Raw genomic sequence first — 262,140 nt, 5'->3', positions numbered from 1 at the left:
TTACACTAAGCTTTTATTAGGGGGGGGGGGGGTGTTAAGTCAAAGGCATATTTTCAATGCAAAATATAAACATTTTATGCTAAAGGGGCCAAGATTTAACAAAAAAACAATACAAAAACAAAACATTTTATACAATATACCCAATCAGTCTAACTATTTTCATTTTAAAATGCCATGTTTACTAGACTTTGGCCTATGTGCACACAAGGCACTATTCGGCATGTGGAACTAGAAAAAAATATTGTAATAAAATTAAGGTAAGGACACAATTAGCATTCACTAACATCTCTCAGACATTATCTGCACTGCCTTTCAACAGTACCTGCATGTTTCATTCATTTAGCCTGCACTAATTAAAAAAAATGTAGAAAACAAGATATCTATCTATCTACACAATATATTACCAAAAGTATTGGGACGCCTGCCTTTACACGCACGTGAACTTTATTGGCATCCCAGTCTTATTCCGTAGGGTTCAATATTGAGCTGGCCCACCCTTTGTAGCTATAACAGCTTCAACTCTTCTGGGAAGGCGGTTCACAAGGTTTAGGAGTGTATCTATGGGAATGTTTGATCATTCTTCTAGAAGCACATTTGTGAGGTCAGGCATTGATGTGAATAAGAAGGCCTGGCTCGTGGTCTCCACTCTAATTCATCCCAAAGGTGTTCTGTCGGGTTGAGATCAGGACTCTGTGCAGTCCAGTCAAGTTCCTCCACCACAAATTCGCTCATCATTATCTTTATGGACCTTGCTTTGTGCACAGGTGCGCAGTCATGTTGGAACAGGGAGGGTTGTTTCCCGCATGAAATTGTCCAAAATGTCTTGGTATGCTGATGCCTTAAGTGTTTTCTTCACTGTAACTAAGGGGCCAAGCACAACCCCTAAAAAACAACCCCACACCATAATCCCCCCTCCACCAAATGATTTGGACCAGTGCACCATGTGGTCAGGTCAGTAAAAGTGGGCCTGGATGCAAACCTATTCTGTTTGCTCTGATGGACCTGAATGAACTTGGATGTGAGCAGATTTAGGCAGACACATTTCTACTTATATCCAGGCACCCATAGGCATACATTGCAGTCAGTTTTGATCCATGTATTCCTGGGTCAAAATGGACTGCTGGGACACTGGTGTAAAAGGGGTCTTAAGCCCCGTACACACGCATCGAAAATTTGCAGGGAATTTTCGTCCAACGTCCGATCTGACGATTTTCGGCTTGTTAGTATGATGCTTCTGACAACCGACTCCGACTTTTCAGCCGAAAAAAATCTGGTGTGCAGACTATAAAATTTTTGTTGGCCGTCAAAACACAGCCGATTTTCGTGCAGTCAGTACTGATTTTGACAGGGAAAAATCTTATGAGCAAGACTGGGCATGCTCAGATAAGAAAGAACACAAAGAAAGCAAACCAACACATGACATCACTTCAGAAGCAGATTTTTGTTGGGCGAGAAAATTTGTGTGCAGTCTAGGCACATTCCAACCAACAAAACACAACTCTGGACAAAAGACGGACGATCGGTCGGCCGATAATCGTTGCGTGTGTTCGGGGCTTTAGACTTATAACTTGACTTTAAATATGAATTATACAGTTTGCTTTTACTGTAGGCCGCTGAAAAAAAAATACGAATATGATATGTTACCATTACTGAGAAAAAGTCCTGCTTCCTACAAGATGGCCTGGGTCTTAACCACTGCTGGATGCTGCTTTAAGCTGTGAAAGCTGCTGTTTTCGATGTAGATATTTGGCAGCACACCACAGATCTATAAGTTGAGTCCAAATGTTTTTTTTATTGAAGTATGGTCACATCACAAACAAGAGAGTGCAACGTTTCAAAATCACACAGGACCCTTTCATCAGGCATGTAATACACATGCCTGATGAAGGGGTCCTGCTTGACTCCGAAACGTTGCACTCTTGTTTGTGATGTGATCATACTTTATTAAAAAACTGTTTGGAGTCAACTTGAAGATTCGTGGTGTGCTGGCAAATATCTACATTGCGTCATGCATGATCCAGTCTCCAGTTGGTGGTTGCTGCAGCATCTGGTATCCTAGAGCCTTTTTCAGGAACGTGTGAGATGGGAAAATGGATGGTTATCTGCTCTGTTTTCAAATAAACATGCACACCGTTTCCCAGACTTGTGACACAAGAGCATTGACAGAACTAGTAGTCTGCAAGCATATGGGCCTTTTCTTGTAAAGGTAGCCCATCATATTTGCATATTGGTTGCAGGGACAGATATAAGTCATAGTAAAAATTCAGTTATACCTTTTAAGAAATGTGCATGAGTGTAAAGATTTTCTAAGATGTTACATAACCTTTTTTGCACTTATGATGTTTAGATACGAAGATTACTGACACAAATGCAGAATGAATTAAATTAGTGGATATTGTAAAAATTAAGACAATGTGAAAATGTATTTAGAATTTGTTTTTAATGTGTTAATGCTTCTTTAGCATGAGACCACCTTTGTTTTCTAAAATCAATCTATCCAGCACTGTAAAAGATTTACTGAACTCTAATGAAAAATGCTATCAAAACATATGTGCAATTGATGCAGGTAGTTTGTCAAAGGCTTCAATGCTACCAGAGCTGTGTTCATGAACGAGGCAGAGTATAAAGTGGTCATGAACCAAGACATCTAAAATATGATACTGGAAGTCTTTTGGGATTCTTTAAAGTAACTTTGTCGCCACAAAGAGCAAAATGTAAAAATTGCTATCGGCAAAAGATGAATAATAACGGCAGGAAGTGAGTTCTCTCTTTGCTCTTTGAAGTACTACCCCAGCAGTGCCCTTCTGTGTGCCAAGGTTCCATGCTACATCACTGCAGGACACATCTTCATTCTTAGATAGGAGTCACTACCCACCAAAGAGATGACATTTATTCAGCTTCTTTTGAAGTTTTTTTTTTACACTTTTCTGTGTGCCAACAATGTTAAAGTGGTTCTAAAGACGGAAGTTTATTTTTTGTTTTGTTTTACCTTAATGCTTTTTTTACATTAAGGTAAAAAGCTGCTGCATGCAGCTCTTCCCCTAGCCCTCCTTATACTTACCTAAGCCCAATCTCGATCCAACACTGTGCATAGAGCAGCAGCTCTCTCTGCCCCTTCTCTACTCAGTGGACAGAGGCAGCGCTGCTGTCAATTGCAGCCAGTGAGGAGAGAGCAGGTCCGAGCTGTGCATATCAATGGACACACAGAGTGTGGCTTTGGATCAAGCATGCACAAGTGCCCCATAGCAAGCAGCATGCTTTAGGGTACACTTTACAGAGGAAGGAGCCAGGAGCGCCAGCAGAGGGACCCAAGAAGAGGAGAATCTGAGCTGGTCTGTGCAAAACCATTGCACAGTGCAGGTAAGTATTGTTTGTTATTTGTCATCAATAGCTGCTTTTGTTTGGAAATGCTAATGGTCTCGTAGCCAAGTAGATCCAATATCTTCAACACCTTCTGATTTATTGACACGTAACAAACATTCCGATTTAGAGTTTTCCCCTCATGTTTTCCTCAGCATAGGTTTTCTTAACAAAAAAAAAAAGTGCTCCCATTTAAAACTTCAAAAAATATATTTTTTCATGAGAACAGAAGCTGCTTTTGTGGTTCAATTGTCATACATAGGTGTGTTTTTCGTCAATGGCAAGCAGGAAATCCATCGCAGAGCACTTTTAAAATCAATGATGTATAAAAATTGGGCATGGCATGCTTAAAAAGTACAATGGTACAATGTTCTGCCATGCACATTTGTTACAAAAGAGATACATTGCTTAACAATCCAGTTTGAAAAGCATTTTCAAATGCAAATAAAACAGATATCTAACAAGATACCGTATAATGTTTCTATCTAGATAAAAGAAAAGCAAAATAAAAAGGTTGTGGGCGGTATTGTACTGCTGTACAGACCTGTTGGTAATCTATACCACGGATATGCAAACTGTAGCCCTCCAGATGTTGCAGAACTACAAGTCCCATAAGTCATAGCAAGACTCTGACAGCCACAAGAATGACACCCAGAGGCAGAGACATGATGGGACTTGTAGTTTTGCAACAGCTGGTGGGCCACAGTTTGCATATCCCTGATCTATACAAAACAGACCCAACAAATTTCCAGCTAGTTTTAAGTGGTTGGGGGGGGGGGGGTAAAAACATTTTTAATACATCTCTACAATATCGCATATTTCCCAATAATGTTGTGTCTTTAACCACTTGCCGACCGCCACAAGTACATATACTGCGCCGGTCAGCCCCGGCCAGGCAAAGTGACGTACCGGTACGTCACTAGCCTGTCACTGGCTTGTGAGCCAATAGCGGGCGCGCGCCCGCCCCAGCTTGTTCCCTAAGAAGTCAGTGCGTGTGACCGGCAGACCCGATGTCCGCGGGTCACTCGCGATCGTTCGCCGGGAAGGGAAAAAGGCAGGCGGCTAATGTAAACAAGCCACCTGTCATTCTCCCCTGTGTAAAAATGGAGATCAGACGGTTCTACTATGTAGGACCGTTGATCTCTGTTTTTACACTAGTAGCCATGTCCCATCACAGTTAGAAACACGCCCCTAGGACACACTTAACCCCTCCCTCTCCAATACAGTTAACCCCTTCCCTGCCAGTGTAATTTTTACAGTAACAGTGCATATGTATAGCATGGATTACTGCAGTAATGTCACTGGTAACCCCAAAAGTGTCAAAAATGTCAGTCAAGGGTCCGATCTATCCACCGCAATGTCGCAGTCCCGCAAAAAAAAAAAAAAAATCGCAGATTGCCGCCATTACTCGTTTAAAAAAAAAACACCAAAAATGACAAAAATCTTTCCCTTTGTTAGTAAACGCAATAACTTTTGCGCAAACCAATTAAAATACGCTTTTTGCTATTTTTTTTACCAAACATATGTAGCATAAAACAAATTGGCCGGAAATGTTAAAAAATTTAGATTTTTACATTTTTTTTGGGGAATTTCATATAAAAAAATGTGAAAAATATTGTTATTTTTGCAAAATTGACGCTCTTTTTTTTGTTTATAGCGCATGATCAAAAAAATCGCATAGGTGATCAAATACCACCAAAAGAAAGCTCTGTTTGTGGGAAAAAAAGGACGTCAAATTTGTTTAGGTACAGCGACGCACGACCGCGCAATTGTCCGTTAAAGTCACGCAGTAAAAAAAAAAAAATCGCAAAAAAACCCCCTGGTCAGGAAGGGAGTAAAATCTTCCAGGGCTTAAGTGGTTAAAATGTCTCAAATACTGAAAAAAATACCTGTTGATTCTGCCTGAAATCCAATGAGCTCCTAACTTCCTGTAGTGAACTGACAACTGCACTGAAATCCCAAGTAGTGTTGTCAACTTTGCAAGCTTTCTCCATTACTAAAGTACAAAACACACCCTCATATGTTATAAAGATGAGGAGAGAGTTGTATGCTGTAGTGTATTTTGTCTAGGTATACATTATAAAGTGGAACTTCATTTTTTTTTTTTTTTATTGAAAATTGAAAAGTCCATCACTATTAAAAATAAAAACAGCTTTTGCAGCACTATTCAAGTTTAATCCAGTACTGTCTCCCAAAGTAATATCTTTTTGCCACTAGATGCTGCCAGTCTTCCAGAAATACCTTGGGGTTTATTTACTAAAACTGGACAGTGCAAATCTGGTGCAGGTCTGCACGGAAACCAATTGGCTTCCAGGGTTTGGCTGATTGGCTACCAAGCACAGCTGCACCAGATTTTGCACTCTCCAGTTTTAGTAAATCACCCCAAATGGATCTTTCATTGATTTGAAGGAATTACTATCCTTAACACACTAAAGCCTCGTACAGGTTTCGGCAGACAAAATGTGATGAGCAAGACTGGGCATGCTCAGAGAAGAAAAAACACACGAAAAGTAAACCAGAACATGACATCACTTCTGCAGTTGGCCGACAAAATTAATGTGCAGTCTAGAGCACATTTCAACCAACACAACAACACTGGACAAAAGACGGCCGATCGGTCGGCCAACAATCGGTGCGTGTGTACGAGGCTTAAGTCTAGAAAAAAAAAGTGCCAACTTGGACTGCATATACAGTGGGTACAGAAAGTATTCAGACCCCCTTAAATTTTTCACTCTTTGTTATATTGCAGCCATTTGCTAAAATCATTTAGGTTCATTCTTCTTCCTCATGAATGTACACATAGCACCCCATACTGACAGAAAAACACAGAATTGTTGACATTGTTGCAGATTTATTAAAAAAGAAAAACTGAAATATCACATGGTCCTAAGTATTCAGACCCTTTGCTGTGACACTCATATATTTAACTCAGGTGCTTTCCATTTCTTCTGATCATCCTTGAGATGGTTCTACACCTTCATTTGAGTCCAGCTGTGTTTGATTATACTGATTGGACTTGATTAGGAAAGCCACACACCTGTCTATATAAGACCTTCCAGATCACAATGCATGTCAGAGCAAATGAGAATCATGAGGTCAAAGGAACTGCCTGAAGAGCTCAGAGACAGAATTGTGGCAAGGCACAGATCTGGCCAAGGTTACAAAAAGATTTCTGCTGCACTTAAGGTTCCTAAGAGCACAGTGGCCTCCATAATCCTCAAATGGAAGATGTTTGGGACGACCAGAACCCTTCCTAGAGCTGGCCGTCCGGCCAAACTGAGCTATCGGGGGAGAAGAGCCTTGGTGAGAGAGGTAAAGAAGAACCCAAAGATCACTGTGGCTGAGCTCCAGAGATGCAGTCAGGAGATGGGAGAAAGTTGTAGAAAGTCAACCATCACTGCAGCCCTCCACCAGTCGGGGCTTTATGGCAGAGTGGCCCGACGGAAGCCTCTCCTCAGTGTAAGACACATGAAAGCCCGCATGGAGTTTGCTAAAAAACACCTGAAGGACTCCAAGATGGTGAGAAATAAGATTCTCTGGTCTGATGAGACCAAAATAGAACTTGTTGGCCTTAATTCTAAGCGGTATGTGTGGAGAAAACCAGGCACTGCTCATCACCTGTCCAATACAGTCCCAACAGTGAAGCATGGTGGTGGCAGCATCATGCTGTGGGGGTGTTTTTCAGCTGCAGGGACAGGACGACTGGTTGCAATCGAGGGAAAGATGAATGCGGCCAAGTACAGGGATATCCTGGACAAAAACCTTCTCCAGAGTGCTCTGGACCGAAGGTTTACTTTCCAACAAGACAATGACCCTAAGCACACAGCTAAAATAACGAAAGAGTGGCTTCACAACAACTCCGTGACTGTTCTTGAATGGCCCAGCCAGAGCCCTGACTTAAACCCAATTGAGCATCAATGGAGAGACCTAAAAATGGCTGTCCACCAACGTTTACCATCCAACCTGACAGAACTGGAGAGGATATGCAAGGAGGAATGGCAGAGGATCCCCAAATCCAGGTGTGAAAGACTTGTTGCATCTTTCCCAAAAAGACTCCTGGCTGTATTAGATCAAAAGGGGGCTTCTACTAAATACTGAGCAAAGGGTCTGAATACTTAGGACCATGTGATATTTCAGTTTTTCTTTTTTAATAAATCTGCAACAATGTCAACAATTCTGTGTTTTTCTATCTGTATGGGGTGCTATGTGTACATTCATGAGGAAGAAGAATGAACCTAAATGATTTCAGCAAATGGCTGCAATATAACAAAGAGTGAAAAATTCAAGGGGGTCTGAATACTTTCCGTACCCACTGTACATATGTACTTTACTTGTGAAAATAATTCACAAAGCTACACTCAAATTAATGCAATGGTCCACACAAAATGACTGTCTGCATCCTAGGTCACCCTGAACCATCTGGGGTCCACCAGAGGAAATAAGAGTGAGGGCCACCTCAAAGCCAGTAGTGCTCTAATATGGTTGTAGATTTGTGTGAGAGGGGAAGGGTGGTGGAATTATTGTTGTTTGCCTACACATTATACAATGCTGAAATAGTACACTATATCATGATACTATACCACATGATATCACTATAGCATATGCTATCAAGCTACACCTTTATATTACCCAGCAAGAGTATAGCACATGCATAACCAACCAGTAAGAGGTTAACAGACTGCAACAACACATTATATACAATGCTGCCATGGTTACGTCAAGCAGCACAATTTAAGAAAGAGACACACAAGGTTGCAGGGATAAAATCCAGTGCGCACAGTGGAGAAAAGTGGGCACAGCTGTATTGTGCAGAATATTGGGCATGGGTTGTGGTTATAAAAGGCTGTGGTTATAAAGTGTCTATTCACATTAAAACAGGAGTCTACTCACATAATACAGTTCGTTGGATTTACTAAAACTGGATAGTGCAAAATTTGGTGCAGCTGTGCATGGTAGGCAATTAGCTTTCAAATTTAGGTTGTTCAATTAAGCTTTGACAAAAAAAAAATAAAAACCCGAAAGCGGATTTTGCACTCTCCAGTTTTAGTAAATCAACCCCAGTGTATACATATGCCACAGCCCTTGCCCCAATTCACAAAATACTCCTAAATTACTGCACCATTGCTAGAGTCTAAACAAACACACAACACGAGTTAGCAGTAATCCCCCCATTACTAACATGCCTTCCCCACAAGCTGTATTTTCTACCAAGGTTAAGTTAAACAGCACAGCGATATATGGAATGCAGTGTTCTGTACTAAGAAGAAAGATGTCAGCTCAAGCATGCCTCCTTCAAGCACCCCCACAACTCCCGTGTCACAGCTAGTATCAATGAACAAATTATCTGCTAGCTTTTTAAACTGAGACGGTTCCATGTACCCTCAGAATTGCCATCGGTCCCTTTCCCTTCTTTCAAGGTTCAGAGCTGTAAAATGGAGTGTAGGTGGCACTATTGAAAGGGGACCGAACTAGAGGGTTTGATGTGCTGTGCTAAGGAGGGATCAAAGTCCTCAAATTTTATGAGCATCAAATTACTTTTTCACCAAAGATGCATTTCATGGCACAAACTCATCACTTCCTGAGTTTAATGGAGATACACAGATGTTCTGCACGTTTTGGTTATACAGGCTTCACTGTAGTGTCTCTTCACAGCTCTCTTTGGTCTACCACTGCTCAACTCGCAGTGTCCTTGGCCCTCTTTTCCTTTCAAAGTGTTTGGGAGGTCAGCTATGTTCATAATGCCTCTAGGATGCTGCCTGTATACATGAATTGCATGGAAAAAATGGAAGTGTTTCCCTATGTCAACTGCTCAGTCGCAGTTCCACAGCCACATTATCGATCTATAAGCGCAGCTATTCTCTGGTCCACTAGCTGCCAACAGAGGAGAGGCTTGTGAGAACCCCCCTGTAGGATTCCCTGGTGAAAGTCTGTGCCTGCCTATTTAATAAATGGATTTTTGTAAAATCTTACCGTAAAATCCTTTTCTCTTAGCTCATTGACAGACGTAGTCCTCGGTGATACACCACCTTCGGGTTATGTTGCCTCCACAGGAGCAGGACTAGACAGGAAATTAAAAAGCTCTGGCCACACCCTAGGGGCAGTCCCAGAGGGTATATCCTCTCTCTCTCTGCCTCAGCAAATCAGTTATGTGAAAAAGCAGTCTTTAGAGATTTTAACCCAACCCAACTCAAAAAACAGAGGGGCGGGGACTACGTCTGTCAATGAGCTAAGAGAAAAGGATTTTACGGTAAGATTTTACAAAAATCCATTTTTCTCTAGCGCTCATTGACAGACGTAGTCCTCGGTGATACACCACCTTCGGGACGTCCCAGAGCAGTATCACAAATGAGGGGTGGGAAAATGGAAATCAAATCCCAATCTAGAAGGCCCAACCGGTGCCAACTAGAAGTTTACAATGCTCATCCTTAATGATGAGACTCAACAAAAAAGAGAAATTTTTTTTTTTTTTTTTTTTTCAAACAGAAAAAAACCCTCGAGGTAGACCACCTGTCTCCTCAAATTGCGGCCTGCAAAACCTTGCGGCCAAATGAGGCATCCGCCGATGCCGTCACATCAATTTTATAGAATTTTGTAAAGGTATGTACCGACGACCAGGTGGCCGCCTTACATACCTGGACCACTGACGCCTGATGGCGAAAGGCCCAGGAAGTACTGAGCGCTCGAGTGGAGTGCGCCCTAACAGGGAACGGAGGACTCTGACCCTTAATAGAATAAGCCTGTACCACCGTTTGTCTAATCCATTTGGCAATGGTCTCGGCAGATGCAGGCAAACCCTTTCTGGGGCCATCCGTGATCACAAAAAGTGAATCCGTCTTACGGAATGATTCCGTAGCTTTCAGGTATACCCTGATTGCCCGAACCACATCTAAGGAATGCAACGCATGTTCCCGATGATGCTTGGGCTGAGGACACAAGGAAGGTAGTACAATATCTTCATTCAGATGAAAATCTGAAACCACCTTAGGAAGAAAAGATGGCTTAGGATGAAGTACTACCTTATCCCTATGAATCACTAGGTATGGGGACTGGCATGATAATGCAGCCAGTTCTGACACCCTGCGAGCAGAAGTAATAGCCACCAAGAAGGCCACCTTCTGGGATAAAGTAAGCAAGGGAATCTCCCTGATGTTTTCAAAGGGAGGTTTCTGTAGAACCGACAAAACCAAATTAAGATCCCAGGGCGGTAAGAACGCGCGGACTGGAGGAGCCAGGTGCCGCACCCCCTGGATGAAATTCCGCACCAAGGACTTGGTAGCTAAAGGTTTCTGAAAGAAGATTGCTAATGCTGAAACTTGACCCTTGATGGTGCTCAAGGCTAGCTTCTGCTCAACCCCTTGTTGCAAAAAGGCCAATATTCGAGTCACCGAATAGGTACGTGGAGGAAATCCTAAAGATTCGCACCACGCAATATAAGTCTTCCATGTGTGATAATAGACCTTGCTGGAAGTCGCTTTCCTTGCTTTAATAAGGGTAGGAATGACTGAAGTAGACAAACCTCTGTCCTTCAGTACTTGGGTCTCAATGGCCAGGCCATTAAACCCAGCGACTGTAAAGCATGATGGTAAATTGGTCCTTGAGACCACAGACACTCCCTGAGACGAAGTTCCCACGGAACGTCTGCGACTAGCATGTCCAAGTCGGCCAGGCCGGCTTGAGGAGGCCAGCCTAGAATTTCTAGGACCACTGGCGCTGATAGAATCTGAACCAGGCGTCCCTAGAGGTATCTGGCCCCGACCATCCGAGAAAGTCTGGTCGTTTTCTGTTCCCACACATTTATCAGATACTTGGCCTATCTGGTCAACCAGATCCGATTCCTGTGAGGTATAGGGACTAATCTTAGGAAAAGGTAAAGGAAAAGATCTATTCAGGGAACGGTAACTACCGCTTCCTGTAGTACTTAAATGTTGGAAGGGAAGAATCGCACCGGTAGTAGTGGTTGAAGCTCGATCTAATGTCCTGAATACCGGTGAAAACGTCCCCCCACCCTGAAACCGGGTGGGGGCGCACCTTCAGGCTGTGTACTCCTTTGCTTCGGGTTTGGCTGGGTTGGTCCTCTGCTTGTCCGACCAGCCCTTCTTGAACCCTCCTGGAGGAGTCTTGCCTTTCCCGCTAGTACCAGCCGGGCGCCCTTTATGGGCGGTAAAGAAAGGTCCTCGCTTGTTGCGAGGTCCCTTAGCTTTAGTAGCCTGTGGCAAAAAAGTGCTCTTGCCCCCAGTGGCATCCTTGATGATTTCATCTAGGTTGGCCCCAAATAGACGATTCCCCTGAAAAGGGAGATTTGTCAAGGTCTTTTTGGAACCTAGGTCAGCTGACCAGCATTTTAACCACAGCACACGTCTGAGGATCACCGCTGACATAGATGCATGCCCTAATAAGGGAGTAGTGTCCAAGGCTGCGTCACAGATAAACTGTAGCCCTTGTATAATCTGTTCCATCAAATCAGATGTCTCCTGGGGAATATCTTTTCCCCTAAGGTCTTGGCGTACCATTTTCGCCCATTCCGTAAGTGTCTGGGAAACTAGACCAATAACAATTACTGGTCTAAATGCTGACCCTATCAGAGAGAAGATGGTGCGGGACTCTGCTTCCATCTTTCGATCCACCGGATCCTTAAAGGACGAAGTGTCCTCCACTGGGATAACCGTGGCTTTATTCAGCCTGGAAATAGGTGGATCCACCACTGGTGGTACTGTCCATTTCTTAATGATGGATTCCTCAAACGGATAGCGTCTAGCAATACGCTTGGAAATAGTAAAGGTACGTTTAGAATGCTCCCATTCTCCTTTAATCTGATTACCGAAACATTTGGGTACAGGAAAAACCTTCACCGTTTTGATGGGCTTATTAGTACCAAAAGGAATCTCTGTTTCAGTTGCCTCTGCCGGTAAAGCCTCAAGTTTTAAGGTTTCCTGCACTGCCACAACTAGTGCGTCCACCAATGCTTCTTCCTGAATTATAGCAGGAGAAGAAGCGTCCTCCTCACTGTCTGAGGGGGCTTTACCTGGGATAACAGCCTTTGCAGAGGAACCTGCAACTGCAGTGACCATCTCTGAATCAGAGTCAGAGGTGTCAGATAGTATAGGGGTAGGCGGGGGTCGCTTCCTTGACCCCCGTCCCTGACAGGCCGCCTCCACCCGAGCCACCATAGACTCCAAAATTGCTGTAAATGACTCTACACTCTGTGCACCGGCGGGTCCCGTGGCCCCCTCGAGGGAAACAGGTGGGGGAATATGTGTGGCAGGGTCCATGATAATTCCAGTCACTTCCTGGATAATATAATTCAAAAATAAAAAACTTTTTTTTTTTTTTTTTTCCAGACCCCCAGCGCCACAAAAAGCCCCTTAGTGTTACCTGCTAGGGATCCCTATCGATCGAGAGAGAGAGAGAGAGATAGACCCCCAGGCTCACCACTTGATGCTCAGAGTTTAACTGCAACAGGTTACAGCGCTGTCTTGACAAACAGGAAGTCTTTTGGCTGGCTGCCCAGGAAGAAAGGAGGCGGCTCCGCCCCTCTGCACGCCTTCCGGCGCCTCCCCTAGCTCCACGAGGTGTTTGGATCACCTCAAACATGGCCGCCCCCATGCTGGAGACACGAGGCTACGCCAAAATGGCGGCTCGTGCGATCCAGCAAAAAAATGGCGGCGGCCTGTACTGAATAGCGGTGTGCTGCAGGGCACACAACACTCTCTCTGCATGGGGATTTGGCGTGGTTGGCGGTACCGGCCCTGGCGGACCGCATGGCCATTCGGGAGGCCCGCTAATAGCTGGAGATCTGATTAGGAAGGCAGTCTACATGTCCGTGGCTTCTGACTGGTAGGTAGCTTATTCTTATCACCGTAAGATTCCCAGAATGCCACAGATTATAATCTTTTTAACATGTATACAATTAGATTGTTAGCTCCCAAACCAAGCCTCCTGGCTTTTTGCACATAAAATCACACTCAAAGTAGGAGGATCTGTGTCATTTATAGGATAGAGAGGGACTCTATCTTACCATACAGAGAGGGGCCCGCGTTCACCACAAGACCCGTCAGGGGAAAAGGGGGAACATACTACTCACCATACCGGAACCAGGCGGGCACCAACTCCTGACAGTACCCCTCTCCACCGGGGCGGGAGGGCTGTCGACCGATATGGACGCCGTGACTCATGGTCTTTGGCGTTTCAGCGAGACGTTTAACTCGCGGGGTCAGTCCTTTAATGGGACTTTGTCGCGGCCGACCCAGCGCGGAGCTATGGCCTGCACGCGCTCATAGGCTGAACTGGGGTGACCACCGGATCTCAACATCCAGCCCGTCGCCCAGTTCAGCTTTCTTGCTTGAAGATCTCACAGGAACACTGGAGAAAAAAAGCTGTCTAAAAAATCCTTTAAGAAAAAAATCTTGCCAGGACCTAAGATCCCAGCAAGGTATCTAGGTCCTTACTCCTAACTAGACAGAAAATAACTGATTTGCTGAGGCAGAGAGAGAGAGGATATACCCTCTGGGACTGCCCCTAGGGTGTGGCCAGAGCTTTTTAATTTCCTGTCTAGTCCTGCTCCTGTGGAGGCAACATAACCCGAAGGTGGTGTATCACCGAGGACTACGTCTGTCAATGAGCGCTAGAGAAAGTATTTTTTTTATGTAAACCTAACACTTTATTGACGGACACAGCTTCAGATCTTCATAACCGTTGGGTTATACTGCCCCCCTACAGGAGTAGGACACTAGGCAGAAAAAAAAAGTCTGGCTACTCCCATGGGCAGTCCCAGGGGGTATACTCCCTCGCTCTGCTATAGGCACTAAGGCTGGCCATACACTATACAATTTTCTTATTCAATTTCCTTTAGATTTACCTTAAACTATGTAGTGCAAGGGCCTACCCGACTGCATACAAATTGAAAGTGTTTAGGTTTGACCCTATATTACATGGTTTTGGTAAATCTAAAGGAAAGTTGAACAAGAAAATTGTATAGTGTATGGCCAGCCTAAGTTTGGTTACAAGCAGTTTAAGAAGAATTACAACTCCACAGAGGGGTGGGTGCTGTGTCCGTCAATGAACATCAGAGAAATGGATTTTACGGTAAGTCAAAAATCACATTTTCTCTATTGTTCATTGATGGACACAGCTTCAGTTCTTCATAACCGTTGGGACGTCTTAAAAGCAGTGTTAAACATGAGGGGTGGGAACAGCAAAAAATTCCCAAGGCTAAAAACAGTAGCCAACCAGGCAACTGGAGCTCAACCAAAACAACTGGAGCCCACCTGAAAAAAACAATACACCCTCGAAGAGGAACACGTCCTCTCAAAAGCAGCCTGCAAAACCTTGTGACCAAAAAAAGCATCCTCAAATGCCAACACATCCACTTTATAATACTTTGTGAAAGTGTACACCAACGAACATGTGGCTGCCTTGCAAACCTGCGTCACTGACGCCTGATGACGGAAAGCCCAGGAGGCACTAAGCCCCCGCGTATAGTGCGCCTTATCAGGGAAAGGAGGAACCTCACCCTTGATGGAATAGGCCTGAATCAGTCTCTGTCTGGTCCATCTGGAAATGGTCGCAGAGGAAGCGGACCAACCTTTACGAGGCCCATCCGCGAGCACAAAGAGAGAGTCTGACTTCCTAAAAGACTTTGTAGCTGCCAGGTACACCCTAATGGCCTGGACCACATTTAAGGCAAATTCCTTCGGCTGTTTAGGCCTGGGGCACAGGGAAAGCAACACAATGTCTTCATTCAAATGAAAATCAGAGACAACCTTTGGAAGGAACTACGGACAGGGGCAAAGAGCCACCTTCTCTGTGAATCACCAGGTAGAGTGAACGACAGGATAACGCCACCAGTTCTGACACCCTGCGCACAGAGGCGATAGCCACCAAAAAAGCCACCTTCTTGGACAGCGTAAGCAGGGGAATCTTCCGAAAAATTCTCAAAAGGAGGCTTCTGGAGGACTGAAAGCACCAAATTGAGGTTCCAAGGCGGCAACGGAGCCGGCACTGGAGGAACCAAATGTCGGACACCCTGAAGAAAGGTACGCTCTTGGGAGTGAGTGCCCATAGGTCATTGGAAGAAGACCGCCAAAGCAGACACCTGGCCCTTGATGGTACTCAAGGCCATTTTCTATTCAACCCCCTGTTGAAGGAAGGTCAAGATCTGAGCCACTGAGAAGCAGCGAGGATGAACCCCAAGGGACTCAAACCACGCAATGTACCTCTCTTCCACGTATGATGGTAGATCTTCTTAGAAGTAGATTTCCTAGCTTTTAACAGTGTAGGAATCACTGACTCAGATAAACCTCTATCCTTCAGCATCTGGGATCGACAGCCAAGCCATCGACCGTAAAGCGAAAAAGCGCTAGTGACTGGCACATATTCGAATGTGAAAGTAAGCATCCTTGATGTCGATAGAGGCAAGGAAATCCCAGACGTAGGAATTCCACCACCATGCGGAATGGACTCCATTATGAATTTCTGCACCCGCACAAAGCAGTTCAGCGCCTTGAGGTCAAAGATTGGATGCACTTTGCCTTCCTTCCTCGGAACTGTAAAAAGAATTTAGTAAACACTCTGAAAACGTTCTGAAGTCGGAACCGGGAAAATCACCCCTTGATGTAACAGGTCTTGTACCGCCCCAAACAGACCCTGTAAGGGGTCCAGGGACAGGTGCAAGTTGGAAGGAAAGAACCTTCCTGGGGGACAAGAGTGAAACTCAATCTTGTAGCCGGACCAAATGACTTTGTGGACCCACTTGTTTTGCACTAGGGAAGTCCACCGGTCCGAAAACTATCAAAGACTTCCCCCCCACTCTCGATACGGGTGGGGGCACACCTTCATGCTGAAGGAGTCTTGTCTGCGGGTCTGGAGAAGCCTGCTCTCGGCTTGCCAGACCAGGTTTGATTGGATCGTCCAGAGGAGGCCCTGAAAGGCTTCGACCCTGAGGGATGAAAAACTTCCTATAAGTGGAAAAGGAAGGCCCACGTCTACGACGAGGTTCCAAGGCGCTCCAAACAGGCAATCTCCTTGAAAGGGAAGATCAGTCATGGCCTTTTTAGAAGTTTGGGCCGCAGACCAGCATTTGAGCCAAAAGACCACTGCCGAAACAGAGAGCCGAGCCACGAGGGGAGGCTCATCCAAAGAGGCATTAGAGATAAACTGCAGCCCTGGACCAGATGATCCGCCAGCTCAGCAATGGCAGGGGGGAGCGGTTCTTCCTCCAGGTCATGGCGTAAAAGCTTAGCCTGCTCGATCAGAGTTTGCGAAACAAGGGCAGTGGTGAATACTGGCCTCAGTGCCGAACCACCCAAAGTGTAAATATTGCGGGCCACAGCCTCCGCCTTCCTGTCAGTCGGACCCTTAAAGGCCGGGGACTCCAACTGGAATCATAGTTGCCTTGTTCAATCTGGAAACCGGAGGGTCCACCACCGGTGGCACAGTCCACTTCTTAAGAAGGGTCTCCTCATAGGGGTAAATGCCTAGCAAAGCGCTTAGGGACCCCACAGGGATTCTTTGGTCGTCCCCCACTCTTTAGCGACAATTCCGTCAAAATAGGTGGGGAAAGGAACCACTTTTGCCACTCTGGAAGGCTTGTGAGTGCCAAAGGGAACCTATGCCCCTGTTGCAGCAGCAGCTGCATCCTCCATCTTCAAGGTCTCACGCACAGATACAATCAGTGCTTCCACCAGCCCCTCCAGACATGGAGGAATCATGCTCACTATCTGAGGATTTCAGGCACGTGGTTGCAGATTCAGGATCTAATGAAACAAATGAGGCAGGGGGAGATGGGAGGTGCTTTTTTGCTAGCCCATCGCCTGAAAACCACCTCCACTCTGAAAATAAGGGACTCCTTGACCTACGTCAGTACATCGATGGATGGTTGGGACCCGGAGGGCCACGCAGCCTCAGAGAGGGGTTCAGGTGGGAAGATGTGCGCCAAAGACTCCATGAGTCACCAGGGGGACCCCACAAAAAGTGTAAAACACTGCAAAGGACAACCCCCAGCGTGCTGGCAGCACCACCCTGTCGCCAGGCACAAGCACCAAATAATCCTCAGCAGAGAGGGAGAGAACCCCACCAGACTTACCACCCAGCAGAAACAGGCACCTGCAGCCACCAGGATAATCTGCACTCCACATGCGGTGAACAGGAAGTGAAAGGCTCCATGAGTCAGTACCAGGGGATGAGGCGGGGCTCCCACCGCCAAAATCACTGCCCACAGGGCTCCACTGTCATGGCGGCCTCTATTTTCAATTGGCAAACCACCTCAAAATGGCTGCTGACTACACAAACATGGCTGCCATATATAGAAACACACAGGCTACAACAAAATGGCAGCACCAGGCCTCAAGGACAGACCCAGGCAGGGCGGAGGGCCCTGGCAGGAGCCCCCACCAGGTAACATTCCCCCACACAGTAAATCGTCCAGTCGCTGCCAGGGCACACCCCCCGGCTACATCGCCAGCATAGCACCCTGGATCAGACCACCCAAACAGCCCCAACATATGTGAAGGGGGGTAGGATAGGGGACAGATGACAAGGGGGCGTGACTGATAGGAAAGGAGGGGAACCCGGGGGTCTGACCATCCCAAGGAGGGACCCAGGTCCACCCCAAATCCCTCCAGGGGGAGAGGGAGGACAGCTACTCACCATAGCAGGAACCAGGCAGGCACCACTTCAGACAGAACCCCTCTCCATCGAAATGGGGGGGCTGCTGGCCAGGACGAACGCTGCCGAGACCTGGTCGTATGCGACCTCGTGAGGTGTTTAACTTGCAGGCCAGCCCCCATCCAGTGGGGCTATGTCAGGGCAAACATAGCGCCGAACTTAGATCTGCGTGCGCTCGCAGGCCAGATTGGGGTGACCACTGAATCTAGAATATCCAGCCTGTTTCCCAGTTCAGCAGTTGATTGTAGATCTCACAGGAAAAACCCAGGAGAAAAAAAATTTCTATCTAAAAAGAAAAAATTGCCAGGACCAAAGATCCCAAGCAAGGACTAGGTCTTTACTCCTGACTATGCAGAAAAAAAACTGAGAGCCTATAGCAGAGAGAGGGAGTATACCCCCTGGGACTGCCCATTGGCGTAGCCAGACTTTTTCTGCCTAGTGTCCAACTCCTGTAGAGGGCAGTATAATCCAACAGGTGTGAAGATCTGAAGTTGTGTCCGTCAATAAACGAAAGAGAAACCTATTTTGTTATCTTCTAGTATACATTTCTGACCATCACACTGGTAGCGAAAATCATGTACAGTGTATTGCCAGGTTTTGCTTAACTGTGTTAATACAAGCAACATACGATTACCCAGGCTAAAGCATGCAATTATTTATAGCACTGAAGTCATTAAATTATAACAAACAAAACATTGGTTATCCCATCATTTTATTGACAACCTGCCACAATGGAGTGATTTTCCTACTTATTTATACTTGGGTATAACATGTAAGGAATTTAATGTATTGGACTGCCCAAATAAGGTGATTTAGAAATATGAAATGGACTTAAAGTTCACTAACTCCAATTCCTGTTCTTACTAGCTTATTGTAAACTATCCAGGAAAAGACATATTAAACACTAGCCCAGAGTGTAGTGGATAAAGATACACTGCAAGTTATTTACAAGCTATTGATTGCAATAATCAGGTCACACAGGGATTAACTAGTATCAACAGTATGTTCTATTGCACGTTATCTTTTTCCAGGATATTTGAAATCTGTGCTGCTTAGCAATCATTTCCATGCCCACAGGATAGAAACTGGCTTGTGTCGGTGTGTGCCCTACATGGAGAAGAGGAAAATGGGATCTGAGTGAGGACAGGCCTATTCATTACTTTACCTGTATTTTGGCAGCCTTTTGTTGGGTGCACTGCTATTGTTGCACTGGAATCTTTTAGCTCTGTAGGAGGAATGAACAGATCCAATTTGACCCTGCTTCTAGGGTACCTTGAACCCTATGTGGAAAACAGAGCATGCGGATATCTGCAACTCCAGATGCAGGTCACTTGGACTAGTCCTTTTTACCAACCTTCGCATTATGAGATGAATCATGTTCATTCTGCATAAGCATCTGAAAAGGGACATATGCACTAAACGGACAACCTATAAACACTTCTTTTAGCATGCAATAAATATTTTTACTTTGAGGTTGAAGGCTCAAAGCAGAATACCAGGATCTTTGTTATATGTGCCAAATATATGGAGCAATAATCATCTATGCACAGTTCAACATCCCCCCACCTTCCCTGAAATCCTTGTAATTGTATTAACCCCCTGCTGGTCTATCACTATCATGTTCTGATAGGGAGGCGCCCCCCCCCGCCAGAACACTCTGATCAATGGCTGAGAGCACTGATTGGGAGCTGGTCAGCAGACCCTTTTAGACCATGCCTCTTGGTCAGAAGCTGGCTTCTGTGGGACCAACTTCAGTGCACACAGGCCGAATGTCTCTATTGAACCGTCCGATGCCGCTCGACATTCAGCCTGTGTGCACTAGGCTTTAGTCACCTCTCCATCAGTTATTTGCCAATAAATGGAAAGCAGAGATATGATGATCTCATCCTCTACTCTCCGTAAGATTACTCACAGACAGCTCTGAGCAAAACTGCAAATCTGCAGCTGCGCACAGAAATACAGGCAGTTTGTAGTAATAGGGAATCAGTGACTTCCGCTAGTAGGATATAAAAATGTATTTTATTATCTTTTTATTAAACAACCTGTTCATTATATTTGCCTATATATTTTTTTATACACATTTGCAGTGGTACAGGGCCCAGTTGTATGTACAGGAAAGGGCACACCTGTAGTATTTAAGAGTGGAGCTTTGCATAACATAGGGAATCCCTTGGTAGGCATAAAACTGAAATGCTTCTCTAGTTTAACCAAAACCCATGGTATTATAGTCTACTGATGTAATGTGAAGGGTATTGTGGTATTCACTCCAAAAATGCAAGAGAATACAAATAATAACTTTCCCATTCAGAACACAGTTTTCTTCTAAACTCATAATTCATTACACCAAAGTACTGCCACACTGGCAATTTTCAATTCCCATTTAATGGTAGTTGGTGCCAACACCAAAATTACATTTTAAGCATGGTTCTTGCAGCATCCTAATTATAGTTATATCAAACTTCTGTTTAAAACACGGCTTCACAATAAGATCAAGAGTCTGTCTAGCCAAAGCAGGAATTAACTGTGGCCTAAGCATTCTTTAGCATTTGATTACATCTGAATACTTGTTAATCCAACAGCATGCTTATTGAAAGGAACATGGGTCACCACATAAAAATTGGAAAGCACTCTATAAATGAAGTAATCCTACAACTGTGCCTTTTGTGCCTCATGTCTCAGTGATCACAGATCCCTAACAAATATAAAAGCACTAAGCAATATCGGACCAGCCTATAAAATGGTTGCTACTGTTTCCCCAAGCAAGGGGTAAACATGAAAATGGTATGTATGAAAAACAGGTTGTTAAAAAGGATTGGGGAATTAAAAGGATCAGTGGGCACACAAACACATTATGAGTAAAAAATATGTTAAAGTTAGTTATATTACTCTGAAGGGGGCTAGCGACTAGCATATACATCAGTACATGTTTCTGTATCAGTCAGTATCATATTCCCATGCAAAGAGTTCTACAAATGAAAATGTGTTCAGTGACATGTACAAGGGTATGGAGAAATGAAAAATGTCCAAGATCCCCATTCTACATGTAAAGATTAGGTCTCTCCAGACATGAAGACATTCCATTCCGGTGACTAAGTTTACATTCCTCTTTCTTCACCCTTTGTCCTCCGGGGATTTCTCCAGACACTGGGTTGACAATTGTCTGTCCGCTGTTTTTAACTCGGGCTTGTCTGACTTGCATGTATTTAACAAATGAGTGTTTAAGCTCTGATGTTATGATTGAGAAGTGTGAAAAAACACATTTAACCCCAAAACATAGAAAAAGATCAATTCCACATCACGTAAATTGGAGGCTGAACATTTAAACCTGTCAAATATTTTTTTTGTGACAGTGCAAAATCATTTTTATCACAAAAAGTTATTATCTTCAAAATCTGGTGCAATTTCATACTCTCAAGGACACAGTCTCTATTAATAAATATACAATCTTGACCATTCGTTGAAAAGCACTGGGTGTACCCCTTCATCGAAGAGGTTGACTGAAGATCCCCCTATTCCCTTAACAAATTTCCCCTATCCTACACACCCGCCTCTCAAGAGAAAAATAATCAGTAGTGTTTGTTCCACAGCAAACTTTTCATCTATCTTCTATCTTGTTAGCTGGCCAACAACTTTCAGAAGGGTCTTATTTTCCTGCTTTAGCTGTTTATTTTCATCTTCTAGATCATCCAAATCCTTAAGAAAAAAAGAAATGAAAAACACATCCAATAAAAACACTAGTTCACAGAACCACAGTGCAAAGTACACTGTAAAAAGAAAATGCTATAAACTGCAAGCTTTCAAAATATAAATCTATGTAGGCTTTCAAAACAAGGAAACAAACCTAAAGAGGAGAAGGGTCAGGATGAAATAAAAATCATACATTGCTAAACACAATTTAAATAATCAGTTTTTAACAAAAGCATGATTTGAATTATTTAATGCTTATAGATGTATGCTTATTTTACATTCCTTGCAGCAGTCAGGGAAATCACAGAATGATCCTTGTTTTTCTAGGGCTTACTGCCCGTGATTTGTAAGATGGGGGCTGCTATGTCACTGCTTCCCTAGGCCACTGGTTGTGCAACAGCCCCTGTGCAGCTTTTAGGATATGAGCTGCAGTGGGAGGACCAAGGCTGTTCAAACTCTCAGTCAGTCCTGGTCACTATCACAGTTACTTTGATTAACTGGTAATATATGGGCAGAGACACAGGGCTAAATATGCCTCTGACTGCCCAAAATCCCCCAATGAAGTCCTATTGCATGTGGTTTTGTTTATGCGGTGCCAGGCGTGACATTGGTGCATCACGGAGCCCTCCTCCAATTGCCCCATTATAGTTACAATCTCTTCAAAAAAAGAGGGGATGTTTTTTGCCGAAATAAAGAGGAACTCCGGCTGATCTCCCCATATTTTTTATTTTTGCCTCCCTTACCTGATGATGGTATCTAGACATTTCAGATACTCACCCATCTAGTGAATCCAGTGTTGACCCACTGAGATCATCTCATGCCCAGCCACAGCTCTGTCCCGCGCACCCATGTTTTCTCTGATGTCATCGAGAGGTCTGCCAGGTTCAGCGACAGGCCCCTCAATGATGCACCTATAGACCTGCCCCTTCTCTTGTTTTTTTTGAATAAAAGGTCATGCCCCTGGGTTATGTGACGTACATATCCCGGGAGGCACAGCAAAAGTGTGCGCATCAATCGCCTAAGGCGTGTGAGGCAGACTTTACATTAAATAAATAAAAAAAAAGTAGACAAAAGAAAAAAAAAACTATGCCCTTTTCCAGCAGAGGAAGGGAGGAGGGGTGGAGAGGTGAGATTGTCCTCGGGAGGGTAAAGGTCTGCCTTAAGTTAGAAAAAAAAAAGGACATTTTTGCTGTGCCTAGGAAGAGGAAGTCTCTTCCAAGCCCTACCCACTTTATCCACAAATGGAAAAAAAAAAGTTGTGACTGTTATTATATAGAATTACTGCATATTTGATATTTTGCTGCATGTTATTGTTAACACACAGTTCATTGTAATGGTATGCACTTTGGGTTCAAAAACCAAGACCAAAATGTCATCCCCCTCAAAAATGCTATTGCAGATTCTGGTTTGCTGAAGCATCCACTGGCTGTTTCCTTTGGGATTTTAAGAGAAAAGTGTCTATCCACCTTATAGTGTCACTCATCCTACAATAACAGTTCTTATGTCTTTGTGATTTCTGTGTAATATAAATTAGGTTAAAGAGGAGTTCCGCCCACCATTAAAAAATTAAAAGTTAGCAGCTACAAATACTGTAGCTTCTGACTTTTAAATATTAGATTTACCTGTCCAGGATTCCCGCCATGTCGGCACCCGAAGACGATTTTCGTATCGGCTCTTGGGTGCTGCCGCCGCCAATCAGGGTAAGGGAACCCGGCAATGAAGCCTTTTGGCTTCACAGTTGGTTCCCTATTAGCCCGGTGGTGGGGGAAGAAGGGGGGTCGAACTTCCGAGAGACAGCGCCGCGGTGCTGTCTCCCCGAAGTGGGGAATGGTACCTGTCAAAAACAGGTACCTGTTCCAACCCCCCCCCCTCATGAAAGGTGCCAAATGCGGCACCAGAGGGGAAGGGAAGCAAACAAGCAGAAGTTCCACTTTTGGGTGGAACTTCGCTTTAAGAATTCAACAGGTATAGTGGTATACCTTTTTTAATGGCTGCAGAACTGAAGCCACATTGTTTAGCCGCTTAAAGACCAGCCGCCACAGATATACTGCAGCAGGCTGGCTCTCCTGTGCAAACCACCGTACCAGTACACACACCTGCTCTTTAGCCCTGGAGCTAAGCAACGGGTCCAGCGGCCGCGATGGCCGAAGCTGCAGGGACTGACAGAAGGCAGTGTGCCGTTGTAAACACGGCACACCGCTCATCTGTCACTGCTTGAAACAGGGCTCCTGTGATCTCGGAACACAGGAGCCCTGTTTCCAGCCACCAAGCTTGGCCCCGACACAGTTAGAATGACCCCTAGGTACATATTTAACCCTTTGATCTCCCCTGGTGTTAACCCCTTCCCTGCCAGTGTCATTAATACAGTAACAGTGCATATTTTTATCATCGATTACTGTAGTAATGTCACTGGTCCCCCCAAAAGTGTCAAAAATGTCAGTTAGGGGTTGATCTTTCCGCCGCAATGTCGCAGTCCCGCAAAAAAAATTGCAGATCGCCGCTATTACTAGTAATAAAAATGACATTAATCTTTCCCCTAGTTTGTAGATGCGATAACTTTTGCTCAAACCAATCAAAATACACTTATTGGGATTTTTTTTTTTTTTTTTTTAACAAAAATATGTAGCAGAATACAAATTGGTCAAAAACTATGAAAACATTTGATTTTTATTTTTTTTTTTTATTGGGAATGTTATATAGCAGAAAGTGAAAAATATTGCTTTTTTTAAAAAAAAATTGTCCTTTTTTATAGCGCATAATCAAAAAAATGCAGAGGTTATCAAATACCACTAAAAGAAAGCCCTGTTTGTGGGGAAAAAAGGGACATCAATTTTATTTGGGTACAGCGTTGAACGACCGCGCAGTTGTCAGTTAAATTAAAGCAGTGCCGAATCACAAAAAATGGCCTGGTTATTAGGGGGAAAATCCTTCTGGTCCAGAAGTTGTTAGAAAAAAAAAAACAAAGATGCCATCATATTTTTTCATTGTGCAGTTAGGTTTCTCACAAATATAATGAAAAATATATGGGCTGCTACTACCTTGGAATCCAACCTCAAACCACCTGGGGATATGCTGCTGGAATATGAGGTCTTGACATGTTTCAAACTCAAAATGTTTAATCATAGGGACTAATGATTAAATATTCTTTGTGTAAAAAGCTTTAGGACCTCATGTGATACTTCTTGATTGCAGGATTGCATTGAGGTTCTTGGAACACTACTTTTATGCAAGATTTTCTTCATTTCCCACTTGACCATTTATAGATAATAAATTAAACTATTCTAGGCCCTCTCCTTCAATCTTCTTCTTGTAACTTCTCTCTGTATTTACAATTCCAAAAAAGTTGGGACACTGTGTAAAATCTACATAAAAACAGAATGCAATGATTTGCAAATCTCATAACCTATATTTTATTCACAATCGAAAACATATCAAACATTTCAGCTGAGAAAATTTACCAGTTTAACCACTTCAATACCGGGCACTTTCACCCCCTTCCTGCCCAAGCCATATTTTAGGGCTGTCACACTTGGAAAGACAATCGCGTGGTCATGCAACACTGTACCCATATGAAATTTTTATTTTTTCACACAAATAGAGTTTTCTTTTGGTTGTATTTAATCACCACTGTTTTTTTTTTTTTGCTAAATAAAAAAAAAAGACTTAAAGTAAAATACTTTTTTCTTTTAACTTTTGTGTTATAAAATGTTGCAAATTCATAAATTTAGCACAAATTGTATACTACAACATTTCCTTGGTGAAAATAACCCAAATCAGTGTACATTTTTTAGTCTGTAGGAATGTATAGATTCCAAAAATTATGGTATATATATCTGAAAATCAATCAATCCTGATGTACTGACGTCTTCATTTCTTGAGGCAAAAAAATGCCAGGACAGTACATATATCCCCCAAATTACCCCTTTTTGGAAAGTAGACAGTTCAAGGTATTTAGTAAGAAGCCACAGCATAGTACAGCATTATCATATAACTGGTGTGGTGATAATCAGGGACACTGACTGGTGACCATATGTTAAAAAAAAAAAATCAATAATTAAATTTTTTTATTTTTTAGGACATCTTTTTCTTTTTTTTTTTTTTTTTTTGTTTACATACTGTGACCAGAGCAATACAGTGTCAACATAGTAACAATGTACTACTCTAGGTAGGCGATCAGGATTTTTTTTTTTTTTTTTTTACACACTGCTTATAACGGCAATTTTGCGGTGGTACACTGTGGTGCAAGACATTGGTTGAAGCGCTTTCTTCACGCAGGATTGCATTGAAGTTCTTGGAGCACTACTTTTATTCAAGATTTTCTTCTTCATTTCCCACTATGGCGGATAAGTTCATTACTTATTATTTTATTTGAAACAATTGTACCTGCTAATGCCAGGTCTTTCTGAAGTTCGCCACAAGTGGTCCTTGGCTCTTGGACAACTCCTCTGGTAATGCCTTTCACTCCTCTGTCAGAAATCTTGCGAGGAGCACCTGGTCGCAGCTGGTTTATGGTGAAATGATGCTCTTTCCACTTCTGGATTATGGCTCCAACAGTGCTCACTTGAACATTTAGAAGTTTAGCAATCCTTCTGTAACCAATGCCATCAGTATGTTTTGCGACAATAAGGTTGCAAAGGCCTTGAGAGAGCTCTTTGCTTTTACCTATCATGAGTTGTTTCTTGTGTGACACTGTGCTGTGGTAATGAGACATCTTTTTATAGGCCATCAGTTGAGACTGAACAAGCGTATATTAATTTGCACTGAAAAGGGTTAGGATTGCTTTCTCATTACTGATAGATTTCAGGTGGGGTCTTAGCTTTTCATGCCATTTTGCACCTTCCTTTCCTCATGTGTTTAATACTTTTTCCCTGTGTCCTTTCATTTTATTACAAATAACTTCATTTCTGAATGTATTTGTTTTGGTTTCTTTGTATGTATGGACTGCATGGGTTGTAACTGACATGTGGTGAAAATGTCATGTCAATTGCACCTGTTGAAATATATTCACCTAGATAAATGGTGACGTGTTCAATACTTATTTTACCCTCCGTATATAGGTAATACTAAACAATATGCAAAACAAAGTAAATTGTAGAGTTAAAAACACAGCTTTTTTTTTTTTTTTTTTAATAAAGAGAACAGTATTTTACTCTGACAAAGTTGTCCAAATAAAAGAAGGTGTTTTTTTAACTCTACAATTTACTTTGTTTTGCATATGGTTTAGTATTACCTATAAATTTGTCTGGTATCTGAAAGTCACAATTTTCCCCTCTTTCTTCCCCTTTGTGGGTTTCTGTCTAATGTTAGTGGGATTTGATACCACCTATTTTGGGTAGAGGAACATGGCTTTGTAAATAATATCTGGTCTGCATCACAAACTGAGATGTTTTGGTGGATATCACAAATATATGAACCAGTATCACCAATGAAACAGGGCTAATAAATAAAAGGTATACCCAACAGAAACCTAGGAGCCATGGCTAAATCGAAAATTCTATTCTGCATCAGATCATGCTATAACTCTTGTACTAAACATACACAGTGCTCGTTTTATACTTACTCGGTTTAACAAGTCAATTTCTTCCTTCATTTTCATTAATAATTCTTCTTTGTCTTGCATTACCTTGACTAATCTTACATTTTCGTGCCTTTCTTTCGCTAGCTCCTGTGAAATTCATATAAAAATGGTGTTTATACATTTATAGTTTTGTTCATAATAAAGTACATGCAATTCAATAAAGCGATTACCTTTTCAAGTTCTTCAATCTTTTTCTCCAAGGAATTTCCCTGGGCAGAAATGACAGAATTGGGATCTCTGCTGTAGCGGCCACATGCGGTCCGGTCAGTGCGGGGATAACGATTTAGGGAGTCATCATCTGGGGTACTGTTTGTGCTAAAAAAAAAAAAACAACTTGGTTAAAATTTCTCCTTTAGTATTAGCTTATGGCTGAGAACACAAGCTGTCTGATGGTATTTTTTAAGCCAGGTTCCCTTTCCACGAGGAGCTCTGCCAAGCAAATGTGTGCGAATAGTGTCCCCCCCACATAGTTACAAACATTCGAATAGGTCGCTTAGCCCCAGGAATTGTATAATGATATGTGGCTGGGGAAGGAGCATGTGTCTGATCTCCACTACACAGAAGTGGTGTTACTCTACAAGGCCTCTATTGGCAGAGAGCTGGGAGAACAGAAGCTGGATTAAAAAGTCACTTCTAACAGGCAATAATATCATGTAATAGCTAGTGCGGTTACACTGGTCTCTTTCATGAGCACATATACACCATAGCTTTATAGAAAATGCTGGAATCTCTATTCTAGCATTTCACTTTTTACTTAGCGGAAATAAGACATACAAAACATAAACCCGATATAAAGAACACCTAAAACGTCAAGGGCATCTGTATTGATAAAAAAAAAATGAAAGCATCAATATACAAAATGCTCTCCGAAATGCTAAAGTGGTTATTCTCATCTTTGCTTTACTACCAAGTAAATTACTGACCACGTACCAGGTATCTAAAGCCATAAAGCCAGTCTGCATTCTTGTTCAAATTAAAATAAAAAAACGGAATTTTTGTAAAATCTTACCTGTAAAATTCCTTTCTCTGAGTCCTCCGACAGTCGCCGCCTCTTCATATTCGTCACATATGGGGTATTAGACTTTGCTCCGAAGGAGTAGCTAGGCAACAGAATATGTTAACATTAAAGCTTTTAACATATCCCACCCTCAAGGGGTGGTCCCCTCAGTCAATACCCTCCTACTTCCTGCAACCATATCTCAGTTTTAGTGGAATAGCAGTAGAGTATACAACCAAACCCCAAAAGAGGGGCGGGGGCGGCGACTGTCGGAGGACTCTGAGAAAGGAATTTTACAGGTAAGATTTTACAAAAATTCAGTTTTCTCTTACGTCCTCCGACAGTCGCCGCCTCTTCATATTCGTCACATATGGGGACGTCCCAAAGCAGTGCAAACATGAGGGGTGGGAAACGCATCCGCGCCGAAAAGGCAACGCAGTCTCCGCATCAAAGAAAGGAACCTTACCAAAGGAAGGAAACCAGCTGGGCAACAGGAAAAACAAGTGCTCAACAGGAGCAACAACCCAGGAAAAGACAAATAACCAGGGGATAAAAAACTTATCCCAACAGCCAGTGGTCCCCACAAGGGACCCTAGGGCAACGCCGCACTAAGAACCTTGCGGCCAAAGGAAGCATCCGCAGATGCCTGAACATCTACTTTGTAGAATTTTGTGAAAGTGTGCACGGTCGACCAAGTCGCCGCCTTACACACCTGGGCTACAGAAGCCCCATGACGACAGGCCCAAGACGTACTCAGAGATCTAGTAGAGTGCGCCTTCACAGGCACAGGGGGAACCTTCCCCTGCAAAGCATAGGCCTGTTCAATGGTCTGCCTGATCCATTTTGCGATGGTAGAGGCCGACGCCGCCATGCCCTTCCAAGGACCCCCTGGAAGAACAAACAAGGAATCCGTCTTTCGAAAAGACTCAGTCGATTTAAGGTAAACCCTTATAGCCCGAACAACATCGAGAGAATGTAATCTCACCTCCTTTGGATGTTTAGGCTTCGCGCACAGCGAAGGCAAGACAATATCCTCATTAAGATGGAATCCCGAAACTCGTTTCGGAAGAAAAGAAGGATTAGGTCGCAAGACCACCTTATCCAAATGAACAACCAGATACGGAGACTTGCAGGACAAAGCTGCCAGCTCCGACACTCTGCGAGCCGAAGTGATCGCCACCAAAAAGGCGACCTTTTTGGACAACATAGACAACGAGATCTCCCTGATCTGTTCAAAAGGAGCACGTTGCAACACAGACAGAACGAGATTCAAGTCCCAAGGGGGCAGAGGATCCCTCCTAGGAGGAACCAGATGCCGCACACCCTGAACAAACGTGCCAACCAAGGAGTTGGAAGCCACGGGACGTTGAAACAGAACGGCCAGCGCAGACACCTGACCCTTTATCGTAGCCAGCGCCAAACGCTGATCGACACCCGTTTGAAGGAAGGACAGCACTCGGGAAACCGAGTACGTGCGAGGTGAAAACCCCCTGGACTCACACCAGGCAAAATAGGCCTTCCAAGTACGGTAATAAACCTTCCCTGAGGAAGACTTCCTCGCGTTGATCAAAGTATGAACGACCTCTGGGGAGAGACCCCTCTCCTTCAGGACCTCGGTCTCAACAGCCAGGCCGTCAAAGCCAGAGACTGTAAAGCAGGATGGTATATCGGTCCTTGAGACAGGAGATCGTCTCGAAGAGGCAGACGCCACGGGGCGTCGACCGCCAGATTCACGAGGTCTGCTTACCAGGACCGGCGAGGCCAGTCCGGTGCCACAAGAATCACCGTGCTGCGTTCCGAGCGTAACCTGCGAAGGAACCTGGACAGCAACTGAATCGGTGGAAACGCGTACATCAGCCTGTACTGATGCCACGGGGCCACTAACGCGTCCGACGCGTCTGCCCGAGGGTCGCGCGTCCGTGCCACGAACCTTCTCACCTTGTTGAGACGAGACGCGAACAGGTCCACATCTGGAAGACCCCACTTCGCGCACAACATCTGGAAGACAGTCGGGTGGAGAGACCATTCCCCCTGATCCAGGGTCTGGCGACTCAAATAGTCCGCCTGCCAGTTCTCCACCCCCGGAATGTGAACCGCCGTTATCGCCGGGACATGAGTCTCGGCCCAAGACAGAATGTCGGCCACTTCTCGAGCCGCTCGGGCACTCCTGGTGCCCCCTTGGTGGTTGATGTAGGCCACCGCCGTGGCATTGTCCGTCTGCACCCGAACCGGGCAGCCCTGCAGCCGGTCCGTCCAGCGATGAAGACAGAGATTTATCGCACGCAATTCCAGAATGTTGATCGGAAGGGAAGACTCCCCCTCCGACCAAGTTCCCTGGGCGGACAGAACGCCCAGAACACCACCCCAGCCCGACAGGCTGGCATCCGTGGTGATCACCGTCCATGAGATAGGACGAAACGACTTGCCCCCGGACACCATCGGGGACTGGAGCCACCACAGAAGGTCTCTTCTGGTGCGATGACAACGAGAATTGAAGATCCAGAGATTGAGGTCGCCCGTCCCACCTGGACAGGATCTCCGCTTGGAGACCCCGCGTGTGAAACTGGGCGAAGGGAATCGCCTCGAAGACCGAGACCATCAATCCCAGACATCTCATGCACGTCCGCAGAGACGAGTGCGGAACGTCCCTGAGGGACCTGACTTCCTCCTGAAGAGTTCTGAGTTTGTCTTCCGGCAGGAAGACCTTCGCCTGCACCGAGTCCAGAATCATTCCCAGGTAGGGAAGACGAACTGACGGACTCAGTGTCGACTTTGGAAAATTTATCGTCCAACCAAACTCCTGCAGAGTTTGCATCGTGACAGACAGGTCCTTCTCCAGACCCTGGCTGGTCGCAGACCGAACCAGAATGTCGTCCAGATACCCCAGGACAGAAATGCCCTGGGCCCTCAACAATGCCAGAACCGGTGCAAGCACCTTGGTGAAGACCCGCGGAGCCGAGGCGAGACCAAAAGGCAACGCCACGAACTGGTAATGATCCTCCGCAATGGCAAATCGAAGGAACCTCTGGTGACCCTCGAAAATGGGGATGTGAAGATACGCATCCTTCAAATCGATGGAGGCCATGAATTCCCCCGGAACCAGGGCAGCCACCACCGACCGCAGGGATTCCATGCGGAACTTGCGAACCCGCACAGAGCGGTTCAGAGCCTTCAAGTCCAGAATTGGACGAACCTTGCCCTCCTTTCTGGGCACGGTGAACAGATTGGAATAAAACCCCCGAAATCTGTCCCGATGAGGCACCGGAACTACCACTCCCTGAGCCCTCAGGTCCCGCACCGCCAGGTGCAGGTCCCGTAAACGCTCTGGAGACAGTTGAAGATTTGAGGGAAAAAATCTGCTCTCCGGCCGAGAGAGAAACTCGATCTTGTAACCAGATCGAACGATCTCCTGAACCCATCTGTCCCGCACGCGGGTCAACCAGGGCTGAAGAAAACCGAGCAAGCGTCCCCCCACCCCAAAACTGGGTGAGGGCGCCCCTTCAGGCCGCACTGTTATGGGCTGCGGATCCGGATTGACCGGACTTCTGTTTTCCAGACCAGGGCTTCTTCTGAGAGCCTTGACCTTTGAACGGTTTGCCCTTGTAGTGCGACCGAAAGGCACGAAAGGACCCCTGAGGGGGCCGAAAATTAGCATGCTTCTTCCCAGAAGCCCCCTTAGCCTTGGGGAAATGGGGCAAGAGAGTGCTCTTACCTCCGGTGATCCCCTTAATCAACACATCCAAGGACTCCCCAAAAAGGCGAGACCCATCATAAGGCAGATTGGCTAAGGTCTTACGTGAAGACTGGTCCACCGACCAACATTTCAACCAAACCAGGCGGCGAGACAACACCGCCACGCTGTGCACACGTGCAGCCAACGGGACTAGGTCCAAGTCCGCATCACACAGATACATGACACTCTGGTGGATTTGATCCACCATATCCAGGGTCGCCGGCGAGGCCGAATCGGCCACTAGGACGCGCCTAAGCATCTGCGTCCAACTTGCGACCGCCTGGGCCGCCATGAGAGAGGCAAACAGAGCCTTAAGCATAGAACCCGTAACAGAATAAGTATGACGGGCAAGAGACTCCAATCTCCTATCCGTGGCATCACGGAACACAGGGGAATCCTCTGCAGGAATCGCAGTGGATTTGTTTAAAACCGCAATTGCGTGATCCACTGGGGGTGGTACACACCACCTTTCATCAGTGGAAGGCGAGAAAGGATAACGCAGCTTGAAACTACTTGGTACAGCAAAAGGTTTGCGTAGATTGCGCCATTGTTCCTTAACAGCGCGCTGAAAATCATCATTGCAGGGAAAAACCTGCAGCGTCCTGCGTTTTCTCTGCGTCCCATAAGCCGCCAAGGCAGCGGGGGGACACACTTCATCCTGCAAACGCAGCGTTTGTTTTATGGAAGCAATCAATTCATCCATGATTGCAAGCTCTTCAGGCGAGCCAGGGGGAGAATTATCAACCCCTTCAACTTCAGCCTCCACCTCGGACCCCACTAGATCCAGGGAGGAGCGGGACCCCGATAAGGAGGCCCCCGCCATAACAACCCCATCACCTTCACCCTCAGAATCAGAGGAAAGAGCAACTCTGGGTCTTTTAGTAGATTGAGCAGCCACCAGCATCTGCACCTGAGCAGCAAGGCCAGCCACAATAGTGGCTAAATCCCCCCCCTGGGGGGGAAACAGCGGTCCCCTGGCTTTCCACCAAGGCGGTAGGAAATTTGCCCTCCTGAGAATCCATTGCCCCTATAACAAAAGCCGGATAATAAAGGGTTAACTGCCCCTTTAACACGCGCGGCGAGCGCAGCCCACCGCACCACCACAAGCACAATGAGACCCCCACAGGGACAATAAAACTGACACAGGCAATGGATAGGAAGGATATAACCTGAGGAGACCCTCGCCGCTGCTGCTGCCTCGATCGGTGTTCCTGGAGAAGAGGAAGTGATGCTGCCAGGGCGCTCTATGAAAGCCTATGGGAGGCTACAAGAAAATGGCCGCCATGCATGTAGAACATGCGGCCGGAGCGAGTGTAGGCAAAATGGCGCCGTTTGGCGCCGAAACCGCCGCTCCACAGTACATGCACACATGTCTGTATATAAAAAAACATGTCAGATCGCCGCAGCAATCGTTGTATAATGCCCAAACATGCCACAAAACATGCCCCACAGCACACAGCTTCTCACACTGACAAGGCTGACACACACAGTGTCACACAGATCCCCCCCCCCCCCTTGCAGCCCACAGCATGCAGCCGAGAGATAGGGAGACAAACAGTGTGAATAGAGGCAGGTTACACAGTCCCAGACTGACACCCCCCCAGACAGACAGGTCCCCACATAAATACACTTACCTCACAGTGGCGTGGGGGACCCGCACAGGCAAACAAGCCGCTGCACATGAGGCAGGGAGAGTCGCATACAAGACGCACAGAATGGGGGTTAAGAAACCGCACAGCGTCCAGTGAGGTAGCCACCTCACCAATCATCCCTGCACCGAACAGGGATGGGTCGTTCACTGTGCCAGGAGCGTTACCTGGCTGAACGCTCGATGGCAGGCTGGGAAGCCACTGACCCACGACCTGCGACCAGGGGGATCAGCCCGAGACCCAGCCCGCATGATCCTCTTCATCCGAAGAACTAACTAATGCTGACAAAAAGAACAGCTAAGTAAAGGTAGAGAGAAAACTCAAACAAAAAATCAAAAAAGAAGAAAGAGTCTGGGGCACATGCCCCAGCACAGAGAGAGCCAGCCACTCCTGACAAGCTAGACATTAAAACTGAGATATGGTTGCAGGAAGTAGGAGGGTATTGACTGAGGGGACCACCCCTTGAGGGTGGGATATGTTAAAAGCTTTAATGTTAACATATTCTGTTGCCTAGCTACTCCTTCGGAGCAAAGTCTAATACCCCATATGTGACGAATATGAAGAGGCGGCGACTGTCGGAGGACGTAAGAGAAATTGGATTTTTGACATACCGTAAAATCTATTTCTTGGATAATCATTGACGGACACAGCTTTAGATCTTCATAATCGTCGGGTTATACTGCCCCCTACAGGAGTAGGATACTAGGCAGAAAAAAAAGTGTCTGGCTAAGCCCATTAGCAGTCCCAGGGGGTATACTCCTCTCTGCTACTCCACAGAGGGGTAGGTGCTGTGTCCATCAATGAACATCAGAGAAATGGATTTTATAGTGTCAAAAATCCCATTATCTCTTTCGTTCATTGACTGACACAGCTTCAGATCTTCATAACCATTGGGGCATCCCAAAGCAGTGTTAAACATGAGGGGTGGGAACAGCAAAAAAAATTCCCAAGGCTAAAACAGTAGCCAACCAGGCAACAGGAGCTCAACCAAAACAATTGGAGCCCACCAAAAAAAAACAATACACCCTCAGAGGATCAGGTCCTCTCAACAGCAGCCTGCAAAACCTTGCGGCCAAAAGAAACATCCACAGATGCCAACACATCCACTTTAAAAAACTTTATGGAATTGTGCACCGACGGCCAGGTGGCTGCCTTGGTTGATGACGGAAGGCCCAGGAGACACTAAGCTCCCTAGTAGAGTGTGACTTAACAGGCCCAACGCCTGCCGGCTGAGGAAATCCACCTGCCAGTTTTCCACCCTGGGAATGTGTATGGCAGAGAGGGCTGGAACAAACTGTTCTGCCGGCCTTAGAATGCCGGCTACCTCCAGAGCCGCCAGGACACTTCTTGTGCCCCCTTGGTGATTGACATAGGCCACCACCGTGCGAATAGACTCCATTCTGAACTTCTGCACCCGCGCAAAGTAGTTCAGCCCCTTGAGGGCCAGAATTGTATGCACCTTGGCTTCCTTCCTGGGAACTGTAAACAGGTTTGAGTAAAACCCCTGAAAATGGTCTGAACTGGAACAATAAACCCTTGAACTAACAGGTCTTAAACCGCCCCAAAAAGACCCTGTAAGCGGTCCGTGGACAGACACAAGTTGGAAGGAAAGAACCTTTCCGGAGGGTAAGAACGAACTTTGATCTTGTAGCCAGACCGTATGACTTTGTTGACCCACTTGTCTTGTACCAGGGAAGTCCACGGGTCCGGAAACCAGTGAAGTTGACCCCCCACCCCCGATACGGGTGAGGGCGCACCTTCATGCTGAAGGAGCCTTGTCCGCAGGTCTGGAGAAGCCTGATCACGACTTGCCAGACCAAGTTCGCTTGGATCATCAGAGGAGGCCCTGAAAGGCTTTGATCCTTTGTCAGTCGCCCCTGAGGGACGAAAAAACTTCTTATGAGCCGAGAAAGATGGCCCGCGTCTACAACGAGGGTCCTTGCTCTTACTAGTCTGCAGAACAAAGGTACTCTTCCCCCCTTTGAGACCCTTAATGATGTCATCCAGGGTAGCTCCAAACAGATGATCTCCTTGAAAAGGAAGATCAGTCAAAGCCTTTTCAGAAGTCTGGTCCACAGACCAGCATTTGAGCCAAAAAATATGCCGCAGGACCACTGCCAAAACAGAGAGCATAGCAACTAGGGGAGCTGCATCCAAAGAGGAATCATAGATAAACTGCAGCCCCAGGACCAACTGATCCGCCAGTTCAGCAAAGGCAGAGGGCAGTTGCTCCCCCTCCAGATCACAGCGTAAAATCATAGTCCACTTGGTAAGAGTTTGCGACATCAGGGCAATGGTGAATACAATCTGACAGGTACCCGCTCTCCCCCTCAAAAAGGTGCCAAATGTGGAAGCGGAAGAAGAGCTGGTAACCTAGTCCCATTTGCAAGTACCAGTAATTGGTCAGCCATTACTCTATACCCTCAAAAGGGTTGATAGGATAAGGGCACCTGGGGGTTAAAATGTTAAGAGGGCTTTAAAACCTCTCACCCTCCACGTGCATCACTTCCTGAGCTCTATCCTGAACCCTACAGACTTTACTACACCCCTGACAAGCTTTGAGGAATACTGTGATGGGGTGGGTGTGGTTCCTAGGACCATCTCCACGACTTATAGCTTATTGACCGTACCCCCTGAATTGCCTGATTTGTCCTGGATCAGGAAGTGGGAGACAGAACTGAACCACTCATTCTCATTAGAACAATGTCAAAAGATGATAGGGTTGGCGTTGGGGACTTCGGTTTGTACTAAAACCCAAGAAACCAACTTTAAAATTCTTACAAGATGATATCACACTCCTAGTGCGTTAAATGACATCTTTCCTGACACATCAGACATGTGCTGGAGATGTCAGGGCACCAGAGGCACGATGCTCCATGTATTCTGGTCTTGTCTGATGCACTTCTGGAACGAAGTTAAACAAATTATCTCACTGTTCACGGAGCGGGTGATCCCAGATGACCCGGCCTTCTTTCTATTACACTTCTCGAACATCCCGGTTAGTACTTACAAAAAGTCAATTATTCGCCATATGTTTAACGCAGCTAGGACATGCATACCCCTTTACTGGAAGAAAACCTCCTCCCCAACAGTAGCTCTTTGGCTCCAAAAAATTGAGGAAATAAATAAAATGGAGAATCTTATTGCGACGGCACAGCACAAAAGCAACAAACATGCAGAGAGACTGAGACTTTGGGATTTGTTTATTGCCTCTAGAAAGGGAATCACCCTGCTTGGTACATAGCTCTATGCCCTGGTAGTTGGGGTTCTTTGGATGTGGCAATATTGCCTGTTGGTGAGACTGTAGATGGAGGCCATCGGCTCTGCAGCTCCCTACCCCTTACCCCCTCCTCCCCTTCTCTCCCCCCTTTTTTTCTCTCCTCTCTCTTCTTCTTCTCCCTCTGTCTCTCCGGTACTTCACTTTCTCCATTTCCCTACCTTCACCTTTCGCTTTATACTCATTTTCTTAAAAAACAAGAAAACATTCTAGAATGGGCATTACTTACTTAATACTTAATTACTTACTTAACTTACTGAATATAATTGAGAAGTTATCCTTTTTTTTTTCCTTCTTTTTTACCTAATGGTGTGATAAAGTTGCAGATCTATCTGTGAGTTGGAAGATGTATGAATATTTGCAAAAAAAAGAAAGAAAAAAAAAAAACCTCCCACCATCTAGGTCCTGGGAAATAATAATTTTGGTTTCGCCGTCTACAATGGGCATTTCCCTGCAGGGTTCTTCGGAGACAAGGCTCTGCACCAAGCAGACCATGGTCCTACATCTCTAAAGCACCTTGCAGCTACTCCGCATGTTGCACTAAGTGGTCTATGGGCAGACAGATGTAAACAGATGTGCATTCTCTTACATCTTCTTACCATTGATCCATCACATTTAGGTTTACATCCACCTGCCAGAAGACTAGCATTCAGCTTCTGTTCAGATCCACCAAAAAAACTGGTAGATTGTGGGAAAGCGGTCTATCTCTCTTCAGAACAATAGTAGTAAACACAATTAATGTTTCAAACTATGATTAAATGTATTAAAAACTCTTCTGTACAGTCTGAAGTGTCTAATCATACAGAAATCATGATTGTGAGAATTTAAATAATAAGTCCACCCTTTAACAAAAAATAATAAATGCAAGTTTTTTTGCAGGTAAAAAAAAATGTGCATTTATTATATATTTGTTTCTGGAGCCTCTAAAGCATTGCACTAGCGATCGGCAGATCGCTGATGCCATGCAGGTCTCCTGCAGACCAGTCAGTGTATCTGTGTGCCTGTATATCCTGTACGGGCAAGCAGATACAATCGGACAGGAAGAGAGAATGAACTACCACAGCTCTCCACAGTGCCGTAGTAGTTCATTGAAAATTACTAGCCGACAGCATCAAAGGCTGCCAGACCTTGTAGGCAGGCCACATTTTTTTAAAACTGTGACAGCTAGTGGGGGGGAATGGATCCCTACTAGCTGTCAGATCAGAAATTCGGGGGGGGGGGGGTTGGTTGGTGCAGGGGCCAGTCAGTTTGTAACATGTTACACCCTGAATATAGGTGTAACATGTAACTTGTTACAAAAGGTGAACTTATCTTTTAGCTGCAACTATTCCAACTGGCAAAATAGTGACTTTAACCACTTTACCACTAGAGCATTTTGCTGTCTTACGTCTGGGCCACTTTTTGCAATTCGGCGCTGTGCGAATTTAACTGACAATTGCGCGGTCATGCGACGCCGTACCCAAACGAAATTTACGTCCTTTTTTTCCCACAAACAGAGCTTTCTTTTGGTGGTGTTTGATCACCTGTGCGATTTTTACTTTTTGCGCTATAAATAAAAAAAGAGCGTTTATTTTGAAAAAATAACAATATTTTTCACATTTTTTTTATATGAAATTCCCCCCAAAAAAGATGTAAAAACCAATTTTTTTTTTAATTTTTGGCCAATTTGTTTTCTGCTACCCATGTTTGGTAAAAAAAAAAATCACAATAAGCGTATTTTGATTGGTTTGCGCAAAAGTTATTGCGTTTACTAACTAAGGGAAAGATTTATGTCATTTTTTGTGTTTTTTTTTTAACGCGTAATGGCGGCGATCTGCGATTTTTTTTGCGGGACTGCGACATTGCGGGGGACAGATCGGACCCTTGACTGACATTTTTGACACTTTTGGGGGTACCAGTGACATTACTGCAGTAATCAGTGCTATAAATATGCACTGTTACTGTAAAAATGACACTGGCAGGGAAGGGGTTAATTTTATTGGAGAGGGAGGGGTTAATGTATGCCTGGTGCTTACGAACGTGTGGGGGGGGGGTGACTGAGTGAGCCAGGGACAGATCGGATGTTCAGCTATGCTGAACACTCCGATCTGTCACTCCCTGTCACTTAGGAGATCCGCCCGCTCTGTTTACACAGGTGGGCGGATCTCCAAACTGGATTCCCCGACGATCGGGGCAGAGCAGCGGCGATCGCCGCTGCTCCTCCCCTGGCCCGACTCCCACTGTGAATGAAAACAGCGGGAGCGCGGCTCCGGCGGCACGCGAGCACCGCCTACAGGGGAGGAGTCTAGCGACGTAGGTCTACGTCGCTAGACGATAACGAGCCACTGTGCCGCAGTAGCAGCACAGTGGCTAGTGCTAAAGTGGTTAAGATGGGGTGTACAAAATACCACTGTACAACATTTGAATTTTACAGACCTGAAGAGTTTATATGGGGGGGCTTGGTGCAGGGGCCAGTCCGTTTGTAACATGTTACACCTTGAATATAGGTGTAACGTGTAACTTGTTACAAAAGGTGAACTTATCTTTTAACTGCAAGTATTCCAACTGGCAAAATAGTGACTTGCAGATGGGGTGTACAAAACACCACTGTACAACATTTGAATTTTACAGACCTGAAGAGTTTATATGATTGAGACAGTGTTAATGTTAAGCTTTCACACGGTACAAAATAGGGGACAGCCAAGGGAAACAATTTACATGCTGGTCAACTACTAGTCACTACTGGGGACTGTACATTGTCTAATACCATTATCACTGTAATTGTATGTTTTTAAAAGTTTTATCGCATTGGACAGATTCTGAACTTAAATGTCTGGCAACGAGATAATAAAATAAAGTCAAAGAATATTTTCCCACGTGTAGTTCTTGGCACTCAATATTATGTTGGCCTGTAACATAACTGAGCTAAAAGAGTAAAACATAGATTTCATGTAAAATATGAATTATGTGTATTTCAGAGAAAACCCTTGTTTTGTTAAAAAGCCTCAGAGGCAAATGTTCACAGCAGTGAATATTTACAGGGCACACTTTTATGGCTGTAAGGGAGCCAGACATTTTACTGGCCAAATCTCACAAGATGCCTTCCTGCCTCCTTAAAACAAGTGATGGGGTCATTGTTCACTGTGTTTACACATATGAATTAACCCCATAGAAAGTCTGTAAATCCAATGAACATGATTCCAAGATGAACTTACATATTTAATTTTATTGGTAGCAAATATGGTAATTATATTGAAGGTCTAGACGAGTGATGGAGAACCTTGGCATCCCAGATGTTTTGGAACTACATTTTCTATGATGCTCAACTACACCGCAGAGTGCAATTGCATCATGGGAGATGTAGTTCCAAAACATCTGGGGTGCCAAGGTTCTCCATCACTGGTCTAGGGCATGTGGATTTCAGATACATTAAATGTGAAAATAAACCTCTATGCAGATGCTGAGAAGCTTTGAATATGAACCTCTACCGCATAATAGGTTTTCAATAAGCTAAGCATAGGTTACCCTAGTAATTCCTAAACCAATATTTATAAACTACAGTACTAATGTGTTACAAGTTCCAGATTTCTTTACAGGCAAAATGTTTAGTTTGCAACCCTGTGTCCGATGAACACAACTGTGCAAGTGTTTGGATGTCTTGAAAACATGGCCTGCCAAGCTGGCCACCTCCACACAAAGACATAGGCACTGTAAGACAGTAGCAGAGAAAAAATATCATCTGCAGGGATATCACAAGCATTACCAGCATACCTCCCAACATTTTGAGGTGGTAACAAGGGACACCTATTAGCAAAAGTATGTAGGCATAAGGAATCCCCCCCCCCCCTCCCAGTATGCCCCCTTAAAGGAGAATTATACAAAAAAAATCAGTTAAACCCACAAGTGATTTTTTTAACAATATTATTGCTTTGTATCGCCTTTTGCCATTTACAAATGCAGCAATTTAGAAATTGGATGAAAGCTTTAGCACTGTGAAACACTTTTTATTATATTTTTTATTTATTTTTGAAGATAACATACAAGTAAACAAGGGACAAAAAGCCCCTAATGATTTGAACAATACATATACAACAAAAGAATAAAGCACAAATGAGAAACAAAACATAGTGCAAATAACCGTAGTATCAAGACATGTACATAAATAAAAAGAAAGAAAAGGAAGGGGGGAATGACAAGCAGCAGAGAAGCAAGCAACGTGTAACATTTCCTGTGATAGGTGCAAGGAGCATACCCCTGGAGGGGGAAGAACAATCTAACCAGTAGTACCAGCAAGAAACAGTGCAAAAGCCCTGGGTCAAAGCCAGGCTCAGGTCTCATAACGGAAGTGATAGGTGCGGTAGAGTTTCAGCAAAATGGAGAGGACCGAGAAAAATTAGTCAGTATTAAGGTCAAGAAGGTCCCAACTTTTCCAAATTACATTAAACCGAGGATCATCATCATGAACTGTAGCCATTAAAAATTCCTTCCTCCGGATCTCCGCCACCAGTCAGAGAAGAAGAGATCTATCAGGGGCCTCCATTGACAACCAACAGAGCGGAATGGCTCTCCTGGCGGCCAAGAGACTGTGAAACACTTTTTGAAAGATAGATAAATAGTGCATTTTTTATGCAACTATATTGAGAAGACCAAAATCAGGGACAAACGAGGAGGAAAGAGGGACAGAGGGATATTGCTACAAATCAGGGACAGTCCCTCCAAATCAGGGACAGTTGGGAGCTATGTTACCAGTCCTTTGTCCACTACTTACCTTTTTTGGTACAGCTTAAACAGTTCAGGTCGTCTTTAGGTAAAGCACATTGAATGTTAGCTTTCGCAGTCGTCACATACCTCTTTGCAGATAAGCTGACAATGACTTGTGAGTAACTTTTATCTAGGGGGTCACATTCTATGTCTAGGTAAGCTAACAATCAGAAGTTTACATCACTGTGTTACTCATATATTACTAGAATATCAGAAGGGTAGGTTAAAAAAAAAATGTCAAAGAAACCAGCTGAGGCTGAGCTCATACTTTAGTATGGTGATAAGGACCTTTTCTAGGAATTCATGTTCTGTGTCAGTGACTTAGAACAAATAAAGCTAGTAGGACAGCAGGAATTTAAGACAACTAGCATATTTCGCTCATAACAGATTTTATAGCTTCTTCCTGAAAGGATAGATTTAAAGTGAGCCTGTTAGAGTTAAACTATCTGTAAAAAGCTAGAACTGTATAAGAAGAAGTTAAATCCTTTTCTTGCTGCCTGCACAGTTGATTGCTGCTCCAATCTGTAGAAATGACAACCAAAAGTCTACTGGGAAACCAACATACCAGTAGTTTCAATCTCCTGGTCAGTGGGAAAGATAAGTTTTAACCCTTTTCTGTTACAGGTATGTTTTTTTATGGATCATTTTACTTCTAGGCATATTTCTTTAACATTGTAAGGTTATGGGTGGAGCAGGTTGAAGCCGGTTTACACTGAAGTGTTGGGTTATGCTTAGAAATGTGGACTGGGGTAACACAGTCAGATAGAATTCAAACATAATGAGTCAGGCATAAAACAGAGAAAGTATGTAAAGAATGTACATAAGGTTTGTGAGTAATGCTGGCCATAAATGGATTGAAATTAAGCCTGTTCAACAGGGACTGGGTGAATTTTGATCCATCTATGGCCATTTCAGCTCAACAGAAGTCGATATAATGATCAACTTCTATCAAATGGGGCTGTTCTATTGAATCAGTGGCTACAGCCAATCACCTGCAGCGCTGATCAGTGTATTCAGACAACGCAAGAATCGCTGCTATAAGGATACAATAGCGCAGTAGAAAGCATTCCTCCATCCTCCTTGGTTGTGTGAATGGGGGAATTTTTTTTTTTTTTTTTTTAATATCAGCCCCCTGGGTGCTGGAAAAAAACCAATCATCTATGTCTTAACAATCAATATGAAGACAGGAAAGATTGTAAGTAAGTAATCATATGTTCATGCTGAAATTCTTTTTTGAATTTAGGAAAACATTCTTATTAAAGATTTAATATAAAGACAAAGAACAGTGATCACTCATGGACTAAGGAATACTAGGTAAACTCCTAGGAATAAAAAAGCCCCAAAACTCTGATTGAAGACATGACAGATATTGAAGAAGATGGAAACATTTGGCTTGGGAGGCAAACACAACCAACTTTCCCTTTCATTGTAGGGACAGTTTCCTATCGGCTAAAAAAAAGTGCCCCAAATCATGCTCACTCTTCTATACAAATGGCCAGTCACGCATTGCTATGAGCACAGAGACCCCAGGACTCTGGCTGGGGTGCTCCTGGTCTTTTCGCTTTCTCCTATTTACTCAGACTCTTCCGCAGGGATGATCTCTACTTCTGCATCCCTTTGTTTCTTGTATAGTGAACCTAAGATTTAAGCATCTCATTCACCAGTGCCTAGTACTCTGGTAAAGGCGCACAGATTCTATTTCCTGGTATCCATATTGTTCTTCTGTTACGGCATGATTAATGTGCTCTTTGGCACGCTAAATGTTTTCTTATTCGCCAGAATTTCTCTATTTGATGTACAACTGCTACTGACTTGCATGTCATTGACAACACATTTTTATCTGTATATCTATTTACAGTTACACACAGTTTTCCTTAAAAATGTTCAATAAAAATATATTAAAAGAAAAAAGTGCCCCAAAACAATTTGTGCTGCAGTGGTTGGTCACCATAATGAAAGGTGAGTGTTGTCCAAAAGAAGATGTTTGTGGTTTTTTTGCACTTTGTTAATTGTAAAACACCTTTCATATATATGATAAGGTTCTTCAAAAAATTGTTGGTTTAGACCATTTTATCACTACAAGCCTACATACACATCCTTATTGATTTGGCCCTGATCAGGACTAATATTTCAACAGACTACAGTTTTCTAGTTTTCTGCTACCACTTTCAAATGTTGCAAGAAAAGCCCTAGAATAAAATTCCCTAATGTCAAAAATAAGTGCAAGCTAGATGCCTTATAATCAAAAACAGAGCTTGGCAGACGATTCTGTATATAAATACTATTTCCACTGTGTTAAATATGTGGCTTTCAGACACATTAACATAACAGGAATTTAGGAAACTGAGTTTTACCATATTTAGCATTGGTCCACTCTGGAAAGTTTATAATAATATGTTCAAAGATGCAGTTACTTAAAAGCACAAATATTTGCTAGCAAGTAAAGTTTTTTGTAAGTAAATACAGGTTTTGTTGAAATAAAGATGAAGATGAAGGGAATGAATCTGAGCAAAAAATGAGTACAAAATGCTGCAACCAGCAACATAATTATTTGAAGACGATCTGTTCTCATAGTATGAATTTGACCTAGCATAGGTGACATCCATATAGGTATATACACTATAAAACACAAAAATAGAAACAAAGGAAAAGTTTTCTTGTATCCCATTCCTAAAACTTAGTTTCAAATAGTTAAAGGGTCAATCCATCAAAAATTGATACTGCAGTGAGCGGAGACTTAAAACGACCGCTGTTCTTTGTTTATATCTGGGGGGGGGAGGGGCTATTGGTGAGATCCTTATGTTGACATCCTTTTGTGGCCACTAGGAAGGGGTCCGCAATCCTTATTTTAAATTAAGGAGAATGTGAGAGAGCATGCAAAAGGGGGCAGCAACATCCAAAAAAAAAAAAAAAAAGTGTACCAGAGGCATCCTGCATTTTAGATTTATTCTTTTTAGGAGAAATTTGTAATAGAATTAAAATTCTGAAAAAAAAATTATTTCATAAACTAGTAAACTTGTAAAAAATGAACTACAAAATAAAAATTGCTGAAAAAAACAAATTTTTGTGATGCTTTGGACTTGTAAAAAATACTCTATAATGTAGACTTCTCGTGCAGTTTTTACTGGTCATTATTCTTATTGCAGAAGTACAGCCAAATCACCTTCAAAGCTACCTGTCTAGCATGCCCAACACTGTCCATGGTGCTGATTGTATCCAGCCATCTAATGCATATTTAAATATATTTAAACCATTTCATATAACTTCTAGGGATTAAGTGTTCTAATTGAAATTTTTGAGCTAGACCAGTGTTTCTCAACCTTTTTTCAGTCAGTGCACCCTTTAAAATTCTTCACAATCTCAAGGCACATGGTTTTAAAATGTAAAAAAACGGAACCAACAGTGAAACATCCACACACGTAGGAGACCCAACATTACAGATGATTTATTCTTCCAAAGCAAACATAGCTTTGCACACTAGTACTGACTTTTATTCCAGTTTCTATTGGCGCTTTTCCCCTGCATGGTACGGCTCGGTTTGGCGCTTTTCCACTGCATGGTACCACATGGTACATGTTAGAACGGTTCGGTACGGTTTGGTACAGCGGCGCTTTTCCACGACATGGTACGGCTCGCTTAAACATTACCACCTCAGTTGGGGTTCCAAGCGGGCCGTACCTATACCATGTGCAAAGTGGTAAAATCAGCGCAACTAATAATCTAATAAGTGATGATGCACGGATACAGTGCAAAAGTGACTAGGTGTAAAAATAAGGTGCTATTATTCAATGTAAAGTGGCACAGTGCTAAACACGGTTCACCATCAACCGTAATGTTAAGGTGTGGTGTAAAAGGTGTAAATTAGCAAAAATCAGTGCAACTCATAAATATATGAATAAATATTATACAGCAGCTATACCAAAAAACGTCCTCACTGAAAAGGTGCTATAATATATAAGATGTAAGGGTACAGCGCTATATAAAAGCAATTAATAAAAGATGCCAAATGAACCTTAAAGTGACATGATGCTTATGCAGTATCCATATAGTATACAATAGGTTACATATAGATATCTCACAATATCAAAGGTGCATAAATAAAGAGAGAGGGACAACAATAAAGTGCATAAGAAGTGTTCAAGTCCAATCCAAAAATGTCCCAGTATACTCAAACTCAATATATAAAGTGCTTGGTAGATGTCTCCATCCACAATGTGCTCATAAACACCACCACCACTAGCCATCAGATGGCCTCTCACCTCAAATGTAGGAGAAGCAATAAATCCTTAAGGCCCGTACACACGTACCGATCGTCGGCATACAAACGTAGGCGGACGAAAGATCTGCCGATTGTACGCTTGTTAGTATGGTGCCTCCGACAGCTGTCTGCGCACATTCTGCGGACAAGAGTCTTTCTTGCAAGCATTTAAATTTTTGTATGCCGACACCAGAACGCACGATTGTTCGCCAGTCAGTACAGAATTCTGCCGACAGACCGCAGATTTGCAAGACTGGGCATGCTCAGAAAAGAAAAAACACAGGGAAAGTTAACCATTACATGACATCACTTCTGCAGTCGGCGGACAAAATTCTTGGGCAGTCTTTGCACTTTTCAACAGACACCGACATCCCGGGGAGAAAAGACGAACGTTTGTATGCCGATGATCGGTACGTGTGTACGGGGCTTTAATGAAGGTGGGTCCGGAAAGCTGGATGCCAATCACTGGACTGCTAGTGTCTCGAGCTCAGCACAATCAATTAGCATGCAAAGAAAGGTAGCAAGAGATCTAAGTGCTCTCTGTAAATCAACCCTTTAGGTTACCTGATCGCGGTGTCCTGTGCTCGGATGAAGGCGTGATCTTCCAATGCCGCGCACACACACACACTCACAACAATGGTCTGCCTGTGATTCCGAGCTGTCACTAAGTGCCCGTCCCCCGGTGAGCCGGTCCCGATCGCAGCCCCGTTATCTCTCCGTGCAGATCTCTTCCCTGGAGCACTTGAGCGGATTGTACAGCTTACAGACTAGCCGTGACTCGGCACTGTGCTGATGGCGGGGGGATCTCTGCTGCCAGCCTACACACTAATATCAGCAGAATCCTTCTAGGACGCCCACTGCACCTCCCGACTCTCCCCACCTCATTACCTATACCATATCCCACAATCCTTTGCATGCAGCCTTGATTGTTTGTCACTACTAGCCACTGATTGGTCAGAGAATCGTGTAATACCACCCACTTACTACTTTAGTGGAAAACCCGAGCCGAGTAGAGCCTATACAGTGCTGAAACGTGCCGACTCGTACCACGCAGTGGAAAAGCAAGCTGAGCCGAGCCAAGCAGTGCCGAGTGGAGCCGAGTCGGTACTTGCAGTGGAAAAGTGCCATTAGTTTCTCTCTCTCACTCAGCTAATGTGACCCCAGTGCTGACAGGGAGGGGCAGGGGAGAGGTAAACAAGGCTGATGTGAAGGCGCTCAACATACTTCTTATTAACCAATGACATTATTGGTTGTTAGGATGTCGACGGCTATAAGGTTGTAATGGTGGACAATAAAAAAACCTGTGGCTATGTGAAAATTAAAAGGCAGGCTTGATCCACACGCTGGCTTGTATACAAATTTTGGCCAAGTTTTAGGCATTCTGCCAAGGCACCCCTAAAAAAACCTCAAGGCACCCTGGTTAAAAAAGGCTGAACTAGACGCTTGAAATCTGTATACATTTCCTACATTGGTATAATGGCAGAAATATTTTGAGAAATTAATTTCTCTCCTTATGTCAACTATCCAGGCTACCCCATTAATACACTGTGCTAAATGCTAAATCACTTAAAGCAGAACTTCAGAAAAGGGGGAAGGTACACTCTTCCTCCTCCTCCCTTACATTTGCCACTTTTTTTTGTTGGGGGGGTGGACAGGTGCCTGATTTTGACAGGTACCCGGTCCCCCACTTACGGTCGAACTGTCGCTCCCCCTCCACTACATTACACTGACGGGCAGCAAAACCTTTTAGATATTCCATTGAAAGCTTTGATTGAATTATGAGAGAAAAGCTTTTGTTTTCTGTTTCAAATCTAATCAACTGTGACATGCTATGAGTGAGAAGAAAACACAAACTGGCTCTAAGTTTGTAAAGTATATCTAAAGCCACATTTTTTTGCCTTGGATAAAGCAGAAAATGGTTATAATTCCCATCAGTGCTATTCATTTTTTGCCGTGGAGATACAACTGAAATTGTATCTCTTTCGAAAGGGTTCAATTCCCTTTTTGGGTGATAACCAGAATAAGTGTCCCTGTTGGATAATTTACCCTTCCAGTTCTGGGGACAACTGTTAAAGTTTAATTTCCCCAGTGGTGACACCAAGAGCAATAAAAACAAAGGGTTTAGAACATTTCTCAAGCCATCCAAAAAAAAAAAAAAAAAGGAGGATTTTGGTCATTTTAAGGTTGGAATTTGGTTCATAGCAAAATCTTTTGAATTCACTCAACATTCTGCATAGAACTGGTGATGCCTTTAAAATGCTTGAGCAGTTTTTGAAGAACGTAAGTTGTAGATTAAATTGTATGCATGAACAGCGGGTAAAATAAGTATTGAACACATCACCACTCTTCTAGGTAAATATATTTCTAAAGGTGCTATTGACATGAATTTTTCACCACATGTTGGTAACAACCCATGCAATCCATACATACAAAAACCAAAACAAATAAGTTCAGAAATTAAGTTATGTGTAATAAAATGGAATCACACAGTGAAAAAGTATTGAATACGCTAACTGAAATGTATTTAATACTTTGTACAAAATCTTTTTTTGGTAATGACAGCTTCAAGACAACTCCTGTATGGAGAAACTAGTCCCATGCATTGCTCAGGTGTGATTTTGGCCCATTCTTCCAAAAAAACAGTCCTCAAATCTTGAAGGTTCCGTGGGCCTCTTCTGTGAACTCTGATCTTTAGTTCTTTCCATAGATTTTCTATTGTATTCAAGTCAGTTGATTGGCTGGGCCATTCTAACAGTTTTATTCTTTGTCTTTGAAACCATTGGAGAGTTTCCTTGGCTTTGTGTTTGGGATCATTGTCTTGCTGAAATGTCCACCCTCGTTCATCTTCATTTTCCTAGTAGATGGCAGCAGATTTTTTATCAAGAAAGTCTTGGCACATTTTTCCATTCATTCTTCCTTCAACGGCATGAAGTTTGCCACTACCGTATGTTGAAAAACAGCCCCACACATGTTCCAACCTCCAAATTTCATTATTGGTATGGTGTTTTTGGAGTGATGTGATGTGCCATTTGACCTCCAAACATGGTGTGTATTATGGCATCCAAAGAGTTACGTTTTGGTCTCATCTGAACAGACTATATTCTCGCAGTATCTCAAAGGCTTGTCTAAATGTTATGCAGCAAACCTTAATGAGCTTCAACATGCTTTTTCTTCAGCGATGAAGGCTTGTATGGTGAGCCTGCATACAGGCCATGGCGGTTGAGTGTATTACTTATTGTTTTCTTTGAAACAATTGTACCTGCTAATTCCAGGTTTTTCTGAAGGTGGTCCTCACTTCTCACTTCTGATAATTCTCTTCTTCAGAAATCATGCGAGGAGCACCTGGTCATGGCCGGTTTATGGTGAATTGATGTTCTTTCCACTTCCAGATTATGGCCTCAACAGTGCTTACTGGAACATTCAGAAGTTTAGAAATCCCTCTGTAACCAATGCCATCAATAGGTTTTGCGATCATAAGGTTGCGAAGGTCTTAAGAGAGCTCTTTGCTTTTACCCATCATACGTTTCTTGTGTGACACCTTCTTATAGGTCATCAGTTGAGACTGATCCAGCTGATATTCCTTTGCACAGAAAAGGGGCAGGATTGCTTTCTAATTTATTGATAGATTTCAGCTGATGTATTGGCTTTCCATAGTCTTTTGCACCTCCCTTTTTTCATGTGTTTAATCCTTTTCCCTGTGTCATTCCATTTTATTATACATAACTGCATTTCTGAACCTTTTTGTTTGGGTTGTTACCGACATGTGGTGAACATTTCATGCCCATAGCACCTTTAGAACTATATTTACCATGAAAAATGGTGACGTGTTCAATACTTATTTTACCCGCTGTATATGTACTGAAATTGTCAATGTCTAGCCCAAATTAATGACATTTAGAATATTTAAAGCTTAGCAATTAAAACTTCAACCATTCTATGAAATAATAACATGTGCATTTACCAATCAGAAGTACTTAACATTATGTAATTATAAAAGCAAAGGACTGTAAAGACATGAATCATGGTTTCTGTTATACCATTCTGTAGCAGGTCAGAAAATCTATATTTTTCAGCTCTCAACAAAAGACAAGAAAAAAAAAACAAAAGTGAAAACTCTTCATGAATTAAAAGGCTTACCTTTCAACCTAATTTCACAGTAGCAAGAAGTTCTCTCACAATACAATACATAGACAGTAATGGAAAAATTTCAATCTGTGCTATTACATGCTTCATTTCATAGGGTACACTGCTGCTGGGCTATCCACGACAGGCTCAGAATTAAGTAATACAATCAAATACAATTTGTTCTGTTCCAGCTTACTGAACTATTCACACCTTTCCTTTACAATAGATTTGACAGAACTGATCACATACAAAAATGTATAAGGTCACTTTCACAACCTCTGTATTGACAGCACAATCAAAATTGTGCTTCAGCAAAACTTTTCTATGGCCTAAAACAAATATTCTTCAGGACTCAGTCCTTGCCCAACTACAACCAGTTCCTGAAATTTTATTACAGAAAGTGAACTAGTACAGAAAGTTTGCTGTCTGGAAAGGTTATTTGCCCCAGTGGGGATAAGGAGGTGGTACCTACAAGCCTTGTACGTTGCAACACAAAAGTAATAAAAACAATGACTGGTTATACAAAGGTTTTACATATATTTTGCCCATCAAAAAGTTTCAGCAGTTTCATGGACGCCAAATGAAATAGAGTGGGACGTAGATAAAGTTGGAATCAACGGCATCATCACTGAGAAAGCACCCCCAAGTATCTTAAACCAGTGTTTTTCAACCCTGTTTTCAGTCAAGTCACCCTTTCAAATTATGTACAATTTCAAGGCACCCCACTCTCAAATGTAAAGAACATACCTCATAGTTTTACATATTACGACAACATCCACACACATAGGATGCACACTAGTACTGACTAGTATTCCAATGTTTCTCTTCTTCCTCAGTTTCTCTCCCTCACTCAGCTAATGTGACCTCAGTGTTGATGAAGAAGGGCAGGGGCAAACAAGGATGCGGTGCAGGCACCTGATGTCTTCATGATCAACCAATGACACCATTGTTTTTTTTAGCATGCAGACGACTAGTAGGATTTAATGGTGCACAATGAAAACCCGTGGCTTTGTGTAAAAAAAAAAAAAAAAAAGAAAAGTAGGTCTAAATCTACCTGCTAGGCTTGTATACCTATCATTTTGGGTAATTTTTAGGCATGTTGCCAAGGACGCCTGAAGAAACCTGAAAGTTGAAAAAGGGTGTCCTAGAACAAGAGGCAGATTTGCAAATATGGGGGGACATAAAGCACCTTGGACGTGTGTATATCGCTAGTTAGACAGACTCAGATATTGTGGTAATCCCCAAGAGCATTTGTGGCGGTTAGCTTCAGCTAATTGTAGCGGAGAAATTAGGGGTTTAATAAGACCCCTAATGTCTCGTTCAAGACTTCCATAGTGCTTTTACATAGGGGTTTGTCAGTGTCCTATGTGATAGTAATAAAGTAAAGTAAAGAAAAAAAAAAAGGTTAACAAATAAAAACTTAAATAAAAGCAATAAAAGAACAAACATTTTTTTCTATGCCATATGCGTATAATTAAACATAAATGCACATGTCAGATGCACCTACATTTGAAAATAACGATTGTGTTACTCTATATTAGGTATTTACACACACGTCAGAGTGAATGCAAAAATTCTAAAGCCAGCATTCACAGATAAAGTGAACTAAGGTCTAAAAAAAAAAAAAAACATACCTCCTCCTTCAATGGTCCGAGGCCCCTCTCCAGGACCTTAAAACCGGCTGTTTCTAGATGCTGGGCTGTGGTCTTCCTGATTGGTTAGCGTGGGATTATGGTTATGCGCAGGAGTTTGGTCATCCTGGCACACAGGATCTGTGCCAGAATGTAAACTAAGCTTTCCATGTAGCTCAGTGTACATTCTAAAGAAGACAGCAAGCAGGCAGGTAGGTAGGTAGGTAGGTAGGTTGGTTTATTTTATTGGTGAAGAGACATTGCATGCCTCTTCTGCAATACAGAGCCTGCCTGTTTACAGTTTTTAATTAGAGAATTTAGTTCCCCTTTGACTCTAAACAGATGATCTGTAAAGACCTTTTAATCATCCACTATGGACAATTTTGGGTACTATAGTTTGTTGCTGTTTTTACGGGTGTGTGCAATTTAAGGCTTGACATTCTGTAGTCTATTTACTCAATGTAACTTCATGTTTTATAATTTAACAAAAAAAGGTGCTAATATATGGGCTTGTGTGCACTAAAACGAACTTTACTGTATTTTTCACTGAAAATATTAGCTTAATAAACAGTTGTGCTAATATCGTGAAACATAAAAAATTCCAACTGCTGCCATTTTATTCTTCCGGGTCTTTGTTTTCAGAAAATGTATAATGCTTTTGGGAGTTTTAACTAATCTTCAAAAAATATTTGCACTTTAACGTGTGAAATAAATTGCAAAAATGGCTCTGACATCAAAAGGGTTAAAGTTTAGTCTTACCTCTTATATCTGTTTGGCACGTTCCTTACAGATTCCTAGATAAGACAAAAAAATAAATAAATTGTGAGCAATAAAAATTGCAAAACACTCAGCATATTGTTTACATTTTTGAAAATAGAATGTGATTATTTATAACGGCATATTGCAAAAAGATTTCAATGGCACTGTATTAGGCTTTGTGATTAAATTTATGTGGGTTTAAAGAAGAGCTGAAGAGCCATTTTCTACAGCCAAAACCCCAAGTATGTTGATATCAGCATATACAGAAGAAAATATGAAACCGTTCATCCCATAACCATAATAAAATGAGCACTAAATATATTTGATGTTGAGTGCCTTGCTGAATCATATCCATTTCTCGACCACAATTTAATGCAGCGCATTAGACTTAGCTACATTTAAAAGAAGCATTTTTTTCTACATGTCATGTCACTGACATATGCAAGTCTAAGTCTACTGATTTGTACAAAATCAAAGCATAGGAGGGTGAGGGTCTACAATGTGTGGGATAGCAAGCTGAAAATATGCATTATATACTGTAAAAATACAATGCAATAAAGTGGACCACATAGACAGAACTGTATACCAACGCAAATACCATTTCACTATAAACAGAATAAGGAAAAACGGCATCTGTTTAACCACTTCAGCTCCGAAAGGTTTTATGTCCTTAATGACAAGGCCATTTTTTTTTTGTGAAACGGCACTGTTGCTTTAAATTAAATTGCGCGGTTGTGCGACGCTGTAGCCAATTAAACTTGATATCCTTTTTTCCCCACAAATAGAGCTTTCTTTTAGTGGTACTTGATCACTTCTGCAGTTTTTGTTTTTTGCGCTATAAACAATAAAAAACCACAAGTTTGAAGAAAAAAAAAAAATATTATTTACTTTCTGCTATAAAACATACCCAAGAAAACAAATGTAAAAAATCAATTTTTTCATCAATTTAGGCCAATATGTATTCTGCTACATATTTTTGGTAAAAAAAAAAAAATCCTAATAAGTGTATATTGATTGGTTTGTGTTGTGCAAAAGTTATAGCATCTACAAACTATGGAACAGATTTATGGACTTTTATTTTTTTTATTGTTTTTACTAGTAATGACCATGATCAGAGATTTTTAGCGGGACTGCGACATTGCAGTGGACAAATCTGACACTAAGTGGCACTTTTTGGGGACCAGTGACACCAATACTGCAACACAAGATCTCTCTCTTCCTCTGTGACAGAACAGCGGTGTGCCTTGTTTATATAGGCAGACCGCCATTCTATCATTCTGCCGAATGATCGGCGGGTCCCGACGGCCATCACGGCCATCAGACCCGCTGATTGGCTCCCACTGTGTCCAATCACAGCAGAAGTGGCGCACCCATGTCCCTGACATCTCCTGTGCAAAATCACGTACATGTATGTGATTCTGCGCAGCCGGGCCGCCTTGACGCAGTATGTATGTGGCAGGTGGTCCGGAAGTGGTTAATGTAATCCAAATGACAGCCAGTCAATGATGTGTTGTTCACATGACCTCTCATGACCACCACAAATGACCATGTAGCATTCAATTCCAATTTTCCTGTGGATAGATAGATAATGGACAGTCCACATGCTACATCTGGCATCAGCCCATGAAGGACTCACCCTAATTTCATAAAACTGAACTCCAGGCACTCAAAACTTTAATTTCAATTTTATCCTCAACAATTACAAAGAATAATAATCCACTTTGGGTGCAGCAAATGCCTTTGCAAATCAAGTTAATGTCTTGTAAAATTAGAAATGACATCATCACTGTGATGTAGCATAGCCTTAAGTGCAGAGCTGTTGGGAGGAGCCAAGAAAGCTCCACCCACTGTAGGCAGCCTGCAGAAACCAACAGGAGGGTGGAGAGAAGACCAGTCATCCTGCACTATTTGAGAGAGCAGCACTGACCAGACAAGAAACTCTGGCACAGAGGCAAAGTTTCACACTGAATTACTACTCGTGATTCCAGTAAGAATACACACACCTCTTGTATTTAGACCAGTGTTTCTCAACTCCGGTCCTCAGGGCACACTAACAGGACAGGTTTGCAAAAAAATGAAATACATCACAAGTGATATAATTTGCTGCTCAGTGATTGAAGTGTTCTAGTCTGCATCTCCCCAAAGTAATACTTAAAATCTGGCCTGTTAGTGTGCCCTGAGGGCCGGAGTTGAGAAACACTGATTTAGACAACATTTGCTTATTCTGGAGTTCAGCTTTAATGTTAGTATTCAAACTTGTTGAACATCACAAATCATTCACTTCCTTTTTAATCTTATTGTTCGTATACAGTGGAGAAAACAATCATTTGATCCCCTGCAGATTTTGTAAGTTTGCCCACTTACAAAGAAACGAATGGTCTATAATTTTTTTTATTATAGTTGAGTTTTAAATGATAGATAGAGACCGAATATCATCCAAAAATCCAGAAAAAAAACACATAATACAATTGTTATAAATTGATTTTCAGTTCAGTGAGTAAAATAAGCATTTGAGCCCCAAGCAAAACATGACTTAGTACTGTGGAGAAACACTTATTGGCAAGCACAGATGTTTCTTGTAGTTGGCTACCAGGTTTGCACACATATCAGAAAAAAAAAAAACAAGACTTTACAACCACTTTAAGGTTTCTTGGCTGTCGCTTAGTAACTCAGTTTCAGCTCCCTCCAAAAATTTTCTATAGGATTAACGTCTAGCTAGGCCATTTCATGACCTTAATGCGCTTCTTCTTAAGCAATTCCTTTGTTTCCTTGGTATGTTTTGGGTCATTGTCATTCTGGAAGACTTATCCACGGCCCATCTTCAGTGTTCTGGCTGAGGTAAGAAGGTTGCCATTCAAGATTTTATAATACATGGCTCCGCCCAATGGCCCCTCAATGCGGCAATGTCGGGCTGTACCTTTAGCAGAGAAACAGCCCCAAAGCATGTTTAAACCTCAGTGTTTAACTGTAGGGATGAAGTTCTTAGGGTCAAAGTCAGCATTTTTCTTCCTCCAAACACGGCAAGTCGAGTTATTGCCAAAGAGCTAAATTTTTGTCTCATCTGACCACAACACTTTCTCTGAATCCTTCTCTGAATCATTTAGATGTTCATTGGCAAACTTCAGACGTGTCTGTACATGTGCCTTCTTGAGGAGGGGGACCTTGCGGGTGCTGCAGGATTTCAATCCATGGCGGCGTATTGTGTTACCAATGGCTTGTTTGGGGACTGTGGTTTCAACTGCCTTGAGATCATTTACAAGCTCCTCCTGTGTAGTTCTGGGCTGATCCCTTACTTTTCTCATGATCATCCTTACCCCATGTGGCCAAATTTTGCATGGAGCTCCAGACCAAGGGGATTGATGGTCATTTTGTATTTCTTCCATTTGTAAATAATCGCTCCAACAGTTGTCTCCTTCTCACCGAGCTTCTTAAATTAAAGTCTTGTAGCCCTTTCTAACCTTGTGCAGGTCTACAATCTTGTCCCTGATGTCATTTGACAGCTCTTTGGTCTTGCCCATGATAGTGGGTTTGAATGGAAGAAAGATTCTGTGCTTAGGTGTCTTTTATACACATAAGTTGTGGTTAGGAGCACCTTCTTAAATTGACAGGACTAATCTGTGTACAGCATGAGCATATACTGTAGCCAGTCTGTGGGAGCAAGAATTATTGGTAGTTGGTAGGGGATCAAATACTTCTTTTACTCACTAAACTGCAACTCAATTTATAACATTTGTATCATGTGTTTTTTCTGGATTTTTGATTGATATTCTGTCAATAATTTAAAAAATACACCCATGATATCAATTATAAACCCTTCATTTCTTTGTAAATGGGCAAGCTTACAAAATTTGCAGGGCATCAAAACATTATTTTCCCCACTGTATACCTAGCAATCCAAGGAGGTAAAAAACATCCCATTGTCTTTTCTGAGTGACATTCCAACTACAGTGTCCATAAAGCTATATATTCTAGGGGTGTGCTGTAATATAAAGTAGATTTTGTCAATCCCTCTAATGTAGTCTGCTGTCACTGTTCAGTAACATATAGTAACTCAAGGATATGTTAGCATTTTCTTTAAAGCACTCACGGGCTGAATCCCGCCCACCAGACCATTTTATATGGCCCTCGCACCCAGGGCTTTTTTCAGCCGGAATGTGGTAGAACTGCGTTCTGCCACCACCGACTCTTGCCCTCTGCTCCTTGCGCACCACTGTCACGTGTAAACAAAACAGCCTTCTTTGTTTACAAGGGCAGCTTTCCCCTCAGCAGCTCTCACAGGTCCCTGCTTGCTCACAACAGGGACAAGGGGCATCACGTGGTAAGCTGCACTGTGCCCGGGTACATGCTGACCAATGATCTCACTGCGAGTGAGAGAGAGGTGGAGCCACCTACACTGCCGGGAAGTATTAGAGCTGAGCTGGGTAGGTGAGATGCAAGGAAACCTTTTTTTTTTTTTGGAGGGGGGGTCAAAGCTGAGGAGGGGTAGAAGTGAAATGTGGATAGCCTGTGAGCTGAACCCTGCACTGTGCATAGCACACCCCTAAACACTGCATTCTGTACATAGTGCACCTCATAAGTCTGCGCTCTGTACATAGGGCACATTCCCAAACTCCATACATAACGCACTCGTGGTATTTATTGCCCCTTTAAGATACCTCACTGTGCAATCTGGCCATATCCACCTTTCGATGCGGTTCATTGGGGGCATGGATGTGTTCCTGCACCCATTCTCTGAGTAAATAAATTCATCCAGGGCTTTTTTTTTTTTAGTCTTACAAATACAACCAGCCCTTTGAGGAAAGCCATAATTTCGGGTACGGCCCGCAATGAAATAGAGAGTTTGACACCCCTGCTTTAAACCTATTTACGCAATGAGGTTACATGAATTCATAGTAACCATACTTGTTTTCTGTTTTTACAATTGTAAATGACTGCTGGTTGACACATTAGAAAATCTGATAAAACTTTACATTTAATACTTCTAACAGAATGAAAGAATCTAAGTGCCTGCTGCTGTAACATACACAGTTCTTTTCTTGCTATTATAAGACTAGTATAATGATTCAGGAATCTAGAGATTTTGAAATGCTTTCATGCACATAAAGCATATACGCAATAAGGAGTCTGGTTGGTTATGACCTTTTCCCTATCATTTTTCTAAACACCTATGTAGAAAGAATAAAATATTTCATCCCAAATTACCATTCCTATCTGCAAGCTCTGTTAGAGTCATTCTGTTGGAATCTACTTGTACTGTATACATTTTGGACTGTTCTCTTAGAAGTGTCATTTTGAAGCATGCATTGTATACAGTGTAATGCCACATGAACTCGTGTTCATAATAACAGAAACACATCCTGCCCAAGATATGTTGACATAATGGCTAATATGTTGATTACTGCAGGCTCCAGCGCTTGAATGTATATCTAGACTTTCAGCTTGATGACATTTTCCCTAACACATGTTTCAATAATTTACACAGGAAAAAAAGGGGCTGAGGCAGACAATTTGTGACACAGTTTAATTTGTCTACATTTTTTGCAGAAAGCTAGGAGCCCAAGGCTTTGAGGAGGAAGGCGGCATGTAAGTCTTCTGTTTACTAACCAGAGAGCATGTACAACATCAGATCTCGGCATTCCTGGCATGCCATTCTTTCACAATTAAAAACACATCTTTGAATCTAAATCAGCCTGACTGGGCAATACATTTATCATTTACATAACCTTTAACTATTCTGGCCAAATGTGGAAATTACAGGAGTATAATGCCTAATGGATCACCAACCCTCTCTTAAGAAAAAAAAATGACAAACTTCAGGAATTTAGGGTATGATTGTGAGGTTAGACACACATCTGTTCATACTAGAAATAATAAAATAAGGAATTCATCAATGCACACTGACTTCTGTAATAACTTTAGTTTGCAATTGTTGAAAAAGAAAAATAGGATGGCATGTGATTAGTGATGAGCCGAACATTCCCCAAGTCGGTTCGCACCAGAACATCTTGAATAGGGAAAATGTTCTAGCGAACATGCGAACTCCATTAAAGTCTATGGGACACGAACAAGAAAAATCAAAAGTCCTAATTTTAAAGGCTTAAATGCAAGTTATTGGCCCAAAAAAGTGTATGAGGACCCGGGTACTGCCCTGGGGGACATAAATCAATGCAAACATTTTTTTTTCAAAACAATAGTTTTTACAGGAACAGTGATTTTAATAATGCTTAAAGTGACACACTAAAAATGAAAAATTCCTTTAAATACTGTGCCTGGGGGGCCCCCTTAATGTACCTGTAAAGTGGCGCATTTGTGCAATGTTTGTAGCCTGCTGCAGCAATACTGACATTTCTAAAGGAAAAAATGTAATTTAAACTTGCTCACGGCTGTAATGTATTGTCGGCTCCTGGCAATACAGATAAAAAAAAAAAAAAAAAACATTGAACAAAATTGAAAAAAAAAAAAACCCACCGTGGGGTTCCCCCTAAAATCCATACCAGACCCTTATCAGAGCACACAGCCTGTCTGGCTAGGATAGGGGTGGGGGGCCAGTGAGCACCCCCCCTCCTGAACCATACCAGGGCACATGCCCTCAACATGGGGGGGTGGGTCCTGCCCCCCCACCCCAAAGCACCTTGCCCCCATGTTGATGGGGACAAGGGTCTATCTCCGACAACCATGGGCTGTGGTTGTGGGGGTCTGCGGGGGGAGGGTTATCGGAATCTCCCAGATCCTGGCCCCCCTCCCTATGTGAATGGATATCGGGTACATCGTATCCTTACCCATTCACCAAAAAAAGTGTACAAAAATAATAAAGACAAAAGCCAGTTTTGGAAAAGCCCTTTATTAAAAAATAATAATATAGTGTCCCCCCCGATGATTAGTTACTCAGCCGCCCGCCCGATAAATAGGAAAAAAAGGAAACTCCTGCTTCTCCAGACTTTTCCCGCGCTATGAGCTGTTTTGAGTTTTGACAGCTCTTTTATAGGGATCTGACGTCACGAACCGCATCACAATGCACTGTTCAGGTGCAGTGAATAAATTACATGACATCAGTAATTTATTCACTGTACCTGAGCAGTGCATTATGGGGCGGCTTGTGAAGTCAGATCCCTATAAAAGAGCTGTCAAACTCAAAACAGCTCATACCATGGGAAGCATCCGTAGAAGCAGGAGCTTCTTTTTTTTTTCTATTTTTTGGGGCAACTGATCATCGGGGGACACTATTTTTTTATTTTATAATAAAGGACTTTTCCAAAACTGGGTTTTGTCTTTTTTTTGTACACTTTTACCCGATATCCATTCACATGGGGGGGGTGGGATCTGGGGGCCCCCTTGTTAAAGGGGGCTTCCAGATTCCGATAAGCCTCCCCCCCACAACCACAGCCCACGGTGTCGGGAAGAGATTGCTGTCCCCATCAACATGGGGGCAAGGTGCTTTGGGTGGGAGGGGGCCTTCCCTGCCCCAAAAGCACCCCCCCATGTTGAGGGCAAGTGGCCTGGTATGGCGCAATTGCAAGCCTGGTATTCTGCCAACTATGCCACTGTCAAGCACGTTTAGGCTGAACACACTACCTGCCTAACTAACTTCTATCTCGCCCTACACACAGTGGATGACATAAATGTTAGGGAGAGTGTTTAGTTTAAGCAGACTTAACGGTGGCATAGGTGGCAGGCTTGCAATTAAGATGACTGTGGGTTTGAACCCCCTGGCCAGCAGGTGATTTATTGGACTCAGAAGTCAGAGTCCATGTTAATGCAGGAACTCCAAGTTCCCGCTAAGAAGCCCATTTGTTCGTCATTCGACAACCCCCTCCTCCCACACACGTCAGTAAGCAAGAGGCACACATTTAACCCCTTGATCACCAACAGTGTTAACCCCTTCCCTGCCAGTGTCATTATAACACTAACAGTGCATATTTTTAGCACTGATTACTGTAGTAATGTCACTGGTCCCCCCAAAAGTGTCAAAAATGTCAGTTAGAGGTCCGATCTGTCCGCCGCAATGTCACAGTCCTGCAAAAAAAAAAAAAAACGAAGATCGCCGCCATTACTAGTAAAAAAAAAAAACAATAAAAATGACAAATCTTTCCCGTAGTTAGTAACTTTTGCGCAAACCAATCAAAATACGCTTATTGCAATTTTTTTTTACCAAAAATATGTAGCAGAAAACAAATTGGCCTAAAATGTTAAAACATTTTGATTTGTAAATTTTGGGGGGGGAATGTTATATATCAGAATGTGAAAAATATATATTTTTTTCAAAATTGTCGCTCTTTTTTTCATAAATTAAAAATCGCACAGGTAATCAAATACCACCAAAAAAGCTCTATTTGTGGGGAAAAAAAGGACATTAATTTAATTTGGGTACAGCGTCGCATAACCGCAAAATTGTCCGTTAAAGTAACGCAGTGCCGAATCGCAAAATATGGCGTGGTCAGGAAGGGGGTAAAATCTTCTGGTCTTAAAGTGGTTAAAAATACGCTCATTGAGATTTTTTTTGTCAAAGACATGTAGCTAAATACATTTTGGCCTAAATATATGACAAAAATTGAATATATTGGATATTTTTTAACTGTCAAAGTAGAAAATGTCAATTTTTCGCAAAATTTTCGCTCTTTTTTTATTAATATCGGAAAAAATAAAAAGCGCAGAGGTGATCAAATACCACCAAAAGAAAGCTCTGTTTGTGGGGAAAAAAAAGACATAAATTTAGTTTGGGTACAGCACTGCATGACCGCGCAATTGTCAGTTAAAGTGCCAAGTTGAAAAAAGTGGCCTGGTCATAAATCAGGAAAATCATCCGGTCTTAAAGTGGTTAAACAGCCAGTGTCCTAGAAATCAGAACACACTGAGGTGTTTTAAGTGACTGTGGTGTCAGAAACATAACAGGCACATTCATTTTGCTTTAACACATCTTGAGAAAATGCAAATATTTAATAACTTAAAAAAGTAAAGTAATTTTGTGTCATATTTCTCAAGTCAAAGTCAAGTCTCAAGTCATGAATACCAAGTCAAAGGCAAGTCAAGTCTTTTATTAATTTTAGTCAAGCAAGTCTCAAGTCCTTAAACTGGTGACTTAAGTCTGACTTAAGTCAAGTCATGTGACTCAAGTCCCCCACCTTTGGTATTAGCCAGGTGATGAGCGGTGCCTGGTTTCCTCTAGATATGACACTTGCCATTCAGGCCAAAGAGTTCAATCTTTGTTTTATCAGACCAGAGAATTTTGTTTGTTTCTCATGGTCTGAGAGTCATTCAGTTGCTTTTTGGCAAGCTCCAGATGGGCTGTCATGTGCCTTTTACTGAGAAGTGGCTTCCATCTGCCCACTCTACCATACAGGCCTGATTGGTGGAGCGCTACAGAGATGGTTTTTCTTCTGTAAGGTTCTCTCTCCACAGAGAAACGTTGGAGCTCTCAGAGTGACCATCGGGTTCTTAGGCACCTCCCTGACTAAGGCCTTTTCCCCCGATCACTCAGTTTGGCCGATTACGGCCCGCTCTAGGAAGAGTCCTGGTGGTTCCAAACTTCTTCAATGTACATATGATGGAGGCCACTGTGCTCATTGGGACCTTCAATGCCGCAGAACTTTTTTCTGTACCATTCCTCAAATCTGTGCCTCGATACAATCCTGTCTCGAAGGTCTACAGACAATTCATTGGACTTCATGGCTTGGTTTGTGCTCTGACATGCACTGTTAACTGTGGGACCTTATATAGACAGGTGTGTGCCTTTCCAAATCGTATCCAATCAATTACATTTAACACAAGTGGACTCCAATCAAGTTGTAGAAACATCTAATGGATAATCCGTTGAAACAGAATGCACCTGAGCTCAATTTTGAGTGTCATGGCAAAGGCTGTGAATAATTATGTGCATGTGATTTTTTCATTTTTAATAAATTTGTAAAGATTTCAAACTTCTTTCATGTTGTAATTATGGGGTACGGTTTGTGAAATTCTTAGGAAAATAATGAATATAATCCATTTTGGCATAAGGCTGTAACAAAAAGTACTAGTAATAGGTGGTCAACTCTAGGTTAGTGTGTGCAATCATTTAAAGTAGGCAAAACTTTTACTTTTCATTTTGAAAAGAGCAAGGGAGGATAACTTGTCAGATTTTTCTTCGCCATCAGTGTCCCATTTTGGAGATTCCCCTTCACTTCCTGTCCTGTAGCCAAACAGGAAGTGAATCCCTTGGAGACCCCCAGGTCCCCAGAACTAGTGACAGCATCAGAAGATTCCCCCCTCAATTACTTTTCTGGGGACAACCCAAATTTAGAGATTTTTTTTTACCTTCATTTTCAATGATAATGGTAACTAGGACAAATACAAAGAGTGAATCTCCTTAACGGTGGCACAGACAGCAATAAACACAGAAAGGAGTTCTAAGATTGATATAGCACCAACAGTTTGCGCAGCGCTTTACAACATGGAGGACTGATAGCACAGTTACAATACAACACAGGAGGAATAAGAGGACCCTTTTCATTAAAGCTTGCAATCAAGGAGCATTTTTTATACATTGAGATTTAATCTCTGAAAGTATAAAATTCATCAGTAAAAGTTCTAATATGTTAGTAATAAACTTCTCTAACACTTCACAAAACAGATAAAACTAAGCACTAGAACCTGAACAGATATTTGCAATTTGGGCTCCCGACTGAGAAGAAATTGGATATGGGCAATTGTCTTAACATCAAAGCCAGACACTCTGCATTGGACTCCAATGAAAACAGAGTGTGACCTTCAGAATGCCTTTCTTGTTTTTGTACAAATGAAGCTATTTACTGATGGAATACATTGCACTTTAACAGAGTTTGACTGTGATTCAACACAGCATGCCTGACGGAAAGGAGTGTAAACCTGTACCTTCTGTGGGAGGAATAAGGGACTGAATGCGATATGCAGTCTGTTAACAGCAATGATCAGTTAAAGTACAAAATGATCTGAAATACAATAATCCAAGGCATTTTTTGGAGTAAATTAAAGGTAAATGCTTACTTTGATCCCAGGGATTCATTTACTAAAGGCAAATGGACTGTTCACTTTGAAAGTGCAGTTGCACTCTGCAAAGAAATTTTCCCTAGAGCTTAGTGAATGTAATGAAAACATTTGCAAAGACTACCCAATTACATACAAGGAGAATAAAAAACAGCATTTGGCTTTCAGAATATTGGATGATAGAAGTCAGCAGAGCTTCACCTCGTTCACCAAGTTCTGGGGATGATCCTCAGAAGTTGCCTTTAATAAATCAATCCCATAATCTCTAACAAAACAGTGATAGATACACAGCAGTGCAATTACCACTAGGAACACACTGGAACATTATTAAGTTCACCTAATAAGTCTGCTTAGTGGATCAATGATAAAAAAGCTAAATGTATAGCTGTACAGTTAGGTCCATATATATTTGGACACAGGCACGCTTTTCATACTTTTGGCTCTGTGTGCCATGAGAATAAAATTAAAACAAATTTTAGGAACTGCAACCATTTTTATACACAGTCCCCCCATTTTAAGGGGCTCAAATGTAATTTGACAAATGAATATAATCATAAATAAAATGTTCATTTTTAATATTTTGTTGATAATCCTTTACTGGCAATGATTGCCTGAAGTCTGGAACCCATGGACATTACCAAAGACTGGGTTTCCTCATTTCTGATGCTTTGCCAGGCTCTGACTGCAGCTGTCTTCAGTTGTTCTTTGTTTGTGGGTCTTTCTGCCTTTAGTTTTGCCTTCAGCAAGTGAAATGCATGCTCAACTGGGTTGTGATCAGGTGATTGACTCAGCCATTGCAGAATCTTGCAATTCTTTTCCCTCAAAAGCTCCTGGGTTGCTTTTGCAGTGTGTTTTGGATCATTGTCCATCTGTACTGTGAAGCGCCGTCCAATCAACTTTGCTGCATTTGGCTGACAGTATATCTCTAAACACTGCAGAATTCATCTGGCTGCTTCTGTCACATCATCAATAAACACCAATGACCCAGTGCCACTGGAAGCAAGGTATGCCCATGCCATCACACTGCCTCCACCATGTTTTACAGATGATGTTGTGTGCTTTGGATCATGAGTTGTGCCAAGCCTTCTCCACACTTTTTTCTTCCCGTCATTCTGGTACAGTTTAATCTTAGTTTCATCCATCCAAAGAATGCTTTTCCATAACTGGTCTGGCTTTTTTAGATGTTTTTTGACAAAGACTAATTTGGCTTTTCTATTCTTCAGGCTTATGAATAGTTTGTACCTTGTGGTGAACCCTCTGTATTTGCGCTTGTGAAGTCTTCTCTTGGTTGTAGACTTTAACAATGATACGCCAACCTCCTAGAGAGTGTCCTTCACTTGTCTGAATGTTGTGAATGTGTTTTTCTTTACCATAGAGAGGATCCTGCGATCATCCACCACGGTTGTCTTCCATGGATGTCCAGGCCTTTTTATGTTGCTGAGCTCACCAGTGCATTCTTCTCTCTTCAGAATGTACCAAATTGTTGATTTGGCCACTCCTAATGTTGCTGCTATCCCTCTGATGGATTTGTTTAGTTTTTTGAAGCCTTACAATGGCCTGTTTCACTTGCATGGACAGCTCCATTGAACGCATGATGTAGGTTCACAATAGATTCCAAATGCAAATAACACACTTAGAATCATCTCCAGACCTTTTACCTGCTTAATTGATGAAGAAATAATAAAGGAGTAGCACACACCTTGTCATGAAACAGCTTTTAATTAAATTGTCCAGTTACTTTTGGTCCCTTGAAAAAAAGGGGGGGGGGGTTGTTGGCTATCCTTAAGAGATGTAAATCCCAAACCCTTCCCCTGATTTGGATGTACATTAAACCTGAGAGTTTGCACTTTTAGCCCATATCAATTTATAACTATATCTTGAATATGTTTTGGTAAATACCTGGAAAAAAACTAAAATTGTGCCAGTGTCCAAATATATATGGACCTAACTGTACATTTTACAACTGTATATTGACCTACTTGTATGCATTTTCAACCACACACACATGTTGTGTGTGTATATATATATTTATATATATATCCTGAAAAAAAACTGGGGGTGGGTTCCCATACTGGCCCTAATTAGTTACCATTAAATAGGAATAATATTGTGTGAACAAAAATATCTAGTTGGGTGACCGTTGATCAAAAACGAATATAATGCAAAAAGGATAAGGTGAAAGGCAAAGAGTCTTGCACCTAGAAAGCAATCAACTAGGGCCACCCACAAGGTGATTACAAAATAGTATCATATAAGATACATTTTATTAGGCACTTGTGCCTTGAAAGAACAAAAAATGTACAAGTGACAGGATGTGGCACATACATATAATAAAATCAATTTAAAAGCAACAAGCGCACATGCTGGATCTTTCACCTTTTCATAAAAACAAAATACATATTACATAAATTCCCCCATTACCCCCAGTCATATACATTCCGTGAAGTGAAACTATATATTGCAATCATACTTAATAGTGAAAATGTGAAAAAAGTGAAAAAGTGAAAAAGAAGACAAAAAAAAAAGGTGATATAGGGGAAAGTGCAACCCACCTTTCCCTTGTCATTTAGTCACCGTGTTAACATATCACACTATTTTTTTATCACAAAAAAAAAAAAAAACACATCACATCCAGTGTTTTTCGGAGGGGGTCTAAATGGGGGGGAGGGGGGAGAAATGGATATCATATCAAAAAAAAAAAAAATGCAAAATCTGTCACAAAAATCCCTAGTAAATCAATTAAAATTAAACTACATCATGAAATATGTGCCGTTCTAAAATATAACATGTCATGTTAAGTACACTCCATAGCATCATCGTGAGGGCCGGGGATTATTAGTGGGCAACTGTTAACCAAACTGGGCCCCTCTGTCCCTCTCCAGGATCATTTTCCATGGGGAACACTCACCATCAGAAGACCACTGTCATTCAAAGATAAACTAATTCCCAAGCTCTGTAACATCACCATGTCGTAAATACATTATCACCTTTCCTTTCTATGGTTTTTGCCCCTGATGTAACCTGTTATACCAAACCTTATTTCAAAATAGATTAAATTCATTATTTTCCTCAGAATTCTACAAACAATATCTCATAATGACAACGTGAAAGAAATTTGTTTGAACTCTTCATACAATCTTTGTACATGTACATAAGTATTCACAGCCTTTGCCATGACACTCAAAATTCACCTCAGGCGCATTCTGTTTCAACTGATCATCCTTGAGTTGTTTCTACAACTTGATTGGAGTCCACGTGTGGTAAATTCCATTTGATTGGACATGATTTGGAAAGGCACACAGCTGTCTATATAAAGATACCACAGTTAACAGTGCATGTCAAAGCACAAACCAAGCCATGAAGTCCAAGGAATTGTCTGTAGTCCTCTGAGACAGGATTGTATCAAGGCAAATTTCTGCAGCATTGAAGGTCCCAATGGGTACAGCGGACTCCATCATCTGTAAATGGAAGAAGTTTGGAACCACCAGGACTCTTCCTAGAGTGGAACGCAAAGCCAAACTGAGCGATCGGGAGAGAAGCGACTTTATCAGGGAGTTGACTAAGAACCCAAGGGTCACTTTGACAGAGCTCTAGAGTTTCTCTGTGGAGGGAGGAGAAACTTCCAGAAGAACAACCATCTCTGCAGCACTCCACCAATCAGGTCTGTATGGTAGAATGGCCAGACGGAAGCCACTCCTCTGTAAACGGCACATGATAGCCCGTCTAGAGTTTACCAAAAGGCACCTGAAGGACTCTCAGACCATGAGAAACAAACAAAATTATCTAGTCAGATGAAACAAAGATTGAACCCTTTAGCCTGAATGGCAAGCGTCATGTCTGGAGGAAACCAGGCACCACTCATCACCGGACCAATGCCATCCCTACAGTGAAGCATGGTGGTGGCAGCATCATGCTGTGGGGATGTTTTTTAGTGACAGGGACTGGGAGACTAATCAGGATTGAGGAAAAGATGAATGCATTAATGTACAGAGACATCCATGATAAAAACCTGCTCCAGAGTGCTCTGGACCTCAGATTGGTGGGAAGGTTTGTCTTCCAACAGGACAATGACCCTAAGCAAACAGCCAAGATAATAAGAGTGGCTACGGGACAACTCTGTGAATGTCCTTGAGTGCCCAGCCAGAGCCCAGACTTGAACCCGATTGAGTATCTCTGGACAGATTTGAAAATTGGTATGCATCGGGACTCCCCATCCAACCTGATGGAGCTTGAGAGGTTCTGCAAAGAGCAATGGGAGAAACTGTCCAAAAATAGGTGTGCCAAGCTTGCAGCATCATACTTAAAAAGACTTGAGGCTGCAATTGGTGCCAAGGTTGCTTCAACAAATACTTATGTAAATGTGATTTCTTTTCATTTTTAATAAATTTGCAAAGATTTAAAAAAAAAACTTCTTTCACATTATCATTATAGGGTATTGTTTGTAGAATTTGAGGAAAATAATGAATACACTTTGGAATAAGGCTGTAACAAACAAAATGTGGAAAAAAGTGAAGCTCTGTGAATACTTTTCGGATGCACTGTATGGTAATTACCCTTCTCCACAGTTGTCATAAAAACAGGTGTCTCTGTTGGAAGATTTAGCCTAGCCTCTTCTCTTAATATTTTGGATTTCCCTTTTAATTTTGTCACTAGAAAAATAGAGAGGGAGATCCCCAGCAGGAATTAGAACAATAAAAACTTGACAGGGGGTTGTATCCTTCACTACTCTAGCAAAAGTAAAAAAGTTTTGGCTATTCAGAACAAAATGTGGAAAAAGTGAAGCACTGTGAATACTTTCAGATGCACTGTACGTGATTCTACACTTCCACCTAGGGGCTTATGCATCGCTGGCAGGCCGCTTCTACAGTGATTAATTACAGCAGAAGTCTATCTGCAGGTGCTGGGTACTGGATGTCCACTGGCACCCGCCGAACGTCAGTAAATAACACAGAATAGAGATCTGCCTAAGTAAACAAGGCAGATCTCTGTTCCAATTGGGAGAAAGCAATGGATTTTGTGTCCCTGCAAAGCAGAGAATAAAATACATCTCTTCCCCTAGTAAAAGCAGCACATACAGTAGACAAAAACACTGGCTAGGTATACAGTTAACCATTTTATCTCCCTAGATGGTTAACCCCTTCCCAGCCAGTGTCATTATTATAACGATAGTGCATGTTTTTTTCAAATTGTCAAAAGTGTCAGTGAGAGAATGTTTGGCGCAATAACTCGCTGCAATTACTAGTATAAAAAATAAATAAATATTCCATAAATATATCCCATGGTTTGTAGACGCTAAATGTTCCCGTAAACCAATCAATTTACGCATAATGGCATTTTTTTTTTACCAAAAACATGTACCAGAATACAGATTAGCCAAAATTTGTAAATAAATTTGTTTAAAATTCTTTTTGGATAGGTTTTATAGCAGAAGGTAAAAAGCGTAGTGTTTTTCCCCCAAAATTGTCCGTCTTTTTTTGTTTATAGTGCAAAAAACGAAAAAACGCACTGGTGATCAAATACCACCAAAAGAAAGCTCTATTTGTGGGAAAAAGTTACAAACTTGATTTGGGTACAGCGTTGCATGACCACGCAATTGTCAGTTAAAGTAACGCAGTGCCGTATCTAAAAGAATGGCCTGCTAATGAAGGTGGTGGGGGGAGGGGGTTAAATCTTCCGGAGGTCAAGTGGTTAAAGCAATGAGCCCCCTTATGAAAAAACAAATTCTTACCGTCTGCCATTCAGCTGGGTCTATAGAAAAGGATTCATTCTGTGCTGTGTTTTGTTGGGTAACTGTTTCTTCCCTCTTGAGTTCCTTCTGTCCAGCTTCATCATCAAACTCATCAGGGCTCTGTGTAAAAAAAAAAAAAGAAATACCGTAAGCATCTTAAAGATTGTAAAAGGCTGCACTAGCAAGTTCTTAAACAATATATTTAGAGACAAAAAGTTTTTTTTTTTAGTTTTTTTTTCTACAAATACTGCAAGAGCACAGAGACAGGCACAGTGACATTTAAATGTCAAACATACATATTTGTGAAAAGAAAACAGAACCATTAGCTGCGGGCAAGGGTCAGCACCCCCCCTCTACAACCGTCTGTGCTTCCCTACTGTCCTATAATTATGATGGACAGCCTCAATAGGGAGACATGGAAGACAGGACAGAGTGGCTCAAGTTCTCTGCCACAGGAGCTGGTAAGCATCTGCATAGGAAGAATATCTAAGGTTTAGGGTCTTCCAGGGGGCTGTACAAGATATATAGAGGGACACATCTAGGTCCCTGCTGTCCATTTAGACCAAAGGGTTACTTTAGGTAAACGCAATGGGTTGATTTATTAAAAGTAAAAAAGACTGTTTAAGGGAAGTTGCACTTTGCAAAGGAATTATCCTCAGAACTTAGTGAATGTGATGAAAATTTCACTTTGCAAAGATTACCCAATCACATGCAAAGAAACAACATTTTGCTTGCACATGTTTGGATCATGTAAGGCAGCAGAGCTTCAGCTCATTTACTAAGCTCTGGGGACATTGCAAAGTGTCCATTGGCCTTTAGTAAATTAATCCCAAATGTTTAAAGAGCCACTGTATTCGTTAAATGTATGGAACACTTCAAAAGAACTGCCTTCAGCTAGAGATGCAATGAAATTTCGATGGCCGAAACATATTGGCCGAAAATTGTATTTTCGGCATTTTGGCGGTAGAGAAAAAGGTGCCATTAATGGCGCTGAAAACGCATGCAATTTTACCATGATTTTACTGTGCTAATGGTGCATTTTTCATAGGTCATGTGACTCAAAAACCACATTAAAAACATAACACGGGTGTGTTATTGATGCGTTTTCAATGCATTTCAATGGGGAGGAGCGTTTTTGGTGCTTTTTTTTTTTTTTACTGATCAAAAATGCAGCAAACAAGATTTTTAACAATACATACATACATACATAGAATTTAAAAAGGGATGCATTTTTCTGCAGTTTTTGTGGCGATAATGGCCGGCAATACATTCATATCTATTTAAATTCATGATAATAATTAAAAAGTTGAACATAATAAAATTATATATAAAACATTATAATATATATCTTTTTTTTTTAACTGTTATTTTCAGCCAAGTGCATCCTGAATTTTCACTTTCTGTACCAAAATTTCCATTCGGTGCACCTCTACCCCCCCCCCCCTCTTACATGTCTTCATTTATATTTGTCCCCACATTTATATGTTGAGCAGCAAATGTGACAGTGACAGGATTTGGAACTACTAATATACTGACAGTGGTTCACGTTTTTTAATCTAAATTTATAAAATGGTATTCTTTTATTCACATAAATGTAAAAACTTTTTTCCAAAACAAAAAAAATAAGTACTGCAACTGAAAGTTATGTGTTAGCTAGGATTTTTTTTTTTTTTTTTTAACAGTCCTGAAATAGTTCCTAATCGGTGTAGTGACTTCAGAGGAAGGAAAGGATGGGGCAAAATTTCCATTCAAACTCAGACCAAGCAACTGCAATTTATAGAGCATCCTAATAAAAAAACAAATAAAAAAAAAGAAAAAAAAAAAAAAAGAAAAAGAGGAAGGAGGGGTTTTCTGTATTATAAATCCTACGATTTACAGAGCATGAAAATTGAATATAGATTTTAGGGAGAAAAAGGATGTAATTGTAGTTATTTTTACAGCCAAATCTTTAATGTTTGGGAATGTCCCAAAAAGTGAATACTGCATATATAATTAGAGGAATTATTCAGTTCTATATATAAATAGAAAAGATAATTTCCACTGGAAAAACAACAAATAAGACAAGCCAATGGAAAATATAAAGGATTTTCTCATGCTTTATTAGATTCAGGACTGCTTGTTAACAGGAGACAGAGACCTGAGAAGATGGCAGAGGTCCCCTCCTAATTTTTAATCTGTAAAAAATACTACATTTCAGTAAAGACTTTACCAAAGATACATTTAAAGTGGACCTTCAGTAATTTTTTCATCTTTCCATCAATTAAATCCTCTGCCCCTGTTGTTTTAACTTTGGATAGTAAAAGATTTTTTTTTTCTGCCAGCAAATACCTTATAAAGCCCACTTCCTTTTTCTTGTCTGGTAACTAAAGACATCATGCACAGCCCCCCTAACTATTGTGAGTTTGCAAGCAGGGGGGGGGGGGGGTAATAGAGTTGAGGAGGGATGAGTCAAAGTAGAGCCAAGGAGAGCTGCAGAGCTGGAGGGGCCTGGATAAGGGTGGAGATAACAGGAGACTGCAGAGATCTATGTATATTCATCCAGAGAGGAGAAATGTGCAGGCAAGCAGTGGTGTGAGTGTGTCTGTCTGTATAAAGAGTGTGTGTGTGTGTGCGCATGTGCGTGCGTGCACGCGCGCACCCCCATAGTTAAAATGGCTGCAGCCAGACTTAGTGGAGGGAGATTTCTGCACCATATTTGGCAAGTACAGAATTACAGTATTTATAAAAAAAAATATGCAAAGTGGTTGGAGGGAAGCTTCAGAATGGCAAAGAAGTTTTTTATTATAAACTATGTGAGCAGATTTTAGTTCCTTTTTAAGGAGATCATAATGTAACATTTTTGTACTAAAGCAACACTATACAATATCCTTCTTGTCCAAAAAAATAAAATAATAATAATAATAATAATAATAATTAAAATCTATACACGTCCACTACTTAATGATCCATCCTGTATTTTTTTTTTTTCTTAAAATCATTTTTACAGCTTTGGAAGCGATTGTACAATAATCTAATCGTTAATACACAGCTTTAGTCCAAAATATTCCGAAGGGACAAAAACACGAAAATCTTTCTTCTACTATACCAGATCGTATAATTTGTTTAATCAGTAAAGTTTTTGTCCGAAAATGCAACACGACTAAATTACATCACTTCTGAATTTTTATTCTGTCGTACGAGAATTTTCGTACTTTAGTAACCTATTCGTTTTCGATATGGAGCCTAGCAATTAAAAAAAAAACAAAAAAAAAAACAAAATGGGTGGTCATTCGTCCAATAATCTTATGTGTACTAGGCTTTACTGTGTTCTCTGCCTCGATTTAATGTCCTCCATGAGCTTCTGAACCTCCCCTTTCCATCCCATAGTCCATCTTGGGATGGAGGAAGAGAGGACGGTTAGTTTCCTACATTTGGAGAGACCATGGAGAACAAACACAGCCATACTATAACAGGAAGTCAGATCACAGCTGCACAAAAAAAAAATAAAAGGGGCGTTTTGGAGATTTGCAGGAGGCTGAGAGCAATATAAGATTTTTTAAATTAAGAATACGTATTTTGAAAATAATTTTTTTAAAACCAGACTTTAATGTCACTTTAACCACTTCAAGCCCAGAATTTTCCCTCCCATTTATTCAGAACTATTTAGAGTTTACCATGTAACTATGAAGTATAACCACCGGTGTTAGATAGTGCTACAGGATGGTCCAAGATTTCATGGTAGCATCATTAGTGGGAGTAGCTCTTAGCTGTCCTACCTCAAACCCCTGCGAAACCCATATGTAGATCCCTACTTTCAGAAAAATGGTGGAATGGTTGAGAAATGCTACCACTGTGCTTGGGAGCTATTTTGAGGTGGTTGAAGGAAATCAAAATTTGCAAACCTGACATCGAAGGCTGCATTCACACTTGAGCATAGCATTTTACCGCGTTTTTTACCATGATTTTTACCCGCGATTTTCAGACGTTTTTTTCAAGCGTTTTTGGAGGCAGGCATTGACATCTATCAAAAACGCTGGTAATCAGCCCAAAAAGAAGCTCATGTACTTTTTTCAGCTACAGGCATTTTGCAAAACGCTCAGATGTGAATAGGGGCTATTTAAACGAATGGGGTTGTACTTGTTGGGCGTTTTGGAACGTTTTTTTGAGCGTTTTTGAAACGCCTAGGTGTGAATGGAGCCTTATTCCCAAAGTGGCCATTGTGTTTACTTTGGCTGAAACTGCAATGCACAATGAGCACCAGACAATGCATCAGTCAGATACATAACCTGAACTGAGCTGAAGATATTTTTTAACTGTATCACTTCAGATGCAAATAGCAAGAAACTGTTACAAACTATGGACACTGCAGGATTTGTGATTAATGTAGGGGGTAATCTGCAGGTCACTGTTTTTATGTGAATGTTTTATGGATGGCACCACAGGCATCTGGGATATAGCAGAGGGTTCAGGAATAAAAATCAAATGTTGATGGAGTGTGGCGCATATGTATACTGCTTCCCTTGGTGTATATAGTGTAAAGAATGTAAAGCCGCCCACACAATTGACAATTGGGCTGCATAAGCCTTCTCTTTAGCTTATTCACTGTGATTGCCAAATACGATAGATAAGGATGGCGCAGGCAGCCATCAACTATACATGTAATGTAGACAAGGACTGGTCACCCAGCAGCTGCAATTATGCACTGATGAGACCCTCAATTGACAGCAGCTTCCAGCTCACCAAACAATATTTCAGCAGGTTATTATTATGTTGTGAAGTCAGTTACTGCAAATACTGAACATACACCATTTACATACAAAGACACAAGCCTTCTCTGCATAAAACCTGCATATGTATGAGCACCATCCCAGATTTCTTACAGATATAGTGTTATCCAATAATGCACACTTAGTATGAATAGATTTATCTTTTGAACTTTGAACACTGCATGAATCAGACTTCTATTTCCAATGAAAGAACAGAAAGCTGAAATCCACTTTTATGGGGCGAGTAATGTCTAGTGGCAAGGGTTCCCTACGGCCTATTATAGAAATCCAGCTAAGAACTCGTCTTATCTCACCCTTATACTTTTATACGGTATCACGAGCAATACACTTACGCACTGCAATTTGGTTGTCACATTTCCATGTATTTGCTGGTTTCAAAGGCAATTTACGAATAAAGCTTGCAGGAGTATATGCAATTTAAAATAAGAGTTATCGGGTGCCTTTCTATAATGTAAGAGGTCTAGGAATACTTCAAATAACAGTTTTGTAGCACCCTTTATATGCAGAGTTGCACAATTTAGCGTTACTTACATTCACATAAATATACATAATTCTTTTCAGAAATGCGGGTGTTGTTTTAAAAGTTTTTTCTCAGAGCTATGCAGTTCCTCCTTCAGAAACATATGACATCAGTGTCTCAAAGTAAGGACCTGCACCCCCCCCCCCCTTTAATAGAAAAAACAAAAATCTATAGACTAAAATATTTCAAAGAGATGGGCTGCAAACTGGAACATGCCATCTATGCAGAAACCATTCTGCGATCTAATGCTGGTCATACACTAGCCAAAATATCGGACAAACATTTTCGAAAAATGAAAACTCAGCCGCGAGAGCAGACTATCGTGCCATCATGTAATGACAGAATTTCGAAAGATAAATCATTCAATGGACATAAATTAATTCAGTTTGTCACATATACCTAGTGCAAACAGGTCGGCCGAGAAACACAGCCTTTTAATCTATCGTTAATCTAAGTTTATCGTTCGGCCGGCAGATTTTCAAAACTGTTCCTTCGATTATTCGGCTCTGAAAAGTTGAAAACGATTTTCTATTTGTGCCCATTAACTGGGCGAAAAACTGACGATCGGACCAAATGACAGATTTTTCGGCAGGTGTGTGGCCAGCATTAGGCTTTTTTCTTTTTTACGTACTTTTTCGGGTCTGATTTTCATTTTTTTTTTTTTTACTTATCTATAGGGAGAGGGAACTGTGTGCAATGCATAGTGTTTTAGTATAGAATAGAACTTACCACTTGGTAAAAGTGTACACCTTCTGGTACATGTTACCCAAACTTAGGTCCTGGTGGAACAGTGTGCCTATTGAGCCATTGGCTCTAAGTAGTATATGTAGCTCACATGGACTAACATTTTTATAGGTTGTCATTATTGGCTCTAGAACCAGCGTCTAATATATGGTCATTATTTGCACTTGTGACCATGTGTGGCCACCCCAGGCACTAACCATAGAATAATTGTCATAAAGTAGCACTGAATCCAAAAAGGCAACAATAAGAAACAATAAAATACTTTACACAAATCATGGACTAATTGCTTAGTTAATATTATCCATTTTTGATTTTTCAAAAATATATGAATTGTGTCGTTGCACTATATTGAATTGATATTTGTGTACAGTGTTTTATTGTTTCTTATTATTGCCTTTTCAGATTCAGAGCTGCCTTATGACATTTCTAATGGCACTTTTCCACTGCAAGTACCGGCTCGGCTCTACTCGGCCCTGCTTGGCCCGGTTTGCTTTTCCACTGCTGGTACCGCATGGTAAGGTGTTGGAACGGTTCGGTATGGTTTGCTTTTCCACTAAAGTTAAGTGGGTGGGATAACAACGGGGTGGGTGGGATTCTCTGACCAATCAGTGGCTAGTAGTGACTGCATGCAAAGGATTGTGGGATATGGTACCAGGTATGGTACCTCTTGGAACCACAATCGAGGTGGTACTGTTTTTGAGAGCCGTACCGTTCGGTTCCATGCAGTGGAAAAGCGCTGCCGTACCGTACCATTCCTACACCATACCATGCGGTACCAGCAGTGGAAAAGCACAAAAGCGAGCCGAACCATTCGGTTCCATGCAGTGGAAAAGCGCCTTTATATTGGCTATTGGTATCAACATTGCAAATTAGATGCTTTATCCTGGTGGATGCAAATACCCCAGTGTAGATTTTTATTTAAATTTTTACTCACCAAAGAATAACATTGGCTTATCATATGAGTATTAAGATTGTCCACTGCTCCCTAGTCTTAGTGAGAAGGTAGAATGTTTCAGTTTTTCAAAAGACAGTGACATTTGCTACCAGCGAGAGCTGCAATATTACTCTAAAGAACTAGAACATTATAAATGGGTGCGGTCATGAAAAATGTAAATAACTTTATTGCGGCAATGTGTTTCTGTCCAGTACCATAATTTAATTTTCGAGTTTTATTCAGAGCATGCCGAGAGGCTTCCCCGTCAGCTGCCTACAAAACGTCAAAGTACAGGTGTTCACTGTGACTGTGGAAATCATTGATCCCATGGCATGACTTATTGGCAATGACTTATAGCTCAAAATCTGTCAACACTGAGAAACGTTTCCTTTAATTTGGAAACTACCACATAGAGCTATGGTAATTTATTATGACTGAAATAGCACTGAAAAATGATTTTCTTTAAAGCATGATTATGTTCCACCCTCCATCAAATGACCTCACACCTATACGCTAGGGCTGAGCAAGACAACAATCTAGTCTTATGGTAGGCATAGAGCTGACTATGTATTAAACAGAATACAATATCCTGCTTTCCTTTCCAGTGTGAACCAGAGGATGTTCTGTAAAATAAGTGGTGACCTATAACAGTTGACATGTTAAGTCACACGGGATGTGTACTTTGCTGAGAATCTAACCGCAAGCCCAAGAATTTCTTAATTTTGCCAAAACAAACTTTATCCAGCACATCCTTTCATAAATGCTTCACAATAAAACAAATCACTAATATCAAAATATTAAGGCTTCCTGACTTTTTGCTGTCACTGCCCCTAAGGAGGGGGGGGGGGGTTAGGTCTATTTATATGGCTGCCACAGACATCAATTCCACTGCCAGCAGTGAAGGGGCATTACTGAAATCAGGAAGGGGTTCCTAAGTATATGGATGCCACAGGCATCAGTTCCACTGCCAGCAATGAAGGGGCATTACTGAAACCAGAAAGGGGTTCCTAAGTATATGGCTGCCACAGACATCAATTCCACTGCCAGCAATGATGGGGCATTACTGAAATCAGGAAGGGGTTCCTAAGTATATGGCTGCCATGGGCATCAGCTCCACTGCCAGCAATGAAGGGGCATTACTGAAACCAGGAAGAGGTTCCTAAGTATATGGCTGCCAAAGACCTCAATTCCACTGCCAGCAATGAAGGGGCAATACTGAAACCAAGAAGGGGTCCCAAGTATATGGCTGCCACGGACATCAATTCCAATGCCAGCAGTGAAGGGGCATTAATGAAATCAGGAAGGGGTTCCTAAGTATATGGCTGCCACAGGCATCAGTTCCACTGCCAGCAATTTAGGGGCATTACTGAAACCAGGAAGAGGTTCCTAAGTATATGGCTGCCACAGACATTAATTCCACTGCCAGCAATGATGTGGCATTACTGAAACCAGGAAGGGGTTCCCAAGTATATGGCTGCCACAAGCATCAATTCCACTGCCAGCAATGAAGGGTCATTACTGAAACCAGGAAGGGGTTCCTAAGTATATGGCTGCCAAAGACATCAATTCCACTGCCAGCAATGAAGGGGCATTACTGAAACCAGGAAGGGGTTCCTAAGTATATGGCTGCCACAGAAATCAATTCCACTGCCAGCAATGAAAGGGCATTACTGAAACCAGGAAGGGGTGTCACTGACACCAATGGCAGGTGGTTATTATTGCTGATACTGCCACTGACACCAAGTGGTTATTATTGCTGATACTGCCACTGACACCAATGATGGGAGAGGTTTTAATTGCCGTCACTGGCACCTATCAAAGAGTAATTAGTGCTGGTGCTCTCACCAAAGACAGGTAGTTTTTATTATTGCTGCCTCTGCCCTGAGCTGAATGTCACTTCCCAGAAACCACTATGTGACATCATACTGCTTTCATACAGGCTAGTGTGAGAAAGATGAAGCTTCCTATGAGGGGGTTATTCCTGTTAAGAACAGGTCTTTTCTTGGTTGTATTACATGTTAAATGATATGATAAATCATGTGTCCTTTAGTATTGTGTTTATATGAATTCCATCTATAATACTCAGTATAAACACGGACAAATGAAAAAAGTCCCGTGTTTAATGTTGGTAAAGATTTTAAACCAGGGCCATACTGAAAAGTGAACACATGGATATTCTTGTGAACCACCTGTTTAATATTAAAAAAAATAAAGCAGCAGAAAATCTTCCCATTTTTCTGTAACAAGGGTAATGCTTTTCCTGAGAATTGTTACTTTTTCTGGAGTTGGGCTTTATTCTAACCAGATGAAATACACTCACATAAAAAGCACTTCAAAGCAGTGCAGACTTTCAGCGCATCAAAACCATTGCCTGTAGCCTCAGGGAATCAACGTAGTGACGAGCAGGCTCCTCCCCCGTACACGTTGCGTCAGAGACTTCGTCAGCGGGACGAAGTCTCTGACGCAACGCGTACGGGGGAGGAGCCTGCTCGTCACTACGTTGATTCCCTGAGGCTACAGGCAATGGTTTTGATGCGCTGAAAGTCTGCACTGCTTTGAAGTGCTTTTTATGTGAGTGTATTTCATCTGTTTTTGTGAGAATATATAGCCTATTTGAAACAGAGAGCACTAGATTTTCTTTTCTTTTCACACCGGATCCCTTACATACGTGGAGAGTGTTTGGAAGAGGTGATAGGAAGGGACATCAGGCGGCTGTGATTATCCCAAAGTATGTTTGACTCTCAGGAGTCTGATCTCAAGGTGATCTCAAGGTGAGCTGCTAATCTTACACCAGCCACTAGGAGCACTTTTTGTGTTTGGCACTAATTGTTTGCAGCCTTTATTATATTGTTTTATTATTTTTTGGGTTGCGCTGATTATCATCACTATATTTTTATTCTTACCAGTTTGACAATTTAAACAGGGCTCTTTCACAGGCTCCATGGGTTAGTGCAGTACCAAGCACTACCTTTTACCCATGAAAAGTGAGGCTTAGGTAAAATGCTCCTACCAGAAGTACTGGTATTTCTTCACTCCTGGTGGCAAGAAGTTTAGTAAGGTAGCTAAGGAAAGATATTATATATGCAGGTTGGATGGATAAAGCGTAGCTCAATCTAAGCCATGATCAAGCGAGGACCAGCTCATGGTTCCCTGTCCAAAAAGCAAACATCATGAAAGCCCAAATCTATATGAAGGTTGAAGTAAACCCAAAAAAAAAAAAAAAGTGCCATCAGGTAGTTTATTTCAGTAGTAGAAACTTTATAACCCCTTTACTTTCCCGCTGGCTATGTTTTGTAATCTGTACACTGGCACTGTACAGTCCTGACATCTTACAAATTTTGGAAATTAAGCTGGGTGCCAACATAATGTAACTCCAGACTGCATGCATGGAAGTTACAAAATCCCAAAGGCTGCCCCATGAGGGAAGCAAGAAGATGGCACCAATGGGGGAGGGGGACTGGAGGGTGTGACATCATCGCGTCGAGGACGCAGCGGCCATTCTGTCGGTTAGAAACCAGAACACACAGCAATATACTTACACAGAGGAATCTTTCACCTACTGCTATTGCATCGGTTCTGTTTTGGTTGGACGAAATCATTGTTTGGAGTCTACATCTTCCAGTCAGTATTAACTCCTTATACAGCAGTAACTGGCAAAACCACCTGTATCCCCGCCGTCTGGATCAATATCTATTGAAGAGGTTTTCCCTCGGTTCCACTCATTTGATCCATCCTTCATTGGTGACCACACACCCATCATACTATACAATTATCCTGTCATTTTGAACTTTATGGAGTTCCTATTTAGGAACACGGCTGGAAATATATAAGTAGGTAATTGGATGTGGCCTTTTACTCTATAGTCCACCATCAGAACCTGCACCACCAATTTATTATTTCATCATTCTGGTCTGTTTTGTGATACCATCCACTGTATGTACATGTTTTTATTATTTTAATGTGTATTTTGTCCATGTATGTTCTTTATCTTCTCACCAGGCACAAGTGCTTTAATAAAACCCAGATAATTTTTTCATTGTAACTCAGCTTTCACAGTGTATCTTTTGGAAATATATAAGTAGGTAATTGGATGTGGCCTTTTACTCTATAGTCCACCATCAGAACCTGCACCACCAATTTATTATTTCATCATTCTGGTCTGTTTTGTGATACCATCCACTGTATGTACATGTTTTTATTATTTTAATGTGTATTTTGTCCATGTATGTTCTTTATCTTCTCACCAGGCACAAGTGCTTTAATAAAACCCAGATAATTTTTTCATTGTAACTCAGCTTTCACAGTGTATCTTTTGGAGTCTATATCTGATCAACTTTTTGGTTGGGGTCTGTGAAGTGGTTTCTGAAGCGTCTTGTCTTCACCACATTTACAGATACCTCTCCCCCCCCCCTTTTTTGCTCCCTGTATTCACTTTTGATCAACAGGCACCTTATCAGTCACGTTCTAGCTGAGCGGCCATTTATCCTCTATTTTTCATGATATTTCTAAAGAGGCCTTTATAGGAACCAACCCACCCCTGCTTTTTCACACAGCAATATTGACCCTGCTCTGCAATATTTATTTTGGCGATTTATGTGACCCTCCCTTGGGAGTTTGCCTAAGCCTGGACCAATATTTCTGCCTACTGGGTGCTGTTGGAATCTGTGATGAGCATGTATTTGGATATGGATGCTCTGCTATAACAGCGGGACGGTAAGAGGCAGTGTGGTTGGAGGTGATCTGGTGGTGGGAGCACCTAATTGCCTTTACAGCTGACCCCGGTGGATGGATGGATGGATGGATGGATGGATCAGTTATTAGACTGATATATGCTCACTTCATTCCTAGCGCAGCACCTTCTCTTTTATAATGGGGGAGAAGTGGGTGCTGGGAGCATGGACCTCAAAGTGATGGAGAACACACCTAGAAGTACATTTCTCATAATGTGCAAGTATGCTGTGCACCAGCAAATCTTTGCTTCCACTTTAAGGGACTGATCCTTCTCATTCTTAATTTAAACAGAAGAAGTCCAATTTAATTTTGAGTGACAATTATTAGCGTGGCAAGGTAAAGAAAAAGTTCCTAAAGTTTTTAAAGAAACAATCGCTCACTTCTTATTATCTAAATGCTAGTTGCCCAGTTGTTATGTTGACCCTCAAGTTTCAGTACTTTATATCACTAACCCAGCACAAGTATACAGTTAAGGATTTCTGACTTTCCTAAAATGCCTAATGGATCAGGAACTCGGTCACTGGGACAGCATAAGGACCACCAGACGAACCTCCATCCATTAATCTCAAACGAGACTCCTAACCATCTATGACCAGCATCAGAGCCAAAACTTTGTTTTTCTAACAAAGTCCCAAGTTAAGTTAAACTCCTATCAAATTTGAATTGCCTCTGCGTACCTATAAAGAAAATTCAGCCTGTGTTTAATCAACCATGGTTTCCAGGGAGTGAAAGTGAGAAAAACTTCAAAATTACAGGTTGTTAGAATAAGAACTATCTCCGAGAAGATTTCCCTCACTTTAACGGGGAGGGGGGAGGACAAGATTTCCTCTAGTCTTCTGTTGTGTCTACGGGACAGGAAGAAAAGGGAAATCCCTCACTTCAACAAAAAAATACATCTGACTGGTTTTAACCATTTCCTAAGCTATCCATAAAGAAAAACAATATACATTTAAAGTTTACCATAATCTGTCTGCATGTAGTAACAAAATAGTGTTGAGAGGAGAGAGGGTATATAAAAGTTTAAAAATCTCATACTGATGTCGATATATATTACGATTTCTATTTTTATCCTCTAGTAAATATAATTAGGTGTGTCCTATGCAATACAAACAAAGTACTCCTGGGCCCATGTCCATGGGAGCTTAGCTTTGACATTGACAAATGAAACATTTCCCTAGATTTCTGTCTTGGAAGCATTACCTAGAAGATGGTTGAACACTCACAAATGTGTTATATTGTGAATGGGTTTTTGTGAAAGGTATGTAATAATTAGAAGATGGCATGGGGCTCAGGCACACATTCTCCAATCAGAGCATACCTATAGTGTCTGTCAACATCCCAAAGCAAAAATCCAGAAACATTCACCTACCTTATGACAAGCTTAAGCTAAAATGCTACATCATGCCTCAAATCTCAAGAACTTAGTAAATAATCTACAAACCAGATTCCAAAAACGTTGGGACACTGTACAAATTGTGAGTAAAAAAGGAATGGACTAATTTACAAATCTCATAAAATTATATTTTATTCACAATATAATATAGATAACATATCAAATGTTGAAAGTGAGACATTTTGAAATGTCATGCCAAATATTTGCTCATTTTCAATTTCATGAGAGCTACACATTCCAAAAAAGTTGGGACAGGTATCAATAAGAGCCCGAAAAAGATACATGTACATAAAAGGAACAGCTGGAGGACCAATTTGCAGTTGACCAACTTATTCGGTCAATTGGCAACAAGATTGGGTATAAAAAGAGTCTCTCAGAAGTCAAGATGGGCAGAGGATCAGATGCTGATCTGATCAGATGCTCCGTGCATCCCTATGGGGCAGTGGATGTCAGCGGAGACATCTCCGCTGACACCCACTGCCATCCGATTCCGATCCTGTCCGTGAAATCCGGACTGAAGGAAATCCTATTTTCCATCCGTCTGGCGGATCGGATGGGATGGGTCCTTTCTCATCGGATCTCCCCATAGAGGACAGCGGGGATCTGACAGCTCCGTCTCTGCACACCCCCACTCGGCAGCAGGGACTCCGATGCATGGGTCTGGCGGCTCCGATTGCCATATTTTTAGCACTGATTACTGTAGTAATGTCACTGGTCCCCCCAAAAGTGTCAAAAATGTCATTAAGGGGTCCAATCTGTCCACCGCAATGTCGCAGTCCCGCTAAAAATCGCAGATCGCCGCCATTACTAGTAAAAAAAAATAAAAAAATTAAAATGACATAAATCTTTCCCGTAGTTAGTAGACGCGATAACTTTTGCGCAAACCAATCATACGCTTATTGCAATTTACCAAAAATATGTAGCAGAAAACAAATTGGCCAAAAATGTTACAAAATTTTGATTTTAAATTTTTTTTTGGGGGGGGGGGGGATGTTCTATAGCAGAATGTGAAAATATTGTTTTTTTTTTTCAGAATTGTCGCTCTTTTATTGTTTATAGCGCAAAAAATAAAAATCGCAGAGGTGATCAAATACCACCAAAAGAAAGCTCTATTTGTGGGGAAAAAAGGACTTTAATTATATTTAGGTACAGCGTCACACGACCGCACAATTGTCCGTTAATGTAAAGCAGTGCCGAATCGCAAAAAATTGCCTGGTCATTGAGGGGGCAAATCCTTCCGGTCCAGAAGTAGTTAAAGATACGGGGCTATGCCTACAAGGCTGTATAGTGTGAATTCTGCCTTATTTTATAGCATGTACTGGGATCGTTGAACAACATGTTGAAATTAAAACCATGTACTTGCTTTACGCAGAGGATTTTAGGAAGTGAAAAAGCATTCCTTGAATATTTATTGGAAGAATGTTTCGCAAATCTGTGGCTGAGCAGTTTCCTTATAAGGTTAAAGCTTTGTACTTTTAGGTACCAATGCTTTTCTTATCTGCGTCAAGGGGATACTTTACATATGTTAGTGTTAACAAGACAGTAAATAAAAAGGAAATTAGGAATGCAGCCAATGTAATGTTGCACAAAGCTAGGACTACATTAGTAATAAAAATAAGAATAAACTGTAATCACTGCTAAATAAGTATGCTAAAACGTGATATGTGTGCCATTATTTCAGGATAATACACAAAATCCATGGCTTGCATCCAATATTCAGGTAAATGCAATGCTGTATCTCAAGCCCTCTCAAATTAATATCAAAACAACACATTCTGGACATTTTGATGTTGTACTGGGTATTTAGGATGGTTCCCCAAAGAACTAAAAGGTAGCTTTTGAGTACTCTACAACTATTTTTTTTCTAGAAGACAGGCAAGATAAAGGTAAGATGGCAGATTTATTGTCATTGCAAATAAGATTTACAATGAAATTGAAAAAATGTAGCTCCTCTCAGCCACAGCCGCTGCTTCCTTGGGTGTTGTCATCACATCTGCAAGGACACATCTTCACAAGGATGCATCTTCCTTTAGGCCCCTTTCACACAGGCGGACCGTTCAGATCCGCCTGTCCGTTTTTTTTGGCGGATCTGAACGGTCCCCCCATGCATTCCTATGGGGCATCGGATGGCAGCGGAGACATGTCCGCTGACATCCGACCCGATCGATCCGATCCATCAAATCTAGACGGATCCGACGGTCCGTTCCCATCCGATTTTCCCCATAGAGATGCATGGGGAACTGACAGCTGTGTCTCCACACACAGCGCGGAGACACAGCTGTCCTCCTGCTGCTCAGCGGGGGATCGGCAGCTCGATGCCCGCTGAGAAAAACGGAATCCGTCCGACGGACGGATAGTGTGAAAGGAGCCTAATACAGATACTCCTAGTACTTTTAAACAAATTTACAAAGTTTTTGGGGTTTTTTTATTTTTATTTTTTTATTGCCTTCTGCCATCTCTTCACCAAGACTAAGTGAAATCCTTTATCACTATCAATCCTACCAACCCTGCCTTGCCCATTGGCCTAGTTCAGCTCAAACAGGGCACAAGTTCTGACTTATGTAAAATCCATAAAAAAAAGTCTGGAGACCGAGAAGATCCGTAATTTGGCGCTGTTCATCATATTAATTAATGTAAAACATTATTATCATGTTCCGGACCAACCGCCGCACATTTACTGCAGCAGACTGGCCCTCCTGCGCGAACCGACGTAGCCCTACATTGTCCGCGCACTCAGTGGCGGGGGGTGAGCGCGCGCTCCCATCCCCACTAGGCAGTGGGGATGCCGATGCACCGGGCCGGCGGCCGCGATTGCCTCCAGCCACCTGCAATTGCTCCCCGCTGAGAGAGAAGAACGGTCAGCTGTTGTACACAGCTGATCCTTGTTCTCTCTGGAATTATCACAGAACGCCTGTGATCCTCTTATATAGGATCACAAGTCTCTATGGTCATTTCACAAGCCCCTCCTCTCACACTCCCCTAGGCTCACATTTAACCATTTGATGACCCACTAGGTTAACCCCTTCCCTGACAATGTCATTATTACAGTAACAGTGCATATTTTTAGCACTGATTACTGTAGTAATGTCATTGGTCCCCCCAAAAGTGTCAAAAATGTCAGTTAGGGGTCTGATCTGTCCGCTGCAATGTCGCAGTCCCGCTAAGAATCACAGATCGCTGCCATTACTAGTAAAAAAAAATATAAAATGACAAATCTTTCCCCTAGTTTGTAGACGCAATAAATTTTGCGCAAACCAATCAAAATATGCTTATTGTGATTTTTCTTTATTAAAACGTTTACCAAAATGATGTGGCAGAATACAAATTGGTCTAAAAGGATGAAAATTTTAGATTTTTTTTTTGGGAATGTTATAAAGCAGTATGTGAAAAATATTGGGTTTTTTTTTCTCAGAATTGTCTCTCTTTTTTTGTTATTAACGCAAAAAATAAAAATCGCACAGATGATCAAATACCACCAAAGGAAATCTCTATTTGTGGGAAAAAAGGGACATCAATTTTATTTGGGTACAGTGTCGCACGACCGCGCATTTTACCGTTAAATTAACGCAATGCCGAATCGCAAAAAAATGGCCTGGTCATTAAGGGGGCAAATCCTTCTGGTCCAAAAGTGGTTAAGGACTACTGATAGGAGGAAAAATTTATTCAAATGTTTCTCTTGCAAAACGATGGACTTTTCCATACTGCCTATCACCATCTAGCAATATCCACGGTTTGGAGAGAATAGCAAGAAAAGAGATACTGCAAACAGGGCTGTAAACATAAAAAACGATGTGAAATGGCAGCTTACAGTACAAAAGATCATGGGGGAACAATCGTTCTCTGCGCTGACAGATGAGATGTACACACAGGACTGGAGCAAAACAGACTGAGTAGAAGCACCAGGGAAAAGCACAGCAAAATACACTTTTTGCTGACATTATTTTGGAATGCATTTAATCACAGCCCTGTGTTTACAGCTCATCTGTCAATGCATTGAGGATTACTATTGTTCCTTATGCTGTCCTATTATGCCCTGTGATTCTTGCCCTGATTTTGACAAAACTGTGACAGCACATAGATGACAGGATGGTCTTAAATCAGTATTGCTTGCACTGGCCTAATAGATTGGTGCTTACACTTTTGCAGTTAATAACACTGCTGTTATAAATTAATATGTACACTGTCTTTATTATACATACTGACCAATAGGTATTGTGTCTGACATTTTGGCAGGGTACAAACCACCTTTTATCAGACAGATTGATGAGTAACAAAGCCAATTTAAATCTCAATAATGCCACCCCCTAGTAAAATAGAAGCTTGCACAATAGGAGAACACAGGCCTACTTAAAAGGGATTGTAAAGGCAAAAGGTTTTTTTTTTATTAATCATAATGCATTCTATGCATTAAGATAAAAAGCCTTCTGGGTGTAGCAGTCTCCCTTAGCCCCCCCCCCATACTTACCTGAACCCCATCTCTATCCAGTGATGTCAATGAGCCCCTCGGCAATTTCGGCTTGGGGGTCACAACAAACTGAGGCCTATTGGCATAGAAAATGTGTTTAATTCAGTGTATATAATAAAAATAGAAGTATGGCCGCAGCTTTTTTGGCCATTCTTCTCTTGTGGGTCACAGGAGTACTTTTGTTCTACTGTGACCCAGAGTCAGCTGATAGCGGGCTGTTGACTTTAACCAGCTGATGATGCAGTGCCATGGCAGCCTCTAGAAGGACCCTGAGAATTTTGTGAGCACTTGAATTCAATTAAACGGCTTTGCTTCTGCAGAATGAACACAAGGGATTTGCTTCTACCACACAGCCTTCATTTACAGAAGCGACTCCCTACATCCACTATGCAGAAGGGCAGCTGTTTGGCACAGGACCCAGAAGACCAAAAGCAATCACTGTCATAGCACCAGCTACAACAGTAATTCTTCACTTCCACAGATGTCCCACAGCTTTGGAATATGTATACTTACATTGGCCCAATCCAACTATGAAATAAAAACCATACCGCTTTCTCAGTAGTGCTACAGCATGGGTACAACAACCCTTTGGAGCAGGATCCATTATTTGCACAAACTGAGCATTTCAACCACTTGAAGACCGCCCCACGCAGATATGCTGTGGCAGGGTGGCCCTCCTGCATGAACCGATGTACCTGGACAACGGCTCATGCTCTGGATTTGAGGTGCACGCATGCTCGTTATACTCACTGTGGAACCTGAGGGGTTAATTCTACGCATTGTGTAAAAAGGCGGTTTGATCCTGGCTTCTCTGATCCTCCCCTTCTTCCACTGTCTGCTGATAATTTCCTAATACAACAGAGCCTATGCAGTCAGCCTGCACAAGCTCACTTTGGTGTGTATTGCTAGAAGTGTTTTTTTCTTGGGAGATTTCTTGTGCATGTGATCAGCAGAGGGTCAATCAGCGCTGTATAGACAGAGGGTCAGGGGTCTTGCAGTCTGATAAGACAGTCAGGAAACTCCTTCTACAAGCTTGGCTGGACACTGATAGAAGTCACAAAATTGCTCTAACTGCTGATAAGAAAAGGTATTTAGCAGTTTATATTTACTAAAACCATTGCACTTCCATGTTCTGTGTACTATGGGAGACCAGATATAGTGAACGCAGGATCCTCGGTTTAGTAAAACTTTAACCCTTTGGTTGCCCCTGATGATAACCCCATCCCTGCCAGTGTCATTTATACACTTTTTTTTAGCACTGATCCCTGTATTGGTGTCACTGGTCCCCAAAAAGTGTCACTTAGTGGCAGATTTGTCCGTTACAGTCCCGTTAAATAAATCGCTGATCGCCGCCAATACTAGTAAAAAAAAAAAAAAAATTCTATAAATCTATCAAATAGTTTGTAGACGCTATAACTTTTGCGTAAACCACTTTCACGTATTGGAATTTTTTTTTTTTTTACCAAAAATATGTAGCAGAATACATATTGGTCTAAATCGATGAATAGATTTGATTTTTAACATTTTTTTATTGGGTATGTTTTATAGTAAAAAGTATTTTTTCCCCTCAAAATGGTCTTTTTTTGTTTATAGTGCAAAAAAACAAAAACCGCAGAGGTGATCAAATACCACCATAAGAAAGTGCATCGTGGGACCGAAGAAGACGGAAGAGGATACAGTAGAGGATTGCGCTGGCTTCAAGCTGCCCACACCTGAGATGGCAGCGCTGGACAATACATTTTCAAGGTAAGTATTTCTTCTTGCAGGTAAGTGCAACCCGGGACAGATCAGAGGCTAGCTATTGTGGAATGCACTAGCCCCGACTGTCCCGGGGGTATTTTTATTACTAAAAAATTTCCCAGGGTGGAACTCCGCTTTAACAGGTTCACTTTACTGTGGATACCAAAAAATAATTTCTTTGCCCTCTACCCAATTTCTCTCCAATAAAGTCTGGAAAATGATCCAGTACTAAGGCTGTGGGGAAGCAAGTAACGCCTCCTCTGTAGTGCTTGGTGTCAGAGCAGTCAATCACCAGACCCGAGGGCTGTCACATGGCATTGGGGGAAATTCACACAGACAAATGTTTTGATATATCAAGCAATCTACAGGTTACACAAGAATCCTGAGTAAGGGGATAAGTAGAAGGTAAATCAATTCTTACAAATATTCATAGAGAACCTACTTTGTTCATTGTTTAAAAAAAAAATGCTTAAAAAATAAAATAAAAAATGTATCCACATATAATGGATGTAATCAGCTCAGTGACTGTGAATTTCTATTTATTGCACTAATGCTCTATGCTATCAAAGCTAAACTGGAAGAAAAACAGCTGAATGATAAGAGGCACACTGCAAAATTCTTTATTTATGACCCTCCCTGTCAGACAGAATTTTGGTGTAGCAGAAGCTCTGTAAAACAGGTGTGAATAAAGCATAGACATTTGGGCAATCTCTTTGAAGACAATTCTAATCTGTTTAGTTCTAGGGAAAGAAAGGTGGAGTGAGAATTAGCTATGCCTTTCACAAATAATCTATGTTACTGAACTAAAGAAGAGAGCTGCAAAGCCCAGCGGCTCCCGATGTGCCCTACTTTCCTATGAAAATGTGCTTTTAATTTTTCAGAGACTCTAAAAAGCCATAATGATGGTGCTAGTAATAGAGAAGGCTGAGCGAGCAACTGAGGCTAAGGAGGAATGTTTTCACAAGCACAATCAGAATACCGCCGGCTCCAGTTCACATTCTTCCTTACATGGAGATAAAATTCTCCCGAATGTGAGGAAACAAAGACTCCCAATAGGATAACCTCTGTCCGGCACACACAGAATCAACCAAAAAGTTTACAAAAGCAATTACATTCGTTTACACTTCAATACCAGTAAGTACTAGAATTTTCTTTTTTCAAAAATTGCACAAATGTAAAATTATTTTAAAAATCAAAAAAATTCTGGTACTGCCACTAGAAAAAAAAAAAGGGATTATTTATACAGTATAAAATAGAAACCCAAAAACAGAAATGACTTTAGCGACCAATCTGCTTTCATGAATCTAAACCGACCGGACTGCTATAAATGGCAATAGAACAAGCCATTGTTCTGCCCCATGCCATTAAAAAACCCTCTTAGGGCGTTTTCACACTAGCACTTTTGGTGCGCACCCGGGTTCGATTGACGCCAGAATTTGGTTCTTTTTGATGATGTGAACACTGTCTGAACTCGGGTGCGCACCCGCGAACCGTACCCGAGTCCACTTAAAAAGGGTGGTCTGGGGTACGGTTCATGGGAACTCCAGTACAGTTCGCTTCTGATAAGAACGCAATTGTACCAAAGCAAGCAATTTTATCCATCTTGGCACTTTCTCGTTTACAGTGGTTGCCAAGCAACATGAGTACGCGCCGGCTTAAGCTTGATGACACAAGTGTACCGCAGTTCGGATACAAAAATCAAATGTGAACACAGTCCATGGGGGGCAGGGGGAGCAATCAAACTCAGGTTCGGACCAGGCAATCGCACCAAGTGTGAAAACACCCTTATACTATTTACTTTTCATCTCAGCTGTACTCCAAGAAAGCTGCTGCAATCCATCATGTGATCTGAGGTTCAAGGGCAAAGTTTACATTTTATTATACAGCATAGCATACCTCTTCATAAAAGTTTGAACCAGTCCATGTTGATTAAAACTGTACCCGGACTGAGCCAGCTAACAGATAGTGATCCGTGGATAATGACCAATTCATGAGTTGGACAGTCTAATTGGGCCTTCTCAATTTTAGAAGTTATATGTGAGTAAAGTGTCCTCAAGACATACATGCTGATATCCCCACAGAAAGAGACCAGAGCAAGTGCAGTACAGGTGGTCCCCGGGTTACAAACATATGACTTACAAATGACTCTTACTTACAAAAATGGAGGAAGACAACAGAAAGTGAGAGGAAATCTACCCCTAGGAAGGAAAATTCACTCCTGTAAGAGTTCTCATGGGAAAAAGGTGTCTCCACCGAAGCTTTATCACCAATCCTTGTTTCCACAACACACAATTTTTTAAATCCAGTTGTCATAGGGACAGAAAGTGACACCAAAACAAATGGTACAGGGGTGGTAACCCTTCCCTATGCTATTCAAAAAAACTAAAAATTATTATTTTGGCTGGAGTTACACTAAAAAATGTACATGTTCTGACTTACAAACAAATTCAACTTAAGAACAAACCTACAGACCCTATCTTGTATGTAACCCGGAGACTGCCTGTATTCAGGCACAGTTATTTGTTGCCCTTGGATTTCACCCCTTACCTTTTTTTTGGTGATGGGACATGATATTACACAACAGAGAATGTTATGTGGGCATGCTAATATAATGCCCACAGCATGGGATTGTGGTTGCTGAAGGGTTAAAGTTAATAAAGTACAACCATTCGGTAGTTTAGCTTATTTAACTTAGTTTAAGCGCAGCCGCTTAGTTAACATGGGCTGTTTGAATTCAGGCGGGAATCCTGTCAGGTTATTGAGCGGGAGTTTGGGTTTAGAGCGGGAAAGTCACGTGTAGGTAGGCAGGAGAAACGTGTCTAGCATGAGGTGAGGTGACGTGCATAGGGCTATATATGAAGACGCGTGGAGCGGATTTCTTCAGTCGGTCCTGGATCAGCTCGGCGAGCTCCCCTCCCTCCCTGTCGCGAGCACCATTATGTGGTTTTGTCACCCTTGTATCAAGGGGGGACTTTTAATACAATTTTATTACGCTTGAGTTCTATGACTGAGCGGATGTTTTGAAATTCCTGGTTTAATATTTATATATTTATTGTTATTTATTCTTACATTTATTATTATTTATTTAATGAGTATTTATACCAATAAGAGCCCATTCACACTAGCACGACTTGTGAGGCAACTTGTGTAGCCGCAGGTCGCTTGACATAACAAAAGCAATGTTAATCAATCAGTGCCGTCTTAATTGGCACTACTGAAGTCGCTCCGACTTCAGAAAAGGGTCCTGTACTACTTTGAGGCGACCTGTGATCCGACTCTCCCATATACTTCAATGGGAGTCGCCTCCTTATCTTAATTGAAGCGACTTGTTATCAGACTTTCCAGGAAGAAGAAAGAGATTAGCCAGGCATTCCCCACAGACAAAGTCGCTTGTCTCTTCAAAGTAGTGCACAAGTATCTTCCAAGTCTCTAAACAAGACTCTAAACAAGTCTCTAAACAAGTCTCTTCAAGTCACGGGGCGACTTTCTGGTCGTGGTAGTGTGAACCGGCTCTAAAGGTGCCGCGGCCATTTCAATACCATAAACAATTTGTTGTGTTGTTATTTCATATAAAAACGAATAAATATTGTTTTTGAATGAATGCAACCTACATTCCCATGCGGCTGCATCGTTTCAATAATTTTTCAGCATAAAATAAAGGACCCCTTTATACAAGATTAACAAACTATTCGTCTATTGGAGACCGGCAACTTGCTTATGAACCTACCAACATTTTATACTCCTTTCTGTGCTAATAAAGATATGGGCATGCCCACATGTCCTTTGGCATCAGACCTGTGTTTTATGATCCACTCTGTTATTTTGGACCACTTCCTTAAACTGCTCCAGTTTAGCAGGATGTTTTAACATCCATACGATCTACATAAAAATTCAAACCTTTAAGAAAAATATAGGGGGATGGGCTCCATGTCACTTGGTGAAGATTAATTGGTGGTGATGTGCAATCCTTTGGCTCCATTGGCAAAACACAGCTTTATACCTGTACTACATGGGAGTAACTTGAGCTGGTTGATCAGCAAAATCTTTATATAGTTTTTTTTTTTTTTGTCTCTTGTTATAGGCATCTGTATACCTATACCTTATTGTCCACCAGCTGAAAATCCCCAGTAAATGAACCGCTCATTTATCTGCTTTAAATGGAGTTGTATCCACCTGCTAAACAGATGGTTGAAACAGGGTATACTTGGAACTATAGCTACAGTATACATACATAAACTTTGGAGTTGTCATTGTATGCAGTCTGGGGCCAATTTTGGCTGTGAGCATCAAGTTCTGCTCATGGAGTTTGGGGTCTCTGGATATTTTGATTAGTATGCTGACTATTTCTTGTATACCTACATAGGTAAATTATTTTGATCAAATTGGAGAACCTAGTTTTCAAATATCTTTCCATGTTTACGCACCGCCACTTAATAAAAACCTAGGGACCTTTTTGGCGCATATGTGTATAGTGTTTGTTTTGCAATACATACAATGGTCTAATGCATATATTTTTTGGACCAGAGCCCCTCAGCCCTGTTTACACCTGGCTCCCACACACACTGGTGAGGCTGCCAATAGGCGCTATTTTCTCACAGATATGTTGGGGTGGATTGCAGGGTAAGTATTGTGCCCTTGTGAGTCCTCTGCACAGTGCATGGAGATAAATATTCTGTTTGAGGGGTTGACTACTTGTGTGCACTCTTTATATGCATGTTTATATGTGCCTTTTATTTTTACGTATTTATATATGCATATATGCTTATGAGATGTATATATGAATACTTAATATCCCATTTGTATATTATTATTCATGTTATATCTTCTACAGATTACTCCCGAGGAAGCAATCACCCCACAAACACGTTGAGTAAGGCTGGATAAACATCTACTACAGACCATCTAGGTTTGTGGGGTATTATGTAAAGACGTCCAGTCTTTAAGGGAGTCATTTCCCCTTTAATCTTCTTTTAAACAATTTCTTGTTTTCAGGTTGGATTAATGCATTGATAATTTTTAATAAAGTTTTGTAATAAAATATGATGATTTTAAAGCGGTAGTATACCGCTTTTTTTGACTTTTAACTACAGGTAAGCTTATAATAAGGCTTACCTGTAGGTACAATTAATATCTCCTGAACCTAAACGGTTTAGGAGATATTTGCTTTGCATGCAGCCGCTGACGCGTGTGGCGCATGCGCTCTGAAGGTCCGGCAGACCTTCAGAGTTCCTTGCCGGGAACTGCCGGAAAATGACTCCCGCGCGCATGCCCGGGAGTGACGTCATTGCGGCTCCAGCCAATCACAGCGCCGGAGCCGCCGAACCCGGAAGAGACACAGAGGGATCTGTTCTAAGGTAAGTGTTTCATAATGAGCTAGTAAGCCTTTGTCTTGCAGGGTTTTTTTTTTTTTTCTTTGAGTTTACTACCGCTTTAAATAATAATTAGTAGTGTGAATATAGTAGTACCATGAAAGTCCCTAGTGCCTCCAAAAACTCACATTTCCAGTAACTCTTTAGGAAAGTTATTTCTGTTTCCAGCTGATAATTCATAATATATGAATACCATAGTGAGACTTGCAGTTGCATCAGAAGCGTTAAGTCTGGTTTACAACCTTTTGAACTCTTACTAATTGCTGCAGAGATTTAAAAGTATTTACTTAGTTCAAACAACTAACGAAAGAGTCTTGTGCCCATGTGTGACAAACTTTCAAACAAATCTTCAACAATTAAGCGGACCTAACGCAGAGTGTTCCTAGAAGCCGTTTTCAAATAGTGACTCATACTTCACTGATGTTCTCAGATGGGAAAATGTAATTCAAGGTAATAAGATCTCTTCATGGTCAAAGAGATCCTTTTGAATGGATACAAGAAGGACCTTCTAACCCCCCAACAATGTTGATGCTAGCAGAGCAGTGAACTGGAATAATGGGTTAGTCATTTTGGGCAGGAGGGAGTTTTCATAGTATTGGTGGTATCCACTTTCAGAAGTTAGTCTTCAAGATAACATTTCATTGCAAGCTGGCAGCAAAGGGGAAAGAAGAAGGGTCTGAAACTGAACATTAGTTTTGGCCACTATGTGACACTCCACTTTGTTTACATTGGGTAGCAAGTGTAAGCGTCAGTAAATTTCAGGTCATTAAAATGGCAGTCTGTAGAAGATGCAACTGACGCCGTATTTACAATAAGACTAAGAATATTCAAGCTACAACACTCTTTCACACAAGCAGAACAAAGTTTTATTTTCCCTCTATTTACAAGCCTTTGATCTCCTAGTTCTAACATCTTCTGGCTTTTATACTTCACACGGGGAAAAGAAAAGTAAGAGGAATTAGATTTCATTATGTCTGGTGACATATTCATCTCTAAAAAGCAGATCACAGCATTTCCAAGCATTGCTGACTAAAGAAATAGCTGTGCAAACATGAATAACCAATTAAATAGCTTTCAAAGCTTTAACAAAAATCAATAATTGTATATGTTGTGTATAAAGTATTGAAAGTAGACTTCACAAGGAGAATTTAACAATATTAGTAATATGTGGGACTGCTAAAAAGTTTAGAGATCCAATGCATATGAAAATAAAGAGGTTCAAACTTTGAGCAAGCAACTTTAGAATATTTTGAATATGTTGTGTTCGATATATAAAACACACACAGTATATTTACAGTATATAAAGATTTATAGAAAATTACATATGCCTGGAAAATATTCACACTTTGCTTGCAGATTTTACATTGTAATCATAGTTCCTTTGACCCATAAATTAAAAGGATAGCCTTCTTTGTCCTCTAATCCAGGACTCCAATTCTGACATTAGCAGAGGTGAAATTGTGAGAATGACTCATCAACTAATGAAAAGGCTTATAGCTGGCTTTGTCCATACTGCTGCGGAAAGTACAATTAACATGCCTTGCAGAACTGGAACCTGGAGGGTTTAAATACAGCATTGTTCAAAGAAAAACTGATAAATAATGTTAAGCTATGCATTGTTTAACATACTGATTAGATATAACCTTTTTTCCCCCCTGAAACAAAGAGAAAGAAAATCTGGATTTAGAGCTCACTTTTTTGGCTAGAACATTAAATCAAAAATTCAAAGATAAAAAAACATACTATGGATAAAGTAGGTTGTTATATTTTTTTCTATTGCCAAGTTCCTTTTTTCCTCGTTTTGTAGGTGGTCTTTCTTTAGCTATATTGACAATGTACACAGTGATCACTTACTAAAAAAAAATAAAAAAATTTGGTAAGGCCAAAAGTATGTGGTCACCCTTCCAAATGTTTATATAAATACATTTTCAGCGAAGAGTGCTGGTAATGGTACAGCATAAGAGCCCATTCACACTAGCGCGACCTCTAAGTCGCCTCATAAAGGGGCGACTTCTAGCGCGACTTCAGCACGACTTATGAATTTTTTTACGCAACTTGTATGATAGACGACTTTGAACGACTTTGTATTTGGCCAATCAGAATAAGAAAAAAAGTGTCCCTGGGAAGTTTCATCACTGTAGCATGTCCAGAACCAGAAAAAAAAAAAAGCATTTTTCTTATCATTTTTATTAGAACAGGAATATGGCTCCTTTCCATCTGGCCGTTTTTCTTGCAGGCATTTATCGGGCATTTTTGGAGGCAGGCATGACTTTTTTTGGATTTAGTGTCTGGGGGGTCCAAATAGTGTCCCTGTGAAGTTTTATCTCTGTAGCATGTCCAGAACCAGAAAAAAAAAGCATTTTTCTTATCATTTTTATTAGAACAGGAATATGGCTCCTCTCCACCTGGCCGTTTTTCTTGCAGGCATTTATCGGGCATTTTTGGAGGCAGGCATGACTTTTTGGGGATTTAGTGTCTGGGGGGGTCCAGATAGTGTCCCTGTGAAGTTTCATCTCTGTAGCATGTCCAGAACCAGAAAAAAAAAGCATTTTTCTTATAATTTTTATTAGAACAGGAATATGGCTCCTCTCCACCTAGCCATTTTTCTTGCAGGCATTTAATCGGGCATTTTTGGAGGCAGGCATGACTTTTTTGGATTTAGTGTCTGGGGGGTCCAAAAAGTGTCCATGAGAAGTTTCATCACTGTAGCATGTCCAGAACCAGAGAAAAAAAGCCATTTAGACAATTCCATGCTCTCAACCTTGGGATAACTGTGTAGTCCCTTTTCTGGTTCAGAAGGAAGCCAGGTCCATTAAGTTGTGATTTAAGGAGTGACTGATTTCAGCCTATTAAACATGGGATGAACTGGATTTGAACCCAGTAAAAAATGCTCTTTTTGCATTATGAATGGGTACAAATTCCCAAAAGAATGGAGGCTGGTATAGATATCAAAAGACTGGAAGAGGGGGTGGTGAGGTGTAACTCCCAATTGACCATGGAATCAGATTTCCAAAAATCTTATATAGGTGTGAGAATCAGGCGCCCACACACTTCATACCATAGAATACTGTATACTTGGAGAAAACCAGAGAGTAGCAATGTCTGTTGTTGGGGACATTAATACCTTGCTGAAAATACAAGTTGCTTGGCTCTCTGTCCTCAATACTTCACTAGCCTGTCAAGTTAAACAAGCGTTGCAGGTTAGGCTTTTAAGTATACCTAAAGGCAAAACTTTTTTTTTAGTTTTGGATAGAATGAATAGAGATTAGAATGCTTGTCAAATTTTTTTTGCTGTCTGTGCCCTCATTGAGGAGATTCACTTTCTCTATTTGTCCTATTTACCATTATCATTGAAAGTAAAAGGCATTTCCAAATTTTGGGTTGTCTGCTGAAAAGTAATAGAGGGGAAAATCTTCTGATGGGGACATTAGTTATGGTGATGGGATCCACAAGGAATTTCCTTAATTTCTATAGATGTCCTCTCAGTTCCTGGATGGCTATGGGACAGGAAGTGAATGGAAATCTCCGCAACGGGACGCAGATGGCGGAAAAAAAAAAAAAATTGGAACGCTCCTTTGCCTTATCCAAATTTAAAGCTTTGCCTATAGTTCTACTTTAAAGCGGAGTTCCGGCCACAAAATCGACATAATCGATTTTGTGGCCATCCGCTTGCTTTTCTTTACCTGAAAAGGAAATGGATAGTTAGGATTTTTTTTTTTTTTACTCACCTTGTTATTGTAAAAAGAAATACTGCCCTTTCTTCCACTTCCTCCCTCGGCGGCCGCGGCCCGCGCCGTCACTTCCGGTTTGCAATGATTCCTGGGAGCTGAATGTCATCGCTCCCAGGAATCAATGCGACGGCACCGGCCCCGCTCGTCACTTCCGGTGCGACGCCGCATTCCCTGCTAAACAGCTTCTGAGCATGCCCAGAAGCTGTAGAGGAATGCGGCGCTGCACCGGAAGTGACGAGAGGGCCCGATGCAGGCGCATTCTGGGAGAAGAAGACACGGAAGAGGACGCAGAAGAGGATCGCGCTGGCTTCAGCTGCCCATAACAGAGATGGCAACGCTGGAGAAGAAATTTTAAAAGTGAGTATTTCTTCTTGCAGGTAAGTGCGAACCGGGACAGATCAGAGGCTAGCCATTGTGGAATGTACTAGCCCTGACTGTCCCGGGGGTATGTTCATTGAAATTTTTTTTTGTGGCCCGAACTCCACTTTAAGGTCAGTGAAATAGAAAGACCTAAATCCCTGGATAAACACACACACATATACACTATATATATATATATATATATATATATATATAGTGTATATTACCTTACAAGAAAGGAAAAACATTGATAAATAGTAAAAACACTACTCCTAATCTCCATAATATTGCCAGGTAAGCAATAAAACGTATGGTTTCGTTCACATGATTATACGACCTCATGTAATAAAGAGATATATATAGCACAGGATTATATGAGTTTCATGCACATGATGTCCGTGCCAGTCTTAGCTTTATAGACAAAAGAGATAAGAACAGATGTACTTTTATTATACATGCACATAGCATACTTTCAAATTATGCTAAAATAACCGCTCTCTTTACCCACCCGCCTCTTGTTAAGAGCTATCTCTTCCCACTTCTTTATCGCAATCTTCTCCACTGCTTCTATCGGGTTGACCTTCTCTATGGTCATTAAGAGGCAACTGATGACGCAACGCTTATACATCATCCTGGCACTCAGCTCAATTCTTGGCAGATGCTGCCAATGGGCTAGGAATGTACACTATAAAACACAATGGCTAGGAGCAAAGAAAAGAGGTTTTATTTGGCAGAAAAGACAGGTCTCTTCTGCCAAATAACTACCTGCGTCGTATCTTTTTAAAATAAAAGCTCTACTTTAGAGTGCATTCAAAAATGAACTGCAGCACACCTAAAACCCCATAATAAAAAAAATATGTGGAATATTTATAAAGCAATGGGGTTTAACATTCACACTTACTGCAAGTGAATGGGTTTAAAGTTACAATGATTGATTCAGCTGCAGTGACTATTTGGTGAATGTCACATTCAGGCTACATTCACACCACAGCGTATCATTTTTCAGGCGTTTGGGGCTTTTTTTAGGAGTTTTTTGCAAGTGTTTGGAGGCAGGCATTGACATCTAACAAAAAATCTTGTAATCTGCCAAAAAAGAAGCTTGTGTACTCTTTTGAGCTTCAGGCGTTTTGGTTCAGGCAACAAAATGCTCAGATGAGAACAGGGGCAATTGAAATGGATGGGATTTTGCTTGTTGGGCGTTTTAAGACTTCAGAGATGAGCGTTTTAAAATACGCTGAAATACGCTCGTGGGTGAACAGGGCCTCACTGCTTTATAAATCACGTTTTCAAAATCATAAGTGCAAACAGACCATAACAAATGGCTACAATCCCCCAATGTGTGTTACATAGCCAGCCAAGTTCTTCATATGAAAATCTCGATGCAGTCACATTTTCAGCTACAATTTAAAGGCAGGTATCACCAATAAATTGACTGTCAACAGTGCTGTTTCTGAATTACTCATTAAGGGATGCCACTGGGCTATTCACACGAATAAATCATAAATCATGCCAATTTCAAAAGCCATCAAACCTACAATGTAGAGTAACCAATAAAATATGCACAAAGTTCCAGATGCCTACAAAACTCAATATTGTATTTATTTTTGTTTAAGACCCGGTTCACACTCATGCGAGTGCCGGGTTCGCATGTAATGTCGGAGCGCACTGCTCCGACATTACATGCGATCAGCTGTGCGGTGCGAGTTTAGCCATACAGTTTGTATGGCTAAATTCGCATCGCACCCGGTGCAAACACGCACAGGAGGCATTTTTGCAGCCGCATCAGGATCGGATCGCACAGCGGTTCACACTTGTGCGATCCCATCCTGTGCGAACTGCACGATCGCACTGCGATATGCGATCAAACTGGGGGTGTCGTTAAGATTACATTGACACCCCCAGCGTATCGCATATGGCAGTGTGAACTGCCGGGGGTGCGTGTGCGATGCGGGAAAAGGCTGCGAATTCGCAGCCTTCCCGCATCGCAATAGTGTGACCCGAGCCTAAAGGTTGACACCAACCAAGATATTATTTTTACATCCATTTTGGGAACATTTCAGACTGGAACAAGTATACTCTATTAACCACTTGCCGATTGCTCACTAGAGCTCTACTGCGGCAAAGTAGGTTGTTATCGTCTGGTGACGTAGACCTACGTCGCCAGACACTCCCCTTCCTCGGTGGTGCGCGCGCGCCGCCGGGGGCTCGCTCCCGCTGTATTCAGTCACAGCGGGAGTCGGGCCAGGGGAGGAGCAGCGGCGATCGCCGCTGCTCTTCCCTGATCGTCGGGGAATCGAGTGTGGAGATCCGCCCGCTTGTGTAAACACAAGCGGGCGGATCTCCTAAGTGACAGGCAGGGTCAGATTGCAGGGTTCAGCATAGCTGAACCTGCGATCTGTCCCTGTGTCACTCAGTCACCTCCCCCCCACTCACGTTAGTAAGGCATACATTAACCCCTCCCTCTCCAATAAAATTAACCCCTTCCCTGCCAGTGTCATTTTTACAGTAACAATGCATATATATAGCACTGATTACTGTAGTAATGTCACTGGTACCCCCAAAAGTGTCAAAAATGTCAGTCAAGGGTCCGATCTGTCCTCCGCAATGTCGCAGTCCTGCAAAAAAAAAAAAAAAAAAAAAAAAAAAAAAAAAAAAAAAAATCGCAGATCGCCGCCATTACTCGTTAAAAAAAAAAAAAAACAACAACAAAAATGACAAAAATCTTTCCCTAAGTTAGAAAACGCAATAACTTTTGCGCAAACCAATCAAAATACGCTTATTGTGATTTTTTTTTACCAAACATAGGTAGCAGAAAACAAATTGGTCAAAAATTAAAAAAAATTTTGATTTTTAAATTTTTTTGGGGGGGAATTTCATATAAAAAAATGTTAAAAATATTATTTTTTCAAAATTTACGCTCTTTTTTTGTTTATAGCGCAAAAAGTAAAAATCGCACAGAAAGCTCTGTTTGTGGTGAAAAAAGGACGTAAATTTCGTTAGGGTACGGCGTCGCACGACCGCGCAATTGTCAGTTAAATTCGCACAGTGCCGAATCGCAAAAAGTGGCCCAGACGTAAGACAGCAAAATCCTCCGGTGGTAAAGTGGTTAAAATCAAATTACATGAATCCTTACAATGTACTGTATATCTTTGACTACCAACTGCTAGAATTTAGTATTGTGTAGATCAAAGTTTCTCAACTAGGTTTCCTCCTGAGGTTGCTAGGGGTTCCTTGAGCAATGAGCAATTTCTGCCTCTCAGATATGTTCCCAATGACACCATTGTTGCTTTTAGCTATCTGTAAGGGGGTAATTCTACCCAATGATGACAAGAGTAAGGAGCAATCTTCCCACTGACTGTCACACTAATGTGTCATGAGTTGTAGATGTTTCATTTTTAACATAGTTTCCCTAAGACCAGAAATTTATTTCAAGAGTTCCTCTGTGTTGAAACGGTTGAGAAAGGCTGGTGTAGATAGATAAATGACCAAGGTGATAATGAAAAAAATCAATCATAAAACCTATAGTTAGCGGTCATTAGCAATTTCCACTATGACCTTTACCACTTAAAGGAGGCTCATGCTTTTAATGAAGAGACCAGATGAGCCCAATCCAGCCAGATTTTCTAAGTCTTTTCACAAGAACACATGCCTGGATTGCAGAAGTTACTATATTTACAATCCTATAAAATTAGGAAGTTGACGCACACCTATAGCATACAATAATCACATGAAAAATCCGACAAGCTAGTTGTACCCAAGTTGATCGATCAACTTGGGTAAAATCAGCCTGCTCATACATCATTCAAATCTTGGCCAGACCCTGCTGAACCGGCTGAGATTTAAACTGTCTATGGGCGGCCTAAAGTGATTTTAAAGGATTAATCTTGTTTTTACCTAAAATAGGAAACAGGTTTTAATTACCTGCTCTGTGCAAATCTCCCACATGCTGTCCTGGCTCCTCCCCTTGTCGAGTGTCCCCAATAGCAAGTCTCTTTATGGGGGCACTCAAGCAGGCTCACTCATGAGCCACTCTCCTGTGAATGGACATTGTTCACTGACACACAGGTCACTGCTCGGCTCATTGGCTCACTGACCCCCTCTCTCTTTATTGGCTCACTGGCTGACCCACTGCGTCTCTAATGCACATTGCTGGACAGAGATGGGGCTCAGGTAAGTATAAGAAGAGGTGGGGAGGAGCAGCACCCAGCAGGTTTTTTTTTTAACTTCATGCACAGAATGCATGAAGGTAAAAAAAACTTCAGCCTTTAGAACCACTTTAAGAAAAGAGGAAGAAGTAAAATATATTAAAATGTAAGTCCACAAATAAGGCATTAGTTTTACATATGCATATAAAGTGATTGCAGAGCAGCAGGTGTGGTTTATAGAGGTGGGGGGGGGGGGGGCGTAGAGGTCCGCTTCAATGAGAAATGCACATTGGTTTTTGTTTTTCGTTTTTTTTCCCAAGATGAAAAATGAGATCTTCATTTCAAGCTAGTAATGCTTGTACTAAAATAAGTGATTACATTGTTATGGTCCACAACTGCTACCCCCTGTGAACTGTAATACAGAGGCAAGTAAGAAATGACAAACCCAAAGACAAGCTTTGCATTCTTTGTACATTTATTATTCTACACTTGTACCATGCAAACACAGTGCCAAGATGCAAAACCAAGGGGGATAGAAGAAAGGGGGCTCAGATCTTCACATGGTACAAAGCAGCAGTGTGTTCTCATGGTTCTGAAGTCTGGACTGCTGTGTGTAAAGGATAAAATCAATATGATACCTAAATTAGTGTCTCAATTCACTGAAATATCCATGTACATGATCATTAACTTAAATGTTAGACTGCTGTACATTGAACCTATGTCCCTATACTGCCCAATATATTAGATCTATGGTACTACATTGCAAAGTATGTTTGAATGTAAGTCAATATATTACACGGCATATTGAATCTACGTCACTGTATGTCACTGCACTACACAGTATCTTGAATATACAGTATGTCACTATAATGCACAGTATATTGATTCTATGTCACTATACTACACAGTATATTGAATCCATGTCACTATAATGCACAGTATATTGAATCCATGTCACTATACTACACAGTATATTGAATCTATGTCACTATACTACACAGTATATTGAATCCATGTCACTATAATGCACAGTATATTGAATCCATGTCACTATACTACACAGTATATTGATTCTATGTCACTATAATGCACAGTATATTGAATCCATGTCACTATACTGCACAGTATATTGATTCTATGTCACTATAATGCACAGTATATTGATTCTATGTCACTATAATGCACAGTATATTGATTCTATGTCACTATAATGCACAGTATATTGAATCAATTTTACTATACTGCACAGTATATTGAATCTATGTCACTATACTACACAGTATATTGAATCCATGTCACTATACTGCACAGTATATTGAATCCATGTCACTATACTACACAGTATATTGAATCCATGTCACTATACTGCACAGTATATTGATTCTATGTCCCTATAATGCACAGTATATTGAATCCATGTCACTATACTGCACAGTATATTGAATCCATGTCACTATACTGCACAGTATATTGATTCTATGTCACTATAATGCACAGTATATTGAATCCATATCACTATACTGCACAGTATATTGAATCTATGTCACTATACTACACAGTATATTGATTCTATGTCACTATACTACACAGTATATTGATTCTATGTCACTATAATGCACAGTATATTGAATCCATGTCACTATACTACACAGTATATTGATTCTATGTCACTATAATGCACAGTATATTGAATCCATATCACCATACTACACAGTATATTGAATCCATGTCACTATACTACACAGTATATTGAATCTATGTCACTATACTACACAGTATATTGAATCTATGTCACTATACTACACAGTATATTGATTCTATGTCACTATACTACACAGTATATTGAATCCATGTCACTATAATGCACAGTATATTGATTCTATGTCACTATAATGCACAGTATATTGATTATATGTCCCTATAATGCACAGTATATTGAATCTACGTCACTATAATGCACAGTATATTGAATCCATGTCACTATACTACACATTATATTGATTCTATGTCACTATACTACACAGTATATTGATTCTATGTCACTATAATGCACAGTATATTGAATCCATGTCACTATACTACACAGTATATTGAATCCATGTCACTATACTACACAGTATATTGATTCTATATCACTATACTACACACTGAATCCATGTCACTATACTACACAGTATATTGATTCTATGTCACTATACTACACAGTATATTGAATCCATGTCACTATACTACACAGTATATTGATTCTATATCACTATACTACACACTGAATCCATGTCACTATACTACACAGTATATTGATTCTATGTCACTATACTACACAGTATATTGATTCTATGTCACTATACTACACAGTATATTGAATCCATGTCACTATAATGCACAGTATATTGATTCTATGTTACTATAATGCACAGTATATTGAATATACTGAAAATACCACATTATGGTCACTAGATGGAGCTGACGATCATTGAAGATAATTATATTACAAACAACACAGCACACAATTGTGGTGACCATGCAAATGGTTGAGACCTAGCAAAGTAAATATTTAATATAGAGACTCCAACTGCCTTGCTTATGAAAATCAAAGTACATGCACAACATATACAGTACAATGGATACTTAAGGTGACATTAAACTCTGTTTAAAAAAAAACTTCCTTTAATAGACAAAGTTGTCAAGGTAAAGTGGCAGTTATAGAGTGGCAGTTATTGAGTTCAAACAGGTAATTAAACACTGACAGGGGTACATGCATTGGTCCGTTTTATTCTGTTTATGTAAAACCTTTATCGTAAAAGGAAATAAACTGTTGCTATAACTGCTTAAAGTTGAACTTTAGTCAGAAAATGTAAAACAATAAAAATAAGTGTCTGTACTGTTTAAAACCAAACCCAGTAATACACTGTCTCACCCTGCTCTGCACATGCTTAGACGCTCTCTATTTTGTTCCACTGAGCCGAAAAAGTAGAGGCCAATTTGCTGACAGGCTAAAGATTTATTGCTGCTCAGGGCTCTGGGCTTCATCAAAATGGGAGCCTCCACCAAAAAAAAAAAAAAAAAAAAAAAAAAAAAAAAAAAAAAACAGGAACAGTGCTGGAGGCAATTTGCAGCACACACTCATTTTGGTAGAATAATTAACGCAGAATTTATGTTCCTTGCTAAAGGATAATAATTTGTATAACGTGGTTATGGGTAAACTTCTGCTTTAAAGGATAAGTTCATCTTTTAGCAAAAAAATTATCAATGCACATTTTTTGCAGGTAAAAAATGTGCATTCACAATTTTTTTATTGTTTTGGGAGCCTGTAAAGCATTGCACCAGCGATCAGTAGATCACTGGTACCATGGAGGACTCCTGCAGACTTAGGGGCCTTTCACACGAACGATCCGATCAGATCTGCCTGTCAGTTTTTTAGGTGGCCCTGATCGGATCCTCCATGCATCCCTATGGGGCAGCAGATGTCAGCAGAGACATCTCCGCTGACACCCGCTGCTATCCGATCCTGTCCGTGAAATCCGGACGGATGCAAACCCTATTTTCCATCCGTTTAGCGGATCAGATGAGAACAGACAGGCGGTCCGTTCTCATCCGATTCCCCCATAGAGGACAGCGGGGATCTGACAGCTCCATCTCTGCACACAGAGCGTAGACAGAGCTGCCATCCACCTGCTCAGGGGGGGGGGGGGGGGGGTCGGCGGATCGATCCCCGCTGAGCAGAATGGAGTGCAGACATGCAGACATTGTGAAAGGACCCTTACTAGTGTATCGGTTTGCTTGTACCTCGTATGGGCAAGAAGATACTCACTGACAGGAAGAATTCATGAACTATCAGAGCGCTCAACAGCGCTGTGGTAGTTCATTGAGAATGACAAGCCGACAGCCACTGAGGACTGTGAATGAATAATGTGGCGGGGCGGGCAGAGCCCCGCACAGCCAAGTTATTTTCGAAGAGTGACAGCGGGCACCCAGAGAAGATGCCCACCCGCTGTCACTGGGTAGAAAGGGGAGAGGGGGAATGGCTGCAGTTGTTGGAACATGCTACGTGTTCTACCCTAAATACTGGAGGAACATTTAAGATGTTCTAAAATGTGAACTTCCAGTCCAGTGAGAAGGGAGTGAAAGTGCTGCTATTGGACACAGTGTTGGATTTGGATGAGGTAAGTATTTAGGGGGGGGGCTGAGCTGCACAGTTTTTTTACCTTACTGCCAAGAATACATTAAAGGTAAAAAAAAAAGTTATCCTTTACAACCACTTTAAGTGACCAGCCTCAGGTGATACATAGTGATGACGCAAATCCTCCCACATAAGCTGTACCTATTTATCTGCAGCCTCGCTTCTCTATAGCCTTCTAGAGGACACAAATCAAAGGGTATTTCTGAGCTTCCAGAAGGTAGCGGGCGGGGATCTGACATCACTGCTTAGCACAGAGCTGAGTGTAATCTGACACCTATGTGGAGGGAATAGAAACACCCCCTCTGCACAGTCTCACAAGGAAACATGCACAGCTAAGGCAATCACTTATGTATGCTTAAAGCAGAATTAATCCCAAAACCATAAATTTAATATTTTGCAGATTATCAATCATTAGATGTGGTGGCTGCATTTGTTTTTGTATAGGCTTATGCCCTCTGTTTTCACTGGGTCATCTGGCCAGTAACAGACCTATTGTAATAAGAGTGCCCCCACTCTGGATAAATGAGCACAGGGACATATTTGGACAACAGTATTGTCAGTCTGGGGGGAGGGGAGTATCTGTACTAGCAGATTTAAATATGCAAACAAATTGAAGCCAAACTCCAGCTAATATTTTATAAGCAGTTACAGCAAACAGGTTTTTTCTATTTGGGATAAAGGTTTTACATAAAAAAATAAAAGCTGATAATTGTAAGCACCCCTGCTAGTGTTAAGGCCCCGTTCACATAGGGGCGATCCGACTTCGGGTGGCGACCTCCGAGGTCGCGGTGCGAGCAGCGCGCCGCGACCTCGGAGCGGCCGCCACGGACTTCATAACATTGAAGTCTATGGCGGTCGCCTCCGGGTCGCCCCAAAGAAGCTCCGGCCCCTTTTTCTAAGTCGGAGCGACTTGTGTCGCTCCTATTAGAACGGGTCCGCAGCTTCCCTATGGAAGGCGACCTACGGCGACCTGTGAGGCGACCAGGCCGCCTCACAGGTCGCCTTAGTGTGAACGGGGGCTAAATGGTTTGTCTAGCATCCCTGCAACTTGCTTGTCCTTTGAAAAAATAAAATAAAAAACAGACTTGCTTGATCACTATGAAAAGATGAAAATAGAAGAACAGAAGCATAAAAAAGAAAACAAATACAGCTATCACATTCAAGAACTGTCGACTTGTCAGGCAACTTGTCAGCCTGACAAGTCACGCTCCCTCGCGGTCTATTGACTGCTACAGGACCCGTTCTAATAGGAGCGACACAAGTCGCTCCGACTTAGAAAAAGGGTCCTGTACTACTTCGGGGCAACCTCGGAGCGACTTGCATAGACTTCCATTATGTGAAGTCCATGCATGTCGCTCCGAAGTCGTGGTGCATGGGAATGCACAAGTCGCCCCCGAAGTAGTACAGTCGTGCCGCCCCAGTGTGCACCGAGTCTTAAATTGAATTATAATAAATATTTGCTTTTGGGTTTATTACCAATTTAAGCGGGATATATTAGGCAGCAAGTGAACATGTTGTCCCTAAAGTTAATGTGTTTAAAACAGAAAAAATGGGCACATGCAAGGATTTGAGTAACTTTACAGGAGCCAAATTGTAATGGCTAGATGTCTGGATCAGAGCATCTCCAAAAAAACTGCACCTCTTGTGGGGTTTCACCAATATGCAGTGGTTAAGGCCTACCAAAAGTGATCCTCCAAGGAAGGAAAACCAAGCAACCTGGCAAAACGGTCAAGGGTGTCCAAGGCTCATTGATGCACGTGAGGAGCGAAGGTTGACCTGTGTAATCTGATTGAATAGAAAAGCTATTGTAGTTCTAATTGCTGGTTTCCAACAAAAAGGTATGGGAGCACACAGTGCATCACAGTTTGCTGCGTATGGGGCTGTGTAGCTGCAGACTGGTCAGGGTGCCCATTCTGTCCCGTGTTCACAGCCTTCAATGGGAACCTGAGCATCAGAACTGGACCACAGAGCAATGGAAGAAGGTGGTGAGCTTGAGGTGTTGACTTGGCCTCCAAATTCTCCAGATCTCAATCTAACTATCTGTGGGATGTGCTGGAAATACATGTTCGATCCATGGAGGCCCCACCTTGCAACTTAAAGGACTTAAAGGATCTGCTACTGACTACTTGGTGCCAGATACTACATCCATGCTTCAATGGGTCAAGGCTGTTTTGGCAGCAAAAAAGGGACCTACCCAATAATAGGTGGGTGTCCATACTGTTATGGCTGATCAGTGTAGATAGAGGCAAATACAGACTATAGATGAATATTCTTTGTTTATTTTTCATTTCAGAGGTGTATAACCACTTCAAGGATTGGTAACCTGCAATATATTACACTTTTGTTTTGGGGTTTAGTATCACTTAACCGCTTCTCCACCAGGCCTATTTCGGACACTTTTTGTTTACAAGATAAAATCAGTATTTTTTCCTAGAAAACTACTTAGAACCCCCAAACATTATATATATTTTTTTAGCAAACACTCTGGAGAATAAAATGGCGGTCATTGCAATATTTTTTGTCACGCGGTATTTGCGCAGCGGTCTTTAAAACGTCATTTTTTTGGGGAAAAATTTTGAAAAACACATTTCACTGCATTTAAAAAATACTAAACAGTAAAGTTAGCCCATTTTGTATATTTTGAAAGATGATGTCACGCAGAGTAAATAGATACCCAACATGTTACGGTTTAAAATTGCGCCCCCCCCCCCCCGTGGGATGTCGACAAACTACGGTCAATAGAGATCTCAATATGCGACGCTTTAAATTTATTTAACGGTTACCAGTTTAGAGTTAGAGTGTAGCTCTATTTTTTTAATTATTGCTCACGCTCTGGCGATCGCGGCGATACCTCACATGTGTGGTTTGAACAGCGATTTCATTTGCGGCTCGACTTCCGTATACGTTTTTTTTTGTGTGCGAGCTAACGGTGACGGGGGCGGCTAAATTTTTTTTTTTTTTTTCCCATTTATTTTATTTATTTTTTTAACTTTATTACAGTTTTTAAAAAAAAAAAAATCTGATCACTTTTATTGCTGTCACAAGCAATGTAAACATCCCTTGTGGCAGCAATATGCAGTGACAGGTACACTTTATGGAGGGATCGAGGGTCTAAAAGACCCTGGACCCCTCCACTACACTTCCCTGTATGCAAAACGCCAAAAACGGCGTTTTTGCATACAGCCGTTTTTCAAATTTGCCGCCTTTTGCAGCACACTAACCCGGAAGTGACGTCATGGACGCCACCTCCGGGTTACGTCATCGGAGACCCGATCGAAGCCGTTTCCGGCATTGATCGGCACTCCATCCAGGAGGCGCCGGCTGGGTGCTCGGGGCTCCCGGTGGGACGGGAGCCCCAGTAAAAGCCACGGAAGGCGGCGGGAGGGGGGGGGGATGTCCCCTCCCGCCCCCCCGGGTAACGATCGAGCGGCTCCCGAGCCGCATCGGTCGGTACCGACGGAAGGCCAACTGTCGGCTCTAAACCACGGTACCGGGATGATGCCTCTAGCCAGAGGCATCATCCCGGTATACTCCCGCAAAGATTATGGACGTCATATGACGTCCGCCCAGGGAGAAGTGGTTAAAGCAAAACTTCACTCAAAAAGTGAAGTCCCGCTGGCTTTCCATAGCCAAGATGGTGGCACCTGTGACCCTTGGCAAGGTGTATATTTTGTAAATTATTTTTAACCACTTAAGCCCCGGATGATTTTACCTCCTTCCTGACCAGGCCCTATTTTGCGATTCGGCACTACATGAATTTAACGGACAATTGCGTGGTCGTGCGACGCTGTACCCAAATGAAATTGATGTCCTTTTTTTCCCCACAGAGCTTTCTTTTGGTGGTATTTGATCACCTGTGCGATTTTTACTTTTTGTGCTATAAACAAAAAAAGAGCGACAATTTTGAAAAAATAACAATATTTTTCACATTTTTTTTATATGAAATTCCCCCCAAAAAAATGTAAAAATCAGAATTTTTTACCATTTTAGGCCAATTTGTTTTCTGCTACATATATTTGGTAAAAAAAAAAAAAAAATCGCAATAAGCATATTTTGATTGGTTTGCGCAAAAGTTATCGCGTCTACTAACTACAGGAAAGATTTTTGTCATTTTTATTGTTTTTTTTTTTAAACGAGTAATGGCGGCGATCTGCAATTTTTTTTGCGGGACTGCGACATTGCGGCCGACAGACCGGACCCTTGACTGACATTTTTGACACTTTTGGGGGTACCAGTGACATTACTACAGTAATCAGTGCTATACATATGCACTGTTACTGTAAAAAATGACACTGGCAGGGAAGGGGTTAACTTGATTAGTGATCAAGGGGTTAAGTGTGTCCCTAGGGGCATGATTCTAACTGTAAAGGGGCGTGGCTAGTGATGTAACCACAGAGATATACGATCCTACATAGCAGGATCGTATGATCTCTGCAGTTAGATCAGGGAGAATGACAGGCGGCTTTGTTTACATTAGCCGCCTGCCTTCCTCCCTCTGCACCGGGAGATCGCGGGTGACCGGCGGACATGGGAACCGCTGGTCACTCACGGTGCGCGCTCGCCCCCTAGAGGCTCGTAGGCAAGCGACGTAGTACTACGTCACCTTGCCTGTACGGGGCTGACTGCCGCAGTAAATAGTCGTGCGGCGGTCGGCAAGTGGTTAATTGCTGGCCATGCAGGCATATAATATTTTTGTAGGAATGTTTTGCTTTAAATGCCTATTTTACTCTCTTCAAGTAGCAGCTTGGTGTAAAAAAAAAAAAAAACACCATCTGTAAAGTCAGCAGTGCTCTAAAAAGTTCCAGGAAACACATTCTTTGGAGTTTAACTTTAACGTAAATAAACATCAGGGATCTCCCTCTAGACTGCATGGTCTACAGGCTCCAAAGATCAGATCATGATCTGCAAATACAGAACTAGCCTCTGGCTAAAGCTACGTTAGACTTGTTTTTTGTTGCTCTCCTAATTAATTGTGCCACGCTTTTGTCCACTACTTTTGACTACTATAGATGATATACATACGATAATTCTGTTATGATATACCCAGTACTTCAAGATATAGCAACTCTTTTTCACATCTGTAAGAATGGCTCTGATTAGCATTTGATCTATAAGGATAAGTCCAGTCAAAATACAACTAATGCTAAACCTGCTCTTTGCCACATTCTAAGACTATTCTATCTAACCCTGTAAGGCTCCTTTCACACGGTTCGCACCGTCTGCGGACTCCATGCTGCTCAGCGGGTGGATCGATACACCAATCCCCGCTGAGCAGGCAGCTGACAGCTCCCTCTCCGCTCTGTGTGCAGAGAGGGAGCTGTCAGAGCCCCGCTGCTCTCTATGGGGAATCGGATGAGAGCGGACTGCCTGTCCGCTTTTATTCGATCCATCCAATTCAATCCCCTGGACGGATTGAAAATAGGGTTTCCATCTGTCCGGATTTCACGGACAGGATCGGATGTGGATGCACGGAGGATCTGATCAGATCTGCCTAAAAACTAACAGATCTGATCGGATCGTTCGTGTGAAAGAACCCTTAAGCAAAAACCCCTCTACTTACCTTTTCTACACTTAATCTGATGTGGTCCCATGCTCAGCAGCGGCTTCAGCGTGGGGTGGGTGCAGGAGAGGAACTCGACAACGGAAGCCCCATAGTAACTCTATGGGTGACGTCACTGCCCATTCATTTCACAGCCGTTGTCGGTCTTCTTCTGAAGAGAGCTTCCGTCGCTGGAGACTGGACCAGATCAGGTGTAGAAAAGATAAGTACAGTCATTTTTGCTTTACAGGGTTGGGGCCCTTTCACACGGCCGTTCAGTTTTTAGGTCCTTTTTTTTTTTTTCCACGGAGCGGATGACATTTGTGTCATCCGCTCCGTATGTCCACATATCATCCCATCCATTTGCGGATGATATACGGACATAATGTAAGTCTATGGGCATTGCGGATGTCAGCGGATGACACCGCTGACATCAGATTTTGCTTCCTTTCCGTTTTTTTAACGGAGGAAAAATAGGGTTCTGTTCTGTTCCAAAAAATGGAACAGAACTGAAAGGAAGAAAATCGGATGTCAGCTGACATCTGCAATCCCATTGACATACATTATGTCCGTAAATCATCCACAAAAAAATAGGATGATTTGCGGAAATACGGAGCGCCCGTGTGAAAGGGCCCTTAGATAGAAAAGTCTTAGAACGTGGCAAAGAGCAGGTTTAGTGTTAGGATCTGATCCTTTACCACTTGCCGACCGCCCCATGCAGATTTACTGCGGCAGGGCGGCTCAGCTGAGCCTAATCATGTAGAGCTACGTGATTATGTGCACATGGTGATTAGACACAGCGGGAGCCAGACAGCGGGAGGAGTGGGCACGATCGCCGCCAGCCTCCTGTGATTTTCAGAAAAACTGACAGGAGAGCCACCTGCTTATGTAAACAAAGCAGGCGACTCTCCCATCACACAGGCACAATGAGATTGCCTGTTTCAGCTAAGCTGAAACCTCGATCTCTGTGTGCCTTTCACAGAGCCCCCCCCCCCCCCTCACAGTTAGGCTTACATTTAACCCCTTGATCACCTCCAGTGTTAACCCCTTCCCTGCCAGTGTCATTTATACAGTAACAGTGCATATTATTTAGTACGGATTACTGTATTGTCACTGGTCCCCAAAAAGTGTCAAAAATGTCAGTTAGGGGTCCGATCTGTCCACCGCAATGTTGCAGTCCCGCTAAAAAACGCTGATTGCCGCCATTTGTAATAAAAACAAAAAAAAATAAATAAAAAGTCCAAAAATCTATCCCATAGTTCGTAAATACTATAACTTTTTGCAAACCAATTAAATATGCTTTTTGAGATTTTTTTTTACCAAAAATATGTAGCAGAATACAAATTGGCATAAACTGATAAAAAATTTTGATTTTTTTCAGTTTACCCCAAAAAGTTTTCAACCGGTTTGAGGTCAGAGCTGTGTGCAGGTCACTGGAGGTCCATCCACAGCAAAGCTATTCTTTATAGGCTTTGTGCACAAGGGCACAGGCATGCTATAAAGCTACTTTCACACTGATGAGTTTTTGACGAGCTTTTGCATTAACAAAAAAGTGCCAGAAATCTCAAGAAAAATGCTTCCCTTTAACCACTTCAGCCCCGGAAGGATTTGCCCCCTTCCTGACCAGGCCCCATTTTGCGATTTGGCACTGCGTTACTTTAATGGACAATTGCGTGGTCATGCGACGCTGTACCCAAACAATGTACCCAACTTACATCCTTTTTTTTCCCCACAAATAGGGCTTTCTTTTGGTGGTATTTGATCATCTGTGCGATTTTACATTTTTGAGCTATAAACAAAAAAAGAGCGACAATTTTGAAAAAAAATAAATAAATATTTTTCACATTCTGCTATACGAAATTCCCAAAAAAAAAATTGTAAAAATCAAAATGTAACATTTTAGGCCAATTTGTTTTCTGCTACATATTTTTGGTAAAACATAATTGCAATAAGCGTATTTTGATTGGTTTGCACAAAAGTTATCGCGTTTACTAACTACGGGAAAGATTTATGTAATTTTTATTGTTTTTTTACTAGCAATGATGGCGATCTGCGATTTTTTGCAGGACTGGCATTGTGGCGGACAGATCGGACCCCTAACTGACATTTTTGACACTTTTGGGGGGACCAGTGACATTACTACAGTAATCAGTGCTAAAAATATGCACTGTTACTGTAATAATGACACTGGCAGGGAAGGGGTTAACCCTATGGGTGATCAATGGGTTTAAATGTATGCCTCGTGCTTACTGACGTGTGGTGGGGGGAGGGGGTTCTGTGACAGACACAGAGAACGCAGATTCAGCTATGCTGAGTCTAGTGATCTCTTCCGGTCTGTCACTGAGAAGACCCGCCTGCTTTGTTTACATAAGCAGGCGGGTCTTCTCACAGTTTCCCCAACGATCGGGGAAGGGAGGCGGCAATCGCCGCCTCTCTTCCACCAGCCTGACTCCCACTGTGTCTAAACCAGTGTTTCTCAACCCTTTTTTAGTCAAAGCACCCTTTATGCACAATCTTGAGGCACCCCATTGTAAAATGTAACAGAAACCAATAGTTTTACATAATGCAGTGGCATTGACACACATAGAACACTCAACATTAGAGATGATCTATTTTATACACCTTTGCACACGAGTACTGACTGGTATTCTAGTGTTTCTCCTCTCCCTCAGTTTCTCTCCCTCATTCAGCGAATGTGACCCCAATGCAGACAGAGAAGGCCAAAAAAGAGCATGCTCAGATGCTCAATGTTTTCCTTATCCATTTATGACATCATCATTTATTAGAATCCCAACAGCTAGATCACATGGCGCCCAAGGTTGTAATGCTGTTTTCCGTGAGAATTACCTACCCGTGAGAAAAACCTACCCCTCGTCACTTCCGGTGTACGGCACTGTATGTAATGCAGCGGCTACATTAAAACAACTGTGCTGCAATACGACTCATCTCCGCTCCTGTCCCTGTCACTTCCCTGCTCTCGGCAAGTAAATATTAAAGCGGCGGCGGGTGTATGAAAACCTAAATCATGGAGCCGAGAGCCGCTTTTATATTTACTAGCCAAGAGCAGGGCAGTGACAGGGACAGGAGCGGAGATGACTCGTATTGCCGCACAGCTATTTTATGTATCCGCCGCGTGGGTAGGTTTTGTTCACGGTACACCGTGAAATTTTCATAATAGTGCGCATGCGCACTAGTCCGCTCCTCAGTTGTTCCTTTAGGTATCCGGGGCTGTGAGCATGCGCACTGCTGCGCTGGTCAGCTGTTCCTGGCCGGAAGTGTCGAGGGTAGGTTTTTCTCACGGGGTAGGTAATTCTCATGTTACAGCTGCACAAATTAAAACCTGTGGCTTTGTGTAACAAAAAAAAAAATGCAGGCGAGATTCAGCTACCAGGATGCTGACAATTTTGGGCAATTTGAGGCAATTTTTTGCATTTTGCCAAGGCACCCCTGAAGAGCCCAGAAGAAACCCCAGGGTGCCATGGCGCCCTGGTTGAAAAGGGCTGGTCTAAACAAAAGGAGTCCAGTGACGCAGGTCTATGTCACTGGACCCAGGGGAGCCACACTGCCGCAGTAATATTACTGTTGGTAGTCAGCAAGTGGTTAAATTATATGCTTGTGTTCACACTGGGGGCTTTGCGCTACGGTTGCATTGTAAAAAAAATCCTGCTTGCCACATTTTTTATGCAGTAAAGAAAAAGCACCATAAAAAAAAGCACTTCCCCCACTGAAATGCATTGAAAATGCACCTGTGTTGTGTTTTTCATACAGGTTTTTGAGTCACATGTCCTGTGAAAATTGCGATCAGTGTGAAAGAAGCCTAACAAATAAAAAGCCTTTTCACCAAACTGCGCACAATGCTGGAATTGCCCAATTGTTATTATTATTTTTATTACTGCATGCTGTAGCATGTACAACACTTGAACCAAACAATCTGGAGGAGATGTTAGTGTGGAGGATGAGGATTTAAAGACGATCAAGGGCCTCCTAATAAAAAAAAGTTTCCCATATACTATACAATACTATCTGATTGCATCTCCTTTAAAGATCTACCAAAAAGATGTAGTTCAAGGGCCTTCCTGATTGGATACAAATTAATTGGATGGATTAGGTAGGTCCTCATATTACATAGTTTTGGTAAATCTAAAGTTGATTGTGCAAAGAATGTATGGTCAGATTGTAACATGTATGTTGGACCCTAGTCCCCCTGCAAAGTCCCACAAATACTTGTTGATCCTGCCAATGCAGTTCACCTAATGTCGTTTCCTGTAATGTTGGGGCAACAATGCTGCACTGCTCCTGATATGTGAGCAGAGTTGCCACTCTGGCTGTGCCTGCTTGTACTGTACTATAGTAAAATGAGAAGATATTGTGGAGATGTGGCTATCAGCATTATCACTGGTGATTTAGAAGCCCATTGCTTATCAGTCAGGACCTGGTCACACCTAGTCCAGTCCACTGGTTTCCTGAATGACAGCATTGCCTCTGTTGTTGAAATCCTCCCACTATGAGCTGCAGTGTCTAGGAGGGGAGCATGTGAGACTCAAAAGGAGGATTTAGCTCAGTTAGAGGAAATATAGGCAGGTTTACTTTATAAGGGCTTGCGCATGACATTATAATTGAATTTGTGACTTGTTTAGACTTTCACCCAGAGGCATTCGGCTGTACAAAACGATTTATTCATAAAACACAGGATAATAGCAATGTAAAAATGTTGTGTGTATTGTTTGTTAACTAAGACTATTGTTACTTCTTAATAGAACTTAGGAAGATCAGTTCACATTTTAAGAGCCATTCATACAGGAATCAGGAGAATTCCTAAGGACTTCATCTTTTCTCACAATTGTAAACACTGAATGGAAAAACAGAAGTGTCGTTTTTTACCGAAGTTACAATAGATTTTTGCCAAAGCTACTCATAAATAATAAAAATGAGAGAACTCTTAACATATTCTTGTTTTATTACATAATGACCTTGTTCTGTCCCAAAAGCCTCCGGAGACACTTTGTCGGCTGTGATGTGTCAAAGAGATACAACCTTTGCTGCATATATAATCATGAGACCACTCTTGAATATCATTTCTTACCTGATTTAGAAGTCACAGATCTAGTAGCTTACATCTTGCATATAACGTGACAGTAATGTTTCAATACTGAAATTTACACTGGGCTAAAATTAAAGTGTTCCTAAACCTGGGCCGGAGCCTGCATTCACTATATCTGGTCTCCCACAGTACACAGAACATGGAAATTTTATTATTTTAGTAACTTTAAACTGCTAAATACCTTTTCCTATCAGCAGTGCAAAGCAGTCTTGTGACTTCTATCAGTACCTGGTTAAAGCTTGGAGGAGGAAATTTCATACTGCACTGGCTGTCCTATAAGGATGCAGGAACCCTGGCCATCTGTCTGGACAGTGCTGATTGGCCCTGTGCTGATCACATGCATTCTCCCAAGAAAGATAAAAAAAGACTATAGCAATAGACACCAAACTGAGAATGTGCAGCCTGACTCCAGTAACTCTGTCTATCTGGACAGGTTAAGGAGACAATGCAAGAAGAGGAGGATTTGTGCATACAGATCAAACAGCCTTTGTACACAATGTAGAGGATTACCGCTTAGGTTCCACTGTGAGTATAACAAGCATGCTTTACTGCATATACAGACTGATTTTACGGTTGTGGGTTTAGTAACACTTTAAGCAAGGTAACCAAGATCTCTGATTGCACCGCAGAGCCCAGGAACAGCAGTGTGCGGCACTGGGGGGGGGGTCCCACTTTAACAACCTGTAGAAGTGATCAGGCAGCTGTAGAATCTCTCAGATCCCTTCTACAGGAAAGCCTATGGCTGAATGCAACCACGATCCTAGCATCACCTCTTGTTCCTGGGGGTGTATGGGTACGCCCTGAGGATGGGAAGTAGTAAAGAGGAACTTCACCCTTATTTATTTATTACAGGTACTTCTATAGTGCCGTCTATTTACCCAGGACTTTACATAAGTTTTACATTCACATTAGTCCCTGCCCTTAGGAAGCTTGCGATCTAAGGTCCCCAACTCACATGCATACATCATAAAAATGTAAAAAAAGGCATCTTTAGAAATGTTTAGTAATGGCAAACATTTTTTTACGATGAGCAGATAAATCCATCTCCCTTTACATCCTGGAACATGTGACTGCACATCACTTGAGGAGGAAGGCACCGGGGATGTAGCTATCCCAGGATGCATCTTTAAGGCCCTGGTTACATTCCCAGTGCTTTACTAAATGAGTAAAGGGAAACACAGTAGATGTAAGTAAACCACTTGCTGACAAATACATTTACTGTGGGCGGGCAGCAGCTACAGGCTAGGCAACGTACCTGTAAGTCCCTGCCGGTCTCTGGGATTCTGGGCGAGCACGAGACCCCTGCTGACCTGTGTTGTGTGATTGGAAAAAGCAGGAGTTTGTCAGCAGGTTTCAGCCAATGATTTTAGCTCGATATCTGCTGATTGGCTGGGGCTAATCACAGCACAGAGTTCTTTGTTTACAAAAACACAGAACTCTGTAAGCAGACAGCGATCTGCCTGTTTTTCTTCCTGAAATCAACTGAGTTCAGGGAGAAAAAGCAGCCAGATCTGTAAGTAAAAGTAGCACACATTACAGGCACAGTTAGAGCTGCATGCTGATGTGACTTTAGTGAAAAAGAGCAAAGGTCCACTTTCATTTTTCTTTGTTGAGGGGCGGGATAGCGGCAACTTGGTGCATCGCAGGTTTTTTTTTTTTTTAAAAACATTTTATTGAAATGTTACATAATGACAGTTAATTAAGTGCAATTAACTGTTGAGTGGTAGAGGCAGTAGAATGCCTCGCACTGTGCTGGGCTAAAAAAAACACAGTGGTGTGAACAAAGCACACGGGAGACAAGGCATTTTGCATGGTGTGAATGGGCCCTAAAACTTTTGGCTTAACAAACACTTTATGGTCACAGCACACACTTTCATTGTATAACATCAGGATTGTAATACAATACAATACAATATAATCAATAGTTATTCTTGGCAGTCCAATATAATGCCTAGTTTCCACTGAGTGGTACGGTACAGTTCGGTACGGTAAGCAATTTTTGCTGTTTCCAATGTCAAAAGTTGTAAATGGTACCCTAATTCTGAACCATACTGTACCACTTTTTTGGTACCCTTTCGTTGGGGTACCAAGCACATTAGTACCGTACCAACAGGGTGGAGCAATACTGTTGAGCTTAGGTACTGTTGGCCGTGGAAACGCAAGCCTGATCAAGGTGTACCGTACCACTGTACCGAACCATACCGATCAGTGGAAACGAGGCATTATCTTACTTGAACAATCTCCTTTCATGTTGTTAGTGCTGTATGTCAGCTCGTCGTTTCTTTCTACAACTTCCTGGATTCCCTGCATGCTTTGCAGCTTCTCCTCTGCTGTTTACTATTACTAAGGACTATATGTCCCATGGTACATTGCTGCCTGCAATCACTGATCCCAGTACTGACTCTGCCTCCTGAAACTCCTCCTCTTAGTACCTCTCTAGGTCAGAAGGTAAGCTCTATGAAATGTGTGACACAGCAATTTAAGAAAGTAAAAGTGTGGGGACCTTCACAAAGTAAGTTTAGTCCCAGTTCACACTGGTGCGATGCAAGAAACCCTGCGATACACTGCCGGTTCCCGCATCGCACCTGAATCGCACACTGGTTTACACTGACATCTGCGAAATGCTGGGGGTGTCAATGTAAAGGTAATGACACCCCCAGATTGCAGCGTGAACTGTCAAATGGTGCAGGAATCAGATTGCATAGGTGTGAACACCCATGCCATTCGATTCCAGCACAGACCAAAAAAAGGGACCTGCACCATTTTGGTGTGAATGCGATTTCAGCCATACAGTTTGTATGGCTGAATTTGCATCGCACAGACATCCCATGTGATCTGCACAGCAATTTGGTGCGAATAACATGCAATATCTGTGATCGCACAAGTGTGAACCCAGTCTTACACTTCCAAGATCGTTCAGATTAATAGGAGTAGGCTAGAAATAATTAAAATACAATGTGGGAATAAATTAATGATTTTACCCATAGATATGCTTTAAATAGATTTTTGAATTTTCTAAAGCATAAACTATATTTTTAAAGTGAAGAAACTTTATTTTTAATATATTTGAGTCCCATCCAAGCCTGTAAAGCTTAAGGGACTTTGAAAATAATATTCACTTCACGTAAGTCTCTCACAAGAGCAAGAATGATAAAAAGGCCAAGTATCTAATTAATCTTTAAGTGGCCCAACTGAGAAATGTCGCCGGGTCATTAACATGCTTTTTACTGGAAAGAGACAAATGTGTACAGACCTGCGGCCTCTTTTCTTCTACTGAAAGTGAACAGAAACTAGTCACAGGAACTTTCATTTCAAAACGCATGCATGCCACACATCTACTATATTTTAGGTCTGCACAGATATCAACAGAGATGTATAGTAACTAAGTAGAACTACTTCACTACTGTACTTAAGTACCGAAAGGCGGTATCTGTACTTGCCTAGAGTAGAATTTTTTTCTCCTACTTCCACTTTTAGTTCACTACATTTTTTCGATGATTTCAATACTTCTACTCCGATATTTTTTTTTTGTGCTGCATAATTACTCATTACAATTATAAAAATTACCACTGCCAGAACAGTAGATGGCAGGTTTCATGAAGCTCAAAAAAATGTGTATAATGTCATGTGTACTTTTGACTTCTTTCTTTAATAACTACATAACACAGTACTTTGTACTTTTACTTTCAGTACTTGAGTAGCAATTTTTTTTTAAAAAACTACTGGTACTTTTACTTTCAGTACTTGAGTAGCAAAATTAAAAAAAAAAAAACTACTTGCAATACTTAAGTACAAAAAATGTTGAATACTTTAGTACTTCTACTCAAGTCACTTTTTGATCGAGCACTTCCACTTCTACTCAAGTCACTTTTTGATCGAGCACTTGTACTTTTACTCAAGTATGGGTTTTGAGTACTTATAACAACTTTATACAACTGGATATCAAGTATAGCAGAGTCTTACGCACAGCTGAACTTTAATCTGCTTATTATTTTTACCTTCCTCGGATAAGGGTCATGGAGGTGCGGAGATGAGCAGAGCTCTATATAATCCATCAGAAATTAAGTAGGCGGGGCTGACAACATGTACTTAGGAAGTCAAAGACAGAAATATGGTGTTGTCAAGGCAAAAAAGGAAGGCGTAGTCATTTTCCACACATCAACATTTGTTTTCTTGTACTGCAGCATGTTTAAAATGGACAAAACCCAGAGAAAATGTTCATGTATTGCAGACATGTATGAAATACGGGTTTTGTTTTCGCTTTCATTCATCATGACCTTTTTGAATCTGCAGTAAATTGCATAGAGCGTGTGTAAGAAATGTCAGTAGCACAGGAAGAATAGAGTGCAGGTGTATAATTCATGAACAGAACAATCTGCTAATGAATTATTCAGGTTACGGACAGTAGACTGTGCATTGCAGTGAAAGCATTTATCTATGTTACACCTTCTCACAGCTGGAAAAACATCACTTGATCAGCCAAAATGCTATGGAATCCCAACATAACCAAATGAGTGCTGCTATCTGATATAATAGTGTTATAGCTTTAATAAGGACAGCGCAACCTAAACCTGCACTTTACACTTTATTCCAACCTCTGTCAATATTCATAAGAAGCAACAAATGAATAAGCCATCCTTTCAATAAATTGGACGCTGAAAACCTTTTATGAACCAAAACTTTAGGGGCTCGGTCACATCTACACTATATTGTAAAAAGTATTGGGACGCCAGCCTTTATACACACATGAACTTTAATGGCATCCCAATCTTAGTCCGTAGGGTTCAATATGGGGTTGGCCCACCCTTTGCAGCTAGAACAACTTTAACTCTTCTGGGAAGACTGGCCACAAGGTTTAGGAGTGTGTCTATGGAACCTTTTCAAACACAGAGGAACCCTTGAAAGAAATTTCTGGTCTCGGGGTACCCCCGCTAAAAATTAAAAATCTACAACTCATGACACATTAGTGTGACTGTCAGTGGGAAGAATGCTCCTTACTCTTGTCACAATTGGGAAGAATTACCCCCTTACAGATAGCTAAAAGGAACAATGGTGTCATTGGGAACTTATCTGAGAGGCAGAAATTGCCCATTGCTCAAGGAACCCCTAGCAACCTCAAGAGGAACCCTATGGTTTCACGGAACCCTGGCTGAGAAACCCTGGTCTATGGGAACGTTTGACCATTCTTCCAGAAGCACATTTGTGAGGTTCGGCATGCATGTTGGAGAGAAGGCCTGGCTCGCAGTCTCCACTCTGATTCATCCCAAAGGTGTTCTAACGGGTTGAGGTCAGAACTCTGTGCAGGCCAGTCAAGTCCCTCCACCCCAAACTCACTCATCCATGTCTTTCTTTGCATGAAGGTAAAAAACCTGTGTGAAGCAGTTCCCCCAGCCCCCCCCCATACTTACTTGGGCCCCATCTCCATCCAGCGATGTGCACTAGCTAACTTGCCTTTTTTAGATCTATTACAGACCCTCCAGCATGAACAAAATCCTAGGTAGTCCTTTGGTCATAAGGGGGCTGGGCAACCGTGTTTGCCAGAACTAACCCTGTCTGTACTGTGTAGGCGGATATTAATTATGGATTTTAACTAGATTTGAACAAGGTCTGCCCTAACAAAATGTAGAGGCAGGGCTATCTGCATTATATGTAAATGAAGACAGACTTGGGACAGGCTCATTCTACAGCTGGCCATATATGGATCAAAATTCGGCAGGTTCAGCAGAGACCGGCTGCATTTCCATTCATGTTGGTGGACTGGTTGTACAATCTATGGATCAACTTGTGTACAACCAAGCTGTTGAGTTTTTCTCAAAAAATCTGTGCCGCCAGCTATAGCTGGCAAAACTGATAATTGTATTCTGACAGCAGGGAAGGCTCCGTACAGTCAGAATACAATACCACAGTGGACGGGATTCCCCCATTCACATCAAATGTATGGATGGGGGAATAGAGGCACTTTCTTTTGTTCAACCCACATCATTTATGGGCTGCTTAACACCTTTCAAAAACCCTGCAGTCAGCAATGACACCTCCTCCGCAGAAACATCCAACAGGTAAGAAGTTAAGGAATGCTGTGTGAATGGGAACACATAAAAAACATATAATGAGGTTTTCTCAAATTTGACTGCAAAAGAGCAAATACACTTTTAAGTAACTCAATGACGGCAACCCCCTACCCCCTTCTAATATAAAAACTCCCAGATGCGTATACATCTGATTCAGCCAAACACTCAACCCTTTCATATCCAGGGGTAAACAAAACCTTCACAACCAGAACAAAGTTTTATATTTAAAGTCTTTTTTTTTTTTTTGGATATATCTGAGTCTTATATTCTTGATTTCTAGGCATTTTCCAGTACAATGTCTATACATTCCCATTTACAGAAAAGCTGTGACAAAAAGGTTAAATCAAATTAGTTAGTAGAACAGATGTTAAATAAAAAGAAGTGTTTAGTTAATAAATATTTGTAGGTTGAAAACAGAATGTGCGTGCAAAACTTTGAAAAACAAAGATTCCCAGTAATTGTAAATAGATGATGCATTAAAAACCATTATTGCCCATCAAGTCAGAGTTGAACAAAAATAACGGGCCTAAAATGATCCTTCTACCTCTGGAGTAAATAGGAATATCTAAGATACAATAGACATTTCTATATATATATTCTTTTTTCCTATACACTGTTACTTTTGTTTCAGTTTACTATTATGTGAATTCAGAGAGGACACCTATTATATCTCTGGGTTCCTCGCACCAATGTGCAGCCCACCCCTGAAAATCTAAGCAATCTCCAGAGGGTGAATATGTACTGGAAAAAAAAAAACACACCTCAATTTAATCCAAGCATGTAGGCATTAAATCAGCAATGCAAAATCTGTTTACGACCAACACAAAAAAAAACCCTTTAAGGTGGTATTAAAAGGCTTTTATTTTATTTATTTTTTAATAAAAAAGAGGTTATTCTTACCTGCTCTGTGCAACAATATTGCACAGAAAGGCATTTTACCTCCTCTTTGGTGGTCCCCTGCCAGTGCTGCACTCCTCAGGGTGCCTCCCTAGCAAGCTGAATGCTAAAGAAAAAGAAAGGATGTGAACCCCACACATCTGTGTGGTCCTATGGTGGTGATAAGGATGGCAACCTCTGTCTGAACTCCAATCAGGCCATGCTCCAACGCGTTTCGCTCCACCCCAGCACCTAATTATGAAGCTAGAACAGCTTCAACTCTTCTGAGAAGGCTGTCCACAAGGTTTAGGAGTATCTATGGAGATGTTTGATCAGTCTTTAAGAAGCACGTTTATAAGGTCAGGCACTGATGATGGATGAGAAGGCCTGGATAGCAGTCTTTGCTTTAGTTCATCCCAAAGGTGTTCTATCAGGTTGAGGTTAGGACTCTGTGCAGGTCAGTCAAGTTCTTCCACCCCAAACTCGCTCATACATGTCTTTATGGACTTTGCGTTGTGCACTAGTCCAAATCATTTGGTGGGGGGGGGGGTTATGGTGTGGGGTTGTTTTTTGTTTTTCAGGGGTTGGGCTTGGCCCCTTAGTTCTATTAAAGGAAACTCTTAAGGTGTAAGCATACCAAGACATTTTAGACAATTTCATGCTCCCAGCTTTGTGGGAACAGTTTGGGGGTGGCCCCTTCCTGTTCCAACATATACACTGCTCAAAATAAATAAATAAAGGAACACTTTTTAATCAGGAGTATAGCATCAAGTCAATTAAACTCCTTGGATAATAATCTGGTCAGTTAAGGTGCAGGAGGGGGCTGTTAATCTGTTAAGATGCTTTGGTGTTAATAAAAAAAAAAAACTACGAGGGGCACTAAGCACTAAATGGGCAACAATGAGAGGACCTCCAAAACAGAATCATTTTACAGGTGGAGGGCACTGAAAGGTTTTTCCCTACTCATCTTTTCTGACTGTTTTTCACTAGCTTTGCATTTGGCTAGGGTCAGTGTAGAACGAGGTGATACCTGGACAATATAGAGGTTTCACAGGCAGTCCAACTCCTCCAATCAATATGTGCCATTGCCAGAAGGTTTGCTGTGTCTTCCGCCAGTTTCAGGAGCATGGAGGAGATTCTACTACAAACTACTGAGTACCATTTTGGAGTTACTGTAATGAAATTTCAGCAAAGTGGACTAGCCTGCTGCATCATTTTTTCACTTTGATTTTCGGGGTGTCTTTGAATTCAGCCCTCTGTAGGTTGATGATTTTCATTTCCATCAAACAATGTGGCATCCTTTTGTTCCTAACACATTACCCAGTCCATATCAGTACAGATATCCAGCATGATATTTTTCCCCATTGAGATCTGATGTGTTTTCAAAGTGTTCCATTAATTTTTTTGAGCAGTGAATATATATATATATATACAGTGGGTACGGAAAGTATTCAGACCCCCTTAAATTTTTCACTCTTTGTTATATTGCAGCCATTTGCTAAAATCATTTAAGTTCATTCTTCTTCCTCATGAATGTACACATAGCACCCCATACTGACAGAAAAACACAGAATTGTTGACATTGTTGCAGATTTATTAAAAAAGAAAAACTGAAATATCACATGGTCCTAAGTATTCAGACCCTTTGCTGTGACACTCATATATTTAACTCAGGTGCTTTCCATTTCTTCTGATCATCCTTGAGATGGTTCTACACCTTCATTTGAGTCCAGCTGTGTTTGATTATACTGATTGGACTTGATTAGGAAAGCCACACACCTGTCTATATAAGACCTTCCAGATCACAATGCATGTTAGAGCAAATGAGAATCATGAGGTCAAAGGAACTGCCTGAAGAGCTCAGAGAGAGAATTGTGGCAAGGCACAGATCTGGCCAAGGTTACAAAAAGATTTCTGCTGCACTTAAGGTTCCTAAGAGCACAGTGGCCTCCATAATCCTCAAATGGAAGACGTTTGGGACGACCAGAACCCTTCCTAGAGCTGGCCGTCCGGCCAAACTGAGCTATCGGGGGAGAAGAGCCTTGGTGAGAGAGGTAAAGAAGAACCCAAAGATCACTGTGGCTGAGCTCCAGAGATGCAGTCAGGAGATGGGAGAAAGTTGTAGAAAGTCAACCATCACTGCAGCCCTCCACCATTCGGGGCTTTATGGCAGAGTGGCCCGACGGAAGCCTCAGTGTAAGACACATGAAAGCCTGCATGGAGTTTGCTAAAAAACACCTGAAGGACTCCAAGATGGTGAGAAATAAGATTCTCTGGTCTGATGAGACCAAAATAGAACTTTTTGGCCTTAATTCTAAGCGGTATGTGTGGAGAAAACAAGGCACTGCTCATCACCTGTCCAATACAGTCCCAACAGTGAAGCATGGTGGTGGCAGCATCATGCTGTGGGGGTGTTTTTCAGTTGCAGGGACAGGACGACTGGTTGCAATCAAGGGAAAGATGAATGCGGCCAAGTACAGGGATATCCTGGACAAAAACCTTCTCCAGAGTGCTCTGGACCTCAGACTGGGCCGAAGGTTTACCTTCCAACAAGACAATGACCCTAAGCACACAGCTAAAATAACGAAGGAGTGGCTTCACAACAACTCCATGACTGTTGTTGAATGGCCCAGCCAGAGCCCTGACTTAAACCCAATTGAGCATCTCTGGAGAGACCTAAAAATGGCTGTCCACCAACGTTTACCATCCAACCTGACAGAACTGGAGAGGATCTGCAAGGAGGAATGGCAGAGGATCCCCAAATCCAGGTGTGAAAGACTTGTTGCATCTTTCCCAAAAAGACTCCTGGCTGTATTAGATCAAAAGGGGGCTTCTACTAAATACTGAGCAAAGGGTCTGAATACTTAGGACCATGTGATATTTCAGTTTTTCTTTTTTAATAAATCTGCAATAATGTCAACAATTCTGTGTTTTTCTGTCAGTATGGGGTGCTATGTGTACATTCATGAGGAAGAAGAATGAACTTAAATGATTTTAGCAAATGGCTGCAATATAACAAAGAGTGAAAAATTTAAGGGGGTCTGAATACTTTCCGTACCCACTGTATATATATATATATATATATATTTTTTTTTTAGTAGGGATGCACCGATACCTGATTTTTAGAGCGAGTACAAGTACCAATAACCGGTACCGTGCAATTTGAGTCCATACGATTATTTGAACGGGAATACAGTGCAATTCCTGTGCGAATCACTTTCGGTTTCCCGCACTGCTCCTGTGTGAACCCAGGCTTGTTTGGTGCTCAAATCCCACTGACTGCAAAGGTATCAGTTTAGGCATTGGAGCATTTGCAAATGCTTAGTATTGGTGTAACCCTAATATATTATGTGTATATATATATATATATATATATATATATATATATATATATATATATATATATATATATATATATATACACACATACATATACATACACACACATAAATAAATACATACATACATACATACATACATACATACACACGCACAGTATCTCACAAAGTGAGTACACCCCTCATATTTTTGTAAATATTTTATTATATCTTTTCATGTGACAACACTGAAGAAATTACACTTTGCTACAATGTAACGTAGAGAGTGTACAACTTGTATAACAGTGTAGATTTACTGTCCCCTCAAAATAACTCAACACACAGCCATTAATGAAAAGGAAAAAAGGGGGTGAAAACACCCAACGGTTCAGCGCTTGCAAATACCACTACCATTAAATACCAAAAATGAATTGTGGAATGTAAACTAGGATTCTGTAAGTAGTGAAAAGGGTTTACATATAAATGTTCTATGTGTTAATGTTTTTGAAAAATCAATGAGTGTGTTACCTGTATTCATTGCAAACTGAATATGGCCTGCACGCGATGTGAATCAGTGACGAATTACCCAAAAATGCAGTCAAAATATATTGAAAGAAATATATAAGCAAACAATAGAAAATCTTGCACAGGCTAATAATAAGTCCACATGTATATAGCAAATTCAGGAAAGTCTGTTATGCAGGAATACAAATGGAAGTGAAGGTTTTCACAGGCTACAATGAGTCCGCATATAATTTAACAATTTCAGGCAGGGTTGGTGATCAAGAAACACAGAGAGCTCCAAGGAGAAAAATGGTGCAATTTTGAGGATGAAGATCAGGGACACCACTATGTGCTCGGGAGTGTCAGGAGACCTCACCAGATATGATGGATCTCCTCTTGCCTTACGGCAAAGGGGATCAGCCAGGCTTAGGGTGGTCTCCCCCACCAGAGAGCTGGTCAATGCCTCCTACGGTCCTCTCTTGGCTCCTCTCCCTTCTCTTTCCTCCTCGTCTCCCAGAGGGCTCAGGCTTGTGTGGGGATATGCGAAAGAAGGTACAGATACCTCATAGTGTAATCCGGTTTAAAATTTTTTGATTAAAAAAGCGACTGATAAAAAGGTTCCAAATATGTAATAAAGGCATTTAAAACAGCCCAGATGCAAAGCACAAAGACAGGCATAATAATGGGACCACAATATGTGCACCCTGTGAAGGTGTGCACCCGGTAGGAAGTGCAGGACCGCCGGCTAGCATCGTGCATTCCAAACCTTCTTCCGTCTACGGGTCACGTCGCCTACGTGCGTTGCAAAATGACGCGTTTCGTCATCAATGTGTGACATCTTCAGAACCCATTAATGTCTAAACCACTGGCAAAAAAATAAAAATACACCCCCCTAAGTTAAAATGTCCAAATTGGGCACAAATTGTCAATATTTTGTATGGCCACCATTATTTTCCAGCACTGCCTTAACACTTTTGGACATGGAGTTCCACAGAGCTTCACAGGATGCTACTGGAGTACTCTTCCACTCCTCCATGATGACATCACAGAGCTGGTGAATGTTAGAGACCTTGTGCTCCTCCACCTTGCATTTGAAGATGCTCCACAGATGCTCAAAAGGGTTTGGGTTTGGCCAGTCCATCACCTTTACCCTCAGCTTCTTTTGCAAGGCAGTGGTCGTCTTGGAGGTGTGTTTGGGGTCGTTATGTTGGAATACTGTCCTGCGGTCTCCGAAGGGAGGGGGGGGATCATGCTCTGCTTCAGTATGTCACAGTACATGTTGGCATTCATGGTTCCCTCAATGAACTGTAGCTCCCAGTGCTGAGCAGCACTCATGCAGCCCCAGACCATGACACTCCCACTACCATGCTTGACTGTAGGCAGGACACACATGTCTTTGTACTCCTCACTTGGTTGCCGCCACACACGCTTGATACCATCAGAACCAAACAAGTTTATCTTGGGTGTCATCAGACCACAGGACATGATTCCAGTAATCCATGTCCTTAGTCTGCTTGTCTTTAGCAAACTGTTTGCGGGCTTTCTTTTGCATCATCTTTAGAAGAGGCTTCCTTCTGGGACAACAGCCATGCAGACAAATTTGATGCAGTGTGCGGCGTATGGTCTGAGCACTGATAGGCTGACCCCCCCCCCCCCCACTCCTTCAATCTCTGCAGCAATGCTGGCAGCACTCATACGTCTATTTTCCAAAGACAACCTCTAGATATGACGCTGACCCCGTGCACCCAACTTCTTTTGATCTTTGACCATGGCGTGGCCTGTTCTGAATGGAACTTGTCCTGTTAAACCGCTGTATGGTCTTGGCCACCATGCTGCAGCTCAGTTTCAGGGTCTTGGCAATCTTCTTACATCCTAGGCCATCTTTATGTAGAGCAACAATTCTTTTTTTCAGATCCTCAAAGAGTTCTTTGCCATGAGGTGCCATGTTGAACTTTCAGTGACCAGTATGAGAGAGTAATAGCGATAACACCAAATTTACCACACCTGCTCCTCATTCACGCCTGAGACCTTGTAACATTAACGAGTCACATGACATTGGACATTTGTTTTAGGGGTAAACTCACTTCTGTTGCCAGTGGTTTAGACATTGAGCCCCCGTTCACACTGGGGCGACCTGTGAGGCGACCTGGTCGCCTCACAGGTCGCCTCCCATAGGGAAGCTGCGGACCCGTTCTGATAGGAGCAACACAAGTCGCTCCGACTCAGAAAAAGGGTCCGGAGCTTCTTTGGGGCGACCAGGAGGCGACCGCCATAGACTTCAATGTTATGAAGTCCGTGGCGGCCGCGAAGTAGCGTCGCCCCAGTGTGAAAGGGGGCTAATGGCTGTGTGTTAAGTTATTTTTAGGTGGAAGCAAATATTGACTGTTAAAACAAGCTGTACACTCACTACTATACATTGTAGCATTTCTTCAGTGTTGTCACATGAAAAGATATAATAATATATTTACAAAAATGTGAGAGGTGTTCTCACTTTTGTGAGATACTGTATATATAATTGTAAGCTACTTGGGATTCATGTAGCTGTACAGTAAAAGTGCTGTGTAAAATTGATGGCTCTTTATAAAAATACCTGTAATAAATAAATAAACCCTTAATATGCATTAGTTTAAAGCAAAATGATTGTGCTTTGCCACTATGCTCTCTCAAAGAAAAGGTTATGCAAGAAAAAAAAAAAAGTATGGTATGCAGCAAATTGATTAGCTCAGCAGCCATTCAGAAGGCTACTAACAAAGCTGCCTTGAAATATGAATGTGCAAATCTGAAAATTAAATATAAAAATCACTAAAAAATGGAACAGCAGTTAGCTCTAATGTAACAGCCACATTAAAAATTATTTTTAAATCAAAATATTCAGTGGGTGGAAGAAATACTAGATAATGGTGTACCTAAGCCTTTCTCTGAACTAAATTCCCTACGGTAATTCCGTCTTCGGAGTTATATACATATATTTGAATAACCAAATTTCTGAAAACGAATCCTGTCCCGACCATCACAATTCCGACAATCACAATTCCTTCCTCAATATATGCTTTTTACGTATACTCCACATTCGGACCTAAAGGTATTTCTCTCTTTTATAATGCTCTCCAATGCAAAACTGGTCCTATCCTGTGATGGGAGACAGATTTGCAGAAGACTTACACACCAGAGCAATAGCTCCGGGCATTTAGATTCACCCACAGCGTTTCAAGGTGTACAAACGACTGGGATCTTTCTCAAAGTATAATTTCTCGGTGGTACCTCACACCCTATCGAGTGACACAATTCTACCCCTCCCAATTACCTACATGCTGGCGTAATTGTGGTCAAATAGGCAACCTCAACCACATTCAATGAGCCTGTAAAGGTCTAACAAACTTCTGGAAAAAAGTATTTGGTTTAATTTCACAGGTATTCTAACCCCACCTCACCAGTCCAGATTTGGCCCTACTTAATATAAAAATTGGGTATTTCCCATCCCCATATCGTTTTGTAGTTGCCCATATACTACTGGCATCTAGAATGGTCACCACTAGATATTCTAGTGGGCTGTCTTGCATGTACTGCATGTTTGAGATCTCCCCAGAGTGGCTCAATGATATTGAGGTCAGGAGACTGAGATGGCCACTCCAGAACCTTCACTTTATTCTGCTGTAGCCAATGACAGGTCGACTTGGCCTTGTGTTTAGGATCATTGTCATATTGGAATGTCCAAGTACGTTGCATGCGCAGCTTCCGGGCTGATGAATGCAAATTTTCCTCCAGTATTTTTTGATAACATACTGCATTCATCTTGCCATCAATTCTGACCAAATTCCCTGTGGCTTTGTAGCTCACACATCCCCAAAACTTTAGCAATCCACCTCCGTGTTTCACAGTTGGAATGGTGTACCTTTCATCATAGGCCTTGTTGACTCCTCTTCAAATGTAGCGTTTATGGGTCTGGCCAAAAAGCTCAATTTTGGTCTCATCTTAATGATTTTGTGCCAGAAGGTTTGAGGCTTGTCTCTGTGCTGTTTGGTGTATGGTAAGCGGGATACTTTGTGGCATTTGCGCAGTAATGGCTTTTTTTCTGGCGACTCGACCATGTAGCCCATCTTTCTTCAAGTGCCTCCTTAATGTTCATCTTGAAACAGCCACGCCACATGTTTTCAGAGAGTTCTGTATTTCACCTGAAATTATTTGTGGGTTTTTCTTTGCATCCCGAACAATTTTCCTGGCAGTTGTGGCTGAAATTCTAGTTGGTCTACCTGACTGTGGTTTGGTTTCGATGGAACCCCTCATTTTCCACTTTTTGGTTAGAGTTTGAACACTGCTGATTGGCAGTCTCAATTCTTTGGATATCCTTTTATATCCCTTTCCTGTTTTATACAGTTAAACTACCTTTTCCTGCAGATCCTTTGACAATTCTTCTACTTTTCCCATGACTAAGAATCCAGAAACGTCAGTGCAGCACTGGATGAAAGATGCAAGGGTCTGTCAGGAGTCCAGAAACTCATATACCTTTTATACACACACACACTAATTACAAGCAAACAGATCACAGGTGAGGATGGGTACCTTTAGTAGCCATTCAAACCCCTTTGCGTCAACGTGTGTGCATGGTATCAGGCCAAAATCACCTGGGTATGTACATTTTTGATCATTTGGGTAGTTTCTGTTGTCATTATGATTTAAAAAGAGTAAACACAGTTGATTGATAATAAATGGCTTCAGACAAACACTAACCATGATGAGTGAAAGAAAAGTTTTTGTGTAATCATTCATATTCTCGGAAAAATGGCCAAGAGATCATAAATTTGCCCAGGGTATGTAAACTTATGAGCACAACTGTATATAGAAAAAATGTGGCTGTAAAGAAAATGTATTTGATGCTTGCATTTTACAAAAGGAATTAACGTTAAGATAATGGAACAATTTCCTCTTCAAGGAAAAAAAAAAAAAAAAAACCTTGCTGCCTTGAGCCATGGCCTACATAGCATTTCCACAAATCCTGGCCCACATCCAACAACTGCAGTTTTGCTTGCAGCAGTTCTCCAGAGGAAACTAGCTACTTAACTTAAATGTTTCCATGCACACATTGTACCATATAATCCAATAAAGCGTGTCTTCTGTATAATAAACAGGCACATCCTCCACAAGCCTGATTGCAGGAAAAGTGCAAGTGAAATTCACAGCAGAAGATCACTAAACATAACTCACAGGTAAGGGCCCTTTTACACTGTGGAGTCCGTCGGCAGACTCAGTTTTTCTCAGGGGGGGATCGATCCGCCGATCCCACGCTGAGCAGGAGGTCCCCATACATCTCTATGGGGGAATCGGATTGGAACAGACTGTCTGTCCATTCTCATCCGATCCCATCCCATCCGATCCGCTGGACGGATGGAAAATAGGGTTTCCATCTGTCCAGATTTGACGGATCGGATGTCAGCGGACATGTCTCCGCTGACATCCGCTGCCCCATAGAGATGCATGGGGTGACCGTTCAGATCCGCCAAAAAAAACTGACAGGCGGATCTGAACGGTCCCCGCTAGTGTGAAAGGGGCCGTAAAGTTCTCAAAATAGGCAACAATTTCAAGAAATGCATACAGGTATATACAACTATCAAGAATAGGGGAATGATACTTCTGAGCAAACATCTAAAACTTCGGTCTGGATTTCCCATACAAGAATGCTGCACTGGAGCTTCATTTATCCCAAAATGACCGCTAACATACCGCACCTAGCAAACCCAAAAAGTGTTACATTTTTATGCATGGGTTTGTAAAAAGGTATTTGTAGTGCAAACTATTTCATTTTAGTTGTATTGGCCTTTAATAGTAAAAAAGGCCTGGTTCACATGAATGCCATTTCAGATGTGGATTAAGTCGTACAGAATCGCATGACAAGGGAAAATACATGGTTTTTAATGGGATCTGTTCACATCAAACATGACTCAGTAAGGGAGAGGTTTTGCAAAACGGTTTCTATACTACATTGGTGCGATTCCAGTGCGATTTTGGCCCCAAAGAATATAGAAACCTTATTAAAGTTGCATCCAAGTGTCACTACATAATCACACTGAAAGTGGAGAACTGCGCTTTTCTGCACTGGATAAACGCATGTCATAAGGAAAACTGTTCACAATACAATGCTGGTGCACTGAGGAAAAATATTGCATGTCTGCTTTTTTTAAGTAGTGCACTGGATGGCATCTCATGTGACCGCACTGTAGCTCAATACACCACGCGTGACAAACAGTGTACAGTGACATGAATGAAGAATCACTAAGGCCCTGTTCACACCTGAGCGTATTTCAGCTCATAAAACACTCATCTCTGAAGTCTCAAAACACCCAACAAGCAAAATCCTATTCATTTCAATGGCCTCTGTTCACATATGAGCGTTTTGTTGCCTGAAGCAAAATGCCTGAAGCTCAAATAAGTACATGAGCTTCTTTTTTGGCAGATTGCAAGCATTTTTGTTAGATGTCAATGCCTGCCTCCAAACACCTGCAAAAAAACGCCTGAAGAAAGCCCGAAAAAAACGCCTGAAAAAAGCCAGAAAACGCCTGAAAACGATACGCTCGGGTGTGAATGGAGCCTAGGAGGTTGTACACACTATAGGAAAATCAGGCGAGAAATTACATCCAAAGTACAATTTTCTGATGCTGTGTACACAACTTTCTGCAGCCCATTCTGACCTTCTGAGCGAAAATTTCCTAAGGGGACAAGCTCCAAAATTTTCCTCATACAGGAACAAAACGAACGATTTTCGATTAACGTGTACCATTTTCATGTGATTTTTGTACGAGAAAAATCAAACGAAAGACTGCGCATTATCATAAACAATAAAACAAAAAAATAAAGCCTTTATCATACGAGAATTTTTGTACAAATTTGCTTTCATCGGTTCCGATTTACTGTGAAACAATGAGGAAAATCATACGATCATTCGTCCAATTTTCTTATATATAGGACACTAGTCAAACTAGGGATCGACCGATATATCGAGGGCTGATATCCACTTTCCACGATATAATCGCAATCTGCCCCGGAGGTTACCAATATTGCCGATATTTCGGGAAAGTGCATGTACCGGAGTGATGCCTGCAGCTAGGGGCATCACCCTTGTACCGGTGTCCATAGTCAATGGTCGGCTGTCTTGTAATGACAACCGATGCCACTGAGAAGCCACCCGGATCTCATTAGAAGGAGCGGGAGGGGACGTCCCTCCCTTCCACGGCTCGCCTGGGTCTCCCGGGCAACCAGCCTGCACGGCCTCCGAAGACCTGATCAAAGCCGCAATCGGCTCTGTTCGGGTCTCCATGCAAAATCCCGGAAGTGATGTCATGAGTGACATCACTTCCAGGTACTGTCTGGCGCCAGATTAAAAAAAATGACAGCATTCAAAACAATCAAATTTGGCATTTGAATGCAGAGGAGGGGTTTGGGGTCTTTTAGACCCTCAGATCCTTCCACAAAAGTACCTGTCAAAAAAAAAAAAATGTACAAAAATATCGGCCAATACCGATATGCATTGGCCAAAATATCGGTATCGGTATCAGCAACGAAAAAACGATATGAGTCAATCACTACTTCAAACAGAGTAAAAAAAAAAAAAGAAAAACTGTGAGAATCTTGAGGGGGAACTCCACGCCAAAAATGGGGAAAAAAACTGCGTGGGGTTCCCCCCCAGGTTCCAAACAAGGCCCTTCGGGTCCGGAATGGAATTTGAGGGTAGCCCCACGCCGAAAAAACGGCGTGGGGTCCCCCCCAAAATCCATACCAGACCCTTATCCGAGCATGCAGCCCGGCAGGCCAGGAAAGGGGAGGGGACGAGCGAGCAGCCCCACCCCCCCTGAACCACACCAGGCCACATGCCCTCAACATGGGGGGGTGTTGGTGCTTTGGGGCAGGGGGAGCTCTGCACCCCCCACCTCAAAGCACCCTGCCCCCATGTTGATGAGGACAAGGGCCTCATCCCCACAACCCTGGCCGGTGGTTGTGGGGGTCTGCGGGCAGGGGGCTGATCGGAATCTGGAAGCCCCCTTTAACAAGGGGGCCCCCCAGATCCCGGACCCCCTCCCTATGTGAATGGGTATTGGGGTACACTGTACCCCTACCCATTCACCCCATAAAAGATAGTGTATGTAAATAATGACAGGAGACGTTTTGGAAAGTTTATTAAAAATCTTCATCCGGCTCTTCGGGGTCTTCTCCTCTCCGGGGGTCTTCTGCTCTTTTGCTGTCCGCCCTTCTGCTGTCCTCTCTTCTTGTCTTCTCCTCTCCGGGGGTCTTCTGCTGTCTTCTCTCCGTGGGGTCTTCTGCTCTTTTGCTGTCCGCCCTTCTGCTGTCCTCTCCTCTCCGGGGGTCTTCTGCTGTCTTCTCTCCGTGGGGTCTTCTGCTCTTTTGCTGTCCGCCCTTCTGATGTCCTCTCTTCTTGTCTTCTCCTCTCCGGTCTTCTGCTCTTGTGCTGTCGGCTGTCGGCTCTCCTTCTTCCTCCGGTCCTCCGACGACGACGTCTCCAGCGATTATGCCGGCCTCTGGTCTCTGCAGCTTATTATATAGCCATTAGGGGCGTGGCCGCCAGATGACGTCATCGGGAGACCACGCCCCTTGTGTCACATGTGACGTCACATGTGACACAAGGGGCGTGGTCTCCCGATGACGTCATCTGGCGGCCACGCCCCTAATGGCTATATAATAAGCTGCAGAGACCAGAGGCCGGCATAATCGCTGGAGACGTCGTCGGAGGAGGACCGGAGGAAGAAGGAGAGCCGACAGCCGACAGCACAAGAGCAGAAGACCGGAGAGGAGAAGACAAGAAGAGAGGACATCAGAAGGGCGGACAGCAAAAGAGCAGAAGACCCCACGGAGAGAAGACAGCAGAAGACCCCCGGAGAGGAGAGGACAGCAGAAGGGCGGACAGCAAAAGAGCAGAAGACCCCACGGAGAGAAGACAGCAGAAGACCCCCGGAGAGGAGAAGACAAGAAGAGAGGACAGCAGAAGGGCGGACAGCAAAAGAGCAGAAGACCCCCGGAGAGGAGAAGACCCCGAAGAGCCGGATGAAGATTTTTAATAAACTTTCCAAAACGTCTCCTGTCATTATTTACATACACTATCTTTTATGGGGTGAATGGGTAGGGGTACAGTGTACCCCAATACCCATTCACATAGGGAGGGGGTCCGGGATCTGGGGGGCCCCCTTGTTAAAGGGGGCTTCCAGATTCCGATCAGCCCCCTGCCCGCAGACCCCCACAACCACCGGCCAGGGTTGTGGGGATGAGGCCCTTGTCCTCATCAACATGGGGGCAGGGTGCTTTGAGGTGGGGGGTGCAGAGGTCCCACTGCCCCAAAGCACCAACACCCCCCCCCCATGTTGAGGGCATGTGGCCTGGTGTGGTTCAGGGGGGGTGGGGCCGCTCGCTTGTCCCCTCCCCTTTCCTGGCCTGCCGGGCTGCATGCTCGGATAAGGGTCTGGTATGGATTTTGGGGGGGACCCCACGCCGTTTTTTTTGGCGTGGGGCTACCCTCAAATTCCATTCCGGACCCGAAGGGCCTGGTTTGGAACCTGGGGGGGAACCCCACGCAGTTTTTTTTCCCATTTTTGGCGTGGAGTTCCCCCTCAAGATTCTCACAGTGCAGGTCGCGCCGCAAGTCGGATCCGACTTGCGGTGCGACTTCCATTCAAATCAATAGGCTCCCATAGGGAACCATTGATTTTGAATGGAAGAAAAAAAACGTATAACGTGGCTGAACGTAGGTTCATCACGTTCAGTCACGTTTAGTCACGTTCGGCCGCGTTTCTGCGTTTGAAACGTCGGGAAACACACGTTCGAACGCAATATAATTGCGTTCTAAAAAAAGTCCCTGAACGCAACTGCCTGCAAATGACTGTAAACTACCATGTGTACATGGACAGATAAGATAACATGGAGCTGCGTTCAGGGACTTCTGAAAAAAACGCCCAACTGCTCCTAAACGGCCATTTCCAGCGTCCCGTGTACATGGAGCCTTACTGCATACATTCACTAAATAGAATACATTTGTGTTTGTCCCTGCAGTCTATGAGAAGGATACAAATAGGAGTTACTTTTTCTGAAAAGTCTGGTCTCATTCACACGGCTGGAGGATCATACACGGTACAAAAAAAGGGTGATCTGCCAGTCCGTAGTTTCAGGCGTTTGCGTACAGCCGCAGACAGCAACCTGTACAAATCTATGATAGGCTGACAGACACTGCAGCTGTATGCACATCCAAGCGTTTACATCCGGACAGATGAGCGCCCCTGAGCTATGATTAATAAAACATGTTAGCATCTTTTTGATCTTGTGAATAAGATGGAGAAGTTGCCTTTAACCAAATAAAGGTTAATAAGGATTGTAGACGGATTCCAGCAGCATTTGAGTTTATTTCAAAGTACAGCAATAATTTAAAAGGAACCCTTTCATGAGACTGTCATATTGTGCAGGGGTTGTCGGGCTTCTGTGTGAGTGCAGCAGTCTGGATCTCCTGTTTACTGCCAGCACAGGGACTTTATCAAAGGCGCAGTTTGAGCACATAGGAAAAAAAATGGATGACACACAATGTGCATTAAGTGCTTTCACAAGAGCCGAGAGGTGTTATATTCACTGTGGAACCTAAGGGGTTAATCCTCTGCAGTGTGTAAAAAGGCTGTTTGATCCTGTCTTCTCTGATCCTCCCCTCTTCCACTGTCCCCAATCCATCTTCTGATAGAACAGAGCCTTGGGGGCACTCTGCACATGCTCAGTTTGGTGTGTATTGCTAGAGAGATTTTTTTTTTTTCTTGGGAAAGTGCATGTGATGACAGAGGGTCAGGGGTCCTGCAGCCTCATAGGACAGTCAGAGCAGAATGAAAACTCCTCCTACAAGCTTTAACTAGTGCTCTGTGGGATACAGACAGAAGTCACAAGACTGCTCTATACTGCTGATGAGAAAAGGTATTTAGCAGTGTATATTTACTAAAATAATTGCATTTCCATGTACTGCGGGAGACCAAATATAGTGCACACAGGGTCCTGGGTTTAGTAACACTTTAAAGCTTATGTAAACCCAAACAATTAAAGTCTTATTAGCTCTTTTGTAGTCTGTTAAATGTATCATTAAAAGTGTTTTACCTGTTTGGTAAGTACAAAATTATTGAATGCAGTTAATTATGCCAAAAAGCCAGTGAATTCATAACTTCCTGCCTGTGCTGGACTAAAATATCCTAAAACAATATTATTAGCCCTTCCAGGTCCAGTCTGAACTACAGGACCCCCCTCCCCATGTTATGTAGAAGATGAGAAGGGAAGTGTTCTGTAGATCTATCACATGTGTCTTCATAGGATGTCAACGCCGAGCCTCCACAGATACAATATGGTGAGAGAATCACCCTAGGATAGAAAGTGGATACTGGCAATATCACAAGGAAAATGCCTGAAAAAAGAACACCAATGCATCCACCACATCTAACGAATAACAAGCTGCAGTATTTTTATATTTTTGTCCTTGGGATCAGATGCACTTTCAAAAAGTAGCTCCACTTTTGTTGGTTAAAAAAAAAAAAAAAAAAAGCCATTAGTCTGTGTCCATGTGCATAGTAAATCTGTATGGGAGTGGTTTTGTAATTATCAATCAGCTGCTGCACCTGCAGGGCTCTAATGAGGAAAGCTGCAGTGTCTGCATCCCTTTAGATGCGATTTCCCTTTGACAGTATCTCTGCTGCAGGGGATGCACAAAATCGAATTTGTATCTTCTGGGAAAATCAATAAGCTAATCACACATCTGGGGGGCATTCTGTTCACCATCTGTATACAGAACCCCTCCAGGTAGCCATGTTGTATTATATTATACAGAAATTTACAGCTCTACAGATTAAAAAGGAAAGGTGTTTTTAATAACATTGAATAACACTATGACATGTGCACCAATTGTATACGCTATATTATTTTTTTTAATTTGCAATTTTTTTTCCCCTACGAAAGTGGAGTTACTCTTTAGGTCTGCCTGTCTGCAGCTCTATAATAAAAAAGTGACTGCAATATGCCTTTAGGTTATAAAACATGGCAAAAAATAAAAATAAAAAGAGTAAGCGATAACGTAGATACGCATTGGCTGAAGTTCCTATTGTCCTGGCTCTTTATCTAGAGTAGTGCTCCTGAGGAATGTGCGAGGTTACTGTAGTCTGGCAATCATGTGCAATGAGAAACCAAACACCTACATGTAATGTTTATGAACAGGCTAGACAAACACAGGTGCGGGCTCAGGAATGTCAGGCATTATAATTCCATTAAAGGTCACTACATACAGTACGTGGTTGGAGTATGTTCAGCAACCGCACGGCAATACAAGACAAAGGGGAGTGTGGGTGCACACCCAGCCTAGAACTAGCAAGAACTATCGCAGGCCAGCAAAGAAAACAATATCAGTGTTCAAAAGCATCCAGGTAAATTATTCATGAAAAACATGGACTCCGAGCTTTCCGAAAATAGTAATAGAACTTCCCTAAAGTCCTGGCTGCTTCTGCAAAAGCCGGTCAATATCATTTATGAGGACACGCTATAGAAATTCACGTTTGTGCTGAATTTGAAATATCTGATTGAGGGGGGATTTACTAAAAACTGGAGAGAAAAAAATCTGGTGCAACGGTGCTTGGTAGTCAGTTTCTAACTTCAGCTTGTTCAATTAACCACTTCAGTTCTCGAAGATTTACCCATCTTCATGACCATTTTTGCAATACCGTGCTGCGTTATTTTAACTGACAATTACATGGGCATGCATAACCGTACCTAAATAAAATGTATGTCCTTATTTCCCCACGAATAGAGCTTTCTTTTGGTGGTATTTAATCACCTCTGCGTTTTTAATTTTTTGCGCTATAAACAAAAGAAAGACTGACAATTTGAAAAAAAAAATATATATATATATATATATATATATATATATATTATATATATATATATATATATTTTTTTTTTTTTCAAAACTGTCGTCTTTTTTATTGGATATGTTTTATAGCAAGTAAAAAAAATATATTTTATATATTTATATATATATATAAATCCATATCCCTGCTTGGTGAAAAAAAATCCCACTGAGCATATATTGATTGGTTTGCGTAAAAGTTATAGCGGCTACAACAATGGGATAGATTTATGGAAATGGCGTGTGAGATGTTCCTATCAAACATCCCAGGAGACTGCAGGAGCCTATTCTTGCCTAGGAAGAATGGCATGTCCTGCTCCCGCAGCCCCCTGGGATGTCCCCATGACTTACCCCAGGAGGCCTCAATAGCCTATTCTTGCCCAGGAGGAATAGTGTGTCCTGCTCCTGCAGCCCCCTGGGATGTCCCTGTACCATACCCCAGGAGGTTTCAGGAGCCTATTTTTGCCTAGGAAGAATGGTGTGTCCTGCTCCTGCAGCCCCCTGGGATGTCCCTGTCACATACTCCAGGAGGTTGTGGGAGCCTATTCTTTCCTGGGAAGAATGGTGTGTCCTACTCCTGTAGTGCCCTGGGATGTCCCCGTCACATACCCCAGGAGGTTGTGTGAGTCTATTCTTGTCTTGGAAGAATGCTGTGTCCTACTCCTGCAGCCCCCTGGGATGTCCCAGTCACATACCGCAGGAGGTTGTGGTAGTCTATTCTTGCCTAGGAAGAATGATGTGTCCTACTCCTGCAGCCCCCTGGGATGTCCCAGTCAGATACCTCAGGAGGTTGTGGGAGTCTATTCTTGCCTAGGAAGAATGGCGTGTCCTACTCCTGCAGCCCCCTGCGATGTCCCCATCACATACCCCAGGAGGTTGTGGGAGTCTATTCTTGCCTAGGAAGAATGATGTGTCCTACTCCTGCAGCCCCCTGGGATGTCCCAGTCACATACCCCAGGAGGTTGTGGGAGTCTATTCTTGCCTAGGAAGAATGGCGTGTCCTACTCCTGCTGCCCCCTGGGATGTCCCAGTCACATACCCCAGGAGGTTGTGAGAGCCTATTCTTGCCTAGGAAGAATGGTGTGTGTCCTGCTCCCACAGCCCCCTGGGATGTCCCCATCACATACCCCAGGAGGTTGCGGGAGCCTATTTACAAAGCAATTGGGAGGCCATGCTGCATTACACCATCAGGAAACAGGCTGCCTGAACCCAGAAAAAGTAGCAGTTTGAAGAGAACCAAGGAGGTGACACAGGACAGAGACTGTCACACCTGAACAGTGGATCGCTGCAGGATAATGCTGAATCCACTGGACAGGTGAGTGTGTTTTTTTGAAGAGAACTCACCATAACAGGTAAGGGGGGATGGGGGGGGGGGATAAATTCCAAGAGATCTCAGAATCTTTTGTAAAAGAAATGAAACACACAGGATCACCATCTTACAACAGGATCCATTTAGAACTCAGCATTTCCATCACAAAATCCAAAATAATAAGTGAATTCCCCATTTACACCAAAAGGTCAGCTTAGTGCAACTTCCCTCCCCCATCCACTGGTTCAACTATACAATACAAGGATTTTTAGTAAAGAAGATCCTGTTACTACTTTATAAAACATCAGATAAGCCATTCCATTGCGCTTTCTCAAATCTTTGTAAAAGGGTCTGCGCCTAGTGCTGTCAAAATAACATCTCCCTAGATGTGCAGCATATTCTGCAAGAATAACTCTCAGTACAGCAAATGCAAGAACATCAAAAAGGTTCTATAATCCATGCTACTGGTAATTGACCTCAAGCTCAGTGCAGATTACTGGGATGGGCAGAAATTCAATTACAGGAGCCAGAGGATGATTATTTTTTATAATCGTGTCTACAAGCTTAAAGATGAATTTTGAAGTTTATTGACAGTCAAGTTTTCACTGGCACTCCTCTCTCACAATACTCACTGCTGCAGCTTTGGCTATGTGAGTTTATCACAGCCACTGGCAAATCAAAGTAGGCCTGAACTTCAAAATGAACAGAAGTATATTGTTTCATTTACAAAGTACCCTACAAAAAATTTTTACAGCAAAATAGAGGAACCATCCGTTTCGATGCCAGAATACTGCAGCTGATGTCGAAACTTGTATGGACACAAATCGAGGAAGGCTGGCCATACATTGTTTGGGCTCATTTAAACGTGTGATGCCTGCTGAAGAGCGATCCGTGGTGGATAACTCTTCAAAGGTTAGTTGACAGGCAGTGAGGAGGTGTTGTGTCACCTCCTCACCGCCTGTTTTAACCCCTAGGAACCCACACACCACTGTGTGTGGCCCCATTTAGTCAATTGGGTAATGTTCTGCAGGCAGTTCCCTGGGTCGAGCTCGACAGTGGCAATTTTGCATATGTAAACCTAAATCCGCTGCCTTTGCAGCTTAAACAGGAAGCTTGCTCTGTAACCTGTACCTATAGGCAAGCCTATGATAAGGCTTACCTATAGGTACTGTAAATATCTCCTAAACATGCACCCAGTGACATCACTGGCGCATGCGCTCTGAAGGAACGGCCACCTGTGCCGTTTCTTCAGAGCCTTGTGCCGTGAACGGCGGCTCCCATGCGTGCATCATCGCGGCTCTGGCCAATTAGATGGCCAGAGGAGGCGAACCCAGAAGGGAGATGGTTAACGTGTCAGCGGTGTGTGGGCACTGCAGGGGCTTCATTCTAAGGTAAGTATTTCATAATGAGCTAGTATGTGATGCATACTAGCTCGATATGCCTTTGTCTTTCAGGTTTTTATTTTTTTGGAGGTTTACAATCTCTTTAAAGGGGAAGTGGGTGACAATAATGGCCGACAACAAATTCATATTCATTTACATTCATATTAAATTAGAAAGTCAAATATAATACACTTACTTATAAAAAAATATATATGTTTTTTAAAAATGTCATTTTTGGCCAAGTGCGTCCTGAATTTTCCATTTCAGTACCTGAATTTTCATTTTGATGAACCACTAGTGAATGGCCAACTTATGAACACACTAGATTTTTAACGGTTACTTTGTTACACGAAGCATGCAATGATCAGAACATCTAAACGACTGCAAAGCTATGGTTCGCAGATGACTTTTAAAATAGTCCAAAGTTCTCAGTGACGCAAACTGTGCTGGCTAAGGCCACATGTCAACCAAAAGAAGAAATGTGATGGTGGGCACACTCCATACCCGCTACTGAGAACACAAACAAGCGATTCTTTGCTCATGTTGGGAAATGCTTCCAGAGCTTGGTACTCAGTCATGCTTATCTAACACCACCTTCTATAAGTGAATTCAGTCGGGAAATCGCCATGACTAGTAAAGTTCATCAAATGAACTTCCAAAAACTAAACTAACTTACTTTACAGGTCAGTGCTGTTATAGACATTTCTCTCCTGACACTGATAGAAGATCAACAGTGCTTAATCTACAGAACTAATTGGAGTGGTGTTTTGTAGAGGAAAAAGCGCGCTTGAAAGGAGGTATTATAAAGGTTATTTGTTCGGTCTCTACTAGTATATGTACTGCAACAAAGTTGTGTAAAGAAAAATTAGCAATTATAAATTCATTTTGTTACACAAGATAAATGCATATACACTATGGGAACCTGAGGGAAATGTGAAGGCTGCCTTTCCTGACCTGCTTCGGAAAATGCTAGTTATCTGGCATTCATGCTGACCCTCAAAGATACAGACAAGGAAATAGGGTTGTGGTGAAGAGGAGTCTGAATTCCTGACCTGACAACCTGTTCCAACCATCAAGAAAGCATTAGGCCTCATGCAAACAGGACTTTTGAAAGCAGCGTTAAAAACGCGCCTAAGGCCACGTTTTACAAAGCATTTAGGCGCATCAAGTGCTTAGGCATTCATTTATTCTACTGGCCAGAATATGCATTTATTCTAGCCATTGGAATGAATGCCCAAGTGCTAAATGTGCCTAGTGCTTAAGCATGCTTAGATGCGTTTAGCTTGTCAAGCATTTTTATGCTGAAATGTTTCTCTCCTGAACACAATGGGGAGTACCCGGATTGGGCGGGTGTAGAAAGTGGGGTCCCACAGGGTTCTGTCCTGGGACCAATCCTGTTTAATTTATTCATAAATGATCTAGAGGAGGGGATATCTAGTACAATCTCAGTATTTGCGGATGATACTAAACTAAGCATGCCAATGTCTTCTATACAGGATGTGGAAACCTTACAAGCGGACCTGACCAAAATAAGGGGGTGGGCAACTACATGGCAGATGAGGTTTAATGTTGATAAATGTAAAGTAATGCACTTGGGTGCCAGAAACCAGAAAGCAAGCTACTCACTAGGGGGGGAACCTCTGGGTGAGTCTAGGGTGGAAAAGGACCTGGGGATACTGGTAGACAACAGGCTTGGCAGTGGCATGCAATGCCAAGCCGCTGCAAGCAAAGCCAACAGAATACTGGGATGCATAAAAAAGGGGATTCACTCCAGAAATAAAGAGATTATTCTCCCACTCTACAAGACTCTGGTCCGGCCACAGCTGGAGTATGCTGTCCAGTTCTGGGCACCGGTCCTCAGGAAGGATGTGCTGGAACTGGAAAGAGTCCAGAGAAGGGCAACAAAAATAATTAGGGGAATGGAGGACAACAGCTATGAGGAAAGACTGCAAGCACTGAACTTATTCTCTCTGGAGAAGAGACGATTGAGGGGGGATATGATATCAATGTACAAATACTGTACTGGCGACCCTAGCATTAGGAACAAACTATTCAGAGAAAGGGAATACAATAAGACACGTGGCCACTCACTAAAACTAGAGGAAAGGCGGTTTAACCTTAAAATACGTAGGGGGTTCTTCACTGTAAGAGCAGTAAGGATGTGGAATTCTCTTCCACAAGCAGTTGTATCAGCAGGGAGCATCGATAGTTTCAAAAAACTATTAGATGGGCACCTTAAAGACCACAACATAGAGGGGTATACAATGTACGGTTAACAGCAAACACACACACACACACATCATAGGTTGAACTGGATGGACGGATGTCTTTTTTCAACCTCACTAACTATGTAACTATGTAACTGGCCCTGGGTTTTTTTCTGCATCAATATATAGACTAAAATAAAGGGGCATTTTAAATGCAGGAAAAAAAAATGCAAAATGCCTCTAAAAGTTGTGTTTTTAACGCCTTGTGTGCATGAGACCTAAAAGTGACATTAAACTCTAGTGTAAAAAAAAAAAAAAAAAAAAATAGTAAAAATGTTAAAATTCTTAACTCAAAAAACTGCCGTCTATTGCTCTCAGCCTCCTCCAAATTCTTTTTTTTTTCAGCTATGATCTGACTTTCTGTTAGAGGGAAGCCCCCCTCTCTTGCTCATTCTAAGAGATAGACTAGGGACTATGGGATTTGTAGTGTGCATAGAGCAGCGCACATGACCACAACTAAAGGCTCGTACACACTTGACGACAATCGGATGAAATATCCTCTGATTTTTCTCTCTCATGCTCAGTGGTCATAACCGTTTTTAGTTGACAGTGCATAAATGTTCACGAAATTTCTCGTCCGATTTTTTTTATTTGTTTTTTTTGGGACGTTTGTACCTAGACTTCCGGGTCGTCAGCAACTTCAGATCATGCGCGGTCTTTCGTATCCGATTTTCCGCAGACGTACTGCATACACATTAATCAAAAATTGGTTGTGCTGGGGACGGACGATAAACATTTTGGTGTTTTTCGTTGAAAATGTCGGCATCGGTACACACACACACATACATATATATATATATATATATATATATATATATATATATATATATATATATATACACACACACACTACATATCCAACGAAAACATACCATTTCCAATTAAAAATTATTTTGCAAAGTTATATTCTCAGAACACTTACCATGCATCCAAACAACTAGGTTTGCTAAACAACGTTCCATATCACTTAATGGTGATGACAGAGCTGAAAGCCTTCACTCAATACAATGAAACTGTGATCCCAAAGGGCTTGCATACTTACATGTCACTTTTCACTTCCACACAGGAGCCCTGCATAACCCCTTAAAGAATGCACCAAAATCACTTCCTTGTCTGCATTTTTCTTCTACGGACAATTAGTAAACTGACAAGTCTGCCAGTGCCTATAATAAAGCCTTCATCCACAGTAATGAAGTACAATGCAGGCAGACACCAAACCTTAAAAAAAAACTGAGTTACCCAGAAAGTAAAATTAACTGCTAATATCCAGATTCTCTTCACATTACGACATGCGGCACCAGGAACATATGTACATGGATTTGTATCACCACACTTGCCACATAAGACAGTCCATTCATTTCAATGGGATACCCTACCCGCTGCAAAGTAGCTCCTGCACCCATTTTGAGCTTTGGTTACCTGCTTATTTTTCTGCATTTGTAGAACTTGTTTTAACCTAAACCATGCATCTGTTACGGCACCCCGGACACAAAAGGGGTTAAAACCGTTTAGGAGTTCTTCCCCTTCCAGAGCTACAGGCACAGCTACTTGCAGGACACCAAACTCCCGAACTGGAAACCAAGGAATGACGCAAACAGTGTAGCTGGAACCTTATGAATGCTGCATACAGCGGAATAGGAAAAACCATATGAAGGGTTTACACTCCTAGCAGTCAAACTGGAACAGCATACAATAAATCCCCCCAATAACGAGACAAGGCTCCGCGTTGAGGTTAAAACAGGAACAACATTTATTGGAAGAACACAGCACACTTTTATACAGAATTTGGAACATCCATCCCCCAACAACCGCTTTCTCATTGGTCAATTGCACAGTACCTGCAGTTCCCCATAAGGTCCTCTCCAGCCATGCAAATGAGGGCTTGAAAATGAGTCAGCAGTGATTGGTCAGATAGCTTGACCAGAAGGACTGCCATGTGCAAGGAGACAGAAGCCCCCAGGGGGTAATCAATGTACACAATAGCCAGACACAGAACAATGGTTCCCTAACGAGCCCTCAATACACATTACTCTGAGTGTCACTACATCTCTTAGCAGACAGCAGGCAAGTTCATTAGCACACCCGACAATAGGTGAATGGAGAGCCACCTCAGACAGTCCGTCTCCTCATTGGACTTCCTGGAATGACCATATTAGGAGTGCACTTCCTGTGCCTTACAGTTTACAGGAATAAGGATTAGCTTCCAGGATAGAGGCAAGACTCCATTAGCCACATGGTTAAAGAAACACAAAAAGACACAAAAATGCATAACTCCCAGTCTACTGAACAGAACCCCCACATTCAACCCATCCCCAGATAGCCTGGATCTGAGCGCTCAACATATCCAAACAGCGCTCAGATGCCACAAACACAGTCAAATCGCCATGGGGTTTACCTTTAGCATGGGCTGATGAGAGGGTCCATAGTCACATTGCAGGAGGCGAGCAACCAGGCTTCTCCAATGCCCAGTGGCGAGATTGGTCTCGTCACAGCATCTATTTGCCATTTTTGGGCGTTTTGAAAATGCTTACAAAATTGCAGGATTGTGCGCATGTTTGTGAAATTCTATTGTGTTATGTCAGTTTTAGGGCTCTTGCAAATGCATGCACTCACCACGTTTTAGGCGATCGGGTGTTCTTTTTGTATCACAGCTATACACCCACACACAGCAGCCCGGTGCCAACCAGCCACCCACACCCACAGGCCCTGTACCAGCCAGCTAGCCACAGGCACTGTACCAGCGAGCCAGCCAGCCAGCCACAGGCACTGTACCAGCCAGCCAGCCACCCACAGGACCTGTACCAGCCAGCCAGCCACCCACCACAGGGTGCCAGACAGCCAGCCACCCACAGACAGGGTGCCAGACAGCCACCCAAAGCCCCTGTGCCAGACAGCCACATACCACAGGGTGCCAGCAAGCCAGCCACCCACCACAGGGTGCCAGCAAGCCAGCCATTAAACAAAAATTAACATGTTCAGTACCAGATTTGTGTCAAAAATAGTTTTTATTTTTCAAAACTTTAAATGTACAATATATCGGCCCATATCGGCCAATACCGATTTGCAATGGCTAAAATATCGGTATCGATATCGGCCCTGAGAAAACCAGATCGGTCTATCCCTAGTGTAAATGTATGCACTATGCAAACCATACTTCGTTTTCTACATAGGCACTTTCTGCTACAGCATTCATATATCAGCTCGGTGTGTGAAGACCCTTAAAGGGGTGCTTACATTTTTGGAACTAATCACAGAAATCAATCTACTTTTTATCCTGCTCTAGATCGGCTACTTCTCACAGCCACTTCTGTGGAATCAGCTTTACGCTCTGTTCAACATATCTAAATAAGGAAAAAATGTATGCAGTCAGTAACAATTAAGAGTCTAAACTATACTATGTTCTTGTTAGGGGTTTGGGATTAGCAAATCGGAAGGATATTTATCTAACCTCTTCCAGCCGTGTAATGCATATATGGTGTTGCAAGAAAGATGGGCTTTAATGAGCAGCCACTTGTATGTCCATTGGGAAATGAGTTTTAAAAAAGCGTTTCTCCTTGTTCAGTAGGCCAGTCATGTTAACAAAGGAAAAAAATAAAGTGTAAGGGTCCTTTCACACGGAGCAGACCGTTTTTTGATCCGCTCCGGGACTTTTTTTTTTTATTTTACGGACACGGATGACGTCCGTATGTCCGTTTATCATCCCATCCGTTTGCGGATGATAAACGGAGATAATGCATGTCAATGGGATTGCGTATGTCAGCGGATGACACCGCTGACATCTGTTTTTGCGTCCGTTCCGTTTTCTTTAACGGAAGAAAAATAGGGTTCTCTTCTGTTCCAAAAAACTGAACTGATCGGAAAGGACGCAAATTGGATGTCAGCGGATGACCATCGGCTGACATCCGCAATCCCATTCACATGCATTATGTCCGTTTTCAATCCACAAAAAAATGGGATGAAAAACGGACATACGGTCGGACCGCCCGTGTGAAAGGACCCTTAATCGGCCAATTTGAATAACTGCATTTTTAATGATAATGAGGGGGAAGAAAAACTAAATAGGCCACATCTTTGCTTTTGCCACCTAAAGGAATAGGGCTACTGTGCTACACTGGTTGTTGCATCAACCGCCTAACAGAACAGTGGTGTAGTGATTAGCACTTTCACCTAGCAGCAAGAGGGTCGCTGGTTCGAATCCCAACCACGACACTACCTGCCTGGAGTTTGCATGTTCTCCCTGTGCCTGCGTTGGTTTGTATTTGAGTTAGGGACCTTAGATTGTAAGCTCCTTGAGGGCAGGGACTGATGTGAATGTACAATGTATATGTAAAGCGCTGCGTAAATTGACAGCGTCATACAAGTACCTGAAATAAATAAACAGGAGGATTGCCTCACAAATTGGAGAGACTTCACCTCACTTCTCATTGTGCCACCAGGACAGGAAGTAAAAGAAGTTCCACCCAATGAGACACAGTAGGGGAAAAAAAGTTACATAGGTTTTAAACCCTGCCTACACTTACACTATTTAAAAGTTAAAAAAAAAAGGTTTTGCATAGAAATAGATCCATTAGCATTCATATGCTTTGGTCGTGCAAGAACACTAGAAGATTCTGGGGTTCAATCTATAGGCTCATCTCCAGTGTCACAGGCGTTATACTGCAACCGTCACCAGATTTGGTCATTCTAAATCTGGGAATCGATACTGTTCCAATATTTACAGAAAAGTAATAACGAGTAGATTTCTAGCAGCAAGACTCACGATCGCTAGACACTGGAGAGGGAACCTAGCCCCAAATATCTGGGAGACAATATCTATAGTCCAATCCATATACTCTTATGAAAAACGCCTAACTATCAGATCTGGATTCTCCACAGCATTGGTTAATGCCTGGAAAGATTGTTCGATATGGTACCCCACAGCTAATGCGAATTCTATGTTCTGATGATAATGTAATGTTCTCACCGTTAAGAGGCTACTTTGCTTATGTTTTACATTTTTGCTAGTTCTATCTATGTATCCATCCTGATACACATCTGTATGTACCATTACCGCAGTTGTGGGTTTTTGTATGTTAAAAACTTTTTCTTTCAATAAAAACCAATTAAACAAAAAAAAAAAAAGAAAAATAGATCTATCAGGAAGGATCCGATCAGAACCAATCTGCCCACTTGTTCTGTGTAAGTGACAAAGTGTTTAACATTATGACATTTGGTTAACATGGCAGCGTTCACATTTTCTTTAGATGTTCAGTAACTAGACATGAACAGCTGACTTTGTATAGAGCTTTTTTTTCCTGGGTGCAAATTTAAAGTAAAATAAATAGAAATGAGGAAACGTCAGTACATGAACTTCTAATGGGCAGTACCTCATTTATAGCCAGCACCAACAAAGGAAGACTAATTAGGATTTAATTATTGTTTGTCTTAGTAACACCTTATCAGTTTTAAAAAGTTTGTGTATTCTAGAAGGGTGTAGCGTTTTTTTAATCAGCTTTACGCAGAGAAAGTCATGCTCCTTCACAGAGAGAATAAGAGAATAATCCTGTAGGTCATACAAACCACATACGGTTCTATGTATAAAATGTATTTATTATATAATTTGTATTGAGAATGTCTCAGCATTCCTGTAAAAGTCAAAAATATTACTTGTATTGTTTGTAATATGTATAAAAACATTGTTTTTGGCCTGTTGCATTTCACAAGTGGACTGCAACATTCCCTAACATTCAATTATAAGACAAAAAAACCCTTAAAACAATTCGACCAATAGAGAAAATAGCCTAATACTATAGGCCAGGAATATACAAACTGTGGCCCTCCAGCTGTTGCAAAACTACAAGTCCCATGAGGCACAGCAAGAATCTGACAGCCACAAGCATGACAACCAGAGGCATCATGGGTCTTGTTTTGCAACAACTGGAGGGCCACAGTTTGCATATCCCTGCTAAAGGGTAAGAGAAGTGGACCAGATATGAGGGAGGCTCCTGCACTGTCTACAAAGTGTATGGAGATTCCTGTGCTCACCACGTTAAGGGTAGAGATCACGCTGGACTGACTTGAGTGGTCACTACTTGTTGATTTGAGGTAGTAAGGGTTTCCTTCCAGAGATTAGTGCCCAGCCTTTAGGGGAGGGTGGTGGACCCTGTTAGGTGCCTGGGTTGCTACCTCGGGGTACAGCCTCATGGTCGATTATGCATGTGAGAAAAGTGGGTGTAACGGAGCGCCTAGTGTCCAGTTAATGTAGGTAAAAAATTTTTTTTTTTTTTTTTTTACGAGTACAATGAATAAGATAAAGCCAACGCGTTTTGGGGGACAAGGACTACCCCTTCCTCAGGGCTGATAAAAAGATCAGCAAAAACAGAAGTATAGAAAAATATATAAATTAATGGAACTGGAAACTGACAGACAGTCAGAAAAAGAATAACATTTGCATCTTTGCATATGAAATATCCTTCCAAAAGTCAAATCCCACTAGGTGAAACCTGAGTGCTGTATGGGAAGAGTATGTGCGTACCTATCTGCATATGATTATCATATGGTAGGAATGAGAATCACTACTAAAACAAGTTGCCACTTAGACTGTGTGTAGAAAAGACACCAAGTAAAAAAATACATATGTACTATCCAAGTAAAAATAGAAATAATATTGGGGATAAAATTGAAATAAAATGGAATGGAGTGAAAAAAAAAAAACTGACATAAAATTGCAAGTGGGAATACTATAAGATGTACACTTCATGATGAGAAGAATACAGGCGGTGAGCTATAGCCTGTCACTGTAAGGTTTGGTGTGAAAGTTTCGATAGAAGGACTTCTATAAGGCATGTCCTATGTCTGTGTGACGAGACCCTTGCTCGCTCGCTTCCGCTCTCCCGACACTCCTCTGTTTCTAGTGAGTCAGCTTGCAGATCGCAACGTCTGATGGTTCGGTCAACCAAGGATCCGGGATCAGAACTACAGCTATGTGCCGTGCGGAATCCATTAGAACAAACACCAAGCAGGCTGTATGCAAGTTCAAACAGGAAGACAATTTATTGGAAGAACATAGCACACTTTTATACAGAATTTGGAACATTCTTCCCCCAACAACCGCCCACCTATTGGTCAATTGCAAAGTACTTGCAGTTCCCCTTCAGGTCCTCCTTTCGCCATGCAAATGAGGACTTGAAAATGAGTCAGCAGGGATTGGTCAGATAACTTGAGTAGAAGGACTGTTATGTGTAATGAGACAGAAGCCCCAGGGGGCAATCAATGTACACAATAGCCAGACACAGAACAATGGGTCCCTAACAAGCCCCCAATACACATTACACTGAGTGTCAATACATCCCTTAGCAGACAGCAGGTGAGCTCATTAACACACCCGACAATAGGTGAATGGAAAGCCACCTCAGACAAAAGCAACACGGTTAGACAGTCCGTCGCCTCATTGAACTTCCTGGAATGACCATATTAGGAGTTGTACTTCCTGGTCAGAGACCTTGCTGACAAATATGAAGCAATTCAAACCATCACCCATCTGTCCTTAAATTCCAGTGACGGTGAGCACCGTCACAGTCTGTATATACGGTTTTGCTTTATAGTATTCCTAATTCGGGACATGGATACTGTGCAGATGTTCTGAAAGTTCTTCCACACTGACCTGCTGTGGAATGCTATTGGGAAAGAATTCTGATTAAGTCTGTCTATGACTCATAGATCTGTGGGGAAAAAGACATTTAGATGGTTAAAAGGGGGAAGGGAGGTATGGATTGGAGGTTGGAAGGGGGCTGGGAACAGGGAAGGTTAGGGGAGGGGGTGGGAGGTTAATGGAGGGATTGGAAGGATGTGGGCGGGATGGGGTGGTCCAGAGAATATGGGCAGAAAGGGGGAGGGGAGAAGGGGGATAGGGAAAAAGGGGGGGTGCCAAGTAAAAAATACATAGCCACTATCCAAGTAAAAATAGAAATAATATTGGGGATAAAAATGAAATGAAGGGAGGTATGGATGGGAGGTTGGAAGGGGGCTGGAGAGGGATGGGAACAGGGAAGGTTGGGGGGGGGGGGTTGATGGAGGGGTGGGAAGGATGTGGGCAGAATGGCTGAGGATGGGGTGGACCAGATGATATGGGCAGGGAGAGGGAGGAGGAGGGGGAAAGGGGGATGGGGAAATATGGGGGGGGGGGGGGCACCAAGTAAAAAAATACATATGTACTATCCAAGTAAAAATAGAAATATTATTGGGGATAAAAATGAAATGAAGGGGAGGTATGGATGGGAGGTTGGAAGTGGGCTGGAGAGGGATGGAAACGGGGAAGGTTAGGAAGGATGTGGGCGATATGGCTGAGGATGGGGTGGACCAGAGGATATGGGCAGGGAGGGGGAGGGAAAAAGAGGGGGATGGGGAAAAAGGGGGGAGGGGAGATAGGGCAAAATGAGTATGCTTGGGGTGGTGTGGGTTTCCGGAAAGAAGGCTACGTGGGGCTAGGCAAACATTTTCGAGGCAGTATGTAGAAGAGCCAGTGACTCTTAACCGCTGAGGAGACCATGCAGTGTGCAATTACCATGGAGGGTGATGCTGGGGAAATGGAGAACGATGATGGAGGAAAAAAAACACTGACAGACAATGTAGTGTAAGCGGTAGTAAACCCCAAATTAAATAATTAAGTTGGCCCCCCTGCAGGGTTAAGTCATAACGTACTAGTATGCACTATGCACCAAATACTAGCACATTATGACATACTTACCAGTAAGGCGGATCCCTCCCGTGCAGCGCTGTCACAGATCCCCGGCGCTGCCATCTTCACCAGGTCTTCCTTCCAGGTTCGCAGGCTCTGGCTGTATGAATGGTGCGTGGGAGCCCTGGGCTCCCCACAGAGCTAGGATGGTACGGCAAGGGTATACCATTCCTTCAGAGCGCATGCGCCAGTGACGTCACCAGCAGCACCGCTTGTAAATATTTTCTAAACAGTGTACGTTTGGAAGAAATCCTCCAAATAATCCTCCAATACCTCCACATGAATCTGTTACTGCAGAGAGTGAACTGCTACATAGAATTGACACAATGTTGCAGACAAGTTTACCAGAGGGTCCTTTCACACGGCATGGTCCGTTTTTTTTCTTCGCTAAGGCACTTTTTTTTTTTTTAAAACGGACACGGATGACACTTTTGTAGGGTCCGTTCCGTATGTCTGTTTTTCATCCATCTATTTGCAGATGAAAAACAGACATGTAGGTCTATGGGATTGCGGACATTAGCGGATGACATCCGCTGACATTCGTTTTCGCGTCCGTTCCGTTTTTTAAACAGAAGAAAAATAGGGTTCTCTTCCGTCTCAAAAAATGGAACTGAATAGAATGGACGCAAAATGGATGTTAGCGGATGGTAATCCGCTAACGTCCGCAATCCCATAGACATACATTATGTCTGTTTTTCATCTGAAAAGGGATGGGAGGAAAAACGGACATACGGAACGCCCGTGTGAAAGGACCCTAAAGGCTCGTACACACTATAAGAAAATCGGGCGAACATTTTCGTTCAAAGAATTTTTGTAAAATTTTCGTATAGTGTGTACAGAACTTTCTACAGACGATTCAGAATTTTCGTACGAAAATTCTCGAAGAGACAAAACTTCAAAATGTCTCTCGTACGGGAAAAAACAAACGATTTTCGCTTAGTGTGCACCGTTTTCGTACGATTTTTGTACAAGAAGAATCAGAAAAGAAAGACTGCGCATGATCAGAAACAATAAACAACAAAAAAGGCCTTTGTGGTATGAGAAAAATTGGACAATCGTTCGCCCGATTTTCTTCTAGTGTACCCCACTTAAGGCCTCTTTCACACACGTTCATTTCATCAGTTCAATCACGTCAAAATGGATGAAGTATTCATCAATTTTTCATCAGTGCTCAGTTTTTTTTTGTTTTTTTTTTTTTACATCTACTACCAATGCAAAAACGGATGAAAAACTGTCAGTTTACATCAGTTTTTCACCCGATCCGTTATTTTACCAGAAGAAAAATAAAGCATTGATCAGTTTCAAAAAACAGATAACGGATGTGGATGTAAATGGATGATCATCCATTCACATCCGTTTTTCCATAGAGATGGATTGATGTCCGTTTTTCATCTGTCAATGGATGGTTGAAAAACGGACAAACGGACGGCATGTGTGAAAGGGGCCCTAGGGCTCTTTCACACGGTCCGCCTCCGTAGGCGGATCCGTGTTGCTCAGCGGGGATCGATCCGCGATCCCCGCTGAGCCGGCGGATGACAGCTCCGTCTCCGCTTGCAGAGCGGAGAGGGAGGTGTCTCAGCCCCCGCTGCCCTCTATGGGGGATCGGATGAGAGCGGACCGCCTGTCCGCTCTCATCCGATCCGATTACTGAACGGGATGGAAAAATAGGGTTTCCATCCGTCCAGATTTCACGGACAGGATCGGATACGGATGGCAGCGGGTGTCAGCGGAGGTGTCCAACAGGTACCATAACCGGTACCATATCCCACAATCCTTTGCATGCAGTCACTACTAGCCACTGATTGGTCAGAGAATCCCACCCCCCCCCCCCGTTGTTATCCCACCCACTTAACTTTAGTACTACTTTAGTGGAAAAGCAAACCATACTGTACCGTAGCGAACCGTTCCAACACCGTACCATGCGGTACCAGCAGTGGAAAAGCAAACAGGGCCAAGCAGGGCTGAGTAGAGCCGAGCCGGTACTTGCAGTGGAAAAGTGCCATTATTTTGGACTTCAGAACAATTAGACCTGATGTTGTGGAAATAGGAGCAACAGGAGTGATTAAATAGATTTGCAAAAGACACCAGGGCAGGGCTGATGCTGTTTAGCCCCCATTCACACTGATGCGACTTCTCATTTTTGCGATTTCAGGTGCGACTTGCATAGATATTTGTGCATGAAGTTGCACAGAGTCAGCCAAAATGCACCTGAAGTAGCACTGACCTGTAGCTTTGAATTTGTGCGATTTGGAGTAAAGTTGCGCTTTAGTCTACAAAATGCTGTGTTGCCAGTCCACAACAAGAAATTAGAAGCTGAATGTTCCTAACAGAGGAAAATACGCATGTAGAGCAGAAATGTACTGCATACAATTTCTTCTTTACTTTTGCCCCAACATACACTTTAAGATGACAAAAGATGTCCACTGCTAGCAAAAAAAAAAAAGTGTACAGAGATCAACGATCTCTACAGAGAGACCTGCACACTCCATAATAAAAACACAAATGACACAATTCCAAGAACTAAATCACAATTTCCAGTATGTAAACTTATACAGAAGAGTTAAAAAGCTTTCAAGCATGTCGTCTTTGAAGTATGACTGGTAATTAGACACAATGAGCTGCATTATTTATTGGGAACAGACAGTCTACACTTTGACTGAAGTCTGCGACTAACAGCATATATCTGACTTTGACAGAAATACACTAAGGGTACCATTACACAGGTGTAAAAATCCCAAAATTGACATTTTGCTCACATTCATCTACCAACCATGACAGCCCCGGGAGCTGTGAACAGACCTCAAGTTCATCTCTACAATGAAGACAGCTTACTGCAGGGCACAACGCAAGTCAGCGCATATCCCCGGATCGGTGGAACAAAAATGCAGCAGATGCGTGACATGCCCTGCAGTAACCTCTAATCGCTGTGAAGATCAAAGACCTTTACACCCACGTACGAGCACCATAAAATTCAGCAATGTACTAAAAATCCACTTCTGTTTATTAGCCACAACATTGTTCTAATTGATCCATCTGATTTTCTGACTTGTATTTCTAAATGCTAAAGACATTTACTTTCTGGATTTTTTATTCTAATTTTTGATCTTGTTTTAATTATTTTGCTCTACCTTTTCTTATATCACATGTGTCAAACACAAGGCCCGCGGGCTGAATCCAGCCCACCAGACCATTTCTTGTGGCCATTGCCCCTTTCCTGCAGTTGCGGCACGCCCCCCCCCCTCCTCATCTCCGCCCTCACTTTGTCTCAGCAGCAGAGAGAAGGACAGAACTCCTCCTACAGATCCTGCACCTTACTGTGCAGCTGTAGCACCCCTCATCTCCACCTCCCTTGGTCTCAGGAATCAGCAGACTCTGGCAGCTGACTCAAGCCCTCCTCTGGTCTTCCTCCGGACCCTGAACTTTCTGCTTTCCAGCTCCACCTTCTTCCCGTATGCAGCACAAGATAGGGGCGTGCACTGTAATGTATGGGAGGGTGGGGGACTCAATTTCTGATAATGGGGGGATTCTTGATGTAAGGGGGGTTAGGGTGCTCTGGGCATCTAGTCTGGCCCTTTGATGGCAACAATAATGCTGGTGCGGCCCACAATTAAGTTGAGTTTGACACCCCTGCCTTATATGTTCAGTTATACTTAGGGTCCTTTCACACGGGCGGTCCGCTCAGTGGACTCCGGTTTGCTCGGCTGGGGATCGCTCCACTGATCCCTGCTGAGCAGGTAGATGGCAGGCCTGTCTCTGCTCACTGTGCAGAGTGGAGACGGACAAAGTACTGCTTTCCCCTATGGGGAAATCGAGTAAAAACGGACCGCCTGTCTGTTTTCACCCGCTCTTATCCAATCCTCCAGATGGAAAATAGGGTCACCAACCGTCTGTATTTGGTGGAGAGGATCAGATCGGATAGCGGCGGGTGTCAGCAGGCATGTCACCGCTGACATCAGCTGCTCCATAGGGGGGGGGGGGGGTGAATGGAGGGTCTGATCAGGTCCACCTGAAGAACTGAAAGGCGGACCTGATCTGACCACCCGTGTGAAAGGACCCTTATGCAAGTCCTACAACTACCTTCAGTAACAGACAGTCCAATGAAGACAAAACTACTCCTGTCTCTTTTTTACTTGTGTGACTTATACTCATAATTCCTCAGTATGCCACATATCCTTTATGTGACATGTATTCTACATAAATGTATATTATAGGTACCATTCACATGTGAAATTGAATGAAGCCCAAGTTACATGCATGCATATACAGTGCATCTGGAAAGTATTCACAGCACAGATTCAATTCTTTATGTTCCTCGAAATTCTACAAAACAATACCCCATAATGACAATGTGAAAGAAGTTTTTTTTTTTTAAATCTTTGCAAATTTATTAACCACTTAAGCCCCGGAGGATTTGGCTGCTAAACGACCAGGGGGTATTTTGCGATTCGGCACTGCGTGACTTTAACGGACAATTGCGCAGTCGTGCGATGCTGTACCTAAACGAATTTGGCGTCCTTTTTTTCCCACAAACAGAGCTTTCTTTTGGTGGTATTTGATCACCTGTGCGATTTTTTGATCATGCGCTATAAACAAAAAAAAAAAGAGCGTCAATTTTGCAAAAATAACAATATTTTTCACATTTTTTATATGAAATTCCCCCCCAAAAAAATGTAAAAATCAAAATTTTTTAACATTTTCGGCCAATTTGTTTTATGCTACCTATGTTTGGTAAAAAAAAAAAAAAAAAAAAAAATCGCAAAAAGCGTATTTTGATTGGTTTGCGCAAAAGTTATCGCGTTTACTAACAAAGGGAAAGATTTTTGTCATTTTTGTTGTTTTTTTTTTAACGCGTAATGGCGGCGATCTGCGATTTTTTTTGCGGTACTGCGACATTGGGGCGGACAGATCGGACCCTTGACTGACATTTTTGACACTTTTGGGGTTACCAGTGACATTTCTACAGTAATCAGTGCTATACATATGCACTGTTACTGTAAAAATACACTGGTAGTGAAGGGGTTAACTTTATTTGGGAGGGAGGGGCTGTGTGTGTCCCTAGGGGCGTGCTTTCTACTGTGATTGGCTGTGGCTTGAGCTGTAAGGACACTGATCAACGGATCTACATAGTAGATCCGTGTGATCAGTGTCTTTACACCGAGGAGAATGACAGGCAGCTTGTTTACACAAGCTGCCTGACTTTCTCCCTCTCCCCCGCCGATCGCAGAGTGGCCGGCGGACATCGGGTCCGCCGGTCACACGCGCGGGGGGGGGGGGGTCCGTGACCACGCGGGAGTGCGCCTCCGGGGGCGCGCGCTCCCTCCCTAGACCCTCACAAGCAAGCGACGTAGACCTACGTCAGTTTGCCTGTGAGGGGCTGACCGCCGATGTAGATAGTCGTGCGGCGGTCAGCAAGTGGTTAAAAATAAAAAACTAAAAAAAAAAATCCCATGTACAGAAGTATTCACAGCCTTTTGCCATGACACTCAAAATTGAGCTCCAGTGCATCCTATTACCACTGATCATCCTTGAGATGTTTCTACAACTTGGAGTCCACCTGTGGTAAATTCAGTTGATTGGACATGATTTGGAAAGGCACACACCTGTTTATAAAAGGTCCCACAGTTATTAGTGCATGTCAGAGCACAAACCAAGCCATGAAGTCCAGGGAATTGTCTGTAGACCTCCGAGACAGGATTGTACCAAGGCACAGATCTGGGGAAGGGTACGGAAAAATTTCTGCAGCATTGAAGGTCCCAATGAGCACAGTGGCCTCCATCATCCGTAAATGGAAGATGTTTGAAACCACCAGAACTTTTCCTTGACCCTGCGAGTGATCGGCCCTGGATGCAGACTGTATTGTATGAATGAATACAAAGCTTCCTGTGAATGGCAAAGTGGTGCTCAGCCCAACTCTATTTTGTTCTGGGAGTAAGAGGACAGTGAGTTACATATAGTTAATACAGCATGCCTAGCAAGTGCACCTGTAAGCGTAGAAATCATTTGTTTAGGCAACCTTGGCCCAGACAAACTACATTATAATGTGGAGATCAGCTTTAAAGCCCAGCCCCGGAGAGCTCCAGTATTGCACGCTGAGGCAACACTATAAAAGTAAAAGAAATTAGCAGACTTTAATATTTTAAGAAAGGGTTTTTTTCTTTCTTTGTGTACTCTTTAGGAATTTTCTTTTCACTTACTTTCCCAGAGAACAAACTAAGTTAGAAAAAATATCCCCTAAAGTGTGGGAAATATCCCTTTTTAACAGTTGTCCCCAAAAACGTCATCCCTGTTGGAAGGTCCCCCTTACCTTTTGTTCTGGGGATAACACGAAAATTTGGTTTTCCCATTAATTTCTGTTTTAGTGACATTAATTGCCAGTATGGAGGTGAATCTCCCCAATGAGAACACAAACAGCAATAAAAACTTTACAGAGGGTCTAACTATATCCCAAAAAAAAAAAAAAAAAAAAAATTGCCTAAAGTCTAATATTAAATGTCAGTTTCAAGCTTTTCTTACTGCTACCACCAGATTCAAACCTACCCCAGAGGTCTTATCACGTATTTTGACTGGTTGTGTGGGTAATACTGCCAACGTTTCTGGGGAAAAAAACCCAGCCTTCTAATTTCTCATGCCCTTTCTGATCAGTTGGCTGGCCATAGATGGGTAAATCTCAGCTGGTTCAGCAGGAACTGGCTGAGATTCAAACCATGTACAGGTAGGCTGAATGCATCAAGTTGATCGATCGATCAACTTTGGTGCAACCAGCATGCTGGATTTTGCTGGATCACTAGCAGCTACTAAAGTCACTAGCAAAATCACTGTCTTCTCCTGGTGGGGACTCCATGGTTGTGATTTTACCCCCCCCCCACCCCGCCTCTTCTCCTATATCAAAAAAAAAGTTCTACTTACCCCGCCACACTCCAGCGCTGTCCCCAGCTTCCTCCTCAATCCAATGCCACCAGTCCCCTTCCTGGAATCCAACATAATTCTGCCCATTTCCCTGGAGTCCAGCCTATCAAGATGTTGGCATCATCACGTAGGCTGGACTTGCAGTACTCTGTACTCAGTATGTATATACATTTCTTTTCTCTAATTCAGATTTTACATTTAAAGATTTTTTTTATTTTTTTAATAAAAGAAAAAAGAAAAGAAATCCCAAAATCCAAAAGGTCAAATCAATGTTTCAAGCAATATCAGCATCCATACACATCTAATTTTCCCAAGATATTCACAAATATTCATAGATATTCAGGAAATTTTCAGAAATACTCCAGAGAGATATTATATACGGTAAATTGTTGACCAGTCCTTCCTCCTCACTGAAAACCTAATATTTATCAAAGACTTAAATGAAAAGTAAGAACATGATGCAACAATCCATTTTCTCGAGATCCTTTCAAAATTCTTTAAAAATAAAAAAAAACCAGAGGGGCTTTGGATGGTGGCGCAGGCAGTTGGTGTAGAATAGTAGTGTAGCGGGATTCTGCCTTAGGCCCCTTTCACACAGGCGGACCGTTCAGATCCGCCTGTCCGTTTTTTTGGCGGATCTGAACGGTCCCCCCATGCATTCCTATGGGGCATCGGATGGCAGCGGAGACATGTCCGCTGCCATCCGACCCGATCCGTCAAATCTGGACGGATGGAAACCCTATGAGAATGGACCGACGGTCCGTTCCCATCCGATTTCCTCCATAGAGAGGCATGAGGAACTGACAGCTGTGCCTCGGCACACAGCGCGGAGACACAGCTGTCATCCTCCTGCTCAGTGGGGGATCAGCGGATCGATCCCCCGCTGAGAAAAACGGAATCCGTCTGACAGACGGATAGTGTGAAAGGGGCCTTAACTACACAATTTAGTTCCTTGTATCAATTCTTCGAATTTTGGCATCTTCTTACAAAAACTGCATCGGTTTGGCTTCACAAAGATAAAAAGAAACATCAACTCATGATATTAGACCAATTTTTTTATTTGATTGCTTTTCCCACTTCCCCATAGGGAAAGCAACAACATTTACCGATTAGTCATTCTCTGCTGCATGGTACAAATTCGACATTACCTCACACAAGAATCTCTCCACATTCAAAGCTCACAAAGATCATTAAAATCTCCACTTTGCTTGGTGTCCAAGCGTGACAAAATATTTAATCTACACGGCACTGCCTGAGGGAAAGGATGGCCTACCGTGCGCACTGTGTACGCTGACAACAGTGCTTTACATACAAAGGAGTGGCAGCAGGCCTTAGCTACAGCTAAACAGTCATTTAGAAACTCAATGAAATCATAGGACAGGCAGATTGGGCATGGCCTTCAACATTAAATGAAAATTAGCAACACTATTTATAAAACCAAAAATCAACTTTACACTGTTTTAAAATCACTTGCTATGGTTAGAATTAAAAGTTTCCTTTAGACCCCTTTCACACAGGGCAGACTCCAATTAGATCGGCAGAGGATCTCTCCACTGATCTGAGCAGAGCGGGCGAATGACAGGCCTGTGTCCAGGGCTGCTGTTAGAAATCACGGGGCCCCGTACAGACTACCTGGCAGGGCCCCCCCCCCCTAAGAAAATATTAAAGATATATTTAGCTAAAATTACAACAAAATCACTATTATCAGACACAAATATAACATAACTCACATAATTCCTGCTAAATAAAAAAAAAAAAAAAAAAACTATGTTAAATAAAAAAGAAGATGAGATGAGAAAAATATACAGGCTGGGCAGTTGGAGCTCAGTGATCAAAGAGACAGAGAGAGAGAAACAAAGTTACAATTTACAAATAAACTCCTGAGCAGAGATAAGTGCTGGGAGGGGGGCCCACACAAGGGAGGGGGATTAGTGAGGGACGAAAAGCTGAAAGCAGGGAGAGGGACAGATCAGATTCAGGTGCTGGAGGAAGATTTCTGTATTTGTTGTCCATCACTAATCCCCCTCTCTGTGTGGGCCCCCCCTATCAGCGGCCCTGCCTGTGTCCATGCAGGTTCTGCAGAGCGGGCACGGACTGAGCCCACTCTCCTCTATAAATTGGCGGATGTAAATGTACTCTGCTGTCCATTTACACCCAACTGCCCTCCAAACAGATCCACCTAGATGGAAGGAAAATGGATTCCCTTCCATTTTGTTTTAATCCGTTTACACCCGTAGGTCCATAAAGGTGAATATAGGGTCCAATCAGGTCTGCCTGAAAAACTGACAGGTGGACCCGATCAGACCCTTTGTGTGAAAGAAACTCTACTTAAAAGCAGAGTTCCACCCAAAAGTGGAATCTCCACTTATCTGCTTCCTCCCCCTCCTCCAGTGCCACATTTGGCACCTTTGGGGGGGGGGGGGGTACCTGCTCCCACTTCCACGTCATTTGCAGCCCCTCCTCCTTCCTCCGCTGCCTTCTGGGAGACACATACAGGTCCCAGAAGGCAGCAGGACCATTCAGAAAGTGCAGGGCAACTCCACATGCACAGTAGGAAACAGGCTATGAAGCCACAAGGTTTCACTTCCTGTCCCCCTTGGTAAGGATGCTTGAGCCTGCACCCGGAGCAGATGGACGGGTCCGGCTTCGGGTGCAGACATCGCAAGCTCTATGGACAGGTACTGCAAGTGTCCTATAATAAAAGTCAGCAGCTACAGTATTTGTAGATGCTGACTTTAAATTATTATTATTTTTTTTTTAATACAGGCTGGAATTCAGCTTTAATTTACAATATATGTAGTAGCCAGATCATTTTGGTAACACGTTGTAAACTTGTGAAAAAAGACTTTAATGCATGGGTGTCCAACCTTTTGGCTTCTCTGGGCCACATTGACTGTAGAGAAATTTTCTCGGGCCGCATATTAAATATATAGTATAAAATGCCGCCGCGCCCTTACCGCGCCGCCGCGACCCCCGCACTAATTTAACACAACTAGAGGATGATCAAATAAAATGGAATCAGTATACAGAGGTTTACTTCTTCTGAGCGATAATAAAGGAACACTCTAACCACCATGACCACTTCAGTGATTTGAAGTGGTCATGGTGGTAGGAGTCAGAAACACTGCACATGCTCCCCTCCCCCCTCTGAGGCAGCCTCTGCATACCGTTAGTTGGAAGCTGCTGTGGCCGTGCCCCCGACCTGACTTCCTTCCTCCCCAGCAAAAAGAAAATTATCAGGGGGCAGTGGGCCGCATTGCCTGAGGTTCCGGGCCGCAGGTTGGACATGCCTGCTTTAATGCTTGTACCATGGCCCCCTGGTGGACCCAAAAGACAGCCAGGATAATACACCTTACATTGATCTCTCTTATACTGTGGTATTTCCACACCTACAACTTGAATATGCAGATATTTTGTCTGCAAAGTGCAACTGTCTTTTATAGGACTTATTCAGATGTTTGACAGCCCATGCTACCCCTCCAAAAACCAATCCATTGTGGATCAACAGTTGACAGGTGGCTTCATGGTGATCTGTAACCTCCTTTCCACCCGCTTTAAACCTCAATAGGTTGAAAGTGGCAAGGCAGTTGCGCCATGGCTCAGTTAATTTGAATGGACTGCATTTCCTGCACAAGACAGAAGGATTAACTGTTGAAAAGCAGCATGGCCATAGCATGTGTGCAGCCCTGAGTGGCTCAACCACCTGCTTTGACTGCCCCCTGGTTGTCCGAGTGAATGAGCCCTTAACGGTACTTGCAGATTTTCTCATAACATGCCTAAGTAACCAGGAACCATTTTGTCATAGATTTAAAATGATCTTAAATATTACACCCTCTCTTTGTGCCCTTTTAATAGGTTAAGGGTCCGCTTACGCCATCTATTAGGCAGCCTTGCCCAATGCAGCCCACTGCATAGACAAGGCAATTTGCTTTGTGTCCTAGGTGTTTAATTCACACCGCCATGTTACATAGTTAGTCAGGTTGAAAAAAGACAAAGCCATCTGGCTCAATCAATAAAAAACAAAAAACATACCGCATTGCAACGGTATGTGCTGAAAAAAGCAGGACACGGTAATGGGACACACTAAAACACATTATTATTATTATTATTATACAGGATTTATATAGCGCCAACAGTTTGCGCAGCGCTTAACAAAACTGAGACAGACATTACAGTTACAATACATAGAATACAATACAATACAGTTTGGAACAAGGGGAATCAGAGGGCCCTGCTCATTAGAGCTTACAGTCTAAAAGGGAGGGTCAATTGATACAAAAGGTAATAGCTGTGGGGGATGAGCTGATGAAGAAAGCGAAACAGTGTATTAGTAGCCGGATAGGCTTCTTTAAAGAGAAGGGTTTTCAGGGATTGTCTAAAGACGGATAGATTGGGGGACAGGCGGACAGATTGGGGTAGAGAGTTACAAAGAATGGGAGAAGCTCTGGAGAAATCCTGGAGGCGAGCATGGGAAGAGGTGACAAGGGAGCTAGAGAGCAACAGGTCTTGGGAGGACCGAAGAGAGCAGCTTGGTTGATATTTTGAGATCAGGTTAGTGATGTAGCTGGGGGCAGAGTGGTGGATGGCTTTGTAAACTATTGTTGGCACTTTGAATTTTATTCGTTGGGTGAGTGGAAGCCAGTGAAGGGATTGGCAGAGAGGGGTGGAGGACACTGAACGGTTGGTAAGGTGAATAAGTCTTGCAGCAGCATTCATTATGGATTGAAGGGGGGATAATCTATATAAAAGGTAATCCAATGAGGAGGGAGCTGCAATAGTCGAGGCGAGAGATAACCAGGTCGTGAATTAAAAGCTTGGTGGTGTCGTTGGTTAAAAGAGCCGTATTCTAGCGATATTGCGGAGGTTAAGGCTGCACGATTTGGACAGGGATTGGATGTGAGCCTGAAAGGACATTGCAGTTTCACATCACAACATGCTGCGGTGAATAGAAGTGAATTAAATGTGATTTTGTGACATTTCAATCAAGTTACAAAAAAAGAGATAAGTAAAACAGTGTGATGCACTGTAATCAGTACAACGGAACTGTTCCTTGCAGCACACACCGGCGGCGGTGCGTTACTCTGCGACCGCTCATGTGAATGAGCCCTAAAACTGAACTCCAGGCATACAGCCCAATCTAGAGCTGAAATACTTAGGGGAGTTCTACCTGCCAAAGGACTTGTATTTTCTCCATCCAGTTCTGAGGTATAGACGGCTCATTTTCATTTTATTGCTCAAGCTAAACATATCCAACCAAATACATACATGTTCTCTTCAGTAACAATATCTAGTTAGACAAAGTACGGTACTGTATATGTTTTCCCAGTTCTGTTGCCATTTATTTTTATTTGGCTATGCAGAAGCAAGTGTGGGTAAAGGTATCTTCTCAGTAGCCTGGGATCCTTTAGTGTGTGACAAGCCTTTAGTAATATTATAAATATGCATCAATCTTCCTAATAAAGGATTCGGAACAGAGCGCAGGTTTAGAAATAAAACTGTTAGAGCAGAGTAGCCTGTAACACTTCAAAGAACAGAAATACTCTCTTGATAAGACTGTCTCTTGTGAAAAGATAGGTTCGTTTGCCAGAACCTTGACAGATACTCCACTGTAAGCTGGTTCCCAAAAAAAGAAAAAAAAAAAGTTCATGCTTGGCCATTTAGATGAAACCGCAATTAGAAGGCATTTCTCTCACTGGCACAGACTGTTCTTAATTATAAGTGGATTGCACAATGAAACATGTGATCAAGGGGAGAGGACAAAGTAAACCTCATTTCAAGACAAAAAAAAATAACTTCAATCTACCAGTTGTCCTCTAACAAGCATCTCAAATCATTTCTAAAGGAGGAAATTATAAAAACAAAAAAAAAAAAAATCAACTATGTTTAAAGTGAACTACTCCGATTCAGATAAATCCCAACTCAAGGCAAAATATGACCCCCCCTCATCCCCTCCTGCAGACTGCAAGGTGTTTTATTTTCCTACCTGGTGAAGCCAATTATACTGATCTAAATGGCACTATCCAGGTGCCTCACTGATGCCACTACTGGCTGTGGGCACCACCGCTAATCCAGCACCACTGATGTGCCCAGAATCTCAAGTTCCCCTTCACTCTCTTCAGGCTGACTTAGGTCCCCTTCTGAGCCCTAAAAAAAAAAAACGCCACTGGGGAGCCAAAAGGAACTGTCTACATCAGAAAGGCAGTGACACCAGAAGAAAGGACTTAGGCTAAGTTCACATGTAGGCGTTTTGGGGTGTTTTTGGGGGCGTTTTTCTGCTCTAGGATCAGCTCAGAAAACACCCAACAAGACAAATCCTATTCATTTCAATGGCCCCTGTTCCCATCTGAGCGTTTTGACGTTTTAAGCAAAACGCCCAAAAAGTACATGAGCTTCTTTTTGGCCAGATTACAGGCGTTTTTATTTTTTTCCATTGGTCACTTGTCAACCTAGAAAAGCCTGCACAAAAACGCCTGTAAAAACGCCCATAAAAAACGCCTGAAAAATGCCTAAAAAAACGCCTGTAAATAGCCACGCCAAGATGTGAACGCAGCCTTATTCAAGTGTAAACTGTTTTACCAGGTAAGGAAAAATAAAAGCCCTTCAGGATGGGTTAGGAGTGCGAGGGAGGAGGGCTCTAATAGCCAATCCCCTATGCTGGTGAAACCTACCTTCCTGATGTTCAATCTCACAGAAGCCATGTAAAAAACAAAATACTTCTTGGTATAAGAGGACCATGTAACTCTCTCCTTCCTCCACTAAAGTACCAGGGGGTTTCTGAGCAGCCAACCACAACACTGACTGCTGTCACATGTTGGCGGAAGGGTCCCCAGCCAGTTGTAACCTCTGGAGTAGGATTTCAACTAGACTTTTTCCCTTGGCCTACGCAGGAAAATAGGGAAGCAAAAGGAGCATTGAAAAAGTCAGTATACTGTATTGGGCACTAGGAATACTTATTTTACAAACTTAGCGCTGCTCTCTCTCTTCACTGGCTCAGAGGCAGCAGCGGTAGCCATTGGCTCCTGCTGTTGTCAATTATGGCAAGTTTGAAGGGAGCGGGGGAGTCAAAGCCACACTGTGTGTGTCAAACACTGTCAGTGTCACACAAAGCGCAGCTTGGTCACTTCGCCTATCTGCCGAGAATGCTGATAAAGCTTGCACTGCTGAAGTGCTGCGTTTGTAAGTGTACGTTTTTATTAAACGTATTTGAGTCAATCAGAGAGCACTAGATATCTTTTACTCTCCCTCATGCATTTATGGGAGTGATCCGCTGCTGGTCCTGGGATAATCCTTCAGCTCCAGGTCTCCATCTGCCCATCAATTCATCATCCCATAAGGGAACTGCTTTATCTGACCCACTGGGTCAGGTAGGAAGGTGAGAGGCTTGATTAGATGGTGGTGGTGGAATATGGAGCACTTTACTTTGATCTGATCACCACGGAGGTGGACAAGGCTGGAGTTTATCACCTATAGACTTTTTTTGACACTTGAACTTTTGCACTGTTTTATTCTTTACTATTTGGAATTTTAGTCATGTTAGTAGACTGATGATATATTTATTATATATATTTTTTACATCATTTGATGGATGCACCTATGGCTGATCTATTGATCTAATTTACACGCTTGTAGCATTTATTTATATTATTCAGTGATATATTTATTTAATTGGTTATTTATTCTACAATGGATTAATCTGGCGCAGCACTTTTTTTAGTTATGTATCTGCAGCTTGGGATAAAGTCAACACGAGTGCCCCCATAGCATGTGGTTTGCTATGGGGGCACTCAGCAGGGAGGTGGAACCTGGAGCTCCAGCAGAGGATCCAAGAAGAGGAGTAACATTGCAGAGAGCAGGTAAGTATAGCGTATTATTTATTAAGTCCCGGTTCACACTACCGCGACTTGTCAGGCGACTTGGTTGCTTGACAAGTCGCGGTCCATTCTGTGCTACGGTTACCCTTCTAATAGGAGCGACTCAAGTCAATGGAGCGACTCAAGAAAATGGTTCCTGTACTACTTTTGACACAAGTCGGAGCGACTTGCATTGACTTCCATTATGTGAAGTCCGTGCAAGTCGTGCCAAAGTCGCGGTGCACGGCGACTTCCCAGGTCACACCCGAAGTCGGATCGCCATAGTGTTACATAGTTACATAGTTACATAGTAGGTGAGGTTGAATAAAGACAATAGTCCATCCAGTTCAACCTGTGTAGGTGTGTGTGACTGTAATCATCTAACATAGCCCTCAATCTCCTGATCCTTGAGATGTAAGTCTAAGAGTCTTTTGAAAGTCACCATACTACCCGCAGAAACCACCTCTTGTGGTAGACAATTCCACAATCTTGTAGCCCTAACAGTAAAGAACCCCCCACGTTGCCTGAGGTTAAAACGCTTCTCCTCTAATCGCATTGTATGTCCTCGAGTCCTCATGCAATTCCTTCGAATGAACAGCTTTTCTTCTAAGCTGAGATCCCCATTAAGATATTTATAAATTGCTATCATGTCCCCTCTCAGACGTCTTTTCTCCAGGGAAAATAAATCGAGCGATTGCAGCCGCTCTTCATAGGTAAGGTCCTCCAACCCCCTAATCAGTTTAGTTGCCCTTCTCTGGACTTTCTCCAGCTCCAACACATCCCTCCTGAGGACTGGCGACCAGAACTGGACAGAATACTCCAGATGCGGTCGGACCAGAGTTTTATAAAGTGGAAGGATTATAGTCTTATCTCTGGAATACATCCCTTTCTTTATGCATGCTAATATTCTGTTGGCTTTGGAAGCTGCCGCTTGGCATTGCATGCTGTTGCCTAATCTATCATCAACTAAGACTCCCAGATCTTTCTCCATTTTTGATTCCCCCAAGGGTTCCCCTCCTAACGTGTATTGTGTTTTTATGTTTTTGGTCCCCAAGTGCAAAACCTTACACTTCTCCACATTAAACCTCATTTGCCATGTCGTTGCCCACTCCGTAATTTTGTCCAGGTCATTCTGTAGGATATCTGCTTCATGCTGTGCAGTTATTGCCCTGGCCAATTTTGTGTCATCTGCAAAAACTGATAACGAACTACTGATCCCTTCCTCAATGCTGTTTATGAATAAATTGAACAAGGCTGGTCCCAGGACTGAGCCCTGGGGCACCCCGCTTACTACCTCAGACCAGTCTGAGTATGCGCTGTTTATTACTACCCTTTGGACACGGCCTTTTAGCCAATTCCGTATCCAAGAGCAAACCCTGCTGTCGATACCTGCAGACCTTATTTTATAAATTAAGCGCTTGTGGGGAACTGTATCAAACGCCTTAGCGAAATCCAAGTACACCACATCCACTGGTCTCCCCCTATCTAGCTCACAGCTCACTTCCTCGTAGAATGCTAAGAGATTGGTTTGACAAGAACGCCCATTTGTAAACCCGTGCTGGTTACTACTGATGATGTTGTTGTCTTTAGCATACTCTACGATATAGTCCCTTATCATCCCCTCCAAAAGTTTACATATTATTGATGTCAGACTGACAGGCCTATAATTTCCCGGGATATGTCTCTGGCCCTTTTTGAATATCGGAATCAGTGTGAACCGACACTTACAGTTACGAACTAACTAATTACAAAACTGTAAATATGTTGGTGTTTATTTATTTTTTGTTGTTTTTTTAGACCAGAGTTCTTACTTGAAGTCAAATTTAGATAGATTTAAAAACCACCCATGTGTGAAAATAAACTAATACCACTTCTGGTGTTAATTTGCAAATTACATTAACGAATGTCAATCCTCCATATGCACGTCAACACAGGTCACATGACTGAGAGAACATGTAGACGTGCAGGTCACGTTGACTTTTCTCACTCACAAAGGCCTGAATAGCACTGTATTTCAAACAGTTGTTTTAGGTGTCGCACTGTACATACAACCTGGAAAAATGGCAGTATTAAGCAGGGTTCAAATTGTAAAAGACAAACAGCAGACACAGCGCTATACATTCTTACTGCATTGTAAATTTTACACAGTTGTAAGTGGCTACATAACTTCTACAGTCATGTCAAACAAGATGAAGTATCATTTATATATCATAGGCTGTTGCTTATGCACATTGACGTCAGTGAAGCTTACAAAATGACTTGTGATGACTTTTAGGATACATATTATTAAACTGTAAAACCTTTTGACTCAGGAAGCATTACAAGATAATAGCCAGTAAATATAGTCCCAGTATATTAGTAGGGGAAACCCTTAACGTGGTGATTTATGGTGACGTGGTATTGCATGGTTTAAACCTTTTAAATCCAGCAATGTGGTGAAACATAACAGCAGCACTAAAGTCTCTTGGAAGCAAAAGCTAAAGTGGGTTACACACTAAAAGAAAATTGGGCGAACGAACGTTCGTTTACCTCGTTGTTTCAAAGCAAATCAGAATCGATGAAAGAAAACTAGTGCCAAAAATTCTCGTACGACAAAGGCCTTTTTCTTTCCGATGTGTATGGTTTCTGATCATGCCCAGCCTTTCGTTTCTTATTAGGTACATATTAAGAGAAAATCGTTTATTTCTGTTCCTGTACAAGAAAACTTTTGGCACTTGTCCCTTTGGAAATTTTCGTTCAGAATTGGCTGTAGAAAGTTGTGTACACACTATAGGAAAATCATACAAAAGTTCTTTGGATGAAAATTCTCGCCCAATTTTCTTATATTGTGTTCAAGCCTAAACACTTCAAAAAATCATAGAAAAACAAGAGAAAGGCACACCGACCTAGTGCAATATCATAAGACATTTATTGGAAAATTTAAAGGAATGGCATACATTATACTCACAAACGTTAAAACTATGCTGAAAATATGCATGTAAAAACTTCTTTTGCAATCAGAAGACCTCCAGGTTTTCAGTAATGTAGGATGACTGGAAGGCGTCCGTGCTGATGGGGCTGATGCGTTTCAAGGGAGAACCCTCTTCATCAGAGTCAACTCTGATGAAGAGGGTTCTCCCTTGAAACGTGTCAGCCCCATCAGCACGGACACCTTCCAGTCCCCCTGCATTACTGAAAAGCATTCTTGTCCTGGAGGTCCTCTTGGTTGGTATTTTCAGCATACGTTTGTGAGTATAATGTATGGCATTCCTTTCAATTTTCCAATAAATGTCTTATGATATTGCAATAGGTCGGTGCGCCTGTCTCTGGTTTTTCTATGTTTTTAGTGCTTATGGTTACCCATTCATCCTGAGAGGGCAGCAAGAGCCTAGCTGCCAGCAACACACTTGAGCGCAGGAGATTTTACTTCAAAGAATCAACTCTTACGATTACTTATGCGAGTCTATCATTAAAGGGTAACTTCACTTACGTAGAGGAAAAAAAATAAAAATAATAATAATATAGCATATAATTGTAGCATTGCATATAATATATACAATCTATACACAAGCCATATTGTAATTGAATGTTATAAAAATTACCTTTCCTTTTTACTTTGAAGAGTTGTAATTTTCTGAAAAATTCAATGCAATATGGCTACTTGGAGGTGTTCTGTACAGCACTGGTGTCTGGAACACTCCCAAAAATCGTAATTTCCTGCTTATGCGATTGGCTCGCTGATTTTCCCAGAAGTCTGCTCCTAGATAGATTTTAGACATCCTCTGCAACAAACATTTTGTTTTCGGGGAAATACTTCAATAGGGTTAATCACTTCTTAAGAGATGCAAACCTTGCAGCTTTCCTCATTAGAATACTGAAAGTGCATCAGCTGATTAATAATGGAAATGCCACTCCCATTCAGAATTACTCTGCAGACCGTTTTTTCTTCAGTTGGGCCTATATTAGAATCTGAATATTTGCCTTAAATTATTAAAAAAAAAAAAAGTGTAGACTTACTTATAAAATATTTATGGTTTCCTTTTATGTAGCTTTATTTACTTTGAGTTTGGGCTCTTTCACATGGTCTGCCTCCATAAGCGGATCTGTGCTCCTCAGCAGGGGATCGTAAACACAGATCCCCGCTGAGCAGGAAGGTGACATCTCCCTCTCCGCTCTGTGTGCGGAGAGGGAGATGTCAAGAGCCCCATGCATCTCTATGGGGGAATCGTATGAGAGCAGACCCCCAGCCTGCTCTCATCCGATCCCCTGGACTGATGGAAAATAGGGTTTCCACCCGTCCGGATTTCACAGACAGGATCGGATGCGGATGGCAGCGGACATGTCTCCACTGACATCCGCTGCCCCATAGGGATGCATGGAGCATTCGATCAGATCCGCCTAAAAAAAATGACAGGCGGATCTGATCGGAGCGCTCGTGTGAAAAAGCCCTTTGACTTTTCCATTTGAGAGTCATTAATAAGGAGTCACCAGAAGTCTGATAGATGCAGCCTGCCATAGCACAATGTCTCCCACAATCTAAGATATGTGCATTATATGTGCGTAAGAAAAAATAAAAGTGAACTCTAGACAGAAAAATACATATTTGTGCAGCTCTGTAATCATTGATGCATCATTAAATGTATTTTTTGCAAGCAGTGCAAGTACCTGATTATGATCAAGTAACAGCCTTTTGCAGTCTCTGTACAGCAGGGATGAAGTGTGAGAGGAAGAAGCAGCACAAGAAGCCAATCTGTGTGCTAACAAAAAGTACATTGATGGGAGAAGCAATCAGAATGACAGAGAGAGGAGTTCATCACTGTGCTGCTTCTCCTTTCACTGTCCAGTCACAGCCTGGGCTGACATACCCTTTGACACTCTTTAAACAGTTGAAGGTGGCAGAAAAGAGCAAGATTTATGCAACAAGAATGAATGCAGTGACATAAAAACGAGAGGAAAAATTAGAATTAAAACCTACAATAGAAGACTAACTGGGAGTTCCTAAGAGTGACCATTTTATTGCTAAAACTAAACTTTGTAGTGAAGTGCTCTATGGACATTAAAGCTCATGTTTTCTTGTGGCGTTACCCTTAAAATTGGGCCAAGCTGGCCCAATTTCTTTTACTAATTTCTGTGCCCACTGTCACAGCTGTATAAACTGTATGTACCATCAGCTATGTAGATTATATGTTCTGACAGAAGTAAGGAGACATCTCTTCTACTGCTGGAACAAAATCATGTAGCGCTGCTCAGCCGTTCACAGGAAGTCTTGAATTTTATTGGTGAATACAAGGCTTCGTTTGATTGGCTGAGGTAGAGATTTTGATGTCATCTGACCATCTCTCCACCTCAGCTAATTAAAGGAAGTCTAGTTATTGCTGATAAAAATACAGGGCTTACTACGAACAGTTGTGCAGTGTTCAGCCTGACCCGGCTTTCTTCGGCAGCAGACAGGAAGTCCCCGTACCACTGACGAATCATAGTGCTGTATGCGCTGATGCTACATAAGGTTTATACAGGGCTGACAGTGGCCACAGAAATGATAAAATAAAATAATTCAAAGCGTAAATCACGTCAAAACATTTTTTCTTTTTAATTGCGCTTAGAAGGATTAGAATCCCTGGCTAGTTTTTACTAGTTCAGGGGAACCATTAGAGAACTTCACTCACTTAGGCTGGGTTCACACTAGTGCGAATTGGATGCGAGTTTCCCTGCATCAAATTTGCATGACAGGAGAGTGCCTGGCTCTGAATGGAGCCAATTCACACATCCCCGGGGCTGCTGCGGAGTGGATTACACAGGGGTCCTGTGTGTCTTTGGCTCAGTTTCAGGCAAAAAAGTCGTGCCTGATTCGTTTTTGAAACTGAGAATATTGACCGGACCCCTGCTGTGATCCGCATCCGATTTAAGTGTGAACTTAGCCTTACTATAAGATGGTATCCAGATACACCAACTGCCAATAACCAGACATGATTTCTATAAAAAAAAAAAAAAAAAAAAGTTAAATTGCACATGTGCCCAATCTATAGACATTTAACCACTTCTGGACCGAAAGGATTTGCCCCTTTAACCGCTTTACCACCGCCCACAGTAATATTACAGCGGCAGAGTGGCTCGTTATCGTCTGACGACGTAGTACTACGTCGTCAGACACTCCCCCTTCTGGGCGGCGCCGGAGGCCCGCTCCCGCTGTTTTCATTCACAGCGGGAGTCGGGCCAGGGGAGGAGCAGCGGCTCTGCCCCGATCGCCGGGGATCTAGTGTGGAGATCCGCCCGCCTGTGTAAACACAAGCGGGCGGATCTCCATAGTGACAGGGAGTGACAGATCGGACTGTTCAGCATAGCTGGACATCTGATCTGTCCATGACTCACTCAGTCACCTCCCCCCCTACACGTCAGTAAGCACCAGGCATACATTAACCCCTCCCTCTCCAATAAAATTAACCCCTTCCCTGCCAGTGTCATTTTTACAGTAACAGTGCAAATATATAGCACTGATTACTGCAGTAATGTCACTGGTACCCCCAAAAGTGTCAAAAATGTCAGTCAAGGGTCCGATCTGTCCGCCGCAATGTCGCAGTCCCGCAAAAAAAAAAAAAAAAAAAAAAAGAAGAAAGAAAAACGCAGATCGCCGCCATTACGCGTTAAAAAAAAAACACCAAAAATGACAGAAATCTTTCCCTTTGTTAGTAAACGCAATAACTTTTGCGCAAACCAATCAAAATACGCTTATTGCGATTTTTTTTACCAAACATAGGTAGCAGAAAACAAATTGGCCAAAAATTGGTTTTTACATCTTTTTTGGGGGGAATTTCATATAAAAAAAAATGTTAAAAATATTGTTATTTTTTCAAAATAAATGCTCTTTTTTTGTTTATAGCGCAAAAAGTAAAAATCGCACAGGTAATCAAATACCACCAAAAGAAAGCTCTGTTTGTGGGAAAAAATGGACGTAAATTTAGTTTGGGTACAGCGTCGCACGACCGTGCAATTGTCAGTTGAAGTCGCACAGCGCCGAATCGCAAAAAGTGGCCTGGACGGAAGACAGCAAAATCCTCCGGTGGTAAAGTGGTTAATGACCAGGTCATTTTTTGCGATTTGGCACTGCGTATTTTAACGCAAAATTGCGCGGTCGTGCGACGCTATACCCAAATAAAATTGATGTCCTTTTTTTCCCACAAATAGAGATTTCTTTTGGTGGTATTTGATCACCTGTGTGATTTTTTTATTTTTTGCGCTATAAGCAAAAAGAGCGACAATTCTGAAAAAAATAAATATATTTTTCACTTTCTGCTATATGACATCAATTTTTTTTCATCCTTTCAGGCCCATTTGTATTCTGCCACATATTTTTGGTAAAAAAAAAAAAAATCCCAATAAGCGTATTTTGATTGGTTTGCACAAAAGTTATAGCGTCAACAAGCTAGGGGAAAGATTTATGTCATTTTTATTTGTTACTAGATCTGCGATCTTTAGCGGGACTGCGACATTGCGGCAGACAGATCTGACCCCTGACTGATGTTTTTGACACTTTTGGAGGGACCAGTGACATTACTACAGTAATTAGTGCTACAAATATGCACTGTTACTGTAATAATGACACTGGCAGGGAAGGGGTTAACCTAGGGGTGATCAAAGGGTTAAGCCTAGGGGAGTGTTTTCTAACTGTATGGGGGAGGGACTTGTGAAATGAACATAGACCTGTGATCCTATATAGAAGGATCACAGGCGCTCTGTGATCATTTCAGAGAGAACAATGGTCAGCTGTGTTTACAACAGCAGACCATCGTTCTCTCAGAGGGGAGCGATTGCGGGTGGCCGACGGCAATCGCTGCCGCCGGTCCCTTGGATTAGCATGTCCACTGCCTAGTGGGGGTGGGTACGTGCTGCTGGTACAGGTACGGCGATTCGCGCAGCCGAGCCAACCTGTCGCAGTATACATGCGGCGTGTGGTCAGCAAGTGGTTAAAGTGTTACTAATCCCAAGACCCTGCATTTTAGTAAATATAAATGGCTAAATACCATTTCTCATCAGCAGTATATTGTAGTCTTGTGACTTCTTTTTGTCCGACCGAGCACTGGTTAAACCTTTTAGGAGGGGTTTTCGTTCTCCCCTGATTGTCATATGGGCCTGAAGGACCCCTGACCCTCTGTCTGGGCAGTGCTGATAGGCCCTGTGCTGACCAAGAAAAAAAAAAACTCTCTAGCAATGCACACCAAACTGAGCATGTGCAGAGTGACTCCAAAGGCTCTGTATTATCAGAAAGGATGAATTGGGAGACAATGGAAGAAGGGGAGGATCAGAGACGACAGTATCGAACAGCCTTCTTACACAATGTGGAGGGTTAACCTCTTAGGTTCCACAGTGAGTATAACAAGCATGCTTTACTGCATATACAGACTGATTTTACTGGTATGGGTAAGAAGAAAGTTTGCTGAAGCCAGGAATTAGGTAAGTATTAGTTCTCATCCCTTAGGCTAAACAAGCATTTAACCCTTGCAGTGTGGGGAAGAGGGGAGGGGGGAGCACCTACAAAGGTAGATTTTGTCTTTTTTCCCCCAAAGTTCTGTTGAAAAAAAAACCTTCAAAAACAAGCCTCCCTAACTGCTTTTAATGTGAAGTTGTTCATCCTCTAAGAGCCTCAAAGATTCTGAAGATAGATTTCAGTCTGTTTCTGACAGCTAGGAAATAACTTCCATGTGTTTACATGAGAGGTCTGGCAGGATGGCAAGAATTTGCTCTCTAAAAAAACCCAAAAACATGCCTGTGTTGTGAAGTTTAAAAATTAGTTTTTCTACAATGCCTACAGATACAGAGGTCAGGGATAGCCTGTTTAACCCCTTCTGGACCGGAAGTTTTTACTCCCTTAATGACCAGGCCATTTCTTGCGATACGGCACTGCGTTACTTTAACTGACAATCGTGCGGTCTTGCAACGCTGTACCCAATTAAAACTGATGTCCCTTTTTCCCCACAAATAGAGCTTTCTTTTGGCGGTATTTGATCACCCCTGAGGTTTTTATTTTTTGCGCTAAAACCAAAAAAAATGCGACAATTCTGAAAAAAAAAACAATATTTTTTACTTTCTGCTATAAAACACAGCCAATAAAAAAAAATAATTCAAAAAATCTAATTTTTGCATAATTTTATGCCAATATGTTTTCTGCCACATATTTTTGGTAAAAAAAAAATCCCAACAGGTTTAGAATGATTGATTTGCGCAAAAGTTACCGCGTCTAAAAACTAGGGCATAGATTTATTGAATTTTTTTTTTTTTCTTCTAGTAATGGTAGTGATCAGCGATTTTTTTTTTTTTTTTGTAGCGGGACTGAGACATTGCAGCAGACAGATTAGTGCAGGGAAGGGGTTAAAACCAGGGGCGATCAAAGGGTTAAGTGTGTCCCTAGGGGATGCTTCCTAACTGTGTGGGGGATGGACTCACTAGAAGAATACAGAGACCTGTGTTCCTGAATAGCAGGAACACAGGATCCCTATGTTCATCCGTGAGAGAACGGTGGTCTGCCTTGTTTACTGTACATAGGCAGACCGCCGTTCTATCTCTATAGGGAGCGATCGCAAATGGCCAGCGGACATTGCGTCCCCTGGACCCGCTGATTGGCTCCCCCTCTGGCCAATCAGCACACGCGCCCCCACTGGCTATTGCACGAAACTGCGTACAGGCACGTTGTTTCAAGCAATAAAGCCGATCTGCCGCAGTAAACCTATGGCAGCTGGTCGGCAAGTGGTTAAAATGCTTTTACTTTGTTTAGAATCTGTAAATACTTTACTGTGCATGATCTGGGCACAGGTTCACTTTATATCAATTCTTTATTGTATATGTATACCTAACCAAAAAGATTTTTTGGTTGCTCTTGGTGTTCCTGTTGCAGATTTTTCTTCACTTCCTGACTCGGAAGTAGGGGGGTAACCTCTCGAACACAGCCCTAGAGCAAAAACTCAACAGGGGTTTTATACAAAACTAAAAAGTTTTGGCTGGACCTTATAGCCCAAACTCCAGGAAATTTGAAAATTCTCACTTGCAGTGGGGCTGCACCTGCGCTGTAAGGATTAACTGCTTGTTTATTCTAGGGGAGAGCAAAAGTACTTTTACTTACTTGACCCTCAACTCCCACAGCAGATGGTATTCCCCCCATGCTTCATGGTAGATTGTTACTCAGTGTCATTACGTCCAATGCAGGGCTATGGACATTTTTCTTGATGGGAAGGGGTTAAACATCTAGGGCGATCAAAGGGTTAACTGTGTGCCTAGCCAGTGTTTTTGTGTAATGTATGTGCTACTTTTACTAGGAGAAGACATGGATTTTAGTCCCTACTTTGCAGGAACACGAAATCCATCCCTCCCCCTTCCCCACGTCAGAACAGAGATCTGCCTTGTTCACATAGGCAGATCCCCGTTCTGTGTGTTTTACCAATGACTGGCAGGTGCCAGCAGACATTGAGTGCCTAGCACCTGCAGATCGGCTTCTGCTGTGAATAATAACAGCAGAAGCGGCCCGCCAGTGGCACCCACCCCCTGCAGACGGAAGTGCAAGAATACACTAATAAATATATATGTGTGTGATCCTGCGCAGAGCTACTGCTATAGGGAGGTCAGCAAGTGATTAAAGCTGGCCATAGATTATTAGCTTTTTTCCCCCCATTAATCCAACGGGCTGAAGTAGGAAAAAAATCAATCAATCAATCAATAAATAAATAAATAAATAAATAAATAAATAAATAAGCACACAACAAATACCACCATCCATAGAAACGACGAGGATGGAGGAATCCCCTCTATCCGGACATTGTATTCTGATGGTGGGACCTTCCACTGTCAGAATACAATGAACAGTGGCTGCAGCCAATTGCTGATCAGCAAAAGTTCTCCAACATTTTTGATCAACTGAAGTCGATCTAAAGCCCTGTATACACGCACAGATTGTTGGCCGTAAATTGTCGGCCAATGTCCGATCGGCCGATTGTAGGCTTGTTAGTATGATGCTTCCGACAACCGACTGCGACTTTTCGGCCGAAAAAAATCTGGTGTGTAGGCTATAAAATTTTTGTTGGCCAACAACAGAACGGCTGATTGTTCCTCAGTCAGTACAGATTTCGGCAGACAAAAATCAGATGAGCAAGACTGGGCATGCTCAGAGAAGAAAAAACACAGGGAAAGTCAACCATCACATAACATCACTTCTGAAGTTGGTTTTTGTTGGCCAACAAAAGACCAGTGCAAGTCTAGAGCAGATTTCAACCAACAAACAACACTGGACAAAAGACGGCCGATCGGTCGGACAACAATCTGTGCGTGTGTACAGGGCTTTACAATCAACTTCTTCTGAACAGGAAGGATTGAAATTTGGCTGTTCCCTCCTGAACTCTGAACATTTATGGCCCACCAAGATGAGAACGAGGTCTAGCCAGGTCCCATTAGCCTGATTGCTTGTGAAATGTGAACATGCATAAAAAGGTAGATCATGAAAAGGATGAAACAGAGCAAACAGCTCTGAACTGTTTCACCATATCTTTATGTATATACAAATACTGGAATTCACAAAGACAAGTAATATAGTGACACATTTCCCTATCACTTACCTCTGCGGAGGGTATATTGACAACTCCTGTGGACCTTCTCTTTTCCCGCAGCTTTCTCTTCTCAATCTGCCCTTTACCCTTTCTTGCACTTGGGCCAAAACTTTTCCCTTTATCCTTAGCTTTACTTGAACTCTCCTGGGATGCCGGTGGTGGAGGCTCCTCCGGTGTTGTTCCTCCCATGATGCCATCTTGTAAGGGCGCTGAGACTTTTGGTGCAGCCACCACGGTAACCTGCGGTTCCTCCACAGTCCTACTTATAGCTGGGACTTTAATTACTGATGCAGATGCTTGGCTATTGCTGTTGGGTATATTATTACTACTACTACTACTGTTATTATTCATTTCGCCACTAGTTTTATTGCCATTGTCAGTTGCTCCAGCAGCCCCTGCTGCGGCCAGCTCGGCTGCGTACATCTTTGCCCTCATCTTCTCCCGCTTGGCTTTCCATTCCTCGAGGAAATCGGTGGTGTTTGATGAAGGTGGGATGTGTGACCTGTAGCCACCGCTTGCCATGTTCTCCTGTAGTTTCTCAAAGAAGATCTTCTCCAGATGTTCAGGACATGAATTTTTGAGAATCACCAGTACAGACAGGCAACCGGAGAACCTAATGATAATTTATAGATTTTATAAGTCAGCAAATAACAGTGGGGGGGTGAACGATAGTCCAAGTGTGTCATTATTAACACCAAACGCCTGGACTGACAAGTTAATCTAGTGCACTGCACCTGGGCATCCAGAAAGAATTCGGTGCCAGGGAGTCTGACACTAACTTGGCTTTAATCTGCTTATTAGAGAGACATCTCTCTAGCTCTCTGCAGACATACTGACACAGCTCTTTAATCAGCATGTGCACACATCTACTCACACTGACACTGCCTGGATCAGACAGGCATTCCCTGCCTACAGACAGACATGGGCCCACTCTTTATTAACAACAATTAAATACATCAGGATCACAGGTGAGGAAAGAAGTGTGATCAGCCCTTTCCTCCGCAATGTTTTGATGTTCTACCAACAAATCTTGATTCTGTACCAGCAAAGGGGATAAGCTCTGCCAATAAGTCAAAGTGCATCCCTCTTGTAACCAATGCCATTTTTGGTGGTCACATGATCTGACCTGCCTACTTCCCTTCCCTATAGCATTCCAACAGGTCTCTTTTGGCTTGCTTTTTGGATACCTTAATAAACAAGTATATGCAATTAGTATCCCAAGAAAAGAAAAGAAAAAAAAAAAGATAAGAGTATTGTACATGCCAGGACTTGCAGTACAGGTGACACTTTTTTTTCTGATGCTGGATATGCTAGGCACACAACAGGGAAACTCTAGACTAGGGAGTGCTAAAGGGCAGCCACACGATCCTTGTCTCCCATCAGATCAATAGGAACTGCTGCTGATCAGTCGATCACTGGATGGCTGATCACTGGATGGCCAAACAATGATCACCGGATGACCGATCAATGATCACTGGATGGCCGATCAATGATCAGCTGATCAATGATCACTGGATGGCCGATCAATGATCACTGGATGACCGATCACTGGATCAGCTGATCAATGATCACTGGATGGCCGATCAATGATCACTCTATGACCGATCAATGATCACTCTATGACCGATCACTGGATGGGCAGCCAGCTCCTGCAGCTGAAAGAAGTAACAAGTTCCCAGACAGAGGCGCTCCGCCTGCACATCACTAGTAGAGTACAGAGTGATAAAGAGAGCAGCCGCTCCACCTTTATCTGCACACACCCCGTTTACTAATCTACAGCTTCACACTACACCTATCCCGTCTCCCCCCAATCCCGGCCACTGACCATTACCTGTGCCGTAGCCAGCTGTCACCCCCCGGGCTCCCAGGACAAGGTGCGGGGAGGAATTGTACACTCACCTCTCGCTTCGCTCACTTCGCCTTCCCGGAAGAAGCCGAAAGTTCTCGATGGATTCCGAAAGTTGACGAACTTCTGCAAGCCCGAGGGTGGTGACAATCGCATTCCGAGCCCTTCCGGAACTTGCCGAGACACTGGCGGGTTTTGTGCGCTGTGGGAGTCTTTCCTATAGGTATTGTGTGTACAGAGTGTGCCGCTGAGGGGCCACAAGTACACAGAGAGCTCTCTTATTGGTAGACAGTGTGAAGTCATTAAGGGGCTACAGATACAGAGACCTCTCCAATTGGTAAGCTGTAGGAAACCCCTGAGGGGCCACAGGTACAGAGACCTCTCCTACTGGTAGGCTGTAGGAAACCCCAGAGGGGCCACAGGTAGAGAGAGCTCTCCTACTGGTAGGCTGTAGGAAACCCCAGAGGGGCCACAGGTAGAGAGAGCTCTCCTACTGGTAGGCTGTAGGAAACCCTTGAGGGGGCACAGGTACAGAGAGCTCTCCTGTTGGTAAGCTGTAGGAAACCCCTGAGGGGCCACAGGTACAGAGAGCTCTCCTACTGTTACGCTGTAGGAAACCCTTGAGGGGCCACAGGTACAGAGAGCTCTCCTATTGGTAGGTCGTAGGAAACCCCTGAGGGGGCACAGGTACAGAGAGCTCTCCTACTGTTACGCTGTAGGAAACCCCTGAGGGGGCACAGGTACAGAGAGCTCTCCTATTGGTAGGCTGTAGGAAACCCCTGAGGGGCCACAGGTACAGAGAGCTCTCCTATTGGTAGGCTGTAGGAAACCCCTGAGGGGGCACAGGTACAGAGAGCTCTCCTACTGGTAGGCTGTAGGAAACCCCTGAGGGGCCACAGGTACAGAGAGCTCTCCTATTGGTAGGCTGTAGGAAACCCCTGAGGGGCCACAGGTAGAGAGAGCTCTCCTACTGGTAGGCTGTAGGAAACCCCTGAGGGGGCACAGGTACAGAGAGCTCTCCTGTTGGTAAGCTGTAGGAAACCCCTGAGGGGGCACAGGTACAGAGAGCTCTCCTACTGTTACGCTGTAGGAAACCCTTGAGGGGCCACAGGTACAGAGAGCTCTCCTATTGGTAGGTCGTAGGAAACCCCTGAGGGGGCACAGGTACAGAGAGCTCTCCTATTGGTAGGTCGTAGGAAACCCCTGAGGGGGCACAGGTACAGAGAGCTCTCCTATTGGTAGGCTGTAGGAAACCCCTGAGGGGCCACAGGTACAGAGAGCTCTCCTATTGGTAGGCTGTAGGAAACCCCTGAGGGGGCACAGGTATAGAGAGCTCTCCTATTGGTAGGCTGTAGGAGACCCATCGTCTTTCATATCAGTCTTCAGAACACCCAATTTACATCATAGCCCACAGCCCTCCTACTTTCACAGCAAGTTACTATCCACCCTTTTCACATCATAGTCCCCATTCCCCCTCTTTACATCAGAGTCCTCACCCCACCCTATTTACTTTAGAGTTTCTAGTCCCCCCTCCTAATTTCATATCATAGTCCCCAGCCCCCCCTTCCCATAACACACACACACACTTTCACATCGGAGCCCTCAGCCCGATCTTTTCACATCGGAGCCCTCAGCCCGATCTTTTCACATCGGAGCCCTCAGCCCGATCTTTTCACATCGGAGCCCTCAGCCCGATCTTTTCACATCGGAGCCTTCAGCCCGATCTTTTCACATCGGAGCCTTCAGCCCGATCTTTTCACATCGGAGCCCTCAGCCCCATTTTTTCACATCGGAGCCCTCAGCCCCATTTTTTCACATCGGAGCCCTCAGCCCGATCTTTTCACATCGGAGCCCTCGGCCCCATCTTTTCACATCGGAGCCCTCAGCCCCATCTTTTCACATCGGAGCCCTCAGCCCCATCTTTTCACATCGGAGACCTCAGCCCCATCTTTTCACATCAGAGCCCTCAGCCCCTCCTCTTCACATCTGGGTCCTCAGCCCCACATCTTTTCACACCTGGTGTCAAGGTACCAGGAAACCAGACCACATGGGGATGCAGGTAAAATAAAGCAGTTTATTGGAGCATACAACAATAAACGCAGGAACAAGCCCGGGTCAAGTCCAGAAGTGGGTAGTCATCCCAGCCGGGGTCGAGTCCAGAAGCGGGTCGTCTGGCGATGCGGGGTCGAGAGCCAGGAGAGTCGTCAGCCAAGCCAGGTCATACACGGAGGAACACAGAGAACAGAAGACTGCTAGTAGAGATGCACCTTGGAGCACAAAAGCAAGGGCAAGGACTGCAACCCATCAGGTGATAGATATAGTCAGGTGTGCAGCATCATCACTGTGCGTCACCCAGGCAGCAGGCAAGTGATGATGCAATTAGAGTTTATAAGAGGCAGCAGTCTGCAAATGTCCAAGATGGCTGCCAACAGGAGGGCAAGGTAAGACCTTGACACCTGGGTCTTCAGCCCCATCAACTCTTCAAATCGGTTTTCTCAACCCTTTCCACTTTTCACATCGGGGTCCTCTTCCACTTTTCACATCAGAATCCTCAACCCCCAGAGGCGTACTCCAACGCCCTTGGCTGTATCGCCCCCCCAGACAGAGAGAGGGGGGGTGAAAGAGAGAGAGGGTGACAGAGGGAGAGGGGGTGACAGACAGAGAGAGAGGGGAAGTGACAGAGAGAGAGGGGGGTTGACGGGGAGGGGGGGTGACAGAGAGAGAGTGGGGGGTGACAGGGAGAGAGCGAGAAAGAGAGGGGGGTGACAGGGAGAGAAAGAGAGAGGGGGTGACAGGGAGAGAGAGGGGGGGTGACAGGGAGAGAGGGGGGTGACAGGGAGAGGTGGGGGAGTGACAGGGAGAGAAAGAGAGAGGGGGTGACAGGGAGAGAGGGGGGGTGACAGGGAGAGAGGGGGGTGACAGGGAGAGGTGGGGGGGTGACAGGGAGAGAGGGGGGTGACAGGGAGAGAGGGGGGTGACAGGGAGAGGTGGGGGAGTGACAGGGAGAGAGAGGAGGGGTGACAGGGAGAGAGAGGGGGTGGCAGGGAGAGAGAGAGGGGGTGGCAGGGAGAGAGAGGGGGGATCCAGGGAGAGAGAGAGGGGGATCCAGGGAAAAAGAGAGGGGGTGGCAGGGAGAGAGAGGGGGTGACAGGGAGCGAGAGAGAGGGGGTGACAGGGAGAGAGGGGTTACAGGGGGGGATGACGGGGAGAGAGAGAGGGGGGTGACAGGGAGAAAGAGGGGGGTGACAGGGAGAGAGAGGGGAGTGACAGGCAGAGAGTAGAGGGTGACAGGGAGAGAGTGGGGGGTGACGGAGAGAATGAGAGTGGGGGGTGACAGGGAGGGAATGAGAGTGGGGGGTGACAGGGAGGGAATGAGAGTGGGGGGTGACAGGGAGAGAGAGAGAGGGGGTGACAGGGAGAGAGAGGTGTCCCCTGGTCAGCTTGTCCTGGGAGTGGAAAGGAGGTTGAAGGTGCTGGTCGGCGGTATGGTCTCCTCTGACAGCCTCAGTGTAATCCCCAGCCTGCCGCCGCTGGAGCCGATTGATGATGTCACGGTCATGTGACTGCTGACCGGCCTCATGTGTGGACGGAAACAGAGCTCCGGAGAGCCCACACTGACACCGCCTGGAGTGGACACAGGGCTCCCAGTTTGGAGCCGCATGCTGCCGGGGGCGCAGGCTGTGGGGTGGGTGCAACAATCACTGCTAGCACGTCCAATTTTTTTGCGCCCCCCCCCCCCCCCCCTCGGCCTGCCCCCTTGGGGGGCGCCAATCTGGCCAACCTCTTGCTGCGCCCCTGTCAACCCCTTCCACTTTTCACATCAGAATCTTCAACCCCTTCCACTTTTCACATCAGAATCTTCAACCCCTTCCACTTTTCACATCAGAATCTTCAACCCCTTCCACTTTTCACATCAGAATCTTCAACCCCTTCCACTTTTCACATCAGAATCTTCAACCCTTTCCACTTTTCACATCAGAATCTTCAACCCTTTCCACTTTTCACATCAGAATCCTCAACCCCTTCCACTTTTCACATCAGAATCCTCAACCCCTTCCACTTTTCACATCAGAATCTTCAACCCCTTCCACTTTTCACATCAGAATCTTCAACCCCTTCCACTTTTCACATCAGAATCTTAAACCCCTTCCACTTTTCACATCAGAATCTTCAACCCCTTCCACTTTTCACATCAGAATCCTCAACCCCTTTCACTTTTCACATCCGAGTCTTCAGACCCCCACCCCTTCACATCATATTCCTAACTATCTCCACTCTCAAACTGGAGTCCTTAGCTGCTCTTTCACATTAGACCCCTCAGTCCCTCCTTCACATGTGAGAACTCAGGCCCTCCCACCTTTCACATCAGAATCCTCAGCCCCTTCCACTTTCATATAGACTCCACTCTTAAAGTCACAGCCCTCTTTCCCTTTCCTCCATTTTACCCCCCATTCTGAGTCTTCACCGCAACACACTTTTTCGTTAGTCCTCGCCCCCAACGCACACACACATGCACAAACCTTCACATCAGAGTCCTCAGTCCCACCCTTTCACATTATTATTTAGCCCCTCCCCCCCACATTTAAATCAGAATTGTCAGCTCCCCCACCACTTTCACATTTGAGTCCTCAGCCCCCTTTAACTCTATCACATCAGAGTCCTTTTACCAACTCCCCCATTTTACATCAGAGTTCTTACCCCACACACACTTTTACATTAAAGCCCACACACACTTTCACATCAGAATCCTCAACCCACCCCCCCCCCCCTACTTTCAACTTAGACTCAGACCCCCCCTCCCCACTTTCACATCCATGTTTTAATTCCCCTTCTTTCACATCAGAGGCCTTGGTTCCCGCCTTTCACATTAGAGTTCTCAATCCTTCCCCATTTTCACAACAAATTACTCATCCCCCCCCCCTTTACATCAGATTGCTTCATTCCAGATTGCTTAATTCCCCTCCCCCTTTTACATCAGAGTCCTCAACACCCCCCCTTCCTTCTGTATGAAAGTACTCAGCCCCACCCTTTCACATAAGAGTCCTTGTCCCCCCCCCCCCTCGCCTTTCACATCAGAGTCCTAAGGCAGGCCATAGACGATTCGAATTTCGTTCGAAAATCGTAAATGGCAGTGTTATCGAACGATTTTCGTATCGTTAGTGTGGTATGTAAAACGTTCGATTTTCGTACGACAGCAAAAATTCACATATCCAACATGTTGGGTTTTTTTGCGAAAATCGGCCGAATTTCGTATCATTAGTGGGGGAGTTGTATGATTTCGCCTAACAAAACACAGAACAGTAGGGAGTGTGTCCGGTAGAGATGTGGTTAAAAGGCACAAAAAATAGTGTTTTGTCGTACGATTTTCGGCTCACATTGATGGTACACTCGATGATGTGCACGAGTGCCGCTTTCGTTTATCGAACAATAAATCGTACGTAATTCGAATCGTCTATGGCCTGCCTTAGTCCTCAACTTTCATTCATAGTACTCCCAACCCCACTTTCACATCAGAGTTCTTAGCACCCCTCCCACTTACACATCAGAGTTATCAGCCCCCCACACATATACAAACACTTTTAACATTAGGGTACTAAGCAACCCAGGCAATACTTTTACATTGGAGCCCTCCCTACCTTTCATATCCAAGGCCTCAGTCCTGCCCTTTTACATCTGAGTCATCAGGTACCCCCCCACACTCCCACATCAGAGACCTCAGTACCCCCTTTCACATCAGAATCCACAGTCGTTGCCCCCCACACTTTTACTATCAGAGTTCTTAGCCCCCCATGTTTACATTCTTTTTTTTTCTTCTTTTTCAACAGTCAATCCCTCCCCCCTTCTTTTCAGTCCCCCTCTTAACATTGCAATCCTCACCACTGTGTGGCTCAGTAGCATTCCAGTGGTAGTGAGGAGCAACAGGTGCAGACAGAAGTGGACTGAATACCTCCTGCCCTAGATTGCTGTCATACCTTTCCATGATGCTGGCAGTTAGCCCAGTTGAGAAAACCTGGAAATGTGCAGTCTTGTCCCAAGGAAGCACCTATATTTCTTTGTCATGACAAGTGATTGCACAGATGGGAAGGGGCTTTAGAGCATAAAATGGAAATCTGCATGAAAAGTGCATGATTCTAACACAAAGGAGACCTGCACAGAGCAGGTAAGTATGCCATTTTTCTTCTGTCTCTGGGTATATTGGAAACCCCTGAGGGAGGAAGTAGAAAGGGAGTGCCTGGGTCCACATGTCCTGCCGTAGAGGAGCTGTTGCTGATTCAGACTAGAAGCTTGGATTATTAGGCAAGTGTTCCAGTGTTTAATCAGTTACTTTTGTTGACCATAGCTTCCAGGGATGTGTGTGTGCATGTGCATATACTATATGTATATGCGCATATATATATATATATATACACAGTATCTCACAAAAGTGAGTACACCCCTTACATTTTTGTAAATTTTTTATTTTATCTTTTCATTTGACAACACTGCAGAAATGACACTTTGCTACAATGTAAAGTAGTGAGTGTACAGCTTGTATATCAGTGTAAATTTGCTGTCCCCTCAAAATAGTGAGAGCGATAATTCCAAATATAACACACTTGAGACCTTGTAACACTAACGAGTCACATGACACCGGGGAGGAAAAATGGCCAATTGGGCCCAATTTGGACACATTTATTTAGGGGGTGTACTCACTTTTGTTGCCAACGGTTTAAACATTATTGGCTGTGTGTTGAGTTGCTTTGAGGGGACAGCAAATTTACACTGTTATACAAGCTGTTCACTCACTAATTTACATTGTAGCAAAGTGTAATTTCTTCAGTGTTGTCACATGAAAAGATTTAACAATATATTTACAAAAATGTGAGGGGTGTACTCTTTTGTGAGATACTGTATGTGTGTATGTATGTATATATATCTGAATAGAGTGAGTCACTCCTGCTGTGTTTTGAATTCACCTCACAGGGATCGCATCAATAGCAAATTCCTAATATTCCACTACAATTAAACATCAAAAACTGAGGATACGATCTCCATATATTGCAATGATTTATCACTTCAAAGATTCTATCCTTATACAAAGTCAAAGACAAATAAACATATTTGTCTTTGACTTTGTTTGAAGATGGAATCTTTGAAGCAAAATATCATTGCAATATATGGAGATCCCATCCTCATTTTTTAATATATACTTTACATACAGTATATATATATATATATATATATATATCTACTGATGTGTGTGTGTGTGTGTATATATATATATATATATATATATATATATATATATATATATATACGCACACACATGCACAATGTGCATGTGTAGCGGTCACCTTACTGTATGTTAGTAGGTGAACCTTTTTATTGCAATAGAGTCCATATGCAACTCCTGTTATTCTAATGAACCCTGTCCTTTCTGGTCTGGGATCACTGGTCTACAAATTTTGGGAAATTATCGACCTTTGGGATAAAATGTGCTAATTCCTACATATTTTATTTGATTAATTAGAAAACAGGTGAGAAAGGTGCTAGTTGGCTAAAGTTTTCAAGATATTTCACAATAAAGAGTTATACACAGCAGGCACATATTTGCCTAGAAGGGGAGGGAGGTGTCTGATGATCATTATGCCTCGTAATTTCTTGACAAAGTCAGGTAGAACAATGAAAATGTTACCACAGAATCCTAAGAGATTGTGGAGTTTCTGGTCCAGCTCTGGCTATGCTGATAAATGCCAGAAAACCTGTCTCTAGGAGAATCTATTATAGGGTCTGGAGATCCTACATTTCTTGGTGTGAATCCAAGAGATGCCATCCTCGTAAGTACAGTATCTCACAAAAGTGACATTTTCACTTAGGGGTGTACTCACTTTTGTTGCCAGCGGTTTTGACATTATTGGCTGTGTTAACTGTAAACAAAGAATGTGTATATTGCGCTCAACAATCAAATTTCTCAAAAAAGTGCTTGTGTGCTTATACGGCTGATATTATCCCATAAATAGCAGCAATGCAGTATTCAGGTATAACCAAAATCAGCTATTGATATATATAAATAAATAATGAAAAAATTATTATATAAATTGTACAGTCCTTCTTATGGTGATACGCGTGATTAAATAAATAAATATTATAGTCCTTAAAGTGCTCAGTGCAAAGTGATGTCTCAGCAATCTGGAAAGACTTGAACTTGATGCAAGAAAGCCTTCACCAATAAAACTCCACCCAGTGCTCTGATTAGATACTCCTTACCAGAGACATATGACCCCTTAATTACACATTCAGCATTGATCTCCAATAGAGGCTCCAAGCTGTCCTTATCATTGTTTCCTCATCAGCAAGATAGCAGGCTCAATTACTATAGGAAGCTCTGGGGTCATGGACATCCAAATGCAGAAAATAGAAAGGAGATTCCAATAGTGTAATACGTCTAAATACTCTGGGTTTATTAATAAAATTGCACTTACTACAATGCGGTGTTCAAAACGCCTTCATTCCAAAAACAAACGGCAGGTCTGGTGGATAGGACGCCACTTCGCGCCTGCGTTCCACCAAACCGGAACTCTACGGTCTCACGCTCCCGACGCACGTTTCGTCAGGCGTGCTGACGTCATCAGGGGATGACGTCTGTACGCCCCTGATGACGTCCCCTGATGACATCAGCACGCCTGACGAAACGTGCGTCGGGAGCGTGAGACCGTAGAGTTCCAGTTTGGTGGAACGCAGGCGCGGAGTGGCGTCCTATCCACCAGACCTGCCGTTTGTTTTTGGAATGAAGGCGTTTTGAACACCGCATTGTAGTAAGTGCAATTTTATTAATAAACCCAGAGTATTTAGACGTATTACACTATTGGAGTCTCCTTTCTATTTTCTGCATTTGGATGTCCATGAACCCGGAGCTTCCTATAGTAATTGAGCCTGCTATCTTGCTGATGAGGAAACAATGATAAGGACAGCTTGGAGCCTCTATTGGAGATCAATGCTGAATGTGACCCCCTGTAACTAAGGGGTCATATGTCTCTGGTAAGGAGTATCTAATCAGAGCACTGGGTGGAGTTTTATTGGTGAAGGCTTTCTTCCATCAAATTCAAGTCTTTTCAGATTGCTGGGACATCACTTTGCACTGAGCACTTTAAGGACTATAATATTTATTTATTTAATCACGCGTATCACCATAAGAAGGACTGTACAATTTATATAATAATTTTTCATTATTTATTTATATATATCAATAGCTGATTTTGGTTATACCTGAATACTGCATTGCTGCTATTTATGGGATAATATCAGCCGTATAAGCACACAAGCACTTTTTTGAGAAATTTGATTGTTGAGTGCAATATACACATTCTTTGTTTACAGTTATCACGTTTTTACGTTTTTTATTGCAGCTCGCAGTGTGGAAGAAATTCCCACATTTGTTCACTCACAATTTTCTTGGTTTGACACTGATCAGTGTCTAATTTGTTAAATATCACCCATTTGCGCAGTTCTTTGTTTGGTTTACACCAAATTTTTTTCTCACATTATTGGCTGTGTGTTGAGTTATTTTGAGTGGATCTTAAATTTACACTGTTATACAAGCTGTACACTCACTACTTTACATTGTAGCAAAGCGTAATTTCTTCAGTGTTGTCACATGAAAAGATATAATAAAATATTTACAAAAATGTGAGGGGTGTACTCAATTTTATGAGATTTTGTGTCATTGGAAGAATAATTTATTTTCTTCAAATAGGAGTGGACTTGAAGCTGACATTAGGAACCATTAAGGGGCAGATCTCCGCCTTGTCTGTTTTCTTTCAGAAACCATTAGCAACACACTCCTTGGTTCGGGCTTTTTTGCAAGGTGTGATTCACACGGTTCCGCCACTCAAGCCACCCCTATGTCCTTGGGACTTAAATCTTGTGCTCTCTGTGTTACTGAAGCATCCCTTTGAGCTTATCAGGTATATTCAATTGGTTTTCTTGATAAGGAAATTGGTCTTTTTGGTTGCCATATCCTTGACCAGAAGGTGTCAGAATTGGCAGGTCTTTTCTGCAAAGAGCCATTTTTGATCCTTCATCAGGATAGAAAGGTCCTACGCCCTCATCCAGCCTTTTTGCCTAAGGTAGTTTCTGGTTTTCATCTAAACCAAGCTATTGTTCTACTTTCCTTTTATTTATTAGCTAGACAGGAGTTTAGCTTTAATGTCCAACTCACCCACACGGGGGTGGCTGCATGCATGGAAATAAGAATCAGGAGGTCCTGGTGGTGCAGCGCCTGATACAAGTGTATGCCATCAGTTTCTAGTGCTGGTATGATAACTTTTTTGGGAGCAAATCTGAGTTTTGTTTTTAAGAGTTTTACTAAAGATACTTTCCACGGACGGGGCGTGGCTAGCGGGACATGTGAGCGGACGTGCTTTTGGCGGCTCTGAGCTCCCCTCGCTGTAATCCTGCTCCATCCTTGGAATCCTACGCTCCTTTTTCGTTTTTTCTTGCTGCGGGAGTTCGGTGCAGTGTTCTGGGTGCCTCCGGTTGCCATTTCGGTGGATGGGCAAGAGGAAAAAGCAGCCTCCGGCCAGGATGAGCGTTACCGCCCGGTCCTGCCAAGATGGCCGCCGCTCCACCATGCCTCTGCCTTCCCCGGCCTCCACTCCGGATCTGTTTGGGGAGGCATCCGGAGCCTCTCCACCACATTCACCGGGTGCCTCGGCTCCTCCGGAGCTTCTCTCCCAGACGTCCCCCAGCGCGGATGGGATGGATGACGATCCGGTGCAGGAACCCACCCTGAAGGACGTTCTGCAGGCCCTCAAGGTAAATCATTCCGATCTTATGGGGAAGGTGGCAGAGCTCAAGCTGGACATTACTATCATGCGCCAGGACATGAGCAAAGTCCGGGACCGGGTTACTGAAACAGAACGTCGCATTAGTGACTTGGAGGACACTGTACACCCCCTGGTCCCTGACTTGAGACAGTGCGGGAAGAGGCTTAAAAGTGTGGAGGACAAGATGGACGATTTGGAAAACCGTCTACGCCGTAATAACGTATGGCTGGTGGGGCTGCCAGAGCGGGTTGAGGGGTCTGACCCTGTGTCCTTCCTGGAAAGCTGGTTCCAGGAGGAATTTGGCCAAAATTCCCTGTCCACATGCTTTGTGATTGAGCGGGCTCACAGGGTACCAGGTAGGCCTCTCCCTGTGGGCAGCCCCCCCCCCCCCCGCACAGTGATAATTCGCTTCCTGAACTACAGGGACAGGGACTCTATCCTTCGTTCTGCCAGAATTAAAGGGAACCTGAAGATTAACAATGCGGTGGTCTCTCTTTACCCGGATTACTCTCCTGTGGTCCGCACTCTGCGGGCTAAGTATCAACAAGCCAAGCAGATGCTCCGGGAAAGGGCTATGCAATACTCCATGATGTTTCCTGCTACCCTTCGAGTCACCTATCAAGATAAAGCACATTTTTTCCAGTCTCCTGCTGCTGTTTTTTTTCTGGTTGGAGTCCCTGCCTCGCCAAGACCGGGGGTCTGGACACCGAGCCCCTGATACCTGATCTGTCTTCTCGGATGCTGTTTTGGTTCAGTTTGGTGATGGCCGTCTCCCGCCCAGGACCACTTGGACTCTTTTTCTGGGAGTGTTAGGATGCCTTACAGCCCTTCTGGTGAGGGGAGCTCCCCCTCCTAGAGCTAGGGGCTGCCTTGTTTTGATTCCCCCTTGTTCTACATCTTTTTTCCCCTTGACTTGTTGAACACTACAGTTGTGTACTTTCCTTTGGTTACATGCTGGGGACACTGCCCAGGTTGGTTTTAGCCGATTGACCCTGGCTGGCCACGTTCTCTCGCTTCCAGTACAAGTTTTTGGGATAAAGCCCGCGCCTAGTTTGTTTTTTTTTTGTTCTTTTTCTTTTGGGCGTCCGGGCAGGGGATTCTGAGGGGTTATTTTGTTTTTTCCCCCCTCCCCCCTCCTTTTTTCTCCCTGATTGTTTGTGTGCTGGGGGGCTGGGGCTGTTCTTTTTGTGAGCCCTGTCCCCCCTCTTGTCTTATGTCTTTTCTGTTTGGTTGGGTGTGTGTTTGTGTGTATGAGGTGTATGTGTGTGACTGTTTTTCTGTGGCCTTCCTCTGCCTCCGGGATCACGCTGCAGTATCTGGGGATATGGCTTGTTGGGTTTTACAGCCCTTCATTGCTTATCTGATAATTTGTCTATGTCACGGGTCACGTGTGTCTCCTGGAACGTGAGGGGTCTGAACTCAAAATTTAAGAGGGCCATGTTGTTTGATTTCCTGAAGAGCCATAAGCCGCATGTCCTGTGTTTGCAGGAGACGCACCTGACTGGCTCTCGCATCCGTGCGCTACACAAATATTGGGTCTCTAGTTCCTACCACTCCACTTACTCTAATTACGCTAGGGGGGTCTCCATACTGATCCGTAAGGGGTTGCCCTTTGTGTGTTCCAGGGTGCTCACAGACCTGTTTGGCCGCTACATATTTTTACATTGCCAAATACATGCGGTACAGCTCCTCCTGGTGGTGGTGTACGTGTCTCCTCCTGTTACGGCTGCCTTCTTCTCGGACCTGAGTGTGGGGTTGGCTGAATTTCCCTGTGTTCCTACTCTCCTGTTGGGGGACTTTAATTCGGTTCTGGACCCTATCCTGGACTGCTTGCGGCCCCTCCAACATGAGTCTAGGCTGTTCAGTCAGTGGTGTGCCTCGTGTAACTATGTTGATGTCTGGCGCCTGCGCCACCCGGTGGCGAGGGTTTATTCCTGCCAATCTAGAACGTACAATGCTCTTTCCAGGCTTGACTATGCCCTGACTTCCTCTGACATGACGCCTTTGGTTCACTCTGTGGACTACGTTGCTCAGACGCTTTCGGACCATTCTATACTTACGGTTGAATTGATGTTGGGCCACAGGGTCGCTTTTCGAACGTGGAGGCTCAGCCCTTTATGGGTCTCTGCGCCTGAACTGCGGGACTTGGTCCTCCAGGATATGAATTCCTACTGGGAATTTAATGCTCACTCCTCTACCGCGGGGTCCCGCTGGGATGCCTTTAAGGCCTCTACTCGGGGGGCCTACATCTCCCGCATCGCGGCCCATCGCTGTTCCAGCCGGGCTGCTTTGCGTGAGCTGGAAGACTCCCTGGCTACTGCGCGTGCTCGTTACGCTGCCGACCCTACTCCGGTGCTCCGGGATGCCCTGGTTGGGGCTCATACGGCCCTTAAACTACACTTGATTGACATGACTCGTAAACAGCAACTGTATCTTGCTGCTAGACTGCATGAACATAGTGGGAAGAATGGTAAACTTCTGACCTTTCTCTCCAGGGCAGATTACGTGGACCGATCGATTGCCCAGATTAGAACGACTGATGGTTCGGTAGTGGCGGACCCACTGCGAATTAATGAGACATTCCGCTCCTTTTACTCCGATTTGTATTCGGAGCGGGGGGCGGTTGACGAGACCGAGCTTGTGGGGTTTTTGGACTCGTTGGTCTTTCCGGTGTTGTCCGATGCCCACAGGCTGATGTTGGACGCTCCTTTGACAACTAAGGAGATCGAGACGGCTATTGGCTCCCTGCCATCTAATAAGACACCAGGACTCGATGGCTTGCCCACGGAATGGTACCAGGAGTACCCCGGGGATCTTGCCAGTAGATTGCGGGACCTTTATAAGGTGGCCCTGGATGAGGGTGAACTCCCGGCATCTATGCGGGAGGCACTCATCGTGGTACTGCCCAAACCGGACAAAGACGGCTTACTGTGTGACTCATATCGACCTATTTCGCTGCTTAACAGTGATGTGAAGATTCTTGCAAAACTTTTGGCTACCCGCCTCGCTAAAGCTATAACTACCCTTATCCATCCCGATCAGAATGGGTTCATGCCTGGGAAGAGCACGTATGATAATATTCGCAGGCTCCATATACACCAATACACTGCAACTAAGGAGGCGAGGAGTGGCCTGGTGTTGTCTCTCGATATTCAGAAGGCCTTTGATACTGTGAGATGGGACTTTGGCAGGTTATGTCGAAGATGGGGTTTGGCCTCCATATCAGATGGGTGCGTCTGCTCTACTCACGGCCGCTAGCCAGAATTTGTACGAATAAGGATGTGTCTGCGACCTTTTCCCTCCACCGTGGTACTAGGCAGGGCTGCCCTCTGTCGCCGCTACTGTTTGCCCTTGCCATTGAGCCGTTGGCTCTGGCGGTGCGACAGACGGTGACGGTGGGTGGTATCCTTTGTGGTGGCCTGGAGGAGAAAATTTCGCTGTACGCGGATGATGCCCTCATATATCTGGATGGCACCGAGTCCTCCTTTGAAGCCTTGCTGGGAGTGGTGGAGGAGTTCGGCGGGGTGTCCGGCCTTAGAGTGGGATGGGATAAATCGGTGGCTTTTCCGCTTGGCCCACCCGCGGATTATAGTTTTTTGCAGCGTTTTGGCGTTTCCCTCTCTACAGCGTTTAAATACTTAGGGATACAGGTACACACGGATCTCCAGGTCTATAGCTCTTTGAATGTACAGCTTATTATCGCCCACATGGAGGTTCGGTTGCGTATCTGGTCTTCGCTGCCACTGAATCTCATTGGCAGGATTAACATTTTTAAGATGATTTACTTACCTAAATTCCTTTATGTTTTTCGGGCTTCCCCAGTTTTTCTACCTAGGCGGTTGTTCAACAAAATTGACTCTGCCCTTACCTCCTTTTTTTGGCAGGGCTCCCGCCCTCGCATAGCCAGGTCCTCTCTCCAGGCCTCCAAATTCCAGGGGGGCCTGGCGTGTCCAGACCTTTATAAGTACTTCATTGCGTCCCAGCTTACGTACTTGTATGATGGCCTCGGCGATTCTCCTGGTAACTCCTCCACCATTCTCGTATTGGCCATGCATGGCTCGCAGGCACAGGCTACGGATGCCCTACACAGATCTGTCCCTAGACGCTGCTCCCGTAACTCTCCTATGGAGGTAGGGTGGTTGGCCTGGCATGCTGGTAATAAGTTGTTAGTGGAGACGCCTGCTGTGTCTCCCAATGCCCCATTATGGGATAATCACAACTTCCCCGAGCTCTATGGTCATCCGGATTCGGGCTGGTGGTCTGGACTTGGGGTGACCCATGTCTCTCACGTCTTTCGGTCATCTCATTTTGTTTCCTTTGATGACCTGAAGGCCCACCATGGTGTGAGCAACCGTTTTTTCTTTAAATACCTGTTATTACGCCACGCCGCCCGTGCGCAGTTTGCGGGGCTGACCCTGGAGCTCGGGGAATCCCCGATGGAGCTGTTATTGTCTATTGAAGGGATAAATAAAATGGTCACTACGTTTTATATGAGGCTGCAGGCGGCGGGTGCTGACCCGTTTAAAATGGCCATGGGCCGGTGGGTCGCGCTCTTGCCCGACCTGACAGAGGAGACATGGGAGGAGGCCACGGAGGTTTGTTTTCAGGATCTTATTAGTTCAAACAATAGGTTAATACAGTTTAAATGTATCCATCATCTGCATTATACACCCCAGAAGTTGGTCCGTATGGGGGTAGCCCCCGGGAGCCGCTTGCCCTAGGTGCGGCTGTCCTGCTGCGGACTTGCTCCACATGTTCTGGTCCTGTCCCCATGTTAAAGGTTACTGGACATCTATTTTTGCCTTTTTTACTAATAAACTGCACCTGTCGGTCCCTCTTACTCCTGAGGTAGGCCAGCTGGGTGTGTTGAATGACATTGTACATCGTGTACGCCCTAGGATCCTGCTCCGCATCTTACTGTTCTATGCCAGGAAACTTGTTTTGTTACATTGGAAGAGGGCTGAACCGCCTACCATACAGGAGTTCTATACTTTGGTGCGCAGTGATGTTCCGCTTTATAAGCTAATTTATAAGGGTAGAGGGTGTCCTAAAAAGTTCACTAATGTCTGGCAGCCCTGGCTTGATGTGGAAGACTCGTATTGGGCAGATGCCCCTTTGCCCTCCAGCTTATCTCTCGACTGAGTCTGAGTAGCCCCGGATGTCATGCGGTTTATATTTGTTTTATTACATGAGTTGTATGTTCTATACCCCCCCCCCTTATCTTGGGGGGTGGGTACCTGGAGGTAGGGGACGGTGTGTGATTGTGGATGTGTGGGTGTGTATGGTGTGGTTAGTCTTGTTGGTGTGTTCCTTTCTCCTTCCCCCCCCCCCCCCATCTCTGTGACAACCGGTTGGGAGTGTAGCCTCGCAGTTGCTTGGCCCTCCTGGCTCTTTGTGGTACGCATCCCATTTTTTCCCCTTCCCCCCCCTTGATTTGGGCCGTTTGGCCCCTCTCTATTCCCCCCCCTTCCCCCCCCTTCTGTGGTGTTAGGTTAAGATGTCTTCTGATACCCTTGTGTAATTTACATGCTTGCCTTACACTTGTTTTATGGGCAATGTTGCCCTTGTGTTTTCTTTTTGTTACTGTTATGCAAAAATTTAAATAAACACCTTTCAAAAAAAAGATACTTTCCACGCTATGAGCCCTTTCACTCTGGACTTTACGTAATAAACACACGTGAAATGTTTTAATGAACACTTAATGTAAAGGGACCTACAACCAGCCTGGTTCAATTAATTATACTGTATGTGATTTTTTTTCACTTATTTATTTATTTGATTTTATGTAATAAAAGTTATTTTTATTGCAGGTATTTATATTTCAGTATCTGGGGAGATGCTATATTTTTATATTTCATGTTTTTACTTTTGTTGCAGGTATTTATATACAAAACTGTTTCTATATTTGGTGATATTGATACAGCATTATTATTATGGTGGGTATAGTTATGTAGAGCACAGAATCTGCCTGTTATTAGGTTCAGTGGATGCTGCAAGGCCCTTATGTGAACCCTTTACAACCACAAAAGGGGAATTTGACCTGCAAAATCCAGTCTTGGCATTAAAATACACACTAATCATCCTGACTACATCCAAAGAATGTAAAGCAATTTCCTTAGGATGGACTGGCTTGAGACAGAGAAGAGAGCACAATGTCTTCATTCAAGTGGAAAGCTGACACCACCTTAGGCAAAGGCTGGACAATTCCTGGTCACCCGATCGCCATGGCAACTGAAAAAACTCTTTTGGCGACTGGGTCATTGAGAACTATTGATGAAGCAGTAGTTATGAATGTGTATTCTTTTGTGCAGACTCTGTTTTTTACCACCCAGTCCATTTTCTGTATGTAACCAATCCAAGTCCAGCTGGAAGGCAAAGCAGGCACTTTTTGGGTAGCCCTTCAATTTGCGATTGGCACAGGTGGCATTTCCTCTGAACCGTGTCCTAGTTAGGAGGGTGAATGTGTTGTTGGCAATCAGAGGCAGGGTGTTGTGTGAGTGTGGAGAGAAAAAGAAAGCCAGTTTGAACTAGTATGAGCTGATATGACAAATGCTTGTGGACAGGGAGGTGTGGTGTATGTGTGGGGGACACTTAATTCACCTGAGGAAAAGTGCTAGACATCATTCCTGCAGGATAAAGTGTGCACAGGGCAGGCTTGGCTGTTTTTGTCAATGAGATCCGTTTCCTGTACTATGGATACAGCGATGACACGGAATTCTCCAATTTTAGATACTATATTGTAGGTATTAGAGAAAGAACATCTTATTCAATGTTGTTTAATTTTGTTATTGAATATTTCATAATTACCCTAGATTATATCTGTGTAGCTTTATGCTGACATTCTCTAAGGTTATTGCCTTATATTGTAAAGCTTGTAATACCTGTGTGTTATTGAAAAAGATGTAGTGATCATGGTCATATGCAGGTTGCCTAGTGCTGACTTCTAGATTTTAAAGCTGGCCTCTAGTTCTGGGTGAGTTTTGTCAAAGCCTCTTTTCAACAGAAAGTAGAGCCTAGGATGCAGAATGACCGTATCTCTATGAGGGACTGAGGGACTTGCAAGAGAATGACACCATCTCCAATACTCTTCTGGCTGAAGTAATGGCTACTAGGGGAGCCACTTTGTGAAAGAGTGTTTGTAGTTATCTCTCTATTATTCTTAGGTTAAGGTCCCATGGCAACAACCGTAGCCTAACCAGATGGGTGACGTGCATCAGATTAAAGGTGTGGAAGCAACACAAGGGAAACACAGAAATAGGACCTCCAATGCTGACACCTGACTCATAAATGTGCCTAAAGCCCACCGCTGCTCTATCCCATGCTGGAGAAAAGCCAGGAAGTAGGCAAAAGAGAAGCCGTAAGGTGGGTTAATAGCCTTGCTACAAACTTTTCAATTGTGGAGACATCTGGTGATCCCTTTCATGTGAAGATGTATTGGAAAACCTCTGGGTGAAGGGCCCATTCTCCCTGATCCAGACCCTTTAGATTGAGATAGACTAGACACCTAGTATGTATACTGCGGACAGGGTTGGCATGTGACTCTCCACCCAACTCAGAATGTAGGATATCTCCAGTGCTGCCCCCAAGCTCTTGTTTCCTCTCTGGTTTAAATGCATTACTTCCTTGGGGTTTTCCAAATGCACTCTCACTGGTGCTCTTCCAGGAGATGCACCCAAAGAAGGAAAGCCATATAATCACTTGAAGCTCCAGCACAGTAATGAGAAGCAGAATTTCTTCCTGCCTCCAACCATCTTTACTTGACCAGAGACCCAGTACTCTTTGCCAGCCACACAAGTTCGTGTTCCTCATTAATATTTTGCAGCAAAGAGAAAAGAAGCATTTCCAGCTAGCAGCAGAAGAATGTGGATCCATGCTGCTAATTTCTGATGAGGTGTTGCACATAAAGAACCGATCTGCGGGGGATCAACATGAGACCCAAAATTTGCATGCATTTTCGAATGGTTGAGCACCTGTGATCATGCAGTAGCTGAACATGAAATTGTAGTTCCCATAGTTTCCATAGAATTTGAATGGTGAAGGATAGGTTGGATTTCAGTTCTGAACAAGACTCTGCACACAATAGAAGGTCCTCCCTCTCAACATTAAGTTGGCTAAAACTGAAGACTATTAAAAAGATGGTGTAAGTAAATAAATAGTGCTCTACATCCCAAATAAGCATAACCCATAACCAGGAACCCATAAGAAAAAGACAAAATATGGGACTTTCATAGAAAAGAAACATAAAAAACACTTTATAATCAATTAATTGTTATAATGCACTCTGTTGTGCAATATATGCCAATAGCCACACATGTATAAAAAAAAACTACCCTGCATATAACCCAAAACATATTAAACATATTAAAGTCTGGTATAGATTTGGAGGGGTCCCCCCCCCCCAAATCCATACCAGACCCTTATCCGGGCATGCAGCCTGCAAGGTCAGGAAAGGGGGGGGTGAGCGAGCAAGGGGGCCCCCAGATCCAGCCCCTCCCTATAAGAATAGGTATCAGGTACATTGTACTCCTACCAATTCACCACAAAAGTGTACAAAAGTAGTAAACACGAGACAGTTTTTGACAAATCCTTCATTAAAAAAAATAGTGCCTCTTGTAAAATCCATCATCAATCAAGCGGCCCCCCGGACCTAAAATATTAAAAAAATCAAAAACGCTCTCGCCTCCTGGGATGCCTCCTGCCGTATACCTACTCTGAGCTTTGACATCTCTTATATAGGCAAGGGCCAGGACCACCTGGCTACGTCACCCAGTGGCACTGCCCCCTTCTGACATCACGTGACAGATCTAGGGGCCCCCTTTTTAAAAGGGGCTTCCAGAGTCTGATAAGCCCCCTGCCCGCAGACCCCGGCAACCACAGCCCAGGGTTGTCGGGAAGAGGTCCTCGTCCTCATCAACATGGGGACAAGGTGCTTTGGGTGGGGGGGGCAAAGCACCGACCCCCCCCTATGTTGAGGGCATGTGGCCTGGTATTGTTCAGGAGGGGGGGATGCATGCTCGCCCCCCCCCTCCATTCCTGACCCGCCAGGCTGCATGCCCAGATAAGGGTCTGTTATGGATTTTGGGGGGGACCTCATGCATTTTTTTTTTTTAATTTTGGCGTGGGGTTTCCCTCCAAATCTTTACCAGACCCGGAGGGTCTGGTATGGACTTGGGGGGGGGGGGGCTACGCTGTTTTTTTTCTTTATTTTTTATACCGGCACTTTTTTTTTTTTTTATTCAGCTGTTAGCAGGGAAGCCCATTGACAGCTGGAGACTCATCGGTTGTTAAGGATGCCATGGCCGGCTTCCCAGCCCCGCTCCTTAACAACCAGCTTGCACTGTGCCCTGATTGGGCAAGGCTTTGCTCAATCAGGGTGCAGAATGCACTGTGTAGCGCTCAGTGCATTGCAGGGTGTTCATCAGGGTGAACGCCCTGCAAATATGGGTGTTCGGCAAACAGTCAGCTGAACCCATGCTTGGGCCAAACCATTCGCCCATCCCTAATTACAATTCATTTGATCACTCTTCATAACATTTTGGAGTATATGCAAATTGCCATTATAAAAACGAAGGCAGCAGGCTTTGTGAAAATTAATATTTGTGTCTTTCGTAAAACATTTGGCCATTACATTAATACGTTTTCACTAATCCTTTTTTGGAGCACTAAAAAGAATCAGCAAAAATCTACCTTCTCAGACTCCTTCATTCTACCCTGTATGGCTAGGCAGTGTCTGAGTTACTCCTGACATCATTTTCATTCAGGCTTCCTTCAGCACAACTTTTAGTCTATGGCTGACTTCAAGTTCAAGAATTTGCTTTTATGGCATCTCTTGGTTGCCCCAATCTGAAAAATTCTACAAAATCACGCTGCATCTTAGAGTAGCCTAGTAATCTTTCCAAAGAAGGTTAGTTTTATTGTTTGGTCCTAGTATTTATTCACATTACCTTAGCTAAGGACTCTCAGATTCTACAGCTGATCTTGAAAAAAGCCCTTGTTCCTGTAAATAAATAAATAAATAAATAAATAAATAGCTTGCAGGCTATCAAATTGCTTGCATTCTGAGCAGAAAAACTTTTTTACTCTTGCCCCCTCAAAAAAATGTGGTTTTATTTGTTTGTTTTTATTAATTGTGTTCACTGACTTAGTAACGGTTACACTGTCTCCAAATGTTGTCAAATTTTCTTCCATTAGGTAATAGTTTCTGTAACCACATGTAGTTTGTAGGTGCCTGACACTTTGCTAGCTGCCCCACAAAGCACCCTCAGCTGCTCTATATTGCCTCTTTCGGGGACCCTTTTGTATCGCTAATCCACTGATACTCTACAGTAAAACATATTTTCTGTTTCAATATGTTTATTGAATTTTTAGAATAAACATAACAAGCTCATAGTTGGCCCACACAGGGGTGGAGCTAAACAGTCACATTGAAGAAAAAGTACAAATAGGCAAAGAATAATGTTAAATCATCAAATAACTAGCCAAAACCAAGGAGGGCCAGTAGGAAAGTCAGAGTAAACAGTATTTTTGACAAGTTGTGCTCTAAGGGGTAACAATCCACGATGACAAGTTTCATCTGGTTAAAGAACATTAGAACAAAGCGTAAGAAAGGAAGAGAGAGGAAAGGAGAGAGGAGAAAATAGTATCACGGACTCGGGTCCAGCACGAGCAACACCCTATAAACTACCATAACTGGTCAGAGGTAAGGATGGGAAGCAGTAGCTATTCAGGGTTTTCAGACTTTGAGAAACTTTGGGTGTGAATCCTTAAGAATACTGGACATCTGTTCATTGACCATCATAGCGGTCAACTGGGTTTTCACACCCGTGGAAGGCAATCATAGGAGTCTTCCAGGCTTGAGGTATGGTACGTTTGGCAGAGATAAAAAGGTAGGAGGTGTAAAAAGGCCCGGTATAGGACAATGTAGGAGAGCCAACCTGGAATCCTTGTGAACTGTCACATGAAACATTGTCTGCAGCAAGACAAAAGCCCATGACCAAAAGCCTATCAGATGTGGGCACGACCACCAGATATGGAGAACGTTCCCACACTGACTGCAATTACTAAAGCATCTATCGCTACTACCAGGATAGGCATGAGCAATCCGAGCTGGGACACAGTACCATGAAGAGAGAGAACACCGCACAGGCTAGTCAAAGTCCACGATTCAAGGGGGGTGCTGAACCTCGGCTCGCCAACAGGAGAAGCATGAAAGAAGAAAATGGTTGCACAACACGGAATCCAATGAAGAAAAGGTACCAGGTAGTGAACCAGCATGTAGCAGTCCTGTGAAATGTGTCTACTGTTCTACCCTGCTGTACCTTGCACCACTTATGTGAATAAAGGAACTTTTCTTCATTGGATTCCGTGGTGGTGTGCGACCATTTTCTTCTTTCACAGGACACGGTACCACCGAAGGAGAACTTTATAGGTGACTTCAAGAGTTGTGGTATCGAAGTGACATTTTGCCACCATCTTCAGGGCTTACTGCAGTCCTCCCCCTCAATGGAAGAACCAGCGTCTCGCTCCCATTGGGTCACATAGGAAAGGGATGTTAAGGATGTCCTACTATTAGGAGAGGCATAGAGTGTTGAGATGAGGCCCGAAGACCCCAGTAAATGCTGGCAAATGTGCTTGAAGGAAGTATTGCGATACGGGTATGTGGAAGTACGATGAAGAGTTGAGATCCAATGTCTTAATTGCAAATAATGGTAATGTTCCAGCAGTGGGGTTTCATGTGTCTCTCGGAGGGCCTCCCAGGATGAAAGCAAACGGGTGGTTAGGAAATGATGCACCCTCATAAAACCATGGGTGGTTCACCAGGAGAAGGAGAAAGCATGGTCTAACCCTGGGGGGAAAAAGGGGATTATTATAATTAGCAGGAGGGGCAAAAAAGGGGACATAAGGTTGCCTGAATACCAAACAGAGTCCCACATCCACAGACTGTGTAGGGCGTGTAGCTTGAATTTACCAAACCCCTAGCCCTGGATTCCCTGCAGGTTTATTATCTGGCTTTGTATTTCTTCTGATACCCTGGCTTCCCTATTCTATGCTCCCCTTTTGCAAGGTTGCTCTTTGGGGACATTGTTTGAGTGCTTTTCCCAAAGAAGAGCTCGGACCCCCTGTTTTGATCTTTGGGGTCACCCTGGTATATGTTATGGGGCCTTCTTCCCCTTGTAGACCTTGTCAGCTGTTCTGCTGCCCACACTCCCCTCACTACTTGAAAGCCCTCTCCTTTTTTTCTAAGCTACAGGGGAATTAAAGATCCTGGAAGCCAGTTACGTTTGCTTCGCTGAGGCTTTTTTTTATCATCCTTCTGGGGGGGGGGGGGGGGGGTTATTCTTTCTTCCCCAAGTCTGGACTTAAAGGTGCATCAATTGATTATCTGTTATGTCTTCCAGCATCTAGCACCTATTTTTTCATAGATTGCAAAGCCGCTACTGAATCCAGTTCATGTTCAAGTTTTTTTTTTTTTTCTTGGTAGGTGACCAGTAGGCTTTCTGTGATGCATACTTTGGCCAGAAGGTTCTTCTGCTGTTTCCTGTGGACCTGTTAGTCATTTTGGCCTTTGTTCCCCACCCCTAGACGTACTGCTTTGGGATATTCCATGGTCCAAGAATAACGTTTCTGTGATGATGTGAAATTTTGACTTACCTGTAAATTCCATATCTTAGAGTACAGCACAGGGCACAAGATCCTGCCCTTTTTTTCTGTGATCTCCTTATTGCTAGCTGACAAAATTAGAGCATCACAAAACTTTGCCAGTGTCCATTTACCTGAAGGTATCAGCATTTAACCTATGGTTTAAGAATAAAATTGCTGAGTCCTGTGGTGTATTCCAAAAAAATATACAGGTAAGTCATATTTCCTATGTTTTGCTTGCATGTGATAAAGTCAGCAGAGCTTCGCATCATTCACTATTTTCTAGGAACAATTATTTTGCAAAGTAAACAGCCTATTTGCCTTTAGTACATCAACCCCACATTGTTTGATTTTCATGGTCTACTCCTTAATTTCAGAAAGTTAATATTAAGGTTTCATTGGCTTAGCATATTGGAAAAGGGCAGATTTCTAAAATGTACTGTATGTGAGATTACTAGCTTTATAAAAAATATATTATTCAAAATGCTAGGAGAAAGATGTAGTCAAAATAGGAGAAGATAGATAAAATGAGTCATTAAAAATACTGATAATGATAATTGTCAAATGTAATTTGTTCTGGGACAGTTGGATTCATTTCATCCCTAACTATGTGTGCCCTTATGTTGTAGGAAAGTCAAATAATGTTACAAGAAGATCATGATCTAACATGAGATACACTGCACTTAACATTAATAAAAATATATATGTAACACTTCATAGTGCTACCCCTGACTATGCCTTCATTTGCTTTTCTCTCCAGAGAGACAGCACTATCTTTGTTCAGACATCATCCAGAGTCAGCCTCTAATTCTTGACCTGAGATTCTGCCTCATAGGTAACAATTATCCAAGCACGAACAAGAGAAATTCCTTTTTTTTTTTTCTTCTTCATTTCTTTGCATGATATAGATATTTTAGGTGACTAGAACTTTACTTAATTAAATTATTATTTTTATTTTTTTGGGGGGGCTTCTGACAGACCGTCATTTTTTTTAAAAACTTATTTAGCTTTTTTTCTCTTATTTTAAAAAGTAAATATACACATCTGTGTTTATTTATTTGGAACATACTATAAAGTAAAAATATTTACACATTTACATAATTACACATTTAAAAATAGAAATGGTTTCTTCCTAAAACATAAGGTAATTTGTTGAATCCAATGCCATACTGGTGCCTGGCTTTGATTTCATTTGCCAGAGTTTGTCCCATATTTTGCCATAGCTATACCATTTCAGTAGAAAGGATGCCAGGGGTGAATGTTATTTTATTCAAATTAGATTTGAGACTAAAATGTAATATTTCAATGCAGTGTGTTCTGCATAGAAATAAATGCTGTTCTATTTGGAAATGATAAACACATTAAAAGTGATCGGAACAATTACTAAATTTGTAAATGTAATCTGGATTTACAGATGTTTGATAAATGGTAGCAAAAAAGACTCAAACCAAGGAGCGAAGGTTGGATCCAGCCGTCAAATGAGCTGATAAATGTGGCAAATCATCTGACAGGTGTGTGGCATCAATAAAGTGTCTCTTAGTAAGGCAGCGTATACATGCTTCAATTGTTTTTGTTCAACGACCCCAGTTCTCTCCAAAAGGAGGACCCATGCTATCAAGAGGGATGTTGTCCATCCCTTGTGATAGAAATAAAGTTGATAAAAAAAATAAAGGTACAGTGTAAAATAATAAAAATAAATAAATAATTAGAAAAATGTACTGTAGTTTGTCGGCATTCCACAGGCACATGGAAGTGTGACATGTTTGCAATCTATTTACTCGGCATATCATCTTTTATATTTTATCAAAAAATGAAAAAATCATCTTTTTCTCTAGGGCCTCTGCTTAAAAAAAATATACATAATGTTTGGGAGTTCAAAGTAATTTTCTACCAAAAAAAAGAAATTCAGATTTTTACATGTATGTGAGAAATGACAGAATTGGCCTGGGGGTAATATGGTTAAAAACAAAAATAACATTTTAAGCAGGAATGCTATATATGCATCATTTGATGTCTTGCCGAAACGAAGAGCCGTTCTAAAATTCTCAGAAGCTATAGCTCTCAGATCTTTAATTCATCAAATAATATTGAAATACATTTATATTAAAAATTATAAATTATTATATTTATATATATATATATATATATATATATATATATATATCCCTGTCTTTAAGGGGATGGCTGAAATGTGTAGCTCTCTTCTGGTCGCCACTTAATATATATCAAACATGGTGCAGAAAGCCTTCAATATGAAAGAAGTGCTATTTATCTGTTTAGTTGGTTATTGTGCTTAAAAGCTTCAGCCTATCCTAAGGATTTTTGTTATGTAATCAGATTGTTTGTTAGATTTTTGCTCAAATAATGTAAAAATATGTGAAACAAGCCATTTTCAATACGTCTTATTCCGTCTATCTTGCATACCTTCCATGCAATGTATCTATATTTCTGATTACAGTTGGGGGAAGGGGCACTTGCTGAATATAAAGAATAAAGACATAGATTTCACCATAGCTTCTGTTCCCAAACAAAGTCATGAATGTAATCTATCCAGTTCTACAGCCTTCTTAATCTTCAAATTTCCAAGTTAATCATAGGTTGTTTCCTTGAACGATCCTGTGGTCACAACAGAGTTGGTGCTGGATCGGTTTTGTGAATATGACACTTTACACCTGCGAACTACGAACTATGTTGGAAAACAGCGTAGTTATTTCATGCTTATGATTTAATCTAATGGCCATATGCAAAGATTTCTTTTAACTAGACGTGTTTACTCTTCTGTGGTCATATTCACTAATAATGAATACTAAAACTGCAATGTGTGTAAATTAGGGGGCATGATGTTTGTTTTGAATGTTAACCACTTAAGGACCGGAAGGTTTTACCCCCAATGACCAGGCCACTTTTTGCTATACGGCACTGCGATACTTTAACTGACAATTACGCAGTTGTGCAAAGCTGTACCCAAATAAAATTGACGTCCTTTTTTTCCCACAAATAGAGCTTTCCTTTGGTGGTATTTGATCACCTCTGCAGTTTTTATTTTTTGCGCAATAAACAAAAAAAGAGCGACAATTTTTTATTTTCTGCTATAAAAAATTCCCAATAAAAAAAATAAAAAATCAATTTTTCTTTCATTCATTGACTGACATAGCTCCAGATCTTCTTGACCCTTGGGTTTATGCTGCCCCCTACAGGAGTAGGACACTAGGCAGAAAAAAAGTTTGACTACGCCTATAGGGAAGTTCCAGGGGGTACACTCCCACTTCCTGCTATAGGTCTTCAGTTTTTTTCTGCCTAGTCAGGAGTAAGGACCTAGTTCCTGGCTGGGATCTCTGGTCCTAGCATTTTTTCCTTTTTTAACCACTTAAGCCCCGGATTTTCCTGCTAAACGACCAGAGGGTATTTTGCGATTCGGCACTGCGTGACTTTAACAGACAATTGCGCGGTCATGCGACGCTGTATCTAAACAAATTTGGCGTCCTTTTTTTCCTACAAACAGAGCTTTCTTTTGGTGGTATTTGATCACCCGTGCAATTTTTACTTTTTGCGCTATAAACAAAAAAAGAGCGTACATTTTGCAAAAATAACAATATTTTTCACATTTTTTTATATGAAATTCCCCAAAAAAAAAATGTAAAAATCAAAATTTTTTTAAATTTTCGGCCAATTTGTTTTATGCTACCTATGTTTGGTAAAAAAAATCGCAAAAAGCGTATTTTGATTGGTTTGCGCAAAAGTTATCGCGTTTACTAACAAAGGGAAAGATTTCTGTCATTTTTGGTGTTTTTTTTTTTAACGTGTAATGGCGGCGATCTGCGATTTTTTTTGCGGTACTGCGACATTGGGGCGGACAGATCGGACCCTTGACTGACATTTTTGACACTTTTGGGGTTACCAGTGACATTTCTACAGTAATCAGTGCTATATATATGCACTGTTACTGTAAAAATGCACTGGTAGTGAAGGGGTTAACTTTATTTGGGAGGGAGGGGCTGTGTGTGTCCCTAGGGGCGTGATTCTTACTGTGATTGGCTGTGGCTCTAGCTGTAAGGACACTGATCAACGGATCTACATACTAGATCCGAGTGATCAGTGTTTTTACAGCGAGGAGAATGACAGGTGGCTTGTTTACACAAGCTGCCTGACATTCTCCTTCTCCCCCGCCGATCGCCGAGTGACCGGCGGACATCGGGTCCGCTGGTCACACGCGCGGGGGGGTCCGTGACCGCGCGGGAGCGGGAGCGCGCCTCCGCGGGCGCGCTCGCTCCCCAGAGCCTCACAGGCGAGAGACGTAGACCTACGTCACTCTGCCTGTGAGGGGCCGACTGCCGCAGTAAATATACTGTGAGCAGCCGGCAAGCGGTTAAATAAATTTTTTCTTCTTTTATTATTTTCTTTTCCTGTGAGAACTACAATCAATTCTGTTCCTGTGAGAACTACAATCAACTGCCAGACTAGGCGACAGACTGAATATCCCAGATACTTACGGTCTTCCCAGTCTGGCCAGCAAACGCGACCCGACTTTAGCTCTGCGCTAGGTTGGCCCTGACATAGTCCCACTGGACGGGGCGGGCTGGCCGGCAAGTTAAACACCTTGCGAGGACGTATAGCCCTGGTCATGGCCCTGGTCTGGACCTGAGTTGCAGCGAGCCTCTGGCCCGCACCACCCCCATTCCAAGATGACACAGTGGTCTGCCTGGAGCAGTGTCTGCTCAGACCCAAGGTGTGGTGAGTAGTGTCCCCCCTCCTTACTGGGTTTTTTTTGGGGGTGGACGTAGACCCCTACCTGGGTTGGTCGGACTGAGTGCCCTTCCTTCCCTCATGTTGCTCCCCCTCACTATCGGGGTCCCTCTGCGGACCACCCCCCTTTCACTCGTGCCTAGTTCCCGCCTCCCCTCCCCCCCCCCGCGGCATCTATGCCTGTTTTTCTGTTTGGGGGTGTTGAGCAGTTGCTGAGGGCCAGGGGGGGCACACTGCCGGCTGTGCAAAATGAGGCTTTTGGGAGGAATGGTCCTAGCGGGGTCCCCCCTTACTGTTCAAATGTACCTAGGGGGTCCCCGGGAGGCACCACGTATAGCCGCCATTTTGCTGTGGATGACTGCATGTATAATCAGCGGCCATGTTTCTGTACTCCGGCGGCCATTTAATTGAAGTTTCCCATTGCTATCACACGGCAGCCATGTTTTTGAAGCCTATGGAGCGGTGAATCAGCAGTGGGCCTCTAGTGGCAGTTCCTGAACTTCCTCTTTCTCTTTGATCGCTGCATGGAGTGCAGCCTGGCTTTCTGGCTCTGCTATAAGGGGTGGTGAGTCCCTGTGGGTGCTAAATGTCTCTCTCTTTCTGCTATAGTGGTATTTGGTGCACTGGGACTTGTGGTGTAGTGGGGGGAACTTTTAACAGCAATTTTTACATTTCTTGCTGGTGGTCCCCAGGTTAACCATTGAGTCCCTGGAGCATGTGTCACCACCTGACCCCCCTCTCAGAGGCTGCGGGGCCCGTGGGGTCCCAGTCAGCCTTGTCTGCTATGACAGCAGTCCTGCAGTTACTGGTGTTCAAAGTAGATAAGGCCCTCCAAAATTGGAGGAGCAAAAAGCGTCCTCCGCCGCAGACGTGAGTCACCCTACTGGGTCTGCATCCACGCACCCTAAGTGCTCTAATAATAAGGATGATTCCTCTTCCACTACAGCAACACATGAAAAAGCGCTAGTGGATGTGCTGATTGTATCAGTGCAGGAAACTTTGAAATTGGAGGATGCAGCTACTGCTGCGTCGGCTGCGCAGGTGCAATTTGGTACCCGCAGAGCCTCCAAAGCCGCAAAGGTGTTCCCCTTTCCCATCTATTTCGACAACATTGTCGCGAGTCAGTGGGGTTCCCCCAAACACACGGTCAGTGTCCCTAAGCACTTCGCTACAAGGCATCCTTTTGAAGAATCCCTGTTAAAGAAACTGGCAGTACCACCTGTGGTGGACTCGCAGGTTTCCATGTTGAATAAAGCCACCCTTCTCCCGGGGGGAGGTCTCTCCTTCCTTTAAAAACCCTTTTCACAAGAGAGCCGAATCTCTGGTCTGATACCTTTTTTACCATGGCGTTAACGGAATGGGCTAAGTTCCTGCGCCAGGATTTGGAAGGAGGACTGTCCCCTCCTGACCTGGCGGACCAGTTGGTTCAGGGGTTGCAGTATGTCTGTGATGTCTCTCTGGATGTGGCCCCCTTAGCCTGTAGGGTGTCTGTGAAAGCGGTGACTCTTCGCCGCATGATATGGCTGAAATACTGGTCTAAGGACCAGGCTTCCAAGAAAGTATTGACTGATCTCCCTCTTGTAGGAGACCGATTTTTCGGGGATTCCATGGAAGAGATCATTAAGGGTCTTACTGGAGGTAAGAGTACTCTGCTTTCACAGACTACCAGGAGCAAAGTGTCTCGACGCAAACGTGGCTCTTTCTTCTCGGCCCATAAGCAGTCCTTTTGTCCCTCTGGATCTAAGGACCAGGGATCAAGGACCGCCTATAACTCTGAAGGGGGTTCCAAGAGGCCCTGGCCTGGTAAGTCGAGAGCAGGTTCCTTTGGAACCGCAGACAAGCCCGCTTCTGCCTGAAGGGGTGCCCTTACCTGAATCTGGGGTGTGGGGGACGTCTTTGCTTCTTTCCAGATCCAAGGACCTCCCTTGAATCAAGACAAATGGGTCCACGAGTTGATTCAGTCCAGTTACAAGATCGTGTTCTGGTCCTTGCCTCCGACAAGGTTCTTCCCTTCTAACCTGCGTTTTGCTCCAGATCGCCTATGAGGTCTTCTTGGGGGCGGTATAGGATTTGCTTTCACAGGGGTCATTGTACCAGTTCTGGAATCAGAAAGCTTTCAGGGGTTTTATTCAAACCTTTTTACTGTTTCCAGGAAGGAAGGCAAGGAAGCTTACCTTCATATCCCAATATATGTTGGGCATCAGCATTTCCTTCGCTTTGCCTTGGGCGAGGAACACTATCAGTTCATGGCGTTACCTTTGGTCTCGCCTCAGGTCCTCAGGTGTTCACAAAAGTCTTGGCCCCGGTGTTAGCATTTCTAAGGCAGAAGAGGATTGCGGTATTGGGGTACCTGGACGACCTGCTTCTGCAAGCAGAGTCTCCGAATGCCTTAAAAGACAATCTGGACATTTCGGGGCAAACTCTGCTAGAGTTCGGATGGAGACTGAATTTCCAAAAATCTGTTCTGGTCCCGTCCATCAAGCTGGACTATCTGGGCCTGACCCTGGACACAGCCTCAGCCTGGGTGTTTCTTCCAGAGGTGAAACTCCAGAAGTTGCAGGATGCAATACGGCTCCTGTTGTCCAGCCGGCAGTCATCTCTCAGGACTTATATGCAAGTGCTGGGCTTGATGGTCTCCACCTTCGAGGCGATTCTGTGTGCTCAGTTCCATACCAGATGTTTGCAAAAGGAGATTCTTGCCAAATGGAATAAGAACCCACAGTCTCTAGGCAATCTGATCCTGTTGAGCCGGGATACGAGGGGATCCCTTATCTGGTGCCACGGCTGTGGCATATGTCAATCATCAAGGGGGCACCAAAAGTGCCCTGAAAGCCCAGAAAGTAGTCGACATTCTAAGGTGGGCAGAATGCTTTGTTCCAGCCATCTCTGCTGTGCATATTCCAGGGGTGGAAAATTGGCAGACGTTGGATCAGGGAGAATTTTCTCTCCACCCACAGGTGTTTCATCACCTGTGTCTTCGATGGGGGACTCCCGATGTGGACCTGTTGGCCTCTCGTCTCAACAGGAAGGTGCAGAGGTTCGTAGCAAGTTCTGAGGATCCTCTGGCCGATGCCAGAGACGCTCTGGTGGCTTCTTGGGGCCAGTATCGTCTAATGTACGCATTTCCCCCGATAACTCTTCTGCCAAGACTCCTGCGAAGAATTGAGGCAGAAGGGAATCCGGTCATCCTAGTGGCTCGGGACTGGCCTTGCAGGTTCCTGGTATGCAGACCTTGTATGGCTGGTTGCCGATTTTCCTTGGAGACTCCCTCTCAGAGTAGATCTGTTAGCTCAAAGACCGATCTTCCATCCTGCTTTACAGTCGCTGGCTTTAACAGCTTGGCTGTTGAAAGCCAGATGCTGAAGGATAGAGGGGTCTCTGAATCAGTGATTCCTATGCTGTTAAAGGCTAGAAAATCTACTTCTAGGAAGATTTATCATCGAATTTGGAGGGCGTACATTGCTTGGCGTGAGTCTCGGGGGGTCTCCCCACATTCCTTTTCGTTGTCTTGTGTTTTAGAGTTTCTCCAAAGAGGTGTAGATCCACATTTTGGCCTTGGGTACCATCAAAGGCCAGATTTCAGCCCTGGCGGTTTTCTTTCAGCACCCATTCAGGGGGTTCGACAAATGGCTCCCCCAGTGAGGTCTCCATTAGAAAGAAACTTCAGAAACAGCCTTTTGAAAATATCCGTGAGGTTTCTCTGCTTACTCTGTCACTTCTTGGTGGCTATTACTTCTGCGTGCAGGGTGTCAGAGTTGGCTGCGTTGTCTTGTCATTATCTGGTGGTTCACAGAGACAAAGTGGTGCTTTGTCCCTGCCAGTCATTCCTTCCTAAAGTCGTCTCTGGTTTCCATTTAAATGAAGACATTGTGTTGCCTTCCTTGTGTCCCAAGCCTAAGTATCCTAAAGAGATTGCCTTGCATTCTTTGGATGTGGTTTGGGCAATCAGGTTGTACCTGGCGTTGACTGAGTCGTTCCGAAAATCTGATTCTTTATTTGTACTTAGGGATGGACCCCGTAAGGGGCTGGCCATGTCTGCTGCAACCATTTCTAAATGCATCAGGCAGAGGGTGGTGCAGGCCTATTCCATTAAGGGTCAGGATCTTCCATTCCATATTAAGGCGCATTCTGCGAGGGTGCTTAGTGCCTCTTGGGCCGTCCGTCATCAGGCGTCGATAGTGCAGATTTGCAAGGCGGCCACCTAGTCGTCCGTGCACACTTTCACAAAATTTTATAAGGTGCTGTGTTGGCATCTGCAGAAACTTCTTTTAACCGCAGGGTTTTGCAGGCCGCTGTTGGAGAGGATTAGTCCTCTTTGTTTTTGTCAGGTGAGCTCCAGTTGTTCCTGGTTGAGCTCTTGTTTTACCTGGTTGGCTATGTTTAGCCTTTGGGAAATGTGTTTATTGCTGTGTTCTTCCCACCCCTCATGTTGACACTGATTTGGGACGTCCCAAGGGTCAAGAAGATCTGGAGCTGTGCCTGTCAATGAACGAAAGAAAAAACTAGATTTGTCTTACCGTAACTTCGACGAACACAGCACCCGCCCCTCTATTGAGTCGGGTTTTACGCTCTTCTGACACTGCTTGTTACAAAACTGTAGCCCTTTAGCAGAAAGTGGGAGTATACCCCCTGGGACTGCCCTATAGGCGTAGTCAAACTTTTTTCCTCCTAGTGTCCTACTCCTGTAGGGGGCAGCATAAACCCAAGAATTAAGAAGATCTGGAGCTGTGTTCATCAATGAACATCACAATTGTAAGAACAAAACCAAATCAACAGCACTGATCAAGACCCACTCGTTCCTGTCATCCATGGACAATCCGGGTACCAGCTCCTGCATCCTGTCTCCACTTGCCGTCAGAAGTAAAAAGATGAAAGCTGCACTCCAACAAACTCTTCCTGCTGTTTTTTTTTATATCAAGGGTAGGCTACCTTTGAGAGGTGGAGATCTACTTCAATAACATGAAAGAGATTAAAGCGTAACTCCACTTTTGTTGAGAAAAAAACATTCCCCTCTGGGTGATGTTTGTAGATTGCAAGGATTTTATTAAACTTTGTTGCAGCTTCCTACCTTTTGTTATTCTGAAGAAATTCCTGTTTGTTCCTCTGCCTCTGAGGAAAGCTGCTGGGCCTGCATCCCTTTAGACATGTTTCTGTTGGGAGTATCTCACCAAAAATGACATTTTTGTTGCAGGGAATGCCTTAAGTCTGACTCCTAGTCAATCACACAAGCAGGAAATTATGTTTCTGGGGTGTGGTCAGTACACATTCTGTATACAGAACATCTCCAGGTAGCCTTATTGCATTGCATTGCATTTTCATAAAATTACAGCGGCTGCAGATTGAAAAGGAAAGGTAATTTTTAATAACATCCAATTACAATATGATTTGTGTCACAATTGTATACGCTATGTTGTTTTTTTCCTAATTTGCTATTTTTTTTCCCCCATGAAAGGGGAGTTACCCTGTAAAGATCGCCGGGGTTCTGGGTATTATTTTTTTCTTAAGAAATGAACTAGCAAAGCCTATCTAAATAGTAAGGAAAATGTAGAAAAATATAATAAAACAAATGTGACAAGGATGACTTGTGATGAAGCACATCAAGCAAGTATGGCTTTGAGAGGAAATAATATGAATGCAGTTATTTTGCTGATGGTTTAAATAATAACAGCAAGAAGAGCTTATTGGAGTGCGGCTTTCATCTTTTACGTCTGCTATGATCACTATGCAGAACATGTAAACAGCTTGTACAGAGAGCAGAATTGTGTTAGAGATCCAGCAGCTCCACCCACTACAGACTGCCTGCTGAAAACGACAGAAGGGGGAAGATACAAGACCAGTCTCCCAGCACATAGTGAGCGAGCAGCAGTGAGTGGTCTTTATCACAAGAAACTCCTGCGCAAAGACACATTTTCATGCTGGATAACTGCATAGTAAAAATACACATACCTATTTTATTTAGAAAATATTTTCTTAACCTTTTACTTTATCTAAAAAGTGTTAAGGAAATTTTCCTAGTCCCCTCTCTTTTCCACTTATTAGTCAATAAGCTTTTTTATACAAAAATCTAGCCAATGTTGTTTAGGCTACTACCATTAAAATAAGTAATGAATGATAACTGCTAAAAATAAAGATCTTATTTATTTTACAGAAAATAAACTTTAGATGAATCAATTATGACATAGATAATAAAAATCTTAAGAAACAGTGATCTTTACAAATAGTGTTGCAAATGGACAAAGTTACACAGAACCATACACGGGACAGAGGATACATGACCAGATATAGATTACCCCACACACACAGAATTTCTACGTTACCATCTTGTAGCTTAGTCAGCCTTCAGTGCAACAGAGAGGGATGAGACCCCCAGCTCAGGCTTATATCTACCCCCTCTCAGGGGAAGACCCCCTCCCTTTGCATACCTTGTATGGTCAAGGACTTAAAAAGGTTCAATTACCATTTATGGTCACCTTTACTATATAGTCAAAAAAAACAGATGGTCAGCATCCTTTGTGGTTCATCCAGCCCCCGGCTAGGTTTGACCATGAAAGGAAAGGGATGGGGAAATTACTTGATCAATACATTTTAAACATTCTCCTAGTGAAACCAAAACCCCCCTCCCCCTTAGCATCTCAGTAAAAGAGGAATTGGGACAGCTGTGTATGGCACCCATTTGGTGTATCAGAATGTCCACACAGCCTTTCACTGTCATATTAATAATCAGAATAATGTCCATTTCAGTTAAAAAAAACACTAGAATTCAATATTTCCATTACATATCCCCCCTGAAGTTCATAACTTTGAACTTAAAATTTTGTACCCACCCACAACAGCCCAGAAGGTCCAACCCCCCCACCACCACCACGGCGGCCTCCACTTCTTTTCTTGAACACGACGAAACTCTTTATCTGTTCTTATGAACACATCAACATAGACTTGAGACTGAAAAGTCATAGAAATCCTGGTGTCTCTGAGAACTCACATCCGGACCATGAGTGCATGTACAGCGATGTTTACTCACTCCTCTGCCTTGGAAGAGTGGAACTCCAACATCGATGGCGGGATCCTGGCATTTTTAACCCCGTAACAGGGAATGTTGTGCGATGTTTGCAAAGATTGGATCGGACCGCGAGATGGCACTTTTCAACATGGTTAAGGAAAGTTCAGTCTTGCACCTTTGTCTCAAGCTATGGCATGGTGGTAGTTGTTGCTTCTTCAGGTGGTGGTAGGGAAGGCCTCCGGACAGTTGTGCATGAATACAAAAAGAAAAAAAGAATGTCAGAATACAGTTATGGGGGATCAAGAGTGTTGCAGTTGTGTGGCCATTTAAGGATTATTAATGTTAACAGGTAAAGCTAAGGTTAAAGCAGTAGGCAGGTCGAGGGATGTAAAATATAAGACCTGGATTTATAGGGATACTCTTTTTTCATTGGTTGTTAAATATGGTTCTGTGGGTTCCCACCGGACTCTTGAAGCTGAGTCGGCAAGAATGTTATAATTCACAACAAATAATTATATGGCTGGTGCCTTAGTTACATTATCTAAGAGAATAGAAGATAGAAATCAAAAGAACAACTTAGAATATTAAACTAGGAAAGGGAAGAAAGATAGGTAAGTAATGAAAAATTAGTAAAAGGGATGAAGGGAAGAAAGATAGATAAGTAAAAAATGAGCAGAAAGGATAATACAAATAAAAATGAAAAGAAAAAAATTAAAAATATAAAAATTAAAAGAAAATATATAAAAACTACAGATTTTATGCTGCTCCAACTAAGATTTTTATTTACCACCTTCAACTTTGGATAGTTACAGAGCATTTAATCTGTATTAAAAGGAAAAAAGAAATTCACTAATACATAGTTGCCCTGAAATCTATTGTTGACTGCACTGAAAAAGGAGAAAAAACAAAAAGCGTTGCAGCAACTACTTTACAAAAAGGGCAACTCCTCTCCCGCACTAGTGATCAGCAGTACGAATTTGCAGGTCAGGTACACAGTAAGGAGAGATTAACAAAAAGTTGATCAAAAAAAAACTTTTATAATTTAGGTAAACCTGACTGCACTTAATTACTCCAATTTAGAGGCTTCTCCCGAAAAACAAAAATTCAAAAATGTAGTTTGTTTTTCCTGTAACTTTATATTGTTTTAGGGTCCTCTATTAAATTCGCACAATACCCCACATCGGTCTCCTAATAGTTACCCAAATCAGGACAGCAACAGGGTGGAGTTCACTAAAGCTGTGGCCCTAGGACTGACGTAACCTGAGATATTTGGATTAATCTATTTTGATCTCAAGATATCACCCAAATCATCCACTCTGCTCCTCTTAAGGCATCCTGATCTCCAGCTCACTTGTTACCTCCTCCCAGGCTCACTATCAGTACTGCTCCAGAATCTATAGAAGCCCATACTCCAGTATGTCCAGCCAGCTCCTACCCTCGTCCACCACTAGGTGATCCCTGAAAACTCATTTATTCAGGGAAGCCTACTCTGCTTCCACCAAGAACTTTACTGTAGCCAACTCCATCAGATCATTTCCCCCTGCAGCTATTATCTTTTTCTACAACCGCCTCCCCTTGGATTATTAACCCCTTAAGTAGGGCCCTTCTATTAACACATGGCAGAAACTGCGGACGCTATTCAAATCCTGTTGCCCAACGTCTAACTACCAAACTTTTAACTTACCAAACTTTTAACTCTGCCCCAAATCCCAAAGGAAGTTTCTGCAGATGTAAAGGGATGTCATGTTTGATATGAAGTATTTTCTCTAGGGTAATAGGGGTATGTCCAGGTGTTCCTGCTATATCCATGCCAAGGACAAGAGAAGATGTGCAATAGATCCCCGAGGTAGTGTACCCTGCTGAGTATAATTTAACCTGTTGCTGAACACAGTGCATCACTAAATATTTGATTGCAGCACCAGTGCCCTGGTCTCAAATAATTTTAACTTTGTTTAGGACAGGTTGGGACAATACCTCGGCATCCATGACACATGACCCCTTCCTTTTCCAGAATTGCTCACTCATGATTCTGTCTTATTTCCTTTGACATAACACAACACTTTCCTTTCTCCAGCACCCGTCAACATCAATCATCTGAGGTGGTCCAGACTCATAAACCATCAGAACATAATGGACTCTGGGGTGTAACACTGTAGAGTCGGATAGGATAGTACCCAAATTGACCAAGGTATACGCACGATGTTCAGTCCCTGCAATCAGGGATGAGAACAGTGCAAATCTGGTTTTGACAGCCATGGAACGGAGTCATCCACCAATCCATATGACTCATAGTAAACCTGGATACTACCCCCACCTGCCTGTCTTTGCGACGTGGAAATTGTCCCACTGAGGAAGAGGCAAACACTTTTCCTGGGTCCTGGAACACCTCTCATTGTACCTGGGTGCTGGACAGAGTAGGTGAGATTTCCTAACCCCTTCACCAACATGTAGCTCCAGACTCCCCAATGTGTTCCTGAGTACCTTCCGGTCAATAGTGTTTAAAGCACCCAGTGCCATGCCTCCAGCTCCTGCAGTCTCCAATAAACCTCTCTTCAACCAAACTATGGGAATAGTCTGAATATCCGGATTGAAATTAACCTTCCAACATGTACACCTAATTCTTTACAAAGGCTGCACACCTTGTGACCCGTTTGTCAATCCGGTAATCAGACAATGTTATCCTTCACCCATACAACATAAACTGCGTACACTATTCCGATAGGACTCACATGGAAGGCAGGACCATAGTACAGCACTGGGGCGCTGGTCTAACTGGCATGCAGGACACAGAATACTAGTTAAAGTACAAAAGGAGTCTAGGACAGGAAGAACACCTATGGGCACCAACTGAGGAGAATACAGCATGTCCACCCATATAACAAAAGTGAGGGCCCTTTGAATGGTCAAGGCACAAAGTCCGAAGCTGGCAACACACCATACAATTCACATACAATTTTCCCATACAATGCTTCTTCAGAGTCATCAAAACCATACAATATGAGGCCAGACCTAAACACTCTCAAATTGGATGCAACCAGGCAGTAGTGATGTCGCGAACCTAAAATACGCGGTTCGCGAATGGCGAACGCGAACATCGGCAAATGTTCGCGAACCGGCGAACCGCCATAGACTTCAATAGGCAGGCGAATTTTAAAACACACAGGGACTCTTTCTGGCCACAATAGTGATGGAAAAGTTGTTTCAAGGGGACTAACACCTGGACTGTGGCATGCCGGAGAGGGATCACGCAAAAAAAAGTTCTTAAAAATTATAATTTTTTGATAGAGAGCCAATTATTGGAAAAATTAAAAAAAAAATAAAAATAAAAAATTTCTTTGGATTTAGCATCTGGGGGGTCTAAAAAGTGTACCTGTGAAGTTTCAGCTCTGTAGCATGTCCAGAACCCCTAAAAAACAGCATTTTTCTTATATTTTCAGGAATATGGCTTCTCTGCGGCTGGCTTTTTCTCTTGCAGGCATTTAGCGGGCATTTTTTTAGGCAGGCATGTCATTTTTTGTATTTAGTGTCTGGGGGGTCTAAAAAGTGTACCTGTCAATTTTCAGCTCTGTAGCATGTCCAGAACCCCTAAAAAACAGCATTTTTCTTATATTTTCAGGAATATGGCTTCTCTGCGGCTGGCTTTTTCTCTTGCAGGCATTTAGCGGGCATTTTTTTAGGCAGGCATGTCATTTTTTGTATTTAGTGTCTGGGGGGTCACAAAAGTGTACCTGTCAAGTTTCAGCTCTGTAGCATGTCCAGAACCCCTAAAAAACAGCATTTTTCTTATATTTTCAGGAATATGGCTTCTCTGCGGCTGGCTTTTTCTCTTGCAGGCATTTAGCGGGCATTTTTTTAGGCAGGCATGTCATTTTTTGTATTTAGTGTCTGGGGGGTCTAAAAAGTGTACCTGTCAAGTTTCAGCTCTGTAGCATGTCCAGAACCCCTAAAAAACAGCATTTTTCTTATATTTTCAGGAATACGGCTTCTCTGCGGCTGTCTTTTTCTCTTGCAGGCATTTATCGGGCATTTTTTTAGGCAGGCATGTCATTTTTTGTATTTAGTGTCTGGGGGGTCACAAAAGTGTACCTGTCAAGTTTCAGCTCTGTAGCATGTCCAGAACCCCTAAAAAACAGCATTTTTCTTATATTTTCAGGAATACGGCTTCTCTGCGGCTGTCTTTTTCTCTTGCAGGCATTTATCGGGCATTTTTTTAGGCAGGCATGTCATTTTTTGTATTTAGTGTCTGGGGGGTCTAAAAAGTGTACCTGTCAAGTTTCAGCTCTGTAGCATGTCCAGAACCCCTAAAAAACAGCATTTTTCTTATATTTTCAGGAATACGGCTTCTCTGCGGCTGTCTTTTTCTCTTGCAGGCATTTATCGGGCATTTTTTTAGGCAGGCATGTCATTTTTTGTATTTAGTGTCTGGGGGGTCAAAAAAGTGTACCTGTCAAGTTTCAGCTCTGTAGCATGTCCAGAACCCCTAAAAAACAGCATTTTTCTTATATTTTCAGGAATACGGCTTCTCTGCGGCTGTCTTTTTCTCTTGCAGGCATTTATCGGGCATTTTTTTAGGCAGGCATGTCATTTTTTGTATTTAGTGTCTGGGGGGTCACAAAAGTGTACCTGTCAAGTTTCAGCTCTGTAGCATGTCCAGAACCCCTAAAAAACAGCATTTTTCTTATATTTTCAGGAATACGGCTTCTCTGCGGCTGTCTTTTTCTCTTGCAGGCATTTATCGGGCATTTTTTTAGGCAGGCATGTCATTTTTTGTATTTAGTGTCTGGGGGGTCACAAAAGTGTACCTGTCAAGTTTCAGCTCTGTAGCATGTCCAGAACCCCTAAAAAACAGCATTTTTCTTATATTTTCAGGAATACGGCTTCTCTGCGGCTGTCTTTTTCTCTTGCAGGCATTTATCGGGCATTTTTTTAGGCAGGCATGTCATTTTTTGTATTTAGTGTCTGGGGGGTCACAAAAGTGTACCTGTCAAGTTTCAGCTCTGTAGCATGTCCAGAACCCCTAAAAAACAGCATTTTTCTTATATTTTCAGGAATACGGCGTCTCTGCGGCTGGCTTTTTCTCTTGCAGGCATTTATCGGGCATTTTTTTAGGCAGGCATGTCATTTTTTGTATTTAGTGTCTGGGGGGTCACAAAAGTGTACCTGTCAAGTTTCAGCTCTGTAGCATGTCCAGAACCCCTAAAAAACAGCATTTTTCTTATATTTTCAGGAATACGGCTTCTCTGCGGCTGTCTTTTTCTCTTGCAGGCATTTATCGGGCATTTTTTTAGGCAGGCATGTCGTTTTTTGTATTTAGTGTCTGGGGGGTCACAAAAGTGTACCTGTCAAGTTTCAGCTCTGTAGCATGTCCAGAACCCCTAAAAAACAGCATTTTTCTTATATTTTCAGGAATACGGCTTCTCTGCGGCTGTCTTTTTCTCTTGCAGGCATTTATCGGGCATTTTTTTAGGCAGGCATGTCATTTTTTGTATTTAGTGTCTGGGGGGTCACAAAAGTGTACCTGTCAAGTTTCAGCTCTGTAGCATGTCCAGAACCCCTAAAAAACAGCATTTTTCTTATATTTTCAGGAATACGGCTTCTCTGCGGCTGTCTTTTTCTCTTGCAGGCATTTATCGGGCATTTTTTTAGGCAGGCATGTCATTTTTTGTATTTAGTGTCTGGGGGGTCTAAAAAGTGTACCTGTCAAGTTTCAGCTCTGTAGTATGTCCACAACCCAAAAAAAACAGCATTTTTCTTATGATTTTTAGTAGAAAACTAATGCAGTGTCTTTCCAGCTGTCTTTTTTTCTTTCTGGCAAGCTGAAATATGATATGCCAAGGCAAACATGCCTATCAGTTGAGCTATGACACAGACAACACTGCACACATGGGGAAATATGTAAAACAAAAAACAGAAAAAAGGAAATTAGGTGACGGTCACAAAACATGATATTGTGATTGGCCAAATAAAAAGTCACCTCGCGATGAGGTCGCGCCAAAGTCGCGCTAAGTCGCGCCAAAGTCGCACTGGAAGCGACGCTACTTTAGTGGTAGCGGCAGTGTAAACCAGCACTAAAACATCCAGTGTGTGAATACGATCAGGTATGATGTTTTATCGGTCAAGTAGTGTAAGGGTTACGCCCGTCGCCCGCTTCACAGTGACAGACCAAACTCTGACAGACCAAACTCCCCGTTTAACAGTCAGTCAGTCCATTTGCACAACCGCAAACTCCCAATTTGCACAAGGTTGGATACCAAGCTAGCCATGTCCCGTTCCTTGTCCTCACTGACATCATTGAAGGTCTCTTCCTCCACCCAGCCACATACAACACCAAGGGTCCCCGAAAGGTGAGAACAAGCCCCCTGGGACGCCTGCTGTGGCTGGTATTCCACCTCCTCAAAGCCACCTTCCTCCTCTGACTTCTCTTCTTCAGACTCCTCTCTCTGCGTTGCCACAGGTCCAGCAATTGACAACGACAAGGCTGCTTCTGGTGGTGATGAGGACCACAACTCTTCCTCTTCATGCTCATCTACAGCCTGATCCAGTACTCTTCGCAGGGCACGCTCCAGAAAAAACGCATATGGGATGAGGTCGATGATGTTGCCTTGGGTTCGACTGACCACCAGGGTTGTCATCTCTGCAAAAGGACGCATGAGCCTACAGCCATTGTTCATGAGCATTCAGTAACGCGGCCAAAAAATACCCAGCTCCGCAGAAAGAATGAAAGAAAATGAATGTTTTTTTTTATGAAAAATTATCCTGCGGATCGCTTTTGGTCTGTACACAATGAAGCAACGACCTTATCATCTGGGGTGTGCCAACACAATCCTAGAGGTGATCGCTTCATTGTGATACGCAAGCCCCTTCACCACGACAAGGTAACGATCACGAAGGGGAATTGACACATGTATGTGCCTTTTTTTTTGTTTTTTGTTTTTTTGCAGCCACAGTGTAGCACCAGAGGCCAGAAAAATTAGGCATGTACACATGCATGAAAAAGTAGGTATTGTTGCAGCCGCTGCTGTAGCAGCGGCCTGAAAAATTGAGGTTTTAAGGCAGAAAGTGCACTAAAACATTGCTGCTTGAACCGTAGTTGGTGGCGGAGACGTCACGTAAGTCATCCGGCATGCAGAGAATGATTATATACAGCAGCGTGTGGACCATTTTTAGGCCAAGGCATCTCAGTCATCACCAGGCCTTTTTTAGTCAAATGCATCCCCCACTGTCAGTCCCTTCGGGATCCATGCCTCATTCATCTTAATAAACGTGAGGTAATCAAGACTTTTTTGACCTAGGCGACTTCTCTTCTCAGTGACAATACCTCCTGCTGCGCTGAAGGTCCTTTCTGACAGCACACTTGAAGCGGGGCAGGCCAGAAGTTCAATGGCAAACTGGGATAGCTCAGGCCACAGGTCAAGCCTGCACACCCAGTAGTCAAGGGGTTCATCGCTCCTCAGAGTGTCGATATCTGCAGTTAAGGCAAGGTAGTCTGCTACCTGTCGGTCGAGTCGTTCTCTGAGGGTGGACCCCGAAGGGCTGTGGCGATGCATAGGACTAAAAAAGCTCCGCATGTCCTCCATCAACAAGACGTCTGTAAAGCGTCCTGTCCTTGCCGGCGTGGTTGTGGTGGTAGGAGGAGGATTACTTTCACCTCTTCCCCTGTTGGATTCCCGTTGTGCTGTGACATCACCCTTATACGCTGTGTAGAGCATAGTTTTTAACTTATTTTGTAGCTGCTGCATCCTTTGCGACTGCCGGTAATTGGGTAACATGTCACAGACTTTCTGCTTATACCGGGGGTCTAGTAGCGTGGCCACCCAGTACAGGTCGTTCTCCTTCAGCCTTTTTATACGAGGGTCTCTCAACAGGCATGACAGCATGAAAGACCCCATTTGCACAAGGTTGGATGCCGAGCTACTCATGTCCAATTCCTCGTCCTCACTGATGTCATTGAAGGTGTGTTCTTCCCCCCAGCCACGTACAACACCACGGGTACCAGATAGGTGACAACTAGCACCCTGGGATGCCTGCTGTGGTTGGTGTTCCTCCTCCTCAAAGCCACATTCCTCCTCTGACTCCTCTTCCTCACACTCCTCTTCCAGTGTTGCCGCAGGTCCAGCAATCGATGGTAAGGCTGTTTCTGGTGGTGGTGATGGTGACCACAACTCTTCCTCTTCCTCTTCACGCTCATCTACGGCCTGATCCAGCACTCTTCGCAGGGCACGCTCCAGGAAAAAAACATATGGGATGATGTCGCTGATGGTGCCTTCAGTGCGACTCACTAGGTTTGTCACCTCCTCAAAAGGACGCATGAGCCTACAGGCATTGCGCATGAGCGTCCAGTAGCGTGGCAAAAAAATACCCAGCTCCGCAGAGGCTGTCCTAGCACCCCGGTCATACAAATACTCGTTGACCGCTTTTTCTTGTTGGAGCAGGCGGTCGAACATTAGCAGTGTTGAATTCCAACGTGTCCGGCTGTCGCAAATCAAGCGCCTCACTGGCATGTTGTTTCGCCGCTGAATATCTGCAAAGTGCGCCATGGCCGTGTAGGAACGCCTGAAATGGCCACACACCTTCCTGGCCTGCTTGAGGACGTCCTGTAAGCCTGGGTACTTCTGCACAAAACGTTGCACAATCAGATTCAACACATGTGCCATGCACGGCACATGTGTCAACTTGCCCAAATTCAATGCCGCCAACAAATTGCTCCCGTTGTCACACACCACTTTGCCGATCTCCAGTTGGTGCGGGGTCAGCCACTGATCCACCTGTGCATTCAGGGCGGACAGTAGTGCTGGTCCGGTGTGACTCTCTGCTTTCAGGCAAGTCAACCCCAAGACAGCGTGACACTGTCGTATCCGGCATGTGGAATAGCCCCTGGGGAGCTGGGGGGGTGCAGTTGGTGTGGAGCAAGACGCAACAGCAGAAGAGGACTCAGCCGAGGAGGTTAGCAAAGAGGATGGAGTAGGAGGAGTAGAGGAGGTGGCAGCAGGCCTGCCTGCAAGTCGTGGCGGTGTCACCAACTCCTCTGCAGCAGAGCCACGCATTCCATGCTTGGCAGCCGCCAGCAGGTTTACCCAATGCGCAGTGTACGTTATATACCTGCCCTGACCGTGCTTTGCAGACCAGCTATCAGTGGTCAGATGGACCCTTGCCCCAACACTGTGTGCCAGACGTGACATGATTTCCTTTTCCACAATAGAGTACAGGTTGGGGATTGCCTTTTGTGAAAAATAATTTCGGCCGGGTACCTTCCACTGCGGTGTCCCAATAGCGACAAATTTTTTGAAGGCCTCAGACTCCACCAGCTTGTATGGTAAAAGCTGGCGGGCTAAGAGTTCCGACAAGCCAGCTGTCAGACGCCGGGCAAGGGGGTGACTCTGCGAGATTGGCTTTTTGCGCTCAAACATTTCCTTCACAGACACCTGACTGTGGGCAGGTGACGAGCAGGAACTGCTGAAGGTGAGAGGCGGAGGGGCGGGTTGTTGATAGGGGGCATGGAGGACAGCAGTGGTTGACGTGGCTGAAGATGCTGGACCAGGAGGAGGATGGTGGCTTTCAGTTTGTGTGCTGCTTTTACTCATGTGTTGATCCCATAGGCGTTTGTGATGTGAGATCATGTGCCTTCGCAAAGCAGTTGTACCTAGGTGGGTGTTGGACTTCCCACGACTCAGTTTCTTTTGGCACAGGTTACAAATGGCATCGCTGATATCAGAGGCAGACACACAAAAAAAATGCCACACTGCTGAGCTTTGCAAGGACGGCATTCTGGTGGTGGCAACAGCTTGCGTTGATTGGCGTGCTGTCTGGCTGACCCCGGGTGCCGAATCTACATGCTGTCTGACTGCGCCACTAGCTCCTTGCGATGACCTCCTCCCCCTGCTTCCAACTCGTCTCCTCCTCCTCTCTGTCTCCCCATCTGAACTTTCCCCCTCTTCTTCTGCTCTTCGAGCAGGCACCCAGGTGACATCCACAGACACATCGTCATCATCAGCCGCTTCACTTGACAACTCAGCAAAGGCAGCAGCAGCAGGTACAACATCATCATCATCACAATGTACGTCCATGTGTATAATGCTGCCTGACTGAGACATATCCCCGTTATCTACATCCTCTGGCACTAATAGTTGCGCATCACTTATTTCTTCAAACTGATGTGAAAATAACTCCTCTGACGGATCAAGTGAAGCGGCTGTGGTGCTAGTGTTGGTGGTGGTGCCGGCAGGGCTGGCGAGTGGTAAATTGAGAGGTGCCCGAAGCTGAGCTGGAGGAGGATGGTGCATTAAGGTTCCGAGCGGAAGCTGTAGACGATTGGGTGTCCTGTGTAAGCCAGTCAACTATGGCCTCAGAATTTTTTGAGTTCAGGGTCTGTGGTGGCCTCTGAACACTGGGCATTATTCTAGGGCCTAAGGAAATCACAGCACCACGACCACGACGGCCCTTGCGGGGTGGCCTGCCTCTGCCTGTCATTTTTTTTTTAATGTGTTGTTACTGTTGTACTATGAGTGCAAGCTGCTGTGCCACCTTATATATCAGTGGTGGGTGGGCAGTGGCACAGTACACTCTCTGTGGACCTGACAGCAGTCACTGGCACCCAGGCAACTGCAATTTAAAAAATATATATATTTTTTTTTACTTTGCAAGCTGCTGTGCCACCTTATATATCAGTGGTGGGTGGGCAGTGGCACAGTACACTCTCTGTGGACCTGACAGCAGTCACTGGCACCCAGACAACTGCAATTTAAAAAATATATATATATTTTTTTACTTTGCAAGCTGCTGTGCCACCTTATATATCAGTGGTGGGTGTGCAGTGGCACAGTACACTCTCTGTGGACCTGACAGCAGTCACTGGCACCCAGGCAACTGCAATTTAAAAAAATATATATATATATTTTACTTTGCAAGCTGCTGTGCCACCTTATATATCAGTGGTGGGTGGGCAGTGGCACAGTACACTCTCTGTGGACCTGACAGCAGTCACTGGCACCCAGGCAACTGCAATTTAAAAAAATATATATATTTTTTTTACTTTGCAAGCTGCTGTGCCACCTTATATATCAGTGGTGGGTGGGCAGTGGCACAGTACACTCTCTGTGGACCTGACAGCAGTCACTGGCACCCAGGCAACTGCAATTTAAAAAAAAAAATATATTTTTTTTACTTTGCAAGCTGCTGTGCCACCTTATATATCAGTGGTGGGTGGGCACACAGTGGCACTGCAGTGGGCACAGTACACTCTGTGGACCTGACAGTCACTGGCAGCCCAGGCAACTGCAATAATAAAAAATATTTTTTTTTTTCAATTTATTGCAACAAGATGCTGTGCCAACGTATATATATATCAGTGGTGGGCAGTGCACTGCAGTGGGTACAGTGCACTCTGTGGACCTGACACAGCACTCACTGCAATTATGACAGAGGAAAAAAAAATATTTTTTAAAATGCCAGGTACTGTGCCTGTGCCACCCGAAATGAGTGTGGTGTGCACACAGTACAGTCTGTGGTAGGTCTGTGGCCTCTCACACACAGCGGGCAGGCAACTGCAGTGTACAATAGATAGATATATATATATATATATATATAAAGAAAAAAATCTATTACCTTACCAGCCCTTGAAAGGGCTTTTGGGGACACTGTATATATATATATATGTATATATATAAATAAAAAAATCCTCAATTACCAGCCCTTAAAAGGGCTTTTGGGGACACTAGATAGATATAGATATATATATATATGAAGAAACAACTCAATTACCAGCCCTTAAAAGGGCTTTTGGGGACGCTAGGTATATATATATATATATATATATATATATATATATATATATATATATAAAAAAAAAAAAAACCACAAATACCAGCCCTTAGAAGGGCTTTTTGGGGTGCTGATATTACAGCAGTAGTGGACCAAGAACACTGCAAGACCAGGAACACTGACTAACTGTCCCTAGCTTAACAGCAGCAGCAGCAGCAGCAGCAGCTCTCCCTACTCTCACTACACACACTGCTTCAGAATGATCTAAGATGGATGCTGCCCTTGCTTATTTATAGGAGGTGGGAGGGTGTGGGAGGGAGGTACGCTGATTGGCTGGAAATGTGTCTGCTGACTGTAAAGTTCAGGGTCAAAGTTTGCCTCAATGATGTCTTATGGGGGGCGGACCGAACATCGCATATGTTCGCCGGCAGCGGCGAACGCGAACATGCTAAGTTCGCCGGGAACTGTTCGCCGGCGAACAGTTCTATACATCTCTACCAGGCAGGCCCTTGTACCACATATCTGAAGGACAATCCAAAAGAAATTGAATCAATAAAAATTGCGTAGTGTGTATCCAGCTCAAGAAACTTCTGCTACTGGGCACAGATGGCCAATAATGAATAGCCATGTAAAAACAAACAGGAAACTTTAAGGGCAAATAGTTGTATGGTGTCACTGGGCAGGAAATAAGGATTAAATTACACTTGGGGACACACAGAGAGACTGCTAGGAACAAAGTCACATTAGCCCAACGCCCTGAGGCAATGAGCGAAGTTTGAAAAGACCGGACTGGCTTGGTGTGTAACTAATTCAATTAACAGCAGGGTGTGAACCAGTCGTAAACACAAGTATAACAGCAGACCCTTACAAGTTAGATCCATGGAGCTACAAGTACCATCTGTTACTGAACAGATCTATTCAAACTCTGGACAATTCCAAAATACCCTTACCAATAAATGCAGTAACACTGCCAGAGATTCATAACACTTCTTCAACCTAATATAGGTATTTAGAGTGACAATTATCCACTGCAGTCCTAATCAAATTTTCATCTATAGAACCTAAGTAAGACTGAAGATGACCAATCATATTGTCAGTGGAAATATGGCATAGCAGACTTTAACTAGTTGGTTTTGCTTACCAGTTTAGGAAAGAAACTCATTAATACCAGGGCTCTACATATGTCGGATCAGAACATACACTACACAAGGTCTAGAACCAAGCACAGCCAAATGGACTGACATCAGAAGCCCCATCCAAATAAACCTAAAAAAGAAAAATTAATTTTATATAAAGTTGTCTCTGAAGGCTGTGATCTCCTTTGGTTCTGAAAGCCATGAAACCCAATTATGGAATCTGAAGGATAAAACACCAATAAATTTAGAACTACAAATAAATATTACATTTTTCTTCCTCCTAAAAATAAACCGATGATTAGGTACATGTGAGAAAAAATTAGCATATGAAACACACAATTATACAATACATTACATTCCATAAAGAAAGACTTAAACATTTTTCCTAAGTGGTTTTGGAACAGTGCACTTTTTCAAAAACCAAAAATTGTTGAGCTCAAACTAATTACCACGTGGATTTTGTTTATGGTATACCATTAATTTCCAAAAAAAAAATTTTCACCATGGTCAAAAATGAGCAGCTTGTAAAAAAATATTTAGGTGTTACCATATATTCACAAATCATAATACCTCACAATGACAATCTTTAGAACTGTCTCTCTGGAAAACAAAACACATGTTAGTGAATACACATCTCAGTTCACTATTAGAGATCTCACCTTTCACTGTAATGAATTACCAGGCAATTTACATGACAATACACTGACAGATCTGACTAGAAAGGAGGGGGGTCGTGGGCTGTCAGCAGCGGTGACAACACAACACACAGTTCATGTATTTCACAGACCAAACTTACTCTAAAATCTGTTTTGTAAGTTTGAAATTCTTTCAAAGACCCATCCCGAATCATTTCATCATTCTCATCCTGTATGGGTGCGTTCTCTAATTTAGGATTTTGGAATGCGACCCATGATCTAGGCTGTTCATACTTATTACACCTAGGCCATGTTGCAAAGCGTGCGGAGTACACTTCAAAATCACGTCTCGTTGTCCTGTATGGATTTTGTTTCACTACGTTTTCAATGGGACGTGATAGACAGAATCGAGCTATGTGGCCAAATAGTCCACATGCATAACATTTTATCTTATCTAAAGTTGTACAGCGTCTCTTAACATGAGGCTTTGTTTTAGATGACGGAGAATGTTCGATGGCTACGACTGGAAAGGTTCCAACTGGATTAGACTCTTTTTCAAATACTTTACAAGATATAGGGGCAATTTTTGTGAGAACTCCTACCTTCCATGGATTTATCCCTGTTGGTACGTACATTAGGTGTGGATGTCCCACTGAATTCGGAGGTAACCAAATCAGTTGCTTTGTTATCCACTCTTTTTGAAGACTGAGCAAGCTGCTTCTGGCAGCTGACAGATAATGATTTTACTTCACTTTCTGCATCCTTCAGTCTTTTTACCAGCTGATGAACTTCTTCCTGTAATCTCTTGTTTTCTATTACTAGGTGAAGGTAGCAAGCATCAGAATTTGACTTAGAAACTTCTAAAGTACTGATGTTACTTTTGGCTATATCTAGAGCTTCTTTTAGGGACGTGTTTTGCAATTTCAAATGTTCATACTGTCTACTTATCCACCTGGCTGCAAAGATCAGCGGAGTCTTTCCCGCTCGCTTACTATTCCCCCTGTTCATAACTGCCACAACTTTGGGGTTGTGACTTGTTGGACAGTTTCTGCTTGTCCCTACTTTGAAGTGTTGCTTGGAAAGATTTCTCCTTAAATCCCAAAGCAAAAGCATTCACTTCCTCTGCCCTGTTCAATGATTCTAGCATCCATATACTCCAAGCATCTCTTTCATTTGGGCGTGTCATCTTTTTATGATGAGCATACCACAGCTCCTCCCATGCTTTAACCTTAAATGTCTTTTTTTTTTTTTTTTTTTCTTCACAGGGTACAATGGGGTATTAGCTGGTGAACTCACTTTCACCAATATGCTCTAATTCCCTCCAATTGAGCCAATTTCAATGTATACTGAGGTAACCTAGGGAGGATAGCATCTGGTTTTCGTTTTATCTTAACAAGGGGGCAGTGGATCATAATTCCTGTGTTCTCCTCTTTAGATTCATGCTTTTGGATGAATCACTGGGCAAGCTCTCTGCAAAACTTGTGTCTGGTTCCAATTTACATAAGGCGATTATGCTGTTTCTATTTGGTGCTGGTCAGGATCTGAAGGGATATTTACTTCCACTCCATTCTCAGTAAATTGTATTTGTGCTTTCATTTGGGAGAGCAAATCTTTTCCTAGCAAATTGCAAGGAACTGAATCGCTCAAGAGCAGGAAGGCTTCAGTTTGAAAGGGTCCAATTACATAAGCACTTCCTTTATCATTTGTTGAGATTACAGGTAACACCGGGAGCTCTCCACATCACTTAGAGATTTCTCTTACAGATTCCCTTTTAGGTCGTGGTGGCCTAATTTGTCTTGGAGCTCTACACTCCCTCTTGAAGTGTCCTGGTCTGTTGCAGTTGAAGCAGACAGGCTTCCTTTTTGGTTTTAGGCCGAGATCTGCACTGTTCGGTTGATCAGTGACAATGCAGATCCTTTGAGGTTTCAGTGACTCCCAATCAGCTATATTTCTTTCAATAGCAGTTGCAAGTGACAAAAAAGAGGAGAGGGGCTTATCTCTCCAGTCTGAATCAGTTTTTGAGTACTTTGCTAATAAGGCCTGGGCGATTGCATAAGGCCCCAATCCTGACAATTCTGCATCTTCTCCCTGTTCATCACTCTCACTACTCTGGGGATTTGGCTCTAGTAGCGCCTCCTGCTTTTCTCTAATCCTTAGCGGCATTTGGTGTGTTTTCGCCTTAATTCTCACAGTAAAAATATTCACATCATTAGCCCTATTCATGGATTCTACCATCCATGCACTCCAAGCATCTCTTTCATTTGGGCGTATCATCTTCCTGTGGTGACTATGCCACAAGGCCTCCCAGGCTTTAGGCTTAAAAGTCCCTCTTTTAGAATACTTCTTCCCAGTCCAGCAATCCCAATCTTGAATATATTTCACAACCCAAGGCCCATATTTATAAATCATCTCTTCCTTCGGGGTCAAGTGGTAGGGTTCCCCACGGTTAGACGCCCTCTTTGAAGCGATTTTATTACCCATCCTTACGGATTATGGACCCTGAAATTGATTTCCCAACCTTAAGCGGTTGCCCCCCAGAGGTAGCTAATCTCTGGCCAATGATTGGGTTGACAGGTACCGCCCCTGTCACCGTTGCTGCCTTTTTCACTAATTGTCAATATAGAATTTTTCCTATGCTGACTATAGTCCTTCAAAGTTAGCCTGGAGATTCCTGAACTTCCTGCGAGTTCAAATCTCCCCCGTGGACTTTTCCAAAGTATTCTAAAAAAAAACCAATGACTATTACTTCTGTTATCTCAAGAAAGATTAGCACAAACTTGGATGATCAGAGCCCTTTGAGTGCTTGGAGTACAGAAGGCAATTATAATATAAACAGTGTTCACAGGTCTAATTACAAAGCTTACAATCCCCAATTAGTAGATTACAAAGAAAGATAGTTTCATACACATCAAGATTATTCAGTGCGACTTCGGCCCACAGTTGCGTTTCAATCACGAAGATTGGGAAGCGTCTTGACCAAAATCTCTTTCAGGGCTCAACTGAAACTACTTTTTGGCAGAAAAAAACACCGATTGTATAGCCACTGCCTCCAAGCGTCCCAATCTGAACCCTTATCATTCACCCTTGCACCCTCCTGCAATGAGGCGCAACTTAGCAGTTAGGATGTTTTCTCATTCACTCTCAGTACAATTTTATTTTAATTATACTGTTCATATCAGTCTCATCAAGGTATTAGTACAGACAATAGGAGAAAAAGAAAGGCAAAAAAAATGAAAGTTCTTTTAAGAGCTTGCTAATCTTGAGACAGAGATGAGTAAAACAAAGACAATTAGCACTTAATAGATCAGCTCTGTCTCAACAAACTCCTCACACGGGGCACCATTTGTTAAGGAAATTTTCCTAGTCCCCTCTCTTTTCCACTTATTAGTCAATAAGCTTTTTTATACAAAAATCTAGCCAATGTTGTTTAGGCTACTACCATTAAAATAAGTAATGAATGATAACTGCTAAAAATAAAGATCTTATTTATTTTACAGAAAATAAACTTTAGATGAATCAATTATGACATAGATAATAAAAATCTTAAGAAACAGTGATCTTTACAAATAGTGTTGCAAATGGACAAAGTTACACAGAACCATACACGGGACAGAGGATACATGACCAGATATAGATTACCCCACACACACAGAATTTCTACGTTACCATCTTGTAGCTTAGTCAGCCTTCAGTGCAACAGAGAGGGATGAGACCCCCAGCTCAGGCTTATATCTACCCCCTCTCAGGGGAAGACCCCCTCCCTTTGCATACCTTGTATGGTCAAGGACTTAAAAAGGTTCAATTACCATTTATGGTCACCTTTACTATATAGTCAAAAAAACCAGATGGTCAGCATCCTTTGTGGTTCATCCAGCCCCCAGCTAGGTTTGACCATGAAAGGAAAGGGATGGGGAAATTACTTGATCAATACATTTTAAACATTCTCCTAGTGAAACCAAAACCCCCCTCCCCCTTAGCATCTCAGTAAAAGAGGAATTGGGACAGCTGTGTATGGCACCCATTTGGTGTATCAGAATGTCCACACAGCCTTTCACTGTCATATTAATAATCAGAATAATGTCCATTTCAGTTAAAAAAAACACTAGAATTCAATATTTCCATTACAAAAGTTTTTTGAATTACTTGCAATGTCCCTTTGAAATTGCTAGCAAATATATATATATATATATATATATATATATTTTTTTTTTAGGAAAAGTCTATATCAAAGCACAGCCCCCTCCCTCCTTGAACATTATAGCTCTCTCTTCAACTGGGAGTAGTGTACTCTCTGGCTGGCCCAACTCCTTCATCCCTATCCTCTCCTCCCTACATAACCTTTTTATGTAGTTGCCAGAAAAGGAGTGAAGTGAAATACGACACAGTGGGGTTTATTTGCTAAACATGGAGAGTGCAAAATCTGATACAGATGTGCATGGTAGCCAAATAGCTTCTAACTTCAGCTCGTTCAATGAACCAGTTAAGACCCAGTGCCATTTTTTTATATTTGTCGCATACATGTAAAAATCTTAATTTTTGGCAATAGAATTAATTTTAGTGCAAAACCACACCATATAACACCTATTTTAAGTTAAAATATAAAAGATTAGGTTGCATAGAGCAAATGTATACTAAACATCCCATGTCTTAAAATTGTGTGTGCCCACCATATTGCCAAAAACATTGGTGCGCAAAAATCACCAAAGTTCATGCTTTAAAAGCCTTTAAAGCTAATCTAAGAGCTCTTGTGCTAGAATTATTGTTCTCACTTTGACGTTTGCGGCAACATGTCACGTGTGTGGTGCGACTGCAGTTACATGCTTGTGCACACCCTGGGCTTGTGTTTATGTTTTGTGCAGGTGTGGGGGGCTACAGGGGTTTCAGCTGTTTTTATATTTTTATTTTAATGTATTTTATTATATTTTAACTGTTTTCTTTTATTTTTTTATTTTTACATGTTTGCTATCACAAGGAGTTAATAAACCCCTATGTGATAGCATTGGGCACGTGACAGGTACTCTTTATGGAGACATTAGGGGTCTAATAGAGCCCAATGTCTTCCCTGCCCTTTATACCATGTAACCTAGCACAGATAGGCTTGGTTGGATGTGTCTCCTGGCTGTACTCTCAAGGAAAGGGTGCATCTGAAACCGGAAGTGACATCACTTCTGGTTTCATTGTTTGCATGTGAGATCGAGACATAGATTTGCCTCTGTCTCACAGCAATTTCTCTCTCCCAGCCAGCGGTTGTGTTCCTAGGCACTGGTAAGCATGGGAGGGCACAAGAACCACAGGAGGAGGTGGAGGGGGGGGTTGGCAGGAGGCGGATGGAACCACGTTGCCGGCTCTGTGAAAGCGATCAGCAGCTATGGAGCTACTCAATCACTTTTACTTTGAAGCCGGAAGCTGGCTGAACAAAACACACAGAAGCTAATGGCTGCTGCTGCAGCCATCAGCTTTTTGTTAGGTTCACTCTTTGGATGTACATAGAACGTCCAAAGAGCTGAGCTGGCTAAGCTTGCTTTGACAAAAAAAAACTAAAAGCTGATTGGTTTCTATGCAGAGCTGCACCAGATTTTGCACTCGCCAGTTTTAGGAAAATCAACCCCAATGTGTAATATTGAGTGACAGCTTTGAGTCTGTTGGGGCTGCAGATCCAAGATGGCAGAGCCCAGCGGTAGTCTCATAGCTTTTGGATGTCTACACAAGGGAAGCACTTGTAAATAACATGCAAAGAATATGTTAAATGAACATACAGTATAATCTTCTGGGTAAATTGTTAACATGAATTTCTGGCACTATGGTATCCTTAAACACATCAACCTGACAACTGTGCATCTCCTATAGACCAGAACAAATTTTACATTTGTGCTCTGGGCCGATTGATTTGGCAATAACTTTCTCCTTACTTACCCCTAGGCGCCGATGGTATGCAAATATGTGGCCTCTCGGCGGGTGGGCCTTGGCAGCGAGAGGCCGCATATTTGCGTTCCAATTTGCAGACACAGCTGGGCCAAAAGCGCACCCTGCTGCTCCCAGAACAGTTAGCGTTCATAACTGTTTTTAGTTGACAGTGCATAAATGTTCAAGAAATTTCTCGTCAGTTATTTTTTTTTTTTTTGGGACATTTGTTCCTAGACTTCCGGGTTGTCAGCAACTTCAGATCATGTGCGGTCTTTCGCTTACGATTTTTCACGGACGTACTGCGTACACATTAAACGAGAATTGGTCGTCTGGGGATGGACGATAAAAATTTTAGTGTTTGTCCCTCGGTTTTTTTTCGTTGAAAATGCCGGCATCGGCTGCTGAAAGTTGTGTACACACTAGCTGAAAATCGTACGATTTTACCTCAAATGGGAATTTTGGGCAGATTTCCTACTAGTGTGTACCCCACTTAAAGAAAAGCTCCTGATCGCTTCTTGCATCACAGGATTTGGTTGACAGCAGTGGGAGCCATTGGCAATCTGCAATCTGCCCTGTGAGGAGGGAGAGAGCAGCACAACACTAGATCAAAATTGGGTTTAGGTAAGTATAAGAGGGGGCGAGGGGGATCCTGTGGTGCAGTATGTTTTTTTTCCTTAATACAGAGAATGCATTAGGGTTAAAAAAAAAAAAACCTTAAGCATTGAACCACTTTAACGCTAAGAAAAATGTAAAACATATCAGGCAGAAAATAAAAATGAAAGTATATCAAAGCTTTTTTTTTTGTTGTTCTAAAATAACAAACATATCTATACTTACCTGCTCTTTGCAATGCTTTTGCACAGAGCAGCCCTGGTGTTCTTCTTCATGGGCCTCCTGCCAGCTCTCTTCGTCGGGTGCCCCAATGGAAAGCCCCAGTGCGTGCTTGCTCCCGAATCCTGCTGCTGCGCCAATTGACACAGACAGCGGGACTTGGCCCCACCCCCTGCTCTTGTGTCACAGGATTTGATTGACAGCAGTAGGAGCCAATATAACACAATATCATGGTGTATATGTAACATTGGCTAGCAATATTGCCCACAGTACTCTCATACTGGATACCATTCTGGAACACATTTTGGCCAGCAAATAAGTACCAGAACCTGCCTTGATCACAGACTGCTGGAGAGTAAACATCTGATCTTTCATTCTTCTTTGTAGAAGAGTACGTGATCAAGGTCTGCTCAGGCTTTTTTGAGAAATAAACTCAAACCCTTCTGCCTTACAAAAGCATTTGTTGCCCGTTACCCATCAGAGCTCTGAATCTCAGATTAAATTGGTTATTTATTGTTGAACCACCTATGACATCTTAACAAAAGAAAGTTGGGTTCTGGCAGAACATGATTCAAGGGAGGTTGGGCATGTACTACTACCTAAGCAAGCATATTTTCTCATATTCTTTGTTAAAAGGACAGGGTTTAAAGTGTATGTAAATCCAATAACTAAAATTTCATATAAACTTTCACATGATTATGTAATTTCAAGTCATTTTCAAATGTTGTAAATCTACAGCTTTAATTCAATTAATTACTGTTGATCCTGCCATGAAGGTTCTTGTTGGGGCACTTCCCATCATAGGGTGACAAAACTTTGTTCCTGTCTCTTAAGTATACCTCATAAAAATAAAGATGGCAAACCAAATAACATTTACATAGGATTTACATCAACTTTAGATGTTTACATAACCATATTTTACAGCAATGTTGAGTAATTCCACATAAAGTTAATCTACGGTATGTAAACCTTTGTGCATTGTGTGGTTTATTTAAGGATGGTGAAGGGATTTAAAAGATCCAAAAACGTAAAGTGTGAGTCATAGTCCTGGCAATGGAAGATAAAAATTGTGCTTTAATCCTAAAGCCAGCAGGACATTTTACATTTTTCTAGACAGCTGCATTTAAATGCCATCTTCAGTCTGCTGGGGGTGGAAGAGACATGCTCTGACCCCACTATTCACTGCTGCATCTCAGCAACAGGAACAAAACATTTTTGTTTGTATTTCTTCTCTTAAGCACTGAATGTTTCCTAATTTAATAGGTTGTGGAATAAAAACAGAAGCATAACCAGAAACATTTGTGCTATGCACTTTATTTAGATAGTACATCTAAATTTAGTTTAGACTGGTAACTGCTAATTGAGCATTCTATTTCGCAAAGCAAAATCCAGTACTGTGTGGACTTATTTGAATTACCTTAGTATGCTTAAATGTGAACATCTTAAATGGATTGAATGCTTTTTTCGGCTTCCAGGTTTAGCATACGCCCTGCTGTTCTGGACTTGTTAAGGACATCCACTAGGCACACAGCTCTTTTGGATGTTAAAGTGGTTCTTAGCTTCTTAAAAGGCTATTGAGCGTACCTGATAGATATTTAAGAAAAAAGATGGTCTGTCTTTTTGTTAAAGCTGAATTTTGGGGGGGAAACATACTGTACATTACCAGCAGTCCTGCATTGTTTGGGAGAACAGCATGGGCCTGCCCATATTCTATAGCTCTGGAAAGCATCAGTTTCTGAGGGAGCTAGAAATAAGGTAAGTATATCAGCCTATTCATCTTCCCCTAGGCAAATAAGTAGTTACCATGGGTAATTTTTTTCCTGGAGTTAAGCTTTAACATTCTAATATGTATTTTAAATATAAAAGAAAAATAGAATTACAGCTTATCTTTTCCAGGGGATCTTATCCCAGTTTGGTAAAAAGGTTATATAGAAATAAGGGATAGGTTCCACATACACTATTTTGATTGCTAAAAAGCACATATTAGAGAGCAGGGGTCAACGAACACAGGTAGGTGACTGGTAGATCGTGGTCTGGGCTTGCTGACCCGTCATCCCAGAGCATAAAATAGAGTACAATGCAGAGGGACTACTTGTAAAGTTGGAGCTGTAGTAGAAAGCAAGAGCTGCATAAGCCGATGCCTCCTGTCCCATGCGGAGTAATGCCAACTGCACTCCACCTCTTATCCCAACTAGCAGTCTCCAGAGTGGTTCCAGCAGCAGGAAAGAAGAGATCTTAAGGTCAGTATGAAGCAATGCACTGGGCATAATAGTATAGGACACTTGCAGAGTGGCCTCATTCACTTGAATGGCTCATGCTTGGCAGGTCCTACACCCACCAACCATGACGGGTGTTTAACTCCTGCTGCGGCTGCGACATGTGTACACCCCTGGCCACTGCAACTAAAGAGAATGTGGTTGGGGAGGGGGTGGTAAAACCAAGTCTTAACTATGGAAATGAACCCTTACTGTCTGTTCTTAGCCCCCAATAAGGCTGTTTTCACACTAATGAACTGCGGTTTACCTGCACTGCAGGGTTTTACCACCCCTCCAACTTTATGTATGAATGAGCCCTAAAGGTGCCGCCACAGATTGCAACTAAGGGCGTATTCACAAGTGCAGCAGGCACTACTGCTCCTCTGAAAAATGTTTGACAGGTGGTGAGGAGGCAATATGTTGCCTCTTTACCATCTGATTGCGACAAAGTAGTATGGCAATTAGAGGTTTAAATCAGGTGTGAGGAGGCAACATTTGCAACACTGTGCCCGGTGATCTTTGACTTCTTCCATGTTTTTCAGGTAGATCTCCAACTCTTTAAGGTTGCCTACCCCTGTTATAGAGGTAAGAGGGGCTTCCTGGTGCCAGTGTTCAATGGTTTCTAAAATCCCCTTTAATGTAATTGGGCAAATTAAAAGACTATGTAGAATGCAACAGTGAAGTTCTCTTATTTGCTTTCTTTTAATCTCTTAAATATACCATTGAAAGTGTATTATTATATCTATTCAGTAAGTACAAAAATACCTGCCAGAAATCAAAAATTGTCAGCTGTCACCTCCTATGCCTGTGCTGCTGGATTTTCACTCTCCCCAGCTATCTCCGATAACTATAGAACCCTCCCTGTCCCCCCCTCTATGCTTTGAGGCATAAGTAAGGGGGATGTGTTCTGTAGGCCTAACATACTTCATATCCCTTTTGGAAAATAGACAGTCCGGGGGAATTTAAGAGGCACAGCATTTTTTTTAAGCTGTAATTTTTGTGATACATTTTTGGAAAATGAAGAAATAAATCAAATTTAGTTTTTTTCCTGATTTTGTTTTTTTTAACATAATGTCATCAGTGCAGTACAGTACAGCGTCATCATATGACTGGTGTGGCAGTAATTAGGGATACTGACTGGTGACAGTATGTAAAAAAATAAATCAATTAAAAAAAAAGTTTTAATTTAGTATTCATTTTTTTATACCTTTTTGTTTTTTTTTCTTTTTTACATACTGTCATCAGACTAGTTTAGTGATAATCACTGTAACAGCAATCATTGGAACTGTCACAAATGACTCATTGTTTACTATTGTGATGGTGTGATTGGCCACTGTTATTACATGGCACAGAGTGTTGGGATTGGCCCAGGTAGGTCGCAGATCGTACCTCTGCGTGCCATGCGCAAGAGCAGGGCAACATACTGGAATGTCGCGCTGCCTGTTCAAGTTGCCGGCCAGCAGTAAAATGACTATTGGTCAGTTAGCAAGTGGTTAAAGTACATCTAGCTCCCTCTCCAAAAAATGTGTACTATGTTGCTGTGACGGTGTTCACCGTCACTGGGAGTGAAAGACAGATGATTAATGGTTTGAATTGCTTCAGATGGGACAGTAATATTTGTCAGCAATATCGTCATATAGAAAATTAATATTTAATCCTACTTTACACTGGGCGACTTAGACTGTTATTGCCATGAAGTCTGACTCCTAGATAATGTGTATTCCGTGTGCTTGTCTGTGAGAGAGAGACATCCCTATTGTTTGTGTATTGAAATGGAATGTGGATTGTGCCTGTCCCATTGTTAAATGTTAATTACCTCACATTGTTCTGTCCAGATGGCTAGATAATTAGTTTAGGTTAATTCTGTTCCTGTATGTATACACTTTCATCTGCATATTATACTGTAATCTATTGGATTGTGAATGACATGTCCTGTTCCCAACAAGGTCCACCTGGGTGGTAACCTTGTGGGGGAAAACTGTATAAAAGAGCAGCTGTACCATTAAAATTTAAGTTATACTTCACCCTCAATCTAGAGTCCTGTCTCTTATTGGGGAAACCTGCTACAAGGGATTGCTATGCTCTTCATACCCCCTTGGATAATCACTAAGCTCTTGTAAGAGCTTATGTAAGAGCTTGTTCCTATGCCTGCTTCACCTCTGGGGAAAGAGAGATTCACCCACGGGAACCTGGAGCCTTGTCGTAGGTCTTAGATGTGGAGGTCTTATGGCGGATGCAAAAAGTGCTGACTCACCTGGACGAACCTGTTTCTGCAGGGGACGAGCTTGGATGGAGGAATGCGTCTGTGCAGCCACTAGATAAAGGTATAGGAGAAGAGGAAGCCATCTTCATTCCCCAACCACGGATCACAGATGTAATTGACTTTTCATCAGAGAATGTTATGGATGACAAGTCACCTGCCAAAGTGTTGGCACTGGGCCCAAATGCCACCAGCCCATGCCCTGGACTTTCAGCAATTCCAGAGACTGGGGATTTATTAGATTTTTCTGCTGAGGAGGAACGTCCCAGTGAGCCTACAGCAGAAGAGCGGGCATCCAGGCCTATTGCTGCTGACCTCTGCCTGCAACAATTGGTGACCCAGGTAGATGTGTGCACTGCAAACCCACTAACTTTTCAGTTTACTTTCCAGCAGCAGTGCTGGCAACAGGGCAGAGTGCTACCAACCTCTGCCCAGCACCCGCAAAAGCTACAAAGTTCCAGGAAGCTGGGGAAATTGGCCCCTTGCCCCAGCAACAAGCTGATGAAGTAAAGCTTCTACACCCAGCTGAAGCGCTGGCAGCCGGACAGAGGGTCAACGACCTCTGCCCCACACCTGTGGCAGTTCCGGATGCCCAGGACAAGAAGGTAGAGGAGGTTGCTGCCCTCCCTTCCCAACAGTCAGTCAGAGTGGAGGAAACTGTCTTCCCTCTCCAGCCAGGATCTGTGCATCTGGGAGACAGTACCGGAGAAAGATTGTCCCAACCGCCAGATGGGGGGTAAGGAAGATGGAGCAGCTGACTCCCCTTCCCAGAAGCAGTTGGTGCCCCAGAATGATGACACCAACCCAGCAGAAGAGCTGGCAAAAAAGCAGAGTGCGGTTGGCCTCTGCCCTCAACATACAAAAGATGGAGTTTCTGTGGTAGTGGATGGGACTGCAGTCTTCACGTTTATATCCCAGGGATGCTGGACAGTCGGTCCAGATCCCCAACAGCCTGATGAAGTGAGCCCCACCACCCTGTCTTCTCTCCAGGGGCTGAAAGGACTCCCGGGAGAAGGGCCAGTCCACGCTTATCCCCAGCGGCGGGTATGTTCTACGAGAGAGGCAGAGGTTGGCTGGGTGAGTAACGCTGTTTTCTGGACAATTTGTTTGGGGTAATGGGTGGATGCAGACATTGGGAGGGCCCGTGGAACACAGCCTACCTTAGAGAGGTTGGAAAAGTGCTTTCTCAGCCCATTAGGCCCCTCTTATGTCTAAGTCACCCTGTGTATATTAGGGACACAGGGTACCCAAGAAGCCCAGTCTGGGCTGCCCAAACCAGACTTCCACAGACTGATCGCCTGTGAGAGCTCCATGTGCCTTGCCAGGACAAATTTACAAACTATGTGGAACTTTTTCGAGGACGCTGCCATGATGGATTGACTCTTTGGGACTTGTTACCCGACTAACTCAGGCACAGACCAGTTGGAGGTCTGGTACCTGGTTATTCTACCTTTTGGGGGGAAAATATGAAGATTTAATCTTACTTTACAATGGGAGACTTAGACTGTTATAGCCCATTGCCATGAAATCTGACTCCTAGATGAATGTGTATTCCGTGTGCTTGTCTGTGAGAGAGACACACAGACTGTCATTGGCAGACTTGCCTATTGTTTGTGTATTGAAATGGAATGTGGATTGTGCCTGTCCCATTGTTAAATGTTAATGACCTCACATTGTTCTGTCCAAATGGCTAGATAATTAGTTTAGGTTAATTATGTTCCTGTATACACTTTCATCTGCATATGACACTGTAATCAGCCAGAGGGGAGGGATTGTGTACACTGTATGGGAATAACTGAGTGTAAAACCCTGTTTCTATTGGATTGTGAATGTCATGTCCTGTTCCCAACAAGGTCCACCTGGGCGGTAACCTTGTGAGGGAAAACTGTATAAAAGAACAGCTGTACCATTAAAGTTTGAGTTATACTTCACCCTCAATCTAGAGTCCTGTCTCTCATTGGGGGAACCTGCTACAAGGGATTGCTATGCTCTTCATACTCCCTTTGATAATCACTAAGCTCTTTTAATAGCTTGTGTAAGAGCTTGTTCCTGTGCCTGCTTCCCCTCTGGAGAAAGAGAGGTTCACCTACGGGAGCCTGGAGCCTTGTTGTAGGTCCAGAGTGAGTAGGGAAAGGTGAGACCCCAACCAAGCTGTGGCGGTTCGTGGGGTCTGCGGTGGTTATGGTGTAGGGTGGAGTGCTTGGAGCCCTCGGGAAGCACTAGGAGCATCCATCAACGGAGGTACCAAGTCGGGGTGCCGGTTGATCCGTTACAATTGCCAATTATCTGCCCTTGGTTCTGGTGGCTACATTTTTATTTCAGTCCAGAAAATTACCTTTTGATCTTTACATAAAACTGGTGTCCTTGTAAGCTCCTATGTACAGAACTGAAATTTCAAACAATGATATAAACAGTCCCAGTTCTCCTTTTTGAACTACAAAACACACCCCCTATGCTATAGAGATGAGGAGAGGGGGAGATGTTCTGTAGTCCATAGACACATCCTGACCTAGGATTACAATGCTACTCCTCCATTAGTACAGTACATTGAGTGAGCATTGTCACCCTAGAACAGAAAACATGTTACTGACAGGATCAGCAAGCTTAAATTAAAACAAAATAGCCTGCAAAAAAAAAAAAAAAAAAACTAGACCTCCACATATACTTGGTATAAGAGTAAGTATAGGCAAAGCAGAAGGATCCACAATTATTAAAATGTATTATCTGAATAAAGATTATGTTAGCAATAAATGCCTCAACACCATCTCTTTCATCTAAATTTGAGGATAGCAACATATAAAGCATCCATAAGGTATTCTGACTTTTTAGCCTTATGGAGCTAACCGCTGTTTTGCTAGACCAATGGCCTCTGCAGTAGATCCCAGGTTACAAAAACCACATAAGAACTTTCACAAATATGCAACGTAAGGTTTGTGTTTTTACAGAGCAGTTGGCAGCGGCCCTGAGTATCTTTACATAAACAGCACATTGCTTTTTCTTTGTAGAGGAACAATAGACATGAGATGCAACTTGGAAGATTCAACCATAGAACCATTCTTTGTTACAATGATCATGTTTAAAATCACATTTTCATTGTATTAAATGAGCAGAAACTTCCAGTGATGGCCTTATCTTGGTGGAATATTAATGGACATGAAGGAAATTGTATACCAACAATCTTTTTTTTCTTATAATCTTATGGTCAGCAGGTGACCGCATGTTTTAAAAAAACGCCCGTAGACATACTGTATAACCAACAATAACCAGCTGAATTAACTGATTACCCCATGTTTAATAATACTCTAAATAACAATTGTACATTTAAAACACTTTAGCTCTTTAAATATATTCAGGAAACGAAAGCTACTTTCCCTCATAATTTCCCTACTTGTATTTTGAGAGTTGTCAATGCAGGCCCAAGCAAGAGCAATCTTTGAATTGCTTAGTTTGGGCTTTTCTACCATCTGTCTTTTAATTCCAGACAAGGAATGAGATTAAAAAGGGCATCTGCTTCACATTCTTTAATGTGGGATTGATTTACTAAAGGCTGTTCACTTAACTTAGTGAATGAGGTTTAGCTCACCGTTGCAAGCAAAAACACATTTTTTTTTAATTACTTCGTATTGTAATTGGGTGAATTTTCATTCCATTATAAAGCAAAAAAGCAGCACGGGGGGCCGGATTTAAAGAAACTGCAGCTTCAAACATCTATGACGTGTTTCAGTTTCGCCGCGTTCAAATCAATTAACTGGCGCTGCGGCGAATTGGCGAGTAAAACAGCAATAATGAATTCCGCCGTCAGCGGGATTCACTTACGATCGCGGCTTCGCCAATTCGCAAACTTATGTCTTCGTGCTTATAGCAGTTTCACATAGCGATGTGGGCTAGTGGATTAGTGCACACATCACATGTCTGTAATTCATCTCCCTCTGCTGTAGGTTCGAGGCTTACCATCTCCACCTACTTTTTTTATTTTCTTTTTTTGTTTATATTGCTAAAATGTAACGGATTACATCATATATATTGCTAAATAATGTTACACTCAGAAGCGCTTGCAAGCTTACACCATTTTAAGTGTTTTTTTGATCTTGTCTGTGTGTCGAATCGATCTTATGAAGGAAAGTACCAAAGGCAAGTGACCAAACCCCTACCCTACTTCAGGGCAAGATGAAACCTCACAATTTTACCATGGTCTTCTTCCCACATTCCATACAATGTTTAGTTCTTTAGCTATATGTGCTTTTTAGCCTTAACACACTCCTTTTTTTCCACCATACAGCTTTATTCTGCACAATAGCTAAGTGCTTTGCAACTTCACTGCAGTTAACAACGTCATGGGTTCAAATCACATCACTACACTTGGGATCTCTTTTCACTCTCATTTTTTTAAACAGTTTTTTTAAACTATCTTGAATTTGGGGGGGGGGGGTGTCCTACCCAAATTTCAAGCACATCAATGGAAACAACACAATTTTGATTTTATGAGTGTGGTCCTAGTTTTATCGAGATGCAATTCTTTACATATTTACCATGGTTCTTACAATTTCTTGACCAATAAACATAGGTGTCTGATATTGGACTCTCTCCATATTTCAACAACACAGACCCTCATAGTCCAACACTACATTTGCCTCACACCTCAACACAACACTGTCACATCCCTACTCTACATTACAACCCCTCACATCACCAGTACAAGCAGCATGCAAAGTGCAAAACTCCGGCCTTGGCAGCTTAATGGGCCATACACTAACAATTTGTCTAGACTTTTTCCTGTAGACTTAACCAAACCATATAATATAAGCTCAAACCTCAACACTTTCAATTTGGATGCAATCAGGCAGGCCCTTGCACTACATAGAAAATGTCAATCTGAAGGATAAAGTCTTCTCTAAATCTTACAGTGTGGATGGCCCTTTTGTCTGTAGGCACCCACACAAAACAAAAAAACACATGTTCAATTCTAATGTATTTATTTATTTGAGAATGACAGCAGAAGGAGGGATGCAGCAAAAGAATATTGTCACTCTCCAGTCCGTGTGCCTTTACAGCGCCAGACCACGATCTTTGCTCCATGGCTACGGGATTCTGATGTCTTCCACAACTTCCGGCAGAGTTCAGAATCCATTCTGCACCTCTACCAGCTCATAGGGGACAGGCATGGCAAGTTTGCTGGTCAGCTTCCAAGCCACTTTCGAAGTTCCAGGGTGTTCATGTTGGTCATTGGCCATGTGCCTTACCAAATATCCACTGACCACAAAAGAAAATGAGTGGAGTCCATCAAGGTGGGTTTCTACCACCTACACCCGCAAGCAGTACCACTCCTGGAAAAATAAAACAAAGGATAAGACATTTCATAATGAAAATCACATCTTAATGCCTGTTTGCTTCATTCTGAACTTCATTTAATTTCGACATCACGAGTGAAATAACACATTTTATGCCAACTTACACAAACCAGAAATCATTAATGTAAACATTTGAATACACACCTGTGACGCCAGACAGCCCATCACCACAGGCTTCCCATGGTACGTGCCATGATTCCAAGATGTTGATGTTCTGGAAAATTACAACACCATAAGATACCAAGCAGCCGTTCATGTTATCAATAACTACACAGGTGGCATAGACACAAATAAACACCTGCCAGCTCTTCTCAGCCCTTTACACTATTCACAATACCAACATGTTTATGGTTAGAGGTGCATGTTTTTGCTCAAGTAACACAATTTTACCAATGTTGACTACACTTTATCTACAATGGCAAGTGTCATTGGCAGATGATAATCACCCTCTGTCTCCCTGTGAGTGGCACCTCTGCTAACTAGCTAATTAATACACATGCCCTATCTTGACCGGTTACAGTACTTACATGTAAAGTGGCTAGCAACCAGGGTATTCCGGGTGGCCATACCGGCAGCGGTGCTCCGCCGCCTGGGGGCCGCCGGCTGATGGACCTCTGGCTCCCTCTCCTCCGTCAGCTCCCAAGAATCATCCCGGGCAACGCACATGTTGTGCAACACGCAGCACGCCAGGATGATCTTGGAAGCCTTTGTAGGAGAGTACAGGAGTTCACCCCCAGGCCGGGCCAAGCAGAGAAACCGGGACTTGAGAAGACCTATGGTCAACTCAATGATACTCCGGCTTCTCCGCAAGGCCCTGTTGTAATTCCTCTCTGCTGGGCCCTGGGGGTACCTGATTGGAGCCATCAGCCACGTCAGCTGCGGGTAACCAGCATCCCCTGAAAAATAAGAAAAATATACATTAGTTCTTCCTATCATGTGACTTTAGATGACTCCTCAAAATGGGAGACAATTAGGCATTTTACTAAACAACCTGCTCGTCTGTTTGCAAAAAATCATATGAAACATCTCAACTCTGTCTAACTGCCTAAATCACTAATACAAATGGGAAAAAGGACACACAAAGTGGTGGGTTTCTCTTGCAAGTTCCAACTTGGCCCCTATTTTGTTCCTATTACATTAGCCTAGGTCTTACTTCTGGAATATATCTGCAACTAGAGTGAGGAAACCAATATTGACTCACTTATGCAAAGTACTTTGGGGATATGGCAATACCATTGGAATCATTTGTAGGTTTTCTTTGGGTGGCTAGAGGACACCATTTACACATTGGTTAACCACCTTCATTGGACTCAAAGACAACTTTGCAAATCTTTCTTTTGTGAGCTGCTAAGCTGCTGATCTGGTTGTGTGTGAACAGCCTGACAACTCCTAACACATCCATTTTAGGTAGGCTTTGCTTAAATCAGGGTGTACACCGATGTAGCTTATTCCTATGTCTATGTAATCTTACAGTTTATGTTGTTAAGACAAAATACTTTACCAATAAGCCACCCTTCGGGCATTTGTCCACTTTCAAACACCTCGTACAGAGTACTTGTTCTTAACATACTGGAATCATGGCACGACCCTGGGTGACCAGTGTTGACACTCATGATGCGCTGTTTGGCGTCACACACTAATTGGACGTTCACGGAGTGGTACTGCTTGCGGTTCCGGTATTCACTTTCGTGGCTCCTTGGGGGCCTAATGGCTATGTGGGTGCCATCGATTGCCCCTAGGATTTGCGGCATGTGTGCCCGCCGGTAGAAACCCAACTTGACTTCATTCCACTCATTTTCATTCTGTGGCCAGTGGATAAAATTGGGCACTATATCCACTATGGCATTAATGACCAACATGAACACCCTTGAAACTGTGGGCTGGCTAATGCCCATGATACTTCCCGAAGTGGCTTGGAAGCTGCCACGCCCTAAAATATACAAAGTGGCCAGCAATCTGGCCATGCCGGGCACCGCATGGCCGCGCTGTGTGTCCGGGTCAATTTTCTCTGCTATGAGCTGGTAGAGGTGTAGAATAGTTCCTCGCTCGAGCCGGAACTTCCTCCTGACATCAGAATCCCGCAGCTTGTCCAAATAGATCCTTGGAGCAAAAATGCGTGGCTGGCGAGGTAAGGGCACACGGACTGGAGGTGCTGCTGCTGGAGGTGCTGCTGCTGCTGCTGCAGCTTCCCCACCTTCTGCTGCCTCCTGTGCCAGGGCCTCCTCAAACAAGGCACCGATAAATGCCAGCATTGCACCATCTAATGCGTCTGGGATATCGTCCTCCATTTTGAACGCGCAAATTCGCGAATGCGCAGATATATATATAGAAACGGCCGCTAATTATCACACCTGTGAGCCAGCTATAAAAGGAGCACATTGCCAATATGGCTGCTGGATGTTATAGATCGATGTTTCTTATGTGCTAGCAAGACCCTGTGACCCACAACCTACATTATCTGGAGGTAAGACAATTGTATCTCTCTCTCCCAAAAAAAAGGAAGGAGAGAATTTGTACTTATCTTGGGTGTGCTTAAGTTGTCTATGGTGAATCCCCTCCAACCCACAATAGCTTGGGAACCCCTCAAGTGTCTTTTAATCATTGGCAGTTGGCCCCATGTGCATGTGGTTTGGACATGTGTTTTCTCATGTTTGTTAAAGGTGTGCAGTCTAGATTTGGCATCTAAACCTGCCCCCTTACCTTCCCAGCTTCCAAAGACACCATTTTTGCTTTCCTGATAACTGTAATTTATTATGTGCACGTATGTAGGTCATGCGATTTCTCATGTATGTTTAATGTTTGCAGCCTCCTTTTGCCTATAAAGGATTACACCACCCCCCCTCCACCAAGTCTGTTTGTGCCATTAGGTAAGTGTTTGGAGGGCCTTGTGTGATTTGTACCCATATGCGTTTTCTTATGTGTTTTTTTTTTACATTTCTTTGCAGCCTCTTCTGCTCTTTGCCACCACCACCACCACCACCACTGTGTTTGTGCCATTAGGTAAGTGTTTGGAGGGCCTCGTGTGATTTGTACCCATATGCGTTTTCTTATGTGTTTTTTTTTTCCATTTCTTTGCAACCTCTTCTGCTTTTTTTGCCACCACCACCACCACTGTGTTTGTGCCATTAGGTAAGTGTTTGGAGGGCCTCGTGTGATTTGTACCCATATGCGTTTTCTTATGTGTTTTTTTTTTTCCATTTCTTTGCAGCCTCTTCTGCTCTTTGCCACCACCACCACCACCACCACCACCACCACTGTGTTTGTGCCATTAGGTAAGTGTTTGGAGGGCCTCGTGTGATTTGTACCCATATGCGTTTTCTTATGTGTTTTTTTTTTCCATTTCTTTGCAGCCTCTTCTGCTCTTTGCCACCACCACCACCACCACCACCACTGTGTTGCGGTGGGCAGATCGTCTGGCTCTGGTGTGAGGGAGGCTCCAGCTGTATCCATGAGGGAGTCCACCATCCCCATCCCGGAGGAGGAAGCCGGGGGAGGTGTTAACACACCAAGTGGACAAGCTGGCTCTTCTGACAGTAGTCCTGGAGCGGGTCCGTCCACCAGAGTCAGCTTGTCCACATTACCCCGGCTTCCCCGTTTCACCCACAATCAGTGCTGTGCCCTGGTCCACGCCTATATGGCCAGATATCAGGCGATACATGGGACCAGGGCCGCGTCTTACTCAGTAACAGAGAAGAACAGATTGTGGGATGAAATCCGGGATGCTGTAAATGCACTGGGTGAAGCACCTCGCCACCGTGACAGTGTGCGGAAGAAGGTCAACGACATCTGTGGGTCCGTTCGGAAGAAGCTAATTGCATGGGCTGTGGAGGGTCTTTATGACCGTCAAGGTCGGCTGGATGAACGTGCACGAAGTTCTCTCTGGGATTATCAATTACCTTTCTTGAACATCATAGGACCCGATACCATCTTTCCCAGAGAGGACTTAGATTCGGATGCTTTGCACCGAGGTAGGATATTATCTTGGATGTCAATTGTGTGAGTTGTTTGGAAAAGATTAACTACTATCCTATGTGTGACATTAAGAGAATGTGATACTTGCCCTTCCAATTGTCCTTTTTTTGTTTTCCCCAACCTGCAATTTGTTCATCTGTAGCACGGATCTCAGCCCCTCCACAGCCCATGCAGCTTGGCGAACCAGACGGACTCACAGGTGTTGACATCAGTGCTGACCCTCCTCCTGGTAGGTCCAATATCATACTGTGCCAAACAATGTAGATGTTTTTTTTTTTCCAAGATAGCTCATATTGCTATGTCCTTTACAGAAGATCCGCAGCAGGGAACACACCCAGTGCAGCTAGGCCTGGAGGAAGGTGTTGGTATGTCTAGTCAAATAATGTTTTTTTGAATCTTATTAACCCCATTAACACACATGTTTTTTCTTATGAAAGAGTGTTGCCTTTTAGATGTTTACCCTGCAAAACACAGTTGACAGCATTAATGGGTGCCGTCATTAGTAGGCAGACCAAGCCTTCTTAACCTTTGGGAGGGTTTAGCAAGTGTCCTATGAGCCCAGGAAAGCACTTTTGAATGTTTGGCCTCAATGCTTCATTCATGAAGCTAGGAGGGCAATCTGGCCATAATCATTACTGACTAAGGTTATGTACTAAACATGTTTTTTTTTTTTTGTTTTTAAAAGAACATCAGGCCCCTCTTGACGTTGCAGCTGGAGTTGGATCAGGAGCTGGCGACGATTCTGCATCCAGTGCTGTGGTATGTGATATAAGGGAACAAGGTGCACATGTAACATTTCAATGGTAGCATTGATTTTGGACTAGATGTGGCTTACATTGTGTGTGTTAAATTAGTGCTATGACATTCTGACGATGCACCAGCACAACAAGAGTTCTATCTTGAACATCAGGGAATTATGTTATAATTTGGTGTGCCACTAATGTTCCAAAAACATCCAGGATCTTTAAAGTCCGGCCCGTCTTTGATTTTCCAGGTCCAAATTCATGGGTATCGTTTGGTTGGGTTGTCCTCTAGCCGATTGATGGCAAGATTTTAGACAACATACGTAGATGTATAAAGTCATTGGTGTAGTAACAGATTTACCAAAAGCATAAACAACCTACCACACCAGGGTTAATTGGGAACACCTTCATGTTGAATCTTTTTTGCCTTTGTCATATTAGTCATACCAATATAATATGTACCCATTATCAGAAGTGTTGCTAGCTTGGATAATCTTACAATGAACAAGTACTCATTAGAAGCACATCAAACTTTTCAACGTTCTGCTTGGGGTGTTAAGTTGTCAAACTAATCTGAAATATTTAGGCATGATGTTTGATAATGATTTGGTCTATTTCTTCTGCTTTCAGGTAGCCTTAGATGCAGAGGGATTGTCACCTACCCAACTTCGTCCATCTATGCTGGATGTAGCCGAGAGGCTGCTTGATGAGTATCAGGTCCAAAATGAGTTAAGGAGGCGTACTCAGCAATCTACTGAGGCAGTACGTCTGCTCGGGCTCATACAGGAATCTGTAGCAACAATGGTACAGGTTCACCAGGATATGTTACAGGTTCAACAGGATATGCGTAACAGCTTGGTAAGTTTAGCAGACCAGCATCAACGGGATCGGCAAAGTGTTGACACTCAGGTGCTGGCCACACGCCAATGCCTGTTTGGATCTGAAGATGCCCCATTGGCAGAGCCCTCCCAAACATCTCACTCACCTGCCACTGCAGGTTGTGGTAGTGGGAGGGTAATGCCAGTGTTGGCCACTTGTCAGGCAGCTGGGGATGGGACAATTCCTCCTGTAGCCACTCCTAGCACTTCACACTCCGTTCGGACTCCCACACCCCTCAATGAGCAATCCTCCTGCACAACCTCAATGCGCACTGGTTCCACAGTACCCCTTCCACCTGACTACATTCCCTCCACACCTTTATCACTTCACTCCTCCCCAGGCCGTTCTTCTTTTTTGTCACCAATGCGACATGTCGTTTGCCCCCGCACCGTGGACCACAACAAACAATCAACCACCACTCCCCACACATCTTCACAACCCTTGCACCACCAGCAGCATCAAATAGCCTTGGAGCAGCAACGATCCCATCTCATGGTAATGGCACACGTTGCCCAAATGCTTAGGCTGACCCCAGAGCAGATGACACTATTGGCAGAACATCTTCTGTCTGGGACATTTCCAACGTTCAACACCCTGCATCATCAGCAGCCTCAGACACAAGATATGATCCTAATGGGCCACTTGAGCACAACTCTACAGTTAACCCCAGACCAGATGGAACTATTGGCCCACCATTTGATGGCAGGAAACTTAACAGTGCTCACCACACTGCTTCAGGCACCACCACCAACTTGATTTTTTGTTTTTTTGTTTAATTTGGTTTAGTTTTGTTAATGATTTACATTGGCCAATTTGTTGGGCCATTTTTTTTTTTAATTTGAGGGTGGCACAATATGATTTATTATAGTGCTTCTTTTGGGGATGAAATAAAATTTTATGCAAAATGATTAGTTTGTGTTTGCTCTTTGGTTTTTTAGGAGTGTTGGTGGCCAAGTAATGGCCCTGGTTAATGTAGGCATTTATACACACGTGCTTCTCTATCTCCAAACATATGATTTCATGTAAATTTAGATAACTCAATGTTCACATAACGACCCAAGAAAAGGTCTCCCTTCAAATGTAGCTTCAAAACAAGTCTCAAGGCTAACATAAACCAAAGCCAACATACTAACAATTACAGACCACACCACTCAACTAAACAAATACAACACAAAAGACATTCGATGTGTACACCAAAAAGAAAACTTGGGTAATAAAATAAATGTTTTAATAACACATGTGGGTGTCTACCAACTGTAGCGTACAAAAAATATATTACAATATATAATAGAATGAACTAAATTGCCAATGTAACATTTGTGTTGCAAAGAGCAACATACTTAAATTTAATTTAGATAAACATTTTAAACATTTTTTATGTTTTGACATCATTTTTTGGAAGGTTTTCACAAAAACAATTCTTTTTTGTAAACATTTGTGGTTTTGTCGTTTGCCCTAAAAACAACAAGGCTTTTTTGTAAACATTTGTGGTTTTGTCGTTTGCCCTAAAAACAACAAGGCTTTTTTGTAAACATTTGTGGTTTTGTCGTTTGCCCTAAAAACAACAAGGCTTTTTTGTAAACATTTGTGGTTTTGTCGTTTGCCCTAAAAACAACAAGGCTTTTTTGTAAACATTTGTGGTTTTGTCGTTTGCCCTAAAAACAACAAGGCTTTTTTGTAAACATTTGTGGTTTTGTCGTTTGCCCTAAAAACAACAAGGCTTTTTTGTAAACATTTTTGGTTTAGTTTGTTACCAAAAACAACAAGGCTTTTTTGTAAACATTTTTGGTTTAGTTTGTTACCAAAAACAACAAGGCTTTTTTGTAAACATTTTTGGTTTAGTTTGTTACCAAAAACAACAAGGCTTTTTTGTAAACATTTTTGTTTTTTTCCGTTGCCAAAAACAACAAGGCTTTTTTGTAAACATTTTTTTTTTTTGGTTGCCAAAAACAACAAGGCTTTTTTGTAAACATTTTTGGTTTAGTTTGTTACCAAAAACAACAAGGCTTTTTTGTAAACATTTTTGGTTTTTTCCGTTGCCAAAAACAACAAGGCTTTTTTGTAAACATTTTTTTTTTTTGGTTGCCAAAAACAACAAGGCTTTTTTGTAAACATTTTTGGTTTAGTTTGTTACCAAAAACAACAAGGCTTTTTTGTAAACATTTTTGGTTTAGTTTGTTACCAAAAACAACAAGGCTTTTTTGTAAACATTTTTGGTTTAGTTTGTTACCAAAAACAACAAGGCTTTTTTGTAAACATTTTTGGTTTAGTTTGTTACCAAAAACAACAAGGCTTTTTTGTAAACATTTTTGGTTTAGTTTGTTACCAAAAACAAGGCTTTTTTGTAAACATTTTTGGTTTAGTTTGTTACCAAAAAACAACAAGGCTTTTTTGTAAACATTTTTGGTTTTTTCCGTTGCCAAAAACAACAAGGCTTTTTTGTAAACATTTTTTTTTTTGGTTGCCAAAAACAACAAGGCTTTTTTGTAAACATTTTTGGTTTAGTTTGTTACCAAAAACAACAAGGCTTTTTTGTAAACATTTTTGGTTTAGTTTGTTACCAAAAACAACAAGGCTTTTTTGTAAACATTTTTGTTTTTTTCCGTTGCCAAAAACAACAAGGCTTTTTTGTAAACATTTTTTTTTTTTGGTTGCCAAAAACAACAAGGCTTTTTTGTAAACATTTTTGGTTTAGTTTGTTACCAAAAACAACAAGGCTTTTTTGTAAACATTTTTGGTTTAGTTTGTTACCAAAAACAACAAGGCTTTTTTGTAAACATTTTTGGTTTAGTTTGTTACCAAAAACAACAAGGCTTTTTTGTAAACATTTTTGGTTTAGTTTGTTACCAAAAACAACAAGGCTTTTTTGTAAACATTTTTGGTTTAGTTTGTTACCAAAAACAACAAGGCTTTTTTGTAAACATTTTTGGTTTTTTCCGTTGCCAAAAACAACAAGGCTTTTTTGTAAACATTTTTTTTTTTGGTTGCCAAAAACAACAAGGCTTTTTTGTAAACATTTTTGGTTTAGTTTGTTACCAAAAACAACAAGGCTTTTTTGTAAACATTTTTGGTTTAGTTTGTTACCAAAAACAACAAGGCTTTTTTGTAAACATTTTTGTTTTTTTCCGTTGCCAAAAACAACAAGGCTTTTTTGTAAACATTTTTTTTTTTGGTTGCCAAAAACAAGGCTTTTTTTGTTTTTTTTGTTTTTTTGGGTCCCAAAAAAAGGGGTTTTTTTTCATTTTTATATTTTTTTGGTTGCCAAAAACAAGGCTTTTTTTGTTTTTTTTTGTTTTTTTGGGTCCCAAAAAAAGGGTTTTTTTTTAATTTTTATATTTTTTTTGGTTGCCAAAAACAAGGCTTTTTTTGTTTTTTTTGTTTTTTTGGGTCCCAAAAAATGGGTTTTTTTTTAATTTTTATATTTTTTTTGGTTGCCAAAAACAAGGCTTTTTTTGTTTTTTTTTGTTTTTTTGGGTCCCAAAAAAAGGGTTTTTTTTTAATTTTTATATTTTTTTTGGTTGCCAAAAACAAGGCTTTTTTTGTTTTTTTTGTTTTTTTGGGTCCCAAAAAATGGGTTTTTTTTTAATTTTTATATTTTTTTTGGTTGCCAAAAACAAGGCTTTTTTTGTTTTTTTTTTGTTTTTTTGGGTCCCAAAAAAAAGGGTTTTTTTTTAAACTTTTTTTGATTTTTTTGTTAGATTTTTGTTTATAATGGGCAACAATTACAAATGTGACATTTCTTTGTGTTGCAACGTGCAACATAAGTAAACAAACAAAAAAAAAAATACTAGGATCTTTTTAAAGGTGTGACATTCCTAACGAATGGCTCCTTAGGGTCTGGATCCACGCCACAAAGGTGTTCCAAATAGAGAATTCGGTCTCCGCACCACCTCATATAATCCAGGAGGACCTCGTAGGTGAGGTGGGTGTGCCCTGGGTAGAAAAAAACATGACAATTAGTTGTAGGCAAAATGATCCAAACAAGGATTGTAATTAATGTGCCTCAACAAATATGCTTAGGAGTCTATTGGTTGGCTTTTATCAACACTCTGAAGCAAATATGCTAAATTGCTGTTGTAAACCTTAAACTCAAACTTTCACAGCAAATTGTTCAAAAGGTTACATAAGATGGCTTGGAATGTTAGTAGCAGTTCCACCAAAGCTAAGTAAAATGCTTTTCTGTATGTAAACACAAGCAATCATTTTGAAGAATGTAAGGTGTTTTGGGTTCAATTGGTCAACACGATACATGTGCACACATTTATCTCTATCACCATTGGAATCTGTGGAGCGTTCTCTCTCCCTCTTACTGTCTATAGATTGAACCTGACACATAGTAGAGACTCACCCTTAGGAATTTTGAGGGCCAGTTCTGGACGGAGCAGATGTGTCTGCTCCCCTGATCTCCTTTCCGCCATCCCAGCTGTGTTAAGAGAGAAGAAAAAGTTTATCAACAAATGGACTCACGCTAACTGTAGGTTACGCAGTCATGAAAACGCTCTAACACCCACTCATTACCCCTCCACATTTCCCTGAAAGTTTTATTTAGACATTGATATGGTGGTGATGCAGATTTGTACAGTGCAAGCGTCATTCTTCTGGGTGAAGCTTGTAGCGTTAAGGATACGTACTCCCTGCTTTTGTGCTGATTGTGTTTTTCTGATGTTTTTGGTGCCTCAGCCCTGCCTGTTCTAAGTGTTGGAAACATATCATTTTGGGAGGGCTGCGGAAAACTAATCAGGTTAGACTTACACTCTCTAGGTTTTTGGGGACAAGAGAAATAACAATCCTCCTTTTTACATGGCCCCTGTACACACCTCTAGGCACCTCCCTCCTGTTGTTTGACCCCACAGCAGGCAGCTTGCTATGGAGGCACATGAGATGAAGCCAAGCACCCTGTGCCTGTTCAGGCACTAGGCTGTGAGCCAGCCTTGCCCCCCTCCCTTCCAATGGTCTCAATGATTAGGAGTGACAGCATCAGGAGGCAATATTGGCATGCTGTCACCTCAGTTAAGGAGGAGGGGGAGTCTGTTCCAGACAAGTATTAGTGCAAAAATTTGGACCGTAAAAAATGGTCCCAGTAAGTCTTAGGGGGAATATGCACACCTATCACTTGGAATACTAATGCATAGAATGCATTCACATAAAGAACCCGCTGCCTTTAGAACAACTTGAAGCCTGAGCGGGGACATACACAGTTAGCATTTCTCCACTTACTAAGTAGACACATTACTGGAAAAGCACACAACTTACCATCATCAGGTTTTTTTGGGGCCCCTGAAGTGGATGGCGTGGCTGGCTCTGGAGAAACTGCACAAAAAGAACACAAATTGTGAACTGGAATGTGGTACATTACCGAGGAAGAGTATTTATGAAAGATTGACAAACACACATTTTCAGTGTTGACTAAATCAGGACATGATTAAATTACAATGTCCCCAAAAAATTTACAAGTACAAAGCACACCATTTCCAATGTAGAGAAACTAACACCAATTTAGAATAGGGTGGCTTGAGATAACTTACAAAAGATAACATGTCCTGTAATGCTCCCCAAAACCACCTTTCAAACATGAAGGTTAAGCAAGAGTGTTTCATGACCAACCTTCCTGTCACATATAGCAAAACTACACTTGCTTTGACTCCAACTTAGATTATCCTAGATACACATCATCCTAGCACACACAATTCATGTGAGAATCTAATTTTAGGTACTTACAGACTAGTTCAGGGGAGCCTGGAGTGGGGGAGGATGGGGGAGACCCTACATGGGGGGATGGTGTCCCTTCATGGGGGGATGGCGTTGTATCTCCTAGAAACACAAAGACACAAATACAATCCTTGAACAAAAGCTATTTGATAAAGGCACACAGAAAGTAGTCTGGAAACATTGAAGGTAGTAGTTACAGTGGACTGGGTAAGCAGTGGCCCCTCTTCCCCAGTCCTCCACAACAAACATCCTCAATGTCAGCTGCTACAAAACCCCAATGTCAAAATATATATATTACAGCCCTTATATTTACCAGGACACATTGAACACACAAACACATGTACAATACTTACTTCCCCTTTGAGGAGAGCCCAGGTCCTCACCCGAGTCGGACCAATTGGCCTCTTCTTGGCCAACAGTTTGTTCCTGGCCCGGATCCAGGCGACTTGGCCCTGCCTGAGGCTCCTCTCTTGCTGAAGTTACATCAACCACAAAAGAAAACAAAACAAACAATCATTCCTCCAAGTTCGACCTAATACACAACACACCAGCACATCCACATTACTTACAGGGGGCCTGAGAAGGCTGAGCCTCCACATCCTGATCACTGGTTTCTAAAATAAAAGAAAAACATTATATATTATTTATGGACACAAATAGGCAGTAACCTCTCATCATGCTAGCACCATACTCAATGCCCCTACAATTCAGAACATAGAAGTGCACTTACACCAATGAGATGCATTGACCATGTTTTAAAACAGGAGGGCACCATGCAAATTAAGCGGGCGCCTAAGGCCTCGCACCTACAGGGGCCTTGCGGCCAGTGGCGGAGCACCAACATTTCGAAGGGCGCAGTCAGGGAAATCTCCCAAGTAAAAGATTGCTTTCAATCCTCGGATCAAAAATTTGCAGCAGTGTGCTGCAGTCCCTTCACTGCGTCTGCCAGGTGTCTGTTGTCCGCTGACACTTACTCCTCCTTCTCTGCCTGGGGATTGGCCGTCTGATCATGTTATCCTAAGATGTGGAGGAATCGGTAGGTGTGTACCTGCACCAGTAGGAAGTGACTGGCCGGTCAACTCACTCTGCTATCATCAGTTGTTGCTCTGGGAGGAGAGCTCCGCCCTGGACCCGGAACATACAGGTAACCAGGCCCAGACTTGATATTTTGCAGGCTGGTCATAGATTTGTTGTGTCCACTATGCAAAGTGGTTGAGTAGCCCCAGGGAAGTTGGAAGAGTCTGAAAATGGTTGGTGGAGGAGGAGGAGAAGAAGGCCCTGGGTGGCTGGGGGACAAGGAGAGGGCCCCTGGGGGTTTTCTAGAGGAGGAAAGATCCACAATGACGCCAGAGTCAATTGCCAAGGAAGAGAGTGGAGCTGAGCAAGTCCTGCCTATCTGACATGAAAGCCAAACATGGTGTAGATGGAGCCCTTTGCCCTACACAATGACAGCACCAGAGGTGGAAGATGAGTGGTAGCGGGTCTTTGACATTATAGAGCATATGGACTCTGTCCATTATTGGTAGTTTTGTTTGGAGTTGTCCTTTAGATGTTTAACTGTGTTGTTTTTGACCCGAGCTGTGAGGGACTGAGGTATGACAGCCCACTATGCTGAGACTTATAGTGCCCTAGAATGTTGAGGACTGAGGAATCCTTAGTCCCTAACAGAGGGCACTACAAGTCTTAGCATAGCAGGCAGTATTTCCTCATTCCCCTACAGAGAGGATTACAAGTCCAAGCAGGTAGCCTTCTGCAGTGGGACTTGTTGTGCCCTTGACTGTGGTGGACTGAGGAAGGGAAGTGTAAGAGGGTCTCTGTAAGCTCAGATGTATGGGGGAGCTTTGGGGAACACAGAGTTCCCTTTTACACCAGAGTCCCCAGCTTCCCCCCTCAAATACTGGTTCCCAAACTCTCCTTATATCAGAGTCTTCACACTTCCCTCTTACAGTGTAGTAAGTCTGGAGACTCCGATGTAAAGGGGGCTCTGTAAAATGTGATTAGAGATTAGAAATTTCTATCATTTTTATTTTCTACTTACGATCCACAATTTTCAGCTGCTCAAATGGCTCGCTGCCTCTGAATGCGTATTGTAGTGTGGTCGTCCTCCTCCTCCCCTTCTTCACCAAAAGCACAAGAGGGTGCCGTCCGTCCGCTTTGGCTAGAAGCAGAAGAAAAAAAAGAAACATAAAAAATACGAATGTACATAGTAGTATTAAAGGTTGTGAAGAGACACTTGATGGAGGTAGGAAAGGTAGGAGCGAGAGGGAGGGGGGGGGGGGGTGTTGGTATTAGTGTTGTTGCATAGCTAAACACATGTCCACCTACCCAAAAAATTGTAACCTATCTGGTCACATGTAATGTATATTTTTACTTACCGGAGATTTGCTCCACAGCCTTTAGCAGGAGCTTGGGTGAGCGCCTTTTGGCATCACTCCAGGCCCGCTGCAGATCCACTATATCAGGCAGGAACTGAAATCTCCGCTGCAGCCTCATCCGGAGACGACACATCATCTTGTGCTTTTGGTGAAGATGCGTATATACATTATCATACCCCCAGAGGAGGAGGAGCTGTGGAAAGAGCAGTGTATGTTTGAGTCCAAGTATGTCCAAAATAGTACAGTCTTCAAATAACATGCTAGGTCGTCTTTGAGATATTGTAGAACAAAGAATTCCATTTCTGGTGATACATATACATCGATGTCCAAATCTACCTCCATGACATAGGTTGCCCCACACTGGTGATTTCCTCTACATGATATAGCCATTTTCTCAATCGGCCTTTCATGACACACCCAGGGCCGCCATCAGGGGGGGACAGGCAGTCACTGTATTTACAACCTTATTGCTGTCCATTTAGCAGGGTGCAAGTAACTTTACACACATGTAGCATAGGTATCAACTTTTGTCACCATGTTAAAAGGACAGCAGTATGGGTAGCATTACAGTGACTGTTATTAGTCCAGGCTCACTAAACTAGCCAATGCTTGGAAAAGCAAGCCATGCAGATTGCTTTTCAGGTCCCTTTTAACACGAGCTGTCTGATTGGGTGTGGCTGTTAATTTTTGACGCAGACCTGATAAGCCCCTCAATTCTCCTTTATGGAGTGTTAT

The 262,140-nt window shown here is 42.9% G+C and overlaps 1 protein-coding gene across 1 annotated transcript; it reads right to left on the bottom strand.

The window, feature by feature from the left end:
* Positions 1-20,370: 20,370 nt before the first annotated feature.
* Positions 20,371-182,569, bottom strand: PAWR (pro-apoptotic WT1 regulator). The gene is made up of 7 exons (XM_082254984.1): positions 182,468-182,569; positions 180,578-181,181; positions 69,182-69,301; positions 52,456-52,490; positions 27,457-27,601; positions 27,269-27,373; positions 20,371-21,714 (listed from the first exon to the last, which is right to left on the bottom strand). The coding sequence occupies exons 2-7, from the start codon at positions 181,088-181,090 to the stop codon at positions 21,628-21,630; spliced, it is 1,005 nt and encodes a 334-aa protein (XP_082111110.1). The 5' UTR covers positions 181,091-181,181; positions 182,468-182,569; the 3' UTR covers positions 20,371-21,627.
* Positions 182,570-262,140: the final 79,571 nt, after the last annotated feature.

The sequence above is a fragment of the Pelophylax lessonae genome (assembly GCF_965119305.1).
Source record: "Pelophylax lessonae genome assembly, chromosome: 4".
NCBI classification, from domain to species: Eukaryota; Metazoa; Chordata; class Amphibia; order Anura; family Ranidae; genus Pelophylax; species Pelophylax lessonae.
This window is presented reverse-complemented; position numbering and strand designations above follow the sequence as displayed.

Excerpts from the sequence above, each read along its gene's own strand:
- PAWR (XM_082254984.1), bottom strand. The coding sequence starts at position 181,090 with ATGGCAAGCGGTGGCTACAGGTCACACATCCCACCTTCATCAAACACC. Across the intron at positions 52,491-69,181 it reads ACCCAGCTGAATGGCAGACG|GAATCTGTAAGGAACGTGCC; the intron begins GTAAGAATTTGT and ends TGTCTTATCTAG. Across the intron at positions 21,715-27,268 it reads AAATTGACTTGTTAAACCGA|GATTTGGATGATCTAGAAGA; the intron begins GTAAGTATAAAA and ends TTTTTTCTTAAG.